Below are 213156 nucleotides of genomic sequence, written 5' to 3'. Positions count from 1 at the left end.
GTGTTTAATAAGGCGGAGTTCCGGAACACAGTGGGACTCAAAATGTTTTATACAAAGTTCATAACAGTCCACCTACAGTTTGCGTAAAGTTTGTGGTTATTCTGTCTACAGAGATGAGCAACTTCTTTTTTTAATTTATCTTTTTTGTTGTTGTTCTAGCTCCTACAAAAGTACTTGGAGGACTACACGCAGAGCTCAAGGGAAGGCGACTTGCTCCTGGCGATTTCTTGCACAATAGCGCCCTCTTGTGGTTGTTACACTCAGAGTTTAGCACCACCTGTTACCAAGCACCATCAGTGCACCCTGTATGAATACATGTATTCATACAGGTTTTTTTAATGGAATATATGTGCACACGTAATTGAAAGACAGATGTCTGCCTTTTGATTTTATTTCCTGTCATTCACTGAGAGCAGAGATTCACACACTTTTCAGCCCATAACCCACAATAAAACAGTGCTAGAGACTGTGGACCCCCATTGTCCCTGAAGGTAGTTAAATATTTAACGTTGTATGCACTGGCATTAGAGCGCCACACAATAGCCCAAACATCGTTACACTATTTTTGTAATTTAGTTAAAGAAACGCTAGAAGCCGAAAACATGTGATCTCTTGAGCTACTTTTTTGTTGTATTTATTTTCCCAATAATAGATAAAATAAGAATATTTGTATATGTTTTTGGAAGAAATCTCATGACCCTCCTCTCAGTGTCTTGAGACCCCCCAGGGTGTCTCGACCCCCACTTTGGGAATCACTGACTTAGAGCACAAACATATACAGAAGTTTAATGAATTAGAAACAACAAGACTCCAAAAACCTTCCAGATCCAAACCTTTTGCACACATTTTCATTTAGTATCTTCATTCATTTTACCAAATTTCAGTAGTTTTATTTTCACCACGTGCATTCTTCTCTAAGTCCTAACACATCATTGTGAAACTGTTAATCCTATGATCACCTGCTGGCAGATTTCCAATAAACGACCCAAAAACAAACAGATTCCCTTTAACATAATGGCCATATTATTCCAGTGTTGAGGCAGTGGTGGGTGTGAGTGTGACATCTGTTATGGAGACCATTTCTGGTGATTTGTTAATGATTAACATTCAGTCAACCTTCTTGCGCGGCTCTTCGGTCAGCGCCCTCGCAGGCAGTCAGAGTTGAGGACATTTTCTAAAAACTGCTGATAATAACAGACTTGTTTAACTTTTTTTTTTCTATTTCAGAACATTTTTATGTTTTTCTTTTTTTGCCTGATTTTTCAGTTTTCAGTTTCACCATATTTCGTCTCTACACAGAGTTATATGTCACCGACTTGAGCATCTCATCTGTTGACATGATCTGACATCCCTCCTCATGTGTGAGAAATGTCAGCTGCTCCTCATGGATGTAGCAACAATACCTATCACTCAATGTGCAGTAAGTTGCATACATGACATTTATTGCATTGCAAAATTGAAGTTATTGCTGATCTTCAGTTTTATACTTCATAAACTGCCAGGTCTGACCCTCTGTTGACTCTGTTAATATGTTAGCATGTGACTCCTCTGGTCCTGCAGAGGCGATTACTCTCAGGTTTTTCTTTTTGTCTTCTTTGTTTTTTCTCTCTGTATTCTCATAGCTGTTGTGACTCTTGTGTATTGTTTCTTTTATTCGATGTACAGCACTTTGTTCAGCTGCTGCTGTTTTTAAATGTGCTTTATGAATGAATGTGAATTGACTTGTTCTTTCACTTCTTGTTTAGCTGAGGAGGCGTCAGGTCCTCTTGCTGTAATTATCATCCCCTGTCTGTTGACTCTGAGCACAGTTTTAGTGGTGGTTCTGATTTTCTGCAGTCTGCACAAGAGCAAACAAAGAAGACAAAGCAACTTAGTGAATTTCACAAACGGTATGCATTGCAATAACTGTACGTCAGATAAGAATGACAAAAAAATGTGAATATGAACATGTGTTATTTATTCATCTCTAGCTCACAAAACTGCATAATTTCTTGTGTGTTTGTTTCGCAGGCCAGCAGAGTGTGTCCCTGACTGCATCTTCTGTAAGCACTCCAAAAGTCCAGGCAGCTTTGTCGCCCTGGGAAATCCCCGAGGAGTGTGTTCTCGAGGGACTGGAGTTTTGGCAGACAGGCCGCCTCGGCCCCATTTGTAAAGGTCTGCTGAAGAGGAGTGATGGAGCCTCTTGTGCTGTGGTGGTGAAGTCCCTGCAAGGTATACTTCATACATGTTTCACATTAAGACCAGGATGAGGAAGTTTGATGTTAAGGGTTCATAAGTGTTTTCAAGGAGAGAGAGAGAGAGAGAGAGGCAAGAGAGACATGAAGAGACTGTAAATACATACATTTCTTAATTTCTCTATTTGTTTTCATTTTAACATAGGCCTACAGTTTTGAAGGGCCACATTCAACAAACAGGCTTACAAGACACTATCACGAATATGCAACAAGGACTATTGTCTCTGAACATTGGGTGCAAGACCGAAGTCTTTTAAGAGATGGACTGAAGTCTTTTGAGAGCCAGAATGATGTCTTTTAAGAGACGGATTGAAGTCTTTTAAGAGATGGACTGAAGTCTTTTAAGAGCAAGACTGAAGTCTTTTCTGAGCCAGAACGATGTCTTTTAAGAGACGGACTGAAGTCTTTTAAGAGACGGACTGAAGTCTTTTAAGAGACGGACTGAAGTCTTTTAAGAGCCAGACTGAAGTCTTTTAAGAGCCAGACTGAAGTCTTTTAAGAGCCAGACTGAAGTCTTTTAAGAGCCAGAACGAAGTCTTTTGAGAGCCAGAATGAAGTCTTTTGAGAGCCGGACTGAAGTCTTTTAAGAGACGGACTGAAGTCTTTTAAGAGACGGACTGAAGTCTTTTAAGAGCCAGATTGAAGTCTTTTAAGAGATGGACTGAAGTCTTTTAAGAGACGGACTGAAGTCTTTTGAGAGCCAGATTGAAGTCTTTTAAGAGATGGACTGAAGTCTTTTAAGAGACGACTGAAGTCTTTTAAGAGACGGACTGAAGTCTTTTGAGAGCCAGATTGAAGTCTTTTAAGAGATGGACTGAAGTCTTTTAAGAGACGACTGAAGTCTTTTAAGAGACGGACTGAAGTCTTTTGAGAGCCGGACTGAAGTCTTTTAAGAGCCGGACTGAAGTCTTTTAAGAGCCAGATTGAAGTCTTTTAAGAGATGGACTGAAGTCTTTTAAGAGACGGACTGAAGTCTTTTAAGAGACGGACTGAAGTCTTTTGAGAGCCAGACTGAAGTCTTTTAAGAGACGGACTGAAGTCTTTTAAGAGACGGACTGAAGTCTTTTAAGAGCCAGATTGAAGTCTTTTAAGAGATGGACTGAAGTCTTTTAAGAGACGGACTGAAGTCTTTTAAGAGACGGACTGAAGTCTTTTGAGAGCCAGATTGAAGTCTTTTAAGAGATGGACTGAAGTCTTTTAAGAGACGACTGAAGTCTTTTAAGAGACGGACTGAAATCTTTTGAGAGCCAGACTGAAGTCTTTTAAGAGACGGACTGAAGTCTTTTAAGAGACGGACTGAAGTCTTTTAAGAGATGGACTGAAGTCTTTTGAGAGCCAGAATGATGTCTTTTAAGAGACGGACTGAAGTCTTTTAAGAGATGGACTGAAGTCTTTTAAGAGACGACTGAAGCCTTATAGAGACGGACTGAAGTCTTTTAAGAGCCGGACTGAAGTCTTTTAAGAGCCGGACTGAAATCTTTTGAGAGCCGGACTGAAGTCTTTTGAGAGCCGGACTGAAGTCTTTTAAGAGATGGACTGAAGTCTTTTGAGAGACGGACTGAAGTCTTTTAAGAGATGGACTGAAGTCTTTTAAGAGCCAGAACAAAGTCTTTTAAGAGCCAGAACAAAGTCTTTTAAGAGCCAGATTGAAGTCTTTTAAGAGCTGGACTGAAGTTTTTAAGAGCGAGCCAGTCCACCAACTGTACAGGTCTGTTCTAACCCTCTGTTAACACCACACAGACGAATCCAACCAGCCTGAAGGGAAGGAGCTGGAGTGGGTCCTCTTCCACGCCACAGTGTGTAAACATGAAAACGTGGTGCAGTTGCTGTACTGTCAGACCAAATGTCTGCCAGTGTGTCTCGTCTTAGAGGCATACAGCCCAGGAAACCTCCTTCACTTCCTCTGGTCACTCAGAAATGTAATGTTTTTTTTATACATTTTGCTTGAATTCTAACATGTGTTTGATGAGTAAAGGTGCTAAATGTAGTGCATTAACAAGGTATTGTTCTTCCCTCTAGAGGGGTTCAAACAGTGAGGATCCATTTTTGAACTTCTCTGAGAGGTCGGTGTATCTTGTGGCAAAGCAGGTTGCAGCTGGTCTGGTAAGTCATTTTTTTCCTTGAGGAATAATTCCCAAAACACAAACAAATGTAAATGACTTCATTCTTGATGCTATGTTAATCAAGAGATGTCTTTCTGTGTACAACATCTTGTGTACTTTGGGGGAAAAGGTGTGGCGTCCCTTGAATTTGAATGAGAATTTCAGCCACAGATTGATTTGTTTGGCTGTAATTGGCTCCTCCCTCCCTCAGGATTACCTGATGTCGGAGCACAGGCTGGTGCACGGCGATGTTGCTGCCAGGAACATCTTAATTGGCCCGGGCCTCTCCGCTCGGGTGTCTGGGCTCGGGGTGGCATTTGAAGGACGTAGAATGGATCCAGCAGCATTTAGGCAGAGGGCAGCAGAGGTGCCTCTCAAATGGCAGGCTCCGGAGAGGCTCGCGATGCAGCTCAGCATTGACAGGGGCGACGTGTAAGGGCAGAGTTATGTCTGAGAAAATGAAAAGCTGACAGAACTAGAAAATGTTGCTTTGTCAACAATGTCATCTCTTTTAGCTTTTGCGTGACTAATGCATTTTACAAACGTTATTCAAAATGGGTCACATTGTCCTTTCCCCCATAGGTGGTCATTTGGAATCTTACTGTATGAACTACTTACCTTAGGTAAATCTGCATGTTCAATAAAACATGATCAAACATTTTAAAACATCAGTAAATGAACATGTTTCTGCAGTACATGTTACAATTTAGAGTCCTGTGTAACATTCAAAACGTTGTTGTTTCTATCCCAGGTTCTCCTCCATACCCTGAGCTGGATCCTCTGTCTGTGCTTCCAAAACTGCAGGGGTCTTATCGAATGAAGAGACCAGTGAGCTGTGGAGGACCTTTGTGAGTACACTTGTAAGAAAGAGGGACACATAGCAAGGCAGTAGGGCTGCGAGATTAATCCCGAAAGCAAAAAACACATCCCAAGAGTCTGAAATAAAAAAACACTTTTGATAAAGCATTGCAGTGGTTTCTCACGCAGCATAGTAGGCTACATTGCACCTTCTGGATTGAGGCCTGCAGGGCATTAAGTCCATGTGTTCACACCATTCATATGCAGTCAGATGAAGCTAAAGCTAACCAGCTACCCCGAGATTTATAAGGTCAACAGTATCAAAGGGGGAGAAAATTGTTTTTTTTAGATTTATTTCAGTCAACACAGGTGTTGTATTTAACATGAAGAACAGGAGACAGACAGAAACTGAGTTTTAGCATATATCCACTTTAAAGCCTTTTATAAAGATAACTTATAATTTATTTACCAAAACCTTTGTGTAAATACTTCAAATGTCCCTTCCAACACCTGTTGTTACCTTCATCATCCTTTTTCCTCTGCTTTTTTAAGTCGGTGTGTAAGCTAACTAGCTTACTAGCTACTTGCTGTAGCTTCAAATGTAACGGCCCAAACATTGAAGAGGGTATGCCCATCTTTAATCTGGCTCATACGCTGAGAAAGTTACAACTGTCAACCTGTTTATTTATTTATTTATTAATGTGTTTTGAATTCTTTTTGTGTGCTTTTAGATATGATCTGATGAAGTACTGTTGGATGTGGTGCTTCAAAGACCGCCCTCCTTTCTCTGCAGTCATAAAGCTGTTGGATTCCTCTCTGCATCTAGCTGCTACCAAAGACATTTGTGTTTTTGAGGTAATAGACATACCCGAGTATAACAGGAAGGCAGGGCTGCCAAATACTACCAAGACAGATTAACTTCTTAAGTGTGTTTATCTCTGATTGCAATGTAGGTTAACACCTGCTGGATACTTTTAGAATGTGTAACATTGGACAAGTTTAGGGTCAAAGGTGGATCATATAATAATCAAAGAGAAAGAGAGTCATTTAATAATCACTTATTTATTGTCAAAAAGGAACAGACTTATTAACACAGATCTTTTTATTCATTGATATCTTCAGACTTTCATCCTTGCAAAGTACAGTGTAAGTATCTGTAAAGCTGTTGGCATGCATCCATTACTGTGACTCTGAAAACCAAAACACCCACACAGGAAAGCTTGATGCACTTTTCAATGGACTAAGAACATGTATTTTCAGTGCTGCAGATTTATTTAACAACCGTTTCTAAAAAGTTCAATACATTTGTTTTAACTGTGGTTTGAGTTTCTATCAGAACTATTAAGGATTATCTAATTTTTTGATCATCTATGAATATCTGCTCTATCATAGTTCTTTAAGGGAGCCTCATACGCTTCTAACACTTTGTGTTATTGCTTATAGAGGCTTCAAATCCGTATTATAAAATATGTACGTTCACACAAGAGACGAGTGATGCCACAAAGGTGTTCTTGATAAAAGTGCTTGTCTACAAAATAAAAGTGAATACTGGCCATAGTGAAGTGCAAACACACTTTTATCCTCTCCTGTCTTGTCCTTTTTTAAGTTTCAACACTACTTCTAATAGTGGCGCATTTCTGAACACAGCCAACATAAACTACAATACAACACGTGTGCTGCAGCTATGTGTAATGTTTAATCACTAGGTGGCAGTAAATGCAAGCTTTGCAGCTCGGGATGTGCTCTTATCAAAAGGTCAATTACACAAAAATCAAAGCAAACAAATGAAAATACTGCTGCAGAGTATTGAGGAATTGAAACATCCTGTTGCATCTGAGTCCACCTTAGTCACTGATGTCAACTACTGCAGACAAGTGAGAGGATTACGAGATAGGGTGGTATTCCAGTGTTGTCCTACTATTTGAACTGCAATGCCTCTTAAAACAGGGACAAACTCATAGCATGACTGAATAAAAAATAAAAGATATATGAAACTCTATCACAATTTTTTTTTCTTTTTTTCACATCTTGTTAAAAGGCTATCAGTCTATAAAGCTAAACAAATTAAAAGTCCCTTATTCACAGAAGCCAGAAGTGGCTAAGTTTATGTTCTTATTGAGCTTATTTAGGCTACATTCAAATTGATGATCCAACAATAGCAGTCTTTATTTGATGAATCACGTTTGGATTTTTCCTGCTTTAATTTGCTTTAAAGAAAAGCTCCAGCAAAAAGTGGGGTTTGGAGGGAGCTGGCATCCTGACCTAAATGTTGGGACATGTTAGTTTTACACAAAACTGGTTGTAGAGTTGTGTTAGTGACTATCAAGAAATGACATTGGACTTATGTTGAAGAAGCTGCTTTAAAATCCTGTTTGAAAGTCATCATTTAAAGTGAACGTATGACTCAAACAGAACTTTAAATGACAGTGGTCATTTCCTGTATGATTTTAAAAAAAGAAAAAAATTCGAAACAATGACAAATCCAAGCTGTTATTTCCTATGAAATAATCTTTTTTTGATATTATGCGATGAGAATTTGATGCCCCCGGATATTGTTTTAAGATTGGATTAATATTTAAGAAAGGAGATTTGATGAAAATTCAGTGTTTAGAACAAGCCATCCAAGCCCTTGATTCAGTGAAAATGCAAAACAGACTTGTATGGAGGACAATCCTAAACAGCAACATTAAAATGCTCCTCTCAATCCTCACTCTTCTGTCTGGGTTTCTGGGAGCAAATGTTCACCAGTGTTTTAGCTTGGATCCTCCAAAGCAGAAGAGAGCAGCTACCGTCTGAAGCCTCCATTTACCCACGATGGGCCCAAGAGTTAACCTTTTCAGGGTGTTTCAGACAAAGCTCACACCCCCTTTCTACACTTTTCTGTTCCAAATGGATGTCGGGAACAAGATGTAAGAGACAGACCACAGCAGGTAGTACACACACGCAGGGGGGAAGGAAGAGCAGAACACCATGATGACACCTGGAAACACAAGAAGAAAAAAAAGAAGTGTGAAAGCCCTGAAAAATAACACCTGTAATCAACAAACCTCTCTGTGATGTTTTCACTATGACTTACTCAACAAGTGTTTTTGTTTGCATTAAACTGCTCTGTACTAAAATGATGGCCTTTATCTACATTTGTTGAACCTGTCTGTCTGCTTTTATGTTTTTTTTTCTCGTGCCATCTCTTGGTTTGCTTTTTTTTTTTTTAATTCTTGGACGTCTGCTCTTAAAGGTGCTATGAAGATAAACTTTGCTTGCTTATTTACTGAGGCTTTTCGGCCACCAACTGAAAATGAACCCAATGCCCCTGTGATAGAGGTAATGGAACAACTGTTTTAATTTAAGTCAATCAATGTGGTTTGACATACAAGTCTTTTTAATATGTTGGAATGTTTCTGTGACAGCCAAAGCAATCTTAATCTTAATCTTTCTGTTGAGTAAAGTCTAAGAACCAGTCCATAAAGTGGTTAATAAACAAAATCAACATTGCACAAAAAGTAAGGAAATTTGTGTTTGGTAGATTATTTCTTTGTTGTAACAATGCTTCTTGGCAATACATCTTATACTGCTGGAAAGCCTGTTTATTTCCATTTTAAATGGTGCCACATTTGTAAGGAACATGCATTTGTAGGATAAGCAGCAGAGCTGAGTATGTGGGTTGCACCCATGAAAAACCTGCCAAATCTTCTCTGCCAATGACACACAGCTTTTGGTGGAGGCAGTGTGGTGGTGTGGGGCGGAATCTCCCTCACTGGAAAAACAAGTCTTGTCATCGTTGGAGGCAATCTCAATGCAAGCGGCTATCGAGATGAGATTCTGCAACCAGTGCCAATCCCATATCTCCACAGTCTGGCACTGACCAAGAAATGTCCTCTTGTTGGTTGTGCCAGAGGACAAGTTAGGTGATCGCCAAATCATCAGGACCAACTGAATAGGAACTTTGTCTCAATCCACAGAGTACTCAAAGGGCACTCAATGGATTGGGACGGCCCATAAACGACAACATAAGTGAAGACTCATGGAGAACAGTCAGGCGATGACCAAACGGATGGTGATTCATCTTTTAAGGCACCACAAATACCTATTTTTACAGATTAATCCTCCCAAGGGTTGATGAAAAATTTCAGTCTTCTCCAAATTGGTAGGCTGATCAACAAACATTACACTCTTGATAGAAATCTTGCTATCATGGCTGTCTGTTTGGAAACAGTTTACGGAGACTTCAGTTGATTTCTCTGAGAAACTAAGACCCTTCACATTCAGACAGCTGGCCTGACCTGGATCAGGTTGGATGTCGAAGACCAAAGGCAATTGCAAATTAGTTTGGCAATGCCAGACTCAAATTACATTAAAATGTATTGCATTCCATCAACAACAGTAACACCCTCAATTTCCATTTCATTGGCAAATGAGTCAAAGCCTTGACTTGTAAAACGGAAACTATCTTTACAGTTAAAAACCCTTACCCCCCCCAAAGATGCTCAATGTTGTATCTGAAAACTCATTTAGAAAAAAAAACCTCTTTGGCAAGAATTTCTACTGAATCATCAGCTCTCTTCTTAAGTTATTATTCTCGACAGCTACGCTACTCCTTGTCAGGAAAGATGCGTATGAAAACAGGATGTTCAAATAGCTTTACCTCCAGCGTAGACTACTTTCTTCCAGGCCTGGGACTCCAGCACTCTGTCATGGGGATAAAAGTTCTGACTGATCATAAAGGGAATCATGGCCACTGCGATGACCCGCAGTAAGACCAGGTTTCCCCCTGACAGCAGAGAGGCACTGGACAAGATGGCTGAGGAGTAGATGCAGGGCAGGCCGCGGTACATGAATGGTATTCCTAAGGACCGATCAAGAAATACTTTTATGTGAATTAAACGTCAAACAACATAATCAAACATCAAATAACACTTCACTTTGGAACTTACCACTTGAGAAGAAACAGAGGCGGACAAACACGGACAGGACATAGCACACGCACAGGATGTTGTCGAGCAGGTCGGATGTCCTCAGGAGCAATGACGTGGCAATTCCGAAGGTCGTAAAGTCAGCAAAATCATCAAGCTTTGCACCTGAACATGAACAAGCAAAATGTGAATCATCACAGAGCTCATAGTGCCTATTAACCCACTATAACATTGTGTTGGCAGAATAGAGGCCTGCCAGTGGTCCTTAAAGTCTGCAAACTTAAGTTTTTCCTTGCCACATTTGCCAAGTGTTTACTCATTGGTGGACTGAGTAAAGTCTCTGTTTGAATAATGAGAGTACAGTCTACATTTACCCTTACACCTTTAAGCTGTTGTGAAATCATTTTAGTTGTGATTTGGTTCTGTGCAGATGACTCTACCAGTTCTTGAATGTGCAAACTGTCCTATTATTAGTATCATTTCAATCCCCCAGTGCCTTTGTTGTGAGTTTACATTCCATCAAAGCCAGAGTAGATACGTTATCATCTCCAGCACTGTCACTGCCGGTGTTACTGGCATGTGACCGTGGGTATTGTGCAAGCGCAAAAAATCTCCAAGTGGAAATTTCAGTGTCAGCCCATTCTATAAACAACATTCTCCACTGCCATGTCCCTTTATCCGCCAGGAACACGGAGCATGTTTTCATGAGAACGATGGGATCCAGGCCACTGCTAAAATGAACGAGGTGGAATTCCACAGCCCAGGGTCAACAATTTTAGCTATTTCAGATATGCAGAGAACCTAAAGCGATGGGATAAAATAGACAATTGGAGCATGATCCTGTGGAATTAGGCTGCTTAATCAGAAAGTGATTGTTCAGTTGACAAAAATACATTGGGGGGCACAACAACATCCACCTGCAAAGTCATGCAGAAAAAAACACGCCGGGACACAAAAGCCCTCTGAAATGTGCAGCCAGTGATGTATTGTGATGCACCTGTGAGCTATTTTAGGCTACGCGGGAAGAGGGAACTTTCCTGCTAGAAAACACTTTTAAACAGTGCTTTGTGCCTATTTATTTACCTCAAACTACATGATTGTGATACAAAAATAAGCCAAGTAAGTGACTTTTAAGGCCTCCAGGAATTCAGCTTGAAATCTTAAAAATGCATATATCAATGTTGAGTCTCAAAAATTCTTGTGAAATAAACATTTAGAACTCTTGAAAATCGAGTTCAAAAAAAGGTTTGATTCGTGTAAGTCAGTATCAGGGAGGGAAGCAGAAGGACATCTAAAACTATTATTTTTTCCCATTGGTTCATGAATGGTGAGTAAAATATTGCTTTGCTATCCCTATCATAGTTAGCGGTAAGCATATTCACACAACGTTAGCTGAGATGACCTCATTTGTCCTGTAAAGCTTTAAATGTGCTGAAGGTCAGGTTAGCTAGCATCAGTGGAACAGTAGCTCAACAACAGCTCTCACTCATCTTCAAGGGCAGCTGGAAGTAGACAGCTGCTAGTAACACTTGTGGCTGTAATTACGGCAAACTACCGTGCAAAACTGCACGGTAGTGTCCGCTGGCTCCAAGAAACACGGAAGTCATGCAGACGCCCCATTTTTACAGCAGAAATTACCATGTTTACAGCCTGGTAGAAAAAACGATTTTGGTCTGATTAGGTATTGTCTTTTTAGGCACACAGTACAGGGGATGAATCTGATGAAGATATGAGTTATGCATAGTTCGACACATGGCTGACCTGATAAGACAGACGGGCGCCATGTAATGACTTGTCAAAAGGTTTAAAAACCTGCCTCAGCTCCAGCTGTTAGCCTGTCGTTAGGTTGACTGAAAGAGGAGGCCGAATTTCCAGCATGGCGACCGCCATGCTCGGGCTTCCAAAGCCTACTGCAGTAACAGATTACAGATTGCAGTAACCATTAATATTTACAATCTATGGTAATTACTTGTGGCTGTTAATATTCACTAGTGGACTTTTGTAAATGTTGTAAACAGCCTATAGTTGCCGTCTGAATACTCTTGTGATTTGTTTGCAGAGTTAGTTCCACGGTTTTCATAATATTATCTGGGTCCATCCCCAGTTCAAACCCAATATCAGAAAGTTCATGACAATATTTGGAATTCTGATCAAAACAACATTCTCATACATTTCTATGCAGACTATGATTAACATAACATCCTAGCTGCTGGAGGGCTATTGTGGATCTGGCTTTTGCTTGGTTTTAAGAGGACACAACAAAGCTGTGGCTGATTTGATTAATCTCAGATAGCATAACATAAAACAGGTATTATCATTCTTTGGGGACTTTGTAAGACTGTCCAGCATCTTTCAGCTGCAGAGTTTCCTTTCATTGGTTCCATTTGTTTCTGACTTTGTGTTGCCAAATGAGCAAGTCCAGACAAAGACCTATGCAGCGAGCCCTGCCAACAACCCTGTTAATGTTTATCTCTGGTAAGAGCTATTGACCAAAACAGTCCACTTACCCAGTGCAGAGCAGGCACCAAGTCGCCTGGCAACTGCTCCATCGGCCAAGTCCAGCAGGTAGCCAATCAGGACAAGCCAACATGCAGCATGGTGGTGCCTGTTCAAAAACAGCAGCGTTTGGTTTAGCTGTTTGAAGACAGCAACCCATTAAGAAGGGTGGGGTAGATGACATTTTCCACCAATTGAAAAGGGATAAAACTAGAAAGTTTGAGGCTTGTCGCAACTAATTATTTGTCCAAATAATCCTCAAGTGTGTGTTGTCAACGCCTTTATATTACTGCTCCCTATCAAGTTGGAGCTTCTCCTATCTTGACGGTCCCACATCGAGCTGCTTCTGACAGAATACCCAGAATAGCCCATGAGAGTGAGCAGACTAGGAAGTGTCACTGACTGAATTTTGTGTACTTTTACAGCTGACAAGCATGGCAACACAACTGTGCTGCCATATTAGGTTAACCCTAACCCTAACCCACATTCAATTGATTGCCACCAAGCTGTAGATAAGGCACACTAATGTTTCAGATTGTAAAATCCGATAATGGTGTGTTCACTCACCCGTTGAGACTGCTGAGAATTGAGGCCATGCCCATGACCATGTTGGCGATTGACAAAGCATTGGCTGCATTTTTACGTGCAAACTCCTTGATCTGGAGTCCTGTGGATTGATCACTCAGAAAAAGCTTGCCTGTGCAGTGGAAGAGACCTGAGACCAAACAACAGCAGGAGTACATATGTTGGTTAGGTAAGCATCCCATGCTGTGGTTTAAGAAGCTAAAGGCTAAAAACCTACAATGTTTTGGTGACTTTACCTGTTGGCCGTTTGATACATTTTTGTGAATAGGAATAGTTTACTGATTTTAATCCCAGTTTGGATCAAACCACATTTTGCGTGAGAGAAAAATATGCAATTGGTCTTAATTCTTATCAGTCATGACTGAATAATATTTTACTGCAATGTAGATGGAATCCATACAGTAGAATAATGTAGCATATCATAATGTTTGTTTCTACTGTTTTATCCTATTTAATGGAAAAAAACAAAACATTTCTAATTGGTTCCCCCGTCTTATGTAAAGAAGAATCACTTACCAAGACGTATGGGACCAAGGCCGAGCTTATGATACATTCATCCAGTTTCAGATCACTAAAATGCATTTTTGATACTGTACATTCATAATTCAAACAAAGGTTTGCAGCGTTCAGCATGCAAAAAAAAAAATATAGATTACTTTACTTTGTAGCATTAATTTATGTCTGTCTACACAACAAACACATTATACATATTTTAACTGTTGTGAAAAAATGGCCACAATAGCATGCATTACAATTATATTTATATAATGATCAAATATTTGCCAAAAGAAACATGTCAAAAATAGATACAGTGTAAAAGGATACATTGTGAACTGTTAGCGGTGTGATCTCGCCAGGGGGGGAAATAAACACTGATGTGGGGGGGGGAGGGGGCAGCTATGAACATAGGGGACTAACACCACTGGCTAAAGTGAGAGTGAGTTGGACCTAGTGCATTGACACATACCAGACGTGAGATCAATTAGCCTGTTAGCATAGCACATCTATAAATACCACTGTAGCCCCGACTTTAATGGAGATTTTGCCGTTTAATTCATCTGTCTCTTTTTTTTACAATACACATTTTATATACAAACACCAAAAACATAGGCGGTTAATGCCAATAGGGATGGCTTTGCTGAGCCATATGTTTGCTCGAATTGCAATTAGTCATTTGATAGGTTTGGTGTCTGTCCTGACCAAGCTGTGATGTTTTTTTAACGAAGCCAAACAAAGGCGTATTTGTTTGTTTTGTTCTGTCTGCCTCCTCTCCTCGGAGTTCATTACTTTCTCTCAAGTCATAGTACTGTCCAAGACAGAATGCACAGAAAAGAGACCTGCAAAATTTAAATGTTTGTTTTTAAATGTTGCAGTATAGCAACCCTTAAAGTGTTTTTTCACCCTGAACTTCCTGTGATTCCAAAGCCAGGCGAGTTCAAGAGACTCTTCATCTGAAAGAAAACAGCGCATCAGACACAGCAACAAGCCAACAATCACATGTTTACTTAACAGCATGCCTTTTTACTCACTACCTGGCATTCAAATTATATCTCATACATGTTCATGGGAAAACACATCAATTACTGGAGATAACTGTAGGCCCCTTTTCAATGGCGATTTTAGAATCTGTTGGGGCCCAAGGCGAAAATTTACAGGGGGGCCCCTCCAACCAGCATTCATCACTATTATGTTGTAAAAAAGAATCATTTTCCAAATTTCACATTGGTATTATTTTCAAAATGTAATTATCAAAACAATAAAAAAACACAAATAACTTCAAATATTTACCTTTAAAAATGTTGCTCTATGAAAAAGAGCAGTCAGTCAGTCATTTACTTTTATACTTGTCAGTATCCGCTCCACTTACCCCTGTCTTGCTTTCTTTTTTCTCACCCAGGTGGATACTTCCTCTTTGTGACTTTCATTGACAAACTTAGGTTTTCACAGGAATAATGCTTAGCTGCGCAATGAGAGTGAGTGCTGTCAGATAGGGCCCCCTTAGAGAGGTTTCCGAATATCATTGCCATTTGGAGCCACTGCTGTGGTTTCAAGTTTGTCAGCCCTTGGGGGCCACCTACTGGCCTGGGGCCCAAAGTACTAGTGCCTGCCTTGCCTGTTGATAAGCAGCACCTCTGCCTCTGTCATAGATTCTCATGGCTGCGTTTTCAAAGTTAATGATCTGATGCTTTTGTTATTTTTATTGTTACTGTTAATGAATAACTGAGAGACACAAGTCTGCGGGGTTGCAGATTGATTCTTTAACCTCTTCATTGTCGGGCCAATGTTAAAAAAAAAAGAGGTCCAGAAACACTGTCAATTTCAAGAAGGTCACTAATTCTGGATTGCTCGCTACGATAAGTACAAAGCATGATGGGAAGATACTTGTCATGTAAAACCCTGCAATGCTGGGTTCTATGTACGGTGACCATTAAAAAGACTTAATGAAAAAGAAGGGAAACAGTTTATGATGGGGGTTATCTGAAGTGAACTAATTGGAAAATGTAAAAAAAAAAAAAAAAAACATATATCAGATGTGACAATTTATTCTGATTCTAAGATAAAGGAAACATTTTTTTTTTTTAAACAGATTAAGGTTGTTGTCCTTCCTAATTCGATCCCAGCAGACCTGGGCTTTAATCTCTGCCACCCATGCCCATTTAGAGGTACATTAATCCAGATTTTAAAACAAGATTGAGGAACAAGAACCTACCGGAGGATGAACTGAGGAGGATCATGATTTTCTCTGGCCCACAAACAAAAGCTGTAATATAAACAATAAGAGATCAATAATACAAAAGCTCACGGTAATGACATTACATTGCATGTACAGAACAATTAAAGCATGCAAGACACATTTTTAAAATCTGACAGTTAACAAATCAAGCCTTGCCTTAATTTTTCTGGATTTCTTCCTGTTTAATTAGCAGTCTAATTAACACGTGTATGAATCATGTGCCATAGCAACCCCTCCTGGTTCCTTCTTTGTCTCTGACACTATTGTCAGCCTCCACTACATGTGAAATTCCAAACAGGCCCTACATGGCTTTAGCAAACTGTAGCAAGACGTATACAGCCATGGAAGTTTATTTATCCCCCCCCAAACAGTATATATATATTTCTTTGTTATAACTGGTGACAATGCCTCGTTAACCACTTGTTGTGTTACACTTTGCAGCTGCTCAGCGTGACGCTTAAATGCGCCACACTCTCTCCTCAGCACGCACTGCCTTCTCCCTGCAAATAACTGTAGGGCTGAATATCCCTCTGTGCAAAACCACCAACACAGGAAGGAAAATAAGAATACATTAAGCTTTAAAACACCCAAGATTTCTATATAAAAGGCTGGGGGAAAAAAAAAAAAAAACCATGCAACTGCGTCACAACCAAATGAGCAAATAAGCGCAAAACATGCATCTCTTTTATTCTAAAACACGCAGGACAATTCTTTCTTATTTGTAGATATATGCACCTAACACACAAAATGCATCTCATCTTACCTGATGGGACCTCCAAAGACTACAAAATCCAGAAAATTCCAGTGAATGAGACTGCTATAAACAAGCACGTAGCCTACAAACAATAGATATTTCTGTTTCCTTTTCTTTTTTTCCACTCAGAACAAATTTAGCTTTGTTGTCTTGTCTTGCTCACGTATTAAAGAATTGCTACGCAGTAAACTGAACACAACAGCATTTACCTGTCAACTTCACAGCCGCTATTCAGCGCGTCCTTTATAAAGACCAAGGATGAATCCGAATAATGAGAGCGACCCATCCGGGTACTTTTCCCAAAAGATGCCGGCCCCGCCCCCCGCATGATGACAACGGTACGGCGGTAAACGAAAAAAGACAGAATATAAAGAAACTGTGGCCGTATCCGAATTGCCAAGTAAATACTGAATCTTTCAGTATTCAGTAGGCAGTATGCAGTACATACTATCCATGCTGCATACTGTTAGTATCTACTATTCAGTATGCACACACAGTAGGCAGATATTAGTTCCTACTTCTTCTGATTTATTCAGTCTGGAACTGACGTCATTTACGTTTCCCTAACAGGCCGCATCCACCCGTTTTTTTTTTTAGCTTTATTCAAGAAGAGTAATGCACATATACAGTCAGGTAAACAAAAAACAATATCACAATGTAAATCAAGTAAAAGATTAAATAACTAAATAACATACAGTACATAAAGAAAAGTACAAATGAAGGACAGTAATATACAGAATATAAAATAAACCAATAAAGACACATTTAAACAGTGAAATCATTATTTAAATAGAGGGGGAAAGGTTTTATAATAATGCAGATATTTGTTATATTGTCTGTTGTTAATTTAAAGTAGCGATTTCAGTCGGGACTTTAACTCTAGATTAAAAATTGATTAAATTAATCCACGCTCGTTTGTTTTGATTTGGAGGCGGACGTGACGTGACGATTTACGTTTAATTTACAATTCATTTCCTGAAAGGACACATCCGATCCATACTGCATAAACCCGGAAGTTAATATGCATACTGAAATGTTCTGTATACTGAGGTGGACCCAAAAACTGCACACTGAATGACCACTAAAGTTCAGTATACTGAAACTCCATACTGAATAGTACGTACTGCATACTGAACTGTGACAATTCAGAAAGGGCCTAGGTTGTTCAAAGTGTAGCATGAGCCCAAATCCAATAACCAGTGAGGTAAACAATGTGTGTAAACTTATGAGAGTGTCTTTTGGGATCAGTTGGTATCATAAACTGACACTTAGCCTACGTATTTCTCAGTAATCGTCTTTAATGACAAATTTAAAACATATGATTCAAGAGGCAATTTGATTCATTTGCCTATAAAACCGGGTTATCAGAAAAAAAAAATGAACAAAGTATATTTAAAAAGTGTTTACGATATCCTGTGCTACCAAAAGCAAACGAACTTCAATTCAAAATAGGGTAGGCCTTTTTAATGACACCAAGGCTATGCTTCTAAGGTTTAACTTTGGTCGAAACCTCTGTTATATACATTACTAATTTTCAGGAAATTGTTTTTTAGAAATGTAAGTGTGTTTAAGACACAACTCCTGACGGTTTTCATGAGAGAATCAGCACTTACAACCAAAAAAAAAACAGCTTCATAATGTTGAAGAAATAGAATTATTAAAATAATCCCCTTAGCCCTCATGCCTTTATTCATTAATTTATACTTTCTTTTTTCTTGTGTTATTTTGTGCTTTCCTTCAAAGAGCCTGATTCAACTGGTGTCTGGAATGCCATATAGCCTATTGTAGGCTACATTTTGTATTTGTAATAAAGGGGAAAGAATAAGGTGAATACAACACAGACATGGAAGTATCAAGTAAATCATCTGCATGAAGTGTAACAAGACATTCTGATGTACCAGCTCAAATACCTTTGGATGATTTATTGTCCCAATTGCCAAAGGCTCCAATGCTAGCCTGCTGTATACTAAATAATAAAGGGAGACAGACAATCTCTCCATCTCACACCCAGGTGCTGACTAATTGGCTCTGATAAGGTATTATTGGTTCAAACAAGAGGATAAGGGAGAACAATACATAATTTCAATCCAGTCTAAGGCCCTTCGAGAGAGTCAAAAGCTTTCTGCATCCAATGTTTTGACAGCTTTAGTAAGTCAAAAAGTTCAACACCTGACGCACATTAAAAAAAGAAACCCTGCCTGGGCTAAAGCCCACTTGGTTTTGGTGGATAATCCTGGCTGTAATTTTGTTTAATCTAGTGTTTTATTCAGATTTGTAATCTTAATTCAGGAGAGCGATGGGCCAGTAATTAGCAGGAACCAATGGAACCTTTCCGCTGTTCAATAACTAACATCTGTTTGCCTCGTATAAAGACTGTGAAAGTGTTTTTTTGTTGTTTCAATTGAATCATTTATCATATCTTAAATAGGTATGCTGTTAAAATCTCCAGAAATGCTTGGTAGAGATCCTAACTCATCTGGTCCAGGGTTATTTACACTGTAAAAAAACAACAACTAGTTGTTATAACTTAAAAAGGTTAGTGTCCAGGCTGCATTAAAATTTTAAGTTGACTGAACTTAAAGCAAACACACAGTCTTGATTTAGTTCAGTCATTTTTATTGAGTTTCTGGAATTGCAAAATATCATTGCTTCTCTCTTATCCATACTTACCTCTGTTTGTTCAGTTTCTCATGTGGTTCCATGCAGCTAAAAAAGGGATAGCCCAGCACTTCCCAGGTATTTATCAGATTGATGATGTCATTGCTGACATCACTGGGGCAGACCATCTGAAGGGGTTTTATTTCTGAGAAATGTTTTCTTTCTAATCATTTATTTCATGTTTAAGTTACTGGTAGAATGTAATGCATTTTAAAGTGCATGATCTGAGGTTAATTTAAGGGTTTATTTAGATTTATTTGCTTTAAGAGAGAGAGAGAGAGAGAGAGAGAGAGAGAGAGAGAGAGAACACAGAGAACAGAGAGAACACAGAGAACACAGAGAACACAGAGGCAATTAAACAGTGCAATGGGGGCAAGGGGAAGGAGTGTCCGAATCCTCTCAGAGAGACGGTGAGTGCACCGGCAGACATGTGAACAGGCAGGCAGACAGGCAGGAGCACTTAACTTCATAGACTTGAAGTAAAACTAACTCAGAATTTTATGTTATCATGACTTTTTGCTTTTACAGTGTACCTGTAGGCCCCCATCAACCCTTCATTCAACCTTTATTTATACTTGAAACATCATTGATGGGAAACCCACATTAACAATGACATCGAGTTATAACAGAAATAATTAGAAAACAGACATTCAATCAAAAAGAAAAACAACAGACAGACAATACAAGACTGCTAAAATCAGTCTACAAAAGTCTATAATGTACTAAGATAATTAAGCAAGTACAAAACTGCAATAAATAAACACAAAAGACTAACCTCTTAATGTGGCCCTCAGGTATATTTTTGAATATAAATTACTTGGAAAAATGAAGAAAACATGATTAAATCTGGCAAGAAATCATGAAAATCTGAAATATGTCCAGAATAATATTTGATCACTGGTATATGCTAAGTTAAATTTGAGACATAATTGACTGTAATCATTTTTGTATACTACAATTTGGCCCTCTGGCAGTGAGAATTAAATGAACATGGCCCTTGCTGTGACCAAAGTTGCCCATCCCTGCTAAGGAATGCCTTAATTGCCTCTAACTCAGCAATTACTGAGTTAGAGGCAAAGCTTAACTCAGCAACAGAGAAGACTCGTTCCAAAGGTTTCTTAGCTGCTGTGGCAGAGTAAAAAATAAATCTGAGAACTGAGATTAACTGTCTCTGTTGTTATGTAAGCAGAGAAATAGAGAAAATCATTGTTAACATCTTGGTGGTCTGTGAGTACGCCTTTCACCAGTTTTTGACTGTATTTTGAACAGCTGAAATATACACGAGAAGCAAACTATTGAAGAGACAATCCACCATTTTTACACACAAGTTAGTCAGCTGCTTAGCTTGTGAAAATTAACACTTTTTACAAAATCAGTGAAGTATAAGCGTACTTTAAAGGAAAAGCAGAACACTTGGAAATACCACACTCATTTCTGGATGTAAAACTGAATCCGAAGCATCGGCCGCACGTTAGCTTAGCTCATGTTAACTTGCTTGAAATTGCTGAGATGAGCCCACAGTGTAGTTTGTCTCATAGCCTTATTTTAGCTTTTTATTTGTATGATTGAAAGCAAAAAAACATCGCAGTGTGGTTTTCATTTACAAAGATTATTATCTGTTTGCAAAGTAGTAGTCTATCAAAGCTAGGCCAACTTTTCTCAATTTTTCTCAGTCTTGAAGCTAATTAACTAGCTTCTGTCTGTGGCTTCACATTTAACATTTATACCCGTCCTGGCATCAATCTCATCTGCGTCAGAAGATTTAATTTCCACAAGGTGAACTATTCCTTTAACACAGTGGGGGCCTCTTTTGATTGTTGTTCATGTAGTTTGATTAAAGTCTTGGATCAAAAGAATGGTTATAGTTTGTTTCGTCGTGTTTCTGACCCATATTAACACCAACAACATCACCACCACGCTTGGACTGCTTTCATGTCTTTATTCCACCCCTTTCCGGTAACATACAGCATACACTTTGTCTTAATATCATTACTTTTATCACCACATGTGATGTACACTACACTCAGAATGACTATCCTTTCTTAGTATGCTCTGATGCTCTGTTATTATTACATGATTGTCTGGCAATATCAATCATCTCAGAATTGCTGTATCCTGATAGAATCATTATCGTGGGCCGTGTGTATCGTCGAGTTACCCTACAATTCCCAACCTTCACTGTATGGTGATGGTACTAATGGACCAATGGGACAGGTTGGTATTGATGTAAACTCTGTTATGTAAGTTTTATCTTTACATTTTCATGGATGTTTTAATGTTCCCTTTTCATGGTTAGGGGTTTAAGACTTGCCTTTGCAATGATCAATTTTGGAAGAATGATTTGATTTAGTTCAGAAACGTTCCATCATAAGGAAACGACGCAGGAGATAGTAGAGTTGGACACAGCAGTAGAGAATCAAAAGAAGAAACGTCACAATATTACAAATAGCACATGAATTTTGTTTTTAATTAAGAAACACGGGGGGCAAGGGGAGCATCTTTTACACAGTGGAAATGGATGTCAAGTCGCCCTGACATGGACAATATTTCATGTGGTACAATTTTGTTCAGTAATCTGCTTTTTCCCCCCATGCCGGTCAGAAGTGAAACAGTTCTTAAAATAAAAGTTCCCATCATCAGTAAAAGTGCACTTTTTCATATTTTGCAATGGTAAAACATCCTTTCAAAAGCAGTGGCAGTTTCTTGACATTGGGGAAAGAGTGTTCAGTGTATATTTAATCAGTTCTTTCTGTATATCTGGTGTCTTGGAAACCCATGAGGGTTGGGAACTGATGTGACACGAAAATAAAATACAATCAATCACTCACGAGCAGATACACACAAAAGGCACCCAACAGGGGGCGCACACACACTGCTTCAGTGTCCTACACGGGCAACAAGCAGTTGCTGATCATATCTGCACAAACATGATGAAACCTTTCTGTGTACATTCATATCTATTTGTCACATTTGTAGCCTAAGACTTTCTTTATTGAGTGAATAATAAGACCAGTTTCAAACCATTTTTAACAGGCAGTTCCAGTCAGCTACATGTGAACCTTTTATGGATCTTTATTTTGGATATTTGAAGACCTGTAACTCAAACATGAGGGGAAAAACAAGGGGGGGGGGATGTGGGAGGCAATACACATTAACCAGAGGAAAGGAAAAAAGCAAGCGTGTGTGGTTGCTCTAAAAACAGCAGATTTAAGCTGTGAAACGAAAGTGATGGAAAAGAAAAAACAAATAAAAATGAAGCCACTCTAAGGATATTAATACAAATATTTAAGCTTAGAAAAATAAGAAAGGAAAGGTTTGTGAACCCCAAAGTGATCGTGCCTTTACAGTTTTGGTAGTGTGGTGGACTAAAGGTTGGCGAGCATGCTTTTCATAGAGCTACACGACTGGTCACGGCACCTGCAGGAGGTCTTCCACTGCATGTTGAAACAACCGAACACTGTCCCAAATATTGCTGAACACCGCAGAGACGACGAACACACAGAACCACCGAGCCTCCAGAGTTTCATAGCTTATTGTATTGTTGCTAAAGCTAGAAAACCTGAAAATTAAGTAACATTTGGAGGCAGTTCTGTGTTGAACCCTCCTGAGGATATCGCTGATGAGACAAACACAACAAACGACGCACACACACCTGGCTCCATCCTGGGCCTTAAAATAGAGCGTGACAAATAAAAAAGGGGCTAAGACATGCAGTCAATAACCAACAAATCTAGTAGCATACAAACTTCATTCTCATTTGAAAGATGTACAGTATCTACCTGACTGGCAGATAGTTCAAACACATACAAACAATATCTTCAACAACCACACACATGAAAAAACACACCCTTTCTGCTCTTTAAAACGGCTCTTTTTGAGATCTACTCAGTCACAATAAGGCTGTTGAGGCGACAAAAATCATGCCATATTCATATAAAACCAACCTCAAACACCATGCATCCCAGAAAACGTACACAACTGGATACTAATTTTAAGATTTTCTAATTTTAAATCTAAGTAACCTAATTACTAAAAGAAACAATTCTACATGTAACAGAGAGCATGTGCTGTTTCTTCATGTCTGACGTTAGCACCAAAGTTTCTTTCTTTTTTGTAATTAAAAAAAAAAACAAACACAGAAGACACATAAGCGCTGTGAATTACTTGCTGAATAATAACTAAAAAAAACATCCGCGTTAAAGCTCAGCACGTGACGCTTATTAACTTTGTATTTGACGACCTGAGTTGTGAGTCAAAGCTGCATGTGGCCGTGACCGTGTGTGCTCCTCTCCCAAAAAAAATTAGCTTAGCATGCTCGTGCAAAAAAAAAAAAAAAAAAAGTTCCTCTACAGAAGTGAAGAAAGAAGGCCGAAACATCTTCAAGTATTAATACAGTTAGGCCTGTTAAAAAGCCCCGGACACACAGTATTAGAACCCAGAATAAACTCCAGGAAAAGTAGAAGAGCAGTTATGGTTAGTTTGCATGTTTTCCCCCACAAATATAATATATATATATATTCATATGTATATAAATAAAAATTCAGTGCTGTAAAAACATCTCCAACTCCATAGGATCTGACCCATCGTAGAAGGCCTAATATGTTGAACTCTTACTCTTCTCATGGCTAAAACTACTCGCTGGAAGTATGTAAACTGTACGGGTTCTCCTGTGTTAATAGTCCTTCATCGACAAACACTGAGGAAGAGAAGACTTGTTAATATGGTTTTCAATTTTTCTCTTTTTTGGTTTTACTGCACACAGAGAAACATATCCTGTTGTGTCATCTTGTTTTTTTTTGTGTTTTTTTTTTGGTAGCAGCAAAGCACCAAGTTTGTGTCAACCTCTTTGTTTGTGTGTGAGTCTCTCTGTGTGTATGACATCACTCCAAAGTCTCTGTTTGTGTTTGTGTGTGTTTAGTTTGTGTGTGTGTGTTTTTTATGCAGAGATCTATGAAAAGCATGGCTGCACGTTGATGCCTAAGGCTGCGTGGGCTTGCAGGTCGATGGCCTGGGCGGGCTGCTGTCCCGGCCGGGCGTTCAGCAGTGTCAGGTTCCTAACGCAGCCCGTCATTCCCGACGAAAACTTCCCTCCTGTCATAGCCACCATGTCCGGGGCTCCACCTGTCACATGAGAAAATACAGCAGTGATAAACTTTTGGATTCACATACTTTTTTGTCACTTCAGGGACTCCATACTTTCAGTCCACTCACCAAGGTATATACTGCCTTTAGTGTTCACCATGAGGCTCCTGCCTTTAGACTGTCCATGCAGTTCAGCTTCTCCATCAACCTTGATGTATCCATCTTTCCCAGTTCTGCAAGAAGAGACAAACAGGAGGAGACACGCTTGTTATCAGGCAGTGAAGATGCATTCCTGCATAACGACATTATGAAAATCATTATGGTGCATCTGAAATCTTATCTGAAGTTAATGAACCAGAACATTGTAATCATTGTGAATTAAGTCCCTGATGTGTGCGGTAGTGTAGTAGTACTCGAAATCCGTCTCGAGACCACTTTTTGAAGGTCTTAGTCTCGTCTCGGAATCAAAAGCCTTTTTTCTCCGTCTTGTCTCGATCTCAGACTGGGCAGACTCGGAATTTTAAAATCAAGACCACCACTGAAAGGCTATTTTTCTAAGTTTTTTAAAAGATTTATTTTTGGGCTTTTTGGGCCTTTTAATGGAGAGACAGGACATCGGATAGAGCTGGAAATCAGAGAGAGAGAGAGAGTGGAGAATGACATGCGGGAAAGGAGCCACAGGTCCGGATTTGAACCTGGGCTACCTGACTACAGTCTCCGCACTAACCACTGTACCACTTGATTTTTATCCCACGGTTACGGCCGCAACCTTCTCAGTGTTATGATAAAGTGAGGGACACGCCCCCTGCACAGAAGATGATGAATTTTTTAGTGATAATTGTGTTCTCTGTCTTGTCTTGGTCTCGCCCTGCCTTGGTCTTGGTCTTGTCTTTGCCTCTTACCACTCTGGTCTCGGGTATGTCTTGGTCTCGGTTAGTGTGGTCTTGACCAGTGTGAGGGTTATAATGTAATCATACCTGACTGCTGTGATCTTATGCCATCTCCCATCATTTATGGACTTCCTGGACAAGATTTCTGCCTCTCCGCTGCCCAACTGGTAGCTGGTTGTCACACAAATCATGAGCACAACAACAAAATTAAAATGAGCTGACATTTAAATGGAATTGTAGTTTTAACAAAACTTCAGGATCAGATGGCTGGGTCACCTGAAAACAAGTTGTCCATTCTGTAGGCCGAGGCTAATGAAGTCCTTTCCTTTACCGTTCTCTCCGTGATCCTGGGAATAAATGTTAATAGTCAGCAGAGGTAGAGGAGGATCTTTGACAGAATTTAACATAACATGTAGAAATCTTCCAACATTATTGTTATAGGTGTGACATCAAACCTGACAAAAGAAGCCATCATGCAATAAATAAAACACAGAGAGCTTTCACTTGGGACTCAAATGGTTCTCCAAGAGTTTCTTCTAACATTTCAACCATATATCTTTTTGGGCCATACAAATATGTAAAGTGGAACAGATATGTAATGAAACATGCCAAATGAATAAGGAGTGTCTCGTGCTTGAGTGGATACCTTTTTACTAGCATGCACCTTTCGCAAATTGCGTGCGCCATTGGTCTCCTGAGGAAGATGGAGGGTGTGTTAGAGAAGCAACATGCATTTATTAAGTGACGTCAGGTGGAGCCCGGCTCGCAGACAACATGCCCAACAGTGTTACAGACTCAGTGGCACAAGCATGACTGAGACATCGTGATGATGGATGCTGCTCATCAGCCAGTGAATCACTGAGATGGATGACAATGCAATACTCTGAAAGTGATTTATTAAAGGTTATATGTTAATTAAAAAAAACTTAGGAAAACATGAATGACTTTAATGTCTTAACAGGTGAGATGATGGTGATTATTAGGAGTGCTGAAGTGCAATAGCAAAGTTAGGGTGAGAATAAAAAGATGCATGGGGGAGGTTTGAGTACCAGGTTTAAGATTTGGATTAAACCATTAAGGCCCAGTTCTGTAGATAAGTCAGGAGCTGGACTTACCACTCCCTGCCAAAAAATCAGGCCCTCAGAGGAGCCAGTGTTGATCTCCAGTTCAATGGTCTCTGGTGAGTCATGGGCACTAAAATAGAAAAAATAATTGTATCCATGAGTCATGTTTTCAATTCCCCCAAGTACTCCATGGGTTAGTGTGACAGTTACCTCCTTGGAAAGATGGATCGAGGAAGGGCAATGTATCCATCATTATGGAAATGAGCTGCATACTGATATGGAGAATCTACAAAACACAGAGCAAATGCGTAGAACAATTATTTTAAATGACGTCAAGGCTGCTGTGAACTTTCATCCCAGTTGTAATGGCGCCCTCCAGTGGCAAAAGCGTGGCAGAAAGAAGTCTTTGTAAGACGGGCTTCATTAGACGGTTTTAGACAAAGAGGTATTCATTGACAAACATCAGGTAGAAAAGGATTTGTGTCTTCTTGTTGATGTTCAAAGCAGAAAGAGTTTTAGTATTTCAAAGGCAAAAATTCATATTATTCCTCTTAACACTGAAAAGTTTAATTTAAAAATAAAAAAAATGAGTAATGGACTTCAACCTAGTTTGGTTGCACGAGGATCAAGCTTCGATTTACCTGGATGACTGAGAAGAATCTACCTAGACATCTTATGGGAGCTAATGTCAGCTAACTTTAGATATTGAAGCTAATATGAGAAAAAAAAGTTTTTTCCCCCCTTTTTGTTGGTGTTCAAAGCAACAAGACTTTCAGTTCATAAAATAATAAATTATATATTATTCCTCATTACAATGAAAAGTTGAATTCCTTAATACTTACAAAAATAGCAATTCTTGGTAGCTAATGTCAGCTAAGTTTAGGTATTAGCAGGAAGCTAATATTTCTAAATTAGTGAGCTAACTTTAACTTCTTTTCTTGCTGGTGTTATTATAGGATATAACTTTTAGCATTTCTGAAATCAATTCAGTATTTTCTTTTTGGTTACATCGTTAACTGTCACACTAAATATAGAGTAGCTGAAGGTAACATTAGCCACTATAAGCTAACAGACAAAGTACTTCTGTAGCTGCAAAACCTCTTAGCCTATAGCATTATTTATTAAGCCTTTAAGGATATTTTTTTTGTTTCAAATGTTAACTTTATCAAACTTGATCATTTGATTTATTCTCTGATTTTAAACACATATAAGAAACAAAATATCTCAGTTCTAAGCTGCCCAAACTATGTCACAGAAATCCATGTGCAAGGAGCTAAATGCAATTTTATAGAATAAAAATCTTCTTAGCTACTAAACTTGACTCCATGATGCAAACTCATCAAGACATGAACAAGTTATTTGTCATTCCTCACGCACTACTTTCTCCGACATTTCACAGAGATCGAACTGAATTCATGGAAACCCGGCATGCACAAATACCACATGAATGAAAGGATGCTCGAAATACATCCCAAATCACCCGAACACCTTCACGCTGAGCACAGTTTGAGGTGTTAGTAACAGCCCAAATGAGTAGAGCGGATTTTATTTTCTGGCTTGGACATTGTCCGAGAGAAAAAAAACAAGTATTTCTGGTGTATCTTCTTGTTGTATAGACAGACATTCTTGAGAGTGACGATAACAGGGCTTTTTTTTGTGAGTAGATTTCTTACAGGCATTGACATGACGATATAGAAAAACAAAAAAAAAAGGGAATTCCACATTTCATGAAGGTACCAAAACAGGCAGGAACTAAAGTCTACCATCCTATTACTTTTTAGAAAATGCAGAATTCCCCTCTCCCAACTTTCCATTGGGGATAAGACTCTCCCAGTCACCAGCTGAGAACAGACACGTTTGGTTTGTTTTTGTGCTTGAACATGTGTTAGGCAAGAGGCGGTTCTGGTTGAGTTTGAAAGGGACGCGGTGGGGCCCCTCGAGCGCAGACGGGCCCCTGTTAGTGACGTTCATGTCAGGCAGACTGAATATCGAGATACTATACCATTTGCCTCGCTATCTTCCAAATTCCTCAGGGCTGCGGGGGAGGAGGAGACCTGGCCTGTGTGTGCAGGATATATCCATGAGAGTGCAAGGGTAAGACATACGTAATCATTTAGGGTTAACCCTCCTAATGCAATGCTCGGGGAGGGAACTGTGATTTTACAAGGGTTTGAAAACGTGAATCATATGGTCTGCATGTATATAACTAATATCTTTGTCCATACGATGCAGATAAGTAAGAGATGTGGGGAAGGGAATGGGGCCTTTTAGCAAATTGGTGTGATTATAAGTAAACAATGCAATTAAACATTTTCCCACATGCTGTTCTATTTCTGGCTTTGATTTTTGGATAACGTCCGCTTCATCTTTGACTTCTAGCTTTGTATTTGTCTTCTCTACTTGCAAATGGAGCTGCAAGAGAAACTACAGAATTGGCTGAAAATTAAGTAGAATCATTGTTATTATGACAGACGATTATAAAGCTAGTCGACTTACTTTCTTCACAGTTCAGGCCCGAGTGGTTGGGTGTACACAGGCACTGGCCATCGACACAGCTGCCGCCATTCTGGCAGTGAAGGTCGCTCTGGCACACGTCTCTCACCACCTCACAATGCTCACCTGCAGGGTCACACAGCAGTTTAAGATAAGGGGTTAAAGGTCAGTGGTAAAGTTCACAACAAAGGCAGAGCATGTTTAAAGGGTTTCTGGGATAATACATTGAACATGTGCTTTTTCTTTTAACAAATTAACTGAATATTATTCGGATATTTTTGAATGAGCAGATCTCTTTAACTTTGTTTTGAACCAGATTTCATGGGGTCACAGCTCAGAAAAACACAATCACTTAAAGAAAGTAAAGTTATAAATGGAAAGAAGAAAAGGGGGAGGAAGATAAAGACCATATTTTGAATTAACTGTGTTAGGAAGACTATAGAGAGATCTGAGAGCTGATTTGGAGACAGGGCACTAACCTTCAAATCCATCCTTACAGAGGCACTGGTATTCATATTCAACACTCGACATGCAGTGTCCACCGTTCAGGCAGGGCCGGCGGTCACAGGGGCTGTCGTCCACACACTTGCGGATAGATTTGCTTTCTGTAAAGCTGTAGGACAGATCTAGCTTCTTGTTGTTGATGGAAACCTAAGCAGGTGGCATTCAGACAAATACAATGGTTAAGCTACCAAATACACAAAAAGAGACTGACCAGCTTTTGTTTGATCTTCTTCTTTATCACAGTGAGAACTCACCTCTCCTATACATCCCTCAAACATCTCGCTGACATTTGCAGGCTTAGGCAGGATGTCCATGTTGGGGACTCCTCCCAGGTACATGGCTGTGTGGATATTCAGACCCTGGGCTTTTCCTGGAGATGTCTTCCTCTCCACCGGGCCTTGATCGACCCTCAGGTGGCCGGCCCTCTTGTTCCGCTCGGCCACAACTTTGTGCCACTGGCCCAGAGAGACCGGCTCTGGACTGCGAAGGATGGCCTGGCCTGAAAGATGAGAGAGGGGTCCACACAGCTTCTTTAAAGTGGGATCTTTAAGAGCACCTCAAGTCAAGATCATCTTGCTTGTGATGTATGATAACTTAAGGAATTCATAACATTTGTATGGCAGCCTTTCTGACTCAAGTTACAAACACCTGTCTTTTTTTAAGAAGTGGACAAAGCCTCTAGATCTGAAAAATGAAGCCATTGTAGGAGTTCCTTTAACCTGTGCTCTTTCTAAATTCCAGCAGGGGGCGACTCCTTTGAAATGAACCTACTTCTAACTAAACTTTTTACCTTTGTAAAATTTTTCCTAATGAGTTAATTGTCATAATTGCTAGTTGCATATCTTCCTAAATACTGCATGGTGTTCATTTTCTAAGTTAGTAAGTTTTTTAAGTTTATCTAGATAAAACAGTTTTTTCACAAGCTAAAATTAGCCTCCCAATCAAAACCACAGACAACGCTAGTCCTTGTCTTAGCTGATATCTTTTCATCATTTACTAATTCCTCTTAAATCTCCAGCTCTTGTCCAAATTCAGTCACATCCAGCCCTCAAGAAAAACACCACGGCGACAGCCTCCAGAAATTCATTGCTGAGATTAAGGCTACATCCAGTTCTTATATAGGGTACATAACACATGTTGATATAGTATCCAGGGCAGATACATGACTACCTTCTTTTCATTGATGAATTACCTGTGCCCAGTTCGTATCTGAACTCTACATGTCCATCCACCATGGAGACGGCCACAAAGTCCTCCACTTTCATTTTCTTCCCGCCACAGAAGAACATGAGACCGTCTCTTTCCAGGGGCTTGAACTCCAGCTCGACCCGCAGGTCATCGTGGATGTTGGTCAGGGGAGGATAGGCGATGTACGACTCCTCTCCATCGAACATTGGAGTGGTCACCAACTCCCCTGGTGGAAGTCAACCGAGAGGATAATGCATTAAAATTAAGATTCTGTATTGTTTAATTTCATTTGAATATCTAGAAGTAAATTCCTGTCTTACCATCCATGCATTTGTTTCCAAACTTGCCAAGATGGCAGCGGCAGTCATAGCCCAGGCCATTGGGGCGGTTAATGCAAGTGGCATCTGGTCCGCAGGCCTCTGTGGGTTCATGTTCAAACCGTTACAAACATCTAGTTTCAAGATGTTTTCATAATGGTATTGTTGCATACTACTTAAATTAATCCAGGTGCTTTGTTTTATCATGTGTGGTCTGTTGGCGATCGTACCTGAGTGACAGTGAAGGGATGGGTGATGCTGGCAGTTGCTGCCTGTGAAGCCTCTGGGGCAGCTGCACGAATACAAGCTGGCATCCGAGTCCTCACACCTCCCTCCATTCTGAATAACAATGTAGAAGAAATGATGGGATTAAACACAGGCTAGATGCTACAAAAACAAGAGGTGGATGGCAGTTACTGACCTGGCATGGTTGGTCTTTGCACGTGGGGCAGTTTGTGACTCCTGTAGAGCTGCGGTCGAGGTCTTTGAAGATGACTTCCTCGCCCTGGATGACCAGCTGACGGATACAGCCTGCGCACAAGTAATTAAAAATAAGAAAAATCCAAAAAAGAAAAGGTATGTTCCCTCCATCCTTTATTCCTGCATAAACAGAGATATATATTACCGACAAAACCAGTCTTAATGCCGGCAGTTTTGGCGAGACTAGTGTAGTTGGGGTAACCGCCCACATGCAGCTCCTCGTTCAGATCCAGTCCCTGGAACTTGCCCTGAAGAGAAAACAAATGAACTCTCGCAAATAAATCGAAAACACCTACGCAAAAGAGGAGTTACTTTCACGTTGACAGAAATACCTGCGAGCTGCCGTTTATCGGCTCCCCTCCGTCCACGATGATGTAGCCCAGGGTGCTGTTACGAGACAGCTCGACGGTGTGAAACTCTCCCAGTTTGATGGGGTTGGGGTCGCGTATGGAGGCCATGCCCGAGCCGACGTCAAACCTGAATTGATTATCAACTTGATCACCATGTTTTTATTCCAGTCATTAATAAGAACTTTGAGGGTGTTTATAATCTGACCTGAACTCCAAACGACCTCCAACGAGTCCCAGAGAGATAAAGTCTGCACCGGTGGTCCTTCTCTGGCCGTTGTAGAGGATCATACCTTCGCCAGAATAACAAGAATAAGTAAGGGCTAGAAAATAGAGCAATACTTACAAAATATCCATCTCAAGAAGTCAATTAATAAAGTAGCTTGAAGTGTTGTCTTTCACTATTTGAAAAACATATCAAGCTCATTTTAAATAATTACTTGGGCCACTGGGAGAAAATATTCTATTCTTCAGTTTTGTCTCAAAATAATAACACTTACTTCTTTAACATTCACTGAAATAACAGTCAGATCCTGCTGGTGCAAGATCTGACTGAAGAAAACTTTTTTTTTACCTAACAGGGGCGTCTGAGTGACTTGTTAGGATGGATATTGTTTCTGGAGTCGTTCATACAGCGTGGTAAAGCTGGATGGTAAAAGCAGCATGCTATGGTGAGGCAACTTTTAAAGCCAACCAAAGCCATTCTATCTGAGCATCACTGGGCTGCCGTACTCGGCACGGTCATTCCTTTTTCTGGTCTCCACATGCTGGGAAAACATGCTCTGAAGGGAACCACAAAGGCTCATGGGAGTATCGGGGAAACATGCCCTCTTGCACTTCAATCAGTGTAACCCCTGATGGCTGTGAAAATAAGTGATCTAGAGAGAGGAGACTGCCATAAATATGCAACACAAAGTTTAAAAAACATAGTGTGCTAAAGATGTTTGTATTGCACATTGAAGCAGGAGGAGTCGAGGGGGCTTAAATAGTTTTGTAAGAACCAGAAATTGCTTATAGATGTTAAAAAATAACCGCCAGGATTTTTATCTGTAGAGACTAAATAAGGGCTTGCAAACTAAATGTGTCCTTCTGTAGCTCTCACTGCCTGATTTGCTGTTCAACATAAACATGTAGAGTTGGTTATAAAAGGAAATCATTCAAGGAGTGTTCTGTAGAAGCTGGCACAGCAGAAGCTGATGAAGTGGACTTGGATGTAAAAGTCGACATGTAACCGAGCTGATGACTGCAGAACACAGATGGCATGCACCATATTGCATCTCGAACACAGCTTTTTGAAAATCAGCCTTGAGCTGGATGCATTATGTGAAAGTCTGATGGAGTTGAAAAAAGCCAACATCACTCTTGAGTTCCTGTGGTTCTCAAGCACTGAGACTCACCAGCGTACAATATGAGACCTTCCCACCACGTGGGTGAGAGGAGGAGGGGAGGGGAGAGAGGGAGGGGACAAGAGACGCGGTAAATTTATACATTTATAAAGGAAATATGACAAACATACAGAAGAACATCACAGTGCAAAGAGATTAAAAAAAGAAATGGCACCCTGCAAATTTCACCAAGAAAAAGTGTTTTTTTAAAAGTTAAGGTTTTACTTCTTACCATCGACATTATCAGGTCTGAAGTTGATCTTGATGCTGAAAGATTTGTAAGCGTTTTTGATGGTGGGCAGGGTGAGGTAGGACAAGGGTTCCTGTGTGAAGTACGGCATCACTCTCTCTGAAAGTAAACACATTGAGTCAAACCCTGCAGATCATGCTGGAAAAAAATCTTTTTGAATATTTGTATTCTGCAGAACCAACCGTGAACTTCAAGTGTGGTAAAGGCTTCCACTTTCCCCTGTTTGTTGGAGGCGGTGCAGACGTACGTCCCAGAATCCTCATGGGAGACCCGGGGAACCGTCAGCACATTGACGTCCTGGAAACACTTTGGAGGAAGCTCTGCATCCAACTAGAGATAGAAACAGACACAAGACAAAATCAGCATAACAAAACACAACTAATTTCATAGAAACGTTTCTCTCTTCAGGATGGCAAGCGTTGATATTAAAAGAAGACTTTCAGCCTTGAACATTTTTTTTTTATATAGGTTTAGTAGCAGTTGAAAGACCCCATCCATATTTCTAATGTTCCCAATACAAAAATGGGAACAGACATAGCACTTAAAACAGTTCTTCTGGTTGGATCGGGACCATCTTCAGTGGGTCGACAACATGGGAAAATACAACGCTGCAAAAAGTCTATGATGCGCTCTTAAAACCTGTTTTTTTTTTCTGTCTATTTGTTCTGTCACATTTTGTTCCATCTGAGGTCCAAACTGCATTATTATTCATTAAATAAATCTGAGTGGTTTAAGAATATTTTGATATTTTCGGTCATGATTTCTCATTAAGGAGGTGGTGCTGGTGGTGGATCCTGAGGCAAGACCAATTGTAAACTAGTGTCTTAAAAAAGCATTTTAGAGTGAGGGATGTACAGTGATTGATCCTGATATACGTGTTCTGTGATTGGTCAAATACATGAATACAATACAATTATTAAAAGACAGCAAAAAAACATGTGTAACAGCTTGTATCATGTCCCCAAAACTCCTGGATTTACCTCCTGACTCTGTTTATATCATGCAGACAAACAGCTACACCATCAGAGTCCTCAATTGTATTATTATTCACATGTGGCATTTTTAATATATCGGCCTTGAAGGACCCCAGAACAGATCAAGCCTACCTATACAGTTTTATTTTCTTTAATTCCTCCAATACACAATCCAGAAATAGAGGATGAATTTGGTTACCTTGGCCCATTTGATGTCCGGTACAGGGTATCCTGAAGCCACACAGGGCAGGACTGCATCCGAGCCAACTGTCACCTCCTTAGTTTCAGGCAGCGCAGCAATTTGAGGAAGGGCTGTTCAAACAGACAAAGGATTCAAATTAATGTGGTTACCGCTTAAATAGAAAGCATTTAAATACATTCTGTTATTATATGTTTTTTTTTTCTTGAGAACTTACACTGGACGTTGAGGACGACCTGCGACTGTACTGAGCCCACGTCGTTGGTGGCTGTGCAGCGGTACTGCCCGGCATCAGCCTCCGTCACCTGCTCGATCTTCAACATGCCTCCCTTCACCATGATGTGAGCAGGCAGAGACCCACCCACTTTACTCCATTTGACAGTGGGCTCCGGGTCACCGACAGCCTGGCACTCAAACTCCACAGAGTTCCCGATCATCACAGTCTGCACCGAAGTGCGCACGTTGATCATCACCTTTGGCAGGGCTGCGGAGAGAAAAAGACAAAAAAAAAAAGCAGTTTGTTATTTTTGGTTTTAGTGAAGCTCATGCTGGTATATTTGCAATGAGTGTTTCTGACCTTGGATGGTCAACCTGGCAGAGTCCTGGGCCTGACCGTACACACCGCTGGCTCTGCAGATGTAAACGCCTTCATTGCTCTGCTCAAGGTTCTCAATCCTGCAGAAAAGCATGCAATTATAGACATGTATGCAAGATGGGTTTGGTTTTTCTTTCAAATATAACACAATACTTAAGGGACCATTTACCATGAAAAAGATGAAAATCATCATTCATTTTAACGTAGAAGAAAGAGAGAAATGTACAGCAATCTCAGATTAAAAGTAATTGTTCCTGTATCTCCATTGTTGTCCATAAAGCATTAAAAACATGCTATAAATGATTCACACTGCTGCTCTGGATATCACTCTGTACATTTAAGTTTAGTCAACAAAGTAACGTTTGCTTTAAAGACTCTCTAAAGCACCAAGTAGAAAGCTGAAAATGGTCTCAGTTAAATGCAATATTTACGATTGCTTGAGTCCCATTTTCCAAAATCTTCAGCACCCAGCTGTTTGAGAAAAAAGTATTTGGACTCTTTTTAGATGATTTAGATTTTCATAAACCTAATGGCTCACAGAGGCATGCTAACGTTTGTTTTTACGTCCTTGTGTTTGTTCATGGTTTTTCTTTTTCCTCCTGGGGTTTGCTAAAGATACCAGAATAGATCGTTAGAATCGCTTAAGATGAATAAACAAGTTTTTATTTATAGGCAGTTTGATCCTTTATACATACATCATGAATACCAATGCCTTCAGAGCTGTAGTGTAACCTTGTTTCTTCAAACAAACGTTTGTGATATCAAATTCACCTGAGCACTCCATCCTTGACGTGGTGGTTGGGTGGCAGAGCTCCTCCCTCCTTCAGCCACTCAATCTTGGTTTCTATACCTCCTGCTGCTGAACAGGTGAACTCCACAGCACTGCCCTGAGCTTTCACTTCAACCTGGGGTGATACTCGCACTGCCAATGGGGCTACAGAGGGGGGGCGAAGGAAAGAGACATGATGTGTTGCTTAAAGGAATATCACTTCTAACGCATCTTCATACGACCATTTAAATTCAAAGATGCTCCTAGATGTTTAAGTATTTATACCTATAGAAGAGAAGTCGATCTTCATTTTTTTTTAAATATGTCAAACCTTGTTAAATTATTACATTATTATCCAGCTTACATCTGACTGTGACTTTAGCGACCACCTCGCTGTTGCCCACTTTGTTGCTGGCCACACACTTGTAGCTCCCAGCGTCCTCGGCGGTGGCCAGGTTGATCTGAAGGTCTCCTCCGCTGACCTCGGCCCTCGGGGGAAGGTTTCCGTCCAGTTTGGTCCACGTGTATTCCAGAGGAGGAGTGCCATGAGCCAGACACTGCAGCCTGATCACCTCCCCGACCCGCACGGCGACGTCATCGGGCAGCGAGGTGGCGTACGGGAGCGCTGGAGACAAGAGGAAAAAACAAGATAAAACAAGACGAACAAAGGAGGAATTTGCACTCAGTGTTTTTTAAGTTTTTAATGATGTTAAAGCAGGAGGGAAAGTAAGTGAGACAAAATGACAGCGAGCTGTAAAACCAGCAGACTCACTCTCTACATCTAGCGTGATGATGACTTCAGTGGTGCCCATGTTGTTGGTGGCGGTGCAGATGTATTCTCCAGAGTCTTGGCGGCCCACAGTGGGCAGGACCAGGGCGTTGTCCACCACTTTGTGTCTCCAAGGCAGAGGAGAACGCAGCTTGGACCAGGTGATCGTCGGGGAGGGTAAACCTACAAAGGCATTTTTGAGAAGAGTGCATAGATTTGGTGCTCAGCTAATTTTAACAAACAAGAATGAAAATGTTTTTTTCTCTTATGGCATTGACTTAATTAAAAAAAAAAGGCTGGTACAGGTGTTGTCAAACTATTTCCAGGATGGTAAGGTAAAATCAAAGTGCAACAAATGACATAAACCTGCTTCCAAGCGCGTGATTTAGATTTTTACGGGCATCATTACCGTGAGCATCGCAGCGCAGCGTTGCAGTCTGTCCCTCCACTATCACCATGAGCGGCTCGGGGACACTGGCTCTGGGCACTGAGGGCACCTGAGCGCCTCCTTCAACCACAACCTCCACCTTTGTTTCAGTGCTGCCCTCGTTGTTGCGAGCCGTGCAGACATAGGTGCCGCTGTCTTCTGGACGGGCCACTAGTATCTGCACGGGAAGAAAGAACATAGATGATATAAAACATTAACTCCAAAAGCTCAGTCTTTACATAGCAACAGAGAAGTAATGGACTACAAATAGGACTACAGATTAAATTGCGCTATCATGCTTAGTCCAGTGTGTTCACTTTTGCACACATAGCTTATAAATTGATTCATATGCATTGTCCAAATTAATTAATATGATTGATTGAGTTTGAATTGATAACTGTGAATAAAAGAAGGGAGGATACATCTGTCAAAAGAGTGAAAAGAAAAAAAAAGAATGTGGAATTGGAGGCATAATGTAAACTTGTGAAACTGTAACCAATCATGTTATTAAGATGTGTTTCAGTACCTGCATGACCGCATTAGACTCCATGGGCACGGGGCTGGTCAGCATGGTCCTGCGGTTGCTGTCCAGTCTGTGCCATGACACAGAGGGGCGGGGCTCTCCCGACGCCTGGCATTCAAGATTAATGGGTTCACCCACCCTGACACGCACGGGTCCAACAGGAGTGACGGTGGCCACAGGAGACTCTGAAGAAGACACCGATAACAAAAACACTGATACGGTTCTGATCGGAACGAGCCACTAGAGGGAACCGTTTACTCAGGAGTCTTTTGGTTTGCATGATGACTTTAAAATATGGAAACACCCTTTTGTTTCCAAATAAATGAGGCCCGACGTATGCTCACCTTTGATGATCAAAGACACGATGGTGTGGGTGATGCCAAACGGGTTGCTGGCCACACAGCGGTAGGCGCCATGGTTCATTGGGCGAGTACTGGTGATGGTGATAACAGAGCCATCAGGACCAATTTTCACGTTATCTGCAAGGGAAAGTAAAAAATAAAACATTATGTCCACTGTATGACAGCCTACTTTTGAATGCACAGGTTTACTCATCATGATAAGCATTACAGAAACTTTTAAAATGTTGCATCATTTCTTCTTAGGGTCTGCAGGAAGCTTTGAAAAGCTTAAAGAACCTTTAAGAGCTCATAAGGACTGTGAGAGCTTTTGGAGCAGCTTCTTAAGTGTTTTAGATGATGAACCGTAGATAAGACTGTTGCAGTCTAGTCTGGAAGGGATGATGAATACGTGGGGGACGGTCTCAGTAGCTGAAAAGGAGAGGGATGGGCGGAGGCGGGCGATGTTCCACTGATGGAAAAAGGCTGTTTTGGTGAAGGAGAGGGTTTGATCAAAAACCATAAACAGGTTATGGATATGTGGGGGGAGGGAAGCCAAGGGGGGGGGGGCATTGATGGAGAGGGAGAAGTGTTGTTGGTGGACTTGATGAGGGATTTGGGACTGATGGTGTTGATTTCTGATTCGTCGCAGTTAGGAATTTTAAGTTGCTCACTCAAATTTTGAGTCCAAGACAATCTTTCCAAAATAATGTGAATTTAAAGTGTAAGACAAATGTAAGATAGTCAAATAATAAAGGTGCAAGGTCATCATACCAAACAAAAGAGTTACTGAACAGAGATTGAAAAGACATGATTGGAAACAAACATGCTAATTTTTATTTGAGCTGTCATGTCATTGGTTGGTCTTAAGATTAATGACCTGTAATGTTTTTAGAAAGTAAAAATGTCGGTTCAAGTCGAGAGAAAAGAAAGCCAGAGTTCTAAATTAGTCATTAAATGGAGCAACAGAGCAGTTTATTCATGGGTGGATTGTGGCTGTAATTGCTTGTAAATAATGACATCATAAAATCAGACCTCATTAAACAGGTTTATTCCAATGTGTGTGTGTGTGTGTGTGTGTGTGTGTGTGAGAGTGTGTGGTTATTACCTGGCAGTGGCTGGTTGTTGGCCAGTTTCCACTCCAGTCTGATTGGCTGGGCTCCGCTGTATATCCTGCACCTGAAGCTGGCCGTCTCCCCAACGCTCACCGCAGCCCTGTGAGGCTCGACGGCGATGATTGGACTCTGAAGACCTGCAGCACAGAGAAGAATTCGACATGATCGCTTCAAAATGTCACTTCATTTCACAGACTTATTATTCACAAGAACTAACACAGACAGATTACTATTCAACGTGGCTTTGGGCTTCACTGGCAGGACTTAAAGAACCCAAATATTGTTAAAGGTCCAGGACAGAGTGAGCGGAAGATGACATCATGGGATAGTAGAGAGGGAAATCATTTCATCTGAGGTCACGCTGGGCTCCACTGGAAAAGTATGACTGGAAAGTGAATTCATGAAGTGAGAGCACTGTTAGTCTGAGAACAACACCCCGGCCCCTGACATGTAAAATGCCCGGCCCTGAAAGTGTTTTTCCCAGACTCGTCACTGATGTCGTCTTCAGCTCACATTTCCTCGGTGAGAAAGTCACGACTGTCAAGTCTGATCAAAGCGTCAGATATAAAGAAAAGGGAAGTGAAATAGGATTGTTTGGGGAAAGAATAGAAATACAAAAATGGACTCTGCTTTACAGGAAACATTCATTTCTTCTAAGTGTAACTCCATCCATTATCTACACCACTTTTTCCCGTTCTGGGTCACGGGGAGCTGGAGCTGAACCCAGCTGTCTTTCGGCGAGAGCCGGGGTACACCCTGGACTGTAGAATCACAGGCTAAAAACCTTCTCTATCCCTGACGTTTAGTCCCCTATCAATAATGAGTGTACTCATTATTATTATTGGTAATTAGTACCTCATACAACCACACTTCAAAAACGATCCCTTAAATGTTGTGGCAATGTTATTTTTTTGTAGATTGTCATGTCCTAAGATTCCTGAAATGTCTTGCCAGTAGAGCCTTTGAATCAAATAAATCGGCAGGCGATTGAATTCACTACACCAGCTCAGTGGTAGAGTTGGTTGTCTTTGAATTGGTAGGTTGGCGGTTCGATTCCCCAGCTCCTGTAGTCCACATGTTAAAGAGTCCTTGGGAAAGACCCTGAACCCTGAAATGTTCTCAGTTGCAAAGCCAGCACTGTGTGTGTGTGTGTGTGTGTGGATATATATGAAGGGGATTAGTAAATACTAATGGTCACTCTGAACAGTATCCTCTGCCATCAGTGTGTGAATGTGAACGGGTGAATGTGACATGTGATGTTAAAGCACTTTGTGAGTGGTCAGAAGATTTGAAAGCACAATATAAGTACAGTAAGTCCTGACTTACGTGAGGAAGACGAGGTGACGGAAACAGAGACGGAGGCCTGATGGACATGAGAGCCTGGGTTTCCAAGGTTACCCTGCACCCGACAGATGTACTCCCCTGAGTCCTCTGAAGAGGCCGACAGGATACGCAGCTGACTGCCCAGAACCTGCACAGGGAAATGAGTCATTTTGGTTCTGTTTACTAGAAACTCCCCCTACAGCTACTACAGCTGGAAAATAATTACTAACCATATCAATATTCACAAGGTTGCAGATATATTTTGAGAAATTCATCATCATTTGTGTTTATTTATGTGTGTACCTGGTGGTTAGAGGAGAGACGCCCGCTGGCTCTGGTCCATGTGACTTTAGGGGGAGGGTTTCCAGGAGCAAAACAGTTGAGCTCCAGACTCTGACCCTCCTGGACGTCAGCTATAGATGGCTGGATGCTGACCGCTGAGGAGCTGTAGTCCGCTGCAAAGACACACAAACATACACACAACGTGGTGTCAAGAATTCTGTCTGACATTCAGAATCTTATGACCTTGCATTTTTTTTGTTGTTTTATGTGTTTACTTATTTTAAACCCAAGGACTCTGGTCCATTTATATTCTGATATTTGTGTCGTCTTAATTTTCCAGTTTGACGCTGATTCTTCTCAACTGTGATGACTGTCATACCTTTGATAACAGTGACTTCAATGGGAGAACTGCTCGAGCCGATGCTGTTGCTGCCCTCACACACGTAAGTGCCCGACTCGGACATTTTGATGTTTGGGATGAGCAGAGTACCGATGTCTGTGCGGTCCATACGGGCCTGGATAAGACACATCGGTGAGTGAGGACATCAGAAACTGTTCTGAAGAAACCCTACCATGATCAACAACACTGTGCTCTAAATATCAGATGAACTACTTGCACCATATAAGCACACATAAACTATACACTGTGGACAAAGCACGTCACTTACCTGTCTCACGTCCCTTTAAGAACACAAACATGGACATCGTTGACATCACAACATGTCTAACTAATAGCAACACAAAAGCACTACAGCGTTGATTTTTTAAGACAAGACAAGAGCTGTTATTGCTACGATTAAGTCCGCCTGTTAAGTGGATTTTCATGATTTCTAACACTGTTATAAGTTGATTATTAGATCTACAGCACTATGATCTTTACTATACTAATTAGATGAATGATTGTTGATTTTTTTTGAGAGGTTAGTATTGACAGATTGTGACATATATTTGATCAAATAAACATGACAAATCAAAGTAATTATCAAGGGGTGATTATAGTCAAATCCTTAAGAGTCAAATTCTCCCTGAAACAAATATTGAGTAAGAACCAAAACCCTGCATCAGCTTCAAAATCCATATTTAGGGGAGCTCTCTTATGATGTTCTGGCTCGTGAGCAAACAACAACTTGACTTGTTTGTACACCACTCCACATGGCAGTCAGCCGCCCCAGCAAGGGTGAAAACGAGCTTTTATAAAGTTTGGAAACACCTCAGAGGGGAGGGGAGTCAGGAGGGGAGGGTCTGGGGCTGGGAGGGGATTACTGTATCCGGAGGGTGTTGGGGCATCCATGGACAAAGCTGCTTAGCTCCGGCCCATTCAACCGTGAGGCGGGCTAAACCGAGTAGTGGCTGAGGCGGGCTACGGGCTCAATGTGTGTCTGAACCCATTGACAAGTTTTCAAAGCAAGCCGTTTGCTAGAGCATACAGAATTTCTGCGTGGTCGCACGGCAGAGCCCGGCTCCCCCTGGGAAAGGCTGACACAACGCAGGGGCTCTCTGAGGCAGAACTAAACAGGCCCCCGAGCCCTCAGCGAGCCGAGGAGGGCTGTGCAGAAACCAGACGAAACACAATAACCTGGGCAAGGGGGGCAGCAGGGGTGAGCCTGGCACGGAGCAAAATATGTCTGAAATACCTTCAGTTCCTACTGTATGCTTAGTCCTGTTAATACACTCAGCGGAATGGTGGAGGTCAACTGGGTGCTGAGAGTCTAAACACGTCAGGGATGGTATGATGTAGACAGCACAAAACAAAAGACTATGGAACAATTGATTAATTAAACGCAACAAATATACATGGATGTCATGCACTAACAAACCAACCAGACCCAGCTGGTTGGTTTAATCAGCTCTAATGGGACAACGTGAGCAGCTGTGGTGACTCAACAGGGCTGACAAAGTGTGAATCAACGTGTTGTACATCATGCACTTAGTCGACAATGTGTGAAGACGAAGGTCAGTAAGGACAGTCGATGTGAACTACAAGACAGACAGACAGTGGACAGATGGACAGACCTGCAGCTCCTCAATACGTCTCTGTAACACATCGAGACTGTTGCTTTTAAACTGATGGAAACCGTGAGAGGGAATGGCCTGAGCAAAATGTCAGAACAGGGTGGGATCAAAAAAAAAAAAGAAAGGGGGGAGGAGACAAACAGAAGGGAAAAGATACATGGTCAAAAAAACTGTCAAGTCATTAAAAAAAACATGACACATTTGATTAAATACCATCGTCACCGGAAACTCCTTGATGTGCAAAACAGAGACGAAGATGACTTTAAGTAGTTACTGTACAAATCCATCCATGATGAAGTCATCTTTAAAGACACTAAGACAGCAGGGGGAGTGTCTCACCTGTGCAGGTATTTGATCTCCGGTTTTCTTCCAGGTGAGTTTCGGGGTTGGTGATCCGGATGCTCGGCAGTACAACCTCAAGGTGTCGCCCTCGTGGACTTTAATGTTTTGGGGACTGACTTGGACTTGGGGCTTGGTGCCTAATCCTACTGGGTTAGACTCTGGCAAATAAAATAAATAATTCTAGTCATTAAAACACATAATAGACCCCTCAAAACCATTTCAAACTTCTTGAGCTTCACTGCTGAAATTTCATCAGTTCAGTCGTTGACTTTTGTAAACTGTATTTTTGCAACAGATTTGAAAGTTACACGACAATTCTTTTAAAAATGATGATAAGCTTAGGAAAGCATTAATATATATATATTTATATTTACTTTTTATTTTTATTAATATTATAGTTTTGGGTTTTTTGATCCTTTAACCACTTGTTTCTATTTCTTTTACTGCTCTTACCTTCTTACTGCTGTTATCTTTTTATCTATTTTTTTCAGCTCTTTTAGTTTCTTACACATTTTTAAATCTTTGGTTCCTCTTGGTCTCAGCTCGTGTTGTTGGGTTTTTGTGTTGCCTGGGTTCTTATCATGGTTCTTGTGATGGTCGGGTTATATATGTCTGTTGGGTATCGTGCACTTTGGGTTCTTTTCTGTTGAATTGTATTTCATTATTTTTAGTATTTTGCATCTGTTATATTCTTACTGTTGTTAATGTTCTTCTGTGTTTGGTTTAGTTTGCTTTGTTCTTGTTTGTCAAAGCACTTTGTAAACCTGTGTTTTTAAAAGGTGCTATATAAATAAAGTTATTATTATTATTATTATATTATTATTATTATTATTATTATTATTAATAACTGAAATGCTGTTTAAATGGGTGAAACTAGCTTAGCAAGATGCATGAGTTTACTTTCTTTTTTTTTTTTTTTTTTTTTTGAGAAATTTGAAAATAAATGTGTTTTTCGACCTGAACAATAATTTTTCCTTATTCAGTGGACAATGCAATGACAACAAGATCTCTTAACTACCATAACCAGCACATGCTCAACCCCCACAGCTGTTCTATTCTTAACGATGAGATATGATGATTTACATGTTGGGATAATTATGTCCCCCACCCCAAATGGAAGACTGTTCTCCAAAACATAGGTGTGTAAACGGGTTCAGTATCACCATCATGCACAAACACAAAGCTTACTTTGAATATAGAGGGAACCTCGCGCTGTGTGCTCTCCGTGTGTGTTCAGGGCCTTGCAGGTGTACTCCCCCTCATCAGCCGGGTCCACTGCTGTGAAGGTCAGAACACCACCTCGTACCACAGCTCTGGGGCTCATTCTGTTTCCTGGACCTCCTGTAACAGACACAGAGTTACATCCTGTTACCCAGAGCTGCAGGATTCATGTTTTGACCCTGCTGGTTTAAATCTGTCACTGTGCAATGTACTGAATATCAGAAACAGTTTAAATTGGCCTTTTGAAAGACACCATATTCACATGGCGTCCATTTTTCTTTGACATCCTGCTCTGAGTTGGAAGATGAAATGCTGTCATTGGGGAATTTGTTCTGCTGTGTTCCGGTTTGCAATTAGTTAAAACCTAAGGATTCTGAAAAATTGCTATCATTGTACTTCTTAATATAAATGAGCAGCTGTGTGGATAGCGGAAATCCAGAGGCTCATAAATTCAAGTAAAACAAACATATGAGTTACCACTCAATAAAATGTTGGTAAAGAATCATCTACATCTAACTTATCAGTTTGGCTAATATTACAGAATATGGTCGGACAGGTTTTCTGGAATAATTGTACAAGCTAATGCTACTTTCATCGAGGGATTAGAATGCTAATTTTAGCTTTTCCTCCCTAATGAGAGAAATTACATAGGTCGTACCACCAGCTAAGCTAGCTAACATTACTGTTAACTAATTAACATTACAAGATAGGATGTTGGGCCTTAATGTTGTGTAACTTTATCAGACGGGATCGTTAGCCAGGAGGTTAAGAATGCTAATGTTAGCTGTTGTCTAATGGTGGCTAATGGTGGCTAACACGTGTCATTGTATTTTCAATGTAATTTGTGTTCATTATGAATTGAAATGCTTAAATTATAATAATTTGTCAGGTTCCCTTGTTCACAACTGTAAAACATTATAACAGCATGAGCTTCCTGCACGAGTGTGACGGCAAAGGAAAATGTTCACTTTGTAAATTCGGGGAACAGATATAACCCATCAAGGACTTCATCAAACGATATAATTGTGGATTTGTAACTGGTCATACCGATCCATTCAATAGCAGGGGTTGGGTTTCCAGTCACCGTGCAGCGAAACTCTGCTCGCTGACCCTGCTGGACATTCAGCACTGAAGGATTGATGGTGGCCACAGGTTGGGCACCCTCTGCAGCTACAGAAAGAAACAGACCAGTCAAACACACAAACCGAACGAGGCTTCCCAGAGGAAATGAAGAAATAAGGCGGCAATGCCCTGGTCTAAATGTGCCTTTGGTGGAATATGAAACTTTGTGCATAGCTGTGGCAATTCTCTTGATTTATAAAGATCAATTCATTGACGCAGGGAGAGAATGATGGCCTCTGCCCATGCCCCCACCCTCACCCTCGGCGGTCTGGATCCTCGGAGCAGACAAAAACAAATGAGATGTGGCAGGCAGGTCTTGGCATGGCCTCTGGGCACATTGCTGTCTGCGCCAGTTTGGCTAGCTGCTAGACTTCATATTCAATCCGGTATGATCCCAGGGTGATGGAGCAGCAGAAAGGCCTCTTTCAGTGGAGCGGGAGGAACACAAGGCTATCTAAGCAGGCTGAAAACCTCTGGGACTGTTGTAGCCTGGGCAGAGCTTTTGACTCTCTGACCTTATTGACACTCCCAGGGCACAGAAAAGGTTCATTGTCGGCCCAATGTCTACACTGAACTAACCAGTTAAATCTAGGACGGAAGAATAATATATCAACTTCAGTATAGGTTGAGGTGTTGGAGAGTCCCTCATGATGGGTTTTTGTAAAGATCTGTGGTAGAATCAGTGCATCAGGGCATAAAAGACAAAGGGTCTACTCACACAGATTGAGAGAAAAAAATTCTCACTTTATTACTTCAAGGTTTTGTGTTTCTACGTCCAGGTCTTTAATGGTTATTTGCCTTCACCCCTGTTCAATAAAAGTTTTCTAAAATACTAATTTGAAACAGATGTACCATGAATTTATCTTGTGTTATCATGCTTACATTTGATATTTAGCCCTCAATTTGGTCTGCAATCAAAAGTATTAGACCAATTGATATTTGACCTAATGAGGGAGCTGGATGACAATTTAGGAGATAACAAAACTGTCACAAATAATTCTGAATTTCATGGTTATCCATTAAACAGTGTTCGAGAAACTAACCAGAATTGTCAATGCACGGAGGTTCAAAACTAAAAAATCAGAGCGAGGACCCAAGGAAGTCACACTACAAATTGGTTGTTTGCTCCAGTGTTTTGTATGCATTGTACGCAAGTCAATTTGAACAATCCTGGTGTTGTGGAGTACTCTGATCTTGAAAGCCGTTTGTTCCTACTCTAGCTGCTCCTTGGAGCAGTAGCACGGCTGTGCACATGGCACCCATCGATCCTCAAGCTTATCAGAGATATTTATATATCGGTAATTTTTTGGGGAACTATGAGAATGTCTAGAGGTTGAGATATGCCACAGCCTAAATGAAAAACTCGACGCTCAGGTTGCGCTGAATAAAAAGTCAGGGATTCATCTTTTGGGCGTCTTTAACTCTGGAAATATTCAAACTGAAACTAGCTCCATGGCTACAACAAGAGGGAAAAGAGAGAGCATGCTTTCTTGTACTTTATGAAAAAGAAACCTTGAAATTCTTCATGACATACACAACATTGTTTGCCACCCATCAATAGATATCAGATTAGCTGTGTTCCATCTGTTTGACGCACTGAAACTAGGCATCTCCTACTGGACGAGTCTATCACCCGCATTCAGCTAGGATGCAAAGAGGTTGTGATGGGATGTATTAAGCACAGTATGATGTTTGAAGACCAGATGATGACTACTATAATAATATAGAAAGTTCCCTGAGGAGAAAGGGAGAAAGAGTGCAAGTGTACAGTGACAGAAAAAGAAGGGGCATCTCTTGAGTCTGAATGTGGAGACGCGTTCACCCAGAACTTAAAGGTACGCTTCTTTCAAGGGTTAAAGTTCAATTTAACGGGATCATATTCTGGATATTATAATCCGATCCGTTTTGATCCATTTAATTTTCTGACAGATATCATTAAATTCAGAATCATGTCTGTATAATGTGTCTAATACGGATGGATATTTCCCACATTGTCTCGGGGTAATTAACAGTAAGTACTGCAGCGGGTTTGTCACCTTAGCCTTTTTGAAGGCTGATGCCTAATGCACAATTTTTTTTGTACATGTTGGAAACTTTTCAATGAAAGGAACTTGACTCAACATTCACGAGGAGCTGCCCAGAAGAATGAAAGTGTGCACTTTTTTTCTGCAGTGATGGACCAAAATGAACCAAAGGAACTGGGTGGACACTGGTAATGCTCATGTACAATGCAAGCATTCAACCCTGAGGGGGAAGAGGGAATTGATTACTTAAAATATATATGTTCTTAAGAGTTTAAATTCAACTTAAGGGGCTTGCTAACTAACAGCAAATAAGACAGGAGAGTGAGTGGAGAGAGTTTCTGCAGCCTCTGCTTGCTTGATTGTACAAGGGCGTTACCAGATCACCGGTATATCCATGCTGCCGGAAGATGAGTGCATGCGTGATACAGAGACAGATAGACGGGTCCCTCCAGGGAGCCCGGCAGAGGGGAAAACCATGCCCATGCGGACTTACGCTTTCTGTGTCCTTCAAACATTTCATACGCTGTGTAAAACATCTCAGTCTTTGAGGCCTCTGGAGTTGTTGGAGGGAGGAAGGAAGGAAGGAAGGAAGGGAGGGGGGAAGGGGACAGGTAAACTGATAGGTCAGGTTTCAGGGTTACAGCAGTTTACCTGTCCATCTCTAAATGAAGGCCTCCGTGGATTTTGTCCAATTGGTTTCAAAAAGCAGCACACAGGTTTTAAACACACAAAAACATCTCAATCATTAAATAAAGTGGCACCGACTTTTTTTTTTTGAGTTAATGATTCGTTTGTTGAATTTGCTAATTCATGTTTTGATCATGATATTCGGTGCCACTTTATTCACAGTAATTCATTTTCAATCTTTGCACTCACCTGACACACGGAGAAAAACTCTGTGTTGGTATGAAGGTTCATGCTTATTCAACATTCAAAACCAACCAAAACACACATGAGAACATTGCTACAAAATGCTACTTATGCTTTAAATTCAAAAGTCACACAGCACACTCAGGATCAGGACAACGACATGGGATGAAGATTTGCAGATGAGCCACACGTGACACATGCAGGTTAGTGGCAAGAAGCAGTTTTGAACATTGAAACATCTGTTTCATTTCAGGGGTTAAAAAAGCGAACATACTGCTTGTGGTTATCCTGAATTTTGAGATATTAAAGTAAGTGAGCCTCATTTACAAATGAGCATATAAGTTTGGTCAATTGTCATCAATTTAATCCATTTTGTCTTATGCACAAAATATTTTCACAGTTAAGATAAATACATTACAATGTGACATGTATACATTACATCAGAGTGGTATTCTTTCGATATCAATGTCAATAAAAAAGGAGTAAAGTCTTTACAGAAGCACCTTTGGGTGATTTAACGATCACATAGCATTGGAGTCATGAATGAAGAAATAAAAGACAAATGCAGTCATTGTAAAGAATCGAAATGTTCTAAATGCGACCTGTGATTGTTGAGGTGTAAGATATATAAAAATATTTTTCTCATAAAAACAATTTAAATTGCCGTATTGTAAACACACTTGGCCAATTCCCTTAACCAAAATGATCAAAAACAGCCAAAATAAGTTCTAATATTTCTGATACATTTTGATTTCATGGAAACAGTTCAGGATAACATAATTCAGTCAATCAAAAAATCAAAAAATAAAAGGAAGAAAGAAAATGTGCCAACAACATTGACGGGATGGAAATAAAAAAAGACCATAACATATGATTTTAGCTGATTGTTGACAACATTATACTAAAAAAAGGATTGTCCCCTCTTTTTCTTTACAGGGAGATGTTGAAAATCTTAACAACTGAATCGGACCAGTAACAATTAATATAAACAAGGAGTGAATGAATGACATCATAAAAGTATAACAGCATGTTGGGAAAGGAAATTTAACCACAAGTTTAACAAACCGCATGGCTTATAGCACCGACAGTCATTTCAGAATAAACACTGTAAATGTGGGGATAGGGGGAAAACATTTTTAAAAAACGGGGTAATGGGGTTCTTCTCCCTTTCAGATACACTGACGTCCTCTTTGAATATCAGTCGCAGAGTCAATAAGCACCAAATCGTGGCATCCAAATTCCTCATCATCATCATCATCACACCTTACAGCTCAGGTAGAGAGGGCCCCCCCTCACCCCAGGAGCCCAAAGTTAAAGACACCAGAATCCAGCACCCTGCGAGGGACACCTCTAACAGCAGAAACCGGACACTACTACCAGTACTCGAAAAAAGCAACTAAACCACCACCGATTAATTCAGGAAAGAAAAAAATAAACTGCGGTAGCTTCAGTAGAGTGTTGGCCGAAAGCATTAACCACAAACCGTTGACCCAAGAGAGCACATATCAGGTCTAATTGTAGTAGATGTGCATTGACTAGTTGCAATTTTAAACTGCATTGTTGTCCTGATTTGTTATTTGGAAAATATATACGCTACAGTTTCTAGTTTTAACCAATCCCCACAAGCTGTATTTCTTCATTTAAAGTCCAGAAAAAGCCACTGATCGGACACACACAAGGGTTAAAAAGGCAGCAAGGAGAGCGGGATTTGCAGAATGGTAATGCAACATGGTGGATGTGTGGGTGTCTGAGAGCAGAAGCATGGAGAGTTAGACACTGCAAGCTTATTGTGCTGTTAACTCAGAGCTGAGTGTTTTTCAGTGCATGATGGGAAATGCAGTAAACCAGAGAAGCATGCACCACTGCAAGCCAGAGAGGGGAGGAGGGGGAACTACAGGAGCCAGAGCTGGTAGGTGTAGCAGGGGGTGATGGGTAATGGAATATGGCGCCGAGGATCACGAACCTGGCACGTAGAGGATGGCATTGCCCTCGTCCATGGCGAACATGTTGGAGCCCGTGCAGACGTAGACGCCAGCATCCTCGGGCTGGACGTTCTGAATTGTCAGGATGCCGTTGAAGTCCATGGCGCGGTTGGGAAGCTTCCCGTTGCCGTTCCTGGTCCAGACGAGGGTGTAAGCTGGAGACTGTGGAGCGGAGGGAAGGTAATTACAAACAAATCACGTGTGCAAACAAAAACATGGGAGCATAATGATTTTATTGTTTTGCTACAGGCCATTCTTTCAGATATAGGCTAAATGTTATGTTGTATTTGCTTAAAGCACATGGTGACATGCATCAACATGTACATCTGTCTAGCTCACCACTATCTTTAGATGAGACATTTGAGACCTCTATCTAAGTTTGAATCTATAGCCAGGAGACAGTTACTTCAGTTTAGAATGACGACTGGACGATGAGGGGAAACAGCTAGCTTGGCTCCGTCCAAAGGTCAGAAAATGTGTCTGCAAGAATTTCTTAAGCCAAACAATGTTGTAACAACATGTTGCATGCTATTTACTAAATGTGTACAACAAAAACACAGCGCAGTGACTTTTAGAAATGGTCTTGGTGTCAGTCTGTTTCCAGTACTAAAAGGTTAATAAAGTTAATTATTATTGATTGATGACCAGTGTTACCTTGCTCTTTGCAGTGCAGATGAAGTTGACAGTTGATCCCACCCTGACAGTCTGGGCTTTAGGCTCTTCAATAGTCACCTCAATGGGTTTGGACACAACACCTGATGAAACACAAACAGGCAGTTCACTCATACTGATCAGCCCTGGACACTTCAAGCAGAGCAAAATCTTACAGTTAATCAAGTGCAGTTTTTTTTACAATGGCAAACATCAGTGAAACAGTTTTTGTTCTGGATTCTTGCCAGACTTTTTATTTTTTACTGATGATGAAGGTGTGAAGTTTGTGGTATGCAAAAGTGAAGCTGGTAGACTGAAACAATTCTACATACATTTTAAAATGAAGACTTGCTTAAAATTCAATTTAAACGATTTAAAAACCACTGGTTAAAAAAACACATAAATCCAGGTTAAAGGTCACATATTATCCTGCTTTTCAACAATTTTAAATGAGTCTCAGATCTCCCTTAAACATGTCTGTGTAGTTTCTGGTTATGAATCCACTCTGATCCTGTATTTGATCATGTCTATAAACCCCTCTATCTCAGCCCTGCTCAGAATAGGCTGTTTCTGTGTCTGTAGCTTTAAATGCAAATGAGCTGTGTCTGACCACGCCCCCTCTCTGGAAGGGGATGTGCCTTGGGCTTTCTCACACCATGCCCTATTGCTTATGGTAAGAATGCAGACTCAGAGGGCAGAACAAACACCAAGCTGCGGGAGTGTCACCCCACTAGGGAAGGGGTCGCTGCCCTTTGTGATGTCACAAAAGGAAAATCTCCAAACAAGTCTGTTTGAGCACACATTTTCTGAGAAGTGGAGCAGGCAAAAGACGGAGAGGACGGACGTTTCTTATTATGGGAGGTGGTCCAGAGGCTTGGGACTCACATGAGTGTTAGAAAAACATGGTGAAGTGTATTTTGTATAATATGGGCCCTTTAAAAGCTCAAATAACCTGGTCATAGTTGAGGGTAATTTCTAATCCAACAGTTGTGTTTTCATTTCTGATCACATCCTGTCAACAACTCCAACTAGCGAGCATGCACAGCATACATAACCAAACCCATGTGTTGAACCCCAGATGTCTCCTGTTGAGTGTGCTGCAACAAGCAATATGCGGGGGAAAAAAAACCTGTTTGCAAATATGGCAGTGAGAGGATACACACTTGTGACAACAATTTCAGCCCGGCTCCTGTTGGTGCTGCGCTGATCTCTGCAGGTACAGACGTAGACCCCGGCATCACTCGACTGCACACTGTGGATGTACAGCTCTGCTCCTGCACATACAGACGAGCAACATGTGTCATGTTCACACAAAAAAATGAATCGTCCTACACTCTTCACAATCTGTTTTTTCATATCAGTTTAATCAGACACACTGAAATCTATTTAAATCAATTTCAAGCCATGTTTATTTTTTCAGTCTGTGCCATGTGCCACACCTTGTCTGCGTTTGTCTGCGCTGCTGGAGATGGGTCGTCCATCCTCTCTGGACCAGTAGAAATAGTGCGGAGGAGAGCCGGAGACCTGACACCGGAGAGTGACGGAGCCGCCCTGGGGAGCCAGGACCCTCTCTGGATAGACCTTCACCACCAGGGAGGCCGCAGCTGCAAAGGGCAAAGGTCATAGCAGAAAAAAGCTCATCAGGAATGCTCTCTCAGAATATGAAAACAAACGACATCAGAGTGGTGTGTCATGATCCAACACGGGCAGTGAGCTAGACTTGTTATTTCTGTCCCTCAAAGCCAAACTGTGTGGACTCCGAGACAGGGCTAAACAACGACACTGTCTCCATCCAAAGGTTTCCAAATCCAGACACCAGCACCTCTTGACCTATCTTAATAACACATTGTATCACTTTTATCAAAGTAACCTACCGGGGTCTCTGCAGCCACTGTAGCCGCAGCAATGCTAGATCTTTATTAAACTCATTGTTGTCATGCTGATGATCTGCATAGTTTACAGACTTTTACAGTCGACCTTGAGTACTTGTAATAAGCCAAAGTCTGCATCATTAGTCTCTTTGTGTTTGCTTGTGTCTTTTAATTTTACTACATCCCTTTTGTGTTGTTTTTTATTGACTTAAAGAAAAAAAAGAGTCACCGGTCACTTTAAGCAGAGTCTCTGGTCTCGGGACCCCTTGGCCTATCCTTTAAGTCAGTTAGGACAATCCATAGCCTTTTGTTATTTTCAGCAGCATTCACTGCAGTACATTTCTCAAGCATAAACACTTAAATTTTTCTCAGGAAAATAATCAAAACCTTTGCTTTTTAAAAATATTTTCAGTTTAGTCGTATTTCTACCAGAGTGAAATGTAGTCTTACCATCGTATGGGCGACACTTCTGTCTCTCCTGTGGATTTCCAACATATCCAGGAGCACAACTGACGCACAAAAACACACAAAACAAGACTTCATCATCTTGTTAAGGCAACAACTTTCTTTCATACATAAATGGGTCAAAATGTGTACTTTCTTGACTGTAGGTGGTGCAATTTATTTAATCAAAAAACATCTCGATAGCAGTTTATATTTTACATCAAGAGAAGATGATAAGTGATTTTACCGTTCACAGTACTGTCCGGTGTATCCAGGCTGACAGGCGGTGCACTGGTAGCCTCCATTACCGAGGCTCTCGCAGGTCGGGGAGAATCTGTTACAGGAAATACACACACAGACGATATGCTAAGATGTGGTGCAGAAGCAAGGCTCAATATCCAAAACATGACAGAGGGATCTTTATGTGTTTCTGTGAATTTACTGGATTTTATGTTAAGAGTTATTTCAAAGACAAATCTACAAACAATCAAAAAAGCAACTCAAATAGTTGCTCAAAGATGTGTCCTCTACTTCTTCAACATACTTCAGCTTTAGCTTTTGGAGGGCAACTGCACCCTCAATATTTCATGTTATTTGGCAGAAAACAGGTTAATAGTGGAAATATATCAAACAGCAGGATTCACATGACAGCAGAATTTGCTGTAAACAAGAGCAAGTGAGGCGGACACACAGACGTCTTGAGCTATAAATGGAGCTGGAATGTGAGTTGTTAGTATCTGTGCCAGCACTCACTGGTTGTCCGGGTCAGTGTGAGGGCAGGCGCAGGGCTGGCAGTCCTCCGGTGTGCCAACAGTGGGGTCACCGAAGAAGCCCTGGGCGCACTGCTCGCAGAGCTCCCCCTGAGTGTTGTGCAGGCAGCTCTGCAAGGAGAAATAACTCACATTTAGAGATCCGGCAATCTCGCAGGGGGGTTTTAAAATCCAGCTATAATGAGAGTTGGTTTTGCTCTTTTATACCGTGCAGATGCCATTCTCAGGGTGGCAGGAGTCAGAGTGGCCGTTACATTCGCAGAGCTCACAGTGACCGAGGTATAAACCACCTCCAGTGCGACTGTATCCAGATGCACAGTCCTGCAAGAGACAACAATGCATCAGTTAGCATTTTAATAAAGCAATGTGACCTGAAAAAGTCTATTATCATTATTAATCTTAGATTTTAACCCTTTCTTGCTGTTTTGTGCTCATTTGTTTGTTTCTGTCTCTGTATTTTCCTAACCCACCGCTTCAAACAAATGGTCTCTAGCGGGGCGAATAGGTTGTATATTTTGTAAAATGTCAAACAGCTCTTAATCTTCTTAATGAAATTATCACCTGACAAGAGAGTCCCTGGTATCCAGGCGGGCAGCGGCACTGCTCCACCTCAAGGGCCTGGGCCAAACCGCTGTAGTTTGGCACGGCGACCTCCATGCTGATGTCATAGATGCTGGAGGACCTCATCTCAGAGGAGTAAGACGCTCTGATCAGGATGTCGTCCAGATCAGCCAAAACCATCAGCAGGTGCTCTCGGGTGGCGGGCATGCCATCAAGACGCTGCCAGTTTTCCTGTAAGACAGAATGAAATATTCTGTTGATGAAAGCGATTACTTAACGTGATGATTTAATGTAATTTGATCTGCAAAGCTCCCCTTCAATAGGAAGGTAACAGTCCAGTGCTCACTCAGCAGTGATGTCATGAACACCTCACCTCTTTGAAGACAAACTCAAACTGGTGAGTCTCTCTGCTGCCATGCTCCCTCCTCTGCCAGGGCTGACTGGCTACCAGAGTGATGTCATTACCCTGCAGGAACAACATGGACAAGTGAGTAAACACGGTGACGCAAACATGTCATCCATCGGAGCGAAACAGTGACTCAGCATGAAGTCATACTCACAATAATCTGGACGTCGCCGTCATCCAGTGTTGTTCCTCGCGTACCGGCCACGTAGGAGATGGTGTATTTAAGCTTACCGCCGTAAGACCCAACCTAAAAAACACGGTGAGCACACAGGAAGCTTTAGATCTTTTGCCAGGTCAAACAAATCTGCAGAAATCAACGCCAGATGGGAACTTAGAGCAACAAAGAGTCTGCAGTTACATCAAATCCTTTGCATTAGAAGGGTGGGGAGGAGCAAACGTGTGTAAACATGTAACATTGTCATTTTAACAGGGTGCGTTAACACTTTGCTGACTGTATTACAGGGTAAATGCTTTAACAGGAGCAAACCATTATTTTAACACATGAATTTAACTAACTTGTCTTGAGAAAACTGATCAGCATGTAAATAAACTATTTCTGATTCTGAAATAAACCTTCTGTAGCTCTGAAGGTTGAAAAAAACAAACCTGTGTGTTTGTAGAAGAAGACGGACCGCACACATGCTCAAAAAAAGAAGAGGTCTTCTTCAGGTGATCTTTTTTTTTGGTTCAACAATTATCATTTGTTTGGGGCGCTGGTGACACAGTGGTGAGCGCCCCATGTACAGAGGCAGTCCTACAAGCGGGCGGCCCAGTTTTGAATCTGACCTGTGGCTCCTTTCCTGCATTTCATTCCCCACTTTCTCTCTCCCTGATTTCTGACTCTATCCACTGTCCTGTCTCTCTAAAGAAAAGCCCCAAAAATCCAGAAAAAAAAATATCACCTGGACACCTCTGATTGAAATGTTGTTTTTGTGGTGAATTTAAACTTTTTGTGGCATTTGAGCCCGTGTGGGGGCCTATCTTCTTCTTCTTCCATAGTCTGCTGTTTTTGCATAGCCCTCCATCACCTGATGTGCCTATATCTACCTCCTTTTTCTAACCTCTATGTTTGTGACATTTTTTATGTTTTACTTCCCATTATAAGTTACTGAAATATATTGTTTTACACACACAGTCCTTAAACTATTTTTCTAATTAGTGTATTTGTCTTTAAAAAAACAAGAAAAATCCTCATGATGATGACTATGATTGTTTTACTAATACTATGAACTTTAAATGTTTTTTTTGTCTTTGTGTTTTTCTGTATGGACTCTTTATTTGACTAAAAGAACATTTTTTAAAAACTAATGGCCATCAAAATCAAAAAGAATGCAGGGCTGCTTTTGAGATTGAACATCTTTTACTGGGTCCTGTAAGAACCCAAACTTCAAAGAAATACAAAATTAATCACTGGAATACCTCTTTGAAAGCACTTTTAGCGATCTAATTTTGAACCCTTATCAAATCAAATCCTAAGAAACTTGCAGCTAAACAGGTGAAACAAAGATAAAGGAAGCAATATCTCATTGTATGTAACAGAGGAAGTGTGTGGGTTAAGAACCAACATTAAATCCAGAGGGCTCTAGGAGGGAGGGGTGGGATAAAGTTAAGGGTCATAGGGAGTGTGGGCATGTGGGGGTCTGGACTGAAAGGGCCAGTGGGAGGGATGTGTCTTCTGTGACCTGGAAGGGCTGACTAGAGGTCAGGAGGGGACACGACCCCTCGACGTTTTCACAGTTACCTTATCCCCTGTGAACTGGGCTGGAAGCTGCCAGTAGAGCAGATCATCCTGGTGCAAGCTGAAACCTTTGTAGACCAGAGCGTACTGAGAGGCAGAGGAGGAAGAGGAGGCATGAGGATATAAGCCACAGATAAAAAGGAGAGAGAGAGGCAGCGAGACAAAATCATAAGCAGGTAGAGAAGCAGCACAAGCAGACGAGCATGCTGAAAAGACTCTCAGGACAAACGTGCTAAACCTTAAGTACACGCTCTACAGCATGCGTGCTATTAAAGGCTCTGCTGACAGCTTGATAACAGCATGAGAGTGGCATTGTTCCATGTTTGACAACTAAAACAACGATTTACAATGTCAATAATGTGAAGATGACAGCTTGAGACGCGCCTCAGCGAGAGCCTGTTTGTAACCAGACAAACAGTATAATGACAGAGTACAGTAAAAACCAATGTTACTGCCAAGCGGACAATTACAGCGACGGAACCGAGTGGGAGCTACTCGTTTAACAATGGAAATACCACCCAGTTAGGCAATGCAGTTATGTAAATTCTGACGTGATCGTACCTCAAATATATTTTGCATTACTTCAGTGTTTCAATCTATAAGCTGCAGGAGCTCAGCTAAACATTAACCGACCTGGATTAAGAAAAGACCATGGAGGTTGCTTATTAACTTTTAAAGCTTTACAATCAAACACAGCGTCGCGGTTTCCTTTTGAGCATGCGCCTGAACACGAAGTCAACCACTCAGTCATGCCAACGTCTATACCTTGCTGCCACCCCCTGAAGACCCAGCAGAAGTCTTGCTCACTGTGTTCTTGCTCTGTTGATCAGAAGCAGGGGCCCCAAAGAGAAAACAGACAAGGAGTCACCGATATGAGAAGGACAGGAAAAAAAAAAAAAGGCTCATACACCCTGCTTCAATCTGTGATGGAGTGTACCTGCAGACGACGGGAATGGCCAGGGCTATAGGATTGGGGTCTGGTTGGTCTAACTGAAGATGAGACACCAGACGGAGAAGGGGGGCTCAGGTTACGCAAAGACCACCGCGAGGATAAAGAGGTGGAGGAGGGAGTTGGGACCCGAATAGAAGAAGAGGAGGATTTGGAGGAGGAGGGAAAGAAGGGATGGGAGCCAGCTTGTCCATTTGAGAAGTTAGAGAAGAGAGCCCAGACCTCATCGTCCAGTTTTCTGACTTCACCCTACAGGGAGGGGCGAGAAAAAGGGGTACCAAGAGATACAGAAGCTTTGTAGCCATGGTAACAGTGAAAATTTAGAAGGTTTAGAATTTAGTCCTTTAACGATGTACAGTGATGTACATCCCTGTGAGAAGGTGAACATGCCGAGTCATGCTGTTTTAGTTTTGACGCTTGGATGTGCAGCACAACAAGACTGCGTGAAAAAAATCAATAATTTCCAACAGGCGGATCCATAGACCGAAGAAGCAGGGGGGCCAGGTGGGCTGCAGAACGGGTGACTTCTACAGTCTGGTGTTAAAGTTTTATGAATGAAAGACGTTCTTTTAGGAGTTGTACTTTGAAAGAGCCAGGTCATATTGGAAAGGTCAACGACGCTGACTGTCTGCTGCGATGAAGTTTGACATCTATGAAGGGCTTTTTATTAATGACGTCAAGAAATTTGTGTTCACCGCAGGTTGCTAAACTAAACAATTAATGCAAGAGGGCAAAGATTTGCACACCTGCCCTTTTCTACAATTAATAAGAGTTCTATCTCCTGAGTGACTCGAGACAGCAAGAAATGTGGAGAGTAAAACTTGCAGCAGGATGTGTTTATGTTAAAGACTGGATGTATACTGCAATGTTTAATTTGTACATTTCTGTATAAATGCTCGACATGTTGTGAATGATTTGGTGTTTTTGATAAAAGAGGATTATTGAGGCGTTTGTATTTCAATATGTGTGGTCACATATGCACAAAGATTTTAGGGTGTGTGGTGTTGAAGAAAAAAGTCTTGTGTGGACATTACTTAAAGCTCCTGTGGAACCCTTGGCGATGCCTCTTATCACTTTCCCAATCTGTGTATGTGAAAGTATTTTACAATATTTCACATCCTGGCAACTTTTACATGTCAATTGTATCACTTGTTGTGAATATTTGCTGTGGAAAATAAAAAAAGGTTTTTTTTTCCCCCACATTTCTGACATTTACCCTCTGGCAGCGATTACAAGCATTAAAAATCACAATATAAAAACGGTCAATCTTGTCAGTGATTGGTCATGTTTGCTTTTGTTGGTCAAATAGAGACATTAATTTTAATTTCTGTCTGTTTCCTAACCAGCTTAAAACTCGTCACAGGAGCTTTAATAATCTTTCTGCGTGCCCTGAAATTATGGCTGCCACCTTGTTGAGATGCGTTCCACGGTCCATGGATGGATCACACAAAAAATCAAAACACAAAAAAACAAACTTCTTACACTGACAATTTCCTAAGACTGTGCATAACAACTCAAACCTGCATGCAAATGCTCACAAAAGTCTGTCACAGTGCTTCTGCTTGGTGACCCTTCAGGTGACTCTCCATGCTGCTGCATCTATGAGCTGAGCGCCTGTTTTCCATAGATGTCCACAAACTCTCAGTGTGTTAGTGCACAATAACAGAACCATGGTGCATTTATTATTCTCATTAGAGATGTGAGTGTCACCTTCACTACATTTATCTACGGTGCCGCCGTTCATACCAAATACCTGGCTAGCTCTTTTTGATCTGTGGTTGTCTTTACGCTCGGAGGCCATTAGGTTCCATACAGACGCATCCTTCCTTAGCTGCTCCTCTGGCGAGCTCGAGCCACTCTATTGATGTGGATAAAGTGAGCTCACTTTGATCACTTTCCTTATCACTGAGCTGATGGTATTTGGGAGTGTTATGGCAGTGTTATGGGAGCAAAGTTAAACCGTGTGAAGTTCTTAAATGGACCATTAATGATCAATCCATTTGACATGGCTCGTGTGATGTGAAGCAGAAGACAATTTCCTTTAGCAATATGCACTTCTATGTGAGAGGTCAAATCCAAGAGGCAATTAGTGGCCACCTTCAGCAGCAAACTGCATACACTCTTGTCAAAAACCATGCTCATAAATAATTAATAAATGAAGACTTACAAAACGTTTAAATCATAAAAACATGATATGAGTCCATTATGAATAAAAATGCACTTCATTACAAAGTCAAATGAATGTTTTTTTTATGGTATAGCACAATGCCACAACATGAATTTAAACATGCCAGACAGAACTGTACTCCAAACAGTAACAACACAGCAACCACTGGCCGACACTGCCGTACCTGCTCTGCTCGTCTTATACGAGAATAGAAAGAATCTTTCTACAGAGGGTGAAAAGGTCAAAAATAGAACTAGGTTAGCCACATGAAAACAAGGGCCATTCAGTTTGTGCACATTCGTTTTACCCTGTAAACACACACACTGAAGGTAATGAAAGAAAATGTAGCAATTGAAGAGTAAAGTAGGAAGGGAATCTGCTTGAAAAAGTTTGCTTTGAAGAAAGGTTGGCTGAAGTTTGAGGTGGAAATAAAAAAGCTGCAATCTGGAAGCTAAAGAAAAGGAGCGGTCTACAAGTTTCTGTTATTTGCTGCTCAGTCCCAGTATAATCCTCAATAAGGGGTTCATCATCTTGGGCCGGATATTTTTCACTTGTGTATCTCCTACATGTGGTCTATCATACTGACCTTGTCTCCCTGGTAGACCCCTGGAAGCTGCCAGTAATGAGGCTCCTGTCCCAGGTAGTCGAAGTTGCTGTAGGACACCTGAGTTCCCTCGGTGGAAACCTCCACGGTGAAACCAGTGGAGATACGATTGGTGCGCTGACGGTTCACCAGAGCGAATCCCTGGAAGTTCCCTGGAGTGAAGACTGAGGACACCTGCAAGAGAGGACGTTTATATAAGCCCCAGTATAAGATAGAAAAGAACACACATTTTAAATTGGGTGATAACACTTGGTAAACTGCATGAAAACTGTAGGGAAAGAGGCAAAACTTGGACTCAGTCGGCAAAAATAACCATGCCTTTTTTGGTGAACACATTTTTACCCTTAGGATGTACAATCTTACTTTTATTCAAATGCATATATGTCTGTATGTATGCATAACCTTAACATAATCAATATGGATGAGTTACAAAAATATGCACTCCCTGTACAGTGTACCAATTGAGCTGTTAAGAAATTAGCTATTAATTCCAAAGTGGTTGTTTTTTAACTAGGCTGTAAACACATTTATTTCTGCAGTAAAAATGGGTATTTTAATATGGGTTTTAATGGGACAGCAGTTCTTTGCACCTATGCATTGGTCTCATTTTTCAATACTGGAGGTTGCTGCTTGGACGTGTACCACTTTCTTAGTCCTTACCAGGTCTCTGTAGTAGGTAGAGCTGGTGCACTGCTGAGTGATGCCCATACAGAAACAGGACAGGCAGCCATCTTTGTTGTCTGGGCTGAGATGAAAGGTTCCAGACTTACAGTTGGAGCAAGATGGGCCTTCAACGTTCATCTGCAACACAATACAAGTGTGAGAGATAGCTGACAAAATAATAAAGTCTGTGGAGAAAAATTGAAAGTTCTGTTAGATCACCTTGCAGCTGCAGACAGGTCCATTGCAACCTTCACTGCCTCTTTGGTCACAGCTGTAACAGTTACCTGGAAAGGGGAAGTAAAGTAGATAATTAGAATATGTAGACGCTCTATTAAATCACCAACTGTACTTAACTGTACTTCAAGACTATGAGGGGAATCCTTGAAACTTTTGTAAAGCCAGTAAATGGAACAATACTGTACATGTCATTTCCCTGAATCAAAATACAGTATGTACCATTGAGATCATTGCCGCCAACGATACACCGCTGTCCAAGCTGGGGGTTGCCAGTGTATCCTGCGGCGCATCTGAAATAAAATTGACAATGTGTTAAAGCAAATAATTCTAGTCAAGGATTACAATTTTAACCCAAACTACAAAAAGACAGGACGCTGGGAAGTCTGCAAAAAGAGATACTTAAGATACATCATTTACTAAGGGTAGTCCTCTGGAGCAAAGGCAGAAATCAACCATGAACAAAAGAGTCATACAGAAAAGGAAAACACAATCTCTTCTGTTATTCCATCCAGCAATTAAAAGCCTAAGAACTATTCTTATACTCAGATCCATCCAAGAACACCCAGCTCAGTTTTCCCAAGATCAAGAAACATTGTTTGCACTGGAGATGGATGAAGCACTGCTAAAATATTCAACATGTCAATGATGTTGAATCCATCTCTCATAAGAGTGTGGTACAGAAACTGAGGAACACCTTTGCTCAGGAAAAAAAGGACAACATTAAAAGCTTCAGAAGTTAAAGAGGCAGTGGTAAATATAGTTGATATAATGAGCTGCAGTAGAGGATGCCAAGCTGCTAAAGAGGAAAGTGATATCTGATATTATGACATAGAAAAGCATTATGCCTTAATCCCAAGCAAACAACGCCACAGCCACCAGAGCGAATGCTAATCCAACCACAGATCTGTACAATGCAGGGTTTCCCTTTCGACAGCTGCTGTCAGTCTTACCTCACCTGTCCTCTGGCAGATCCGCAGGTCAACAGCCAACAGCCAACAAAAGGACCGCCTTTTTCATTTTGCTACAAACTTGTTTTGAAAAAAACCCTATTCAAACTAAATCCCATGGCAAACAGCTGTTTGTAAGGTTTGGTTAACTCAGTCCTTCCAGTCAATGTTGTTGAATAGATTTAAAAATAAAGATAATTCTCATAAAATGGGGAAAGGCAAAATACATCAAAATAGATTTGGTTGTAAAAAAAAAGTTCATTACTAAATATACAGCTGATGCTAAACATAACATGACAAATACTGTGGTCTAACATCACATTTAAAATCTAACAGTACAAGGTCACAAAAATGGAAGTTTCGTATGGCTATGAGCTTAAAACAGGACCTGTGTATTCCAACATTTCTTTGTATGCTGATGATATGAAAGTGTTCAGTGAAAGACCAAAGCTTCGACACATAAGTGTAAGTATTAGGTGATACATATCAGATTAAATTATGGTACTCTAACAACAACTGGCCAGATTATAATGCAATTTACAACGGGTAATTTTGGCCCCCAGAGGATAAACCAAGATACTCCGTTGCTACAATATATTTAAAGCCACATAAAAATATTAAAACTCAGATTTATGCTGCCAATAAGTTTAATCCAACTTTATCATTACAGCTGTCCATTGAGCTAGATGTAAGCATACTAACCTGCAAACAATTAAACTTTGAACATGCATGTACAATTTCAACCGCATTCCCTAATAGTTTGGCATGTTAGCATAGCCTACTAACATTTGCTAATAAGTGCTAACACAAAGTACACATGTGGTTGACTGTCAAGATTTTTGTGAGTACATAAGTAGTAAATTCAGTATGTGACAAACACTTGTACCAGCTGATGGTGTTGATGAAAAGTCAGGAACAATAACTATGGAATGCATCCTCTGGGGACCATAAATATCTGTATCAAATGTCATGGCAAAGCATCAGTTCAAACCAAAATGGTGGGTCAATGGTACAATACAGCCAAAGCAAAGTAAAGATGCTGTGGTTCTCCTCAAAACGTTCAATATCGTCAAGCACCTTAAATGTGAAATCTGAACGATAGACAATATATAAGAAGTGGACATAGCCTCGTGGTTTCAAAAGTAAATCAAAGTGCCTTAAAACTGCATTTCGTTAATGGTCCGCAGGGAGCTTTATTGTGTTCAGACAAAAAGTCAGGTTGGCAGCCTGCAAACTTACATAGATAGACACGTAACACTACATATTCACACATGGTTCCAAATACAATCCGTTTGGTTCAGAAATCCCGTCTCGGTGACTGACAAAATGCAGAACTCTAAGCAACAAATGGGTGCTCAAAAACCAATGGCTAATGTCATGGTGGCTACGTCCACTTCTTTCACACAGTCTACCATTTAAACTATTCCTCTTATGGCAATCATAAATATACCCAAGATTATATAGAAAAAAATCACAGGGGGACAGAAAGGTGTTCAAAACAGTTTAACAAAGAGTGTGGGGCGATACTTAAAAAAACTTGAGGTAGTCCGCACAAAACAATGGACAAATGTAAATACAAAGGAGATACTAATGCTAAGCAATCTCTTCATGGCAGAAATATGTGCAACAGTTATTATAATAATCAAATACAATGTCTCATCCAAATACAATTCAGGATGGAACTTAACATCCAGAAAGTCCCTCCAACTTAACAGTATCAAAAAATGGTTCCCTTCATAAAGTTCCATTGATATGATTGCAGTAACTGACTTAAATAACAAAATGAGAGTCTAGACATACAAATAATGATAATCAATTATAAATCATACAAAACAACAAATTATTCCCTAATCATCAGGGATAATTTTGATAGGAATGGCCAGCCTTCCCAAGACAACATGAAGAGAACCATCGTGACCCTTTTTCTGCTTTGTAGAATCCTGATCTCCTTTCAAGAGCCGCAGTAGGTCCAAAATACCAGAATGGAGGTCTGTTCTCTTTTTCTGTTTTTTTGATAATCTCTTGGCGGTGGTAGCCTTGGTTTTAGCCGGAGTTGATTTCCTTTGCACTGTTGTGTTAGACTTCTTTTTTGCAGTAGTAGCCTTGGTTGTAGAGGGAGTGGATTTCCTTTTTACTGTTGTAAAAGACTTCTTCTTTCCAGTAGTAGCCTTGGTGGGCCTTGTGGTTGGGACTGTGACCTTCGCAGAATTCTTTGCTTTTTGAGAGACGAACTTGTGCGAGTTCTGCTCCATCTTTTTGTCATTTTGGTGTGGCTTTGCTGGCTTCTTTAAATTGCTTTCTAAAGACTTTCCACCATCTGGAACCTTTTTTGGATCTGGTTCATCTGATCTAAAGGCCTTGTTACGTCTATTGTTTTTTATAGGTAATGAGGATTCCTTTTTATTGGATTTGTCATGCTTTGGTGGCTTTTTCTTTAGAGACGGCGGCTCCAGTTGAAATTTAGTGATTGCCTCCTCTTCTTTGACTTGCCTTGGTTTTGGATTGCTTGGCTGCAAAACACTTTTAGCTGCCACATTGGACCGCCTTCCATCGGGTCTCTTTGTTGGAGTCTTCAGTGTTGATTTAGATGTAGATTTTGAAGCAATCCTAGTTTTATTTGGTGTAGACTTCATCTTTGTCGTTGATTTTGTTGCTGGGTGACCTTTGGATTGCCTAGTGACTGGCTTGAGTTGTGTAGAGTTTTTTATTGGAGAAATGGTAACTGATGATTTGTGTTTTCTCTTTCTCTGAGGAGCAGAGGTGAGTTTGTTTCCAGGGAGGCTTGGCGTAGGTATGCTCTTGGGCACTGTCGCTTTACTGGTGGATGGCATTTTGGTAGATTTAAGAGGCTGAGGTGTTGAGTACATTGGAAGTTCAAGTACTGTGGACAGTGAAGGTAGAGCCCTCTTTTCTTGGAGTGAACGGGATGTATGTCTAGCACGTTTCATCTTGTTCATTTCCTGAGCCAGGGCAGTAAAACCATCAATAAGGATCTCCAGCCTTCCCTCCAGTCTGCTCAGACGGCCCTCCATGTCAGTGTAGCTCGTCTCGAGCTCATTAATCTTCTTGTTTTTCTCTCCGGCAGATTGGAGAGCTATCAGCTCCTTCAGCTGGGAGCTGAGATGACTCTGCTGGTCCTCCATACTGTGAATATTCTCCTTCATGTCAAGGGTGTTTTTTTCCAGCATGCTCAGGCGCTGGTTAAAGGTGTTCAGGTGAACCCGAAGCAGGTGCTGGAAGCTGTTGTGTCTGCTCTCTGGGCTGGGTGTGAAGCGAGGTGGGAGTCTGGGTGCTGACTTGTTGGGGGTAACCGAGACAATGCCAACTCCCATTGAATTAGTGGACAGTAAAGACCTTGTAGGGATGACTATTGTTCCTATGGTGGTAGGTGACAGGTCCTCAGTGCCGTCACTATCGCCCCCACTGCCATACACTGATATCTGTTTCTCCCAGCTGAAATTGAACACTGCTTCAGCTCCACATGCAACAGGTAGGAGGCCATCTATCTGCTTCTCCAGGAAAGGGTCCCCACAACTGTCTGCAGATGGCTTCTCTTCTCTTAATGTCAAAACAGCAGAATCAGGTTTGATGCAGGCAGGAACTTTCAAAAATAAATAATTTTGAAGTTGCGCCTAACGCCCAAGTCACCTTCTCATCTTTGCCCTCTTACCAGCAAAGATTGATTAGCCAGACAGAAGTCCTCATAAATGCCACTTCTACATTTATGTAGTGGAGACCCAAAAGTAACCATTGGTCCTTACACAGACAGAAATTACATAAACCAACACCTTAAAATTGTCACTTACAGTGAAGCGCAAAGCTGAAGCAGAAAGCAACCTCTCTGGAAGGTTTATGTAGGGAAAGGACAGAAGAAAGCAAAAGTAAGATCTCAAAGAACCTAAGACCATAAAGCACTTTCTCCTTTGGCACATTTCTTTTAGACAAAAATAAGATCTGAAGAGTAACAATCTGAATACCACCAAAGCCCCCTTATCCATTGACAAACACACATTGCTTTACAATGGCAAAATCAACGTACAGTTTGCAAATCTATCAATCTTAAAATCTGACATCCACCAACAGACCGGGGTAAACATGAAACAGTAAAAAACTTGACAGGTACTTCAGAATGGGTGGCAACAAATTGCATCTCCCATCCTTCAACTGACATGTCTTACAACTGCCAGGGAAAAAAACAAGACAGATGCCAACCACAATCATGCTTATATCCCTTTTTTTTGTAAAAAGAAACCACCTGGTGCTACAGCCTGCCCCTGCTAATCTTAGTGCCGGCCCGCCCTGCAACCACAACAATGAGCAGTTTCCAGAGGGCAGTAAGAGTAAGACAGGGTGGAAAAGGAAAACTGATAAAAGAGAATGGAGAGGGCTTACCTTTCACAGCGTCGGCCTGTGTATCCAGGGGGGCAGCTGTCACAGGTCGGCTGACCATCCGCCTCCAGATAACAGGTTGGAGAGAATCTGTGCCAACAAAGAGATCTTGTTAATGCTTGGGATGTAATGATTTTGTTTATTGACTGTTTGATTTCTAGTTATTATTGGGGCATTGGATAAAAGAAGTGCTGCACACAGTTTGCTTTGCCTAATCTAGCATTAATAGTAGTAATCCACATTAAACTGACACACAGTGAAAAGGCTTAAGAGACATGAACTCACTGGTTGCTGGAAGAGGTTCCAGGACAGGGGCAGGGCTGGCAGGCCTGAGCACCATCCTTCACAGGGTTTCCATAGTAACCAGTCTGACAGCGCTCACACCTTGCCCCAGCGGTGTTATGAAGACATTGCTTTAGGGTCAGGACACACACACACACACACACACACACACACACACACACACACACACACACACACACAAACATATAAAAAGATGTGTTGAATATACAGTACTTGCAAGTTTGTTTCCACAAGTTGGGATTTTCCAAGAAACCATTAGTGCATTCCACTGCAAAGATTAAAGCAGGTTCAATGTTGGCAAAAAAAAAAAAAAAGAGCGAAGAAGAGCAGCATGAACATACCAGGCACTTGCCGGTCTCCGGGTCACAGCCGCTGGCGTGACCATTGCAATCACACCTCTCACAAGTGCCCAGGTAAAGGCCGGAGGTGGTCCGCGTGTAACCTTCATCACACTCCTGCAGCAACATGGAAAAACACTTCAGGTGAGAAACAAGTGATGGCTAAGAAGAATACATCTTTGTTCCATGGCAGCAGGGAAGACATACTGCAATTATCAATGTGGATCGTAGTGGAAAAGGTTCAAGACCTTACTGGGCTATTATTAACATGCTCAAGCCTATATTTAATGGTCTTACTATTTTTTCATAAACTCACTGATGTGCTTTGCTTCCACTGCAGGGATCAGGAACTAAACAAAGTCCCAGAGACTTTATTTCAACCCAAAAAAGGTCCCTGATAGAACTTTCTGAGAGAGCAGAGACTTTGGGGTTATGGAGTTCAGGGCTGAATATTTCTAATGGGTGGAGTAGATGCTGCATTTAGAAGAAGCTTTCAGATGTCAGCAGAGTAATTAGCCTAATTTTCACAGATATTTGGACGTCAGAGACAACTCAGCCAACTGTGTGCTGGAGGAAGCCTTTTGATGCCTTGCAAAGTAGTTCCTGGGAGTAAAAGTCCAGGGTTCTTTTGGTGGAAATGCAGCTTAACTAATTCATCTAGAGGATGGAAGCTCTAACTCGACCTTGCAAATAATAGTTTGACAATTCATTTTTCCATTTGGTTTGGATGAAAGTGAGATTTGGAGCCTTTGGGGAAAGATTTTCTTTGTTAATATAGGGGTTGGCAACTCCTGAGTAACCAACAAGAGCAAACTAGATTTTTGAAAGTATCTAACTAAGACACTGTGAAAGCCACTCCCTAAAAGGGCCTCAGTATTAGTGCAGAACAAGTCCATGAGAATGTGTTGGGGAGAGGACTACAACTACCTTTTTCTGCCATTCTAGTGACTTGCTCACACATTTAGGTTCCTGGAACACCCTGCTAATGGGCAACGAGTGAAGGGGCAGGTAGACAGATAGGCCATTGTGGTGCTTTTGCCAGAGTTTTTTTATTTAGTGGTTACTGTCTGGAATGGGAGGGAATTCTAATAATATAACATCTAATACAAACTGCTTCTTCAGGTTTAAAGTAAACCACCCTTTGTGATATCTGCATGAGTACCTGGCAAGAGGGTCCTCTGTATCCCTGAGGGCAGGCGCACTCCTCCACCTCCAGAGCACGTTCATTACCGGTGGATTGAGGAGCAGCAATGTCCATCTTGATGTCCGAGATACTATTCAGCACAAAAAAAGCACACAACTATTAATATATGGTGTCAAGTGCAATGCTTTTAGAATACATTTGAAGCTTGTAAATGAGCCTATCAGATGCAGAGGAACCTCCCCCCCCATACCTGGTCTCTGCCATCTTGTCTGCGTAGGAGGCCCTGATCATGAAGAGAGTAACGTCAGCCAAAGCCATCAGGAGGTGCTCGCGGGTGCATGGCTGCCCGTCGGCGCGACGCCATGCGGACTGCAGGAGGGATGGAGAGCAGAGAGGAGAGAAAAGTTGGTTCACATGTGTCGGGGATTCAGATTTTTATTTCAACGAAAGGGAAACCCACCTCTCTGAAGGTCACAGTGACAACGCGTGGGGCTCGTGCGAGGGGCTTGGTTTTAGAGTAGTGTTCCAGAAAGATGCCATTGCCCTGGAGAACCACATCCGGCTGACCGTCAATCACCAGCGAGCGCTGTTGTGGTTCAAATTGCACAGTGTAGAGGAGCTCCCCGCCATAAGCCGTCACCTGGTACAAACAAGGTGAAAAGAGAACTCCTTATTCAAAACCAAATAGTGGAAAGGCATTTCACCCCTATGATACTGTGGGGGGGGGGGAGTCACAAGACACCCATGTTGGGTTGAATGTGAATCCAAGGTTCAAAGGAGGCTCACTACGTGGATGAGTGCTGCCTTTTCACTTGGACAACATGTTAAGGCATGACTGAGTGGGACAGAAAGGGCAGAGATATGTAGCTCGACTAACACTTCACAGTTTTTTGCCCGCTCTCTACTTTGATGTTCCCCCTCTCACCTTATCTCCTCTGAAGCTCTCAGGGAGGACCCAGTAGTAGATGTCATTGGGAACGGTGGCGAATGAGCGGAAGAACACTTCAGAGGAGCCTCTCTGGGAGATTCCTTCATTGATAATCACGGTGCTGGCGCTGTTGGAGAGGGAGAAGAGCTGCGCGTTCACCCCGCCTCGAACCTGAGGACCCACAAACAATTTCTCTGAATGAGATGTGAGCTGAGATTTCCATGATCTCAATCTCTGTTTGCACATTGCACCTGGGTATTTAATACCTGAAAAGGATTTGCTGATACAGCATGGCTACGCAAACACCGACTCAAACCTTGATACTGAAAGAAAAAATCCTCCACCCTGTGTCATTTTGAGACTGGCAACCAACCTGATCTCTATTCCAAGTGGAGCTGGCGCACTGTTTGGTGACGCCCATACAGAAACAGCGCAGACAGCCCTCAGGGTTGGACTCGGATAGGTGGAAAAAGCCTTGCTTACACTCGTCACACAGAGCGCCTGCCACGTTGTTCTGCACAGAAACAAACACAGTATACACATGTGATCGATCTAGCTTATAGGCCCACGATACGACACCTAACAAAGCACATTTAAACAGCAGATTTCACAATGCAATGATATGATGCTTTCTTTGATCAGATTTTATAAAAGTTACAATAAAACTTCACTGTAGCTCTTGGTTAGCTACATTACTTTTCTAATACAGGCTTTATTTGTCCTCTGCATTATTGCACTTTAGACTGTTTTTCAATGTTGGTATGTGTCTTTATTCTAGAGAATAAATTATACTATTTACCTTTATTTTTATTTTCAACATTGGTGGGCTATATTTACTTCATATCATGTATTTTGTGTTGTAATGTAACATATTATTTGTTTCTTTTTTTTTTGATCAAATGGGGTTTCATTCCCAAGTATTTCACTATGTTAACCTATACTGCTCATTCTGTCTGTCCTCATGTGCATGTATTTTCCTCATTGTTAAGACATTTGCTGCATTTCTTGTACATTCTTTATCACTACGAGCAATATAGTCACTGTAGAAGTTTGCAACACTGATTGTGTACCTTGCAGCTGCATGGTCTGCTGTTGGAGCTGATGGTTCCTCTGTTATCACACTTGGAGCTCGAAGCTTGGAAAAAAGAGAAATGGAAAGAAGATGACATACTTGGGAAGAAAGTACACCTGGGAGTGTTCCAACCATTCTGCATACCTGAGCCATGACTGAATACTACAGACCATTGTATCGGGGGGGGGGCATAGAAAACCTCATGGTAATCATTACAAAGGGTTAAATCCCCATTGAGGTCATATAACAGATTGAAAGAAGAGATCAATGGGCGGAACAAACCGAGCACAGACGATTTCATGCTTTGAAATGAAAATGTCAAAGACTGTTGTTGCAATTGTGGAACATGTACTCACAGTTAGGAACACATTTTCCATTAGGCAGAAGGGGGTTGCCCTGATATCCAGCAGCACACCTACAATACAACAAAAAATAGTCAAACCGCAAGCGTGTTTTAGAACTTATTGTGCTGGTCACTATCAGTCTCTTTTTTTTTTTTACTTTATAAGCTGTGGCTTAAAAGCACAATAATGACGGCAGTTTCCTCACTTTTCACAGCGTCTTCCTGTGTAGCCAGGTTTGCAGGCATCACATGTCGGCTGTTGGTCGACATCCACGAAGCAGGTGTCGGAAAACCTTATGAAACCAAATTCAAATAGCCAGACATTAAAAACCAAAAAACAAAAGGTTCATGAGCTCCAACAAATACTAATATGAACCCAGCTTTATGGAAGATGCTTTGTGTGTGGTATGCAGATGTGATTTATTACTTCCTCTATTTGTGATGCTTGTATGAACTTGTGTGTGTGTGTGTGTGTGTGTGGTATGGGTGTGTCTGTGACCTTACCGCCTCGAGGTCTCGTAGTAAGGGCAGGGGCACGGCTTGCAGTCATCGGGGCGACCTCGGGTTGGGTCACCGAAGTATCCTGGGCGACATTTGTCACACTGAGGGCCCTCTGTGTTATGCTGGCAGCTCTGTGGCGGCGACAACACAATGATCATTCATCTGACTTTGCAGGAATTTGACTTAAAATAGTCAAATTGTAATTTAATGTTAATTACAAGTTTGATAATTAGGGAATTATTTAATTTGTGTTTGGTTATAAAACAGCACATCCTGTCTGTACTGTCAGTAGGAAGAAGAAAAACAGAGGCTGATTAGCTATGATTTTCAAAAATACTCTCATTTAAAATTTTCTCTCATTTAAACTCAAACACAACATATTGCTTTTATAAAAGAGTAGCTGTTTGATCCTGATTCTAGTATTTATTCAAATCGAATCTAAAGGCTTGTTGGCTTCAAATTCAATGTTTATACTCATCAAGAGTGATTTGGATTTTCTGAACTAAATCTTGGCAAGACAGCAAATGAGAGTATTTCCTTCAAGCACAAAACATCTGTTATGCTAAACTCGAATTATCAGCTATGTGACTGACAGACATCCAGAGCCAAAAAGAAGCCAGCTTTTTACCAGACAGTGCCCGCTGATTGGATCACAGGCGCTGGCATGTCCGTTGCAGTTACAACCAGCACAGGTGCCGAGATAAGAGCCGCCAGGGACGCGCTCGAAACCGGGGGTGCACCTCTCACAGGACAGGCCTGAATATCCAGGAGGACATCTGGGGAGGATCAATGATAGTATGCTCAATCAGCTGTCACAATAACAAAACTAGGACGAAGCAAATTGATGTCTGAAATAAACAACAGATGACTAAGATATGACCTTTTTTATTTTAGAAAGAGAGAGAGGCAGAGATTATATAAAACAAGGCTGATGTGCTGGAATCAAATAGGACATGGTCATAGTTTCTCCAAACACATTTTGGTAATTATTTTCAATTCACTCTTGATGTGGGATCACTGAAATGTCCAAAAGAGGACGCTCTAATTGTTGACAAGGGGTGGGAATGACAATGTAACTCTCAATATGAAACCATACTATTACGATACAGCAATTCTACCATGATGAATAGATTGGAAGACAATCATATAATAATTCATCAAAATGTCTGATTACCTGAAAAAACAAATTGCCACTTAAAAGGTCAAGTGCAGGATCGATGAAGTAATTCAGTGACGCCTCATCCTTTAATTTATTTCACCACCATCTGACATCTTTCCTTCTTCTTCTAGTATCCCACTGTCAGTTTCTTCTTTGGTAAATTCACTTGTGATCAATTCATATTAACATTTTGTCCCAATCCTCTGATGGATTTACTTTGAGAGTCTCTAAACGCACCAAACACCACAGTATCCTGCCAAGTGGGTGTTTTTTTTTTCTTACCTGCACTCCTCCACATCCTTAGCATGACCCATGGTGCTGAACTCCACAGAAGTGGTCGACATGATGATGTCACTGAGCGCCACGCTGACCATGTGGTTGTCGTAGATGGTGCGGATGTTGATGCCGTCCAGGTTGGCGAGCGTCATCAACAGATCTTCTCTGCTCACGGGGCGACCGTTAGAGTGCTGCCAGTTATCCTAACACAATGAAAGTGGGTTTAGAACATGATGAGGCATGTAGAGTGTTTTATCTGAACAGGAAATTAAAGGTCAGAACTTTGTTGTACACGAAGGTTTAACACTTCTTTAGAGGACTTCATCAAAACTTTACCTCTAGATTGAGCAGATTCTGTGTTTGTTTTTGCTAGAATCCCTTTTTTAGACCTACTTCAGTAAATTTGATCTCCTTCTGGTTGACCACTCGGCCCGCGGTCTTGCTTTCTCTGCGGTACACAAGTCTGCGGCCATTTCCAACCAGCATCACATCTGGCTTCTCCACAAGCTCAGTTTGGCCGCGCGCCAATGTGTACCGCACCTTGTACTTCAGGGTTCCTCCGTAGACGTCGATCTGAAATTGGATTCAAATATTTTTGGGTCTTAAGTGTGATGATAAGCTAAGTTAAATCACGTCTGTCAAACATTTCTCTTTTTAACCTTGCTGCCCAGAAACTGGCGAGGCAAGGTCCAGAAGGAGTCGAGATTGAGGAAGCGGCGGGACAGGTCGACAAGCTGGAACTCCTCCATCTCAGGGTTGATGAGGAGCTGGGTGGAGGACAGAGGAGGAGTGTTTGGCCTGGAGGGGTAAGTGACGTTCACTCCTGGAAGCACAAAAAACAAAATTCAGAGACACAAATCCTGACAAGTTTGCTTTTATTTTTACAAGTATTAAGTATTTAAGTATTAATTGCTTCATTGCCTTTGAAGTCTTCTTCCTCAGTGAAGCGCAGGCTGATCTGGTTGCGGTAGCGGCCGGTGCCCTTGCAGTTCTTGCTGATGCCAGCACAGAAGCAGGACACACAGCGGCCCTCCACACTGAAGTGACCATCAGGACAGTTACCTACAGAGAACAGGGAGACCAAAAGAGTCTCTTTAAACATGTCAATATGAATTCAATGTCAAAGAATTCCATCCTTTATTTGTGTGTTTGTGTCAAAGTGAGACGTGATTACCTGGATTTGAACCGGTTGTGAGTGTCAGCACTCCATCTGGGATACCAAACACCAGGCCTTTAGCATTGATGGCCTCACAGGTGTACGCCCCCTGATCCGCCTCCTTCACATCACGAATAGTCAGGGTGCCACGGCCGTTCTCGCTCATCATGGATATCCTGGGAACAGAAAAATAAAACACAAAACGATCCCTTTTATAGAAATGAACTCAGTTAAGGGTCTTTGTTAACTCTGGCCTGGACCGTAAAAGAAACACTTCTGCTGTTGACTCTCACTGTAACAGGGTGCTGAAATATTTTTACACAAAAATCCATTAAACCGTGATTGCCTAACCGCACACACACACACACACACACACACACACACACACACACACACACACACACGCACACACACACACACACACACACACACACACACACACACACACACAGCAGACAACGCCCAAAATGAACATTCTGAAACGGCAACTTTAGGAGTTGGAGTTTCACCACAAATATCTGAGTTAAGTGAAATCACAGGTCTGCATACGATGAGTCAGTGTAGAAACACTGATTCAAGAGGGATATCTTCAGTTATACGGCGCGTCTCAAAAGAGCACGCATCATGGCACGCCAGGTGAGACAAGTGTAAAGAGGATGAATTTTTTCACTGCTGCAAATCACTCAGACAAGATTGGCTTTCACCAGAGGCAGATGTTTTGGGTTTATATAGCATGAAAAAATGGTGTAAAACGTGATTCTTTCCGCAAGTTGCATCAACAAAAGCTAATTTTTAACTTCAGAGGTTTTTTTTTAATTCTTAGTGCAGCATTTTCCCCTGACCTAAAGTCATCTGTAGTATTAGCTTGGGTTGTAGGTCAGTTTAGATTAAATAAAAGGTTAAAAAAAAAGTGGGTGTGGATGCAGCGTATCTCATCAGACTCACCTGTTGCTGACAGGAATGTGCCCCCAGTTGAGTCTCCAGGTGATGATGGGGGTTGGCACTCCCACAGCTTGACAGGTAAACGTCACCGTCTTCCCCCGCGCCGCCTGAACCGACTCCTCTGGTGGGCTTGTCACAGAGGGAGGGGCTGTAAAGTGTCAGGAAGATGAGAACTGTTTTTAACCACATAATAAAATGCACATGTACGAAAAGGCCGGCATGTGACTGGAATGTGGCGATCCGGTGAAGCTCATAAATGCCTGACAGTCAGCGGACACATACAGTGATTCTCGGCTATGGATGCACAACTCCCTTTCAGTTCTTAATGGACGGTTGACAAAAAAGCTCTGTGTCTCAGCCAGAACATGTGTGAAAAGAGGCTGGTTCACAGAAAATTAGTCACAGAGTACAAAAGGAACTCGGAGGGTGACCGCAGAGGAGAGTCAAAAGGAGCAGAGAGGGTGGTGCGAAAAGGCGTGAAAGAAAGGAGTGAAATCTGTGTGAGAGAAGGAATGTACAAACAAGAGCTGTGGACAGCTGTTTGGTGTGAGACTTACTGCAGCCGTACTCATCGGAGCGGTCAGGGCAGTCTGGCTCGTCGTCACACTGGTAGCTGGCCGGGATGCAGGTGCGATCGCTCAGGCATTCAAACTGTTCAGGAGCACACCTGTCGCTGGGACCCTTGGTGGCTGTAGTCATGAAAAATGTCATAATAAAAGCAACATTTAAAAATTGGCAGCAGTTTTTTAAAAATAAGCTTGTTGAAGTTTTTACAGTAAGCTCAGCTAACAATTTCCTAGAGGTAAATTTAAATTGTATCGCTATACAAGAGAGGTTGCTCCATTTAGTACGCTCGTTTTTAAGAAAGATTCCATAAAATGATGACCTGCTCCTTTAAGGGAAGGTTTTGATGACTTACGGCAGTCTGTTTCATCCGAGTTGTCCTCACAGTCGTTGTCTCCATCACAACGCCAAAGCTTGAGGGCACAGCGGCCGTTCTTACACTTGAACTCGTTGGGTTCGCAAGGCGACGGAGTACCTGTGAATAAGATAAGAGGACGTTAGCTGTGGCGTCTGCTGTTGTTTGAGAGCGCGCACATGTCCGACGCCGCGTCACATACCACATCTGAACTCGTCGCTTCCGTCCGAGCAGTCCCTCTCTCCGTCGCAGATGTAGTCTCGGGGGATGCACTCTCCACTCTGGCATGTGGCTTGATCCACTCTGCACGGTCCAGGTGGGCTCGGGGGCCTCGGGGGCTTCTTGATGGTGGTTTTTTGCGGAGGGGTGGTTAAGACTGGAGGAGGCGGTCCTTTGGTTTCTAAAACAAATCTCTTGTTAGACTTAGTTTGTGTTTAAGTCGAGAGCTTGACCCTTACTCAAAATGCTGTGTATATAAAATCCAGCCAGCAGTGCATGCTGACGCCGACCGTGTTTCAAGCTGCTGGCCAGTCATGCTGCAGCCACTCACCACAATTGGTCTCATCACTCAAGTCTCTGCAGTCTGGTCTGTTGTCACACAGGTATTCCATCAGGATACAAGTCCCATCCCCACACCTGTGCTCATCTGGCATGCACGGTCTGATGCTGGGGGTTACTGAGAAAGATGCAGAGGGATCGAGGGAGGGGGGAGGGGATCAAAGACATGCAAGCCAAGGCTAAAGTACAGCCGATACACTACACTAATGATACATCACACAACACACAACAAAGTCAGGTAAAGAACAACAGCATTGACGGGGGTGTTTCAACACAATCAAGGAAATGAAGGATGGTATAGCTTAGTTGTAAATATTCATCAAACCAACTATGTGTTTAAGATCACATAAACAGACTAGACTAGCCAACAAGTCTAGATTAGACAACAGATAGACTCTGTAAACTAGACTAGACACACAGCCTGGATTACACAAGGGAAAGTAAAGAAACAGAGACAAGATAAACGAGTCGAATCACACAGTCTAGAGAACGTGGTGACTGACTTAACAGACTGATAAAACATTTAGGTAAGACCCACAAAGTAGTAAGACAAACAAACAAGATAGATGGACCAGACTGGACGTACAGCTTTGATTAGCAATCCTGACTACATTTAGCAAACCAACTAGACTCAGGGACTAGATTAGATGACCTGACCAGATTAAATACACAGACTAGGTTGAAGGAACAGAGTAGACATACTAGCCAAGAAGGATGTCTAAGACCAACAACAAGTTAAAACACAAAGACTATATAGACTAGACATAGACTAGACACTAGAGACAAAGCCGAAATAGCACACATTTACACCACGCATTTGTGGTGTTTTCACGCATGGACAAAGAACTCGTGAAATTTCCCAAAATGTTCAGGTTGAGCTTCATGTGTGAAGGCAAACATACAATCCATTCCAATACAATCCATTCCAGCCAGCTCCCTAGTAAATATCTGCTATCTACATGAAGTCAGGGTGAGCCGATACGTGAACGCAGCTGGTAATATTTAGAAAATTCCCCCGTGAGCAATCAGGTGGGGGTGATGATGTTTACATCATGTGACCGGTGTGGTCGTCATGCACATAATAAAGCTGCTTCATTCTCTCTTCTACGTGTAGAAATCTAAAGGACAGGAGTGTTTGTGTACTGAATTAACAAGCACAACAGAAAAGAAAAACAAACTAGTCAGACACTAGAACTTGACACTGGTGTGACAAAGACAGGCTAGTAAGATATACTTAAAAACTGGACCTTAGAAAGGCAATAGACATATAGATAGAGAGACAGTAGAAAGACTTGATACACTGATCGCTTGACTGGAACCAATTCTTTAGAATGAAAAAGTGAAAAGGTACCATCATGTTTCCTTCAGTTGCCATGCCTGTGTACAAAGTTGTCAGACTTTCTCTCAATCAAAAGTTGAATGTGATCACGGTGAACATCACTACTCAATCTCATGCCATGCAAAAAGTCCTTCTTAACCAGTTTGCACTATTGGACTTTGTGGTGCACACTCCTACACTTTGCATTGGTGCTTCCATGCAAAACATTCCTCAGGCCACATGACCGTTGCTTACACATGGTAAAGTAAAGGTCATCGTCCATTTTTTTGAAAAATAAGAACGCACAAAATGCTCGACTGTTCTTTCTAAAGGCACTACAGTTTCTACAGTACAGTCGGCTCAGTCACCATGCAGCCGCCATGGTGTACAAACCTGGCACTGCTATAGGCTCCACGGGAGGTAGAGGTTGAGCTAGAAACCAGAGGGAAAAGTTAAGGACACTGCCTCCCACTATGGTGGACCTTTATCTCCTGTAGACATCCTGTGGCAGTCTTTCACATATTCATATTCACATGGTCACCATTTTGATCTGAAGTCACGTCCAGGTTGTGAAGTTCACTTGACGTTAATGTGTTCCAGGTTGCACTCATATGGTGACTGTGACAATATGCTTTCATTTTACAAATGTTCACACTGATCAGCAGCTGAATAAATTCAATCAAACATACCAGAAAGATCACATCATATTTCCATGTTCAACAATTTATCTTTTAACCGCGAAAAACGACCAATGCTAGCATCATTCACCTCCTAGCTAAGGGTACTGTTTGATAGTATTACAATGTAGGCTAATATTGGAAAGGTGTCAATTTTTAGCAAACAAAGTTAGATAGCTTATTGTAATGTTATGTAAGAAAGAAATCTAAAGACAGATGTAAGATATGTGTCCATTGTGTTTGCAAAACTGTTTGTGAGCTTTCTGTGTGATGTTTTGTACACTGTCCTGTAATTATAAAAATCTGTTTTGTGTTTTTGAAGTATCTGCCCTATGGCTACAAAACGAGCTATTATGCTATTTGCAGCATATTTAGATAATTGCTGATAAGTTGATTTTTGTGCACCGTCCTCAATCGAAAATGTCCTTCCAAATTTTTCCCAAAACATTTTCTTTTCAGCTTCTGGTCAATTGAGAAGGAGTGACTTAAAACCACTTGTGAGATTCCCTGAATATAAACGTCTTAAGTAGTAAGAAATAGTAGTGAGACTTTATAACTGTGTGATTTCAGAGGAAAATGGCTGCCTTGTAAATAAGGTCAGTTCTTAACTTAGCTAAGTGGTGTCCCTTTTTTTTCTCTCGAGGTCTTACCTTCGCCGAGCCGTCTGAATTGAAAGCCCTGAACTGACGTGACATAGGAAGCGATGGCTCCCTCCTTCACCACGTTGTACAGCACGCTGCGGATCTGGTCGTCGTTGTTGTTGTAGTCCGAACCCACGTCCAACTCCACAAACACGTCCACGCCGTCCTCTCTTATCATCTTCCTGCAGCGAGAAAGGCAATGCCTGGTGAGACTCCTAACTGTTGGAAGTGCACTACAGATGGTTAAAGCTCTCTAGAGGTAACTTTGGATGTCCTTTAGAGGGATTACTCACTCCTGATTAATTACTGACTGCAGGCCTCGTGCAGTTTGGAAAAAGGGAAAATAAATATCACCTGTGCCAAAGTGAGACACCCAGGCAGCACACAGCTGCAGGGTATCCACTTTGGGTGTCACAAGGAGTGATTTAAGGATTGGTGTTCTTACTTAATGAGGACAACGCTGACTGTCTGGGCACCTGGAATCCTGTTGTAGTCCGACTCCAGCTGTGGGAGGGAAACAGAAACTCAGTTCACGTTGAAATAAACAATCTGGAGCCTCACTTTCAGGCATAAAGTCACACATACTTAAATCAAAGCCATAAAAAACATGCCTGAACCTTATAAGGTAACGTTAGCTAGTGTACTGTAGAGGTCTACAATGTGGGGGGAAAAAAAGACGTACTGTGTCCACCACTGCTTCAGAGATCTCATTAAAAGCTGGTGAGAAGATGTCCTCGAGCTCGGGGCCGTAGACGAGGGAGTCGGTGAAGTTGACGAGAGCTCTGTAATAAACTAGAAAACACAGAAAGGGGAGGAGAGTCTGTCAGTCAGCCACACACACAATAACAGAAAAACGACCACAGGCTCAGTATTAACGTCCCATCTGTTGCCGGGGTTTGGATATTATAAGCCAGATTCAAGTCGTTAAATTCATTAAAGATGAAGTGATATGGGTAACTGTTTGGGAATTATTTCCCCAAGGAAAGCTTCTGGGTTACTGCCTCAGAAAAGAGCACGTCTGTGGCTTCAATAGGAGCCACATACAAATTAAGGCATCTATTTCCATATCTCATATGTGGTATAGTCCGTGCTAAAACCGACCACTGTGGCGTTGCAACACACATTTGCCCTAAGAGGAGCAACACGCTGACACAGGCATGCTCTAGACCCAGATACTCAGATATAACTATGAAACTAAAGTACTGAGGCATGTCCTCCTATTAGTGTGTCTTTCTGATCGTCACAGACCTTGAAACACATTCCCAACATGCTCGGAAATAGCGGCAGACGGCTGCTGATAAAGGCCCATTGTTTCAAAAGACAGCCCTAAGTTCACTGTCTGAAACCAAAATCAATGCAAACAGTCAGATACACAGTGAGTGGATACCAGCCAAAAGCACCGAGGCCACATGTTTGCAACAGACCTCCCGATTGAACGCCGATGATATCAGAGAGCTTGGAAGGTAAGTGGGAGTTTGAGTCAGCATCAGTATTGTGCCAGGAGCTGCAGAGGAAGAGGGGGAAAATCCTCTGTGAATGGCTGTATGAGGGAAGCTCAACATTCCCTCCAAATGTATCAAATCAACAGACGTCAGGCTGCTGTAACGGACGTTATCAAGGGTCAACAAAGTGACATTAATCAAATGATTCACTTTAAAACGTGAAGCTGGTTTTACATCAACAGTGTCTCTGCTACAGTGTCCTTGAGTAAACTTCTCAACCAAGAAAAAAAGCTACACTGTGACTGGCTCTGCCCTCTAATCACTCCGACCTTATACATATCTTCTTCTCTCTGCTCTCTTGTAGCACTCATACTGCACAGCAAAGAAAAAAAAAATCCACCCATCTACTTTATAAGTGGATAGAAACAGATACAATTTTTACATCTGCCTGTCTTGTAAACTAAGCACGCTTTATAATTACGTAAAGCCATTCATGTGTTGTATTATGACGTTATGTACAAGAGGTAACCATGCTCAGGCCCGATTTGTCCTGGATCAGTGTGAGGGCAGGCTAGCAGGGGGAATGGGGAGGGGGGGATAATCATGCTCAAGCACGGTACGGGACTTCTTTGCCTAGAGTGAGTGCGCCCTAATACAGGTAACGATTTTACAGGGGGGGAAAAAAATCACCAGCTACATCCATGGTGGCTTAAATAGAGAGTGATTGAGCTGGACCAAAACATACACTACTCATTTTTTTTACAAATATGAAAGCTAATGTACTGACACTTTTTGTGTAAAAATTAGAATAAAGGTGCATAATGGACACCAATAGAGATGGATACAATCAGCCTTGATATTTACAGTATGTACTATAACTATCGGCAGCAGAGTTACAAACTCCACTTTATTTTGTAAAAATATTGTAATTCAAAGGTCCACACATAGATAATTCTACTAACCCCAAGCATATCAGAGCCACTTTCAATTCCACACATCCAAACTAAGCTTAGCGTTTTATAGGATCATCTGCTTCTGAAGTTGTTCTTGAGCAGATTAGTTCAAGTAATCAACTTCACCAGTCCACTTACAGACAGACACTTGAAACCTTTTCTAATACTTTATATAACTATCATGTAAAACATCTTCATGAGCTATTGGAGTTGTTTATTATCTTCCAAAATGTCAGCTGTATTATTATAATTCCAATGTCACAGGCTTAGCCCATGAAACTTAAAATAGCTCAGGCCCGCAGGGTGCCCCGTTCGCACACTACTGCCAACACTTTGTTAGGACTGGCCTGCCAGCCTCTGATTTCAGGCTGGCAGTGTGGGTTTTAGGGAGGAAGTCAATATTTGTACTGTCTTTTGCAGTCAGATGCTACTTGCAATGCCAAAAGCAAAGAGTCATGTTCTAAATGGGCATCTGCTGAGCCCCTGGTTGCACACATGCATTGTCAAAGCAATGCTGATAAGGAATCTACACAAACACTCGTAGTCGATTGAGGATGTACCAACTCTTGTGTTGACTATTTCCTCCCTTTCCCTTCTCCTTTGATAATTACATATCTCAAGACATGTAGACTCTGACAGCAGGCATTTATCTTGCTTACCAGGAGAGCCACTTAATTAAAAGTTGAAGATTTTGGGACTCACTGGGTCTGTGTGCTTCTCTGTGTTTAAGGCCTGTGGGGAAACATGCTGCCTTACCCTCCACTGCCTGAGCTTTGGCTGGTAAACAGCTGGCCTCTCTAAACCTTCCTCTTTCCCTTCGCACAGCACTGGCACTACAAGGCGTCCCGTTCCTAGTGAGCAAAAAGCCTCATTTAAGACAAAGTAAACTCAGCACTGCTTATGAAAACACACAGTGATGTGAACGTGTAAGAGCAGAACTGCAGGCTTCAACACAGCCTGGCAGGGTGCCTGAGCTCTTGCTTTGCAGGCTGTTACTGTCAGACTTGTTGAAATAATTGTGAAGCCTGAATGTGGTAACCAAAAGACAGGCAACTTCAAAGTTATAGCCATCAAAGCGCCTCATTTGACCCGCATGTAATCTAATCACTTGAGTGGGTCCTCGCCGCTGGGTCTACAGCAAGCTCGTAGCCGCAACTCTCTCTGTGTAAGCCCCCTTTGACGACACGGACAGGCGAGTGTGGAACTGCCACCGCCTAAGATCCTTTGATTAGAGCCCCGGGTTGTGCCCTGCTGCTAACGAGCGGCTCTTATACTTCCAGACTCATTCTCCTTTGCATCACTCACTGATTCAAGCAGAAGGGAAATCCCCTTGTCCAACTCAGCTATACAGCCAAGACTGATGGATCTGTCAAAGAGCACGGATATGATGAATTGGATGGAGAGGAAAGAAAAGGAGCATTCCACACTTTTAATTTTGAAAACTTCTTCAGCTGTTAAAGCTGTTCAGTAGGACTGTGGTGGCTTTGTGCAATGGGCCCCCTCTGAACACATAGAGGCCTATGTAGAAGACAAAGACTTGATTGAGCAGTGAGCCCAGCCTGGCCTTTAAAGCCAAGCCGCATTGGGCTTGACCTTCAACCCCCAAGGTAGCGCCCACAACATCAGCCTGGCACCACCCAAGCCATTTAGAGAGGGAGCGCCAGAATCCATAACAACAAGGCCCAAACCACACCACCTCAAATATCCCATAAAAAATATTCAACGATACATTTTTTCCCCATCAAATGTTTTTTCTTCATCCTCTGACCTCTGACTCATATCCATCTCTTTCTTAATCCCCCTCTGCCTTACTGTAATATATTCATATACCAGCTGCCTCTGTATCAGCCTAACTCTTGTAGACAGGACCCCTGCTACTTAACCCTTTTGTTGGTGCTCTGCCAAACAACTCTGTCTCCAAGTCCACTCATTGCCCTCTGGGGAACTTCATAGCTTTGCAGTTAAGCTTGCTCTGTTGTGCCCTCCCACGGTTTGCAATGTAAGCATTAAAAACCAATATTGTGTATTAACTTGGACTCTTCTCGAAAAGGTGGTCCAATTCGCATTGTCACGATTCTTGAACTTTAATATTAGGTTTGATACTATTCATATAAAATGATATCAAAATCTGTTTCGATACCATTGCAAACAAGGAAATCCTTGACAACCAATTTCTTGATTTAAAGAGCCACAAATTACAAGGAAACTCCTGCACACTATCTAAATGGCAAAAAAAACATTGGCCACATTTAGGAATCGTTGCCTACATGCCCATTTTAAAGTATCTCAGTTATCACTCGTCATGTAGTTGAACCAACCTGTGAAACTGAATGGACTGTTTTCTCTTGCTGCAGCTTTTGGCCAAAAATCTAACTGAAGATCTGTATTTTTTTTTTTTTTTTTTATTAAGCTTTGGTACTTTTCGATCACATCAAACGTCAAAATAAGATTGTATCATTTAAAAAATAAATGGTATTGAAAAGTATCAAATGAATAGAAACATTTGACCTTACTTCCAATACCATATTTTCCTTCCTGATACCTAAACGTATGAACCAACCAATGATGAGTACCGATACCAGAGGGATGCTAAATAATTTGGCACAAGGCCCACTAACTCTCTATGGCATAAATGGTGCTTCCTCTCAAAACTAAAGCCTATAGCCTCCTGCCACATCGCTGTTCACGAGTACACTGTATGTAATCTGTGAGAAAGCTGGTTTGAATCAATGGGACAAGACATCTGCATGAGGTTAGAATTACAAAACACACTTTTCAAATTAAATCGGGGAATGCATTTCTGCAAGTGTTGGCAGTCCAGAGAGATGAACAGCTACACTAAATGTCATTCCAATTTATCTTTTTTTTTTTCAGCTGGAAACGTCAGTGTTGTCACTCGAGTGAGATAAACTGCAGCATTACTCGATGGAACAAACCCCATAATTTTCCCTTGGCATCAGAAAGCACTGGGAGACGCCTGCAAGACACTTGGAAAAACAGACTCGCCGGACTCAATCGCTGCATGCCCGAGCTGAGTCTTCCTTGGAATGTTATCTGAGAGTGTGTTTGGAAATGAGAGTGCATAACTGAGCGAAGCAGGTGACTGGAGAGTGTGCCAAAGACAAGAGAGGAGAGAAACTGCAGCTTCAATAAAAAAAAAGGAAGGAAGTGCTTGAGGACTTACTGTAGTCTGGTTCGGGGGGGCTCTGTATGTTCCCCAGATATGAAGAATCCAACGAGTGTACTATGGCAAGCAATAAGGCAGAGGAGCAAAGAGCAAGAGACAGAGGGGGAAGCAACGTGACGCAAAGGTCAACAGGGCACAAACAGGAGCCAAGGGTCAAGGATCGAACAAGAAAAGCGAAACAAGGACCAAGGGAGAAGGATCGAGTTAGCAAGGCAGGTGCAGAGAGGTTACAGTTTGAGGAATGTTAGAAAGGAAATGATTGGAAGCGAGGAGAGAAAATAGAAAGTGACAATCAGAAAGAGAGCTGCCATAAGAGGTAACAGGAAACAAGGACATATCAAGAACTGGTTAAAACAAACAGGCTTAATCTGTTCAAAAGTGTTGAAAGTGTTAAGGATAATACATGCACTGTATGAAACATGGACATAGCCTCTGTGAAGTCACCCATTGGTTTCTGAAGAAGCGTTATGAAACCAAAACAATGGTAGTCGTTAAGATTGAAATGCTGACTCAAACTAATTTCTGGCTAATCAAGAAGCAGGCAAAGAGCTGGACTAGAAGCAGGCCAAATAGATATCTGCTTGAGAGCCTTTAGCCATTAACAATTTAGCTTAAGGACAGCCTAGCCTTCTCTCAAACATCTCTCAGTCAAACCATCCAAGCCCTTTATGATGTTTAACTCTTAGGCTTAATATAATCAAAACAGAAGTGGCATAAAAATTAAACCTCTATACAATTCTCACAAATAAAAAAATGATTTATAGAGAGCTGTAAACATGTTTATATCTGCAGTAAAAAGGGCGTTTTAAAATGGGCCATAATGGTGATTCCTTGGCTTTTGCAGCCAGCATTGACTGAACACAGTTTTTCAAACATTGGCATCCGCTGTATTATTCCACACCAGAGTTTGCTCTTGAAAATACAGACAGAAGTGAAGGCAGATTTATCACAATTTTGTGAGCAGCTGGATCTGTCTGTATCAATTCCGGTTTAGGATTATCAACTGTCCCACTAATCAATAACAGTCATGGGTTTAGAGCTGCGCTCAGCAGAACACTGGGTCCTGGATTTTTTTGTTGACTAATGACTGTTAACAGTGTCTGTCCACAAACACACACTGAAGTCTGCTTGCATGACGGTGTCAAGGAGAACAGGTCAAAGGGCAACGCTTTTTAAATGACTCCTCTTCAGTTCAACAGAACAAAGAGGATATCCTACGATCCAAACACTCATTCCACCCACTGCTCTCCACATCTCTGCTGTCCACCCTGGGGCTTTGCAGCGGTGCAGGGAGGAGCTACATCCTGTTTTTCCTCCTAAATGGAAAGAACTAAACACCATAATGACAAGTTTTTCACCAACGTTAGGCCTGTTACGCTGGCACAGGCAACAATGACCATGTTATGTTTTTGTGGTGACTCATTTATTCTCCCAACACTTTGAAGGCTGTAGACATGCACTGAAATGTCAACTGAGGAGACTTCTTGAACATTGTTGGGTTTTATGAGAGGATCCCTTGTGCAAAGCCGGACTTCATTGTGCTGTATTTCAATAAAAATGGGACTATGATCTTTGTTGATCAATATGGATTTGACAAAATGCTTTATTTTGTATCCCTTATTCCTGCACTGTGCTTTCAAGGCAGACTTTTACACTCTGATCCAGATTCTATTTAAGTCCACTCCATAAACTTCCACAGACAGCTGTAAACAACTTTTCCTTTATAATCAAGGAAAGGTGCTGGATCCAGCTGCTTCACAGCTGCACCTAAAAGACACATGTGGCCTATCATGCATTATCACTGTAGCTGGGGCAGGTCTTTAGAAAAATAGGTGTTGATTCTTTTAGATTTTGTATAAAAGTCTTGATGCCAGTTGCTACAGTCAGGTGAAGAATGGGTAAATAAGAGGAAGCCACATATGAAACAAGCTGAACTGTTTTCAGCACAATACACGCCGTTTAAGCACAGTTTAGCAGTTTAGTACAGGCAAAGCTCAGTGCAGTTTAGGGATGTGCGCGATAAGTCGACTAAATTATTTAACATAGAACATAGACAGAATCAAAATAACTTGTCTTTGAATTATTTAAATAAATAGTTAAAATGTCTATTAATTTGGACCTGCATCATCTCCACAAAATAGAAATAAAATTGTATATAGGCTGTGTCTTGTTAAACTGGCCAATATCCACTATAATGACTGGAGCCATGCGTAATCAGCAAAGGCATGTGGATGTTTACGTAGCATGTGGACCAAAGACTAGCGGTGCTAGCACTGATAATGTTAGCTACACTCAGAAAATGTATTTGATGTCGTTTACCCGAATGCACTGACGATTTTAACCATGTTGAATAAATTGAGCTCAAATTTGACGGTTTTTTCTGTTTTCTAACCTTCCGACTAGTAAAAACTTAAATCAATGGTTCACATACAAGTGTGGTTCCAAAATTGGTGGGTGTTACCAATCAAAAAAATCCATTCAGACATGACTCAAAAGTGGAGAAAGAACCACAAAGGTCTTCGACTGGTCAACAGAGTTGTCACTTCTTGCCAGTAAACCCAATGAAAAGGCTCAAATCTCCCAGAAATGGCAACTTGGAGGCTTGACGCTCAATTATTTTTTACTGTGTTTGCATGTTTCTTTAGAGTCTATTTGTGACAAAGCCTTCAGGGATCAACCCCACATATATTTAAAAGTATTGTCTGCGGTAGAGAAGACACCACAGATGAAGGGTTTAGAATGTAGGTTTGTGTTTTAAGGATGCTTCTGGACTCAAAGTGTTTGGTGGAAATATGCTTTACAGAGCTGTATCCTGCAAACTGGTCAAAACATTTCAAGGGAACAAAGTTCGGCCAGGAAACAATGGACAGAAAGCTTGCCGCAAGAACCGCAAGAACAGTCACCAAGACTAATTAAAGCTAATGAAATATCCGCTACTTCAAAGGCTGCAGATATGTTGTGATCCGTGTCAGAGTCAGAAAAGGGGAGTACGAGCCGGAGAGAAGGGGAAACAGCTTCATTAGAACTTCTTTTATGTGCTGATCAGGCCATGACTGAAACAAGGCAGTCACTGTAAAGGAGCAGGAACAGATGGGCAGTATAGATAGCTCTCTTCCTACCGAACAAGCGACACATAAAGATTTCATTTGAAATGTAAAGCTTAGTTTCAACTGCAAGATTATTTCCCCAAGGATGAGGAACCTTGGAGGAACTCCCAGTACTATATTTAACCCCCCCCCCCCTCCCCCACTCCCTAGAGAGGTATTATTTAATAATGATATTCTCTAGTGCCCAACCAGGAAGCCACTAATTACTGTGAAGCTTTATCCAAATAAACTCTCAGATCTGGGAAAACAATAAGGGACAACTGGAGTGAATACCCTTAAAATGACCACACTCTCCAATTAAGGACTTGAAGACCCGTACTTTCTATTACCCAGTTTAAGGTATTCTATTTTGTTTGCAGCATTGACGAACCTAAATGACATCAAAGCGAGCCTGTCTTTGACTCTGCCCTGAGGGGGGGGGGGAAATCAAATAGGAGCACTTACTTTCTCTCTATGTAACATCTCTTTCCTAAAGAGGAGAGGCATCGGCAACTTCTCCATGACGACACATTTCTGTTGGTACAACAGAGTGATGCATCATGGGACTAGGTGCAGAACTAAGGCTTAAGATTAATAGTGTTTAATAGTTCTCCCACAAACACAAATATTTCACTCTGACTTTATCTTTAATATTTCCTGTCAGCCACACTGTTGAATTTCCCCCAAACAAGTTGGGGTGAGCCAATGTGAGAATGCAGCAGGAAATAATCAGGAGAATTCACCACAACTGAGTGGAAGAGGGCGATGTTTAACTTGGCAACTGGTGCCATCTCCGTGCACACAATGAAACTGCTTTATTATGTTTTCTTCTCGCCAGAATGCTCCTTCTCCACACTTTTGTTGAAACTGTGAATACGTCCAATCACAGGAAGCTTTGACAGAAACTCTGATGCCTCCATCCGCTACATTCATGGCATCTTTTATGTTGCGTATTGCCTTTGGAGACCCCCAACTCCTCCCGGCCGACAGGAAATATTTATACCAAAGTGAGGGATGTGTGTGAAAGAGCGACTCAGCAAGATCTTAGGGGCAAGCTGACTGAAAGTTTCTAGAACTTTCAGGAGTGCATGTGTGGAAAGGGCTCAAGTCAAATCAGCAGTCTGTCAAATCATGACAACCCTTAGACACACTGTCAATTATCTGTTTGTGAAAGGAGACAAATATCGGTGGCAGATTTAAACAAACATGCCCTTCAACTTCACAGCTCTGGTGTTTAGTCTGCTCTGCTACAACCGCCTTCCTTACAAAAAGGAGTGATAACGAGAGGCACGTTCCTCCTATATGCTAGGGCCAATGTGTGACAACCTTGAGGGCCCCCAGCAGAGAAACAACAAAGACCTCACCAAAATAACTGCAGCTGCCAGGACTTGTCCCTGTGGGAGTATATGACACACAGGGGGACACACAAACACACACACACACTCACTTAGTGCCAGCGATATCTCACAAACTGCCCCATGAAGAAATACCACATGGGTGGCCCTGCCCACCGCCCCCTGACCAAACTGATGGACAGGCAACATTACCCTGATGTATGGACCACCTCTACTGCAACATCTGCTCTCCTCCAAAGACAACGCAAGAATACGTGTGTGGATTGTGTTTTCTCAGCTAGCAACTGATGCGATTAGGAGTCCAGGCCAGCTGAGGCGACACAAGAATGCAGTAACCTGTCAGTGAGTCAGCTTTACTCCGGTCCTTGTAGATCAAGGACGGCACAAAGTTGAAGCCAATTTTCTCTGAAGACTAAACACAGGACTTATATCCCTACTTAGCCTTTCCTCGAATGGACTGAGAAAACTCCCAAGCTTCATGTTTAATCTCAAATCAACATGTCAATGAGCGCTGACTTAGTTTATGTCACTAAATATTCTTCTCCTTGCTAGCTTGGTATCTGACCAAATATGTAATGTTTAATGTTAAAATGATCTCTGTTCAAAGACACAGAGAGCAGCAGTTTATTTGGCCCTGAGGTTTGTGTTTAGGATTGAGATGTATTAGCATCTCTTTGCAGTCTGTTTACACTGAAAAATCGTTTTATTACTAGTTCTGACGTTAGCTCCCTTTTAGTTCTGCGTATCTCGGAAACTAACAAGCCCCAAAGGGTGTTTAGTTTTCTATGAGAACTGGCAACCAAGACGTGAAACAGAAAGGGATGGGTGGGGGTAGTGGGGAGAAAGGAGGGGAGACGAAGACGGCGTGTCCAAAGAGAGAATCTGGTCTGAAAATCTGATATGAAAGTCCTTCAGTAAGCCTTTAACCTGTCATTATGAAGATTTTATACAATTTTAATTCATGTAAATAAACCAACTAGCATAAAACTAAGACGATTCCAAGCTTTTTTTTTTGCAAGGTCGTCAAACTACGTCTTTTTATCGTTTTGATTGACGGACTCCTTGTGGCAGGACTGAAATAATGTGCATCAAAGTCCTCACATTATTCTGTAAAAGATTACGATGCTGCATGAATTGCTTCTTGATGCTCTCATGTAGTTTTATGTTACTTTGATAACTCTCTCCAACACCAACCAGACCAACTTGGAGTTGTACCGATTCTTGTTTTTGATAAGTTGACGACAATCAAATATATCAACAACATTTTCTCAGCACAGTAAAACATTAAAAATATACAATAAGTTCAAACTCAGAAAGAAATCTCGCAGCTCACTGATTTCCAACTTTGGGAACCACTAGCCTTGAGATATGAATTCTCAAACATTTCATCCAAAATTAGCGGTGGGAACAATTTAACTCCCGGCAGACCCTTCAGCAACCATCCCTATTGCTAAGTGGACTTGCTAACCTTTGTTTCTTTGGTTTCCAAACAAAGTGGGTTATACCCAGGGTGCAATGGGAAAGCCTGTAAAGAAGCCAGCAGAACAAGGAAATGCTCTCAGAGAGACGAGCTGGAGTTTGTCTCCCAGAAATCTCTGCAGGGATATGAGTGTGTAGGTCAGGATGGGAGGTTAGCAGGACATGGGACGCAACCTCGGTATCTCTAGAGAAGATGTCAGACTATGATAAGGAGGCAACAAACTACAACAATGGACAAAAAGGTTTAAAATAGCCTCTTTTTGACAACATTTTAGGCTCCAGATGTTTTAGAGCTTCAATCTACGCGGCTGAGACATCAGGAAATGGGAATTCTTTTTACACTAACACAACAGGATATGAGGCATAATGGTGGCAACTGCACATCTCCAACTTTAAAGCAGTCCAGGGTGGAAGGAAGGCAGGCAGGGGCTTGGGTGAAGTGTCTGTCTGGACAACAGGACAAAGACAGTCCAAAAAGTATTCCACATTCAGCACAGGAAACGGAATTTCCTTCCCATTGCTGTCGTGCTCAGAAATGGAAATAGCTCGCCTCCTCCGGACACAGAACCATGATCACACTGAGCACAATGCAAATGGCGAAAAGACAATATATTAACGACAGCCAAGCATAATCCCCACCTCAAACTGTTTAATTGTTCGCAATAAAGCAGAGCTGACCTTTATGTGGCTACAAAAGGCGGGAAGTTTATGGAAATAGAAGCAATAAACCAAGCTAATGGAGGGGATGTTTGGAGGCTCATGTCGCACCACAAATTGTGAGAACATTAACAAAATATATTCCCATCCTGTGCTGACAACAAAGAACAAACTGGCTTTTGTTTTTCTTTGACTTTCAGAACTTTTTGTGCATCTATAACTGACAAACTGAGTCTGACCTGGGGGCTACAGTGCAAAAGAAGAAACACACACTTCATAATATCCTTAATATTGCTGCAGGAGGCTGACACAAAACTTTCAATCTGCAAAGCTGTGTATGAAAGAAAAACACACCTCCTTACTAGTATGCCATAAATCAATCTATCTTTGAACCGGTACCTAAAAACAGACTCAACCTTCATTTCAACCTGTCACAATCGCATGCCGTCAACAACCAACACAATAATGTCGCCTGGCTCCTTTCACTACCTTAATGCAGTGAGGCCTCACAGCAGTGCTATTTCTGACAGTGGAGCGCATGATGCTATATGCCGCAGCTCTGATGTCAGCTCAAAGTGACGCTACCGAAACAATTATTTCACCATGATGTAATCAGCTCCACTAACCTGTCAAGGCCAGCGTCTGGCACCGGGCAAACTAAGAAGCAGCAACCATTAACAGAACTCTGCCTATAATAAGAAGGGAAATGATGTGACCTATCAGGATATTAGCATTTAATTGCTTTGGCAAATTCATTTCCTGCAGGATGGGGAAGACAGGTAATATATTATTAATGTTGAGATTGCCCTTACAATGGTTAAGATACATTGAAAAAGAAATTGTATTTAGAATACACAGAGAGATATAGCACATAGATGTAGGGTGTTTTTGAAGATGCTTGGTGTGTTTTTAGTTGTGTGTTAAGGGGTAAGGTGTTTTAGATTCACAATAATAACCCCTTTCTGAAATATATTTCTACATCGCGGTCTGAAGAGGTACTATATTGGGACTGGAAGACTTCCATTGGTCACTCAGCATAGTCAGTGATAGTGTTTTCTCTATAGCTCCTTTCACACTGGACTGCATTCCTGAAACTTTCCCCAAAAGTATGCAAGAGTTAAGTTAGCTGATGTGTGAATGAAGCAGGTAATAGTCAGGTAAATTAACTGCGAGCAAGTGGGCTGGGTTGACGACCTTGATATTATGTCAGCGGTGCAAAAGAGGTGTGGTCTTCATGCAAGTAATGAAGCTGCTTTATGCTCTTTTCTGCTGGCCAGAATCTATGACATCATCCCAGTTTATAGTCTGAGCACCAAGCAGGAACTCACGGTCAGAGTCATTGTGACCAACACCATTGTGCATATATTCAGCGAGCTGCATACCTCCCAAGTAAACCTGGAAACTAGAAGGTTTTTGGTTAAGGGTCCGGGCAAGTTATTCTTGCTGGACTGAATAGAAGCAGTCTTTTAGGTCCAGTATCCAGGCCAAGATAACACATCCATGGTTTTCCCCAAAAAGTTCACTTTAGTGGTGTTCATCGTGATGGCAACATCAAGGAGATTGGAGATAGACCTACACTGTCAGTTTTTACAGACTCAAGCTAACATGCAGCTATTTAAATACTACCAGTGGATATCTGTGAGGCATCATTGGCGGCTTAGGCAGAGCAGCATGCAGAAATATTCAGTGGAAAGGATACTGACAGTAACTCATAGTTGTCTGCAGCTTTGTTGTCTGCAATATAAAAACAGCTAATCACATCTAAAACAAGAAAGATGGACCAAGAACTGAAGCGTAAAAAAGCAGCATCATGCATGATTTAAGAGCAAGACCCAATCATGCAACGTTTAATACATCACTTAATTTGTTCCCCCCTGCTCCTGTGCAATGTGATAAAGTGGGTTGCCTGAATATTAATACTTTTCAAGTCTACCAAAAAATTGAGGAGGACGTTAAAAGTGCAGCAGTGAATGGACGGCAAAAACAGAGGCGCTCCGCTGCAGCTTTTACTGTTCATCTTGCTTTCGCGTATCTTATTGTGCTGTCACCGCCGCCTGGTTCAAAAAGATGAAAGAGGCGGAGAGGAGATGTTTACGTCTCAGAGGCGAAGCTGAAAAAGTGTGTTATGACCAGGACCAGGAGGGTGTAGCAGGATGTGAAGGCATCATAATTCAGACACAACACACACACACACACACACACACACACACACACACACACACACACATACACACATACATGCAGCTAGAGGTTTAAGTCACTGATTAGGGAGATTAGGGAGATTGCTCCACCACACATTAACACATTAACACAGTAAACAGCAATGTGTTAGATAATCATGATCTCTTGTTCCCTTACTTGTTGTCTCAGAGACTGGAGGCCATGGCGTGCTCCCATCATCCTCTCCACTGGGCAAATCTTTGAAGAAAGACAAAAGATATAACTATACAATATACATTTCACTGAGCTGTTTTGAGACATCTAAACCATAGACTGGTTGATCTGAATCTAGAGTAAAGAATAAAGGTACTTAAGATGCTTTGATTTGCTTCACCAGGACAACAGCAACTTTCATCTAAGTGAAGCCTCTGCTCGTTCACATAATAACTCACATAAACCTCCTTTTTTTTTTAACCTTTTTGGGCCTTTTTGCATTAAATAGATAGGACAGCAGAAGAGAGGCAGGACATTTTTGGAGGAGAGAGCGAGGGAAGACATGCGGCATAATTACATATGAGCTAAATTTATCAAAAACAAATTATAAATTGTGCAGGTAAGTTTTCATATATAGAAAAGAAAACATCAAACAAGTAACTCATATCACATTTCTGAGCCGATGGTCTCTCATTTTAGAGCTTTGGAATGAGTTTACAATCCAAGTGATGCTTAATGAAAAACATCTCCCGTGAATTAAGTGCAGCTGTCGCTGTGGTTTGCGGTAATCCGCCCTTAAACAAGCCCACCTCCTGAAGCTTCATCAGCGGCAAAGTCCTCGTCGTCGTCCAGTAAGCTCCGACCCGCCTGGACATCTTTCTCCGCCTCCAAGTCCTCTGGCAGAGGGACCTCTCCCCACACCTTGGAGGCCTGAGTCACCTGCAACAAACAGACAGAGAGATTTATAGGGGTTGAAGTCTCCGCGGAGAAAGGCTACACCCAGTGCTACACATGAACCCTGGAAGGGTGGAGGGAAAACAAAAGCTGAGACAGGAAACGGGGCATTGTGATGTGTTTACTTTTACCATTCATTATCTCTTAGAGGCCCTCTCAAAGGCTCACGTGCAAATAAAAGTTAATGTAAAGAGGCCATTCATTGCTTTTTTTGCTGCACATTTGTCAAAGGAACTCCACTATTTTCATTTCAAGCCTTAACTGCCAAGTTAAGTTGTCCAAAGACATGCACAGCTGACTGCAGTGTCCCACATATGAATACACACTTAAGCACATGCGAAAATGCACACACGCTCTTCAAAACACTCTCAAAGCCAGAGGGAAGCCGAGATCAGAATGACACAAATCTGTTTAAGTATGCTTTAAACTCCGTCCCCCTCGGGTGAAAAGAAAAAAATATCCAGCATTCCACAACCAATCCTTTCCAATCAGCTCTTTCACTGGAATTAGGAAGGAGTCTATCATGGAAACATTATGTCACCTAAAGCAGCATTATGTCACCTAGAGCAGCAGTATAAACCTGTCCAATAAAGCAGCACCTCAGAGGAAAAGGTGATTTAAATAATGTGATCATCGTCTAATTCAGCATGTTATATGAATTAATCAATAGCAGGGGTGTAACTGGAGAGACAATGCTTGGCTCCAGCTCACTGTTAGGTTATGGTTCACAGATTTAAACACATAGAGAGCATAAGGGTTTTTATAATTTCTTGGTACCCAACCCAAGGAATCCAAAACACCAAGTCAGAAAACACTTGCTTATGTTTTGATCCGTCAAAGTTCTTGCATTTAACTGGATTTGAGCAATGTGGCTGCTGAAATGTGAAATGAAACAAATGTACAGCCTATAGCTGTGGGCTCAGTGATTCTCAGTCCAAACAGCAACCACTGGTGTTGGAAAATGAAGCCAGGGTGGAAGTGCAAAAAAAGTGCAGATCCTCCAGTGTCCCCTTGAGGCTGGCTCGATAAAGCACCAGGATTCCCATTAACACCCATGTAGATCTGCCCATTGATACAAAAAATAAACATATTTACAGCCTGGTACAAAAAGTGTTTTGGTCTGAATAGTCGATTTTTTTTTCTAACTCATGTTTTTAAAATTAAAAGATAAGAACTGTGTAAAACTAGTGCTTTGGCTGATCTGACTGGCCGGTGGGCACGTTGTAGCTGATTGCCACGAGGACTAAGGCCCCCACCTCAAGTTGGTTTGCGACAGTTTTTCTGACATGGTGCTACAGAAACCAATGAGTGACATCACTGCAAATACATCCATATCTTATACAGTCTATGGCTTAGCCACAGAGGTGCTTTTGGTTAACTGGTTAATAAACCCTCTTGTCTGGACCATAAGACAATATGATAATATTTGGAGTTGATGTAATTTTGGGACTCGTACCAAAACAACTCCATTGCACCTTCATACACCATAATAATGAACATGACATTTTCTCCACTTTCTTTTAACTCCCCTCATATTACTGAGCAGCGTGGAGGAATGATGTATGAATATCCTACAGGATTATTTGAGTGCTGATTTCGATCTCAACAAAATCTAAAGACAATCTGTCTAAAAACCCCTCAAAGACAGGACTTCCTCCTCACGCAGACACCTGATAGACACATCTTACACTCTCAATGAGGAGACACTAAGCTTAGCCCGCCGCTCTCATATCTGATCATCTTGATAAAGTTCTCTCTGCCGGCCAGACTGGAACGTAATGTGGGTTTATTATCTCTGCTCTCACCATCTCAGCGTCCTGACTGCCCAGACTCTGGCTTTAAGTTTAGATCCGACTGTGGCAGGATGCCACCCCTGGCATTTCCAGTTGGCATGACCTGCCAGTTTGTATTTCCACCACACTCTGTCATGGTAGTTTTCCCATTTAAATGGCTCCAGCTAATAAATAACTTGATCTACCCCCCCAAATCCTTTCTCCCCTGACTGAACACCCTTACAACAACAATCCTGGGCCATTTTCAAAAGGAAACTGCTGACTAACTAAATTCTTTTCAGTGGTGCCGACCGGCCAACTATTGGTGTGATCATCTCCTGCTTCCCACTCCCTTGGGACGCGGTATCATCTGGACACGCTTGGTGCCATCAGAGCCAAACCCACCAAAAGGTCAGAAAAAAGAGAGTAGCCTTTCATAGACAAGTCCAAGTTTGCACCTGGTCTTTAAGCTAACACATAAGTAGGCTTGTCGACAATGACCAGCCCCTACACAAAAGGAGAATCTATTAATGAATGTGCTTGCTTACTCTGCTACACTCTTGCTCAAAAGTCTCTGGAGTCCATCACTCCCAGTCTAGAAGTTGAGACATGTCTGTTGTGTTAAGGTTATCTTTCCCTCGAGAAAAAGGTCTTGACCAAGGCAGTTATTCTTTGAACTTTACCCCACCCAGAGGACAGAGGCCTTAGAAGTTCTCCTCGCTCCAGTAACTTCTTGCAATTTTCAGAGGGGCATATGGCAACCATTCATATACTTGAAAAAAATGAGGCATGCACACATACACATAAATATCATGCACACATGCGCACACATTCCTGCCAAAAGGAATTCCAATGTTTATTTATGAATTACGCTGCTTACAATGCACAATGTTTACCCTGTGAGACAAAGTAGTAGCAGCTCTGCAAAAAGGGGGGGGAACAGATTCAGTGGCTAATGAGTGACAGGTGAGACTGAACCAAAGCCTGTTGACATCCTTAAGTTTCCCCAGCTGTTCTTTAAAAAAAACACCAAGAAAAAATACAGCATTTTTCTTCCGAGTAGAATTGAAAAGCATTGGTAGAAAAACAGATCCCTGTGTGGAAAGATTGGTCAGAAGGAAACAAACTGGGCCAAGATCCTTCCAAATTGGTACTACCATCAGCTGTGGTTTAATCTTGCAGCTGGAGACTTGCTTTCATCCATGCTTCCAAAAAAATACCAGCTCCTCATTACGCTCTTTCATATGGTGAGCCCATTTCTTCCTTTTACAGTCACAGGTCATTAACAGCCAATCAGATTTACATGCTTCTTTGTTTCCCAGAAGGATGAGAAACGGATTACAGCCATTAAAAGGTTCCTAATTCTCCACAGGTTTTATTAGACAACCACACACAAAGAAAAATCTTCCAAATAATTCTTAAGAATGGCTTTGTCCATTGTCCATTTTCCTTTTTATCTGAATTTGTGAGATCAAACCAAGTGAAACATTTTATGCAGGAGTTTTACATGCATAGCTCGATACTGAGATTAATGATGTCATAACCAATGTGGCATCCTCCTTTTGTCCATTTAACCGCTCTGCTGTACTTTTTCCCTTTTTTAATCTGGCAACTTCATAAAACAGTATGTTGAGGTCATAGCACAGATTGAAGCAGGGCCAATTAAATATACAATATAAGAACTGAACTTCAAGACCAGATCCTAAAAGCCCAAGACCACTGATGCAACATTTTGCATCACTCACAGCTCTCACGTATCAAGAGTCTTCTACCAAGTTATTCCCAATATGAATGCACGGTTACATGGACCATGTAAAATTGTTTTGGCATGTTTCAGCTCATAAATGTTGACTGAAAATTGTGTTTATATTCCATCCACTTTCAGATTTCTGACCTTTCAAGATGCCGTTCATTTTCATTCATTTCTACATGCAAATCCGTTTGTCTGAAAATGAGTCTCAGATTTACAATCAAAGAGTGAAGAGTGTTTGGTTTTTACATTTGAATAACTCCTTCTTGGTGTTGAATCTTTTTAAAAAAGTACAACTGGCCAAAACAGAAATTTGTCAATAAATCCCACAGAAGTCTATTTTTTTAAAACGTTCCAATTAATACACTATAGTTTAAAGAAAACGTTACTAAATCAGGAAGGAATTGTGTAATTGTGGGAACCATTTTGGCACAGACTGGATGTCTGAGTGCAGCAGCAGAAACGTTTTTTCGTCAGATTCACAGAAAATAAGGCACATTTTTAAGTTTATCAGATTAAAATAGATGTGTTTTTTTATTGCAACATTGGGACTCAAAAATGAAATGCCTTCCTAAAACACACATGAGGTAGCGCATGCTAACATCCACCTACACTCTCATGCACTATTACAAACCCACACTCTGGCATTCCCATTCTTGTTGCATCTCTGTGACAGCCAAAGCCTGTCAGAGGCAGTGTGAGAAGAATCCTGTGGGGGGACTCGGTTCGCCCACTCTGCTAATAAACCCACTGATGCAGCTGCAGGACGATCTGTGAGAAACATCTTGAAGGGATAGCCATGTGTGTAACAGAAAATAAAACGCTGGACCAAGCTCATACAAGACACTTCACTTGGTCTCACAGGAGTTCTGCTCTCTCATGGAGATATGTTTCACTGTTTTTCTGCAAGAGGCTGCAGAGGTTTTAGCATTTAAAGCATCTCCTGAGCTCACGCAACCGATCTGCTTTTGTCCCCAGCAGAGCGTGTGATCGGCAAACATGGAAAGGTGAAAAGCTGAAAAAAAAAAAAAAAAAAAAAGGCAGCACGCTGTATTGCTCATTTCAATCAATGGAGTCAAACGTTCACTTGTGACCTTTCAAGCAAGCAGTGCACAGGCTCTCGCAGAAACCCTTCATAAGATGAATTCCCAACCACCTTGACCCTCCAGCCCTCCCTCCTCCACCTCCCCCCCCCCTCCTCTTTTACTCTCTCCCTCTTTCAGACCAACAATATCTGCTTAGACTTGAAGTAGTGGCGTGCACTAAACAGGAATGGAATGCAAACTGCAGAGAGCATTAAGTGGATGAAAGCTTGACACATTCTCTTCCCTTTAGGTGAAAAGAAGGAGCTCACCGAGCGCTACCAGGCACCAACGAGGACTGAGCTGAAAAACCAAAGCACTCCCTTTACTTGACCCTCTGCTATCTGCAGAGTAGGTACAGGAGTACAGGACGGGTTGTATTAAATCAAGTCCATTACAGCACCTTATTAATGTAATAATAACTCATCTGTGCACATGTCGACACGAGAGATATGGGTACCAAAATCCAAAGAATTAAATGTGAGAATTTGCTGCATTATCGTGCAAACTCTCTTAAGACAGTTCCCTTTTAACAACTGCAAGAAAATATTGGTTTTGACTGTCATCACAAGATGCTTTTCAGCAGTAACACAGTGATCTTCACCTATGGAGAAGTTTTTGACGTGCTCGGCCTTGTCTTGTGCAAGGCCGATGAAAGAGGAGGAGGAAAAAGGTTAGAGCCCAGGGGAGATGTTCTCTTTTCCACACTCTTGCAGCTACAGGAGGCCTCAAGAATAAAATTGGGGCAAAACAACATGGCATATTTGTGGGTGTTTGTGTGAGAGAGACAGTTTCCTATGAGTTTAACCCTTGCTTAGAGTGGTAGGTGAACTGCCACTTGTGACACTAAACCTCAGCCTGGGGGCCCTGCTGCAAAAAGGGGCCGATGAGTGAGGCCCTTCTGCTCTCTGCAGCTCTTTGACATTTCTACAGGGGGTTTAATCCAAAGTGACTGGACGGGGAGGAAGTGCGAGGAGGCTCTTCATTCAACAGACAAACACTCTTTGACAACATGCTCGGATTGTCTTCTCAAAGCGTCCCATGACTAACGCTGTGGGTGCAACAAACTATAAGAAAGGGGACTTGTGGAGAGGAGGAAAGGGGCCAGGGAGTAAAAAGTGAAGTTCACATTTTTGAGCACGTGCTTGGAGTGCCTGCCTATTCATCTTCCCCCGGGTCATTCATTTTTCTCTCCCACACAACGGCCATGCCATGCATTTCACAATCAACTTGGTTTCCCTCTGGAAATGTGCCTGATCTCACACTATGTCAGCATGTAAAATGCCTTATTGGATGCATCTGCTATTGAAAAGTGAGACAACACTCTACAGTTCACTATGGATTAAGCAATGTAATATACACTACAGGTTACTTCAAAGGACCAGAGGGGCAGATTCATTCTTTTCTTTGTGGTGCATACTTAAAAGATCAAACTAAATGACTTCAAATCTGTGCTGAATGAGTAATAATGACAAGTTTACATTTTACTGATGATGGACAGTTCAAGAAGATCAAAATTGATGCAGCGGTGCAAGATATCGTCTTCTTTCTTGCTAACACTTGGGGACTTCCTTACCCACAATGCAACTTAAGAGCTAGCAATGTGTTTAGGAATTAGGTTGATTGTGATAGGAGTTATTACCCATAAAGCAGAGATTTCTACAAATGTCTTTATTTTCCATTTTTAGGGAAAGTAACTGTCATTATTTTTATGGATTAGTCTCGTTGTGTCGTATTTTCTCTTGTATTAGCACGACTGGTGGATATAAAATGATTTTCACAGTAAACCTGTTACAACTACATGTGGCATTAAGGAACCTTGTATGTTGGACTCACCACTCTTTATTTAGCTGTTTTAAAATGTTGAACTTCTTGTTTTTGGCCACAGTCAAAGATGACTCACGTGACATCACTTGAGGCCATTTAAGCAAACACATTACCACCTTTACATTCCAGAAGCCTTCCAGCTGACCTGACCATTGACTTGTATAAGTGTCTGGCTTATCCCGAGCAGCACTAATCAAGTTTGATTAAATTTTACCCAAAGATTTAGCAGAGATGCACCAACGTGACATTTGTCATAGCAACCAAGATGGCTGCCACTTATAAAGAAAGTTGTAAATGACATCAGTTTAAAGCCAACTGGATGGCTAGTTCATGTCATGTCATGCCTTACTGCTAGGTCACATTTTGGCACTCTGATTGGTTGAAGCATCCAGAGGCATTTCCGTCTGTGCCAGTTTATAATTCCCTCGGAAAATGAACGAAGAGGTTCTTTGAACATACATCTGATAATATCAGGCAATTGAGTTCCCCTTTAATTGGTAAAAAAAAATGGAAACCATGGCGACGTAAATCACTTCTGTCACCATGTTAAAATCCAATGCTTGGAAAAGTCTACCTACCACATCATGAAATGATCAAACAAATGCAACAAAAGGGTATAAGATTATGTGTCTTCACCCTCTGTCCATGTAGTTTACCACCAAGGCTCAAATAATCTCTGTGAAAAGAAAGCAGAGCCTCCAGCGAGTCAACATCTGCCACACACACACACACACACACACACACACACACACACTCCTCTCCCTTTATACCAACACGAGCTGTTTGCGGAGGCATGTCAAAATAAGCATCCGGCGTGTGCTGACTTGTGTACGTGGTGAAGCTACACAGGGTGAAGAGGGATGCCTGGAGAGAAACAATGAGATTAAGAAAATATATTCAACTATTCTGTGAGCCTTTTATTTCTCGCTCTCCAGCTGGGATCAAAGAAACAAGACGCTGAATTAATTAATACCCGCCACATATGAGTTAAACATGCTTGCAAAAGCAGCAGGTTGCAATTAGAGGTACCTTAACATCATGCCATGTAATACAGGCTTTACTTTCAAGAGCTTGCTGTATCAGATGTTGGGGATTTACAAAATAATAACAAGTACATTCAGGTTCAATTATCACAAAATAAAATAAATTACTTTTGGCACACATTTCTGTGATTGACACCCAACTTATTCTGTTTCACACCCATCATATCCTTGCCATGTACCACTTACAGATTCAATCAAAGAACTGTCTGTATTCTACTTTGTTGCGTCATCACCGCCTATGTGTAATTCAGCCCCCCTACAATGCAATTTGCAGACGGGGGGGTGGGTGAGTCACCATAATGTATTTTAGGCCAAAGGTCACAGCCTGGCGACACCACGACCAGACAGAGAGCACAGATCGTAAGCAGGCTGTGAAACAAGACACCACGACATAACAGTAACCGAAATGCTATCTCTGCTGGGCTTTTTTCAGCCTCCATGCATGATCGCAGAATCACAAGACTTGGAATACGCGTAAGGAGCAGCAGAGCATGGGCTCCCTCCTGTATGTTTTCCAGCTGGGCATGGATATTCACAAACTCATATCCCTAAGATTGTTTTTTAAAAGGTAGCTGAAAGTGTTTATACAGGCTGCACTGTATTACATTTTCACCGTGGGTGGGGCGATAGAGCATGAACACATTCCACCTTAACGTCTTTAGGCGTGAAGGCACAGTTGACACCCTCAGAAGCGGTGTCTTTTCAATTATCACCCCAGCAGGAGCCCCAGTGGGACCCTACGTCGACAGACCACCTAGAATCAGTCACAGCTTGTCCATTGGTAGAACATGAAGGCCCTGACCGTCAGCGAACAAAAGCACTGAAAAAGTCCCATCCTCTCACCTTATTTCAACATGCACAGGCCTTAAGAGACGCCTGGACGGCCGCACACGAGAATACAAACACTTGAAAACACGCCGTATTAACAGGCATGCAGTTATCAGCCAGGAGTGAACCTCTGTGTTTTTAATTGGGCTCTGTGGTTTGTGGGGAAGGCAGTTTACAGGAGCTGAGGTTTAGCTCTTAAAGCTGCTGTTGCTCTTGTTGTGAGAAAATACTCCAATGCACTCTTATGAGAAGGCAGAGAGTAAACTGTGTTACTCAAATTTCCACCAACCTCCTTGACCCTTTGTCACCGGAAAGATACAACCAGATCTCACCTGAGCCATATGTCATATCAAACATAAACACGGTGAGAGAGTCATCCGTAGTGTCTTTAAATAGCGTGTGTGTTTCCGGTAACATTTCTGAGAGAGTGCCATGCCGGGAGGAGGGGACCGAGAGAGGCCAGCTCCAGTTCCCCCAGACGACAGCTGACAGGAGAGTTGCAGAGTCTGGTGGCAGCTCCTCTGAGGGGAAGAGCAGCCCCAGCATGGCCAGCACCTGTTTATTTATAACAGGAAGGGGCCCCGTGAAAGTGTTGCTGCGTCACTGAAGATGCCTGCTTTTCTTCTTTTCACGGTGGTAATGGTGACACCTCAGAAGAAAGATCTGGTTGAGCTTCAGCTGCAGGAAAGTTATTGCAAAAGTAATGTCGATTTCCTTGGACGAGGGGAGCGATTTCCTTTTTTTCTACTCACCAATGAATTGCCATACACATCACCAGTGCTGTCCATTACATTTTTTTTTCAATAAATCCATAGTTTAGTGGTGACCAACCAACGGAAAAACATTTCCATTCCAAAAGGGACGTCCTGTAGGCAGTCCATCATGTTGCCAGAGGCATCAGTGCCAAATGTGAACACAGTTTAACCAAACAGTTTGAGGATAATTTTGACTTCATGGCTGAGCTGGAAAAACAGTGAGGAAATCATAGAAGTCAGGAATTCATCATCTGGGGGTCAAATAGGATATCTCTTCATAATGTCATGGTAATCCATTCTACGCTTCAGTTTTAATTCTGGGCCAAATCTTTGGACCAACAGGCTGACATGGCTAAAAATTAAGTGTACGCATATTGAACTTTTTCCCTTAAACGTAACGGTTGAGCATGTCGAGTTGATTTATAGGGTTTGCGGGCAGTTCAGCTTTAGAAAGGAAGCAGCTGCAGCTGTTTCATGGCTCCGTCATTAGTTTCTGGTTTCCCAATGATGGTGGCAGCGCGGCACTGTTAGATTTACTCTCCTCTCTTCCTCTCTCGCTCATTCTCGCCTCTGGACCAACTAATCTGACACCACCTGTTGACTTGGCCACACTCGTATTGTCCAAGATAATCACTGGCCAGAGTCAGCTCGGTCTGTCAACTCACTCCCCCCCCCCCCCCCCCCCCCCCCCCCCGTGGATCATACTTGATTAGTTCATGGTTACACTGTGTGGGAAAAGCAGGCTAAGTAGACAAAATCTCTTTGAGTCCACAGCTTATGCGACCCTTTCTGGAGAAAACTGGGTATGAAGAGAAATATATGCTTAACTTTCAGTGAGGGGCAGAAATTACATATTTGCATCTACACAAAAAAAGTGAGAAAAGACCCGTTTGGGAGAGAATACTCTCCAGGTGTCCAAGCCACAGGGAATAATTTGCTGTTGGTAAAACCACTTTTTAGCCGTTCCCAAGGTCATGCTATTTGAAATGGCGATCTCGTAATTAACTTGGATTTGGCAGGAAACCATGGTGAAGCTTTGGAACGCAAAGCAGTTCAACATGTTCGACATATCAAACCATGCGTTTTAAGAACTCTTTGTCTGGTAACCCAACATGCACTTCATGCTCCTAACTTCACAACAAAACCTGCTGTTAACTGGACAGAACTCTTTGTTTGCCGCCATCTGCACATCAAAGTCCTTTGGCTTTTTTCCCAACTACTTTTTTTCAATAATTCTCTGTTAGCGCTGCCAAGACAATCCACCGAAGAGGTGATGGGCTGTGAGAACAAAAATATTCTTTCTCAGCTGTTTGTGCCATTAATATAAACATAATAGCGCTGTAGCTGAAAAGATGGCTGTGCTCATCTCCAGATGTTCAGGGCAAACAAGACAGTACAGTCTGCATGTTGACAAAACCATCAAAGGGAGGAAGGGGGAAGAAAAAAAAAGGTATTCAGAGGTTATCCTTGCTTTACAACAGTTCCCTCTTCATCCTCCTCAATGGAAATTACCTGCCAGCTGTTTCTGCTAACCTGTGCACCATGGGAAAGTCAAACGTGGGAGTAGACAAGAGAACAAAGTAAGGGAAATCAGATCTAGCCTGGCCTCCCTTGTAGAACAGCACAACATATCCATGGGCAACAAGAAAAAGGTCAGCATTCATCACAGTCCAAAGAGGCAAGCATAAAAAGAGGTTTCTAATCTTTAACACCAATCTCGAGTGACTAAATAAAAAATATTCATGTGAGTGTCATGGACTAGGTCCTAACAATCAATGATTATAAAACATAATTTTACACCTTTATGCCCAAAAGATATCCTCAGTGTATTTTTTAATACTGGTGAGTCATCTGATACAACAGAAATACAAAAATGAAAGACTCCTCTCTTTGTCTTCAGGCGTAAACAACTGGATTCACTGTTGCTCTCGTTTAATTTTTATTAAATAATACTTTGAAGGATGCTTTTGCCTCTTCATTATGCATGAAGCCACATATTCAGGATGTGAATCTGACCTGTCACATCAAAGAATCCAGTAAATTATTCTCTCTGTTTAGCATCCACATCAACTGCCTTCGATTTTTTTTTTTTAATCATGTAGAGCAAAAATTAATCTCACATCTATTCAAAGAGACAATATAAGGGAAGTATGAACGTTATGTTAACTGCAAAGACCTGCAATACTACAGGAGGAACATCATGAAGGATGTGGATCATCTGAGCCCAAACCGATATTTTGCACTTCTCTTTCGATAATAATAATACTCTATTTTAGACACTTGGCATAGTACTATGGTTAGTCTGATTTAAGAAGTTACAGTTCTGGGTCACTGCAAATATCTCCATTGCAAATGACTTCAGCTATTGCCACATTATATACAGGATGTTTTGCCAGAATAATGCCAATTCCCCAGCAAAACACAAAGCCGTTCATTTTGCATTTCTGTTCCAAATGTCAGCATAATTTCTAGGTCATCCTCGCTCCATTTTTAAAATGTGGTTATAAAACAGGCTTGGAAGAACACACTGCCACTGCCTTTTGGGAAAACTGTTGTCTGTTTGCATCACCATTTCCGCAGCTGGTGGTGGTTTACATCATCCTGATGCAAAATCCTGTTCTCAATTCGATCATGGGAAGTTTTGTGCACACTTGAGAACACAACGAACAATTCTCAATGGCACAACCGCCAACTTTGAGTCCAACGATGATTTCATGGAGCAGGATGCAGTAGCGAGACTGATGGGAACGAATTGAGTGCAGGTCACTCGGAGAAATTCAGGTCAAGCACCACCACTGGCCGAGTTCTTATTCATTTAGACAGGGGGCTCTACGAGGAGGAGAACAGAGGTGGAATTCCAGGGGGAGATAAAAATACCTCAGGACTGCGTATAGCTGCAGGTGTTATTACACCCTGGTCAAGAGGCCCCGCAGCTAGAGTGAGCGCAGAACAGAACTGGGATTAGGTCCAGTTAGGAGAAGACGTCCCTTAACCTCTGTACTGCTTTTGAAAAGTCATGTCGGCCCAACAAGGGACAATAGCTCAAAATTAGTAGTAGCTATAAAATCTTTGTCAGTTTCATGCTCTTTACTGAAACTATGTTAAATGCATTGTCCACATTACATAAATAAATGTAAACGCCCTATGACTTCTATTGCATCAACACTTCTCTGAAATGAGACTGCGGTGAGTTATTACTTAAAACAGATGTAAGGAAATGTACAGTCTGCATAATTCCCAGGGCTCTTACCTCTCTCAGCAACATTTATGAGTTAAATGGCTGTGAGTAACTTCATTTAATATGGCCCACGTTTTTCAATGGTGCTTTTGTGCGAGCTTCTTCCCAATGTAAAACTCCACACATGCATTTTTCCAGATTTATCCTCAGAGAGGTTCAGTACACTAGGCAGTCTGCAGCTGTGGCTGGTAGCCCCCTTTACCTCCCCCTTTTGAGGTTAGGCCTGGACAAGAACCAATAAACACTAAAGAAAGTCATGTTTCAGAAAGAAGTGGCAGGCACAGCCAACTGCTGCTGCGTATACTGGCACACCCACATATGTGCAGCACACGACTCCTCAAGATCCTCTTGAGCTGCTGAGATCCAGAGTTTTCAAACAAGAACCTCAGAGTCGAGGAGAATGTGATTTAGTAAGAGTACACAGAACCCAATTTTAATACCAAATACAAGAAGATGATTTAGCAGTTTTGTTCTGACGTGGCCCAATTTTAATGACCACAAATATACAACAATGTTTAGAAGAAAATCCACCCACAGAACGGCTAGAAGAGACGTGACCTTAAGCTTCAGCCTACCATGGGACTTTCCTGCAGGTTGTCTTGTGTGTTTGCTGAAGGAAGTCATTTATTTCCTCCAATCCAAGGATCAAGGAAAACCCTAACCACACTTCAGGAAGCAAGCAAGCTCTCCTACTTTTACGATACCCTAAAGCATAGAAATGAGAACATTCCTGGAGCCAATTATTGGGTTCGACATGTGAGAGGGGATCAGGTGCCCACTTTGTCGGCATCAAATGCCTTCGTTCTGATTGGTTCGCACCTTTTCCATTCACAGTTTAAAACCCTTGATTCAGATTCCCTCTGTCAACCTCTGACAAAGGATCAAGGGGGCAGGACACTTGCAAAGAACTGGATTATGTTCTGGAGGTTAGGTTCAAGAAGAAGGATTTTGGGAATCCGAGTGATGGGGAGTGTTAGGTGCTTTTTTTTTTTCAGCTGGTCAAAAAGCCCCAACCCTTAAAGAAGATTAGTTTACCTGTAAAACTTGATGTTACCCATAATCTGTCCATATGGCTCATGTTTTCAATATTTAAATCTTCTATACCTTGTAAAAAGGCTGAAAATGTGCCTTCTCAGTTTCATTCCAATATCTCAGGACAGAAGCAGTCAGTCATATCCCCCGTTAATGGGAAGAATTTACGAGGAAAATCATTTGGCTTAAACTTTTAACAAGTTTTGGCAGCTGTTGTTTCAACTTAACAGTTGAGCACTTGCACAAGAAGTTCCTTATGCTGCTGCAGAGCCTCCGACCTAAGAAGCATGTACGGAAATCCAAGCCAGCAAGTCTCACAGCAGCCTTTGGATAAGCAAACTCGGAGAGTGCAGGATGAAGATATGGATGTGAATGAGGGCCAAGGGAAAAGCTGTTGGATGGGAGATAAAGAGAAATCCCGCCATTACTTTTGTCCAAGGTCAACAAGGGGCTCAACAAGAGCCTCTTGAGACGTCTTGGAGTTCCCCTACATCATCTTTGCAGGCCTGATGTCTTCCACAGTGTCACACCATACACAAGAAAAAACATGCTACAACATTCAAATAAATTAACAACCTCACAGATCACAGTTATAGCTAATACCTATAAAACACAGAGGCTGAAAGAATGAATTTGGTTGCCATTTATTGCTTTTTAATGGGTTTTCCATTAATCAGCACCACTTATCCTGTTGAACCTAAGATGAAACATGTCCGTGTGACTCATGCTTAAAAGCTATGACATTCTGTATTTGGTTACTGTCTGTATCAGCAAAAGAACCTGCAGTATATAAGCTCACCTAGACCAGGAATCTTCCTGTCTAGACTGTTTCCCTGCAGGGATCATTCACCACTTTATCTGCAAGCATGAATAGCTGCAGGTTATGATGTGGCTTCAGCTGCCACGATTCACAGATTGATTAAAACAAACAAATGAACCACTCAGGAACAAACAGATTCATAAAACGGGGCAATAAATTTCAAACTTTAAAGCTCTTCTTGTTTAAACAGCCCGTAAACAGTAGGCGGTATTTATGGCTGTGTTGATAAATCCAGTAGCATGTATATCTGGGTAGTGAGTGTGATGAAAGAGTGTTTCAGTAAGCCCGACAGCCGTCCCATGTTCCCTGAAGAACTTTAGGAAAGGAATTCCCCCAGACAGGACCACGCCTGCTGGATCTTACGCTTTAGGAGCCAAATAAAGTCCCTAAGCTAAATTAAACACTTCCTTTATACTTCTCTGATCTTTCCTCCAGAAGATAGTCCCAAAAATAAACAGTGCATGTTAAGAGCACGACAATATGTAAACACATATTCAGTACAGTGTAAGAGAATGAACAGACCAGATCTCAATATGTTATTATGGGTTAGCTGTTTGGAAAATCTCAATTCCTTCATCAGAAGTTCCAGTGCGGTCACTGTTTATGTGATTTAAGACAATGGTGCACAGTCAGACAAAGATGTTTAATAACCTCGATCTTATCCTAGCCTCTTCAAATCTGGAGCATCACACGGTGACCAGATTTACAACCTATATGATATGAAAGTGAAAACAAAAGGTGTAAAAACCTGTACCAAGCCTGTGTAGACTAAGATTTGTTTGGCATTAGATTAAAGACTTTGGTTAAGATAAGGCGATTAAATCAGACATTTGATCAAAACCTGTCTTATTATAGATGTTGCACTTCATTAAAGAGATTGGCATGAATGAGCATTTTAATATTGACATTTTGTTTTATTAAAAGTTTCTCCTGAGAGAAAAATAAAAAGTTTCACTCTTGTAACCTAAAGCAAGCCTCGACTTTAAGTGCTGACTTTTAAACCGAGAGCTGGTGATTACAAAATAAGGTATGTAGCTAGCGTAGCTTCTTTGCTATGACTCTTGTAAAATATAGACGCATTCTTTTATATTCAAAGCTAAATCGTCACCAGATAAACCCCGATGGAATCCTGTAGTATAGTAATGTGGATTATGTTCAATTCCCTCTGCTTTTCCACATGGACAGTTTTTCTGCTTACAGCCAATAAAAATCCAAACACACCAATATTTTTGTCACTTACGTACAGATTCTGCATTTAGGGCCTTTGTCCCCTTACACCATCAGTTTCCTCAACGCAAAAACACCCCTGGCACCCTGCTGTTTTTGTCCCTGTCAAAATTGTCAAAATCAAGAAAAGGTGCGGGACTTCTGATACCAGCTTTGTCAACAACAATGGCGGGGGAGAAACTAACTCTGACTCGTCTTTTTAAGGGTACAATTTCCCAGTTTAGAGCTCCAGAACACAATTCCTTTTCATTACTTTTATGTTTTCTTGGTGAATTTTCCTTGAGTAAAGCAATTAATAAACATACTGAGCAATTCAAAACCGACACTACGGTCTCTATCGAGGGAAAACGGCAGTGCTGCAAGCCAACTTTCAAGTGCGGGGTTGGGATCACTCTGAAGGCGAGCGCTCCCAGAGCAGAAAAAAAGCCTTCATGGACACAGTCCCTTATAGGTTCAATCTGTTGATAGAGATTACTGTCCAGCCCTGTGAGTATAGACTACATTTATATTCCACTGGCGCCGTCTATTTTGTTACTAAGAGTCAATGTATTTTTGATCTAAGTGACTAAATTGGAAACACGCCATAATATTCTTGTAAGTCTAAACTAATGAGTCATAATACCTGATTGAAACCACAAACCTTTATTGAGGCCATTTACTGCAGACATTTACCTTCAGAAGCGGTGGGTCTTTTAATGTTCCCAGCCCTTAGCTTTTGTAAAGGGCTCCTGTTACGCCAGGCCAGAAGCAGGACATAAAAGTCAGCACTTAACTTAGAAAAGGTGTAGAGCCTTTACTCCATTAATGCTGGTTACTGTTATTATACGGTTTCAGCATTTATGTCATAACTAAACAAGATATTACAGGCCATGTTTGCTTCTCTAACAGTTTATTATACCTGACTTAAGTGCTTCCAGTTGCAGATAAAGTTTCAGAGGTACTGTCATGGATCGCCCCAGAGTATAAAAACCTGTTATTGTCATTATTCAAGGCCCTGAAGACAATCATATATCGCTTTTATGTCATCATTCTTTCTTGAGGGGTCAGTTTTTAAATATCGCTGAAGGCGGAGCAAACCTTTACCTGCTAATTTCCTTTAATAACACCCTCCCTTTAAGACGTATATACACACACAAGAGAGTGTGTTTGGCTTGGTATCAGCGACACAACAAACCCGAGGGCCGACATCTGACAACCATCAACAAAGTCTGGGAGTATCTTCCTCCAAACAGTTGACAGACTAATTTCACCTGTCCTCATAATTCAACGACAGGCCTTAATTTGAAGGTGTGCTCACTCCGACACAGACATCTGTTTGCCAGGAGTTTATGCAATAATACAAGAAAGCAAGGTGGGGGGGGGGCTAACCTGGCCATTCATTGGAAGCAGATGTGAGGGATACACTTCCTTCTATAATAAGAGGTAATTATAGACAAGGGGGCTACTGTGTTCGTGTGAAAATACACCTAGCTCCGGTGGTTAATCAGCGACGTGAACCAGTCGGGTACAGGAGAGAGAGGCAGTGAAACTAACTACAGTCAGCTTTATGTGTGACTCATCACTGTGCTAATGGACAAGCCAGCACATGCAAAATGTCACGACCTCTCAAGATTAAAAAAAGCAGAAAAAGCATCATTTAAGACTCCTGCTTTCACCGGAATGGGCTACGTCACTCCATCCGACCTCAGTGACAGTTCCTTACTGGCAAACTTTTCCATAACGTTTTTTTGGAAAGGTATTGATAATGTTTAAGATGCAGAACACATCGGCTCATGCATCAATATTCTACATTTCAGTTTCCACTGATTCATGCAGCCTTTTTTTAAGTTGCCGCTCAAAATGTGAGTCCAAACTTGCACGCACATCATTCATAGTAAAAGACATGAGTGCTTTTCAAAGACTTAAGGTTTTCATGGTGTCTGACACAGGCAGCGAGATAGGACAGGTTCAAGCTGAATATTTACAATGGCTAAATGTACTTTTTTTTCATACAAGACCTATATTACGGATTGAAATATGATATCAGAAATAAGCTCCACCTCTGGGCCACAGCATTAGTGCTGACTTGCCCTCAGAGACACAGCACCAGTGCTGATCAGACTCTAATCTCTGCCTGCCTGGCTGACTTGTTAAAAAGAACAAAAAAAGGCATGAAAAAACAACTCTGCTCTCATTCTTCTTTTATCTCCCTCAAATCTTGTTTTCCATTTATTTCTGCACCAGGGAAAAGCCCTGGTGAAACAACAGACTGAAGTTTAACGTTTGCACAAACCACATAATGGAGTTTTGTGCAAGAGAATCAGACTGTGGTCCATGGTTTGTGCAAAATTGTAGCCCTGCTGCAGTGTAAACCCATCTTCACCACTTGTACCCAGGACAAGGTCGTAATAGAGTCTCAGCAGGTGAAGCCTGCTAGGGAAAGCAGGACCTGTTTGCCCTGGCAGAGCTGAGAGATCCTCCCCTATGTGCTCACAGTCCATATAAATCACACAAGCCCTCGGTTCAGGGGAAGAACCATTTAATTACCCCTTTTAAAAGCAATAATTGCCTGGCTTGGATGGAGGTGCTAGCTGCATGAAGACGAGCAGGAGAGCGAGGCATTCACTGTATCTGATGAAGAACATCAAGGTCGACCAAGATCTCTAATTTAGATGAGCAAAACCAATATGTGTACCTCACATGGTTATAAAAAGAGATGAAGGGCAGAAATCTGAAATGGTCTTATTATGCATGTCAGATTTAACCAGTATCTCAACAGCTGTGCGTCGACTTTCAAAGAAAAATACAGCTGCTGTTTGAGGAAAAATACAGGAAATCTACATGTATGTTCCCAGGATTCCTAAACTCAATTTATTCTTATATGAAATATTATGAAGATATTTTACAAGGGTTTGTGTTCTCAATGTTTTTTTTCTGTCAAGAGTTGAATATGTTTGTTGGAATAAATAAGTTTAAAATAAAAGTCACTTTATCAATGTTAAAATGATAAATACAACCTCAGACTTGCAGGGGGGGCGGGGTCTCAGACAGCAGGGTGTGACATAAAAAGAAAGACACGGAAATGGCAGACGAAGTCAGACAAAACGATGACAGTTATTGCCTTTTTATGAATCACGTGTCATTTTTTATATATTCTCTGAATTAATAGAAAGAGCGGAGCAGACTGGGGAACAGAAAACATAATGAAGCAGTTTAATTCTGTGCACGGAGATTGTACAGATTGTGCACAATTTACTCCCCACCCCCTTCCTTGTGGTGATTTTTCCTGAATAGTTCCTGCTTCGTTCTAACATCGGCTCGCCATGACTGCATGTGGGAAATTTACAAGTGGGCTGGCAGAAAAAGCTGTTGGTAAAACTGCGGTGAAAACGTCGTCTGCTTGTGTTCGCACATGCAGCTCGTCCTGACAATTCCGGGAAGTTTTGTGTAGTTGTGAAAGTATCTGATTATTTGAGTACTAAACTATTAAAACTGATTTTAAACCATTCAAGGCAAGGCAAGTTTATTTATATTTATCATTGGTGCATTCATTTATTTGTAAGTTAAACTACGACCATTTCCAATCTTTTATAATTTTCATAGGAGTCTTAATGGTAGTAATGACTCCCCTGCTGTTCACATAACTGGAGTTTGAGTGATGTGGTGATGCTGACATTACTGGTGGTCACTAAGTACTTACTGTAATCTATGCGTCTTAACAGGGAGCACAGGTTGACTCATGCCTCCGCAGAAGTTAAATATTCCAGTGTCAGAAATGGTGATGAACATTTGGTTGGGTTTAAACAAAAGTTGTCAAATAGATTTCTGATGGATTATGATTTGTATGTGTCTCTATTGTTGTTCTTAGCTGTTCAAACTTTAAACTGCAACTTCCAGAGGCAAATAAACAGGGTTTTAAGCTGAGTATTTAGATGACTCCTCATTCCTGGGGATAAACAGATGGTTTGGGTGGAGAGGAAATTATATACAGCCACTTTAGTCAAAAACCACAGAACTTCGCCTTGCCTTACCAACTGTTCAGCTTTCAGCTTAAACAGCCTGCCAGGTACTGGGCAGACTTGCCTACTGTCAAGCCTCTGGGCACATGACTGATGCTAAGACTCCTTCAGACAGTGTGGAAGCCCTGCAGTCAGTTGCAATTCTTTCTATTTAGTTGGCAATGCATGAATAATGATACAATCTGTAACACTTTTCTGGGCTTCCATAGAAGTGTATTTGAAAATGATCACACGGCTCTCTGGTGATGGTTTCCAGCAGCACACAAGAAGCTGTGATTTGTATTGAGTCAAACGCTCAGCCACCAACAGGGTCCACATTCCTCTCTTATCAGTGGCTTGATTTCAGACAAAAGTGACTGTGTGCTACTATTGCATCTTCCAAACTGTCTCAAGGGAGGGGAAGCATCTGTTCATAGTCTGACTGTCATAAAGAGCTCAGTAGCTCCATGACAAATTCAATTTCTCTGAAAAAATGCTACAAAAGTCCAGTAATATATTGGCGGAAAACTGACAAATCCCATCCACATGTAGCAGTAGTCCCATTATCATACTGGCTGTAGTAAGAGTAGTATTCTGTGTATATATTGTTTTTTGCCTTAACAAAAAACTGCAAACATGTGCTGCAAACATTAGCATGTCTGGCTAACTGGGTAACCACCAACAATACACAACTTCACTTGTGTTTTATCTTAGCCCAAGAAGCTTATTATTTAGTCATTACATTCATCTGTCAGTGGTTGCATTTTGCATTAAAGGGTTTTGAAACCGCATCATTTATTTTACCTTCAGTGGAAGTCCTTAAAGCTATGAAGATTAGCACCCCATTCAGTATTACGTTTTCAAGCTAAGCAGCTATGGGTGATGTTTTCATTTTACTAAATATAGCCTCATCCTTCCTTTTTCCCAATCATACTTAGATGAGAAATAACTAGCTCCACACTTTGATGCAAGAACAATGCTTCTCACTTTAACCATGAATCATCAACCGTAGAGGAAGCTAACGTTTTGCGAGTCTTATTTTAGGACATGATCAATGAAGCCAGCCAGCTTATGTTTAAGAAGTGTCAGCTGGAAACATTGAAAAGTCAGCCAGAGATCATATTTCAAATCAAAGAACCAGCATAAGCTAATTTAGCATGCAAACAATTTTTCTGTTGTCGTCACTGCCTACATTTGCAAACGTTAGCAATTACAAAGTTGCAGTGTCAGCGACTTGTAATATTTCATTGTAAAATGATATCTTGTTTTTAAACTTTATTCACATTAAAAGTCTTCAGGATGCATTACATTTCACTTCTGATGAAGCTAAAGTCATTTATATAGCCAGAGATCAGTTCAAAGTCTCTGTGATTAGCTTTCTGTTATCCTTTCATTAAAAATACAGAATGTGAATGAATGAGAGTCTGTGCGTCCGAATCAAAGACTCTTTCCATGACATCACAGTTTGGCTCATGGCATGGAACATGCATCTTCAAAAGCAGCAAACCTGGATGGAAAAAAAACAACTTCCAACCAAGCACTTCTGTTGAGTTATAACACACTGTGAGGGAAATTCATACATTACTTTATAGCTGAGAGAAGAAAACAACAACAAAAAGGTCTCGTACTTAAGGATAATTAAGTCCATGGGAATTCATTAATCCTTAGTTCCAGTGCATCGCTTGCCAAGTTATGAAAACTTGTGAAAACTTCTGAAGAGCTTCGCAGCTACACTCTGTGACCAGCTGACACACAATCCAAATAAAGTGGACCATGCTGTGCAAGGAATAAAAAAAAGCGGCCTTTATCTTTAAAGACAGAAAGAAAGGCTAAAGATGGAGGAGAGATAGGAAGCCAAAACAGACTAACAATTTGAGTAATGAATGCCAGAAAGAACTATACAGATCAAGGGGATTTGCAAATGTAAACATACTTTGGAGAGGAAAGATTTAAGAAAGGGAAAGAAAATATAAATGGGGGTTGGAAAACAAGAAATACACCGGGTTATGTATTTCAGCAAACAGAACAGGGCATCTGAACTCGACACAGGAAAGCCTGAATAAACTTTGCTTCAGGGGAAGTAGGGTCCTCTTGTCTGTGTAGATAAATCCAGGTTTCATTTCCCTAACAGGATGGTGACTCAGCAGGGGACAAACGTTTCAGACCATCACAAGCCACCGCACCAAAACAATGGATGGCTGGCAACCTCGTAAACACGGACCTGTTTGTTTTTCTCGGCTCCAAAAGGTGTGTCATCATGGAGACAATTACTTGTCTGAATGGCCTTCCTTGCGACAGGAGAAAGAGTGAGGTGAGGTGGGAAGAAATACATGTTCTTTGATATAAATAGCTGTTTTTCAACGCCTTGAAAATGTGGATTTGAAGGATTTCTGTATTAGTTCAACAGCATACAGCTGCTGGAAAGGTGAGCAGAAAGAGGACAAGGATAGAGGGTGAAACAAACAGGAAAATGTTCCTGTGAGAACACCAGCCGGTGGACATTTTTGTAGATATTTGTATAACAAAGTGCAAGTATTGTTATGTCTCCTGGGACGGCAGCGGACATGATAACACAGACCAGACTGGAGCACTTTCTTTTTCCTGTCTCTCCTGAGGGCTTCTGTAGTCTCAGTGAGGGCCACAGCGGAGGCACCGTACCTGAGAAATGAACTCTTCTATAAACAAGAAGCATATGGCACATAAACTAACAGGGGCTTCAGGGTCTGACATTATATAGTAGAATACCTATTGTGAATGCTATTGCTGTTTTCTGCCCGATTCAGACTGCTGTTTCAAGGCGCAATATTTACTCTTCTGTGACGTTTTGCCTTCAGTGTGAATGTCAAGGAGGCGTTATGGCCTCCGTTATGGCTTTGGAGGTAGTATCAGAGGCATTAAAGGGGCCAGCCGGGATCGGCAGAGGTGGAGCTCTCGATGTGTCACGCTGTCTCACGCTTCCGCAACAACGTGACGCAATTTGAATTCAGACATTGGGACAACGATATTACACAATTGTAGAATCAACATGAAGTTCTTAAGGCGTGGCCAAATGACAGCAGAGCTTCGTTATGTCGCTGTTGCGGAATAGCAAAATGAAAAAGGGCTTAGGAAACAGTGGGTCCATATTTTCAGACAAGTGAATGCAGACTTCCTGATTTAGAGCCAGTGACCGTTGAGTTAGCTCGCTACTCTAGATTGTTTTTTTAGCTAGCTTTCTATTCCAACTACAGTCGATAAAAATGTTGTTTCTAGTTGACATTAGCAAACAAATCTTGAATTTTCCTGTTGAAATCAGAGCTGTGGGCAGATTTTTACCAGCTGTAGCTAGCTAGCTAATTAAGCTAGTGTAGCACAGGGAAGTTTCAAAATGATGTCTCTGTGGAAATGTTTATGATTCACGGCTTATTTTAGAATTGAGTAACTGAATTTGGTCTTAAAAATGCACTTGGTGATATTGGTATGATAAAAGGTCCTTCTCCCAAGAGGTTTTATTCAAAATTAACAGGTTAGAGAAGCTGTCAATCAAACAAAGTTGGCCACACCCACATATTCCTGGGAAGAGGTGTAATCATGGTCTCAATCAGTAACGCCTGAGAGTACAGAGGCTTTAAACTGGATGGATATTTTTTTGCTTTCTTTAATTTCTCTTCTTTTATTTGTCTCTCATTATTTTTATTTTTATTAAGTCTTCTCATTAATTAGGCCCCTAAAGCACATCAGACGTGTATTATAGTCAACAAACATGCACCTGAATTGAGTTAAAAGGAGATTGAAGTCAGTGTTTTCTCCTTTGTTTACTTTTTCTCTGAGCCATTACACCGAAGAAGTCTGCTAAAGACCTCCCTCCGAGAACATTACGGGTTTACCAACAGCTTAGGCGAATTTGCATCTACCTAAGCTTACAATAAATTCTTGAAAAGATGGCAGCCTTTCTTTTTTCACAGGTACAGACTCGTCTTACAGTAAGAGGAAGTGGAGGCATGGCGCTACTAGTCTCAGGGAGTGAGAAATCATCAAGCTCTGATAACACACCAGGGTGGGATTTCTTATAAACACTTCACAGGACGTCAGGGTCAACCCTGGTTTGTAAAAGACAATGGAGAAGAAAAGAGTGATCGCATTTGTGATAGCAAAAGAGTGATAGCATTTCTTCAGAAAACTTAAGTACCCTGGAGAAAAAAAAAGTCTATTTTATTCACAAGACACAAAAACGCCTTTCCCGCAAAGGGCAGCAACCCCCATCAGAGTAGCTGTATAAGTTGGGAGGGCCCATGTAAGACAATGCAGAAGCTCCCTTGAGCAGAGTGAAGAACACCCAAGTGACTTCACATCAATGCTGCGAGCAGAGACAATGGCAGATTGAATAGGGCCCGACTATGGAACACCTTCAAAGGGAAAAGTGCATTACAGTTAACTTAGCATTTCAATGAATCTCTAATGAGTGCGAGCTGCAGTGCAGCCTGGGAAAAAGCTTGGAAGAACAAAGTGAAAAGATTGAAGAAGGCAGTTTAAGATGGGTCAAATTCAGAGGCTGTACAAATCTATTATAGTCTTTTGTTCATGCTATCAGGCTCAGAGACTCGTGTTAGATTTAAAGCTCAGTGTTTTAAGAAGAGCAGTCTGACCATTGCCGTTAAAGTACGTCAAATTAAAGACCTGCTCGTCAAAGAAAACAAGTGACATAAACCATTTCCAATAGATATCATCATATCTTTTGTTAAAATATCCCAGAAAATCAAAATATTCTAAAACTCTTTGAAAAAGCAATGGCAGGACATATGGAGAGGGAGACATTTTTTTACTACCACAGTTTATGACGATAAGCTGTTTTTTTTATTGCTTGTGTTGTCGTCTGTGTTGTGTCCTCAGGACGTCCTGTGACCTCACCATGAACTCATGTTGGCTTTATTGCACAAAAAGTGATCTATGCTTCACTTTAGAGATAGAGACCAAAGGGCATTTGTTTAGTCGGTTATCAATACCTCTAAATATGAACAATTACATATCGCACAACAAAAGGGGATCAGCTTTCTAATTTAATTATTTATGCAAGGACTTCCCTTCAATACATGGTGCTGCACTGCTGTCGGATTAAATTGGTTCCCTCTAGTAGAGGGAAAATGTAGAAATTAGTATTCATGTAGCATCTTGCAGGATGTGAGTTATGGTTTGGTTAAAGGATGGTCACTTTGATCACGAGGCTGCACAGCTTCCACACTTCAATGATCACACAGTCATTTTTAAACAAGAATGGTCAAAGAGAAAAGAGTGAAAGCATTATTTTATAGTTAATTTTTGCAGGTCTGCTTCATTTGATAGGTTATCAAAGAAGAAATTATAAAGGAGCGGAATTAATCGAAAAAGTTTGATGGTTAAAAACTTAAAAAAACATCAAAAAGAGATCAATTAAATTGGACGTATTCATAGAAGCTTCAGATGAATCCGAGGAGGATAAAACAAAAGTCTGTAAAACTATTTGAAACAAAAGCCGTTTGCAGCTACATGCTTCAAAAAGAGAAGTATCAACGTGTGAGGAGGTGTGAATGGAAAGTGTGGGACTCTAGTTACAAAAAGCGGTACTCAGGAGTATGTGAGCTCATGTCAGCACATGCAAGGCGCTGCTGCTGCTGTACCAGCTGTGTTTGGAGTCGGCTCTTCTGTCCGACACGGACGCAAAGTCGGGCATGAAAGGGCAACGCTCCTGCAGCAGCAGCAGCAGCAGCCACAGAGCATCACACTGTATTCTGAGAAGACATATGTTTGTGCAAGTTGGTGTGAGAGAAAGAAAAAAAACAGAGATATATTTTATTCATCTTTAGGCTTTGATGCATCTCTGCAATCTAAATTCTTGCTTTGCATCACAGAACATGCATCACTCTGATCTCTGAAAATATGGTTCCTTCAAAAAAGTCCCTGCATTGGATACATTCTAATAACACCACACTTCAAGGCTGGCATGAGCTGCAAACTAGGAGATGGATCAGAAATTGAAAAAGATAAGATAAGACATTTAAAGGGCCCCAGCGATTTTTCTTTTTGCATATTCAAGCTAGTTGCAAAGAAATTGATGAATACATATTTCTGCTGCCCAATTTCCAAAGCATTCTTCAAGTCTCAGGTTTTGTTGGTGAAATGTGAATTAAATGCAAATCAATGTGAAAAGCCAACACTGCATTAATGTGGCACAGTTACTTTTGCAGTGGACGGAATAAACATGTCTACATGTCGCTCTGCTGACAGTTGTTTAATTCATAAGATGAACAGAAACAAAAGGCTGCCAAGTGTGAGAAACAATCTCAAACACCACATCATCATTAAGGATTTATACCAGGCGTAGTCTCTTTGAGTTAAGCATATGGGGTGTGCCTCTTTCATACAAACTGAGTTAAATGTTTCATCAAACAGAGCATAGGCTCACTTCTCTGTTGGGGGGCCAAGAAGTATAAACTTGAAAATAATATTTTCAGCATCTGTACCTAATGGAGCTATTGCAGCAGTAGAGAAATACCCACGGAAAGGAGTAAGAAAATGCTGAACAAATGCTTGTTTTTATTCATTTAGCACATCACAGCTTTTTACCAACGTTTTGAATCGCCTGTATCGCACAAAAGTCATGCAAAGTGTTTCACACGACGTCAAGTAGAGAGATTACTGAAAACAGAGCAGTAAACGCGACTACACACACAAATTTAAAGTGAAAAGTTTAGAACACTTTGCAGCAGGAGCTAAAGTTGGCTGGGAATAAATCACAAGGAACCCCTGCTGACTTGAGAAACAGAGTCAGGTTCACCCCGCTGACCCCTATACCGGCCTGAGTCACACCTCGCTGCAGAGTCAACAAATGCCAGCCCGCCGGCCTGCGCTCCATATGTGCCAATGTGCTTGAGGAGGGGGGCGAGCCACTTCTGTGCAGCATTGTCCCTTCAGCCAGGATGGCCTCTCCCCTGGGGCTATGATTCAACAATGCAATGTTTACCAGAGCCAGTCTTCGGGCAATTATGTGAATAGGTCTGGAAGGGGGGGGGCGGACCTGATCTACTGTTCAAAGTGTGGAGTGGAGCCGGTGTTTGCACTGCTGTGCTTTGCAACTCCATAGAGTCAGCGCTCGTTTAGTGTGAATGGGAATGAAACACCAGGTAGTCGGGTCGTCACACACAGAGACCAACCACCTAGCAGAGCCGACACATTACCCAGCAGAGACTCAAAACATCATCAGAGTGAATTGCTGCAGAAATATTTAGCAGCAATTGAAAGAATTGAGTTACACACATAGGAGAGAAAGACAGATCTTTACGCCGATGACACACACTCTTCCGTCTATAGAGTCATAGGAATCCAGGGCGCCCTTCCCCCCAAACCACAACGACCCCCAGATGAAGTCAAGAGACACTTATGACAGTCTATACTGGGAGAGATCTCTGTGCCAAAATTATCAGCGGAGGTCTGATGTCATACATCAAGAAAACAAAGTGGCCTCACTCAATTATTTATGATTAAGTAAGACCAGGTCAATCCATCTTCAGGTGTAAATCAAAACAGGTTTTATGGAACATTATGCCGTAAGAAAAATGGCTTGAATCGTTTCTCAGACTTGTACATGCTGGTGGTTCACAGCAGGCTACGGGGGCTTCATTTGTTATTGAGACCTCTTACCCACTGAGAGTTTTTATTGACTTTGATTGTTTGAGTTGATGCGCATGACCCTGACATTCCAGTGGGGGTGAGAGGAGGGCCCATAGTAACACCAGAACGTGTGCGTAATTGAATCAAGAGAGACAGTCGGCCTGCTGTAGTTCAAAGTTGAGTAATGCGAGAAACAGATGCTTGTGGTTCCAGATAATTTCATTACGATATTATTGTTGGCTTGGTAGTCAATCACACGGGGGTTAAAGTGTGTAGGACGTCTGCTTTTAACCTGCAGTGTCAGGGGATGGTAGCTCTCCGGGGACCAGAATGGATTTTGGTGGATCGATGATAACGAAGATAAAGAACTAGTGTTGTCTTTGTGGGTGCAACTGATCAATCAACCAACCTTTTTTTTTTTTTTTTTCATATGGCACCAAATCGCGACAACAGATATCTCACAAAACTTAATTTAAGGAAGCAGGTCTCCATTATGAGCAAACTAGGGTTGTCATGACACCAGAATTTTAAACATCAGAAATAGAATTCATATAGCACCCAATGTTGGTTATTTTCTTGATTTCAGTTATCAAAATTGCAGGTGAACTTCTGCAGACTGTCTAAGTGTTGTATGCGATTTAGACAGTGTGCAGGACTTTGCCTGCTATTTGGGATGTCTTCATTCCTCTCCTATGCCCCTGTCTTGTAAAATAGATGTTTTTTGTACTAGATTTCCTTTTAAAGAGCCACCTGCCACAACTAAATTGACAAAGAAACCGGACTACATGAACTGTTTCTCCAAACTTTGTGATCCGACACAAAGTTATAGATCATTTTCATCCACAGAAGAAGGCTTGGCACTCCATCGCATGCATGCCACAGCAGGATGTTAAATATACCTTGGAGTCATCAGCATAAAGCTTTTCAAACGTCTGGAATATCACAGCTCATATCCTCTTCTATCCGGCAGGTGTAAGATTTATGTCTGCTGGACGCCGCAGTGATGTCCCATCGTTCAAAAAAAATAAAAAATAAAAAAAGGCTCCTCTTCAGATCAAATCAACACAGAGGAGTCACAGATATCTCAGCCGTGACAGCTCTGTTTATTCGAGGGCACAAAGGTGAGAGAGCAGACGGGATTTTGAGAGGGTGGAGAAGGGCGGTGGGGTGGGGTGGAGGGGGGGCATCTATTCTCAGCAGCAAGACGATGCTCATCCTCTATATGATTCACACCTCCGATACAGCCGGGTAAAAGTATATAGGACTGATATATCTTTTATTATGCTGGAAAAAATACCAGCAGTGCACTATTAGAGCCTTCGTTTCACCAACAGAAAGATAGTTCATTACAATCATTCATAATGTAAAATGCCAAACATTTTACAACTTCTGAAGTGTGAAGATTTGCAGCTTTTCTCTTTATTTTATATAATTGTGATATTTTCCAACTGTTTGGACAACATTGGCAATTTGAAGACCTAATCTTGGATACAAAAACGTGTCTTGCGCATTCAAGTCAAAGTTTCAAAACCAATCAGTAGTTCTACAGAACATATCATAACATACATTTAGAAAAAAATGCATTTAGGTGCGGTGTCCCTTTCTTAAGGGACAAGCGCACTATTTCTTTCTTTTCTTCTAAAGTACTCATAAAGCCTTTTTTTGCACATTAACAGATTTTCAAAACAAAGAGAAGTCAGTCCAAATGTTCCAGGACACCAACGAGAAATTCTCATATGAAAGCCACTTTTCTATACATTATACACTCACAAGATCACACATAAAATCAACTCCATGGGTTATCAGTGTAGGCAATGCAAAGTGCAGCCTGACTGAGTTTGAGCAGGTTTTAGGAGTTGAGGACTCCAGAGAGACTATGAATAGCTTGTATCTGTGGACAAACTTAGCCCAGCTTCACTCAACAGCAGCATCTAGTTTTGTCACATTACTTTTAAAAGCATCTAAACGGTACATGCTGATGTGACAGAGTGAGCTGAGAATCATTTCTAACAGCCCACATGCATGCGAGCAGCCCTGCACAGACACACCACACTATTTACTGAACATAAATAGCAACCATCAACACATGCCTCACTTTTTTTTTGCTGCCTTTAATAGGACATAGAAAGCACTGATTTGTTACTTTGACTTGACCCCTGAGAGTTTGAACAGCTTCATAGGAGAGTTTTGTGTGTGAATGAAACAAACAATCCACAGTGGAGGGTGAAAAGAAGTGAAAAGAAAGAGTGAAGTTGAGCTCACTTACAGTAACAAGCTGGCATGTGAGTATCAAACAGAAGATAAGTCCACAGATCGAAGTGGTCGGAGTGCCCATTTTCCACCAACCCAGCACAGGCTGCAGACTGCTGGGGAGAAAGGAAGAAAAAAAAAAAAAAACCCGAGGTCCTTCAGTGGAGTGGTGCACCTTTTTTCAGACTTTTTCTTTCTCTGTGAAGAAACCCGGACTGCTGCTCCTCTGCGCCCCACTCCCGGTGGGACTTCATCAACAGGTTTAAAAAAAAGGATCCTATTTTTACGCGCTTGTTTGTTTGTTTGTTTGTTTTGGTTTTTTTTTTTATTTGAAAGAGACTCCACACTTTTGCCTCCTCGCTCGTGCAATCGGAAAGTTGGGACTTGTTGTGTGCTAAGTGCAGTCTTGCAAAGTCACTGGGAAGTCCTGAGCTGGGACAGAGCAGGGGGAGAGAGAGAGAGAGACAGAGAGAGAGAGAGAGAGAGAGAGAGAGAGAGAGAGAGAGAGCTGCAGTTAAAGTAAAAGGCGGAATGGAATTCAGGGAGTGCTGAAAGAGAAGACAGATAATCCCTGTGCGGGGGAGACGCCACCTCGTAGACCCGCGTTACACGACCACGCACTGCTCACGTGCGTCGAGACCGGAGAAACTTATGCTTTCGTGGTGCTTTACAGAATCCACGTAAGGACACAAAGTCCGCCTGTGGTGGGCTACGACTTAAAGAGTTTCCAAACGAAATGAAGTCGCCTTCTAGGAAGTTTGAATTAAGTAACAGTAGCTGTGTCGCACACTTAAAGAAGAAAGACTCAGCAGGAAGTACAAATCCTGCATTCATATATTAATTAAGAGTTAATTAGTGAATTAAGAGTAAAAAATACACACGAATTAGCAGCCTTATAGTACTTTTCATTATTCATTCATTTTGATGCATATGATTTAGAAATATATGCAAATTGGAAAGCTATCTATGATTCTAAAAAATGATGTAGGCTAAATGAGAAGACGATATTTTTCTCTGTAATGTTCCCTACATTCAGTTCACTTGAATTCAAACACACAGGGAAGAAAATGTTGTTCAGTGTATTTTCATATAAGATGCATAAATATAAAAATGTGTTCCAGAAGTAAATTCAAACATAAAAATAATAATCATGTGAAATCTGTTTTTTTTTTTGTGTCTTTTGTTTTAAATGGTCATGTTTAGTCAAGGAACTCAGTGTGTAGGCATATATGTGTGCGGGTGTATGCTGTGTTTTCTTGAGAAAAATCATTGTATTGATCATATTTAATAACATTTGAATATTAGGTATGATATGAACAGTCAAATTAAAGAGAAGACATTTTCTGCATTTCCTATAACAGCCTATAATAGTAATATAATAATCCTTCTTCTGCAGGGACTTTATTATAGAGGGTTATAATGGGTTGTAAGATGGCCCCATTTTTCTGACATGTATATACAGTACATGAACAAAACAGTGACATTACCTTTTATTTAAAAAAAAATAAAAAGTTAAACAAAGACGACTGGACGTTGTCGTTTTCATTTTCAGCCACCCATGTCTTTGGTTTCCTTTCCATGCCCTCAGGTCACATCTTTTCAAAGTCATAACTGGTATTACTGAGATGTAGTTCAGCTGCACTCTACACTTATTAATAAATAATACCTACTTAATAAATGTCAAATAAAAGTAGTATTAAAACTCCTGGACATTGAAACACTAAGGTTGTTTTGGTAGAAAATAGAACTGCTGTTTGAAACTTAACTAAAAGGGATCTGAGTGGCTAAATGTTGCATACTTTAGCATTAAGCGCCCTCTCCTGGAGATATAACATGCATTACAACAAGAACCAAAATGAGGAATATAGGAAACACAGTAGAAGTCCCCGTGTTGCCTTACGATCCCCACATGCCATAAGGATAAACCAAACAGTGAAATGTTTTTAAAATACTGATAATGAGCATCTGTGAGCAGCACTGTGTGTTTGTCCATTCATGTAAGCAGTGATAACAGCATACTGTAACACAGAGATTTGTGAGAACAGCTGTTTCCAATTAAAAGCTGAACCCTGAATAAAAATAGAGAGGAGCTGTTCTCATGTGTTCTCCAAACTAGGCTAAAAGGAGAGATGAACAGAACGGGCTTATCATGCTGGTTGGTATGTTGTGAATGTACTGTGAGATTTGCATTCTTACAAAGTAATTAGATTACACAGCAATGTTTGTCGGACATGAGAGGTTCAAGAACTAAGTAAAAAAATATTTTGAATACATCCACTACTTGTTCATCATTAAAATATGCAAATGTGTTTTCCAAAAACGGCACCCCAGAAGTGTTCTTTCTCCACACCGTGTGTTTAAGTTTTTTTTATTCTCTCCCCTATTTAAAGCTCCTTTGAGAACATTTTTTGCTGGTGATGGAAAAGACTGGAATAAAATACTGTCGGTAGCCAGTGGTTAGTGCGCGCCAAATGACCAGAGGCTGGAGTCCTTCAAGTAGGCGGCCCAGGTTCGAATGTGACTTCTGGCTCCTTTCCTGCATGTCATTCCCCACTTTATCTCTGTCTTCTGCTTTCTGACTCCATCCACTTTCCTGTCTCTACAATAAAGACATCAAAAGCCCATAAATGAACTTTAAAAAAAATACTGGGTACTGTAGGAGTCAGACGAGGTGATTGACAGCACGCTGCAGACACAACTTTTGTTTACAATTTTTCATGGATAGGATTCACAGTGAGGGAAACATTTTAATTTTTAAGAGAAGCAGGATAAGATTTTATTTTAAATCAGAGAACACTGCATATGCATGGGCATGACAAGCAACTAGATGTGAGGTAATGCTTTGTCCACAGGGGGGCGCCAAAATCAACACACAATGAAAATTCCCCACAGGAGCTTTAAGATGCATACTATGACATAATTTGCTTTTAAACAATTCTTTATTTAAAAAAATATGTAGTACAATATTTATAATACATACCATCAAGGGAATAAAAATTATTATTTTGTAAAGATCAAAGTGTAGTATCAATAATCAAAACCATGAGGATGGATAACAACATGAAAGATACATGACGGAGGAAGACTGTTTATGGATGAGACATAAACCCTGCAGTGGTTTTCCACCTGAGAGGAGAAACCATTGCAAGGGATGCAACTTCAATCTCAGGGAGATTGTTCATTTCAATTCGGAACTTACTGTGTCAGACACAAAGCAAAGACTAACATGAGGTGTTTACAGTTGCGAAACATTATCAATCTGCATGTGTGAATGCAAACAGCTGATTTTTCCCATCCTGCCTTTACCCCAAATTCTTCCTACTAGCCCTAGAGCAACATTTTCATGTGACGTTGGAGTGAGTCAATGTTTCAATGCAGCAAGTAATAATCAGGATGTTTTTCCACCTGTGGAACATCATTCTCAGGGAGATTTTTAGATGACCGATGAAAGGGAGATGGAGAAAAACTGCAGTTAGCTACCAATAGCTCTCGTTCATTTTTGAGAAGGACAACTGTAGGATGTCGAATAATCAACCACTGCATTTTTTATTTCCCCTTTGACCTTTTTCTTTTTAAATCGTTAAGGCACATTGTGATGTGCAAGACCCTGATTGGACAATATGTAATAGACTTGTTAAATCATGGCTTAATAAGGAACACAACGTTCAATCCTTGTTGTATTCATAAAGATTTTGTCTTCTTAATATTTTCATTTTGTAATATTTTCACCTTTTAGAGCCAGCCTTCTTCAAATAAACACATGAACACAAAGGGAGAGGCTGAGACTGAATCACAAGTCCTTCGAGCAGACGTCTGTTCCAGTGCTCTTTAAGACTCCTCTCGAATACCACAGAGAGATCATTTCTGCTCTTTGACCGTGAATACACACTGGAAGCATCTCACAGACCGCAGTGGTGTGATTTGAGGACTCCTCCCTCGCATCCTGTCAGCAGAAAAGAACTGGAAATTTTGTGTCCGACATGTTCAGGTCAAACTTTATTATAGGTCCTGAAACCAAAGTGCTCTTCAACAAAATGCAGAGGATTCTTCTGCATCCTCCGCTCTGTGACTCATGAACACCACCTATTGGTGCTTAGTGTAGAGTGTAGTCCTTTTCAACTAGCTTCCTCACAGAATCATGTCCATTCTGAGAGAAAACTTTATCCAGCGGGGACACAGACAGTCATTTATAACTTTAAGTTCAGCAGCAACCTTTGATTCAAATCTGATCACTCCCACTCGTGGTGATTGTTGCTGTGTTTGCACTCGGCACACATGATTAGATTCAGATATGAGGTATGGTGTTGAAGATGTCAGACGACTCACTCCAGCACCGGCCGGCACTGTCTATTACATGTATCGTAGCACGGTGTGTTAGGCCAACTGGAGCTGGACTGTGCAGCTGTAGGGAACAGCTGTGACAATGGACGACAGATCAGCCAAATAAAATGATCCGTTTCCGCTCTTCAGTGAGGGTCAACGACCTTTAACTCTGATACACAATGAGTTGTCCTCATCCTGTCAAACTTATTTCAACAAATGACTTCCACAAACATGTGTTTTCCTAAAAAGGGGAGGTGAGAAGCTTTCAATGGAGACTTTTGGAAACATTTTTATTATTATTTACTCATTTAAATTTGGAACTTACTCTGTCAGACACAAACACTAACATGAGGTTTTTACAGTTCTATCATCTATCCATTATGACGTGAAGTTTTTTAATGGCTAATTTTGGAGTGTGTAAATGTTTCACTGCATAGTATTTTATCGTCATCACATAGTTGTTCTTTTAGTGTGTATTGTGGTGTTGTGTTTTGTTTTTGTTTAACATGATCTTGTCCTCCTCCTCCTCCTCCTCCTCAATCTTCTTCTTCACCTTCTGGACTGTATTTGTCTCTTTTTCTCATGTCTGTGCTTTCTTTCTTTTTGGGTTTGTCTTGTATTTCTTTTTTGCTGCTGCCATTTTGGCCAGGCCTTGCTCAAAAAAGAGGTCATTTGATCTCAAGCAATTCTGCCTGGTAAAATAAAGGTAAAATAAATAAAATAAAATAACAGATGACACATGTGGTGTGTTCATTCACACATGCACAAAACTCTTGAAATTTCCTGAAATTGTCAGGACTAGCTGCATGTGTGAATGCGAACAACTGATTCTTTCCACCCTGGATTCATCCTGCTAGCCCTATTGTCAAATTTCCACGTGAAGTTGGGGTGAGCCAATGTTTGAATGCAGAAGGTCAAAACCAGGAAAAATTAAATGCATGCGACCAGGGGGAGGTGAGGATTTTTCCATCAAGTGATCAGTGAGCGACTAGAAACGTCGTGAAGCTGCATTCTTTTATTTTCAGCTTGCAAGTATCTGCTTTACCACTCATTCGTAAAAAACTGTGAATACGCCTAACTACAGGTAGCACTGATGCAAAAACTGTAATATAGCGCCAGACAATGTTGTTCCTTTGTATGTCATGTCCTGCCTCCTGACCCCCACACCAACCACCCATCAATCTGTGAGTTAAAGTCTTAAAAAAAGAATGTCCTAAAAAAGACTGTGGACCCTGCAGCAAAAACACACATTGAGTTCCTTGAATGGGTCCTCGTCTCAGAGGAAGTTCCTGTTGTGAAAATTCAGCTTACGTCTGCAATGGGAGTCACAGGAACCAGGCGATGTCTGTGAGACGCCTTTTGCAGCATTTTAAGAGACTTTCTTACTAGAGGATGAGCTCAGACTATAACCTGGTGAGTAAAACAGAAAGGACCGAGTGACCAAGAGAAATTCAAATGTCTTCAGGTATTTTGTTGGTATAATAAGAGAATCTCCTTATTGTCAACATGTCATCAAGTCATTACCCAAAGGATAGAGTCATGTGTGTTGACTCTAAAGGAGACTGACTGTCGCTACAAGAGACGCAGCCTGTGTTTGTCACAAAATCAAAGAGGCATTACAAATAAAAGCTCATCAAGCTAAGAACATCTACAGCTGTGACTTCAGCCTGAAGACTGTGCTGTCATTAACCAAATCTAACACAGATGCACTAATTCAAAATATGCATACAGTATTTAAATACACCAAAATAAGTGTTCTACAGGACAGCAAAATGTCAGCCAGGGTGAGCCGCATGGCTCCGAGATCCTCCAGCATATAGGTTAACCTCACGAGGAGACAGCTGGGAACATACGTCTCGTTCAATTCAAGGACAAACTTATTTTAAAACACATGTTCCCATTAAAGCTCCTTTAGTTGCACATATAATTTTTAAAATCTTGTAAGAGGGACCAGGCTTTTAAACAGGCACTGTTATGTTTTATTGAGCTGTAAACTCACCAATCCAAAGCCTGGATGAAGGACAATGAGTATAAGTTTTAGATTTTAACATGCTGAATTGCAACGTGCTGTTTGTCAGCAACATCTGGAGCATCAGGGGAATGTTACTTTAATGCATCCTGTAAATACAAATATAAGTCTATTAGGTCTCATGACTCATCTGGATCTGAACTTGAGGAAAACAGAGAGAAAGAGATACAGCTTGAGAAAGAGAGGATCTCATTGCTCGTCTTAGGATGGAACACATGCAGCCTTTATGCACATTAAAATTGAAACCTTATCAAATGGGTGTTAAATATCTACTTGTACACTTTTAGAAGAAATGGGTACAGAATGTTCTGAATCAATACTGCAGGGTTTTAGAAGGAAGACCAGACCTCATATCTGTTTGTTATCACTGAGCTATAAACCTGCTCCATATCAGTGATTCACTTTTAATGCCCTCAAGACAGATATCTATTAAAGGCCCTCAGGCCTTTAATAGATATTGCTGCATAGATATCTTACTTTATTAATCCCTGAGGGGAAATTCTGTTCTCAAGGTTCTCACACACATGCACAAACAGGATCTGTGGACATGCATTAGTGGAGAGATGTCAGAGTGAGGCTGCTACACAGGGAGCACACCAGCGTGGTTGGGGGTTTAGTGCCTTTACCAAATACACTTAGAACCTTCTTATTTTCATGGAAAGCTCCCGTCACTGAGAGTCTGAGACCCTTATTTAGGTTTTTAAAAATAACTGTGGTGACACACCAAAAAAAAGAAACCTCACTTGTTATAAACAATTTATTTGAGCATTAAGTGCCCTCTACTGGAGAAAAAGAGTATTACACCCAAGACCAAAATAGCTTTATCATTGCAGTTAAAAGATAGGATAAACTGAAGCCTTAAATAAAAAATGGATAGCATAACCTCATCAGCTGACATCACAGAACACGCCTGTTTCCATTCAAGGACGAATGCAAATGTCTTAAACAAATGTTCCCCATGTGAGCGAGATCACTTTGAGTCCCTCACATTAGTCAAGCTGAGAACACTCAATGCTTCACTTAGCAGAGTGCAGTTTCACAGTTTTCACCTTTAATGCCCAATAAATACCCTATTTATTTATTTATTTGCAGCCTGATTCGTTATAAATAAGATATGATGACATGGACTTTGAAATGCTCCTTGTAAAGTAAGTTATACAAAATGTGTTTATTATGTACGGTTTGTTTCACTGCAGTCTTTGAGGACATAAATAGACCTTTATTTTTTGCAGTACAATGAGATGAAGTTATAAACACAGAAGTCATGTTGAGAAAAAGATGTATTCATTGTGCTGCAATACAGATCTGGTCTTTTACAACAATATTTGTATTTCTGTTCGTTGTTTGTTTATAAAAAAAAAAAGAAATTAAAATAATTGTGCTTACCGAAAGATTCTCCAGTTGTGTTACAGCCTCGAGTCTTTGGTCACCAGAGCTTTAACAAAAAGATCAATTTGTCAAAATGTTAAATAAGTATCAACACTAAATCTAAAATGCTAATAAAATACATACGTCGTTCACTCAAGACTTTTCACTGTTTGTATTACCAGAGAAAATGTTTCTATTCCCTTTCCACACTGGACAGAATATTAAAGAAACGTGAACAAAACTGAATAAAGTGACTTTGTGGTGAAGGGCATTGTGTGTCAGAATTTGTAAATTGTTTAAATAAAGGTTTCTCACCCTTGGAGTAGGCTACAAAAACTTTCATGAGTTATTTAAAATTGGTTAATGAGACTGGAATCCACATATTCATGGGTTGGTTTCATTTTGAGGACTGCTAGACATGGAATATACTTAAAGGCTAGTTTTTATATTTTACATTATTATTTAAGATATTGGGGGATAAAGATAGACAGCAGCCTAAAGAAAGGTTACCTCCAAAGACAAAGCAATTCAAATAGTATCAAACTGTTAAGATGGGCTACATAGTTGGCTAAAAGATCAATAAAATGCAATTAAATATATCTCTTTTTGAAGAGGGCAACTAAAGCAGATTAAAACGTTTAATAACTGACTTTAAAATTAGCTAATTAATTAACTTACCATGTCGTCCTTAATTCAGCACAGTTGGTGAGATAAATTATTCTTTCTTTATTTGCTAATCATAATAAAAGTTTGTTTTTTCATTTTCTCCAATGCGCGCGAGGCTGAATCAGCTGTTTCCTTGTTTACATTTTCGCTTGCGGTGATTGGTCCCGGTAACAGCGCACGTGGAGGGAGAAGTTATGCGTACGTTTGATTCATTTGCGCTTCACCGCTGTCAGACAGGTAGCTCACTATAACAGTGTAGATTAAAGCAGGTACAAGAAACAGTCAGTTAATTATTTAATTAGTTAAAAAAAAAAAAAAAAAAATCTTCTACAGAATATATTTGGTTAAAGTGTTTTTTTTTAAACCAAACTGAGTGGTGACATATTAGCAGGATTTGTATGTAGGCTATAAATCTGACTGATATTAAAGAAACCCATTTATCGTGAAAAAAAAAAAAAAGTGCCTATTTGTAACACCTTGATATGACAGATATAATAAAAATGAAGAATTAAAACAATTTGATGTAAACTTTTGGAAGTCAAATGTTTCTGACTTACTGTAATTCTGATCCTCCACAGATATCGGATACTATTATTTACAAATAAAAAGGTTGGAGACATTTTGTTTATTTGTGTGCATTGAGTTCCCTCTAAAAACAATCATAACACGTAAGAGAAAAAGTAAAACTTGTGAATAGTTTATTCATTTATTTTTTTAACCACAGACCATGACGATAGATGTAATTTTAAGAAATATAACATATAATCAGCAACAGCTGTATTGTTTGAATTGGTCTTTAATAGTGGATTTATCCTTATGATGGTTGTAAACATTTGTGTATTCTGGAGGACGGCCTTCTCAGCTGGGCGTGGATTTCTTTGCTTACGTTGTTAAAAAGCTTCCAGTTCAGTTCAGTTTGGTCCGATCAGTAATATTTTATCTTTGGGAGGACGCACAGCATCTCGAAAAGGAGATTGGCGCCAGTCAGTGCAGTGTTCCCTGTCAAGCAGAAAACATGTACATTAAAACAACGACTGTATTGAGAAAATAAAGAAGTGTGACTGAAATAAAGTGTGGAGTACCTGTGGTGTCATAGGGTGGAGACACCTCCACGAGATCACATCCAACAAGGTTTATACCTCGGCAGCCTCGAATTATCTCAACCCCCTAAAACCAATCAAAGAAAGAAGATGCATCAGTATTGTTACATAGAAAAGAAATACAAAAAACTCTGTTGTTCATATAAGAACCAGAAGTTGTTTTTCATTCTTTACATGATATATAAAATATAAGCTGGTGTTGTCCTTTTATATGCTTAGAGGCTCGAAGGGTTAAAGTCTGCTTCACTGTTTACCTGTATGGGAGTGAGGCCTGCTATCTCCGGTGTGCCAGTTCCCGGGGCAAATCCAGGGTCAAGAGCGTCGATGTCAAAACTGAGATAAACTGGACCGCTGCCCATCTGAGCCCTGACCTCAGCCATCAGAGGAGCCAGAGATTTGAACCAGCACTCCTCCACTTGTACCACACGGAAACCCTGAACACAAAAAAAAAAAAAAAAGAATCCACAAAATGAGCTGGTTCCAGATTCTAAAATGTTTTTTTTGACCGATTTTGGTCGATATAATGTCATTGGTTCATGACTGTTATAAGGTAAAGCAAGGCATTGTAAGAAGCCTTCATTGACTTCACAGTTATTTATAATTTCAGCGAATAAATAACAGATTATTCAACAATCGAAACATTTATATGTGACAAAAAGTGTGACAACAGGAGAGGCTCTGGTATCCATCAAACCAAAGGTGCTCATGGAGGGGAATATGATATAAATGATTCAGGTCCAGGAACTCAGGATGTATCTGATGTATTGATTAAGTTTTGCCCCTCGAGGCCAGAAGAAATATTGCACACCTGTGGTGACTGCAGCAATAATAACTCTCTTTGCTTCAGTATGTCACTACCAGAAACTATAAATAATAGTTTTAAACAGAATATGGTCACTACACCCTCAATTTTTTTGTATTTTAAATGTTTCTAGCCCGATGAATTAAAGGCCTTCTGTAAATTTCAAAGCATCCTGAGTGCCTGGACCTGGATCATTTATCCCAATGTTTTTTGGTTTTAAGTTTTCCTCCACTTTTTTTTCTAAACATTTAGATGTTGCAGCCCTGCGTTCATCTTTTTATATCTAATCTCCAGTCAGAACCTGTGAGGGGAAAAATTAGGTTTCTCTAAGTACTTTACATGAGAACTGGATATTCTCTGTGGCATAGTCACTCAAACTGTAGACAAACATAATGAAATAAAGAACAGCATTCATCCTGAGTTTCTTCCTTAAGGTCATATCAAATATTGAAGTAGAGGAACCTGTGCTCGGCTCCATTCGTATGAATCAGGAGAGTAGCCTGACCCCCGCAGGCCGATCTGGACCACTCTCTTACAGTCCAGCAGTCCCTCCTCCACACAACGTCTGAATGGAGTCCCGTGTCCAATCTTCTCCCCCAAGACCACATCACTGGTGTCCGCATGAGCGTCCACATGGATCAGACCCACTGGGCCGTGCCTGACAAATCATGACAGAACACACTGACTGAAGCACGAGAAAAGGGACGAGGAAATTGTCAACAGATGTAGTTATTTTTCTCTCTCAGATATTTGAATTTTGGTTGAAGCTTAAAGGGTTTGTTGAATTGTTTAGGGTTGACAGACGTCTGCAAATAACACACAGTCATGAAAAAACCTGAGAGATAATCATGCAGCAAAAACATAATAACATGTATCTATAAATGGTCAACAGGGTAGCCGTTGTTCGCTCACAATAAAACACAGTCAAGTTATTTTCAGTGACACAGAGTTTAGATTCATGCTCTTGTTTGTTATGTTTGTCAGCGTCTTTTAATCCCATTGTGGGCTGGAGACCCTTTGCTGAATGGCATGTTAAACTTCATTAATAAACTAAACTAAAACTATATAACAATACCCCTTCAAGGTCTGAAATTCATACTTAAAAATGTTTAAATCTATCAACCAAAGAAAACTAAATGTCGAATTTGAAACTGATGAATCGTGCCACTTGCTTATCACAAAAAATGCCACAAACTTGTTGGCTCCATTTGATTATTTGTGCAGAATTTCCGCTTTTTTTTTTTTACATTTGGGGTTTCAGACTGTTTGTCAAAAAAAAAAAAAGAAAGAAAATCTGCAGATCTCTTTTTGACCTTTTAGAATTTGCAGGGGGTATATTTGGACTTCTGCCTTTTTTAAAACTAACTACACAAACTGAAGTTCTTTCTAATTCAACTAAATGATTGTTAAGTTATTCTAAAAATGAAAAAATGCAACTTGTTGTCCTTTTGTTCAAATGATTATCACTTTAGTAAACCAGGTTAAAGTCACATCTATCCTTGTACAGTCAATGAAAGCCTCTGAGCCTCTTTAATTATCAAACATATACAAAATGAACAGCAACTGTCAATGATACATGGACTTCTTACTTCTCAGCCACGGCCTGCAGGATCGGATATGCAATTGTGTGATCGCCGCCTGCAGAAATCAGAAACTCCTTAGTGCATGAACTTCAGTCAAGCTACAGTTCAAAGTGCTACTTAAATGATAATTATTACATATAATAAACATTGCACAGCTGGATATAATCATGATAATATAAGATTATCTGCCTAAAAGATTTTTTACCCATGGTCAGAGGAATACATCCGGTAGCCAGGATCTTCCTGTAGGCCTCCGTGATGCGTCTGCAGGTGTCCTTCAGGTCGTAAACATTCACATTGACGTCCCCGATGTCAGCCACCATGAGAGACTCGTACGGCGCTGCCCTGGTGCCGCTGTTGTACGCTCTCAGCAGGGCAGACTCCACTCTGATCTGTCTGGGACCAAACCTGCAGAGGAGGAGCAAATAAGTGGAATTAATTTCAACATTTCCCACAGCAAAGATTTCTAATGAGCGATAGATTTGACTGTTGTCCCTGAAGTTTAAGGCACCTGTACTTAACCCAAGTACTTCAAAGCTTGTCCATGACACTACACTACATTTCTCAGAGATGTTGTACTTTTTACTCCAGGTAATTCATCAACCACAATATTACTTTTGAGCCTAATAGTTTTACTCAAAAACCTAGTAAATGAAATATAAAGCATTGGTATAGGTTTAAAGATCCCAGCACATTAAAGTTCAAGCTGTATATTTACTTTAAAGTCTGTGTTCTTAATGCAGTGTTTAATCAGTGTTTTGTCCTCTTTCTTCCTGTATTATGGATTTCAAAGACTCATTTACAAACAGGCATTATAAAGCAGCTAAAGCTATAAAAGCAGGGTTGTAAAGGAGACGATCAGCTAGCAAGCCAGTCCATAAACTCACTGGGGAAAGTTGAATTAAGGTCATAAACCAAGCAGGAAGTTGGGTCAATATCTGGTGGACTTCAACTCAATGTGACTTCTTTTGCAAAACATCAGAGCCGCCCCCCTGCTGGCTGGTGTGAATAATGCAGGTTCATATGACCTTTTTTTTTTTTAAGGAGAGGCCACTTCTAATTCTTAATTCACTAAATGGTTTAACTTCTCTATACATATAAGGATTAAACCAATTACATTTTGACTGACACCACAATTCAATAATATATGTGACAATAAAATAATAAACTTTGCAATGTAGACAAATTAAAAATGACTTTACAATGACTTTGTTGTAATTGCTCGTTTTAATTAAGTAAAATTGTATTTTTTCCACATCTACTATTACAACTTTAGGCTACTTATAAACAGCTTTAGTTAATTAGTGTCATAATTTAACTGACTAATGATTAACATACGTAGAGAATATGACACCTCTGCAATTTAAAAATGACCTTTACACATTCTGCTATGGTTATTATAACTGGTGTAATACTGTTACAGATTTGGTAAGTGTAAATCAATATAGACTCTTGCTGCAGGCTCGTTCAGCAGCAACAAGCTACCACAGTTTGAAAAGCAGCACCTGGCTCCGGGTCTGTTGGAGGTCCCGGTGTCAATCGGGACTCCTATGAACGCCGCATCAAGCCCCTCTGCTGTCTCCTGAAAGGGTAACTTGGCCATGGTGGCGATCCCCGACACCCTCGCAACAAACTCGGCGCTCGGAGGTACATTGTAGCGGCTCCCTGAACACTTTCGGTTTGGACTTGTGCACACACTCTGTCCTTCCCTGCACAGAGTCAAACTTTGTCGTGTCCTCAGAGAGAAGAAGTCCACCTTTGTCCCCCTGCAAGGCGGAGAAATGACAGTGCGAGTAACATTAAGGTTCCTCAAGAATGCAAACATATTTGCGGACAGTCATAAGTTTGATATGGAGTTGCTGAGTGGTGACCACACGGGTCTCTACTGTTACTTCAGGTGAAGAACACCAGCTCGTAACTTACATGTTTCAGCAAAAGGGAAATGAAAATCAAATCCACCAGGTTAGAATTGTACACATCATCCCATCTCTGATAGTCAATGGAAATTTTAACAGAATGACGTCACTCTCGGTGAGGCATGAGTCTACATTTGCAACCTTTTTGGAGGGTCCTTGCGTGTGATTTACAAAGTTCCAACATGTTCTTTGGCCTTGAAGGCAGCATTGGACCGTAAACATAGCAGGTGGGAGGGACAAGAGAACAAGTTCATGAAACCATATGAAGAATGAAGTTAAAATGATGATTACAAGTAGCCTACGTCAAAATATCATAAGAAATAAGAAAACAAGAATGATTGGTTTAAAGTTACATCATTTCATTTCAAACCTATAATTATCACCCCACTCTTACAAAAAGAACATCCTTGCTAAATTGCTTCTCCAAGTTCATGTCTTTCTCTGTCAAACACACAAAATTGACATAAAGGAATAAATATATTTGACTACCTTCTAGTTGTGTGGGCTACATTTAGACCTACTATAGAAGGCTATACTGTGTTTATACATTTAGGGTGCTTGTTCATTATTAGAGTATTTCTACTCTATTTCATTTATGCCACCTTTTTTCCACTTTACTACATTTATCTTAAATAAGAGAACATCTTGCAGCAGGCAACTCTTTGAAAATATAGTATGATATAGTAGCCTAGTTTTTAAGTTGGGCTACATCATACATGTTAGAATTATTAGATTTTAAGATTTTAAACTTTATCTCTGCACTATAACTTTTAACTCTTTTTTAAATATTTTTTATTTATTTATTTCAATTAATTTCATTTGAATTATTTGTATTTGAACATATTTTCAGATTTAATAATTTCAGTGATTTTTTTTAAATTTTCTATTTTAATATTTATTTTCTTTCCTCTGTCATGATGCTTTTTGATGTCTTGTGTGAAGCACTTTGAATTGCCTTGTTGTTGAAATGTGCCTTATAAATAAACTTAATATTATTTGAGATTATTGTTTGGGACAGTCAGTCAGAAGTTTGGGTTGAAATGTTATTTAAAAAAATGCTGATTGTAAAGCAAAATCATGACATGTAAAGTCATAATTTAACAAATTCACAAGTGAGACTATAATTGATTTTTGCATTACAACTGTTTTGCTTCTGATTACCCCAAAAAAAAAAAAAATTCAACCACCCTTTTCCTATATTCAGGCCTCTATATATGATAACCTTCCTATTACAAGTTTATACATTATGCTTATGTATTCTGATAGGCTCTATTTGATCACATGAGCGTGAAGCCCATGTTACGTAGGTGTGGGTGGCATTCCTGGATGTGAAACGGTTACTGCGTGCTGCAGGAGGGGGAGGGGTGATGGTGGGAGTTTTTTTTTTCTTCTTTTTCTTCTGTGTGCGCACTTCACCTGTCGTCCTGAGGAGGCAGACTGTGATGCTCCAGCAACAGAACCGCTTCAGACGCCGCTCATCTCAGAACTGAACGCACCTCACTCAAGCTTGTCACATTACATTGCATAATATCGACAAGCCATCATGGTAAGTGCGACATTATATGGAATTTTGTATCATTTTACTTCCAGATGCGCAGCCTGACCTATATTGAAGGAGAGAGAACAAAAGGGACGTAGGGGATCGTTCTTGTGAGGTGTATCCAACCTTATCCTTTGTGTCTCGTTTTTATTCCGAGGCCTGTGCTGGCTATAAATTAATTCATTTTTCTTGTATTCCTTTTTTAAACACAACGATGTAGGTTTTTCACGTGGTGTGATGCATACCTGCTCGAGAAACCCTTAATCCTCTCCCACATAGCTCTTGTAAATGAGCTTAGACACCACTGTGAGCACTGGTTTCACGCTAATTAACCAGTTAGTCTACGTGAAGAATTCCTGTCCCTTTGTTTAGCCTTCAGATCAATGTAGTACATCTATATCTGTTATATAAATATGTCATCATTCATCATGATCCCTTTGCAAGAGATTATTTAATCTGAAAATGAAATAGCCATTTTTCAGTGCTTGAGGAAAAGAGACCTCCAGATATATATTTTTTAATTTATACTATAAATAAATTAAATTGGGTGGAAATTCCTTTGTGGAAATGAGGCTTTTTAAAGAGACAGCACGCTGCAATGTGTCTGACCTAGATAATCCTCTCTCCCTCCAGTAATCCCATGCGCAATAGACACACAGTCTTGTGTCGCAGCAGAAAAAAGGATGGGCTCCTGTACTAGACATTTTACTGGACCCCCAATTGGAACTGCGTCCCCCACCACCCAGAAAACAAGCTGGTGAATCGATACGCTGTGATCTGCAGTTTCCTCGAGCATCATTCAGGGATTGCTCCAAGAAAACGTTTTTTTTTTTTAGTGAAATTTGGCATCAAAGCGAGGGAGGTTTTAATTCGTGCCCTGACAAATCTTTTCTGTTCCTCCGCTTTTAATTAGCAGCGCTCCTGGAAAATCTCTTTTCCTTATTAGCAGTTCAAGGTTCAACTCCTCTAATCCAAATCTTCTTTGTCTGCTCCACCACCAGCGTGAGTGCATCTCCATCCACGTCGGTCAGGCCGGAGTCCAAATTGGCAATGCCTGCTGGGAGCTCTACTGCCTGGAACATGGGATCCAGCCGGACGGACAGATGCCCAGCGACAAAGCCATCGGAGGAGGGGACGATTCCTTCAACACCTTCTTCAGCGAGACTGGAGCCGGAAAACACGTCCCCAGAGCTGTTTTTGTGGACCTGGAGCCCACTGTCATCGGTAAAACTCTCATGAAATAACACCATTAGATGTCTCTTCATTTAATTAAGTTAAACCATCAAGTCATTTTCTAAATTATCTCCTTAGACGAGGTGCGCACTGGAACCTACCGTCAGCTGTTCCACCCTGAGCAGCTGATCACCGGCAAGGAGGATGCTGCCAACAACTACGCCCGTGGACACTACACCATCGGCAAAGAGATCATCGACCTGGTGCTGGACAGGATCCGCAAACTGGTGGGTCACTGGAAAGGAATCCACTCCACAAATCTCTCAAATCAATCAAGCCAAATCAGAACAAAAGATGTCCCATCAAAGCCACATCACATAGAGAACTGTCCTCTTTGTTATAAAGACCCTACATTATCATATGAATTAACTTTCTATCTCTTTCTGTCCTCAGGCTGACCAGTGCACCGGTCTTCAGGGCTTCCTGGTCTTCCACAGCTTCGGAGGTGGTACCGGCTCTGGTTTCACCTCCCTGCTGATGGAGCGTCTGTCCGTCGACTACGGCAAGAAGTCCAAGCTGGAGTTCTCCATCTACCCAGCTCCCCAGGTGTCCACCGCTGTGGTGGAGCCCTACAACTCCATCCTGACCACCCACACCACCCTGGAGCACTCTGACTGCGCCTTCATGGTCGACAACGAGGCCATCTACGATATCTGCCGTAGAAACCTCGATATCGAGCGTCCCACCTACACCAACCTGAACAGGTTGATCAGTCAGATCGTGTCCTCCATCACAGCTTCCCTCCGCTTCGATGGCGCCCTCAATGTTGATCTGACAGAGTTCCAGACCAACTTGGTGCCATATCCCCGTATCCACTTCCCTCTGGCCACATACGCCCCCGTCATCTCTGCAGAGAAGGCGTACCATGAGCAGCTCTCAGTGGCCGAGATCACCAATGCCTGCTTCGAGCCAGCCAACCAGATGGTCAAATGCGACCCTCGCCATGGCAAGTACATGGCCTGCTGCCTTCTGTACCGTGGCGATGTGGTGCCCAAAGATGTAAACGCTGCCATTGCCACCATCAAAACCAAGCGCTCCATCCAGTTTGTGGACTGGTGCCCCACTGGTTTCAAGGTTGGCATCAACTACCAGCCTCCCACTGTAGTTCCTGGTGGTGACCTGGCCAAGGTCCAGAGGGCTGTGTGCATGCTGAGCAACACCACTGCTATTGCAGAGGCCTGGGCTCGTCTTGACCACAAGTTTGATCTGATGTACGCTAAGCGTGCCTTTGTTCACTGGTATGTAGGTGAGGGTATGGAGGAGGGAGAGTTCTCTGAGGCCAGAGAGGACATGGCCGCTCTGGAGAAAGATTACGAGGAGGTCGGAGTCGACTCCATTGAAGGCGAGGGAGAGGAGGAAGGAGAGGAGTATTAATAAGATAGAAAAAGCACAAGAAACAAATGATTTTCATTTGTTCTTAATCACATTCCAACCACAAATGTTTGTCTTTTAGATACCTGCTTGGGTATGTTCAGAGTACAAATCATCTCCATGCCAAATGCTCTGTCTTAATTAAAGATCCTCCAAAAAAAATGTCGTTTGTGTGTCATTTTTCAAACCTTCTTTTAGAATAAATTATCAGTGATATGGGAATAAGTCATGTTCCTTCAGTAACACACTTGGAGCATAGCTGTACAGCAAAAATAAACAATATAAGCCAGCTTTTGTGGTATTTATACCATGTTTTGAATTCTTCTTATATTTGAAATGTCTCATATTTTACATTTTAAGGTTTCTGCTGTGGCTTGTCCTGCCAGCTCTCCATAGCCTTTGACTCTAATGAGCATTTGTGACGAAGATTTTGTGAATGAAATACCTTAACACTATATTTTTTTATCTCACACACTGGTAACGTAAACCTTTTTGAAAACTAATTACATCCATTAGATTTATAATAAGAAACAATTGGTGTTAAATGATTAAGATGAATGATTTGCACAATTCACACTGAGGACTTTTCAAAAGCGTTTATTCCCAAAAACACAGCAGCAAAATCTACTCAATCCAAAAATATTCCACACCATCTTTACTATGAAACCTTACACCCTCTTTGACTGGTATCACATGTCACCACTGGGGTATTCTTTGAATTATACATTATGATGTGGACGTGATAAGCTCTGATAGCAGATCACTGTAATCCCTGAATTCATATAAATTTGGCATTTCACTTAAACTATTACCAGAATATAATTGGTATTTCAGTGAAGCAGGCGTCAAACAAACACCAGTAAACCATGAAAATGGCTCTGAAAGTGCAAACATGGACTTAAAGTGCAAACAACAAACAAGACAAAACAACATGCTGAAGGGTCGGTCGGTTATCTGCATGATCCATGTCTGTCAACCGGCAACAGTTTGGCTGTGAATCTGTCAAACCTTATTTTGTCCTTGGGTCTAAAAAGTGTAGATTACACGTAATTGTAAAAATCTTCATTAGCATTCGTCTTTCCGAGTCCAAAACCTCAGCAGCCACAGACACATTTTGAACTTGATCACACAGGTAACAACTGCATAAGGGTGGATGTTTCTTTTCTAGCAAATATAAAAAAAAATAATAAAGTGCATCAGTTTGTGAGAGAAAACATCCACTCTTATAACAGAAATATCTGCAGCTATTAGTACCTCACACATCAGGGCAAAATGTAATTATCTGTAGTTGGGTTAGAAAAAACAACATTTCTTTTTCCTCTCCATAAACAATAGTCTCAATAGTCCATGATGCAAAGCACACACAGGACACGATTCAAATAGGTGCCCACATTCCCTTTCTTTAAACTCCTGCTGCTGCTGCTGCTGCCGAGTATTGTCAGAAAACCCTGATGAAATGTAATTTCAGCAGAATTGGATTAGGTGGAATCAGGAAACCCACAAAGAAGAATTACACAGTTTAGAAACTGCTGGAAAACACTGATTATCACTCATGATGGAGAACAGTGGAAGAGTACAGCGTCAGGGGATTTTACCTTACTAGCCTTAAGATGTAACGGCTATGTCCATAACTACTACAAATATATTTCTAACTGAGAAATTGAAGCAAGTTTTGAGGCCTATGCTCTGAGTCTACCCATAAAGCTTAGTGTCTGAGAGACAGAATCTATGCCGACAGTATGCAGGCCTGATGCTGCTCCCGCCCATACAGTAGGAAGCCCACAGCGGTACGCAGGTCCTCCAGGTCCAGATTCGACAGGAAGCTCCTCTGTAGTTCCGCCTCCACCCTCGTCCCGCTGGGGCCGCTGCAGCCCTTCAGGAGAACCACAGCAGACTGACAGAGCAGCCAATCAGCAAGCTTCCTCATCCCCGCGCTGTCCTGATTGGCCAGAGCCTTCCGTCCCCAGAGGCTAAGGTGTAGCATGTTAGCGGCCACACGGGCACTGGGGCGCTGCAGAGTAAATATAACAAGAGAACATGAAAGAGGTTTTCAGGTTGTTAGTACCTTTTAATGTTCTCTTACCTGTTAAATTAAGTGAATTTCTGAAGCTACGCAGATTAATATTTTAGTATGAAATGACGCTCAGAGAGAGAAGAGGAGGAATGGCGTGACAAATTCTAACACCAGAGTCCTTGAACTTTCCAGAAACCGTGACTGTCTGACGTGTTCTGCTGTGGGCTGTAATGAAGAGATCTTTGACATTTTATTGGAGAGTTAAATGTGTGCAGTGGAAGGGGCGGGACATGAATTCCACATCTCCACCAGCCAAATCCCTTTTGCCCATTTTTAAGATTCAAATGACATCACCAGATCAATGTCATGGCCCGTCTTGGGGGGATTTTTACTTCATTTTTGGACACGAAAAGGTGGTAAAAGACACGTCGTCCACATCAGTCAATGGTGAAACCCCGAAGATATGTATTGCCTTACAAGTGCCGCGCTTTACATTTATGTCTTTCTTGTTTTGGGTTTAATCTCACTGCTCCTGTCAAGCTTATTTTTAGGGAAATGGCCCAGATGTCGCTCCTGGTATGCTTCTTAGCCAGTATTCAATGGCTGACAAAGCTGGTGCTACAGTAAGCTACAAAAGAACAGGATATTTTTCTCAGTTTGCATGTTCTCTTTGTACATGCATGGGTTCTCTCCGAGTACTCCGGTCTTCCTCCCACAGTCTAAAGGCATGCTTGTTAGGTCAATTGGTGACTCTGATTTGCCCGTAGGTATGAGTGTGGCTGCTTGTCTGTGTCTATATGAGAGCCCTGTGATTTACTGGTGAACAGTCCAGGTTGTACCCCGCCTCTCGCCCAATGAAAACTGGCCACTGGTGAATGAGAGGGAGAGAGCATTGTCCGAATTGTACAAATGCATTGGCAATGTCTCAGAACCAGAATGTTGCCAATATATATTTACAATTCAGACAGTGTGCAGGAGATTTCCTGCATTTTTTGATATTAAAAACAAAAAAAGTCACCCAATGTTGGGTGCCGAGGAAACAGGCATCAATATCATTTAATTTTTACTACAACTGTATGGAAGTTTAAGATTCTGGTATGCGGTAACCCTATGTCCAAAGCAAATCTTTTAGAAAACTCTCATGCGTCACCTTGCTCGGGTTCCTCCTGAGGAGTAAGCGGATCACTAACTGCACATCAGCTGGAACAGAAGAGGGCAGAGCTGGAAGCTGCTTCTCCTGGTAGCTCCTGCTCTCCAGTCCCAATCCTCGATAGAACGGGTTCTGCTGCCCAAAGATCTCATAAGAGATGGCACCCACGGCCCAAGCGTCCGCCTTGCTGTAGTCAATCACAACACCATGCCCAGGAACTGCAGTGGTCACCTTTGGGCAGACAGGTAGTGATGATGGGGATTAAATGTGTGGAAAGTATGGTTACCAGTGCATTATATTATTGTATTAAGAGTTGTTTAAAATGTATTATTTTTTTGGTTTCTCAATCTAATTTTCCTGCATATCTTTATGTAGTATAATGGTTTACTGCACCACATTAAGTTGCAGTGCATTATCAGCCGTGATTGTGGCTGATAATGCACTGCAACTTTATTCACAATCGACCAAGTTCAAGTTGTGGAGGGGCCATTAAAGACATCTTAGTAACTCGAGACATTCCTCTTTTACTTAACCACAGTAAAGAGCTACTTAAACATACCTCAGGGGCCATAAGGGAGGCATTCCCTCCTCTGCTGACCCACATGCTGTTGAATGGCAGCTGCAGACTGGAGTCACTCTGAGACAGGCAGCAGCCAAAGTCTGAAATCACCAAACGAGGGCAACCATCTGCAAAAAAAAGAAAATAACATAAATGTAACGTGAAACTAATGGCATCACATCTCATATTGATTTCTTAAAGAAGGAATGTTTGTCTCACCAGAGTCAAACTCCAGCAGCACATTGTCCGACTTGAGATCTCTGTGAGCGACACCCTGTCGGCACAGATGGTCGACGGCTTCGAGGAGCTGCAGCACCATCAGAGAGCCCTGCCTGCGGCCCGGCGTTGACACCTCCAGGTACTGTCGCAGCGTACGGGGGTAACTAGAGCACAGAAAGAGACAGAAAGCTAATTAGCTGGATGGCTTTGGTTTTCTTATATGCATTAGTGTTGGTCTCAATACCACTTTTTCAAGTTCTCGTCTCGGAATCAAAAGCAGTTTTACTCGGTCTTGTCTCGGTCTTGGACTGAGCGGACTCCAGATTTTAAATCAACCACAGGCAAGACCACCACTGATTGGCTATTTCTCCACAACATTTCTGTGATTAGAAGGAAAGCACCCCTTTCTAAAAAAACAACAACAACATTACTTCACTTCATTTGAAGTTTGATTTTTGTCCCCGGGTTACGGCTGCAACCTTCCCGATGTTACGGCCTGAATGTCTCAGTCTTGTCTCGGTCTCAGAGCACTCTGGTCCCAGGTAGTGTGGTATTATTATCTATTTATTGTCTTACAGAGCATAGTGTGACTTTGGTTTGAAAGGTGATGTATGAATAATATGCATAACCCTATTATTGTACATTAATAGAATTCGAATTAGCATTAGAATACTCTTTTTTATACACATATATATACATATACTCCATTCTTTCCTGGTGTTTAAAGATGGTAGCTCTTACTTCTTCATGACCAGAAAAAGAGTTCGATTGTTGCCCAGGCCAGCAGGGTTAAGCCTGGATGGTAGGACATCTGGATACTCTTCCTGTGCACCTGGCAGCAGTGGGACGTCCGCTGTGAACGCCCGGTACACTCTGATCACATTAGGGTGTGCTGACACTCTTTTGGGCAGGACTCCAAAATGACTAAAGAGAGATCACAGACATACATGCGCATCATTCCTACACTCTGTCCTTTTAGTAGAGACAATGACTTAGCTATGAAAGCACTGCTGGTCTAAAAAAAAAACTCACCCATCCAGAGCGATAAGTTCTTTTTCCTGCTTTAAAGCCAGAGGAGCTGCAGGCACCAGCTCCTGGGACATGGATTTCAATATTGCCTCACTTGACGACCCTGCCTGCAAACAAATGGCACCAACAAATACATGTCAGTACTCATGTGTGCCTGTAATCCACACAAGCCTGATGCTTAAATTGTTGTTAAAGAGTGCTATAGTGTAGACTACAAACCCCAAAGTTCCACATCATCTTGATTGCCAGAGGGAAGGTTTTGAGGGAGCAGCATGACAGAGATGGAGCTGTCTTTCTTTCTTCTTCCTCCTCTTCTCTCAGCTGTACCGCAGGTAGGGCGTCCCTGCTGTTGCTCTCATTCTTTGGGGCAAACTGAGCTGCAGCCTCGTACACAGCGGCGTTGGAGCCTTTCCCAATCTGATTCCCAATAATGTAATCTTCCAGTTTATAGCCAGAAACGAATGGCTTGAGTGGGCTCTGGAATCTCTTCTTGCTGAACACTGCCTGCAGATGGGGAGGAAAATAATTGTAAAGCATGAAAATAGTTGTGTGCACATCCCATTTTGAAAGATTAAGTTAAAGACATATAGTGACCACACACTGGATTAAAGCTCTTAAAGCGAATTAATGTATAATTTGACTATGATTTGTTTGTTTATTAAACCGAAAAAAATAAAGTGCAGAAATACTTTATTGGTCTAAACTAAACACATGACTGTAAAATTGTGCATACTAATTGTATGGTCAGCAGCCAAAGTGCACTTCTGTACTTTAACTGCATCATCTTTGCAGCATTAAAAATGTCTCAATAGGTACTAAACATGTTGTACAGTTACATTACGGTATCTATTACTGGGTCTTGTCAAAATAGTGATATTATAAATCAAACAAATGGCTAGTGGTGCAGAATAACACCAGAAAAGAGCTGACAATACCTCAGTGGTAAATTGCCTGGACATTACTAAATGGTCCTTTATGTAATAAAATGAAAAATCAAAATATTGTTTGGTAACTTTATCGCCTACTTTAGTTCATGGGATAATAATGTGTTATTAGCAAGCAACGTGTTTTTGCTTTGCTATAGTTGTTGATTGATTGATTGATTGATTGATTGATTGATTGATTAAATTTATTTCAGACATATCAAATAAAATCAAACATATCAAAAATACAAAACAAAATGAAAAGCACGAAAATACAATAAACAAAAAACAATGTTCAAATTCTTCCACAAAAAAAGAAAAAGAAAATTACATATATTCAATTGATATGCCTGAAAAGGAGTAGGAAGAAGTATAAAACTTATTTAATCCTACCCCTTTTCCACAACTCAATAATTTATATTTATTAAATTAAATTAACTTCCTGTGTTCCTTATAATCTGTCTATATATACAATTTGCTATTGTTGCAACACTTAAATAGAACTATGTTCATTGATGCTACATGTTTACATTTACAATATTTTACAAGCTTATAAATTCTGCATGTAAAATATTAGCAGGTGTCATAATTTAACGACTGACCATGTTAACTGAAGCTGTAAGTCGAATTCGTCTGTGGTTGTCATAGTAACAACAGAGGTGAAGACGGGGAAAGTGTCCGAACCATAGATCGACTGTAATGGTCCTAACGACTTCCACTTTGTATAGTTTACCATTACTATGTCAAATATCATCATCCTATATCTTTAATGAAGAACTGTAGCAATGTCAGTTAAATGTGGCTAAAAGTATGGTGGCCCTGAAGTGCAAAACACAACAACAAGTAAGAAAACACAACGACAAATAAGAAAACACAACGACAAATCACAACACACAACAACAAATAAGAAAACACAACGACAAATAAGAAAACACAACAACAAATAAGAAAACACAACGACAAATAAGAAAACACAACAACAAATAAGAAAACATAACAACAAATAAGAAAACACAACGACAAATCACAACACACAACAACAAATAAGAAAACACAACGACAAATAAGAAAACACAACGACAAATAAGAAAACACAACAACAAATAAGAAAACACAACGACAAATAAGAAAACACAACGACAAATCACAACACACAACAACAAATAAGAAAACACAACGACAAATAAGAAAACACAACGACAAATAAGAAAACACAACAACAAATAAGAAAACACAACGACAAATAAGAAAACACAACAACAAATAAGAAAACATAACAACAAATAAGAAAACACAACGACAAATCACAACACACAACAACAAATAAGAAAACACAACGACAAATAAGAAAACACAACGACAAATCACAACACACAACAACAAATAAGAAAACACAACGACAAATAAGAAAACACAACGACAAATAAGAAAACACAACAACAAATAAGAAAACACAACGACAAATAAGAAAACACAACAACAAATAAGAAAACACAACGACAAATCACAACACACAACAACAAATAAGAAAACACAACGACAAATAAGAAAACACAACGACAAATAAGAAAACACAACGACAAATCACAACACACAACAACAAATAAGAAAACACAACAACAAATAAGAAAACACAACAACAAATAAGAAAACACAACGACAAATAAGAAAACACAACGACATATCACAAAACACAACAACAAATATGAAAACACAACAACAAATCAAAAAACCCTCAGAGCATTTACTTCCAGTTAAAAAGACGGAAATTGTGTTCGTCCAATCAGCGACGATCCTTGTCGACTGCAGGTACCTTTTCTGTTAAAGTTAATGTTGTTGTGTTTTGTGATTTGTTGTTGTGTTTTCTTATTTGTTGTTGTGTTTTGTGATTTGTTGTTGTGTTTTTTGATTTGTTGTTGTGTTTTCTTATTTGTTGTTGTGTTTTCTTATTTGTTGTTGTGTTTTTTGATTTGTTGTTGTGTTTTCTTATTTGTTGTTGTGTTTTTTGATTTGTTGTTGTGTTTTGTGATTTATCGTTGTGTTTTCTTATTTGTTGTTGTGTTTTGCACTTCAGGGCCACCGTATAAAAAGCGGTGAACTGAAAAACTCAAATGAAGTACAAGTAGGCCTACTCTAAAACTACATTTGTAGTCTTTCCGCGCCACTGTTTACCTGGTGCTTCTTACCTGGATCTCCTGACATGTCGCCGCACTATTTCTGTCATCCTCCAGCTGCTGTTCAATGAGCCCAACGCCGAGACCGAAAGCCAAAAACACGGCCCTGTTCCTCGGGGACCCTCCGCCAAACCTCCTCCTGAATCCGGCGGACTGAAGCTGAGCGGCCAGGCCCTTCAGAGAGGTGCGATAATACCGGTACCGAGACGGCAGGAAAGCCTGAGGCTGGACGGTGCGGACCGACGGGCCTACACGGAAACGGTCAGCTCGGAGCTTTGCTACGACTCGGCCACCCGATTTAAGGAGACCCAGCTGAAAGACCGAGCGGCCCAACTCGAGTCCCCGTGTTAAAGCGTGTTTCACAGACATAATTTACCCGGTAAAGGTAACTTAAGCTGTTAAATGAGTCCACCTGTGTCAGGGAGTCCTCAGCTTCTTCTCTGGCAAGGACAGTGTTGTGTAAACAAAATAGATGTGACTGCGCATGCGCAAGAATGACAGACGACCCAAATGCAGACTCCTCTTTTTTCTCTTCAGTTGCTCTTTACAGTCTATGCTCTTTACCAAATGATTGTTTTAACATTGTAAAGGGAATTTTAGTGCAAGTGCTTTACTATACTATGAGGCTGTGTAGTTGTATTAGACAAAATGGCTGCTTAATGTGAAAGTACATGAAGAAATGCACTACATCACTTTAATCTATCCTTTCTATTTAAGTATTCATCCAGTTCTGGTGACTTTATTCCTGTTGTTTCTTATCCATCATTGCACTACGGTCACTTTATTTATCTTTACAGTTATATTGTATATATTAGTTCTGTTGTTCCATTATTCACCTTATTAACTTATCATTTAGTATTTGCCTACTTGCACATAGTTCTGTATATATATGTTTATTTCTTGTTTACTGCACATAGTTCTGTTTACATCTGTTAGTCCGATCACTGTCCACTTATATCTACTCTTTTATATTTTGTATTTTTAAGTTACGTTTAAGCTTTAAGTTGTATTTAAATTGACACTTTATATTTAGGTTTAAAATGTTTCGTCTACTTGCACTGTTGTTAATTTACTGCTCTGTGTGCCTTTGAATTGCCCCCCCGGGGACAAATAAAGTTTTTTGAATTTGAATTTGATATGCAAAGGTTCGTCAGCCTGGTAAACGAAATATGTCATGCATGGAAAAACACATTAATTAAGGAGGTGAGGTATTTATTTACTGGTGAAGACTGTTTCTTTCTTTTCCATAAGGACGTCTCCTACTATGAACTACTTCTGAGGAGATTATTTTTTGACCTGTAGGGCCCATGACAAAGACTTTTGGTCCACGTTTTACGTTGTAAGAAAGATTAAGATTCTTGTGATATGCCATTTGAAAATCTTTTTATTGCTATGTTTTGTTCTTATGTTGATGAAGCAAAAGTGTGTGTGTGAAACCTTTCAGGAATAGTGACAAACAGCAGTTCTAGAGCTTTAATTGATCATCATATTTTTCTTCATGGAAAAAAATGATATTGATTTGATTTTATAGGTGAGTAAAAAGAAATGATACAAGGGTGTTGAGTGAAAATGTAATATTGTTATTGATTTTAATTTTATTGCCCAGCTCTAGTCATCAATGCAACTCAATACCTTCGCTATTATTACTGAAATACTACCACTAAAAATAATATTGATGATAATGATAATAGAGAAAATAATTAGCTCGATTCTGTATCGAGAAATGTCTCTCTTTCGGAGTATTGAATGTTTAAAATGAATGAATTATAAGCATAATAATACATTTCAATGAAACCTGACATCTACAAGAAAATAAAAAATAACCCTGGCTGCTTAAAACACAAGGAAAGTATTTAATCAAAATAAACAGACAGAGGTATTATTGCCGTGAATAAGATGCTCATCAAGAAATGTTGGGGCCCTTCAGGTTTTATTTTCGATAATCCAGTTTATCCATTTGATGTATTTCCTCACTCTGGTGTAGACTCCTGGAAAGTATGGGTTTGCACAGCTGATACCCCAGGAGACAATGCCCTCAAAGTGTCCATTGCAGATAAGGGGGCCACCAGAGTCGCCCTGTGGATCACAAATCAGAGATGATGAATGATTTATTCAATTCCAGTCTTGAAGGGTATTCTCTAATTTACAGTATTATCTGTATAGATCATATTAATAGACATGATTGTCAGTGCCTCAAAGTTGACCAAGTAGCTACCTTCACCCATTGAAGCAATGTAGCTTTAGGTATGGTCGCTTCGCCACTTTGAATCCAGACGCAAAGATCTCAACAAGTGCATTTGTCATGAAATCATAGACTGTATGAAACAAGTGGATGTTGTATGGTAATAATACTAATTGGTTTGTGCTTTTGAAGCCTCAACAGTTTGGCCAATGATTTGGTTATGTGGGACCGAAAGATGTCATATATGGACAAAACGATGAACCTCAGTTAAAGGTTAGCGGTATAATTAAATGATAATCAACCAGTATATGGATAGCCATTACATTATTGTACATACATTAAAGAAATACATCATGTAAAAACTAACAAACATGCTAGTTTGTCATGAAATAAGACAAACAGTGTAAAGAGCACTAATTATGAAGGGGGTATTAGCGTAAGTGGTGAAAGTCAAGTTAATTTCTTCGCCCAGAAGCCAATGCAGCGACGCCAAAAACTGTAGCTCCTACAATGTCAGCTTTAGGCTAGCTCCAGAAGTAAGTACCCAACTTTACAGCTGAATTAAACACACATTTACTGCCTGGTAAAAAAGAAAAAATCCTGGTCTCTGTAGCTCATTTCTCATCAGGACAACTGTACAGGGGTTAATTTTTTACAAGACTCTTTTTCAATCATATTTATGCTTAAAGTTAACCACAATAAGGGGTTGATTTAATTGCTTTATTTACATATATATATATATATATATGTATATATATATATATATATATATATATATATATATATATTATTGTATTTTTTATTTAACTTATGTAAATATGTTTGATTTTTAACTTCTATTTTTATTTTTTAAATTATATTCCTGTTTCCTGTTTTGAGCTGCTGTAACGCAAAAATTTCCCCCATGGGAGATCAATAAAGTTTATCTTTATCTTTAAGTAACAGGTGGGGGCTGCTAGCCGCCTGCAGGTTGATAAGATATTTTTATGCAAATTTTGGACATAGTGACGGCGAGAATGCAAACCTCAAGGCTTCAACTGTCAACAAACCAATGGTTGATTGGCTTCATCCAATATTTCTACAGTCTATGGTGATAACATAAACACATAAATCAGGAGAAAAAGAAAACAAAGTCTGTACCTGACAGGAATCTTTTCCACCCAATCGTGATCCAGCACACAGCATGTTTGGAGTAATCATCCGCCAGTAGTAATAATGGCAGTAAGGGTTTATTGACACATCCACAGCTCGTAGCACAGGAGAAAGGGTGTAGCTGTAAACGTTTGTCACACCCCAGCCGCTCACTGTGCAGACGTCCTTAGTAAGTGGTGGAGTGTTTTGATCAGGCAGAGGAATTGGCTGGACCCACTTGTTCAGCAGTGCCGGCCGACTCAGCTGTAATACAAACAAAAGTTAAGGGATCATTGACCACATTCAAACGGTGGCCATTTTTCTTAGACGCCTCACTCAAAACAATATCTGTGTTCCATGTTGTAAATCACAGAAAATAACTAAATCTGACAAATCATTACCATTTAATCGCTTCTCGATTGATCAGTAACCTTTTTGCCATGACCAGATTACAGAGGGGATTTTTTGCGACCCTTGACTTCAAATGAAGAATCAGAAGATTTTGGCCCAAGGCCTTGATTAAGATTGGCACATTATCTTATTTTTCTTTTTCATGTTAACAAGGGCTGAACAATATTCCTAAAATAGAAAATGTTCAGTAACATGTATGTTGTTGTTGTTTTTTTAAATCTACAGCTTTAACTATTTTCCACATATTTTGGAAAATATGAAAAAAAACTTATGCAAAGTTTTTGCAAACAAGCAGACTGTTGTTTAACCATTTAATGACCTGAGCTAAATGCAGAAAGCTTTTCCAAAAAAATGAACCACGTTACAGGCTTGATTCTGAGAAAAAAATCAAATAAAGTAGAACGAAGAAATCAAAATATTTGATTTCCTTTTATTAAAAGGTTTCTTTAGCGAGCCTTTTGATTCTGATCTACAAAGCCTTACTATTTTTTCAACTATATTTAAAAAAACAAAACCTGTGGCCTGCGAGCGATTCTAACATGACAATTTTGGCTCGCAAGAAAAAAAGTTTGGACACCACTGCTTTAGTGTCTGCATGCGTGATTATCTAATGAGTCGCTCAATATGTTGATTTACTTTGAAATATGGTAAGCTTGTGTCATGAACTTAATGTATGGTATCAATAAATACAAGTGGCTGTTCCTCTGCCTACCTTGAGGAGCATGATGTCATTGTTGAATGTCTTGGGATTAAAGTGGTGGACAAATATCTCTGAGACATCAATGACCTGCTCGAATCCTTCATTTTTATTCAGGTTGTGTTCACATAGCACCACCTTTACCAGACTGCTCCTGAGAAAACAGACACAAGGTGTTTGAAAAAGTTCCCCACGGTTGTGAAATATATTTTTATAAGTACGTACAATCTTATTGAATTAACATTTCACCGAGTACATCTTCCATACATTTTACATATAACTGACATTTTTTAATTTGTGTTTAGTTCCCTAAACGAATATAAAACCTTCAGTTGCTCCAAGCAGCTGTGTTTATGAATGACACTGAGTGTAAGTACTCACGGTCTCCAGCAGTGGGCAGCAGACACCACCCACATAGGGTGCACTAAGGTTCCTCCACAGTAGTGTCTCCTTTCCCCATACTGCAGGGAGGCCTGATATTTCTTCGAGTATGGTGCGACCTCTTGACCTCCAATGATCCTTGCTGCAAATGTCTCTGCAGACATCAAGAAAACATGAATTAGTCTCATTTGACATCCTTTCAGTTTATGAATTAAGTTTAGTTGTTTTTTACATTCAATGCAAAATATTGTTTTATAAAATCCCAAGTCAATTCAGAAGAAAGACGGAAGTTTATTCCTTTCGATTTGCACCACAGAATTAGGATTTTAGATCGAGGGACTTACCTGATACTGAAAAAGCCAAAATCAACAGCACAGTAGTCCTTTGCAGTAGATTCATAGTTTTGCAAATCATCTGTTGTACAGAAACAAAAAAGTACCTTTTAGTGGCATATACTGTATACTAAGTACACACTCTAATAATGGAATTAATGACTCTGTTAATGCAAATAACATCCATTCCCCCCGTGTGAAATCAAAGGATATTGTACACATTATCCCAAATTATGGTAGTGTTGCAATTTTCTTACCCACTTTGCATAAGTTACACAACTTTTCAGCTGTAATACCTTTTTGTGTAATGTCTCATTTTAACCCTTACTGAAGTATGCATGACATATAAAGGCTTTTCTTTGGGTGAAATGTTTCAAGCTTTTGTTAAAATTCCCTATCTTGAACTAATAAAGAACGAAAAACATCCACACTTTTCTGTTTTTTAAACAGGAATAAACGGCTAGATGCGTTTACAGACAGGTAATGGTCTATTAATTAAATAAATAAAACATTAAGACCTTACTTCAATGTTTCATCCACTGTGTCACATTGATTTAGCTTTGAGTGGAAAAAAACAAAACAGGTAATAGTTAATTTGTGTTAGAGGGAAAACTTCACCCAACTTTGAAATGTGTTCAGACTCCTGTTAGAAATCATGAATTTAGGAAAAATAAGCTCCGAATCAAACTTACCTGTTACCCACAGATGATCTCCAACTGGTGGGACTAATGCTGTCGGCCTCCTCTTATAGTGTAACACGAACCGTGTCTAAAGCCTTTGTTTAAGTTATCTTTTCGTCTGGTTTTGTACAGCAACAAAGAAAATGACCTACTATATGACAAAGCTAAATGTTCTCTTGTATTATGTCTGTATCCAAGCTCTACTTTTCTGCTCTTGGGACCTTGGGCTATGGAGGTATATTCGTGAAGGGAACGCTTCTAGAGGGTCATCATCACCACCTTAGTGATGTTCCCAGTTTACCTGTTTAGTGTGACCAAACTCAGAAACAAAGGAGTTCTCTGATCAAACAGGCGCTCCACATGGTATAGCTACAATATATTTTCCAATTACAAGTAATGGTCTGATTGCTTTGGTGTTATAAATCCTCCACAATGTGGAGTTAATAATTTCATTAATGTAACGCTTTGAGCTCCAAACAGCAACACAAAGAGTGTCTCTGCATCTTAACTTCTCTCCAGTAAAAGACTTTGTTTCTGGGTCATAATTTAGATATTTCTATCTGCCTTCAGTTTTAGTGCGAGTAATTAAAAACAACACATGAAACCCTCACGAATAATGTGTACAAGAAATGTGTCAACCCTGATTTAGCTTTGTTTTAAATCTCAGTCGAGTCTTGCCATTAATAAAACAAGAAAAGCGAAGACATTTTTTAAGGGTTGGAGCGATGACTTTTATCATATACCAGCGGCAGACAGATGAATGTGAGAAAGGCGAGCTGGCAGTTATGTGGAATGATGACAGCGCTTGGACCGAGGAGTGGGTCACATGAAAAAAAAGTCAGTGGTCAGCACTCAGGGGAGGCAAGAGGCACAGAGAGTAAAGCTATCAGTAGCAGGAAGGGCAACAGAGGGCTATTAGCTGGCCGAGGTCAGGAACTCCACAGAGGGATGGTAGCAACGATGAGACCTGCCTTCGCTCTGCTCCATTTTTAATGACACAATGGCACTAGAATAGAAGTGGAGCAGCAGTGCTAGTTTGACCCGGGTCATAGGGAAACACTTTTGCTGCTTGTCATCAGTCTAACCCCTCGTTAAAGCTTTCAATATTAAAAAAGAACAAGGCTGACTTTATAATGATGAAGAGCTGCTGCAACTCTTTCATTGATTTAGGAAGATGCCATCCTATAATTTATCCATATCAGGAGCTCCTATCACGTGCCACTCTTATGTCATGCTATCCTGTCAATAGAGAATTAGATGCTTGATTAGATTTCAAGTATTATAGTAGCTAGAGCGCTTAAAGCTAATCTTCATTTGCGTTCAACTGGACGGTTACCATCAAAGAAAATAATGTGATAGATAAGCAAATACTCAAGATATACAGACAGTGGTGTTTCTCAGGGTCTCTAGGGCATTGCTTGGGCCACTCCCTGAAATATCATTGGCCACACCAAGTGGTACCCCATAATGATAAACTATGATTGGTAATTGACTACACATGTCCGAGGCAGAACTGAAGTTCAAACCAACTTATTGGGCAATGTTTTTTATTTAGTTACTTCCTCTTTCATTTTTGTTGGTACTTTATTCAGTGACTTTTGGAGAAAAACTGTATTTTGGGGGGACGGCGGCTGTGGCTCAGTTGGTAGAGTTGACCAATTCTCAACCAGAAGGTCGGGAGTTTGATTCCCAGCTCCTGCAGCAACATGTCCGATGTGTCCTTGGGTAAGACACTTCACCCAAAGTTTCTCCGCTGAAGCACGCATTCAAGCTACTCTTGATGCATTAAATGAAGAAAAGGAAAAGATGCTGCTTTAGCAGGAACAAATACGTTGGAGGCTGATTTGTTAGACATGAACAATGATTATACGTAGCAGGTCTTGCAGTCCAGTCCTCAAGGATAGTCAAGATCAACGCACAGCTGCCAATGTGTCGGACCAAGCCAGCATGCACTCCGTAAATCATCCTGCTACAATTCTGAGTGGCCACATAACACCACCTCTTCTCCCTGTGAAAGAAGAGTCATGTGACGTTAAGATGGACTATGAAACACCAACATTGTCCCATCCACACAACATCAACCAAGCTCCAACTACTGCTGCCGCTCATTTCGCACCTCACGGTAGATCTTCATTACCTCCTTCGCTTAACGGAGCATCACCATCACAGAGTTTAAATGAGCATTCACCATTTACCATGCATCAACCTGTTCATTGAATGCCCTATGAAGTAGGTTATCGCCATTCTCAGACCACTTCTGATCTGGCCAAATATCTTGCACGCAGCCATTTAGTGACATCAGGACTCACTCAATATGATGACCAGCCATTAAACTACAGGGCGTGAAAGACATCATTTCACACTGCCACTGCGGGTTTAGGTCTAACAGCTGGAGAAGAGTTGGACCTACTGATCAAATATCTTGGGAAAGACTCAGCAAATCAGGTTAAAAGAATTAAAGCAGTTAATATCAGCCACATTTCTGCTGGACTCACCATGGCTTGGAAACGACTCGATGAAATGTATGGCTCACCTGAAGCTGTGGAACAGGCTCTTTTCAGCAAACTGGAAAGCTTCCCTAAGATCACAACAAAGGATCAACATAGATTACAGGATCTGGCAGACCTGCTATCAGAGCTGGAAGCTGCTAAGCTGGACGGCTACCTTCCAGGTTTATCCTACTTGGACACTCCTGCTTCTTGTTTTTGGCAAGGCAAAGCTAGCCCCTCAGCCCGACATAACCATCCCGAAACTAGAACTATGCGCAGCTGTGCTTGCCGTGGAGATTGTTGAGCTCATAGTTGAAGAGATGGATGTGACCTTCCAGGATGTCACATACTACACAGACAGCCAGGTCATACTTGGATACATCCACAATGAGTCACGGAGGTTTTATGCATACGTGCATAACAGGATTCAACGTATCCGGCAGTCATCATATCCCAATCAGTGGAAGTACGGCCGCACTGACTTAAATCCAGCTGATATTGGATCAAGATCTGTTCCGCCAGCCCTCCTAAGCAACACACCATGGTTCACAGGACCAGATTTTCTGCGAGACGCAGTCTCGTAACCATCTGATCCTCAACAGACCTATGACCTCATTGATCCTGAGTCCGATTCTGAGATACATCACCAGGTAACAACAAATCTAACACATGTTCCAGAGGGAAACGCATTGCATCCTCAACGCTTTGAACGTTTCTCAAAGTTTAACGCTCTCCTCACAGCAGTGGCACAACTTATCCACATAGCTCGCTCTTTCTCATTTCTCTCTGCTCCTGTCCAAGACAAATGTCGACGGTGGCACATCTGTCGTCCTTGGGAGGAAAACTTGTTTTGAGCTAAAGTGTATATTGTGAAGAGTGTCCAGGAAGAAAGCTATGCAGAAGAGCTCAAATGCATAGCCTCAGGGGCTAACATTCCATCCTCCAGCAGCCTGTGGAAGCTGCATCCTTTTCTAGATCATGATGGTCTCTTGAGAGTTGAAGGGCGCATTAGACAGTCTGATCTCAGCACAGATGAGATGAACCCCATCATCATTCCTGGCCTTCATCATCTGGCAGTTCCTCTAGTGAACCACTATCACGGAGCTGTTAAACACCAAGGGAGGCACTTTACAGAAGGTGCAATCCGTGCTGCTGGATTTTGGCTTGTAGGAGCAAAGCGTTGCATTACGAGTCTGCTCTTCAAATGTGTCACCTGCAGAAAGCTGCGAGGGAAGCCACAACACCAGCAAATGGCAGACTTACCAGCCGAACGTCTGCAGATTGCACCGCCTTTCACCTACGTAGGTGTTGACGTATTTGGACCATGGGACATCGTTTCAAAGCGAACAAGAGTAGGTCACTCTAACCCGAAAAGATGGGCTGTAATGTTCTCATGCATGTCTTCCAGAGCCGTGCATATCGAAGTTATTGAGACTATGAGTGCCAGCAGCTTCATCAATGCCTTGAGGAGGCTCTTCGCAGTCAGAGGACCCGCCAAACAAATACAGTCAGACTGTGGCACTAATTTTGTTGGCGCCTCCCGGGAGTTAGGCATAGACTGCACAAGTCCATCGTCAACAGTGAACAAGTACCTGAGTACACAGGGATGTACTTGGGTATTCAACCCGCCTCATGCATCCCATATGGGTGGAGCATGGGAGCGAATGATCGGTGTTGCCCGTTGCATTCTGGACTGTATGCTGTTGGATCTGAAGAACTCACATTTTACGCATGAGGTTCTGACAACTTTGATGGCTGAGGTGGCAGCAGTCATGAACGCAAGACCTCTTGTCCCAGTGTCATCAGACCCAGAGGCACCTCTCATCCTCACTCCAGCCATGCTTTTCACCCTGAAAACTAACTCTGCTCCTCCTCCTCCAGGCAACTTTGAGGGGACAGAACTTTTTAGGGAAGAATGGAAACAGGTTCAAAACCTGGCAGAAATCTTTTGGACCAGGTGGAGACGGGAGTACCTCAGAAGACTGCAACTTTGTCACAAGTGGCAAGACAGAAGCACTAACATTCAAGTAGGGGATGTCGTTCTCTTGAAAGACAAGCAAGCCAAGCGGAACGATTGGCCCACGGCCCACTGAAAGTTAAATAGTAGACCATGAGCCAGTGAGTTGGCTGCAGCACTTTCGATAGCTCAGTAGTTTCACATGTTTCTTCTACTCCTGCACGCTAATGCAACGTCTGTAATTATAAACGTTGATACTATGTGTATTCATTTTAGAAAGGACGTGTTTTGTTTCTATATAGATGCTAACTGCTAAGCTAGTGTTAACTTTACTATTCATTTGTTTAAGATCCTGTATGCTCGCTCTGTGTTGCTACATTAGCTGGTTTAACATGTGTAGACATGCACAGTCAACTGCCTTATTGTGTTTATTAATAAGGACCTTTTTGTAATTGTTTTCAGTTTCACAAAAAAGAAACCTCAGAAAACTTCATGAGAGTCAGCAACATTTTGAGTTTTATTGTGGACTGTTTAGTTGGTTAGATAGTTAGCTTCAGCAGCTAGTGAGGCCTACACACCCTACTTTTGCGTCTTATAAAGATACACATTTACTTTTGTCTGGTTTAAGGTGTGCATCCTATCTCAGGCATCCTTTTAAGCTTCTGTTTTCATTTCATAAATCAAATTGATGTTGACTGTTTGGTTTGATTTTGGCATAAAGCCTAACTTTAAGTTTCAGATTACGGTGTGGGTGAAACGATAGACTCAAGGTAGACTTTAGCTTCATGCAGAAATGAAGGAGTGCAATGACAATGAGCTGAAATATGTAAAATACTCTAAACGTAGCTGACAAGGATGCAGCACCAACGTAACTGTACAATAACATGACATGGAGAATGAGGACAACACAATAAATGTGGTGTATCCTTCACCTTTAAGGGACAGTAAATGGACCTTCATTACTGGAGGATTACATAAACAATGACAACGTGTAGTATAGTAGTAGGTCATGGAAGAGGTGAGAAAAAGGGGCCGTGCCGTGGAAGCTTCAATTATATATCATTCCCGGAAAGGTGGTGCCCATGGAAACTGAAATAGAAACTATAAGAAACCTGAGAGTGCAGGTGTGAAGTTCTGCTGTTAAGATTAGACAGGTAACACACAGGTGAAGTTACTCTCCGCGTGTAGACACCTCTTCCTTTTGTCTTCTCAATGGAGCTGCCATCTTTATTGCTGTGTGCACTGTTAAAAGCCCTGGCTGTGTACTGTAAGTGTTCCACTTTGTGGTGATATTTTAATGTCTATTTATGAGTTAATCTTGATATTTTAAAGAGTTTTTATGTATGCATGAAAGCGCTGTGAGTGAAGATGTGCCTCTGTGTTGCAAAGGCAGGAAGTTGAGCTGCACACTATGGTATCTAACATCCTTAAAAAACACTATTCTCCCAGGTTTGGGTTCTTAAAATTAAATTTGTATTAGAATGGGCTGACGTCCCATCTGATGAGTTATTAACATCCATTCTATCAATGTTTTAAAATCCTCTAGACGTACTCTGTGGCACTCTGAGTCCTGATGCTCCTTTGAAATGATCTTTTGACATTGAAGTTTGACTCTGACATTTCATTTGCACTTGAGAGTGCTTCTTGCTGCTTTAAATCTTAACTCACACTCACACTCGCAGCAGAAATAGGAAAAAAGAAGAGAAATGGCAAATGTTGATTTTTTTAATTAAAGGAAAATGGAAAGACGGAGATTCACATAGTTTCAAGAGAGTAAAAAAAGGATTGTGAATGAGTTTTTAACTATTGCTACATTTTAGCTCTTGCTCCAACAGATCAACCTTAACTTGTTTAATGAGATATACAGTTTTAAGTTTCATAAATAAACCCACTAAAAACAATGGAATACACACCAAAAATGAATTTAACTCTTGTCTGCTTTTCCTGAAACCAGATGCTAACCTGTGCTGCAAAGATTCTCTGTCTTTATAGAAAAAGCTGTGGTTCAAATTTAGATCTCTGGTGTTGTGTTTCCAGTTATCATTCCCCACGTCCCCCTGTTTACATGCTGACAAAGCATTTCAGACTAGCTTGTTGATACATTTCAAATTGTGCTTAATATGAAAAATGGACTATACTCAGTGAAGGTAAATCGTTGGGTGATACTTCTATGATTTAGTAAATAAAGGTTGAAGTTTGTATAGATTTCAAACCTTCATGTTAAACTTTATCATCATTTAATAACTGTAAATATGTTTGTTTTTACCTCATTGCTAATTCCTGCTAATTGCATTTCTCTTTTTTTGAGCTGTTGGTAGAAACCAAATTTCTCCCAATGGGGGCTCAATAAAAGTTTATCTTATCTTATAACCAGTAACAAGTTTAAAGATGCCTGTAACATGCATTTTGTCTTTTACAGTAAACATATGTTTCCACATTAGAAATTAAGTGTAAAAGGTCAATTAATACAGTATGGTAGTTCTTCACTTGAATCATTTGAAACCTCAGGAACAAAAGCTAAAGTATAAAAGTGAAATAACAATCTGTAATTGTGGCCCACGCCTCCCTGTGTGCCAAACAATTATGTTGCCAAGACAAAACATGAAAGAAGACCCCGGTAAATATCTTTAACAGGTCTTGAATCTGAGACTGAGAAGCTGCTAAACTACTTTACTGCTGAAATGGAGTGTGATACAGTACGAGATCTGGAAGCTGTTTGTGATTTTCATTCTTTACAATTCAGCTTGCATGACACACAACAAGAGACCTTTTATTCAAAGTTCAGCTCCAAGGTCATTACATAATGCTCTCTGAAGCACCTCTATGTGTGTGTGCGTTTATCTCACACACACCCAATGCATGCTGTGTGTACTGTATAGAGTTACAATTCTGCTCTTTACACGCACCACTGCAGCTACTTGTAGACCAGGATCAATATCGGGGACAATAATGACAGGGTGTTGTTACATCCCTGACGGCTTTTCTGTATGAGAACAGGCTCTCTGTCACTTTGATGTACGCTTTAAGGCAGTATAATCCTTCACATATAGAAATGTACTGTTCCATACACTTTAAACAAATCAAATTAATTTCAAAGCGCTCTACAAGCAGTTGACTAAACACAGGATGTCAGACAGAGAAAAAATGGCCACCAAAAGACTAAAAAAAGATTTTCAATGCAACTACTAAAAGAAAAGAAAAGAAAAGAAAGAATATGTTGTACTTAATTCAATAAATCAAAATAGTAAAACTGTTAAAGGTCAAAAACAACAATATAATAACGATCAACCATGTGAACATTTTTTACAATTTGGAAAACAGTGTGCTCTTCTAAGATTAGTTTAGGGCAATAAAGACTGTAAGACACCTCATTAAATTTCCCTGTGGTACATTTCAGAAACCACTTAAAGTCGTTAAATTGTTCAAGTGGTGTTCGTTTTAAGATTAAAACCAGCAGATAGTCAACGGAAATGAGTGCGTCATCTGCAAACAGTTAACATCAGGTAATGATGTTCAGAGTCATCCTCACTGTGAATCATTGTGCCTCACAGATGAGATTGCTTTGTATTGATTGACTTATCCAGAAGCCTGTGATCAATGATTTCAACTGTTGTCCACTTTATGACTCTCATTGTTCCTGCTGACTCTGCCGCTGTAGTAATAATGTTAAAACTGTGTTAGCTTTGTGTCGTTTCTACACAGACCTTATGGACTGTAACATGTGCTTCTGTCTCTAAAGCCCAATCTTTATTTCTCTGTTTGTGCCGCAGGTAAAGAGGAGGCACAGGGACGTATAGTGGGAGGATACGCACCAGTTCCACATTCAATCAAGTACACTGTGTCGATACAGACGACAAGGCGTCAGCATATTTGTGGAGGCTCCTTGATAAATAAGTACTGGGTACTCACAGCGGCACACTGTAACATCGGGTGAGCGGAATTTTCTACTTGATTGACCTCATGTGAGAGTAAAAGTTTTGAATCACATATAAAATGTACAAACTTTTTCATCACTTCTAAGGGCACAGTCTGCTGTACTGCTTTGTGTCCTGAGTTATAAGGAAGTAGTACACAGCAAAAAAAAAAGCCTTTTGACCCAAAGTGACCTCAACTTGAGGTCTGTGTGTGTTTGTGTGAATGGAGGATCAAGTAATTTCCAGTCATACAAGATATTCCATTTAGAGAGTATTGAAAGAAAACGTGAAACGAGAAATGTGAAAGTGATACAAGTTCCCCAACAACAATGATGCTCTGTGGTCTTGCTATCTGACACATGAATCTCTCTTGGCTTCAGGCTCACTGAAACCGTAAACCTTTTCATTAATAACTAACAGTTAGGCTCAGAAGGAAGCAATCATAATTTGGATAATTTTCCAGATGCCAAATCCAGGCTGGAGTTCCCACAGTAAATGAACAAACTGTTCTCTATTAAATTACAGAAACTGGATTATGAGTTCTCAAATTTCAGTGTTGTCCCCTCCTAAAAATAAAACACATGTCCGAGAAAAACAAACAGGAGATGGTCATCAAATAGGCTAGTGTCAGCATTCCTAAATATTCCTGTTTGATAATGTTACATGGTACGATCAACGGATTGCATTAAATTTAAGTTTCCAGTTTATTTTCTGCATTTATTCATTTTTATGAATACTTTTTTTGGTTGGATTCATCAAAATGACAACCACACGCTGACCTTTTGATTGACAACTCAGTTAGCCAATTACAACCTTCCATTCACTGTTCTAAGTCTATGATGGCCAATCAGAGCCGTAGTTGAAAGGCGGTGTCTGCCCTCGCTCTGATGTGTTTATACTCGACTAATTGCCATATTGCCTTATGACATCATAAGCTTCTCACCGGTAAATATGATCAAAGAAAAATTGTTGTCATGTCAGCTAGCTTACAGTAATGTTTGCTAGATATTGGTTTAACACAGAATATATATAAATATGGATGTCCTAAGTGACCTCAATGTCCATGTCCCTCTGTTGTACAAAATTGAAGTCAAAATACCCCTGCATTGGGCGCTGACATATTGCGCTGGTCATGTCATTTGGAGCCATGACATAGGCAGAAGGGATCTGGTTGGTGGAGCTGGGGAATTAATGGCCCTCCTCTGGCCAACGCACACATTTATTCCATAAAACTTAAAGCGGCTCTCAAGGCGGGAAAAGTCAACAACAACAAATATTTTTTTTATTCGGCTTGAAGCAGACACAGATGTAAAAAGTTTAAAGAGTCTTGTGTTTGTTATGTTTCCTCATGCATTCCTCCTCTACTCTGCTAATCAGTCAGATTGATGTCAAGAGACACATTTGTCAACAGAACTGTAAATTATGACACTGACTCGCTCTTTTTCACTTCAGAAAACTAATTAAGAGGATGCTTCTCCTAAAAGTGAACACTTGGACATACATTACCATAATAAGAGCTAACTGTGAGGACAGAAACCATGTTTGAGAAAAATGTATTTGACCTGTCCCGGTATTTTAAAGTTTGCCCCGTTGTCCGTCTGTCAACATGGAGGGGTTTATGGCATATACTGCAAAAAGCCAGCAGAGGGAGTTTTAAATTATCTGTCTCACTTTTCTCCCTCTTGTTTGATTTCCAGTCTATATACAGTCTATAGTTTAACACTTGCACTAGCTGTGAGCAGCTAATAAGTTATCAAATAATTTAAATTGATATTTAGCCTATGTTAACATTTGATTTGAGAACCTGCAATTCAGTAGTCAATCATTGCTTCCTACCCTGAGGATGGCATCAGAGTAAAGAGGCCAACATTTAATTTTTGTAAGATTGAAAGTGTGTTTAAATGTTTTTAAATTATTATTGATGGATATTGTTTAATAGCCAGAAAAATAACTATCTCTAATATTGTTATGGTCTGTTGCAGGGTTGAAAATATTGTGATAGTAGCAGGGGACTACTCTCTGACCATCTTTGAAGGCACAGAGCAAGAAATCCTGCCCAAAGTTCTGGTTCCCCACCCTGATTACAACAACACTACCAACAACAGTGACATCATGCTCATAAAGGTATACTGCATCTTTATTAAGGTGTTACTCCATCCAAGACTGAAATCATTGTATTCACTCTGAGTCAGCCTGTTTTCTCATAAAACTGTCCACAATCTTTCCAGCTGAAGGCCCCCGTTTACCTGAACAGCTACGTTTCCATCGCTCTGTTACCCCGACACGGCGCCTCCATATCGGTGGGCAGAATTTGTCGAGTCTCAGGATGGGGATACACCAGCCCCAGTGGAGGCCAGATCCCCTCCACCATCCACACCGTGAGACTCCCCATCGTGTCAACGCAACAATGCAACAGCAGCGAGTCCTTTGACGGCCATATAACAGAAAACATGCTCTGTGCTGGTTACAGTATAGGTGGAAAGGATGCCTGTCAGGTAAAAATACATGATTTTCTCTTGTTTATTGGTTTCCAACCAAGATCTCAGAGGGGGCACGAGGCTCTGTCTGCTCTTAGTTTGTCACAATTAGATTTGAAAATGTAAACTAAAGTAATGCTTAGACACTTTGTAGAGTTTTTACAAAGGTCTGTAGAAAAAACTCTATAAAAAAGTACAAGACAGCGTTTTGTATGTGCAACTATTTTTCAAAACTTCTATTTTTCTTCTTCTATTCTAAAAACGTGGGAGAGCAAAAACATAAAGACACTCTTAACCAATTTTTAAATCGATTATGGTCCTCTAAATGTACACACTACTGGACTATTCGGCCAGACCACAAACCAAACACCTGCCATTTAAGTAACGATTTCACAGTGGCGTTTGCACAGACAGAAGATCACACAGAGTCTCACGTGATTAAACGTCACTTTTGAAAGGAAACAAATATGGAGGGCGATCAACGTCATCAGTTGGTACGTCTTGCATGAGACATAATATATCTCGCTGCCATGTTTGTGAGCTGTGAAATTATGCAACATGTGGTCTGCTCGCTCTCATTGAGGGCATTCTGTTGGAGGAAGCCCGATCTGCAAATAGGGCCTTAAATTGTTTAGTGTGTAGCCAGCTTACGGGGAGCTCCAGGGAATAAGTTGGGATGCACTGATTGAGTATATGGATATGTGTCAATTTGAAAAGTTGCTCTGTTTTATATTTGTATTTACAGAAACACATTAAGTAAAATGTATTTTCTGCTGTTTCAGGGTGACTCTGGAGGTCCGTTGGTGTGTGAGGGACGGGTTTATGGCATTGTGTCCTGGGGGATAGGATGTGGAGATGCCCAGTTCCCTGGAGTCTATACAGCTGTGTCCAAGTTCCGCAGGTGGATAGACAACACCATATTTAGTTACTACAGCAAGTGTAACAAGAATTAAAAACCAAGTGTTCATCAGATTTTTTTTTTTTTAAACTCAGTGGAGATTTTTCCTATTTCAATTCCAGTGCATATTTCACTATTTGTTAAAGGAATAGTTCAACATTATGGAAAATAAGCCTATTGACTTTCATTCAGAATAAAACAGAAGTCTGACACCTTTATCATGCTCGGCTAATAAAGCTACAACTGGCTGTAAAGGAGCTAACTTAGCGCAAAGGCCCTCTCGATCACCGGGGGGAATCTAGACACAGCGGTTCTCTGGCTGGGGGCTAGTGAGTAACCCCACACCCACCTGGCGCCCATCACCTTGGGCAACTCCAGAAAAGGAGAGAGCCCTGCCCCTCTCCAGGAGATTGATGTCAGAACTAGAGCTTTGCGTGCATGTGAGCCCAACTGCATCTAGTTAGTAGCCTTCTACCTTCCACGCAAAAGCTACGACTCCTTCCCCTGCAGAGAGATAATGTTCCACATACCGAGAGCCGGTCTACACTGCCAGGGATCAGCACACCAAGGCCATCGCCTTCTCCTGACCCACGGTCTGCAATGCACCTGACCCCCATGCCTAACCCTGCAGGTGGTGAACCCACAGGCAACTCCATGTTTTATCTTCAGGTTGAAATCCACTCAAAGTTTCAAATACTGGAAATAAGGGGTAACAGCTAGCCAGGCTCTGTGCAAAGAGAAACAGAGGTCATCTTTCTTCACATCTTAAGATAACCAATTAGCATGCTATGTTACGTGTGTAATCTGTACAAAAAACAGGGTGTTTTTTAGTGCTTTTTAAGACTTTTAGTTAGTACTAAGCTTAGCAGAATGCATTACTGTAAGCTAGCTAACATAATACATTTCCCAAAATGTTTGACTCTTTCTTTAAGTTTGCAAGGCTGAATATTTAACATGTCTGTTGTTAATCTGTTTGAAACTAGTAATGTGTTATCCCCCAACTCCCCTCTGGTAAAAAGAAAAAAGGACATATCCACCACATTTACACAACATCTAGAATGAGGTGCCATATTACTGCTTACATCTCTCACAATGAGTGCTTATATGGAAACTGAGGACTGAATTGTTTTAGTAAGTGCATGCAGATTTAACTTAGACTAACCGCTACCAGTACTGTAACATTTAAATCTCAAGTTACTGACAGAATAAACTGCACAATACAATTCAATGCAACACAGTTTCCCTTCATTCAAACACTACTTTTGTTAAGCTTGCATTGCCTTATTTTTTGTAGAACTTAATGGAACTTTATTTTGGTATTTGTTTCAAGCAAAATAAAAAAATAAAAAAGCTTACAGCTTCTCAAAAGGAGGATCTTTGGGTTTAATGATTCCAGTAAATATCTTCAAATGAAGCCCCATTGGTGTTTTTTGGGGTAAAGAGATTGGGGAATGACATGCAGGAAAGGAGCCACATGTCAGATTCGAACCCGGGCCGCATGATTGGAGGACTACAGCCTCCGTACATAGGGCGAGCACATTAACCACTACGCTGATGATGATTAATTATTACAAAAATTAATTGTTAAATTAATTCATAATGTAAACAATTGATGAGTACAACCACACAGGAAATATCCATCACACTGTTACTTGTCAGTTTGCTGTGCTGGGATCAGATCTTAAATTCCTGCTTTTGAGCCGCTCTATTGATACCAGACGCAGGCAGCGCTATTAAAAAATAAAAAGGTTTATTCCCTACAGTCTCATTTTATCTAGACCACAGATGCATATTGACTTTTTGGCAACCTGAATGTGAGTGTAACCTCGATTGCAATGGTTTATAATCTGTAAATACTTGTTGTGTTGGTATGTTTTTGGTGAAGGATGTTAGTGGGTAGTTAGTTAGTTTGAATAATAAATCATGGATTGTTGCCAATTTCATGTGGTTAATTTATGTAAGTGGTGTTGTAAACTTGGCACTATGCATAAAGCACCGTGAAGTGTGAGAGTTGAGACAATGCATGGGTTAAGGTAGAAAAAGAGAGAGACTGAAAATTGTGAGTGTTATTAAACACTGACAGGAACTGTTGTATTTTCTTGTTTTATACACTTAAATAAATGACTCATCCCACTGTCTGGCTGACTTCCTGATTCCCAATTGAAGTGCCAGTGATATCACAGCTTGGTGGCTTCCAATGGAGACTGGACGTCTGCGACACTTTTGTGCTAATCTGCTCATTGCAGTCATTATTAAACCCAGACATTGTTTAAGAAATTTAGTCTTTGTCTAAATATACCGCAAATCTGGTGGCATATTCCCCAAAAAAAGATAGTGTCACAAAAATCCTGGTTATTTCGTTTGAACTATTTATGTCTTTGTAAATCACAAGGCCTCCAATTCATCTCAGCCATAACAGGCAACACCTTAAAAAACTACAAAAAGAGGAATTTTTACCAAGCGGCAAACTCTGTTGTTGAAAAATGAAACCGCTGCAGAGGCGCAAAAGAGTGCAGTTCCTTTAGTGTCCACTTGAGGCTGGCTCCAAAAGCTCAGTAAGCTAAATTAAGACCCATGTTAAGCAGAATTGAACATGTGTACAGCATGGTACAAAAAAACTGTTTTGGTCTGAATAGCTAATGTCTTTACTGGTTCATACTGTACGGTGGATGAATCTTTTTAAGAACTCGTGCTTTGATCACATAAAGGAAGAGTTATGTTTACATTTGAAGTTATTTCACTGACAGGTGGGCATGTTGTAGCTGTTTAGCAGACGGCCTAAGGCCCGCCTTAATCTCAACTCTTTGTCTGTTACTAGTTTAATGGAAGTTAGGTGGAGATTTCCAGTACAAAGACCGCTATCATTCAGCTTCAAAATGCCTCTACCAGACCCGTTGGGTGACGTCACTGAGACTATGTCCATGTGTTATACAGTCTATGAGTTTAACCAGTACATTTCAACCAAAAGGGGCCTTTAGCTAACAGGTAGGTGTATGACTTGTGCTGCTGTCTGGGTGCTTTTTTGTTCCTTAGAGGGGACTTAAATAAAAGGAGTACACACAGGCTGTTTAGATAGATAACTGGCTAAGGCCTCTTTATGCTGTGTCATTTATACAACAAAACCATTACAGGGGGGACAATTAATAAACCACTACACTGATGAATTTTTAAATGGTACAGCGATCCCTTCTGGTCCTGGCAGCTTCTGAAACGGCTGAAGAATTATCCCTGAACTGGAATACCTTCATAAAATATTCATGGAGCCAGTTTTCCCTCGGGGCGTTCTGTGTGATGGCTCTTAAAGGGTTGGACTTCTTCTTCTCCTTCCTCGTTTTTCTCACCTCCGCCAGCAGTGATTTCTGTAAAGACAAGCCGAGGAGGAGCCAGGTGAAATCAGTACGGCCTGTATCACACCTGATAGGTGTTGGCGTATCACAACAGAATGAATAGTTCATGTCCTACTTTAAAGGCCTCTCTGGTTTCACTGCAGCGCCCTGGTTTCGCTGTGATGATGGGTGTGTCAATGCCCCAAATGATTGATGGATATCAGCGCTTTTATGCCACTGATTTTACAGGCTGGGTTACAGAAAAGCCGATTTTCTTTTTGTTGTGACATTGGATGGCCTCTCTGGGGAGTATATCGCCTGATATGGTTGATCCCGAGTTCCCTATATGCTCGCTCACAGAGGGAAATGTCCCTCTTTGGCTTTATGCGTCTCGTGGAAAATTATTGATCGAGACTTTCAGCTTGTGACCGTTCCCCCAACAGCTTCTCCCAGTGGACTCTTGCTTTGCGGCTGCTGCAGAGACAAAACACAACCATAATCACTTCTTTTCCCTTAACTAGGCCACCAAAAGCCTTTTATTTTCCCATATGTCTTTTTCATTAAAAAAAAAACAAAGTTTGCTTTAATGCCTCAGGCCGAAATCTGAGCTTTTATGGATGGCAGGTAACACACACAAAACATATTCAAGCAGTGGTAGAATGAAAACTCTGATCCTTTATTTAAGCAGAGGTATCCATCAATCTATCCCATCCATTACCCTTACTGCTTATTCAGGGTCGCAGAGGCTGGAGCCAATCCCAGCTGGCATTGTGAGAGAGGTGGAATACACCCTGAACTAGTCGCCAGTCAATCACGGGGCTGACATAGAAAGACAAACAAGCAGTCACACTCACATCAAACACCTATACGGATCTATAAGCCTGACTTTGGACTACGGGAGGAAGTCTGCGCTTGCACAAGGAAAACATGCAAACTTCACACAGATAGTTCTCTGACGGGAACTGTACCAGGAACCTTTTTGCTGCAAGGCTACAGCTCTAACCTCTGCACCACTCTGCAGCCCTCCAGTGCAACATTTTAATATTTCATCACATGAACAGGTCCTATATGTTACAAAAGTAAAAGTACAGATTCGATGGAAGCTGACTGCAGCCACTGTTGCATTAAAAAAAAGATGTTATCTGAAAATCAGTAGAAGTTTTCTTTTATTTCAAGACAACATTTAAAAAAAAGATTTTTTTTTTTTTTACACATGGTCAAAAGAAAACAGAATTAAATGAATCACCATGTATGTTTTCAGCTTTAATACAGTTTGCAGAGAAGTTCTACCTATTCAAAAATGTATTTTGACATTTTGTTGTAGATATTAGTAAAGATATTTTTCTGTTCTTTATATACCTTAAGATATCACGGTGCAGTTTCCCAACCTTGGGGTCTGCTCTTTATAAAGGGAAATGTGGACAGAAATGTGGTTTAAAGTAAGTTTGTTTCAAACCTTTATGAACACTTTTATTTTTTTATGACTGTTATAATATACAGTAAAACTTATTGGTGTACCTGTTTGTTGAAATACAATTATCTGCAAGGTTTAGGAGGGAATGCAGGGAAACACTGGTTTAAGTTTTTGCATATTTGAAGCAATACTTTTAAGTTTTTATCTTCAATCTTGACCTGAAAAGTAGCTACGACTATGAGACAAATGTTTTGGAGAATTTATTTTTCTATAAATCCTTTTAAAATATAGACCCCATTACACAAAGAAAATGGAAATATTCAAGTAAAGAATCTCAAAGTTCTAGATTTGCTTCGGTACAGCTCCATCTTTGTTTAGACGTCTACTATTAGCTGAATTCCCTTTTGCATTCAGACAACATTTTTTAGATAAAAGCTTTGATAAATGACAAGATACACAATAAGTGTTGCATGAAAAAGCAGTGACAGTTAAAAGAGGACGAATGCACATGACTCATTTGAACCACCAGGGGGCATTTGGTCATCAAAGCATGAGGAAGAGAACAACAACAGATGAGGTGCAGGCCTGCTGGCACTTCCTCCTACTTCTCCTCCTCTTTGATTAAAAAAGAAAGCCTCTGAAGTTTGTGTGTCTGTGCAGGAGAACATTACGTCATACGCTGGGATGGAAAATGATTATCAAAAATAAAACACAGTCATTTATGTGGTTTTTAGTCTGCTCTTTGAGAGGCTTCATTAGAGAAAGAACGAGAGTTGCATGGTTCACTTAAAATAGCTTCAGAGTCTTGGAAGCCGGACAACTGTCTGAGTTCAGTGGGGATGCCAGGATGCTTGGAGGCATGACAGACGCAGAGATTGAAAACGTGACCGTCCTTCTCTACAAAAAACCAGAGCGCCACTCAACTTCACAAACAGCCTATTTTTTGATTTCTCATTCTTTCGTTCCCCCCCCCTCTCTTCTGACCCTGCAGAGATGAATGCACTTCATTTTTTGTTCCAACAATTCTCTCTCTAATTCTTTGACATGGCTTCAGCCAGGAGGCGTTTTCATAAATCTGGGGCAACAGGCACGTGTAAGATATGAACAAGATGGAATAATTTGCTCTGAGGCAAAGGCTAAATAAAGATTTTTATTAAATATTAGGAAAGATAATCATGACTACATCCTTTTTTTTTTTTTTTTTTAAAGAGGAACAGACAGAGGGGGATGTAGGGAGAGTATCCCTGTGTAATTGTCTGGTGTTGCATTGTAACTGTGCAGTCAAGTTTTTCTTCTGCGTCCTTTAAAAGCATTTTTATGGCGGCAATAGACATAAAAAAAAATTAGATACTGTTTCAAATAGGAGAATAAATCTAAAGGATAATAAGCAGGCTAATTGGCCAATTGAGTTAGGACTATTTCATTTCTACAAAGTTCAGCCTTCAGTCTTCCAACCTGAGAAAAACCAAACCATTACTGCAGAACAGAATCTGGAATTTAATACCCATCACATTTGAATTCGGTACTTATCTCATGATTTGGACGACACCAAGGTTTTTACAACCTGTCAGCGCTAAAATCCATTACGTCTAAACTGGGCTCATTTGTTTCCTCTTGCCCACTGAGGAAGAGATTGTGGCTAAATGGAGATGAATGGCTCAAATGTTTCGTCCTGACAGATGCAGCGGTATGCACCTGGGAGAGACATGGCTGAATATTAAAAACCACTCACGTTTATGAAGTCAGGAAGGTGGAACTGGATGACAGCAGCAGGGAATAAATCCCCGACAGCAGCTCATACACATCCGACATATCTTATCCACATATGATCAGGCACATTGCATTTTTTTTCCCCCACTGAGTTCTATGTTTACACAACAAGCCTTAATTCAGATTTAATGCTCAGACACAATTGTTCTATTGACATCATCTTTTCAATATTGCCATTATCAGACTCCAGAGTTTGCAGGTCATGGTTTTAAACTGAACTAAACTTTAAAGTGGAAAAGAACAAAAACAAAGACATCACATTTAAGCGGGGTACACACTACAGGAAAATCAAGTCGATTTTGCGCTCGATTTTGCCTTTCTGTTAAAAACTGTGAAGTCAGGGTGCCAGTTGGCCTCGCAGCTAGGTCTCGCTCCATGTACAGAGGCTATAATATAATAATAATACATTTTTATTTAAAGGCGCCTTTCAAAACTCTCAAGGTCACCTTACAGAGCAGAGATAAAAACAACAAAGTAACAACACAACGATAAAATTAACATTAAAAACACAAAAAACACAAATGTACAGGATGTAAAGGAGTTATGAGACCTGTGGAGAATGATCAGGCTGAATATGACAGATTACAGTTTAAAAAGATGTGTTTTGAGATGAGATTTGAAAATAGCGAGAGAGTCGATATTACGGATTTGTGGTGGGAGGGAGTTCCAGAGGTGGGGGGGCAGAGCGGCTGAAGGCCCTGGACCCCCCCATGGTGGACAGGCGGGCGGGTGGTGCAGTGAGTTGAATGGAAGAAGAAGACCTGAGAGTGCGGGGTAGGTGTGTTGATGTGCAGGAGTTCAGAGAGGTAGAGCGGAGCGAGGTTGTGGATGGCCTTGAAGGTGAGGAGCAGAATTTTGAAGGTGACGCGATATAGTTCTCAAAGTGGGCCGCCCGGGTTCGAGTCTGACCGGAGGCTCTTTTAGACGTCAGTCCAAAAATAAAGATTAAAAAGCAAACGCAAAGCCATGATATTTAGATGTTTCTAAAGATGATCTTGTCAGATTGTTTGGCAATGGTGTATTGGGTGATCCAATGTACCAGGGCCGCACAATTTCAAATCATTAATTTTAAACATGTTTACATGAGCGGAAGGGAACTCAGAGGGAAGCAGAGCATTGGCCATATTATCATGAAGTACGAAATGGTAGAGGGAAGACCAACAACAGCAGCAAATACATTTTTACTCACCTCCAGCTCATGCATTCATCATTCATCTATAGTTTTTTCTAAGTTTTTCCTCGTACATTTTTAGTTAAAAGTAGTTCAAAGCTGGGATCCCCATGTTTGACCATGAGTCGGACTCTGGTTAATCATGACAAGATATACTGTGTGGTGAGTGTGCTGGTGTGCTGTTTTGGTCATATCTGTGCTCTCCACACACTGTCTATACACTGTCAGGGCTAGGCTCGCTGTCATACGTCAGTAAACATGGAGGCCACTGAAGTCAGTGATTAAGGATTCATTGATAAGTTGATGAAAGTGGGGAAGGAGGACACATTTATAAATAAGGGTTTTCTTTTTGAAGCTGTGGTCGCAGCTTCTGTGCTATGGCGCGTGTGTGAGTCAGAGCGAGTGGAGGAGGAATTTTCAGGTGAATGACTTCAAATTCTTCAGGGGATTCAAAGACTACTTTATACAATATGTTCAGACTCGGGCAAAACTGTGACAAATAATGTTCTAAAGAGTAAAAAATGTGTCACCTTAACACTCGTATAACAAAAACCCTTTGTTCAGAGTGTGACTGTTCATGAGGTATGTTTCTCAAATGAGATCTTTAAGACGGACAGTCCACACTGTTGTTCAACGTGGTCGGATAGGAATGGGATTTCTGTGCTAATGACACAGTAAAGGCATCACTGGCTACGTAAATGGATGATGTGACTTTGACGCACGATGCTTTGAATGTGAGGTCCACCTTTTATGAAGCGTTGCAAGTGCCACTTCAGACACTTTGTAATCAGACCTGAGGTCGACGAGTGTCGGCGCTGAGATGCATGTGTCGACTTGAATTTGCATTTTAAAATCACCTTCAAATGTGCCTTGCATCAGATTAGCTAAATGTGCATTTTTATATGTATTTCTCTCCACAGACTTTTCTAAAACCAATCAGGACACTTAACTTATTTTACTCCTTCTTGAACAATCAACATATTGCCAAAAAAACAGCTTTGGACCGGCAGTTTGAACAAGGCCAAAGTGGTCCAAATTAGAAAAGAACAGATTTGGGGAGCGGGTGGCCTAGTCATTAGTTTGCATGCCCCTTGTGCAGAAGTGAGCATCCTGGGTCGGAAACCTCCTTTCAAGCATTTCATTTCCCACTCTCTCTCCCTCTCCCCAATCTCTGAATCTGTCTCTTTTAGGATTTGCGCTTACAATGAGTCATATTAGTGAGCAATATGACAATGAAGCAATCTGACAGAGCCTTAATGCAGCGTTTTAAAGTGGGCAAATCTTAAATTACTCTAAAAAAGACCCTTCGGATTTAGGGGGCGTCTCTGCAGGTGTCAAGTGGCCAATTACCCAGATGTGAGCAATTATGTTCGTCATATAAAACCTACACCCTGAAACAAAAGACATCTGCTCAATCTTAAGTGTTAAACAGTTACAGACTGTGTTGAGGGTTAAATACAATGAACCTGTACAGACAGACGGAGGCAGCCTGAAATGGTTCAAGGCACAGCAAATAGAGAATTATTAGTATTGAAAAGCAGGACAGGGATGATTATTGAGGGTAACAGCACTCGAGTTTCCATGAAAGACATTTAGCACAGAGCGTGAGAGAGAGATGTGAAGTGTGTCATCGTGCTTTTCATCCCCGCAGACAGCGCGGGGAGACGCTCTGAAAGGAAAGTCTCTGGATGCACATTTGGAAACAGTTCAACAGGCTTATTTGTTCATTAATTACCAAATGAAGGCAGGAAATGCATCTTTAGGCTTTAGTCTCTGACGTGTAACAACTGAATGACAAGAAAACATTTTTAAACCATGCGTCTATCCCCTCTTTTCTCTTTGCTCCCCCCTCGCTCGCCCTCTCTGCTGCTCCGTAGATTTATCAAGTTCCCCCTCAGAGGATTAGCAGAAAGTAGAGCACTTTAATCATGTTTCCTAACTTAGGGCTGCCATCAAAGGGAGGCTGTGCTTTGTTCTGTTGAGATGTTGCTGATAGCCCCCCCGAAGCCTCAGATCAGAGCTCACTGACATTATTCCCCCAACCTCTTTACCAGCTAATAACAAGACAGACTCTTGTGAAAACATCCCAAACATGTGTCTTGTCATCGCTGCTTTAATTCTTCATGTTTTCTAAACATCCTTCAGTGAGAAAAGTAATGGAAATACATCCACTTAATTACTGATATGGAGAACTATTTTGAAGTTCTTGTTTTTGACTTGAGTACTTTTTATTTTATGCAACTTTATGCTTTACAGGAACAGGCTTAAAGGAAGAATGTGGGACATTTTACACATAAATACAGCTGAAATCAAGTATGGCCTCTGTCTGTGATGATGCCCGAGCCATGTTTACATGCACGGGACGGCCGGCCGGCTCATCCCCTTCTGCACCCCCTTTCTTCTGATTCTTGACTTCAAGCCAAAGGCACAGAACGCCCAGGACTAAAAGAGGCATCACATCCGTTGTACCAGGCAGCGTTCAGCAGCACAAGAAGCTCTGATTATTCAGTATGAACTTGCTACTCTTCCCACTGGCTGTGGCTCAGTGTTAGAGTCCACACCAAGCTCCCTCAGCCACATGTCCGATGTGTCCCTGCAAGATGCTCCGTCGTCGGCTTGTGAATGTGTATGCATGGAGCAGCGTGTGAACGGTTGTGAATGTGTAGGTGTGACCTGCCGTCTAAAGCAGAAAAGTGTTAAACAAGCTCAAGTCGATTTACTATTTCTGCACTTTACTGAACTTGCTACTTGAAATCCTTACATGTATTCATGCAATGCTTATGGTTGTCAACAACTTTCCCTAGAAAGGTTTCATTTATTCATTTATTCATTCATTCAACTTAAAGGCTTTATATGCGATTTTTTCATCCAGCAGATATCGCCTTTGAGCACCAGCATGAAACCAAAACAACTCGCGCTGCATTGTTGTGTTAGCATGCTAATGCTAGAGATCGTTATTGTGCTCGTATCTTCACACTGCATGTAAGTTTACCTGAAATGAGCGTGATCTAGAAACACAGTTAAGCAGTGAGTACAGTATGTTATTCTTATTTTCTCTAGTCCCTCAATTAAACAACTTTTATACGCGAGGGGAGGAGTCAGCCGGCCGGCCCGGCGATGTAAACAAACTGAAGATAGGACTCAGAAAACTCTGAAAGCATCACAGACAGTGGGACTCGAGTGTTACACCTATTGTAGACAGTCATGACTCACAGAGTTATTTTCAGAGGATATACTTGATTTCTATTATATTTAAGTGTGAAAAATCGCATATAAAGACTTTAAGGCAACTTACAAACATTTCCTAGGACTTCTTCTTCACACACCTCGAAGGGTCACCTCTTTCAATAAACCAACACACCACACATAATGAAGAACTTTTAAGGATCTGACCTGCATTCATGAATTTAGTTGAAGCTATCGTGCAGTTAATCTGTCGGTCCAGGCGGTGCGAGACAATCACAAACAAGTATGTGTGCTCATTTAAAAACTCGCTGAAGCAGAAGTAACACTCATGTCTCGCTTGTTTTACTCCCAGATGGTGGGAGTGAGAACATTTCGGGTGCAAACGGAGGACGTGTGGGGAAGAATAAGCGAGTTAGTGACAGAGTGGGCGATATGAAGGGATTAAAGAAAGTACGTGATCCCATCAGAGCTGACAGTCTGTTTCAAACTCGCCATGAGGCTCGCAGTATATTTGGATGTGAATAACTGTCACTCCCTTACATTTTAAAATACACATCCACTGTCTCCTGTCTAATCTGGCGATACAATGAAGTCTTATGCAACATCATTGTTGTACATCTCGCTCTTGGCGTGTAACTTGCACGCCTCCGGTGTACATGCCACATTGCACAGAGTAGATGAGTCCACACTGAATTATGCACAAGTTTTTCCTGCTTCTGCTGAAATGTTTTCATCAGACAACAGCGATTAAACCAGGGGCAACATTGTGGAAAGTCCTTTGTTAACTGAGCCAAAAGGCTGTTGTGTTGACATCTATGAAATGAGACAAAGTTTAAATTGCGTAAGGCAAAAAGAAGCAAGAGGACAACGTGAAGTAATTAATCTCCCAGCGCTCTGAAGCTCCGCCGTGTAAAATTGATGCTGCCACTCAGAGAAGAAACTATAATCACACTTCCTTCAAATTCCAGGAGGGGAGAAAGAGAAGTGATCTCCAAAGCTGTCGCACGAAAAAACGAGGCAAGGGAGGCTCTGACAGTGATTGGTGGGAGAGCTGTGGAAGGGCTCCAAGTTTTTTCTTTTTGAAGTTGAACCACTCACACAGAATCTTTAATGTTCTTGGAAAAACAGACTGAATCTTCAATGGATCTCGGCACAGAAAGCTATACTTTAACAAGTTTCTTTAGCCTCGCTGGGAAAGAAATACATTCAACCCTGTTTGGAAAAAGAAAAAAAAAGAATCACACAATATCACGTCAGTCTAGTCTCAGAAAACAGATTCTGCAGAACATTGATGTGTTCTGGCTTCTGTTTGTGGGGTGAGTAGTATCATCCATGAGCATCTCTGCAGGTTTACTATACGATGATACACTCATGAATGATGATCAAGAATCTGCCCCACTGTTGATTGGTCCATCCAATTGACTTTTTTCAAGGTCCAATATCAGATTGAAGTTGGTGAAGATGGCTTAATACAATATGATTTCATCAAAATTTCATGGATGGCTGTGGCTCAGTTGGTAGAGTCGTCGCCTCTCAACCAGAAAGTCAAGGGTTTGATCCCCAGCTGAACAACATGTCTGATGTGTCCTTGGGAAAGACACTTGCTTTGGATAAAAGCATCTGCTAAGTGAATTGTAACATTGTAAAAAAGGACGATTGCAATCTATGCATGATTGGAGAACCTAGAAAATGTTTAGAAATGTCATGGCTTGAATTAAACCCTGGATACTGAGATCATCCCAAAGTTTTCTGCGTTAAGGACCTTTGGTTGATGTGCTGAACAAACATTACTCTATGTCCATCCTCTTTGAAGAATCCACAAGGAGATGCTTAAAACTACACAGTGCTAGACCCCAGGTCAATTGAACGACCCTGTGTACTTGAAGCACAAGGACAGAATTCTTTATTGCTAATCCCACTAACTTTTGGCTGAATAAGCGGACCCCAAAAAAGAAGCAAGTTGTCGCCCCAAGAGGCCATGGGGTTTGGAGATTTTAGTTTAAACACTCTCTGCAGATTATCAATCTTAGCTACAAGGATGCAAAGCTGGCTCTCGAGCAGAACTGTCACATCACACTCCAACTTGAAACTTAAAACTATCTCTGTCACTGAGAAAATAAAGCTGGGCCAGAGCTGACACCAAGAGGTCAGTAGTGGCAGAGACCGTCGCCTCGACACTGTCCACTTGAAGTGGATCCTGCTCATTAGAGGGACAGCGTCTTCCTCGGGTTTGTGTGTGTGTGAAGGCTAAATCTTCCAGCTCCCAGCTATGTCCAAGAGACGTGGTGCCAGAGAGAACAATGATTGAACAGTACAGAGTCATTTCCGCTCCTGTGCCCCGCGGTCGCCCGATAGCACTTCCAGCTGGAGATGGCAGGCAGATTACATCTCATCCGTATGCAGAGAGCAAGAACTGCTGTCATCCCTCCTTCGCTGCCAGCCGGTGATTACTCGCAGAGGCAGGGAGGGGTGGTCGATCAATATAAAGAAAGAGAGACTGATTGAATATTGGAGTATACAGCGCCCTGATCTAAAGAGATCCACGTTACTGCCCGGCCGATTCCAAACAGAGACAGGTGTTATGAGGCCGCAGAGCCCCCAGGCGATGTATTTGCTCCTATTTGATAGAGTTTCTTTGAGCATCAGGGCAAGATAGCAGCTGAAGTCATGATATTCCTTGTGAGACTGAACATCAAAACAGGGGAGACGAGTTGTCAAATTGGATTTGTAGTGAATAGGAGAATAAATGTTTCTTGAAGTCGACCTGAGATGAAGGCACACTGAAGCTTAAAGGCGAATTCAAAGCACAGAAAGAAAACATTCACACAAATGTTACAGCCAAAACTGAAATATGCTAACAAACAGAGCTGGGCACATATCCAATGAATGTCAATCGTTGATATTCATTTGAAAAATATCGAAACCTTAAACTTCTGATAAATTTGGTTTCTCTGAAATTCCAAACTGCCTACATGGTGGACTGAGGACAACCTGAAAAAGAACATATCACATCCTGTACTTTAGAGAGCTTATTGAATGTCGAGACAAAATGCCCCTCTCTTCTCAGCTTTGATTGTGAAATGCTGCTTCACCTATACATTAATTTACTTGCAGAGCTCTAACAACACAATGATGAAGAAAGTAGTGTTGTAGTCAAGACCACACTAACGGAGGCCAAGACATACCCGAGACCAGAATGCTCCGAGACCGAGACAAGACCGAGATCAAGGCAGGTCGAGGACGAGATAGGACCAAGTCCATAAATATCAATGAAAAATCATTCCCATCACCGGGAAGGTTGCGGCCGTAACAGGACGATAAAAATCTACAAATGAATTTAAGTAATTTGTTCTTTTAGAAAGGGGTGGTTTCCTTTTAATCGCAGAAATGATGTGGTCTTGATTGGTCTTGATTTAAAATCCGCCCAGTCTTAGACCGAGACCAGACCAAGTAAAAGTGCTTTTGATTCCGAGACGAGACCGAGACCTTCAAAATGGCCCAAGACCAATTTATGGAACTAGAACACTAGAACTAGAACTACAAGTATCTAGCAAGTAGCATAAATGTTGATGTTGAACATACCAGTTACATTTTAACAGGTTTGGATTTGAAATAATAGAAACTTTTTGATACAGTACATCACCACCAACTCACTCTTCATCTGTTATTTTAATTTGCACCAAAGCAGGGGAAATGTATTCACAATCCCTTATGCATCCTAAATGGACAGATTCATATCGAGTTGAATTGGTGTTATCCTGAGCAGTCTATTTCATCAGAAAATAAGGGAATGATTTTGGGAGCAGCAGGAGTTCAGGAGCTCACAGTTTAGTGCTGAATGCTCAGAGACAAGCAAGTTTCACAGAGCTACACAGAACTTTGCAACCAACACACAAGAATATTTCGGGGAAACCCTAAAATAGATAAACACGACACAGTTCTCAAGATCTGTTTCACATCACTGAAGCTTTATGTTAAAAAATAGAGTATTCTCCAAAAGTTTGCTGGGCTCTGAGTGATTGGTTTAGCAGTTCTATCTGACACTTCATGATGATGCTTGATTACTAAATAATCCATTCAGTGACTTTCCTGCATCATGCAATGTGGGCAGACTCACTGCCAAGATAAGTCTTTTATTCATTAGCATTCGGGGTTCTCCGAAGATTAATAAGTATCCAGCCTTCAGGCATGCTTGTCTCCCTTCTTCACAAGTACAAACAAACGTCCTTGCAGACCTCAGCTACAAAAAATGCTATTCAGAGTTATTGCCTAATTCAAAAATCAATTTGTGGCCTTGGTATGCGATTCTTAAAAGATGCACGGACTGCACTGGCTGCATATCGAATTTGATCTGTCAAAGCATTGTAATTCAATGAGACTCGGCCCTTGTGACTAAAACAGAACCAAATGCACACATAATCTTTAACAGTTGTTAATAAACAAGCCTTGTTTGCCCAATTAGTGTGCAGGGGTCTAAGATTAATGATATACAGAGGCCACTTGTGAAGGTAAAACACAGTAAGATGAAAACATGAGCATCTGTAGCTGCAGCATCAGGAGCAGCTTGTCCCACTGCGCCTCTGGCTGCACAACAGGGGTAATGGCTTCATTAGTGAAGGGCACTAATTAGGATAAACGAGCCATCGCAACAACAAGCCGACATCTCCACATTTAAACCTCCGTCTGAGTCATCTTCAGTATGATCACTCTATTCTCAAGGGGGTACCTACATGGCGCCTCTGATGAGGTGTGAGGTGTACATAAAATTTAAGATCTGATTAGGTTTATATGCGCTGGATTTAAAGTGGAATTTATGATTTATTTATTCATTCAAATTTAAGATGAAATTAAAATGTCAGTTTAGATTTGGATCACATCCCAGATCACATTGAGCACCTATTCAACATAAATCTCTGTCCAAAAGCAAAAAATAAATAAACCATCACTTTATTTGTATTATTGTATTGAAATCCATTCAAGGTTTCTTCTAAAATTATATGTGCTCATGTAAGTTTGACCCAATCAGACTTAACAAATACTGATGTTAAAACCAGCAATCAATCAGTCAATATCTTTTATCCGCACAAGATGAATAAGTAGACTTGCTTACAACATATTACTTTGCTACATGTGAAATGCCAATGTTTCATCTTTATTGAAGAGAGGGGTTTAGGCAAAATTATGCTTAAAGGAGCAATATGTATCTGTGACACCTAGTGTTTAAAATGGGTACTGCAGTCCCATTGCATTCAAAACAAAGGAGAGAGCTGTCTCCCCCTGTTTCCTCCTGCATAGAGTTGATGTGCACACCAGTTGCCATGTGGTGGACACTGAAGCTTCAGTGTTTAGCCAGCTATTCATCTGTCTTGAAACATTTCTGTGTTCTAACCTCTCACGATTTATAAAAGCATCTCCAATATTTATACTAGCCAAGGTTTGTAGGTCGGGTAGAATCAGTTATATCGGAACTAGTTCTCTTGTCCAATTCCATCGCTGCAACACCTGTTGGTTTCCCGTGACAACTGGTCTCATATCTGGCAAACTGAAGGGTGTCCAAAACAGCCGTGTGGGGGATGCCTTGAAGTCGCCTACTTCTCTGGTCAAACTGGCTGCGGCACCAACCCATAGCATGTTGTCTGATCTGTGGACGATTTCCTGTTTGCTTCACCAGCTTCACCCACTAAACCCTTTCTCTACTGAGCACTGCTCCTTTCACTATAGCGACTTTGACAGCTGCACTGGAACTAGCTGACACAAGTGATGTCGTGGAACTCAATCTATCATTTGAAAGATCATTTGTAGTTTGAAGGTCCCTTTTGTTTTCTAGTGATTCCAAACCAGTTACCTACATTTCTAGAGTGTTATTGCTGGCCGCTTCAGAATCCACCATCTTGTTTGAACTGGCACATAATGAATCTTGGGATATGTAGGGCCATGAAAGATGCACTCTTTGAAGGAGCCCCAGAATTGGGTCACAGCTACAGTGACATTGCCGGACAACCAGGGGGGAAAGTCAATGTAGGCAAAATTGTGCTTGCTGTTCCCTCTGTTTCCATTCTACATGCTTAGCTAAGCTGTCAAACTAATTGTGTATCTACTCCTAGAGACACACTATGCTCCAGTCCAAAAATAAAGAGAAAATGTTTCAATATTTTTTATATAAGGATGTATGTCATTGCTGCTCAAGCTCAGGCTTTAAAATAATATGCAATGTTGGTTCGGTGTTTATCTGCTGTGGATACTGTAATCCATGACAGGGCTTTACCTCCAGCTGACATAATACCATCATTAAGTAGAAAACTGCGGCCGCCTCAGGGAACGCACACATGAATCCATCAAATCTTTTCACCATGCCCTGATAGCCGTGACGATGCTGTGTTTACTACGACCTCTTTTCTTCACATGTCGCACATCGTGAGAGCCCTGAGAGAGGGGTAGCATCTGTTGCTACAAACAAACGACCCGTAAACCTATGAATCACGCCCAGTGGCCACTGACAACTTCATTTATCCAAGCCCCCAGCAGCCCACTCACGCTGGTCTCAGTCCTTCTTAATTTGAAAAGCTGTCTGATAGACCGGAGCTACAGTAGTCTTTTTAAATACTGCTCACTGTGCTGATATATGAAACTGGTGGAATATTGCTGGTTCAGCTTTGAGCCTCCTGTGAATACTCTCTGAAGCCTTAAAACTCTCTTAATCTGCTCTTGTATAAAGGTGCTGAAACAGAACAAAGAGTATAGATCTTGGGCAAATTAAATAAAAGGCTTACTGCGACAGAAAATATCTTCTTTGGTGGGCTAGATAGTGATTCGTTGGCAGCTGATTTCCCCCAGAAACATGTTTCTCTATAGACCCCCAGGACATTGGTTTTTATTTGGAAAGAAAGGGTCTGTTGTACAATCCCAAAATGACCTCGAGTTTATTGTCTAAAACTCCCAGATCGATGTGTTTCATTTTGTCAAATGGATGTTTTCTGGCAGTAACCACAGTTCATGTCCTCTACTCTGAAAGAAAATAGCATCATTTGTACTCTGTTACGGTTCGAAGTAACCTTCAATGCTTTCTTCATTCATTTCAAACTTTCTTTCTGTAGTCTTGACCTTCCTTACATTTCCGGACAAATCCACAGATATATCACCGGCAGAAAGACAAAGCTGTCGTCTTTCTTTGGCTGTGCTCCCCGTTCGCCATTATAATTATCCTTCATCATTTGGGTCAAAGAGACAATACATCATCAGTGTAACCTCAAGTCTTTTACAGAGGCACAGTGTGAATCTTATCACAACGTGGGTAACAAGAATTTCTAGAAAGACATGTTTGAACTCTCTTTCTTAATAAAGGAGATTGCCAAACCAAAGATTCAACCATATATGTCATATATACAACAGATCATTTTGACTAGATATAATAAGGCAGCAACCTCTTGGGGATATTTCTCCACGGTAGTGTTTTAGTCAAGACCACACTAACAGAGACCGAGACATACTCCAGACCTGAATGCTCTGAAACCAAGACGTTTAGGGATCGAGACCGAGTCAAGACCAAGACCGAGATTATTAATTATCAGTGAAAAATCTTCATCTTGTGTGCAGGGGGCATGTCATTCATTTAGACCGTAACACTGGGAAGGTTGCGGCCGTAACCAGGTGACAAAAATCAAACTTCAAAAATGAATTGAAGTAATTTGTTCTTTAAGAAAGGGCTGTTTCAATTCTAATCACAGAAATGATGTGGAAAAATTGCCAATCAGTGGTGGTCTTGATTTAAAATCCAGGGTCCGCCTAGTCCGAGACCGAGGCAAGGCCGAGTACAAATGGTTTCGATTTGGAGACCAGACCTTCAAAATGTATTTCCAAGTATAAATTTGGGACACAGCTAATGAATATGAAAGCAATAAATGACAAATGTATGAATTAAGGGGCTGAATCAAATTGTTTGTGTGGAAAGGGGGTGAAGAACTTTATGTAGATTGCAAGATTCCAAGTAATTTGTGTTAATATGAATAAAAATACATTATATTTTCTGAAATGCATGAGATCAGATATCTGCCTGCATCTCATAATCAAACCAATTGTGTGATGCTTGAGTTGCTGTGCAGGCCTGAATATTAAAACAGGCTTAAATTAAAGTCCAGTGTGTGGGGACAAGAGAGCGAAAGCTGTGTGCTACTTTCTGTTATATAATCAAAGTGGAGGAGGCAGCAGGATGATGAAAAATGAGGTGAAAATAGAGCCCCTGATACAGAGACAGGAGTGCTAACTCACTGTTACGAGTTCAGACACACACTGAAAAAGCCATCTCTTTGATGTAACTATTTGATCTTTTCTTATTTGGTATTTTTACAATAGGTTTTTATGAAGGACTGATGAAATGAATTGCAGTCTGGGATGAGTAAAAGTTGAAGGTAAACTTTAAATCGTCCTCCCTGCAGCTGTACCTTTTTCAGACCCAAACCCCCGCTGCATTAAGCTTTCTCTGTCGTACCTGACGTTAGCATTTGTCGACAAAGAAACTGGATGTAGTTCATCCTACATATTAGCAGCAGTTATGAAGTTCTGCTGTTTGAATAATTTCATTAAAAACATGTCAGAAAGTTTTAAAACTAGCTTTATCTTGCCCCTTTGTAGATCCTTGCTTGTGTTGTACTCTCTGATGTTTGTCGCTGTGGATAAAAGCGTCTGCTAAATGAATTGTAGTTTCATCATGCTACATAAGTCCCCGTGTCCATCTAGCGTTTTTTTCTGAGCGCCAATTGTTTTCAATGAGTAGAGAGTATTCGCAGTAGAAAGCGGCCGCCTGGAGAAAAAGCGCAGCAACCAGCGTCTTTTATTCCGAGCATTATGCCTTTTTTGGGAGCGTGCCTAAGATTTTTTTCAAAATTAGGCCCTATGTTCCCACAGTTACTTTTTCATAAATTTGTATCAGATTTTATCCCCCTTTCTCCCAATTTGGTAGCCAATTACACCCAACCTATTATCCAGTAGCAATGGACTACAGATGGAATGTAGCTTTAGCTAAATTACTGTGTCTTGTGGGATGATAGGGCTTAAATTAATTAATTAATTGTAAGGGAAATGTAGGAACACAAGACCTAATTTTGAAAATGTCCTAGAAATGTGGGAACATAGGGTTTAATTTTGAGACAAATCTTAGAAATGTGTTAACATAGGGCATTATTTTAAAAAAAAAATCTTAGAAATGTGGGAACATAGAGCTGACCCCCGTTTTTTGTGCGCTGCTCCAAGTGCTCAAATTGAAAATCTTTCTTCAAGTTGAAAATCTTTCAACTTTTAAGAAAGGCGCTGTTGACGTCACCGGCACTCCTTTCCATATGTTTGATTTTCCCTGCATTTCTGCCGCCTAAGGATCGTGTCTTGTACTCGCATCCTCTTTTCGCCATGTCTAATCGTGTAAAAAGCTATCTCAAATATAAAAAATGCAGCAAAAAGTAACGGAGCAGTGTCGGTCATATAGCTTCCGTTGTCATAGAGACAGGACGGACGTGCCATGCTTTTCTTCACATCGCACAAAAGCTTCACGCAAACACTCCTGAGCGTACAGCCAGCGCTTTCCTGCCCAAAAAAACTCTAAGTGGACACGGGATGCAGGATATCTGTTTAATAGCGGTTGTATTGATGTTGCATCTTTAAGGTTCAAACACGGTGGATTGAACCACAAGTTACATCTGTATATAAAGAGAACCCGCCGTCTGTTTCCTGGTTTCTGTGGACATTCGTCTCTTTAGGTGGGAGTAGAAAATTGCGAACCATTTCTCTCTCCCACCCTCTACATTAATGTCTCACTTGGGCTCCCTCACTCAGCTTGCTCATTTTCCAGCCGCTGCTTTTTAATAGGAAGTCTATCCTGTGAAACCGGACAATTGGTGGAAATCCACAGAGAGTCATTTGACAACAGGTTCACTGCTCCGTTTAGGCTTTTACATCATGAAAGTGAAAGAGCATGACGTGCACCTTTTCTTTACTCTTCTCGTGTTGCTTCAGCCTTTAACCGTATCACTGTTATTAAACCATTTATACCTAACCATGTATATATCAAATGAAAGCGTTAAAGGGCAGTAAGGCATGCAGGGAGTTGCTCTGAGTGGGCGTGTTGCTTTAGATACTGATATGATCATCAGTACGTGAGAAGATGTGTATGTTTGAAGACTTATGAGACATGACTTCTTCTGTTTCAAGTTTCTTCTGTCCTGTTTACTTGAACCCCATTCCAGTAAGCTCTTCATCTTATCCTTTGGAAGAGGCTGTGTGGATTAAACAACATCTTTAAATACTTCCTGGTTAAAAGTTAAAACAACTTTTCTCCTCCCAAGGGTAAGTCCAATGAGAAGTATGAGAAGATATTAGAAACTTCAATCTCTCCATTCAGGCTGTAAAATAACTCCACACAAGAATTAATCAAGCTAGAGTTAATCCTGAGGCTGCTGTATACTAAACATTGAAAGAAAAACAATTGACAGTTTTATATTATTTTATGTCACACTTGTGTGTACATCTTCCTCCAAGGCCGTGGACTGTAAATAAACATGGACAAAGCATGAGTGACATCACCCATTGGTTACTGAAGGGGGCTTTGGAAGTCTGTCGATGGCGGTCGCCATGATGGAAATGCCATCTCAAGCTAACTTTTAGTCAACCTAACACCGGAGAAAGAGCTGGAGAGGAGGCGGGTTTTAAGCCTCCTGACAAACAGCTACACTGCTTCCCCTCCTCAGTCAGGTCAACCCACGTAACTTAATATGAAATAACTCATCCTTCATAAAATAAAAATGGATGAGTTATTTTTTTTTTTTTTAAACAGGCTACAAACATGTTTATTTCTGCTGTAAAAACGCACATTTTTAAATGGGTGTGTATGTGACACCCGGGGCTTCTGCAGCCAGCAAGTGGACACTTGATGAACTGCAGGTTTTTACATTTCTACACTTAGACTTAGACTTTCTTCATTGTCATTCAAACTTGTACTTTACAGTGCAGATAAGAACGAAATTTCGTTGCATTTGGCTCGTTGTAGTGCAGGATAAAAACAGCAGCATGTATTTACATATTAATAATTAAAATAAGGTGCAGATATAAATAGATATAAAAAGAAAAACTATGAGTAAAATTACTATACAGATAAATATATTGCACATTACATTGTATTTTACAGTCCAGTGAGGTAGTCCTGTGTGGGGGTTTGAGGGGGAATGGAGGGATTATTTTTTCCTGTTCAAAAGTCTTATGGCCTGTGGGAAGAAGCTGTTACAGAACCTGGAAGTTCTGCTTCGGAGGCTGCGGAACCTCTTTCCAGAGTCCAGCAGCGAAAACAGTCCTTGGTGGGGGTGGGAGGTGTCTCTGCTGATTTTCTGAGCCCTGGTCAGACAACGGATCTTTGCGATCTACTTCATTGCCACTTTGTTTTTTAGCAGTGATAAGTAAGAATATGACAGCACCTAATTTCTCCGTGGCACTAATAGCGAGATGAAATCAAAGTTCTTCCTGGGTCTTTGACATTTTCCATCTCATAAGCTCAACAATAGCACGGCCATATGCGGGGGCAGGTCGGGTCGCAGTCTGCGGTCTGGTTGCATCGAACATTACATAATCTTATATGACAGACGACCAGGTGTGCTGTAGGCAAAATGTGTTCCTTTATTTTTTCTGATTAGTGTATATAAATCTATAGCTCAGGGTCTGATGTATTGCTGTCATTCTCCTCGGAAAGTAGTGATTCAAAAGTAGAAAGAAAACAGACTTTGACAACTTTCTAATGCCATGTCACACTGGGTTTGGAGGAGTAATCACTGTGAAAATTGGTGCATAAGCCACATAAATAAATAAATAAACTATCATCTACCAGCATGAAGCACAGTGTTTTCATCAAGAGAAATGATTGGATGTGTTGAAGTCATTACACACACACTCTGCTGAGGAGGATGCGACACTAAATCTGTGCTGACTTTAATATTTGAGCCTCGACTTTCTCCTCTTTTGACATGTGAGGAGTCAAATGAAGGAAGTTTCTGGATCCATTAATGGAAGCTCTTTTATATTTAATCTATTAAGCTTGAGTCAGACTCTTTATGGAGGAGCTTTTGCTGGAGAAGCGAAATTACCAGCTGCTAAATTGAAATGTAAATTTGCTTTACTTTCTTTCTCTGGCTGAGGAAAAGTGCTTCAACAGTTTGCAGTGCCAGCGAAAGAAAAAAAAAAGAACGAAGACAGAAGAGGAGCACTTTCTCTTAACACACTTCAAAGGTGTTATGTCACATTCGGATCCTGTGAAATACAAAGAACACAAAAAAAATCATCACACGCTAACAAGATGCATGCATTTATTTACAAAAAGGATGCACAAGGTATTAGCATGCATGCCCAGTGAAAAGGCAAAGCAGGTTATGCAAGAGTATTTATTCATTTTTGTTGCAGTTTGGCTTAAAATCGCTGAAGAGACTACATTTGAATATTTGATGTACTTAAAGACCTGCACTGTGCTTCCTCTTCTTCTGTGAGTTTAAGATGCAGAATATTTCAGTCAGTCGCCGTGTTCTGTTTCGTCAAAACAACCCTGAGAGTCATAAATTTATAATTCTACTTTGGGAGCTGACTTTTTGATAAGCATGCTCGGAGGACAGATTTCAACATCTGATTCCACTTTTATCATCAACCCATTTCTTTTTTTTTTTATGCAACATTGTGACTGTTTAAACCCCTTCTCCAAATCTGCTCCTGTTTTTGTCTATCTCTCCTGTTGCCATTATTCCCGCAGACGAGCGCTATTATTGTCTGCTTCATGCCATCAGTGAGATTTAGACCCCATTCAGTCAAAAATTCAGAGGCGAGGAAAGGCAGCTTATCCCCAAAAGCTTTTTTCATTATTCTCCTCTCCATCGGGGGAGACTCTCCGCAGAGATCTGTGTGTGATTCATGAATCCATGTGTTTTTTTTAATAAATATTTGCTAGTTGATATTTAAATAAAGAGTTCAGCTGAGCTTTCCAAACAGAGTCTGACTGAATTTACCCAGTTCATTGTCATGTTAAAAACTGCCTTTCATCATGAGCTGGACTGTTAAAACAGGGCGATGGTTTAACATGAAAAGAGTTATAAAGGACTTTAGTCTTTTTAATAGTCATAAATCAAACAGTTGTGATTGTGAAACCTGTTTTTTTTGCGGTGTAAAATTAGAATGTGTGCAGTATGAGGTACACAAAGTGCTGCACTCTACTCACTAAAGTGAATGTTTCATTACGCTCTTTGATATCTGTGTGGTTTTTAAAAGAGTAGACGGTACAGAGGGCTTGTTGTGATCATGTTTGAGGAGAATTCACTTCTGTGTCTTCTTCTGTGTTGTTAGGAGGAGAAGCAGGGTCAGTATTGATGTCACACCTGAAGAGGGGGGTCGTGGGGGCTCTGACTCTCAACCTTCATTAGCAGCACCTGCTGAGGAGACGTGGCGCATTTTTTGACATAAATGGACGCCAGTAGGGAGACGCCAAAACGCTGGAGCTGGGGTTGTTTTATCAGTTTTGGGAGGTTTTTTTTCCACATTTTACCTACATATATATTTTTGTTGATGTTCCGACTTCATACATGTAAACTTACATTGTTTTATGTTGTATGTAGCCTTCCACATTTTCTTAAAACTTACTTACTAAAAGTCTGATGTTACATTGTATTGTGTAATGATTTTTGGGTCTATTTATCTCTTTGAAACTCTTCTAAGTGTCTTATAGAACAGTGGTTGCCAAAGTGGGGGTCGGGACCCATTTAGGGGGAGTTGCGAGATTTCATTCAAAAACATATGAAAATTAAAAAAGACTCAAATTGCATATTTACCCATTGTGAGAAAATATATAAACAAAATGAGTTTTTAAGAGATGTTCTGCTACTCGTGTTTCTTGAATAATGTCAGGGCGTTTTGCATGAGAACAACACATAAGAACACAACAGCCTAGTGTTTGGAGAGGCCTATTAGCGTGCAACGTTAAATGTTTTAACCACCTCCAGGGACAGAGGGGGTCCCTGGTCTCTAGCACCTTATTTTGGGGGTCACGGGGTGAAAAAGTTTGGGAACCTCGCCTTAGAAGCCAAATGGTTAAAAATTAGCATTTCACACAACTGAACTGTTTAATGACACTCGTAACATAATCCACTCTCTCTCTCTGACTTGTTTTTTACTGTGCCCAATCTACCGCCAACAAGTAAAAAAAACTGCAGAGAAAAATACCTGTCTTGAATTAAACATTAAAAATCCTGCAGATAATGTTGTGTTTTATGTGGTACTGTATTACTCACACTTAGGCGCCCATTTAAAAAATAGGTTTTAAGGGCCTTAAAGAACTGCAGGGGCTGTGTGTAAAATTATAGGGCCAAAGTGGTGGAGTGCACAAAGCTTTATTATAATATATGAAGTCAAGAAACACTGTGGCATGTATTATTCAAAGCCGCGGCGCTCTCAGTGGATCAGAAACACTGCACGCTCGCCTGGACTGAAGCCCTGCGTCTGATCTCGACTCAGAGAGGTTCAGGATGTATTTTGTGGAGGCACATTTTTAATGAACGGCACACTCTGGGGTTTGTGGGGCTCAGAGCTAGGAAGGCTTCATAAAAGCTGAATGCGTATGAAACAATTAAAGATCTGCTTACTTATTATTTTCCAGCCCTGACTGCCCCATGAGGACTTCTCTGTAAGCAGAGGGAGAATTTTCAGCCCTAGCTCTGACGGGAGGATACGTCTCACTGACATTTTCACAGCTGCTGTCTGGACTCTCTCAGGTGAATTCTGTACGTCAACTCCAAAATGAGAATCACAGAAATGCAGAGAGGAAACAGACAATATTACATCGTGTTATTACTGACGTGGGTTATTTATTTCTGTAGCTTCTAAAAGTGGAACAGTAGGTTTTCCTAACAGAAAAAGGTGAACTCTGGAGGTCTAAGCCATAGCACATGATGCTGTTTTTAAATGTTTGATGTCATCATCATAATAATTCTGGCCGTCCATCCTGTTTACTCAAGCTGTGATCACACAACACACATACATGACAACGTGTGAAAAATTTGTGTCAACACGCGATGTTTGGAATTAGAGCACTTTTAACACCTTCTCTCCAGCACATCATATATTGAGTCATGAAACGTTTGAAGCTATCTCGACTTGCTCGAAGGTTGTTTTATGTGCTTTATACTAACTTGACTTGAATTTTCAACTTTATTGTGATTCATAAAAGCCCAAATTTGGATTGCAACTTTTAGCTCTAAATACTTTGGGGGGGGGGAATTGGTCTAAAATTGCTAAGCGGGGGCGCAGTGGTTAGAGCGCGCGCCCCATGTATGGAGGCTGTAGTCCTCCGAGTGGGTGGCTCAGGTTTGAATCCGACCTGTGGCTACTTTCCCCACATTCCCTACTCTCTTTCTCCCTGATTTCTGACTCTATCCACTGTCCTATCTCTCCAATAAAGGCTCAAAAATGCCCAAAACTTAACATAAAATTGCTAAGCGCATAATAATCAAGATTTTGTTTCTTTAAAAGATATTGGACCACAGCATAGTGATAGATGGAAATGACCATTTTTAAAATAAGCGCTTAATAATGAATCAAATACTGGCCCAACCACGTCCATTATCTTTGAGAAATCTGGTGTGGCTGTGCTGTATTGTTGGATTAGGATGCATCCAGAGCGTGTCTCTTATCCCATTAGCTACTTTTCACTTCCTTCACCGAGGGTCAGAATGTGAAGCACACCTGTACCGTGTGTTCATAAAAAGCACGACGTAATGGCTGCATTGAAAAAGATTCGGCCAATGACTGGACATAACAAACTCCCACTTTTTGTAACCGAGTCACGGTAGTGTCATCCACACATCTCACGCAGAACGCTGAGACTGTGTGAACTGACTAATGCGCGGCTATATATGGACGTCAGAGAATTTCATGATTAACTGTGTCAAGTGTGGGCGGTACTGCTTTCACACAACGGGAAAATTTACTCCATACCCCCTTCCTCTCCGCTGATCCCTGCCTCTGTGATTTATTTAACAGTGCTGGTATCTCATCTGCAGCCTGCCTCCCTGGTGTCCTTCACTGTGTTTGTATAAAACAGAGGAGGAAGGAGGCAAAGAAAACATATGCTTCCTATCCAAGAGGGAAAAACAGTAGAGTATGAACTAGAAAGAAGCCTGATGAATATGCATTCATTCTTCGACATGAAGCAGAGTCTTAATCTGCATGCTAACACGCTTACAAAGTAAATGCTGAAAAGCAGGTACAACGTTTGCAATGTTCATCATCTCGGTTTATTGTTAAGTATGCTAACATGTGCTAATTAGTTTGCTAATTAGGTTTCTTCACGGCAGTTTGCATGAAATTATTACCAAACGCCAAAAACAACGGCTGTGGTTTTGTTTTAGGTATGAGATCATAAACCAAATTTATGAGACAATAGTTTTGATAAGATGCAGTCGAGGAAACGTTGAGAAATCAGAAACCTTTTACAATTCATCCCATGGGGGACATGATTGCCTGATCACACTCAACAATGTCAGTCACTCAAAAACAAAAAGTTAACCTGCTGTTGGTGCAGGAGGAGTTGGTGTTGGTATTATACATCCCCTTTGAAAAGATGAATGTTGTGTCCAAATCGTGTGGCATTTCCTGAGATAATTTCAATATAACGGAAAATTTGACCTGAAGATAGAAAAATAATGGTCACTAAGTCAGCGGACCCCTGAAGTTATAAGGATTTATCCTTAGCAATCTAGATTATCCATTCTATACTGATCAAACATTTCACACATCTGTCATGGGACCATGATAGCTCCTGCAAAAATATCCAACCACTCTATGGAAAGCTTTTCGGATTCAAAAAGTTGTTGGATGTATTTCATTGGATGACTGTGAACTTTAAACTTGTTAGTCAGAAGATGAGAAGTCATGAGGATATCTCCTCTGGTTAACACGGTAATCCACTCAATAGTTTCCCTCCACAACTGTAAATTGAATGGTGGTGTTCTAGGAAATGGCAGGGGATAACCAAAGTCACAAGGATTCATACTCAGGGGACGTTGAATGATGAAATATTTCAGTCTGGACATGAGTGGTGGCCCCACCAACAGGCAAACATTCTTATCTCTCTGGCCACCCAGCCAGCCTGGATGAAGGCATAAAGTTCCTTTGCAGTTTTTTTTGGCTTTGCTCTTAGCGCTAGGAAGCTGTTCAACACATTTCTGCTCTCCACAACTCGCCTGGGCACAGCAGAGCGGCGAGACGAGTGTTGCTTGGGGATCGTTCACCACTCTGAGGCTCGGCTTAGCTGAGAGGCTTGGCAGGCCTTGCTTCTGACAACCACATTGTTTAAAGCTTCAGGAGATTAGCTGAGCCACGGCCGCTGCCAGGCACTGATATAACTGCTGCCGAAAATTTACAGCCGGGTCGCTGAATGGAAGTTTGGTCCTGGGTGTAGCTCTCTGGGGGCCGTGGCAGGCAGGTGTGCTCCTTCCAGCTGAAGAGTAGGAGAAGAAGGCCGCGACTGAAAACGTCTGCGGTGTTGTTAGAGCTGCGTTGGAGGATGGGGGCAGAGGTTATCGCCCTCCAGCGGTGCCCCCACCCAAAGGCAATCTCATTCTAAGAGGTTCTCATTACCCCCCTAGCCACTGCAATCAGGTATGCCGTAAATCCTTTCGGATCCAATTTATTGTGGAGTGGGCTGACACGGAGCCTCCGTACCAACTTATAGCTTTGCAGGACTTCAAGCCTCATAGTTGCACGCTCACACACAGGGCTAATCCAGTGATTACAACAGCTGACGATTATTGCTAATCAAATTATACATTAATAACTAGGTGTCAAATTCATTATCTTGACAGTTAATTTATTTCTGACATGTCCACTTAAGCCCAATATCACATTGCCTCTTCTGATTATTTTTCATCAACATCGCTCCCTTCTTCTCTCTTTATGGATCATTTTTATACATTTAAATATAGCATTCCTGCACTTTGTGTGTCTCTGTGTCTATCCCCTTGGTGATATTAATGTTGGACTAATGGAAAAACTGAAGTACTCTCTTCATTTGACATGTGCTATACTCCCTACTCTTTGCATATTTTACAGCCGATGAAGTTCAAAGACGGTCTGCCTCCGTCGAGGAGTCCTTGAGGGAAAGACTAAAACTCCAACTAGGATTAAAAAATAATCTCACAAGATATTAATACATGGGCTCAGCATGTGGTTTTCTGGCTCAGAGCGTTGGGTTTGTTGTGTCAATAGTTGGAAAAACAGCAAATTCAGGTTAGTAAAGATTGTAGACATAAGTAAAATATGCCATAAAAGGTGACACTTGGGAAGAATTAAACATTATATTAAATGGTAGGTAGATGTATTTGATTCTTGTTATGCATGTTTTGTACTTTTCCCATTTAATTTTTTTTTTTGCTTTTCTTAACTAAATATGACATTTTTTTCCAAGCAACAGACAAGCGATCCAAGACTGAAGAAAATGTCGCCCCATACAGCTGCTTCTCTAATAATGAATGAAAATCCAGTGGCTATATAACAATGTTTTTTTCCACATTCAAAGCCTCTGGGAATACACTGGAGAAAGAAAAAAAAAGGTAAATTTGCATTTAAGAGACTCTGCTAAAGTCCCCAAAAAATCTTCTTCACCATTAATTATTAGTGGAACAGCTCCAAGTTTGGTCTCTTGATGATTTCACAGATGGAGGCTCTTGCTCTTTGGGTTTCCAGATTTTTTTAATTATTATTCAAATAAGATTGAAGAAAATAATGAGCCTGCATCCAAAACCACCACCCGATTGTATGGATGCTAATTTTATGTTTTTCAGTTTCAGTAGTATCACTCTCTTCTTTACAGATGTCTTAATAAGTTATATTTCCCAGGTCATTACAGAGGATCGTACCATACTCTCCCCTCCGTTTTCCTGCAAAAAGAATACATGAATGAGTAATGAAGACTTGAGGTGGCTTGCTGTGTGCAATGCAGCATTCATTTTTCTGCTGTTAAATGCCTTGTTAGCGGCCCATCCTGCTACCCTCTTTCTCCCCAGCACGATTGGAGGTAATTGTTTTGGTACGCATCACTGATATACTCCCAGAAAAGCAATAAAGTGCCAGAAAAACACAGCAGCACAACAGCTGAGACAACAGCAAACACAGCCTATCTCTCCCGGTCAGATTTGTTAGCAATTAGTTGGGTTGTCATCCCAGATTTTTTTTTTTTTTTTTTACTTTCTCTATACATTTTGGTGACATTCTTGTTATCGATGGGAGATGGCAGATGTGGTAGGCACAGGATTTGATGTCTCTCACAGGATACAGCTGTTTTTGACTTCAGCATGAACAGATGCTACATACTGTATGTACCACTTCTGACAATACAGGCATCTACATTTTCAGCTCATTGCAAGCTGCCAAAACCTCTCCCTAAAAACTTTCTGCAAAGCACTCTCTGATTTTATAACACCCCCGAGCCAAAATCCACATTCATATTCAGTCGAGATGTCTTCATCTACAGTTTGCTGAATGGTGCTACAATAGATTTTGATGTAATGTACCCATTCCCTGTTAGGTTTTTCTGTTTCTTTTATTTTGGTGTTCTTTTATCTTTTCCTGTTTTATTTCGTCATCCAGACTTCATTCTACTTTCTGTTTTTGTGTGTTTTCTCACTATAGTGTCAATCTGAGCCCCATCTTGTTGCTTTCACCTGTGTCTTAATTGTCTCACCTGTTTCTATATATTCCATGCACAAACCATTACCACCTTTCCTTCCATTAACCAACACCTGCTTCATATCAGCATGTTTACATTGTTATTGTGAGCATAATAGCATGCTGATGTTTGCATTATTATCTCAAAGTGCTGCTGTGCTGAGCTGCTAGAGTGGATATCAATCCTGCAACAAATCAGCTTCGTCTTGAAATGAGACTCTAAAAATATTCTTCTGCCGTTAGATAGTAACATCTCTGTCTGGTACATGCTGTTATAGTCACTCAGCTCTGTTGTGGTGCTCAGGGACACAGTCATGTCAGAGTGGCAGCTGTCTCTGTCTGGAAGAGTCCAGAAGTGAAAAAGGACCCAGCAGAGCAAAGTCTGCTCCATGACTAAATGGAGATGATCCTTGGCCGCGCTGGACTTCCTCACAGACCTGCCAGACCTTCAGGGATGCAGCTTGCCATATATCTACAGATGGCATTTCATCCGAATCCACTGGGAAGCAGCTGAGCGAAAAAAAAAAAAAGACCGCCAGATCGAGAGAAGCAACAACGAGAGAGGGAGTAAGGCTGTATTAAAGATTCAGAAAATGCAGAAAATGTTAAATGAGGACTGGTGTTAGATCAATTACATCTTGCACCATCTATGATTATAGAAATCATTCTGTGGCTAAAATGACGCTTAAGAATTTGACGTTATCAGTGTCTCGTTGAGAGCAAACGAAATTGAATTTGTATACATGAACATCCTTCTATGCAGCTTTGTTTTCTGTGAGGAGAAAAGTACTTTTTGTGCATAATACAGACGTTCAAACGTCCAAAACGAGCACAAAGCAAACCCTCACTACTCATGAGAGTTACGTAACAGACCTGAATTTTTCCTCGGTTTTGATTAGCCATTATAAATCACCATAATATCTCCTTCATCCATCTACTTACCGTGCACCCAGTGTGCTACAGCAAGGCAGAGATATATGACAGTGTGCATATATGTAGATCAAAGGGCCAGAACCAGTCTGCAGGAGTGAAAGCATAGCCGCAGGACAGACTCAGAGTTTTCACAGAGCTGTGTTAGCTTCAATTAAACAGAAATGTGATTCTGATGAGGCGGGAAAAATAAATGTTTTCTTGAATGTACACGCGGCATCTTTTTTTATTCCTATTCTTTGTAGCTTCATCATCTTCTCAATCACCCTCACGCCCTCACCTTCTCTCTCTCACAGTTTCACATCATTTACGCTGACTAGTAATATTCACCTTGTAAGGCTGAATATAAAAAATTCATAGTTATCCAATATGTACGCCGCTGAACACGTCGGATCCCTTCCAAGTCATTTGTCTGACATCTCCACAGGTGATAAAACTGACAAGTCTAGGCTCCAGTCAGCAGGTTAGAGGAGCTGAAGCCTGCAGACATTAAACCAGGACATGGAAGGTCTTTTGGGTTTTTATTGAAAGCAAGAAAATGTGGTATTCACTTTAAATTAGGGTAAAGGAAAATATTTAATAGCAAAGGACTCAATTCTTTATATCCCGCAAGAACCAATTGTTTCTCTTTTAAAGCCCTATATATAAATACATTAATTTTTTCCAGATAAATGTAGTTTGTAATCATGTCCATCAATTTAAATTTAAATCATACAATCAAACATTCGATTATTTGGGTCCTAAAGACATTTTCTGCTTTCATCAGCATTTCCTTTATCATTTTCCTGTTTGGTAAAAAGTTGATTAGACGACAAAATGCTACCTAATGATTTTATACTCCAAAAAAAGGAACCCTAACCCTGGTTAAATGTCAAAAATACACTCCTTACATGTGGTCAAAAGAGTGTTAAAATAAGTCCACATTATTCTGTGTATTTTTTATTTGTGTGGTTATAACAAAAAATACAGAAAATATGCGCTCACCAATCATAAAGCAATGTTGTGAAATGTGAAATACAAAAAAGGTGATTTGCATCTTGAATCAAAGCTTTGGTGTGGCTGTATTTTCCATAGTTTGATCTTCTTTGACTAGTTCTATTCATCTGTACTTTTTTAGATTTTCCTTGACTCTTCTCTGTTTTTCACAGTTTAGTGACATGTTTCCATCTTACAGTTAATAGTTAAATGTTCCAGGGTTGGGTTGGTTGAAGTCAGGGGAGACCACATACATTTTAAGCTAGCAGTAGCAATATCGTTGTGGCAGTAGCACTCTGAAAATTCTGCCGTAATTACTGGCATTTATTGTGCACTGATGTTGGGAAGCATGCTAGCTCATTAGGTACATCCACGGTAAATCAGGCCGCTTTGATCTTTGACCACACTGATGGGTAATGATGAGATGCCGATGATGATGAGGAGAACAGCACAGAGTGGAGGTTTAACCAGCTCCAATATGCCCAACACATGTCAACTGTGATAGTCTGAATGTCTGAACGAAATAGATCCACCAGAAGATTCAGACAGTTTTTACCACTGATTGGCGCTCTTCAGTGTGGGCAAAGAGCTTTACCAAAACTGTTTCCAGATTTGGCTGTGCAAGCCTACAATTAATGTACAAAACTTGACGTCATACTAACTGTTCAGTGCACCCAGAGAGCAGCACACAGTAACTATGTCCCATTTCAGGGGCTCCGTCCTTCAGAGGGCGCATTTGAAGCACGATCAAGTCACAGTAAGACTTTCAAGGCTGTCCAACCATCAAATGCGTCCTACTTTTTCACTGCCATGAAGGATCCCTCCAGTGCATCCTCTGTGGGGTAGCGTATCCCAAGACTCATTGCGTGCCAATGCAACGAGCTGGCGGACTCTTAAGTGGGCGAGTAATCCACTTAAATGTAAGTAATTGGTTGAATGAAACTGCTACCATTACCGATGATAAAAACAAAAACAAAAGGGGTCTTGAAAATTCAAACTATCTTTAAAATGATTGGTTTAGTTATGTGATTTTAGTTATGTAAGGTAGTTCAGGTGCAGCTGATGAGGTTGCTCGGCAACAGGCCGGTGCTTTGAATCCAAAGGATGACAGCCTGTCCTATCGGCAAGCAATGCAAGTGATTGTCAGTGACAAAATCAGCTTCAAACTATTGTTTCTTGTATGAGTGTCCTAACAGCGTGAAGCAGCGTAACATGCCATTTTTTCCCCAGTTGAGGTTGCTGGGGCGCGGCTTGACAACCAAGGGGTAAGGGCTGGTACAGCTGGCAAGTCAAACAGGAAGTACTCGGTAGGCCAGAGTGTCTCATTTTAATTCAACCTGGGTGGTCTAAGAAGGCTACGAAGGCTTGGTCATTCAAAGGATACTATGTCTGAATGGAGACAGTTTTAGACTGGTATCAAGACTTTTTTAGACTGACTGCACAGTTGACTCTACAAGCCAACCTCCTTTACAACAGGTTTCTTGCAGGAGCCTTTGGTCGAGATAGTTCTTTGCAGCATCTACAGCTAAGCAGGAAAAAAAGTCCTGCAATAAGCATGTACACATCATATATGATGTTAATCACCTCGTGTGCAAAAGCTTCATTTTCGAGGATCTTTGCCATCAGAAAATTCCATGAATAAACATCACAAACTTCTGTGAAAATAATGCTTTCAGGTCTCCCTTGAAACTGTTCCCCAGTATCCTTCAAGCAAACAGGGATAACCCAAAAGACAGCTGAATCTTTAATGAAAATTGCAGCTTTTCTTTCCAACTCAGCTATCATACAAAGCAAAGCAATTTTATCCTGAGCTGTGTTTGAAATCTGAGAAGCGGCTTTGAATTGTAGAAGACATATTCCTTACCCCCCCCCCAGTCGTCATCTTTTCAAAGCAAACCTCAGGGCCAAGCCTTTTGAGTTGTTATTTTGCTGCATCTCACTTTGCCTGCAAATGATGAGAAATCTTCACAGGGGTTATTTTGAGGTTCTGAGCCTCCACTTAGGCAGTCTTCTCACAAAATGGCAACTCGATTTATGCATTCATACATCTCAAAAAACTAAACCTCAGCATGGTTTACAGCTTTTATCAGTCCTTGAAATTGCCTCTGCCCAAGTAATGCCAATTCACGTAAATATTTTAGTTCCATGTTGGAAGGTTAGTAATACTGACATTAAAATGTATCAGAACACATATAGTCTTTCAACTTGCCGTTCCTCCTTTACTCTTATAATCCAGTGCACACAGCGCCAAATGCAGGAGCTGCATTTGTCAACAGAGCTGTCAATCAAGGAATTTTACCCCTTTTAAGGTCATTAAAAACTTAACTACTAAAAAAAGCACTTCAGATAAATTAACATGATCAGATCTAACTTTAAAATACTTAATCTATGTTTGTGAAAAGTTTATTTCATGAGTATTTGGATTTTATAGTTTGATCCATGTCCCATCTGTAAACATGGAGGGGGCGGAACTTGTGACTTTTACTGTAGCAAGGCAGCAGGTTCAAAGTAATTCCAAAAGTTTTGGGAAGCTGTTTTGTGGTCCATCTTTTTTCTTTGACTTTTCTTTAATCTAAAGTTTGTACGGATACGTTGAGCTCTGAAACAAGAATCACTCAAATTAAAACAATATGATTTCGTTCAAATCAACTCACCTTTTCAGAAATTACTTTGTAAGCACTTTCTGTCTAAACACACTTCAAGACAGTCACCATAATATGTCTGAAACAGCTTCTTTTTCAAAAAATTGAAAAGTAACACAGAACAACTATGCTCCAGTTTCATTCCATATTTTTCTTCTCACAAATAATGAGAAGACTTCAGAAATCAGGTCAAACTTTAAGCTTTAGGTGCTTATCAAGCAAACAGCTGGAGCCACTCGCGTCTCTTCAGTCTCTACCTGTGAAATGTTCTGAAGACTTCTGATGAAAGAAATCAACACAGCGTGCACAGTAGGCAGCGGGATAATAAAGGGAACATTTTGTGAGTGATCTGTGCTGATGGCTGTCTGTATTCCTGACTGAGACACAGGAGATGATGAGTTTTTACATTAATTAGCATTATAATGTGTGCTTTTAGGGACCACATCAGTATTCCCCTCCAGCCCTTGTCAACTTTTCCAAAGTTGCCGTGCTGGAGAGATAGCTGACAAAACGGATACAAGCACATTCACCTCAACTGGAACAAAGAAGACAACATGGCTGTGAATATACGAGTGTATGACCTGTAAATTATAGACACTTTAATGTTCAAGAAGTGATGCATCATTTACGTCTTTTAACCTGACATGAATGTATGTGTGATGTTGCATCTTTAATCTAACATATCCTGTACTGAAGCACGTCTCTGGTTATGGCGCCCCCCCCCCCCATAACCTCAGCCTCAAGGTTTCACCCTGCAGAGATTGGCAGGTTTCATAACGACTTCCTGCTGATCCCTAATGAACATGGGCACTGTCTGAGGGAGCAAGAGGGATTTGTGATGCATGTAAATCGCCAAATGGGGTAATCCAAGCGGAACGCAATACCTCTAGTTGGACTGACGAAATAGCTCAAGAAAAACAGAAAATTATTTTGAATTCATTAATGAGTAGACTTTTTTAAAAATCTGTATATTTTTGTTGGGCTCTAATTTAATTTGGCTGGATAGATATCAAACTAAATTTTCCCCCAAGAGTTCAAAATCATTAGAAGGCCGTGCTAGCAGCATGGCTCCAGAGCTGGGAGTCGTTTGATCCATTGGTCTGCTCTCTAACTCCTGACTGAAACATGGATGTGTTTCCATTACAGTTCTATAGAGACATTAATGGTGCTCAATTATGCATGGATTATGAATACTGAGTTTTGCAATCACCTGACTCTTCCTCGACGGGGTTGGTGGTTCTTCTGAGAGCATAGCAGTGTGACTGTAGAGATGCCGGTCTCTTGAGACCCACCAATTGGTTTCCTTTTATCGTTTTTGGTTGAGTATCTCAATAGTAAATGGAGGATTTCCAACAACCTTTGATCTGGCTCTTATCTTTGGTGCCGTCTATGATGATATATGTAGACATGTATGGTGAGGGGCGAGGCTTTAAAATACTCATCTGCCAAAGGCGGGGCCCAGTCGGAAAAGTTTGGGAACCACTGCTTTATATGAACTGATACTGATTTCAATCCCCTTGCTTCTCCTCAAGAGCCACTATTTAATCAAAATGTCCAATATTTAGTGAAGGGTCTCAAAATAACTTAAGGAATTCCAACAACGTTGTAGTCCTGTAAGCAGATCTATTTACTGGTCATTTGTATCCATCCGTTATTCACCCTCCGCGTTTGGCAGATCGAAACCATTTCCCATGCATAACAGGGTCACTTTAAGCTCCTGATTGTGGTAATTTTGTGAAGGAAGAAGATTGCTGATTTGGAACAATCAAGTGTTAAATCAATGGACAGTATGTCATTTTGAAGACAAGGTTGTAGCATAGCAGTGCAGCATGGTCTGTTCCTCCATTGATCAACCGCCTTATTACCAAATAAATCAACTCTTGCTTCACAAGTTGATAGACTGTTAATGACAGGCGCATGTTAAAGGGAGTCTTGGTCTAGTAATCTCTAAATCGCTCAATAAAACCTTGACAAAAAAAAAAAATCAACATTGCTCCCATGAGGCTATACAATAGCCAATGGGTTTCAAGATTGGTGACTCCTTAGCCATTTACTGTGGTTGCATATTGCTGTTCAACACAACCAACAAAGGCAAAGAATCAAGACTATATACTTCACATGACAACGCCATGAATCTCCCTTGACTGCACTCTCAAGCCAACGTTTTGCATTCATTGCTGCTTTTAACAAACTACTTTTTAACTTCACTTTTAATTTACTCGAGAAATGGCCGACACGTTTTCACATTCAAATGGCAGCTGTCCTAGATGACAATAGAGTATGTTCTGCTCCCTCTCTAACAATTACTTGACCTCCAAGTGTTCTCACAAATCTGCAAATGAAAGACCCGATCCAATTACGGTACCATATCATTCCCCCGCTTAAACATTAGTATTGTTAGCTCAGCGATGAATCTCGAGTTAATGGAAGGCTGCCTGCCATTCGTCTTTTATAGAGTGGATTAAAAGCATATATCTCTTCAAAATGATAAACTGTTGTGAGTGGACCACTTGAATACATAAAACAAAACACATTGACAGACGTCGTAATCACTTGTGAGGCAACAATAAATGCACTCAAACATCGGCCTCTTCCTTGAATCCTTTGCAATTACAAAAGTCTATTTGATGAGCTTGCTCTGGAATTAAAAAAAACAGGCTTTATGATACCACAAAAACATGTTTAACTTAATACATTTCTTGTCTTTGTGTGTTTGTTTGTTAGAAAGCTAGATTTAGGGAAAGTCCGTTTTTAATCACGCTTGAATTGCAGACACTGATGGTCAGCAGAGCATGGAGGGATGTCAAAAAATAGAGCTGTACTGGCTTGAAATGTACCCAGGCGTTTCCTCTCTAATGGGCCGCAGAGGTCCGGCTTGTTTGTTTTTGTTGCATCCTTGTTTATTCAGGTACTGTGTGGCCATGGCTCGTCTCCAATCACGACCTCCTCTGTGGCATGTGCCAACGCACTCACATGGCGGGCCAAGTCCACCCACTCCACTGCTCCTCCTTTATCCACCTGCCACTCTGGGTAGCTCATCAAAGACAAAAAAAAAAAAGGCCTTATCTTATCCTCGAATACGGTCCGTCTAAATTGAATGCCCCCAGCCCTGCATGTGTGTGTGTGGCTTGGCCCACTTTCTTATATGACTGTGTGTGTCTAAGTGATTGCTTTCTCGGACCATGTTTCGCTATACTCCCCAGGTAATAGGAAACTTGGAAACAATCGGATTGGGGACTGATGGCCTCTGTGCTGTCCAACAAAATGCTTCAGGCGTAAATAGGGAGATTTTTTTTTTGTCTTTCTGATGGAGCCTTGTTTTCTTCTACTTCACAAAACTTTATCCAGCGTGCTTCAGTTCCATCATGCTATTAGTCATGCCTCTTACTAAGACCACAAAGAGCTCATAATACTTTGTCAGATTGAACCCAGGCACCCACAGATTTAATGACAGGAACACCTCCACTCTTACTGCAAATAGCAACAAATGTGATGATAATTACAGATAATTACTTTCCCGTTGCTATCTGGTGTCAAGTCAGGGCTGCAGAGCTGTTTGTAAGGAGGCAAACCACTAGGCTTTTTGTTTCTCTCTTTGTCCGCTGCAGTGGTTTATATGAAAGACAAAGACGACTGTAATGCATCTTATTAATCTAAGAGAGTTTTACAAGAAGAAGAGAAGGTGAAAGGAAAGGCATTCAGAAAGGACTCTTAACTAGTCCAGCAGCAATCTCATTGCCCTTTAGTGTCTTATATTTATTACAGGTGAAGTTATTATAATTGAAAATAAATATTCTTACTTACTTTGTGCCCAAGAGTTTGTTGAGACTTTTGATAGAACTTTTTTTTTTTTTTTATCTTTTAAACATGCAGCCATGACAATAAAAACCTAAATAAAAAAGCAACAATGCTACATGTCGTTTCTGACTCTCTCCTCCCAACATTTTCTGTCCAGTAAAGGCAAAAAGGCCCAAAAAATTGCTTTAAAAAAAATGAAAACATTTGCAGAGTGAGTCCATGTACAATGGAGTCACTTCCAGTATGCGTCAAGCTGTGCAGATCTACAGTGATATGATACTAGTTTACGCAACTCCTCCTTATTTTTACTTGAGTTGAAATTAAGTCTTTAGTCAGATTTCTTTAAGTACTCAAATTGGCAGCCTTGAATACAGCAGTAAAATATATGAGCTTCGTGCCCTGAGCCTGAAGTCTGATATTATCCGCTGTGGGATGAGGTTACTTTCCACAATACATTATTTGCTATTTATCTTCACGCTTAATTTAATCCATTGCCAAATCCTTTGTAGCTGTTTTTCTGAGAGTTCCAAAAGTTTTTTCCATGTGACTCTTTGTCCGAGTACTTTTTCATCTCCAGCTTGTTTTTGGACCTTAGACCCTGCCGTACCCTCTTAGTTGTGTTTACCTGATTTGGACTGACATGTGATGCCCTCTGTGATCCTGACTGTGTGGCTGAACTTCTTTTTTCCTGAAACTTATAGCTACACCTCCTGAACCTATTATTGATTTCATGTTGCTCTCAACAGGAAAAACTGTGAGAGCATTTCTAAAAATATCTTACTATTCATTCAAAAATCCCATGTAATCCCGGCTAAATAACCATCTTTAGGTGCAAAGCTATGTTTTTCCCGCAAGCACTGTGGTGGCCAGTATGTAATTAGAGAAGGCAGTGTACATCAGGTGTCAGACAAGGCTGAGTCAGTATGTTACCACATCTCACCATTACAATCAGTGGAGCAGATGACGCACAAACAGACAACAATTTCAGCAGACCAGAGCAAGGACATTAGGAACACTGTCTCCAATTGAATGCAATAACCGAACAAACACTAACCTGTGCTCCAAGGTTATTGATTTCTTAATTAGTCCGTGTTATGGCTCTCCAGTGACGGTGGGGGGACAACAGATGTGTACACCCGTCCTCCCACTCTGGAGCCTCTGGAAGAGAGATTTCAGGTAATGTGTGTGGCAGGATTATTAATTGTCCTCATGCAGGCTTTAGAAAACCTCATCTCACTTGTGAAACATTATTACCAAAAAATCACTGAAATATCGTTTTCCGATTTTTTCGGAGAGTAATTTAAACAGATTAAATAGTGAAATAGCGTCAGAAGGGCAGGGAATATCTTCGCTGTGGCAATAATCTCAGATGCAGAATGAGTGCAGGGACGAGCAGTGAAACTGACAGACAAAAAACACTATTGAGGACTGTACGATTCAGTCATTTCATCATCATAAATTTATCTGCAGCTTCTGCTTTGCCATAAAAAATAATACATGCACTGTAGCAGGAAGAAAAGACACTACAGGGATACTATTCACATTGCTGAGCACCGTTATTAACAGAATGCATGCTCCATGTCCAGAGGCAAGATTCAGACTTCTACCCCAACAATTTTTGGCATCACTTATTATGTTTTTATGGGATAAAACTGTAAATGTTTCATGGCAGTAACTTATCCCTGATTCTCATGAATTAGTTAGCAGTACAGTTATGCTCGCTGGCACTCAAGAGATGTTTATATTTATTTATTTACGTGTGTTTTTTTTTGTTTTGTTTTTTTCCACAGCTTACACTAAACTGGAACAGATGCGGCCCCAGGATGTTATTTGACAAGATAGTCGAATGAGTTCTCACTCACTTTAAGACTATATGGCGGAAATGTGTTGTATCATAATTGAAAAAAAAAAAAAAAAAGCAGACAAGAAAAGAAAACATGAATGTGCATTTTGCAGTTGTTTTGTTATTTCAGTGTGAGACTTTGACAGTTTGCTGAGCAGCAAAAACACAGGGAAGCTCATTTGCAAATTGCCAGGTGTGCAACTCTTCTCAGAGAATAGGCTCGGTATGTGAGATGGAAAAAAAAGGCGCTCGTTAGCTTTGATAGTCGGATCAAGTCTTAACTCTAACACAAGTTTCTCCTTTACTTTGAGAAGTGGGAGCACCAAAAAATGTAGGAAATAGGAATTAGAGTCAGTCCTTCCATAACAGCATGAACCCTCAGAACAAGTGTCCTAAACAGCATGTGATAAAGTTACAAAGCTCTCCTGTAGCTGTGGGAATTATGAGCAATGTCCTTAATATTTGATCACCTATTATTTGGTACCAACCGCTTTGTCACAAAAAAGCAATGTTAGCATTCGATGAAATCCTTGCTAATGTTAGAGCTAACCATAAGCTTGTAGTTTATGACGTACAGATTGCATCCTGTAACACTTTTATGTAAATGTTTAAAATCTAATGAACAATTTGCAAACCTAAAAAAAAAAGAAATACAACGTCACAGCAAAGACAGAGATCTTGTGAATTCCATGAATTTAAAAATATCAGTCTCACCTTTGTGTTTCTTGGCAGAGTTAGCTTTAAGTATGTAAAAGGCTCTGAACATAGACTGTATGAAACATGGACGTAGGCTCAGTGACATCACCCATTGGTGGCATGGAAGAAACATTATGAAGCCCAACGATGGCGGTTGCCATATTGGAAATGTCAACTCTATAACCAACTTTCAGTCAATCTAGAGGGTAGAGCTGAGGTGTAACCTACGACTTGTGACTAACAGCTAAGATGCAGCTGTAAGTCAAATCAGCCACGCCGAAGAATATGCCTCATTATGCAAAACATGTTCCCCTAACATAACCCAAACTTTAAAAAAAAAGCCCCTCCCCACCTTTTCTTACTAATAAAGAAATGAGCTAAAGGACCGAAACATTTTTTAGAACCAAGCTGTAAACATTTATTTCTGTGGGCATTTTAAGAGGGGACCAAATGGAGATTCTTTGGTTTATGGAGCGAGCCTCAAGTGGTCACTCAAGGAACTGCAACTGTTTGGCTTATTTTTCAACTTTGGAGGTTGACTCTTGGCTCTGAAGCGTAGAAGACCGAAAATTTGAAAGCTTTTTTTGAAAAGAGGCATAAAACTAAAAATGGTGTTTTATTTGATGTTTTGAGGTCTAACATCAGGGCTTGGTTTGGAACAGTCTGCTTGAATGGATGCCTCAAACAAAAAAATGGAACGTTTTCAGAAACTGCAGTTCATTTCCCAATTCAAACCCTGCTGATGTGTATTTTGCTGTTTAATCTTGAGGGATGTTTGGTAAACATATGTGGGATTAAATATCTCTACAGTCAGCAGCATAAACTGTTAACACAGACCCACACTCGCACAGTTTTCTCAAGGTCTCATTACTGTAACAGAGCAGAGTCTCATTGATTCACAGTGTCCTTCATTTTCCTTGCATACACTGTTTTTTTGTCTCTCTCTCTCATCCTCACACAGAAGCTGCTCAACACTTCAGGGTTTTTCTTCATACAATTCTGACTGGAACAAAACGGACTGCCACCTGCTGCCAGTTTCTCCGGGACACCACATTTAGTTCCTCTTCTCCTCCTCATTGTGATGGAGACATTCAGGGCCTGTCACTCATCTCCCTGTGCGTGCTTTGCAAGAGCTGCGTGGGGGCTAGGATGCCTTTGAACAGCTGTGTGCAGGCTAAAACAGCTTTTTTGGGTTTTCACAGACCGCCTGCTGTAAAACGGCCCAGCATGGTTTATATGAGATACTTGACTCGCTGAAGTCTGACATGTTTGGTTAGATTTCTCCTTTTTAAAAGAGCTCCCTCGGAGGCTGACGATGTGACAAAACACAACAAGCGTTGGATGTGGACTGAAGCCCTTGTGGATCCTGGAAGACGACTGTGATAAAGCCCAGCGTGCACCTTTCTGCTGCCATCTGCTCCCTCTCATGCTGCTCGCCTGACAAGAGTTATGTTTACATAAAAATACAGGGGCACCTCTGCTAACCACTCCATGTTAACACAGCACTGGCAGCATGTTGGAGCCGATGCGTTTCCCAATGAATGTCAGTGAGCAAACACTCTGACTTTATGACAATGTGCACTGACAGTTTATCTATGCAGAACAGGAGCTGCAGCTTAACATGCAGGGGAAATATAATAAAGCAATAAAAACACAAATGGTTTCTCCTCTGCAGTTCTCCCTGCAAGGGCACGGGAATCCTTCATTATCCATCTTCTTATTAGATCCTGTCCTATTTAAGGGGTTGTTTGTTCCCGGACGATAAAAAATATTGATCTAAAAAGGTTCCAGCTGAAAGTATCCACTCCAAAACAATTCATCTCTGTAATTTAAGCCACTACAAAATTATTCTGTTTTCTCTAACGGATCAGCGGCTGCACCGGTTTGTCTTCAAAAGCAGACTTCTTAATGAGGACTCCACTGTCATATCAAACAGCTTTTGATGCCGTTATGCAAGACAATTAAAACAGAATTTATGAGCAGTTATACATCAATGATTCTGCTGGGCATTGAAGTATTTATTGCGCTGCAATGTCATGTGGTAACGACATAATGTGGAAAATAAAAAATGTGCCGATTGTTGTTCAAAGATAAGCTGCTTGCGATTAAAAACAGCACCACTCAAACATCCTTCAGCTGTAGAGCTTTAGTTGAAGAGACATGCTGATCATCGTGTGAATCCAGTTAAATAATCTCAATGACTCTGTCGTCACTTGATGGCAGAAGCTTGCAGTAAAATGGTTGTCGAGTGAGTCAACTTCCTGGTCGCCCGTTTTGGATCACTTGCTCCTGTCAGAGCCTGACAGCCGTCCTGCAGAGGCAGGTGCTTTATGGTCATTTCCCGAACATTTCAATCCGCTGATTAATTGCCTCCCCTCGGAGCAAAAAAGCTGAGAAGCAAGTAAAAGGCCTGCAGAATTTTTAATAATCAAACGACAGTAACATGTAAAGGGACTGAATGGCAGTTTAAAGTTGACATTGTTTTTTTGTGCAGATTTAGAGCTCAGGAATGGGGTTACATCGCGTCAATACGTTGTTCTCCTGTCTTTGAAGTGTATGTTGCACATATACTCACAGCACAAACATGCAAATGCAAAAATCGCTGGGATGCAGAGTTGTTGAATTCATTTGAATAATCTTTTAGGAAAACATGTAGAAACACCAGCCCATGGTGGAGGAAACCCCAAGTGTGGGTCATTTTTATTCATCATATCTGGTAAATAAATAGCTTCATCTCATATGAATCACAATGCATCTTTACACAGTGGCACAGATAGTATCAACAGGAAATTAGCTTGTAGTCATATTCGAAATAGTTTGTGTGGAATTGGAAGGGTCCATCTGCATTTTTGCGAGGGCTCGTGTGGAAAAACTGCAATAACTGTAAACTTGGCAACAAAAAAAAATAAAGAGCACAGGAATGTTAAACAGATTAGGGTGTTGTTGTTGTTTTTGGGTTTTTTGCAAACCAGGTGATGCTACATAAAATGCATGACATAAAATAGACATTTCTACATGAACAGTTGTGTGTTTTTGTCCTTGGTCGCACATTTATCACAGTGTTCATTTTTAAAAAGCTGAGGGATCAACGATGTCAAGTTAAAAAAAGAAAAAGAAAAAGGCTGAGCATGAAAAGGTTACTCCTGACATGTCATGCATAAATGATAAGGAAGGTGACAAATGGCAGCAATGAATGCAATGTTGACTTAATGGCTTGCTTCCTAATTTACAGCCTTTATTCATTAGTCGGCTGTGATCATTAGCAAAAACCGTAATAAACTTCTCGAGTTTGTAAGCACTCACTACAGGTCGGTCTGTGAAAGATTTCTGTGAGGATTGTTAAATTAGAAAAGAATTACACAAATTTACAAAGAGCCTCCCTGAAAAAAATATTACAAGTCGATTCCCCCCCCCCGGAAAAAAATGTCCCTGCTGGCAAACACGGCCTCGGAATACAAAAAAAAAAAAAGAATAAGAGAGGACTAATAAAGAAATCCTGCTCGGTGCTGTGGTCGAAATATGACCCACATGTCGAGAGATTTTCGGAGTCAGCGCTCGCCGAAACCATCGCCCTCGTTTGTCTTTGTGCTATGTTCGTCTGTGCATCATCATCATCATCATCATCATCATCATCAGCCCTCTTTTGTAAACACGTAGCTTCACAAACTGCTACAGTCAAAGAGTCAGAGCCATCTGCTCTGAATAACAAAATAACTCCCACAGAACCAGCTCTTCCTTTTTTCTCTTCCGCCCGGTGGTCGGAGAAGTTTCTGGTAAACACTTCACTTCACATGGACGGAGAGAGAGGGGGGGGTTGGGGGGGGGGGGGGGGGGGGGGGGCAGGAGGGAGCCTGAGAAGGGAAACCAGTGAAGGACAAAGAGAGAGGAATGTGTTGCAGAATTTAAACTGTTTCAGCGTCACACCAGAGAGGTTATGAATGTAAACGTGTTGTTGTTGCTGTCGCTGATGAAGTGGATTTGGCACTGCTCCAGTCTGGCAATATCCCCGATGTCCAACTCGGATAATAACTGAGTCGGGTCCGTGTTTGTGGTTAAAACCTGTTTCTCCATCTGTTTCTCTGGTTCCTCTTTCACCTGCTCCTCCTCGCCATCTTCTTCCTCCTCCTCCTCTGTGATGGAGCAGAGGCGGGTGGCGGTCCCGGGGTTCTCCGCCGGCGGTCTGTAGTGGCACTGCCCGTTCAGCAGCCTCCTCAGGGGCATCAGGGGCACCGCCTCCTCGCCCAGCAGCTGCTGCTGGCAGTGCCGGAAATCGCTCTGGCGCTTCAGCCGCTTGAACTCGCTGAAGGAGGAGGTGGCGTTCTGGTAGAGGCTGTGGGCGATGGCCTGGGCCTTCTCCGACTTGCTGACCAGGACGGCGTGACACCGGAGGACCACGGCCATGTTCTTGACCTGGTGCCGGTAGACCCACGCTAGGATCTTCGGCCGGCACGGGTCGGGCGCACAGTACGTGATTCTGTTCAGAGAGTAAAGATGGACCGGCTTCTTTTTCCCAGCTTTGTCCGTACTCATCCGGATCCCTTGCGGCCCCACCATTAACCTCATCTTGACACTTTGATCCCCGTAGTTGCTCCTCGCCCAGATCTTGGCCACCGCCTCCTGGGTGCAGCCGTCCCCCTTCGCCGTGATAGTGACCACGCTCCCCAGGTAGCGCACGTTATAAACGGGTTCCTCTTTGTTCAGCTCCACCTTCTGCCGCTTGGTGTGGAAGATGTTGCCCACCCAGTCGAAGGGACAGTCGGGCAGCAGGTCAGGGCAGGAGCGCAGCAGCGAGGAGAGGATGGACTGG

The 213156-nt window shown here is 40.9% G+C and overlaps 9 protein-coding genes across 18 annotated transcripts; 3 read left to right on the top strand and 6 right to left on the bottom strand.

Moving 5' to 3' along the window:
• The first annotated feature begins 333 nt into the window (after positions 1–333).
• Positions 334–6539, top strand: si:ch73-206d17.1 (tyrosine-protein kinase STYK1). Of its 2 annotated transcripts, none has more exons than XM_065961376.1 (9): positions 334–1420; positions 1809–1889; positions 2011–2211; positions 3975–4153; positions 4254–4337; positions 4548–4768; positions 4919–4959; positions 5088–5184; positions 5866–6539. In XM_065961376.1, exons 1-9 carry the CDS (start codon positions 1369–1371, stop codon positions 6050–6052), a joined length of 1143 nt encoding a protein of 380 aa, XP_065817448.1. In that variant the 5' UTR covers positions 334–1368; the 3' UTR covers positions 6053–6539. The 2 variants fall into 2 exon arrangements, with proteins under 2 accessions (XP_065817448.1, XP_020501652.2); XM_020645996.3 differs by having other exon boundaries at positions 1746–1889.
• On the bottom strand, positions 6178–17047 carry tmem269 (transmembrane protein 269). Of its 7 annotated transcripts, none has more exons than XM_065961379.1 (8): positions 16823–17046; positions 16623–16695; positions 15836–15886; positions 13108–13255; positions 12552–12649; positions 10066–10209; positions 9777–9977; positions 6178–8114 (listed from the first exon to the last, which is right to left on the bottom strand). In XM_065961379.1, the coding sequence occupies exons 3-8, from the start codon at positions 15858–15860 to the stop codon at positions 8005–8007; spliced, it is 726 nt and encodes a 241-aa protein (XP_065817451.1). In that variant the 5' UTR covers positions 15861–15886; positions 16623–16695; positions 16823–17046; the 3' UTR covers positions 6178–8004. The 7 variants fall into 7 exon arrangements, with proteins under 7 accessions (XP_065817451.1, XP_020501654.2, XP_020501659.1 ...); XM_020645998.3 differs by having other exon boundaries at positions 13108–14576; positions 16823–17042; XM_020646003.3 differs by adding an exon at positions 14527–14576 and having other exon boundaries at positions 16623–17029.
• Positions 17048–21717: 4670 nt separating this feature from the next.
• Positions 21718–123720, bottom strand: hspg2 (heparan sulfate proteoglycan 2). 3 transcript variants are annotated; one of them, XM_065961083.1, is made up of 86 exons: positions 123339–123720; positions 93954–94083; positions 93349–93408; positions 79514–79623; positions 79277–79335; positions 78841–79013; positions 76188–76313; positions 75840–76037; positions 75638–75757; positions 75276–75407; positions 74722–74866; positions 73795–73952; positions 73542–73682; positions 73280–73443; positions 73014–73193; positions 72627–72823; positions 71814–71961; positions 71189–71316; positions 70891–70977; positions 70698–70756; positions 70340–70404; positions 69643–69783; positions 69267–69440; positions 68802–68981; positions 68592–68710; positions 68360–68471; positions 67201–67314; positions 66842–66969; positions 66560–66646; positions 61440–61510; positions 61203–61267; positions 60981–61121; positions 60303–60494; positions 59901–59939; positions 57538–57798; positions 57366–57419; positions 56604–56687; positions 55017–55109; positions 54830–54922; positions 54457–54687; positions 54103–54216; positions 53879–54006; positions 53373–53459; positions 53132–53190; positions 52250–52414; positions 51974–52084; positions 50814–50914; positions 50141–50321; positions 47801–47860; positions 45209–45331; positions 44129–44281; positions 42938–43098; positions 42599–42676; positions 40965–41100; positions 40607–40758; positions 40307–40451; positions 38974–39117; positions 37872–38006; positions 37531–37712; positions 36987–37182; positions 36581–36760; positions 36173–36433; positions 35811–35973; positions 35022–35119; positions 34662–34928; positions 34445–34557; positions 33454–33601; positions 33254–33370; positions 33034–33051; positions 31845–31929; positions 31622–31766; positions 31435–31537; positions 31231–31340; positions 31040–31148; positions 30813–30911; positions 30497–30718; positions 29559–29803; positions 29280–29451; positions 28804–28926; positions 28310–28366; positions 26518–26593; positions 26359–26437; positions 25520–25590; positions 25331–25414; positions 24483–24586; positions 21718–24392 (listed from the first exon to the last, which is right to left on the bottom strand). In XM_065961083.1, exons 1-86 carry the CDS (start codon positions 123405–123407, stop codon positions 24220–24222), a joined length of 11061 nt encoding a protein of 3686 aa, XP_065817155.1. In that variant the 5' UTR covers positions 123408–123720; the 3' UTR covers positions 21718–24219. The 3 variants fall into 3 exon arrangements, with proteins under 3 accessions (XP_065817155.1, XP_065817156.1, XP_065817157.1); XM_065961084.1 differs by lacking the exons at positions 56604–56687; positions 57366–57419; positions 57538–57798; positions 59901–59939; XM_065961085.1 differs by lacking the exons at positions 33034–33051; positions 47801–47860; positions 56604–56687; ... (1 more) ...; positions 57538–57798; positions 59901–59939.
• An 8669-nt stretch (positions 123721–132389) lies between these two features.
• agmat (agmatinase (putative)) lies at positions 132390–137087 on the bottom strand. Its single transcript, XM_020645967.3, has 7 exons — positions 136699–137087; positions 135399–135601; positions 135200–135248; positions 134073–134268; positions 133063–133242; positions 132791–132875; positions 132390–132707 (listed from the first exon to the last, which is right to left on the bottom strand). Exons 1-7 carry the CDS (start codon positions 137016–137018, stop codon positions 132634–132636), a joined length of 1107 nt encoding a protein of 368 aa, XP_020501623.2. The 5' UTR covers positions 137019–137087; the 3' UTR covers positions 132390–132633.
• A 1407-nt stretch (positions 137088–138494) lies between these two features.
• On the top strand, positions 138495–141283 carry LOC109993159 (tubulin alpha-1B chain). The gene is made up of 4 exons (XM_020645995.3): positions 138495–138655; positions 139651–139873; positions 139961–140109; positions 140276–141283. The coding sequence occupies exons 1-4, from the start codon at positions 138653–138655 to the stop codon at positions 141254–141256; spliced, it is 1356 nt and encodes a 451-aa protein (XP_020501651.1). The 5' UTR covers positions 138495–138652; the 3' UTR covers positions 141257–141283.
• Positions 141284–141834: 551 nt separating this feature from the next.
• Positions 141835–149785, bottom strand: pink1 (PTEN induced kinase 1). The gene is made up of 8 exons (XM_020645994.2): positions 149334–149785; positions 146444–146728; positions 146228–146331; positions 145937–146119; positions 145196–145359; positions 144977–145104; positions 144418–144648; positions 141835–143264 (listed from the first exon to the last, which is right to left on the bottom strand). The coding sequence occupies exons 1-8, from the start codon at positions 149688–149690 to the stop codon at positions 142980–142982; spliced, it is 1737 nt and encodes a 578-aa protein (XP_020501650.2). The 5' UTR covers positions 149691–149785; the 3' UTR covers positions 141835–142979.
• An 884-nt stretch (positions 149786–150669) lies between these two features.
• Positions 150670–155166, bottom strand: LOC109993156 (trypsin-3). Its single transcript, XM_029279729.2, has 7 exons — positions 155148–155166; positions 154979–155013; positions 154468–154537; positions 154124–154277; positions 153758–153896; positions 152644–152898; positions 150670–151397 (listed from the first exon to the last, which is right to left on the bottom strand). The coding sequence occupies exons 3-7, from the start codon at positions 154535–154537 to the stop codon at positions 151245–151247; spliced, it is 771 nt and encodes a 256-aa protein (XP_029135562.2). The 5' UTR covers positions 154979–155013; positions 155148–155166; the 3' UTR covers positions 150670–151244.
• A 5534-nt stretch (positions 155167–160700) lies between these two features.
• On the top strand, positions 160701–168998 carry zmp:0000001088 (trypsin). Its single transcript, XM_065961082.1, has 5 exons — positions 160701–160848; positions 163352–163511; positions 165478–165619; positions 165724–165990; positions 166755–168998. Exons 1-5 carry the CDS (start codon positions 160794–160796, stop codon positions 166923–166925), a joined length of 795 nt encoding a protein of 264 aa, XP_065817154.1. The 5' UTR covers positions 160701–160793; the 3' UTR covers positions 166926–168998.
• A 41753-nt stretch (positions 168999–210751) lies between these two features.
• Positions 210752–213156, bottom strand: fam43b (family with sequence similarity 43 member B; the record flags this gene model as incomplete). Its single annotated transcript, XM_020645966.3, is given in 1 exon segment — positions 210752–213156. A coding segment is annotated over 1 exon segment (889 nt), but the record flags the coding sequence as incomplete, so codon positions are not given.

Source organism: Labrus bergylta, chromosome 12 (genome assembly GCF_963930695.1).
Source record: "Labrus bergylta chromosome 12, fLabBer1.1, whole genome shotgun sequence".
NCBI classification, from domain to species: Eukaryota; Metazoa; Chordata; class Actinopteri; order Labriformes; family Labridae; genus Labrus; species Labrus bergylta.
The sequence above is the reverse complement of the archived record's forward strand: the minus strand, read 5'-3'. Positions and strand labels throughout refer to the sequence as shown.

Excerpts from the sequence above, each read along its gene's own strand:
- si:ch73-206d17.1 (XM_020645996.3), top strand. The coding sequence starts at position 1,369 with ATGTCAGCTGCTCCTCATGGATGTAGCAACAATACCTATCACTCAATG. Across the intron at positions 2,212-3,974 it reads GGTGGTGAAGTCCCTGCAAG|ACGAATCCAACCAGCCTGAA; the intron begins GTATACTTCATA and ends AACACCACACAG. Across the intron at positions 4,338-4,547 it reads AGCAGGTTGCAGCTGGTCTG|GATTACCTGATGTCGGAGCA; the intron begins GTAAGTCATTTT and ends TCCCTCCCTCAG.
- tmem269 (XM_065961378.1), bottom strand. The coding sequence starts at position 13,307 with ATGGGATGCTTACCTAACCAACATATGTACTCCTGCTGTTGTTTGGTC. Across the intron at positions 10,210-12,551 it reads TGGTGCCTGCTCTGCACTGG|GTGCAAAGCTTGATGATTTT; the intron begins GTAAGTGGACTG and ends GTTCATGTTCAG. Across the intron at positions 9,978-10,065 it reads CCTCTGTTTCTTCTCAAGTG|GAATACCATTCATGTACCGC; the intron begins GTAAGTTCCAAA and ends ATCGGTCCTTAG.
- hspg2 (XM_065961083.1), bottom strand. The coding sequence starts at position 123,407 with ATGGGCACTCCGACCACTTCGATCTGTGGACTTATCTTCTGTTTGATA. Across the intron at positions 56,688-57,365 it reads CTTCAGGGGGTGGCAGCAAG|TACGCTCTGGTCTACAAAGG; the intron begins GTATAGACGTTG and ends TCTGCCTCTCAG. Across the intron at positions 54,688-54,829 it reads TTGAGTTTGTCTTCAAAGAG|GAAAACTGGCAGCGTCTTGA; the intron begins GTGAGGTGTTCA and ends TCTGTCTTACAG.
- agmat (XM_020645967.3), bottom strand. The coding sequence starts at position 137,018 with ATGTTTGCATTCTTGAGGAACCTTAATGTTACTCGCACTGTCATTTCT. Across the intron at positions 135,602-136,698 it reads TCCAACAGACCCGGAGCCAG|GTTTGGTCCCAGACAGATCA; the intron begins GTGCTGCTTTTC and ends CCTCCTCTGCAG. Across the intron at positions 134,269-135,199 it reads CTGCAGGCCGTGGCTGAGAA|GCACGGCCCAGTGGGTCTGA; the intron begins GTAAGAAGTCCA and ends ATGATTTGTCAG.
- LOC109993159 (XM_020645995.3), top strand. Across the intron at positions 139,874-139,960 it reads CCTGGAGCCCACTGTCATCG|ACGAGGTGCGCACTGGAACC; the intron begins GTAAAACTCTCA and ends TTATCTCCTTAG. Across the intron at positions 140,110-140,275 it reads TGGACAGGATCCGCAAACTG|GCTGACCAGTGCACCGGTCT; the intron begins GTGGGTCACTGG and ends TTCTGTCCTCAG.
- pink1 (XM_020645994.2), bottom strand. The coding sequence starts at position 149,690 with ATGTCTGTGAAACACGCTTTAACACGGGGACTCGAGTTGGGCCGCTCG. Across the intron at positions 145,360-145,936 it reads CTTTTTCTGGTCATGAAGAA|TTACCCCCGTACGCTGCGAC; the intron begins GTAAGAGCTACC and ends TCTGTGCTCTAG. Across the intron at positions 144,649-144,976 it reads CCTCCCTTATGGCCCCTGAG|GTGACCACTGCAGTTCCTGG; the intron begins GTATGTTTAAGT and ends GTCTGCCCAAAG.
- LOC109993156 (XM_029279729.2), bottom strand. The coding sequence starts at position 154,537 with ATGATTTGCAAAACTATGAATCTACTGCAAAGGACTACTGTGCTGTTG. Across the intron at positions 154,278-154,467 it reads TTTGGCTTTTTCAGTATCAG|AGACATTTGCAGCAAGGATC; the intron begins GTAAGTCCCTCG and ends TGATGTCTGCAG. Across the intron at positions 151,398-152,643 it reads GTGGAAAAGATTCCTGTCAG|GGCGACTCTGGTGGCCCCCT; the intron begins GTACAGACTTTG and ends TGTGATCCACAG.
- zmp:0000001088 (XM_065961082.1), top strand. The coding sequence starts at position 160,794 with ATGGAGCTGCCATCTTTATTGCTGTGTGCACTGTTAAAAGCCCTGGCT. Across the intron at positions 163,512-165,477 it reads GCGGCACACTGTAACATCGG|GGTTGAAAATATTGTGATAG; the intron begins GTGAGCGGAATT and ends GGTCTGTTGCAG. Across the intron at positions 165,991-166,754 it reads GTGGAAAGGATGCCTGTCAG|GGTGACTCTGGAGGTCCGTT; the intron begins GTAAAAATACAT and ends CTGCTGTTTCAG.